Below are 288358 nucleotides of genomic sequence, written 5' to 3' on the forward strand. Positions count from 1 at the left end.
ATCTATATAGCATAATAAGTGTCCCAAGCCACTGCTCAGTCACCAGCGCATTTTGTGCCATGTGACCATGATCCTGGGGGCAGCTTACGAGGTTGCATAAGAGCTCATTTATAAAATGAGAAGGAGCCAGAGTCACATCTTCAGCACATTTCATGAACTCAGCCGGGTTGCAAATGTCAGTCAAAGTGATGCAGCACTGACGTCCGGAGCACTTTCTGTCCACCCAAGTCATATCTCTAAAGAGCCGCTTACTGTAAGCATATGGATGAGATAAAATGCTGGAGCACACATTCCTCCCTCATCTCATGGCCCAAGATCCTTCCCGTAATGAGAGGAGCCATGCATCTCTGGCAATTTTTCACAATGACTCAGCCATCAATCCCAGTGCCAGCCTTGTGTCCCTCCCTTCTTTCAATGCTTTAAATGCAGTATATATGGTCAAATACAACGGCACATCTAGTGACAGAGAAGCACAGAAAGTCTGCAAATCTTAAACAATATGTGAAAAATGGATCAGCCTAATATCCCACCCTGTGAATGCCCACGTTTAACTATAAATGGTTAAACCTCATGAATGTTTTTTTTTCCCCTGAACGTTAATGCAGAGAAATTTTTCTTTGCAGCTTTTTTCACTAACAGAAGTAGGTTTTCTGACACAAACCACGGTGCAAATGAACACGAAAAACCCCACACTGATTTCTGCACAATCAGATGGTAAAGTCTCCGACTTTTGTATGTAAAAAGTTGGGAAAACAAATGTGTTGGTTTAACATGTGAGCACCTTTTTTCATTAGGCCTTTGACATTTAGGGGATGTAAACTGGTAAATCAAACGTTGTTGCTTCCCATTGCAAAGGGCATTTGGAAAATTGAAACATGCAGGAAGTAGGTGGAGAGGAAAATGCATCTCAAAATCAGCAGTCAATTGACAGGGATTCAATATTTGTTGAGTTAGATGAGGAAAGGGTAAGCTTGACTTTCCCAATACATGTCACCTGCCACATCCTGGCATCATCCCAGCTTTGTTGGTACATTTCAGAAGTTGTTAACTAGGTCAAAAAATGTCAAAAAGACTGGACTTAAAAAATATTGCAATTCTTCAGATGGTTTCAAACATCTCAGAGGGGTTTATGTGTCTTTGTCTGCTGGAAGTATAAGCCAGCCTCTTTATTACCACATAAGTATATAGATTGTGGGGAATTTATTTCATTTGCATGGATTTTTTTCTCTCTTGAGCCCACTGATCACTTTGTGCTGCTTTGAAATACTTACTCACTTGAATGCCAAAATCTTGGAGTTCAAAATCTTCCGGAGTGTTGTGTATTCAGAGATTTTTCTCAACTTAGATTTCAATTAGGTTTTCACAAATATTTCACATAAAAGCTTCATTCATTCATTTCATTTTGCAAACTTGCGGCTGCAAAATACAAGCATTACCATTGCTGCCACAAATTATTCTGACAGCGAGAAACATACACGATGGTGTTGCAAATCTAAGTCCTATATTTACTTTTAGTTTTCAACCAAATCTTGAGGGAATGTGTGTGTTTTTATAAGCCGACTGTCTGCTGACTGGTGCTGGACAGGCAGAGTGGGGTTGGTTTATCAGAGCCTTCCCCTGAGGAATTCTGTACAGGTTGGAAACTGTGTCACTGGATCCTTGATCTGCGGCGGCTCTGGGGTGCAAGACACCAGACCATACAAAGCACAATAAAGACCCCCTCCCCTTAAAATAAATCAATCAGTTATTTATTAATTTATTCTAGAAAGCATGCAGAAATGTAAAATAGAAAAACTAAGAATATACAACGCCTCAAACACAACTTTTTTTATTGTTACTGGTATCGTTGCCGTATTTTCTCCAAATATGATTTGTACTTTATGTATGATAGTATACACATAAAGTTTGTCAATGATATAATGAAAATACAAGATATTATCAGATATCAAAAGGATATGCCAATTTATTATTTTTTAATGTATAATTTTCAGGTTTGAAATAAAGCATTCATTCAGTCCTCCCTATCCACCTCAGGTCCAACGTAACTTTCTACAAAAAAAGAAATTATCTTTTTTTTGCTTATCATCTCTTTTCGTTACAGAATATGCTGATCACCGCAAGACAACAACAAAATAAAAGCAAAACTTACTGCAGGGAGGAGCATGCTTACCTTTCTTCACATCTCGTGCAAGCCTGAATGCTCCTGTCGACTCCTGTAGCTCCTACACAGCTCATCGAAAGTCAACTTAAACGTACAAGTCTCTGTAAAGAATTCATTGGTTACACCAGAAATGATATTGAAATATTTATTACAGCTTATGAAATCACTGCTTCTATTGTAAAGCAGAGCAGAGCATACAGAGCACATCCACAGTTGCTGGGCCAAATTTACTTGGCACTAAAATGGACAGTGATCTAATGAGGGATATTAACTGATAACTTAAGAAAAATAAAATAAAATAAAAAAAAGACTTCACTCTTTGAATGTCCTTAGCTCTTATCCATATAGAAGTGTACCAAGACCCGGACAACACACCAAAACTTTCCTCAAAACTACATGATGAATCTCAATCAGTAATTTATTTGTTGGCAAACACTGTTACAACAAATATCAATTATGAGGTCTTTCGACTTGGAAACCAATACAAAAAAGAAATAAATAAAAAAGCCATTATCGTAACCGATAATATAAACCTCTTTGTGCCACTAAAATTACTTTCATCTTTTGTTTCATTATTGTTTTTAACAAATAAATAAATACATTTTCTCACTGAAGAAGACAAAGAAACAGTATCTTCAGTTTTTTCTTGCTCCAAAAGCTTTTTCTTTAATAAGTAAAACAGCCAACTTTGATTTTTTTTTCTTTGTTCTTGTTGTTGTTTTTGTACAAGTGCCTGGTGCTATTCAAGGTTCAATTCGTCCTGTTTCTGAGAAGCACAAGCATATTCAGAATGCCAACATAAATGCAGAATTCCCTATAAACCTTTATGAGAGACACTTCCTGATTCTGTATGCTTGACAATCTGCTTTCTACACAGGAGGGAAAAAAGAAAAGGGAGGGAAATCAAACAGAACCTGAAAACTGACCTGAAAACAAAATGAATGCATTTCACATTTATGCCTGCACAATAAGTGTGTTCTTCTTACATTTTTTTTTTCCCCACTTTGTTCCTATTTAGATCGTCGTTTCTCGGGAAAGTGATAAAACAGAAAACCAGACTGGTACCAGAGACCAAGGGAGGCCACCACAACAGAACGAAACTGTCCCTAATCACTACATTTACAGAGACAAACGGTTTGCTCAGAACAAAAGAAAAAAAAAAAGAAAAAGAAAAAAGCATACCATTATGTGCAATGCTAGTTATCTGTACAGTTACATAGAAATATGTCATAATTCTCTTATTAGTTTTTTTCTCCCCGTTTTAACAACTGTTATTACAGTAAAATGAATGGAAAAACAGAACAGCTATGCTTAAAAGCATACGATCAATAATTCCTTTATTGTGTGTGTGTGTGTGTGTGTGTTTGTGTGTGCATGTTCTTTTTCCTTTTTTTTCATTGAAGGGACATCTCAGCAAACAAAATGTGCTGCAACTCACCAAAGAGGAAGAAAATCTTTCAAAAAGTCAATATAGATACAGAAGTGTAATAAAATAGTCCTTTTTTTAAATTTGCCATTTATTCTGGAGAAGTCCATAGTTCAGACTTTGAGACTATCCAGTTCCTCTTGACTGTCAGTCCTAAAAATCTCGAGCGAGTTAATTGTCTCTTTTCACAATGAGACAAAACACGCCAAACCACAGAAGGTTTTGAAGTGGGAGGGAGGCGGGGGACACAACATCGACATCCTGCAATGTCTAACCAAATTTAGTCACATATTAGCCCCCATGTTCTAGCTATTTCAATCCTGTTCGTGGACAGTCACAGAGAGAGTACAGCTCTGCCTCAGTCTTCGGGACACGATAAAAAGAAAGGCTACCACTGCCAACAACGGATGGCGCAATAGAACACAGGGAAGAGAAGAGGACTGGGGGTGTAGATGGAATACAGGTGTGTTGGTTGAGGGAGAGGAGGGGTGTCTGGGCCTATAGGCTGGTGACCAGGTGCGAAGGCTCCTGGTGGGCCTCTTCTGGAGATGAATCCTCTCTGTTAGGTGGAACAATGAAGCCATCACTGCTGCCTCGCCCTAGCTGGTAGTAGGAGTGCAGCTGATGGAGGTGGTTACGGGAGCCCAGGTTGGGCATACTTTTGTAGTAAACATCGTCAGAGCTGGCCTCCGGGCTCTTGGCATCCCCACCCTCCTTTGAGCCGTCAGCAGATTCTGCAGACACATCAGGTAGGCCGGGCAGCATGGGCATGCTGGTGTAGAGGGAGTCTCTCTGGTGGCTGTGGCAGGGTGACGAGCTCTCGTCGTCAGTGTGCTCGTTATTAAGTAAAGGAAAGAAACTCTCGCTGTTTTCCTGGGGGATCCTCCTTCTAGACGAGGAGGTGGTCGTAGTGGTGGCGGCGGAAGAGAAGGGATGGTGGGGCAGCGGAAGGGGTGGTGGCATTGACTGGTGGAGGTGATTGTGAAGGTTGTCCACCGCCTGCAGGGTTGGGGGCGGCCTTTGTGGCAGCAGTGGGGCGTTTGACTCCTCGCGTATTAACTCCAGGCCCAGGCCCTCATCGTGGTGAGGACCAAAGGTGGAGTGATCATCCATGCTCAGCGCGACATTCATGCCCATCCCCATTCCCAAGCCCATCCCGTAACCACTGTCCTTGCCACCGTTGCTAACATTATTGACCAGCTTATTCATGAGGTTCCGGTTCTGCTCGTTTGAGCGCTCGTGGGAATTGTTGAGGTAAGAGGGGATATAATTGGAGGTGAGCTCTTTCAGAATCTTCTTTTCCAGGGTGGTCTCCTTGTGGTTGTAGCCCCGATCAATGATCTGGACGCAGTCACTCATGTACTCAGCGCTGGCAATGCTGTAACTGTTGCCATGGTTACCATTCAGTGGTAGAGTATCCATGACACTTGTATCCCGGGCATTGTTCAGGATTCCCTCTGGAACGAGACACATGGATTGGGGGGAGGGGAGGGGAGGGGTATAGAGTGAGCAAATGTGAAACTCTGGTGAGGTTTAACCACCACAGACACAGGTCAGCCACTTTTGCAAACACATTTAAATGCACACACCAAATTCTTTAGCCTCTTTACTCTGAAAAATGCTCAGCCATTAAAATACAAACAGAAACAACGTCCTATATAGTTTGGATAATAACAAAAAATAAAAATAGTATTCACATTCAAGGCCTGCAAATGAGAGCATCCACTTACCTTGTAGCATAACTTAATTCATTTTTTTTTTTTGGACTCGGATATATGACAGGGATGAAACACTAATATATGTGCAACACAAAAAACCCACAAACCTCTACCACAGCACAAAAACACAAAGCTTATGCAAGCAAACAAAGACAATAAAAAAATAATAAATCAAAGCCATGCAATTCCCTCTTCAAGTGTACCAAAACCCAGAGCTGGAAATTTAGGGCCCCGGCCATATTGTCCCATATGAGCACTGCAATTTCATTATTTATTTTGTATATGCTTCATCCACGTACACGCAGCCAGCTGTCTCTTTAAAAATAAACTAGTTCAAATATCTCAGAATGGTACCACGCTGACAGGAAGGAGACTTTCTGTTCTGTCTGTTGCACTAACATGTAGCTTTCATATTTCATCATATTAACCATGCTATCAACATCAAAGCAAATGTCCGTATGTAATTCAAACTACCTCAGACAAGGCCATTCAGCTTGTTAAAAGTGTCAAGTTCTCACTCTGACCTCTTGAAAATTTGACAGGAAACATCTCTCAGACCTTCCAATGCAACAAATTGATCAAAGTGAATTGTAAAAATGTAATATGAAAAAAAAAGTGTGTGAACAAAGGCACAATGCTAGAATGAGATTACAGATCAATTCATGTTGACGTGCCTTATAAAACTTTGAGGCGAATCTCAATATAAAAACTGTAATTGGAATAATGCATTCCAAATATGTCATCCCTCAGGCCTTGAGTATTTGACTGTATGAGGCATCAAATGCCTCCCTAATCATCCAAATCACTCCTATAAGCAGTGGAATCTGTGACTTAAACATATTTTCAGGTCTGCCTGTAACTGTAAGAGGCCTAATTTCACAAAGGAACCATGACTTCAAAAGGGAATGACGTTGTTTTCATAACCCCTTTTGTCAGCATTGAGTAGAAAGAAAGTAAAGCCAAAGTCAATTACATTTGATAAGCAATGTTTAGTTTGACTCCCATACTTGTCTCTCTGTAGGGCTCTTTTAGGGACAGCATGAGGGAAAGGAAAGAAGAAAACACAATAAGCATAACAATGACAGGTAGAAAGAGAAAAGTGCACATACAGTATGCTGATGACGCATCAAGAAAATGTTTTGGACTGCAGTTGTTTCATGTCAGCAGGTACATTTTGTAAGCTTGCAGATAGAACTTTGATATATCTCTTGACAAATGTATAAAAAAGATGCTTTGCTATAACGCAGAATCCTGTGGGTAAACATGGCAAAGGTCCTTGAGTGTCAGTGCACCAATAAATCTTTTGATGCATTAGCATTTTCATTCCTCCAGATATTTCTTTTCCATCTGTGGCGATGTAAGTGAATTATAGCCCTCCATCATAAGCTCCAATGTATTGCATACATAAATTATCCACTGATCAAAGCTCTCCGTTAGTTTTTATCTCAGTTTTACATGAGTTTCCCAGATTTAAAGACTCACAAAAATACAGCAATTTTATACTGACTGCTGAGAGCTGCAATACGGATAATACAATAAGAACAGCACTGCACAGATTAAAAAAAAAAAGACTTAAATAGTCAGATGTAAGCAGAGTAAAGCAGATAGACTGCTTGTTGATCAGAAATGGTTCGAACCTGTGACTCACGCTATTTGTGATTTTTATTATTTGTGGATGGTATAAAATGAACGGCAACCATGATGCTCGTGCTAGTCTCTTCGACATGATAAAACTGATTTGTATTGTACATTTCAATGATGTTTGTAACAAAACAACAGCAGCAGCATTCAAAGGATGAAATGCTGGAACTAAAGAAGAGACAGCAGACATGACACACAAGCTTCACTGACAACATTAGAGCACATTTAGAATAAATGACTGGTGATGTATCTGGCTCCCCCTGGGACACCTAATCTCAATTTCAAAGGATTTCTTCATTGTTACAGTATGTGTTGGCCAAACAGCCAAGAGAGAGCGGGACTTATGTAACTGAACAGCACAATCTTACCAGGAGCCAAGATACACCGCCAGTGAAAAACCCCAGAGCAAAACAAAGCTGTGGGATTTTTGTGTTAAAGCTATAAGCTCTGTAAGGGCTAACATAATACATTGAGAGCAGTGTTTTTCTTTTTTTTTTCTTTTATTCCCTTTTTGTTTAATTAAAGACCTGTAAAAACTCTCATGGGCGAATACTGGCATTTCAGCTTGGTGGAAGTTCATTACACTCAACTCTAAAATCATTAACTCCCTTTCTTTGCCAGGGTGGGTAAAACAACGTGTACCTTCTCCAGGACCAGACATGAGGGGGGTGGGGAGAAAAAAAAAAAGAGAAAAACACACTGCTCTAGCCACAATGTTAAGGAATGAAAAGAAGCCAGCACACCTTGTGTGTTGTACATGCCCAGAGGGTTGTTATAGACTGCCGATTCCCCAAGCAATGTATTATAGGGATTGTTAGTGCCATGAGGACGTAGGAGTGCATTAGGTATAAGATGGTTAGCCATAGCCCCTGGAGCAGCCAGAGAGACAGAGTGAGGCAGAGAAAAACAGAGGAGACAGAAAGGGGTGGACAAATTGAGATATTACATAGAAAGAGAATATACATATCAGTTGGGCAGATGCAGCTGAGCAGCGACAGCCATTAACTTCTAAATGATCACATGATCATTAATGCGGAGGGGGGGTTTTGTCATATGAAAGTGGTAGAGCTGAACTGATGTGGCTAATGGGGCCGATGGAACGTGTGTTAATTGTACTGCTAATGTCGGCCATTAGCGTTCTCGTGCTCCACATTTAGGCAGCGCAAACGTCGCAACAGACATAAAGTACAGAGAAGCACCGACATTGCAAACAAAACACATGTAGGATTTCTTGACTCAGATAGGACAGACTACAATAATCATCCAGGACAAGCACTGGTCTTTCAGGCTAAGAGGAATACATGAATGAAAGAGCTTGGAGCTGCTGCAGTTTACCATTTTCTAAACTCTCCTCTTGCATCCAACAGTAAAAGTTGTGAAATTAGGTATAGCAGGTTTGTCAGGGTTTAGATCTCCTATAAATATACTTGTGTTAGAAATGAGCCTTGTGAATTGCATATTGCCTCCTCTCGGAGTTAAAATAGAAAGCTTGGCAGGCACAGCAGCAGCAAAAGTGAACCTCACCAATAGCCAACTACAGCATTATTATTTTTGCTCCTGACACAGCCAATCTTATCAGCTGAAGTGGTACAATATTTTCTTTTCTCTGCAGAGCAAAGCTCAGAATTTGTTCATTCTGTTTACACTGTTGCAAAAGTAACCTTTGAATTGATTGATGTCTTCTGTTTAGTTAAGATGGTCATTACTTTGCTTTAGCTGCGTCTCCTTCACATCAACAGAGCGCAGGCTCATTTTCTACTTATGCAATGCTGCTTGTCTTTAGATTTCCGCTGCCAGGATCTTCTCCAAATGACTCATCAGTTTCCCATCCACATACGACCGCACCAAAGCAACCCTCACAGTCTGAGCCCGGTGATTAGCTGTAGATTTGAAGGCTGCAAGCTTTAACATAAATGAAAGATGTTTGTTTTTCTTCGCCGATGATAAAAATAATTTATTTCCAAGCGTGTGAATGCATTATGCGGGATCTCAAGTATGCTGAAAAAATTTGAGAGTCGCATTCATTTCCTGAGATTTTCTTCCTCTCATGTCAACATGATATGAGGCTATTATTCTCAAAGATGTCAAATTCAAGGCTTGAGAGGGCAATGCATGTCTGTGCTTCCAGTGTGCACCGTGCAAAGAACGGATAAACAGCTTTTATCTGAGGTGCAAATGCACGGCAATTAGGTCCTCCGGCAGAGAGTACTGTTCTTTTCTAATGCTCCGAATCTGTCACACAAATGAGGAAAGGTTTTTTTTTTTTTATGATCCTGTGACGCTCCCCCCACCTTTTTAGAAGTTGGTCATACATTTTTTTTTGAAGGGGCTCTAATTGCACAAGTAATTTTTCTGTTGAAGGATACTCCTTAATGACAGTTCTTTTTAAAATTTTACAATATGCTAATTTATTCTCATCTTTCAGCATCATTCACATCTTTTTCTGTGTGCGAGCTCAGTATTAATTAGGCATGTTATAAATTTGCTTTGGAAACAGAATGTTTTGATTTGAAAAAAACAAAAAAAACAAAACCCCAAAAAAAACAACAGTAATTTGCTGCTGCTGCTGCTTTGCCTAATTACAGTGTATTCTGTAAACACCAGCCCCCTTTTGAAATCTTCCAATGACAGATCCCCCACTTATTGTGTCTGAGTTGAAATTGAATATTTCCCCCAAATCACACTGATTGCATAGCAATATTCCTGAATGCTAGGATAAATGGAACATAGCAATGCTATCAAGATGATTGCGTGACTCTGCTCTCAAGAAGAGCACAGAAAAAGTGTCAGCTGCAAGCACATTCTCTCCTATGCCAAGGAGGGGGGTGGGGGAGCTTGGGCACAGACACTGCAAAGGACAAGTCAGCTAGATTTATTTGCTCTTCAACACATAATTCCTTAATAACTGCGCAGGAACAGCAGTGGATGATTTGCATCTGTTCATGATGATACTTGTGATGGCAGTATGTTCTTCCTGGCCCTCTCTTGAGCTCTTGTGGGTGTTTTGTCTATCAGATCAAATTTGGTAAGCAGCCATGGGTATAAAGGTGCATTAATAACTTCTGTGTCTGCCTTTTGTAATTATAGAAGATCAACGCAGGAGCAGCTCTCAACCTACAGTTCCACCTCCTCACCTTAATTTAGCCACTGCACAGCTGATGAAAGCTGTGTCTGTTGGTGGTGTGAAGCTGAGCGCCTAATTATTGAGATCATGACACTTCCTCACTGTGTTGAACATTAATCCATCATTGTAACTATGCATTAGCGTCTTTCCAAGCAGGTGCCCAGAGTGAATTTAGAGAGTGAGTTGTGTGGAACTAGAGCCCTCCATCAAGAGATGTGATGAGTGTAGAGAGCATTAGGGAGGCATGCCAGCAAGTACGGCATTTACAACTTGATGTCCGATGAACTCTGGTGGTAATTTTCTGTTTAAGCAGAGAGACCCTAAAGTTGGCACACTGTATGTCGCTGTCAAATGCATTGCGCTAAAATACGTTTGAATCAACATTTTCCTGAGAGCAAATTCCAAGGAATTGATTTTCAGCCCAAGATGAAGCCCAGTTTCTCTTAAGACTTTTACAGCCACATGGCACAGTATTAATAGTAAGCTGCTCTTTTTCGAACTCATCAAATGGATTGAAACTTGAATTTGATTCAATGCATGAGGATTTTCATCTACCTATGACTGTCTCTAACGCCTAATGCTTTAAGATGTTATGGTCCCTCAAATGAGAAGATGGTAGAACTGATTTGGGATTACTTAAAAATAACAGCCATAATAAACTCATTTATTTCTGTGGCAGTTATGACAGTAAAAAAGGGTTTTATCCTTTCAGCCTGGCATTCATAATTAAGTTTCTTTCATCCAAAGAAAAATGCAGGCAAAAATTTCCACTGCATTTGACAGCAATTATGTTGCATCCCATTTCTTGCATTCCAAAACCTGATTCAGCAAGTGAAAATGATTAAAAATCAAGTGGAAAAATGCATACAAGAATTTAAGGCAAAACTGTTGTGAAATGATTGATTTGCTTTACAAATCTTGTTTGAAAGCTTCACATGTTGTTGGAAAAAAAAATGTTTTGAACTCTGCAATGACCTTGTTTCATACAAAGAATCACTCGTAGTAAAAAAAAGAACTAACACTGAAATGTTTCTCGTATTTGTCTGAAAGATTGAGGTGAAAGCCAGTGTTTGAAACCACTAATTCCTACAGGACAAAGTACCTCGGTTGAGTGATGCAGAGCTGTTGATGTCGCCGGTCATAAAAGAGGACTCTGACTGCTTTCTGACTGTGTCATTCCACATACGACGGATGCGGCTCTGCAAAGATATACATCATGTCAGTACACATTAAAATATTCATTTTGTGCTGTCAGTAATGCAAACTAGTGCATAGTTGCCTACATTTTAACACCGTTTTTGAAAAAAAAACACAAAAAAAACCAGACTTTAAGCTTTTTAATCTAGTTTTTGAATCATGAAGTGTCAGCTGTAGGGATAAGTAACCCCTGATTAAAAATGAGCTGTAGTTCTGGAATACGGCAAGTCAATAATAAAGTCATCAGTCAAGCATTCTGAATCACTGTCTTGGGTTGCAAAGGCTCCATCCAAGAGGGTTCATCCTAGTTAATTATGACAGAGTCCCATGGGCCGTTGCACAAGCTAAAGATCTGGATATCCATCTAGAGAGCTCCATAATTTTTATCCTGTGCCAGAGTGGCTTGGCAGAAGATTTCAGATTAATACGGATTAATATATAAGAAGTTGGTGATACCGAAAAGCAAACCATCCACTTCTCCAAATGCATCTGTAATCATCCCCTGATTTATTTGTGAGCCTTCCAGTTCTCCAGTCTTCATCTTAGCTTAACAACCATACCTGTTTCATCTGTCTGCTTTTATTAAAATCTCTCCCATTTCACTGCTTCAACCTCTACAACTCCACCAATAATAGTGACAAGACTCCACTTAAAGCTCCCTCGGGGGACCTCTGCCTATATGCGAGTTGCAGGGTCAGAGCCTTATAAATCTACCTAATCGATAGGGGTCAACTGTAATCTTTTAATTAAATAAAGCTCGTTAATTTCAATGACTTAACTGCAGTTAAATCCACGTGTGCGCACAGATTTCTAATGTATTTTGGATGGACTTGTTTTTCTAGGTTTTATCACCAAATAAAGAGGCCTATTATACCGTTATCATGGTTAAACTTTTCCTTTTCCTACAGTCTCTGTGGCCACTCATGTTTCCCGCCACTGTATTCTCAGATCACTGCAACTGATACATTGACAGAGAAACACCAAAACTGATAATAATAATGTTAGAAAACCCATTTGTCTCATTATGTAATAGATAAAAAATGATCTCTTAACAATAAATGGAAAGCTGGCTCTGACCCCTGACTCAGCTTTGAAGCATCATCTTTCCAACTGTCATCCTAAAAAAAAAACAAAGCATGATAGAAAAGCTGTCTGAAAACTAATAATGACAGGGCAGCTGTAAAAGCAAATGAGGCAATGCTTTTAGGAGTGTTTGTCTTCTTCAACACCTCACAGACAGGTGCCAGTTCGATTAAGTCAACGCAACCTCCATTAACTCAACCTGAAGCAACTGTTCCTGAATTTCACAATGGCCAGGACATTTTTATTGAGGCCTGTTTTTAATTTTGAATCAACCCAAGATAACACACAGCTCATATATTCTAAGTGGAACATATATGGCACAGACACAGCTGACCTCATTAACATATTGCGTAACATGTCGTCCAAAGAACTGGGGACACAGATGGGTTGGAAACTGCCATTAGCTCCATTTTATTTATTTATTTTTCTTTTTGGAAGGAACTAAATCTTGAGCCGACGGTTTGAATGTACTTTGCTGATTACACTTTCATTTAGATGCCTCAGAGTTAGCACTAAACAGCCAGATCTATCTGAGTGCTTCCATTCTCATCTGGTTCGTATGAAGAAACTGCACATGAGGTTCGAGCCTGCTTATCAAAGCGCTGTATATAATTAAATGCTTTGATCTGTATGCAGAATCCAGCTTGTATCGTGGGATGCCACAGCATGCTTGACTCTAAGGACTATTTATAATTGAACACTGGGAGGAAATCACACTCTTTGGAATATGATGTTCAATTACAGTGTATCATGGCTATTTATCCCATATATCAAGTCAATGTGGGAGGAATGCATTAATGCATTTAAATCACATGGGGACTTACCACATGTGCACATAATTCACAAATTTTGAAAGAGATAGTTAAAGTTACAAGAAGGGATAAAACGAGTTACAGTCAGGCGGCTACTTACAAAAACACAATAATAAAATGTGTGATAAACGTATCAGACATTGCCACAGGATCTCTCACAGAGAAAGGTTCTAAGAAGGTATTTGAAGGTAGCTACAGTCTTGGTGTGTCTGATTTTAATGGGGAAAAAATTCCACATGACGGGGGCCCAATCTCCCTTTGTCACAAACTGTGATTGGGAAAAATTAGTAGGGCAGCATCTGTAGATCTCAGTGCTCGAAGGGAACATACCCATCAAAAGGTCTGAGATGTATGTTTGGGCAAGACCTTTTAAGGGTTTGAAGGTGGTGACCAATGGGACTGATTTGGGAAACTCAGAGAATAACCACTGACTTCTCATAATTTAATTTAAGGAAATTTTGGGGGCATCCAGGATATAAAGGTAGAATAACAATTTATGAGATTAGCAAGGCTACTGGGATCTGTAAGTTTTATTGGCATGTATGCTCAGAGTTATCATTGTAAAAATTATCATTTTTATAATGCTCTTGAATAAGCTGGCCGACAGGTACTGTGTAAATAAAAGACAAAATCGGGCCAAGGACTGAGCCCTGTGGTATGCCACAAGGCAGCTGAGCCATTTAAGCGTTTAAGTTATTCAGAGTTAGCAAAGAGTTCTGTTAGAAAATATATGGGCATGACAAACTAAGAGCCAAATTGTCAATTCCAAACCAGCACTCTGCATTGTGCAGGAGGATGCTGTGATCGACAGTATCAAAGAAAGGACTTAAATCTAAAATAATTTAATTTGAGCAATCTCCTTTTTTTCATGACACTGCTCGCCTTAAGAAGAGCTGTAAATCTAGACTTGAAGCTGTTAAAAAACATTTAATTCATAAGCGATATCAGCTGTGCTGAGATGACTTTATCCAGACCCACAGTTTGTTTCTTCCTGCAGTTACTTAAAGCTAAGGGGTTCAAATTAGGTTTCTTTTGCAGAGAATGAAAATTAGCATGTTAAAACTATCTGGAAATATTAAATTATTTATTTATTCTTTTAAATTTAAGGCAACAAGGTCATGTGCTGTAGTTACTTGACATTTATCAAACATACATACAGACCAGAGGGTTCTATTTTCTGCATTATCTAGGATCAAGTGTCCTCTTTCCTCTAACTACACCAGCTGGAAAGCATGTATATACTCTATAATTAGATACATTTTATTGGTCATGCATACAGGAGAAAGCATCAGTTGGCTGGATTTCTTTGAAAGAAAACCAGTAATTTGGGCAGGTGGAGATTTGTAAGATCATACTAAAAAGAGAAAATGTAGAAAACATTTTTTGAACCTGTGACCCTGTAGAATAACGTCCTGGAGCCCGAGAGGCAGCACCTTTCACAGAGCCAATGGAGCTATCAACACTTTTGCCACTGCAGCAGTGAGTACGCAGGCATTTGCCATACTCCTTACGCACCTATAGAAAACAGGCACATACAGGTATATCACATTTACACAACATCTCATTGCAATTCCCGTCTGCCACATTTACTCAATCTTTTCTGTTTGCCAATACAATGAATCCAATTTCATGCTTTGTTAGATGATGTAGCACAATTATACTTAGTACTGTAAGAACAGTTAAACCTATTATTTAGGAGTAAAGTTATAGCTTAGGGACTTATCTGTACCTTCTTCTGCAGCACACAGTGGAAGATGAAAATAAACATTCCCTGGAGGGAATTGAAGATGGTGAAGAGGTAAGCCATGACCACAGTGCTCTCATTGACATACATCAGGCCAAAGGCCCAGGTCAGGCCCAGCAGGCACAGCAAGGCAATGGCTCCAATCACCCATGATCTGTGGGGGGAACAAAAAGCCATAATACAAACCATTTGAAACAATTTTTTTGTGCGTGCCAAAGATATTCCTGAAAAATGGATTATATTTGAGAGGATTGAACTAAAATGCTAAAGGAGATGGCTGATTTGATTTTACCAACGTTTTAACTAGAAGATGACAAATCACCAAACAAATGAAAATGGGAAGAAAATGTGACAAAGAACAATGGAGTTAATCTACATTCATAGCTTTTTTTCTGTTTCCTTTGCAGTCTTTCAAACGACGTCGCTGACTACTTGAGAATCCTCACAGAAGACCACATTTATATTTGCAAAGATGGTCTGCATACACACCAGAGAAACAACATTCAGAGGAAGAAAATATTCAAAAAAGTTGAACTTTACATGTTGGATTCCCTTGCATAATACTTTAAAAGTATCTTGACAATTTTTACTGAGACTAAAGGTTTAACTTAGATAAATGTCCATGAAAATACACAGTCTCTTGAGAATGAAAGGCTATTTCCTTGTGCTGGCACACTGCATAGACAAGTGTTTATTTTTTCTTCTTCATCTGCATTCCTTTGACATTTTGGTGACATCCTGTGTGGTGCAGTAAGTGAGGCAAAATCAAGATTAACATCTGATTCATGTCAGAGTCTGTTATCCACAGCCAGATCCTCAATTTGAGCAGCTCGAATATCCATCCAATAACTTCCATCTAAAGGAGGCAAAGTTGTTGTTTTTTTCTGGAGCCTTGGAATAAAATTGCACAAATTGTTACCCTTACATTATGATCATCAGAATAATAAGGTTACCTCATATCAATACAAAGCAAACAACACTATGCTGTTTAAATAATGTCAAACTTTTTAGGTAGTTTTCACATCAGTCATTGGTTATACGAGGCTTCTTGTTTCCATGTTTATGAGATACAAATGAACAGAAACATCAAGAGATGCAGGCATTTTTAGGATGAGCGGCATGACACAACATGATGAGGTTAATGAGAATGATCACATGGTCACATAACAGTTATGGTTAAACTTCCAGCTAGTGTAACCACAAATCGGCCTGGGGCCTTTATCTACTACGATGGCTTAGGCTACAAGGCTTTTATAAGGAGTAGGACTTCAATGCCTATTTTGACTCGATAAAAACCCTCCTATTCTTACCGGAGCTTTCTTACTTGAAACCATTTGCAACAGCTGACTTGAAAGATTCAAAGTGGTTCAGAAAGATATAATCAAACAGCACCATTGTTGTATAATTATACATTTCTACATTGCTACAAACAGCATAATTATTTTATAATCATGTGTATAATCACGCATCAAAAACATGGCAGATGCTTGGTGTTTTTAATTCTCAGAAAATCAGATAATAATAATCTTATATGGTAAGAGAAACAACAGTAAAAGTTACCTCCTAAATGAGATTACCGCCAGCTTTGGTTTCGACCAATCACTTGACCACATTTTGAGCACTGTCTTCATGTGCTAATTCAGTGTTACCTCCAGCTGATAAATGTGAGAACCACATCTATGTTGTAGTACTAATATTTCCATACAGTGGACTGTGAAGATACACGTGCCATTTAAATATACATCATACATTGTCACATCTGTAGGCTATGTATATCTAGGACTGGAGTACTGTGGGCTTACTAATGCAGCTTTCAAAATGACTGAGTGCTCCACTATTAATCATGTTAATGATTCAGGGAGGAAGCCAGATGGATTTAGGTGCTGATTTCTTCATACGGGGGAGGAAATGAAAGATGGCAGTGTAGGAAAATGACCCATTCAAGTTTGTCTTACTTGATCTCAGGTTCATAATCCTGATAGCTGAGCAACATGAAGAGAACAGAAATATAGAAAGCAGAAATAAATGAATCGCATAAAATAATGGGGTTGTAATCCAAAATGCGAGGCTATATAAGCACAATGTGCAAATTAAGACACAGAGAGGGAAACAATGCATGGAGAAGGAAGATGGTTTACTTGGCAGAAAGGGATTAACGCTCCATACACAGCAACAACATCCAAACATCAAGACCAGGCATTCATACATTTGAAGAAGGATTTGATAGTGATATTCAGGTGCTCACCACAATTATCTAATTTCAAAGAGGTATCTTGTTGTCCTCATAAATGCTGGCAGAATTTAGCATTTAAGCTGTTCTAAATAGGCCAGGTGTGCGGCAAAATAAATGATTTATGAATTCACCAAGGAGAACATTAAACATAATTTTCCCAGGGCTGTCTAAGTGACCTGGTGGGAGAGGTGCTTCATCAAGGCAACTGCTCCTGGATTGGACATGGAAACACAAGCAGTGAGCCTAAAAGAAACCAAAATATTGTCCTCTCCATCGTGGCAGTTTTGTTCGAAGGATGGTGGATTATAGAGACACACAAGGTCATAAGAAATGCATCATGAGAGAGGACAGGATATGAAGATGCTGTATGACTCATAGCAGAACATGGCATATATCCTTTTGGAGTTATCAGATATAAACTTGGGATGATTTTGACAACTGCATGATAGGAGCCTGGAGGCCACACTTAAGAGACTGCATAACAGTCACTGGAAAGCATAGAGACCGCCTTTCATTTGAGTCCTGTCACAACTTCTGCCACAAAGCCACTGATACAATATCACTTATTGATGATCCTCTCATATTCTCAGCATGATTAGGTAGACAGTTTTGTGAAATGCATGCTATCAAGGAATAATTCTGACAAAATGTGGATTTTTGACAGAGTGCATGGGGGTAGCTTTTGTTTGAGTGCCGGGTGAGAAGTACGACTTTGGAGATTTGAAAATTTTCTTCCAGAAAATTGTGAACGGCAGACACTAACTTTTGTCCAATTGTATGTATGAATGTGAACTGTTTTTGCAAATATCCTCATTTGAGAGCAGTGAAGAAAAATGCCAAATTCAGGCACCGGTTCACAACTCAGGCCATACTTTAATTCTCCTGGAGATCACTTTTTCCTCATAAAATATCTGTGCTGCCGCAACACGGCATGACTTCATCTACTTTCTCTGCGTGTTTTCCTTGAGAAAGTTATTTACCAAATTCAGTTTTTAATGATAAACTTCTGGATAAACAGTATGTGTTTTAGTAATAATTCTCGGGTTCAAAATACTTTGTAGAATAAAAACATGTCCATATCAATGCTCTGGGACGATTTTCAGGAATAATCAACATCGCATTATAAAAGCTCATTACTTTTTGTCATGCTGAGGGAATTTGTACTTTTTTTTCTTTTTCTTTTTTAAATCGATCATAATTGGAAAATGGTGTTAAATGGTTAAAACTGGCCAAAACAAACACAAAAAACAGCCAAATCTTCAGCAAAACCACTCTCAGTATGTAGATTGAGCTCACACCAATAGCCATCTCCTTCTATATGACTTATTACTTTGAGATTTTGAGAGAGAATATTACTTAATATTGACACCAAAGATTCAATGGTTGAATGAACTCCAAATTAATTGTGAATATAGGAAAGAAGACCAAAATGTTCTAAGTTCTGGTCCACCTCTTCAAATTTACAACCATGGTAGAATGTGAAAATACCATCTTAGAAGTTTAAGCTCAACTATCCTGCTACAAAACCAAAGCTCCATCTGAAATGATGTGCAATATACTATAGACATACTTTATGTTTCTGAGGGCTGCAGCAGAGTGCTTTCAACTGAGAAAAGTGTTATTGTTCTAATTATTGAACAGAGATGCCAAAAATGAGCAATCTCAGGCAGAGAGCTACTTTAGACTGTGGCATCAAATTACCCATTTCCTACCAAATGGCTTCATTTGCTTAGGTTCCATTCATTGCAGTGTCACAGATCATTTAAGTATGAGATTGCAATTGGTCAATTCAACTGGTTTTAAATCTTTATAGGGTAACTCCATTGACTGTTTCTGAGACGAGAAGAAGTGCTGTGATCAGCCCAACAGGGTGTTAATTATTTCATCAAAGGCATGCTTAAAATGCTAATCACCTAAATGTTTAAGACATGAATGGTACAAAGTTTTTGATGACAGAAGGGGCTTTTTTTAACCTTCAACATCAGAGCGTAAGCATATTTCATGTGTGGTCTTTTCTTTTCTTTTTTTTTCTTTTAAATCTGCATAGGAGAAAATCTCAGAATTAACACCTGGAAATGTTCAGCCTTCAAAATATGCTGTATTCAGAGGCAAATTTGGAATTCAAAGTCACAACAGTTTAAAAGTCATCTTGCTATCCATGAATCACAGCTGCTGTCTCCATTATGTGGTGGTGGTGGGTGGTGGGTAGTGATGGGAGGGGGTGGGAGGGGGGCATCAAACACAATATCAATTCTACTCTACACCTTCTATTGAGAAGCGTTGCATCTTACCAGTGCCATTCTACAATAACACATCCATCATAATAACGGTAGCTAAAATGTAGAGGGAAAAAAAAATTGTGAGGTGAAAAACAGAGACGTCAAAGATAAACATGGCAAGATAAAAAAGACAGGTTATGAATGCTAATCAAAAGCAGAAAAGCAGGCAAGAAGAAAGTGATGCACGATGAATGAGATGAACCATTCATATTAAAGCAAGGCAGAGTGATGAAATCTGAACAGAAGACTTGACATCAGATCATAAAGAGGAACCAAGTAGCTGAGAAATGAAACCAAAGGAGACACACCTGTGAAATAAGCTAAATTGACTTAATTTGCCAGTGTTATCAAGATCATCAAACCACCTCAACTTGATAAGTGATCTGTAAGAGAGGCTCAAATAAAAACTAAAGTATTAATCACGTCTTTGACAAGACAAAGCACAATGTCTTCTAAAAGCACAGCAATCCAGTGCCTTTTATCACAATCAATGATGCATACTTGCTTTACTTCCTTTTCTCTCTGTCATGATAAACCAGTCACCTGTTGTTTGCTATGACAGAATTTGTGCAGCTGAGCAGTAGCCAATGACACCAGAGCAACTTTTCTGTTGTGCAGTTGTGTGTTTGGTAAGGTCTAAAAAAAAAAAAACTAAAAAAAAAACATTTGAGATGAATGAGGGCTGACAAAAGCGGTGTGCATTCAACCTCTTTTACAATGACCATGTGAAACATCGCAAACTCTTTTGAAGTCAGTAAGACATGGAGTCAGAAGGTCAGCCGTTCTGTACATTTAGGTGGTGCAATGTTATAAATCACATGACACTACTAACCCCAGCGGTCAATATTTTTTCTGCAGAATAAACTACATCAGTGTATCTTTCTATACTTCGATACTATATGTCGACCAAAGGGATTTATTGTACATCAAAATTGGAATGAGTAAGTTTTTTTAAAAGCAGTATTTACAAAACAGCTGTTAGAGTATAGTAGATATCAAATATGGCCAGACTGAGCAGGCTTTTTTCACACTGTTCATATATACCAAGCTATCAATCAATCACATGCGGTCTGTGTGGGTTCAAGATGTCTGCCTGCATTTCATCCAGTGTTTAAGCCACAGTAAACATGTTATTCATAATAAATGCCTGGAATGAGCAGTATGCATTTATTTGCACTTACTGTGTGTCTTGATGTGAACATACTGTACACTTGCATTTGTTTGAGAGTCTACTGTTTGAGCATTTTCCTCTTTCAAGAAGAGAAAATAATGCTAGAACAGTCACAGCAGTTTTCACATGACGAGCAAGCAAGAGGGCCTTGAGCTGCAAGACCTCAAGGCTGCAAAGTTCATGAGTTCTCTGCTTGAACTTTGCAGGGTAAAACACATAAACACTGCGGTAGACAGTAATTGGCTATCACTGTGTGGCCACTGCAGAGTCAAGTCTGGATTCGATTAACATTGCAGTAAATAATAGCAACTTCAATAAAGCTTTAATAAAGGTTTGCAGGATTAACATATCAGGAAATACATCAACTTTAGAACTGGGATTAAACTACAGCAGCAGCTGAATTTTACCAATAGGAAGCCATGGTGGTTAACTGTCGGAGCTTAGCACTAAAACCTCACAGCCAGAAGCTTCTGGGTTCAAACCACTGGTAGACTGAGTCCTTTCAGTGTGTGTTTGTCTATTCCCCCTCCTGTTGCTCTGGTTTCACCCCATAGTCTAATGCGTGTTATATGTTTCATTATAGGTGTGAATGACAGCTTCCATGGTTGTCTTGACTCTTTGTGCCAGGGCTGAAACTTTTCTAAATGAAAGGATGGCAGCAAATCCAAATTGAGCCTCAACATTGCATAAAGCAACAATTCTTAGTTTCAACATTTGAAATGTTTTTAAAATTTTTTTATAACAGTTTTCGATTCCAAATACTGTCTAAACTAAATTTATAAACTGGCTTGTAACCTACCCTTGTCTTTCATGTCATATTAAAGTAACTGCAGTATCAGGACAGGTCACACTTTGCATAAAAAGGAAATGAGCCCACATGATGCTGTGAAGTTGTGCTAAAAAAAAAAACAACAACAAAAAAAAACAAAAAAACTGCCACATTTCCTTTTGAAATGCTGCATCAAGCTGGCTGAAGATCTGTTTTCAATGCCTGTACCACTTAGCAGAGCAGAACAGGCCAGACAGGTGCCACTATGCTGAGACATACCCAATGATTTGATGCCACAAAAACAACCCAGCCACAACACTGTAGACTAATGTGTCCAAAGTGGCTTAAAATGTGAGGCAGACGGAGAAAAACAGAGCAGAGGCCCTTATCCATCACCACACACAGACAGCAAAACAACTTTTTACTGTTTGCAGAAAAAGCCGGCCCTGACACCAGCCGGCTGGAGCTTACGTCAAGGAGAAGAAAATGCTGTCACTCTACTGAGCAAAGTCTCCCTCCAAACAACCTTTGAAACTTGTACAAGTGTCATTTAAATGGTTTATGAAACACAAATAACGCACAGGTGATGGCACTCTATGTTCCCACATGGAGCATGAGAGCATATCATGTGCAGTAAAATGGAACGCCTTTTGAGTTACACTGGTACATATTTTCTGGTAACAGCCCCTCACATGGCCTTGTGAGTGGAAGAGGTCACTTGTAGGGATAAATCAGCAGAGAGTTTACGCCAAACAGTGCAGTTCCCATGTCTTTCAGTTCATATTTTTGGTTTTTACAGTCCTCTAAATTTGCAGTTTGGGTTCACCCTCACTGATGTTGTTTTGAGCTTCGTCTCGACACACTTTGCCTCATCACATGTATGTATGTTTGTAGGAAATCATTGACTTCTTACAGATACTTTTTTTTACCCCTCACTGTGGACGTTACTAGTTGCTACTATTACCACAGTAACGATAATAAACGTCATTTCAGTTATAAAAACATCCTAGGCTCATTCAGATTTCCTGGGATGTTTTTTTCCCTCAGTACAACAACACCAAAACATGGACCCAGCACAATAAGTTATTGTACTGCAATAGACGTAAAGTCTTCCATTGCCTGAAGACAACATTGCCTCGAGCAACGATGTAACAAGTCTGATTAACATATAACATAAATGGTGTTTGTTTTCTCTCCTCATGTGTCATTGCTGTGTGTGGGCTGTGTAACTAATTAATAATTACAACACACTGTGCATTGTTGGCTTTTTTTAACCCCAGAGGGAAAAGTGAAATAAGTGAATAAATTTAATTCCTTTTCAAAAGCGTATTTTTGGTATGACAGCAAGAATGCACTGCTAAGTTATGGAGGTACTTGACTTGTCAAACGATCATGGATCAAAAATATGAAATTAATATGTATATATTGGAATAACTGGTTCTAAAAGACACACATAATGTATATTTGGCTGTGTTGCATTTGCATAATACAGATCTTTCTGCACTCACAGCTGTCTATGTGCTTGTTCGTTGTGTCGGCTGTACCTTAGAGCAAACAGGTCTCCTGAATTACTTACTTACTTCAACAACATTGACATTAACTTCTTCAGTGTCTTAAAAGTACTACAAAGTATCTCAAGTTTTATTTGCTAATCTGTAAAGACACCAAGGGAAGTTTGCATCCCACAGTTGCTGCCGCTGAGGCTTTATATTATCAGAACACAGCCAATACCTGGCTGTGTTCTGATAATATAAAGCCATGACACACACGCACAAAAATTAATATTCATCAGCAGTATGTCAACACCAAGATAACACCAGGTCGGGTCTGTCAGATTGTCTTCTGGCCTTTTTCCTTTGCAGACAAGAGTGTTTTTCAGATAGTGGCAAAGGCAACAACAGAATACCTGTTCAATTTTAACCTGGAGCAATACAACCGTTCAAAAGATTGGAGGTGCTTACCTTGCAGGCTCAAGCTTTTGTAGCCTTAGGCTGGGTGTTCGCAACCTTAAGTGCTTTTAATTATGTTACAAAATATCAAAAAGGGGGAGGCAAGAGAAAGTGCACTGCTTGCAAACAGGGGCTTGAATGCAGAGTACCAACCTAAAGTTAATCTTTTACCAGGGGTTCATTAAACCTGAAGAAAAAAAGAAATGTCAGCTGACACCAAGTCTTAGTTCCAGACACCCCGATTCAGCTGTCAGAGTGTGATTGGTGGAAGTGAGTCCATCACGCTCGCAGTGAAGGATTCTTTCAACCTGCAACAAAGCCTCACAAACAGTGCTATTTCTAGACCACTTTAATGGATATCTGGGTGATTTCAATGCTCTTACTTGATGTTGTCCAGGCAACCGGAGTCTGGTTTCAGAATGGCTGTGTGATGGAACATCTTGTAGAGAGCGATGCCCAGGAAGATCACGTTGAGCTATGAGAGACAGACAGACAGAGTGACAGGAATGAGGATTCTCTATTTCCTGTTACAGCATCATTCATTTATTTTAAATCTGGGCACTTTGTTGCACAAAGCCGGAACACAGCAGCCAGACTTGAGTTCCCTCTTTGCCAAACAGAGCACAAAATCCTATGAAACCCTTATGGTGGTAAAACAGACTGTACAGGGACCGCTGAGACAAGACAGCTGCATACTTGTACATGGGAGTCTTTCCATCCGACTTATCCACACTTGTCTCATCATATTCGCACTTAGAGTAAAACCACAGGGGTTTACTGCCACTGTGGCTGCTTTCGTCTTACAGATGGAAAATAAATGTTTGCCAAAGGCTGAATTTTTTGATGACAGACGATATTTCAGCATTCACAACTTTAGACCTCCAGCTTTGTTATAATCGACGGCCAATAAAAGGTTGAGATAAAATGTCAACGCTTTTAAATGTAGTGCTCTGTAAATTTCTCATTGAAAAACAGACGAGAGAAAATAACAAAACCACAGAAGTTGAGTCTAGCACATCTCAGAGAGACTTTTGCTTCCATCTTTGCCAAAGACTCTGTAATTAGCTAGAAAAATAAATAAGCGGTGTAATATTTGGCTGCTGGATTTCAAAAGGGGAAAAAGATGGAAAAAAATTAAATTAGATAGACCCACTCTAGTGTATCTCATTAATTTTCTTTCACTCTGTGAGCCGGTGATCACAAAAATAGAAAATGAGTCAATTCCGGTCACAGCATGGGGGTCGGTTCTGAGGGACTACTCAAAAATCGCAGCAATTAGTCTGATGTAACATACTTTGCTCCGGTACACAGGTGACATTCAGCTAATATGAGGAGAGATTTAAATAAAAAAATAATAACGAATGCAACACTGGCCAACCGTCATCAAACTTGCCAGGAATTGGATTAAACCCAAGATGTAGCAGAGGAAGTCTTTTTTGTTAATCCAAGAAAAAAGAAGCTGCATTGTGAGTGATTACTGAAAACTTCAGCGTGACACAGAACTATGAATGTGGCAACCAGATTGAGACATGTTGGAGTAACAAATATTAATAAGGAGTCGTATTTGCAACAACCAATTTGTCAGGTTTTTTTTTTGTTTTTGATGTCGGGTATTTTTTAAGTTTTTGTGTTGATGCGCAAGAATGATTATAGTGACAAGCGAGCATCTTTAGATGCAGTCTCTACAGTTTGGCTTTGATGTAAATATTCAGATGAACACTCGTCTCACACCAGATTTAAAGGAGCTGGATAAATACGTTCTCTCTTAATATCAACCCATGGCTGTCCTAGTTCTTGGGAGGCACAACACAAGTGTGTTCGTAATAAAGCATACAGCATGTGTACTCGCACCCAGAGCTGACTTTGTGCCTGCGAGAAGAAGAAGGAAAAAGGTAGTGGAGTACGAATTGGAAGGGGAACAAAATCAATCATAACCGCAGTGTGGATTACTCTAACACTGCATACTGAGCAGAGTTCACTCTCTCTTTCTTTCTTTCCCTACTCCTCTGTCTTTAACTCCCCAACACTATGCCCCACCACCCAAAACTGTCTCAGCAGTTGACTGCAGCGGGGTGACAAACTGCGATATATTCTCTACACCCCTCATTCGTTTTTCTGGACGGCTCCGTGCCTCGCGGTGGCATATATGCTCACCAGGGCAGAGAGAAGAGGGAGACAGGAGCTAGAAAAAAGGATCTCTGTGGACCATTTAAGCGACGACCCGCAGGCTAAGTAGGGTTAATGAGCAGAAGGGGAGGGGGTGAGAGAGAGGGGGGACGCTTACCATAATTATCAAGGTTGCCGGTCCTATGAAACTCCAAATGAAGTACGTGTCCAGGCGAAGCCAGCAACTGCAATGAAAGAAAGAGTGAGAGGTGAAGGGGATGTGAGTTAAAGGACAGGATGGAGAATATGAGTCTAGAAAGTGAGGGGAAGTGAGAAAAAGATTTGAGGTTATGGCTTTATACTCTTGCTTCGAGGATATAGATCAAGCAGGAGGCTGGAGTGACACAGAGGAATAGGCACTTCAAAACACAGTGGCTCTAAGTGGCTTAAAGAATCATGACCATTGGTGAGAATTTGGAGGAGGGGGGGCTCTCAGCTTCAGTGACTGCCATCAGGATGACCTTTCATGACCAAAACAGGTGTAAGGTGCAAAGTAAAAGGAAGAAATTGGAAAAGCGTAAAGGAGGAATTGAACAAAAATCATCTCTCTTCTAATTCAATTTTTTCGGGTTAAGATATCAAATTACCATCCATAGATGATCATTTATGGATGATGCAATTCTTCTGAAATTGAATTGCAACTGCAACGCTCCAAAGAAATTGGATTGACCTTGACCCTGGCAGACATGGCTACACATTGTCGGCCCTCACTGACTTACATGTCTTACATGTTCGTGTTAACTGTGATTACTTTGTAGGACTGCCATAATTACCTCAATAATGATAAAAAGTGCCCTGCTGATCTTACACTTCGTATCAAAACAATACAGAATGCCAATTTCCCTCAAAACTAAATACTGTCTAGAAGAAAAGGGGCCAGTGGAAGGTGACAGTGCTCTTTTGAAATGGCAAAAGAAAGAAATCTGATTCATGACCTGTGGTTGAATTATTAATCTTTTAATCTCCGCTACTGCAGGAGATAGACGCCTCCATTTTTGGCCGATGGAAAATTACACTTCATACTGCAGCGTTGTCATTCAGTCTGACAGAGAGTGAAAACGAAAGTGGCAGAGAATTAGCTGTAATTCAAAAGCATTTTAAGGCCAAATTGAGTTGTTTGGGACACTTCAAAGGGATTTAGAAAGTGACTGCGCAAAAAATATCCATGTTGATCTCTGTGAACTATAGTGTGAAACTACCGTAACCATGACAAAAAAATGTACACAGAGCCAGCACAATGGCAAAACAAAGAACAATTAAATGACAAATTTTATTCTTCTTCCAACAAAACAGAGCCTCTCAAGTATTCACATAAATGGCAACTTAAATCCTGTGAAAAGCTTTGCTGGCAGTTTTTCTTTTTTTTGAGCGCAGATTATGTCTTTATTTGTCACCTAACAACTCTATACAGTATCAAACAATACTCAGAGAAGATAAAATACTATATAACAAGTGACATGACAAAGAATGACTGTTCCTTTGCCATTACTGGGACTTGATACGTCTCCTCCTTGCTGTTATCAATGGATGAGTAGGCAACATAGAAAAAAAAAAAACATATGGACACAAAAAGCAGTGAGCATACGCAAACAAAAGCCGAAAAACATGCACCGAGCTCTGGCAGCTCATCAAAGCACACGCCAAGTGCACACGCCAAGAACGTTACTGTGATAAATTATGCTCAAGGTTCTGTTGTTCGCTTTTGCCTTCTTCCTCCTCAGATCATAGTGAGATTGAAAGAGTTGGTAGGTGGCAGGAGCTGTGGGCTGTCATTTTCTTTCTGCCTCCTCTTACCTCTTTTTCTCCACTCTTGTCTTGCTTGTGTCTGGCTTTTGGAACATGCACAACTAGTTTTCATCTCCCCTCCTGTTGTGCAACTTTTTTTTGCACTGCTCTTACGGATACCGAGCAAGACAAAAATAAGAAAAAGAAAACAAGTGCCGGTCTGAACATAAGCCACACTCGGGCCTGCAAGTGCAAGTATTTTGTGACTCAGCCTGATGTAGAGAAGCGCATTTTGCATTATAGAGTGACAATTAAGACCTGTGCATCTTGTGTGGTAACATTTGTGTGAAGTTCATGACCACCACTGCTATCAGGCAATGGCTTGATGAGCAGATTATTTTGTAGTATTTTGTTGCATCATATTTAGCTTTTGACATGTCATCATTTTGAGAAATGAATGCACCAACATTCGTTTCCATCAGAGTTTGATTAATATTTCTCTAGGACCCTGTATTGATTATGGGAGACATAGACGGCTTCATAAAGCAGAGCATTCTAAAAACTCTCAGTGGGGTCAAGATCTACACCCCGTGGTGGCCAATTCATGTGTGAATGACTGATCTTTTTGCTGAACCGAAACCTGACCTACTGAAGACCTACATCATAATGCCGCCCTCACAGGCGGGTGGCTCTTCTTAACCTGACAAACTCATCACTGGAATAAATATGAATTCATTGCTCCGAATCCAATCTTTATGCTTCCTAGCAACTTGAATGTTTCCTTTTTTTTTGGTTCCAATTGGCCTTACTCTTAAGTGACTTTATTCAGCTACACAGCTGATAACAAACTTTCAAGATTTGCATCCAAACACCTTTCCTCCTTGAACATAATGGCTGACTGCTGGCCTTCCAGGTTTTCATAATACATTGAACCGTTAACCCAATTTTAGTAGTTTCAGCAGTCTCCTTGGTTGTTTTGTTTGCTTGGTACAGACCAACAATTTGACCCTTCTGAAAAAGAATAACAGCTTTTCCCATAACCACCGGATGTGCTCTCTGATGACAGTTGAAAGAATGGAAAGCTAGTCATTGCTCAGTTAGGATTGAACAACTTGTTACCAACATAATATTCAGCTACACCCCCCCCTCTCAGTCACATGAAGCATCACCCTGCTGCCCCTTTGAAATATTCAACAGCCAGGTAATATCAAAGAGAACTAACCTGTATGTGTTATAGGAGATGAACTGGATTCAGTATGTTTGTTAGACCTTTAGGATGAGTTTGTGAGAGGAGCTGAGTGTGTGGTAGCTGGCATATACAAAAAGAAAAACCCCTTCCACACACACTTTTACTCTACATGCTCAGTGGAACACACTACTAAACAGACTACTGTATCAGCAACCAGATTACTGAAGTTACCAGGAAGTTCTACCTCCCTTGATGTATTACTTTCATTAAAGTGGAGAAGAAACACATCTTCGTTTTTCTGACCACTGGCAGCCTCACGGGACTAGAGGAGGGTTAATGCCTTGCCAAAGGACACATTTGGAGCAATCCCTGGAGCATTTCAATGGGAAGCCAACTCGTTGATCTCAAACTCAAACAAGGAACTTCAGCAGCTATGTCACCATCATGCCACTGCCTTTTATTCATGTGCAGTTATTAAAAGTTGCTCCTTATTATATATCCTAATAAATCTGCTGCAGCTATGCCACTTCAGCTTGTTGGATACTTCAGCTCAAAGTGACCCCACCCACGGTACCACTGCTATGGCATCAAAAATCAATTTGCGGCAGGATGAGGCACCCCCCCCTCACCCAAGTCACCACCACCTTTTGCTATTCACCACGTGTCACGCTTTATCCCTTTGCTCATCCCTCAATGGCAGTGTATAATTGTTCCTCCGGTGGCAGGCTTTAATTATTCACATGATGCCAAGGCTCAGGCGGTGGCAGCTATCGCCTCATCCATCACCAAGAACTATTGCACCGCCAATCTACAAATGCACTGTCTAGTTGTGTGGCATTTTATGTGTGTGTGGCATGCATGATAAACATCTCAGTAGCAAACTGCTGATGCTGGTCTTCATTATTTTCAGATGGGTTAGAGATTAACAGAGAGGAATGGAGAGTTATCATCTGCTTGGTATCACACTGCTTTATAGAATGCAGTATATTTCACAGAAAAGCGTTGTGAAATCATATCTTATGGAGCTTCTGACGGAAACACAAAAAAATCTACTTTGTCACTCAGTGTCTTTTTGTTAATTTCCTCTCACTTTATTGATATCTTTCAATCTCCATCTTTCTGATTATACTCACAACCTCCTCCCTTAAACATCTCCATTCCTGGTCTGTAATTTGTGCATCGTAAAATGCTGAAGATAATAGCCTGACATGAATCCAGCAATGCCATCTACTGAAATTAGCATTTTTTTCCTGTCTAAACAATGTTCAGTCCAGCAGTGGGGAAATGTATGAGTAGCTATTCTGCTTCATTAAAAGCTGATGGTAATAGCTATTGGAGCATCATCCATGAGATTATTAAAGTCATTGAAACCAACACAAACAGTTCTCAAGTTTTTAATAGGCTCTCTATGGCTGTGAATATACAGAGAATCCCTTCTCTAAAAAGAGTAGATTTTGCTTTTCTTTTTTAAAAGAAGGTGTTCACAAAAACAATACAGAAAGAGTAAAAATATCTCAAGACTTGATGTCTGGATTGTTTTATGAGCACTGGAAATTATGACAACATTGTGATATTATCTTCCTGTGGAGTTCTAGCTTGTAAACAACCATTGATTTCCATGCTTATAGTTTATAAAACACTATTTTTAATTTTAAAAAATGCAGTATTACACCTATTTATAATGATTAGTTTAAAGAAGGAAAAGATATTGTGTAGTTTTTAATTAATCCCAATAACGTGTTTCTTCTTGTGTAGAGTATCGCTCTATGCTTGAAAGCTGACTATGTATAGTAATGCATTGGTTTGAATTCTTCCAAAACATTCTTCCTTAAATGTCTCAAAATGGAGGCATCTCCACATGTACTCACACTCGATCTGTGCCATAACTGCGGTAGTCCACAGCAGCGGAGACAGCCACAATTAGTGCGGGAACGCCGTAGCCCACCAGGTAGAAGTAGCGTCGGCGTGAGTGCTCGCTCTCGAACACCTCCACCAGCATGATGTAGAGCTGTACGCCCTCGAGGAACATCCATGTGAACGCTGCCAGGAAGAAGAAGTGCAGCAGGGCGGCAAAGACAGCACAGGCAATCTGGGAAAGTGTTGTGGTCGAGAGAAAGAGAGATATAAAAGGGGAGAATAAAAGAAGGGAGATGTCAGCATTACTACTGAAGACAAATTTCAATCACTCGGCCTTAAATCCTTTATTTCTCGAAAGATTAAATGGCATACTAAAGGGCATAATATGACTAGCAAAGTCAGTCATTTGAGTGACTATAGCAAGCAGCATTTTCTCACCTCACCATGTTTGTGTCTCTAACAATTAGCATTGCTAAGCTTTGTTTGGATGAAGTGATTGGATGTTTGCCTGTAATGACTGGCAGAGGAATGCTGCAGCTACTGAGCCCATGTGGTCTTGTTTGCTGTACTTGGCATGGATCAGAGAGAGATATCAAGAAGTGAAGTCAACAGTCCAAGAGCCTTTTAGAACTACAGCATGGCCAGGTGCGAGCACATAGTGTGGTTAAACCCTTTCTGAACTGATAAAAGAAATATACAGGTGAGACATGAATCCAGCAGACTGACATTCACATGGGTGTACGTGCACAATTCTTATATGGACTGATCCAATTATTGGCACAGTTGAACATAACTAGCGTATTTTGTCACTGAAATGGATTCAATTAAATAACTAAAAGGTTGAGTGGACATTAATTGCAGTCCAGAAGAACGATCTTACAGCTGGGCTGTGAATGCTACCCATAAAATGTTATGGAAGGGAAAGGTGCAGGCCTAAAGCATGATCTTTAACTTCACAGCAAGTCACCTTTGTGGCTCAACTATGGACTGTGCGTTTTACTTCTGATAGTTGTGATATTCAAAGATGTTTTGACAGCATTGCCTAAAAAGGGGGTTTCATTAAACTTTATCTGTGAAGTTTACGTTTTTATAATTACTCCACAGCTGTGTAGGTTAATAAGCACTGAAAATGAATATTTCTAATTAATATGAGGGCTATTAGCTCTAAAGTGCATTCCTGTGTTTGACCCAGGAGTGCAAAGCAAACTACAAAGTCTCACTCATTAGAATGCAAAAATGGCTGGACTGTGAGAAGATGCAGGTGGGTAACAGCTCTCTGCCAACTGGCATTCTTGTAATGACTCCACATTTGTCTGCTGTATGAGTTGAGCATGCACACTCAAAGATGACTGTGCAGTGACAGCATGCCTCCACCTGCTACCACAGCTGAGCTCTTACGGGAAATAAATGCCATCCGACATCCTACAGTTATTAAACTAGAAGGAGGTTTAGTGTATTGAACAGCTTAATCCAGATTAGTCTGAAGTGGTTGCAAATTGAAAAACTTCAACGGGAGGTGGTTATGGGGTGAAATGATGAATACAGGCCAGCGAGTATGTTCTACATAACAGCAATCTCTGTATGAGAATGTCACTTCAATGAGTTTAAATGTGTCGTGGTGGGGCTATGTAAGTTTATTTTCAAGCAAGCGGTTGTTTCTTTACAACCATGGGTGCTGGCATTTGTCAAATAAAGAGCCCCAACTTAATTTTTCCTCTGTATTTCTTTTCACTGTGTTAAACTATATCTAAAGGGTCCTAGGCCAGTACCAGTCAGTGTGAAGCACCACTCACATTACAGCAGGACACCAAATGTTACATTTATATTCTTTTTCCCAAAAAATTACACTGCAGTTGTGGGTCCAATCTCTTCAGATTTCAGATGGTTTTAAGTCAGAGTTTGACTTAGCTTCCTGCACTTAAATGGGCATGGTTAACCATAACATTCTTTTGCATAAACCATTTCATCTCAACTTTTGTGCAGAGTTCTTTAACTTTATGAAGTCTTATTTTTCCGAGATTATCAGAATGCACATCTACAAAACTAGCTCGAACAGCTAAAGTCCCACAAGGGTTGTTACAGAGCCCGATAGTGTTTATTATGCACAGCGTAAAAAAAAAAAAATTAAAAAGAACGATAAACAAAACAAATGCCTGAAAACAGCATGAGAGGTTTCCAACAGGTTAATAATTGTTGCAGGAAAGGTCAAACACTGGCTTGACGAATGTAAATGCAAGTGAACGTGTAAAAAAGTTTGTATGCACCTCCCCAAAAGCGGTCAGGTCAATACAGAGCAAGACACTCTCCCTCAGAAGAAGCATAACAAGCCTCTCCAAAAATCAAATTGAGAAGGTCATGTTTAGATTCAAACCTCAGCTTCAAAACTGCTGTATAATCCCATGTAGAAAAACTCCATTTATTTAAACTGTTTTTTCCCATCAGAGCATCTCTTCAATGTAATTCAAAACTACTGTTATTTCCAGAGTCCCTATCTTAGCACTTATTCAAATAAAACTTGAAAGAAATGGTTTATTCGGAATCAAAATACTCATACTATACCTCTCACAAGTACATGTCTTATTTTGGTTGTATTTAACTGAATTCATTTAAATGGAAAATGCTTTGCTTTGTGTTCTGTATATGGTTTTATTACTATGTAGGTTGTTTAAATTATCCTACAGACTGTTCTTTGCTTTGTTCTATTTGGGTGCCTAAAAAGTCAGAAAAGGGGACCACTGATAAAACAAAGTGTGCTTTTACTTTGAGCTTGTTTAGATGTTAATAAATGTACATGCATTGTCACTTTTCTCATGAAATAGTCAAACTGAATTGAAAAAGTCACAGTCTAAGAATTGGGGAACAAAACTCACTCACTTTACTTGATATGGACGAGCCACTTGGCTAATGTTTTAACCTCTTTAATCTCATGCTAATCTGAATAATGTACATAACTGGAGCCAACAACCACCTTTGCATAGAGCTGAAAAAGAAAGAAAGAGCCGACCTGACCCAGTCCAATGTTCTCAAAATCCATGTATTTTCATCTCTAATACTACTAATCAAAAATCTTAATCACACTGTTTTAAGAATAATATCAATAATGATTTCATTTGTATTTTTTAAATGCTTTTTCACTGATTAAATTATCTAGATTTGATCTGGTTCTACATACATGTTAAATGGACTTTAACAGCCTCTTCCCATTTAGATGTAATCTTACCGGCTGGTCACCCCGATTGATCCCCACTAGGAACAGGGACTCAGCGATGAACAGACTAATGCACAGGTTCTTATGGATGGTGTTGCGATCACTCTGAAGGCCACGGAAGAAGCAGAAGGTGAAGAGGCTGATGAGCAGGCACACCAGTGAGAGGAGGATGCCCACCCAGGTAATGACATCTAGAAGCAGGTCGTGAACAGGGTCCGTGTTCTGCAGCAGAAATGATGACAGAAAGTGCTCAGTAATCTCCAGCAGAAACCTATTTTTGGGACTAGAAATTAGATTTTGGTGTGAGGAAAAGCTTTATAAATTGATTTGTGTATGAAGCCAAAAGCAAATGAAAGATAAAAACAAACAATGACAAAAAAATAAATAAATAAATCAAAACAATGCCAAAACCTTTATTTGCAATGTTGTTTTCTGGGAGTAAAGTGCAGTCACTCAACCCTCCAATAAACCACTACACCAAGCCACAGGTGGCAGATATGAATCATGAATTAGTCAGTGTGAATCAATTTAAAATCCCCCCCCCTGTTGTTTCATTTTGGTCAGGCAACAAAGTGAAACAAAGTGAGCAACCCAAAGGGCCACAGGTGTCTAAGGCCAGCACAGCAGGAATTCAATCAGACCATAACATGGGCAATATCTTTCAGTGCTGCTTTTAGATAATTTTCTCCTTTCAGATTGTAATTTGCCACCACAGCCAGTTTTGGGCACTAAAAAGCTCTTTGCTGACAATAAATCTGTGGCTTTCTGGGAAAGATAAGAATCAACAGTTATTCCGCTGCAGCCATAAAAAAAAGAATTTACATCAGTCCATGAAAGCCAGGTGCACACAGGGAGCGGGAAAAGACAACACATAATCAATAACGTTAGAATCTGCAGAGTGGCTGACTCGCTTGGCCTTAGCCACACAAACAAAGCAACAGCAGAAGCTTCTGAAGTAGAAATGAAGGAATAAAATGGAGGTTTGTGCACATTTGCATGTCCAAACTCTAAGCTGCAACACTTTATCTTTTGATAAGTATCAATGGTTAGAGATAAAATGGATGAAACGTTCATTTTCTACCATGTCATAGTGCTAGAAATGCATTCAAAATATTAAAAGCCACCAATCACAAAATTAAAAGTTAAGTAAAATCACGATTCAAAATATTTCAGACAAAAGCTACGAGAGCTTAAGGGGTATTATCAATAAAGGCAAACATGATTGGTGGGTTCACATCTGCCTAAAAATATCGAGGACCAAGACTCAAAAAGATTTCACATCTGACGTGCACGTGTCATGGAAACAGATGTGTAGATTCCCATATCAATTCACATCTGGAATTTGGAAGGGCATTGTCATGGACTGATAAACCTGCAAGTGGTGAGGAGCACTGACAGGAGCCTTCTACTGTATATGTAAAACACAGGGACGAGAGAACGACTCTTGATTTATTAACTTAACATAATTACTGAATCTAAACACTTTGGTCAGCAAGTATGGCTTTGTAATTTCCCAAAGGGATTGTCCTTCTCAGATGGCTGCGCATTGATTTTTCCTTTTATCTCAGAAAAGAAGAGGCGGGAAAAAAATTGCATGTCTGGGAGACTGGTGGTTGATTTAAAAAAAAATAAAAAAATAAAAATCTGCCATCCAATAAAGATGCTAATGAAAATCAAACAAGCATCATTTTTAAACAAAGCACCATTAAAGATACTCACGGGCTGGCAGAGAATTTGTGTTTAAAGGTAGTGCACAGGTAAAAGAACAAGTAAACGCCCCCTAAATGCGTAAGCACTGACATTTCACTGCATATATAGACTTAGAAAAGGGCTGCTTGAAATTAAAGGTTAAGATGGAATGAGTCTGTGCCAAAACAAGAACCAAACCCACACAAAAAGTGCGTATGCTGAGGAGTAACACTACACAAGCCTACTAATGTGTCTGTCTCTCATACGAGCACCTTTTTAAATCAGATTTTGACCACAGTCAGCAATATTTCTACAGGGGGAAACTTGGGAGAACGATTGCACAAAAGCCTTGTTTAGTGGCAGCTCAGTTAACGCTAGCAGAGTGGGGAACAGATGCTGATCATTAACGGGCTCTGGTACAATAACAGCCGCAGTGCTCCTAGAGTCTGGGGAGAGCGCTCTTTTGATTTTCCTGCCTGATGAGCCGTTGTGTATACGTTGGAGGAGTGGATGGGGGGCCGGCAATATGTTGTATAGAGCAGACATCTGCGTGTGTGTGCTTGTGTTCAAGTCTGTATCAAAGTAAGGCTGATTTCAGCCCTCATACTTTAGAAGGGTGGCTTTTCAGTAGGAGGCAACAGATGTCAGTGTTTGGGCTTGCTTGCTTTGTGGTGCATGTGACACATGAGTCTGTTCTCAGGCCGCTGTATGATAGCAGTATTGATGCAGTGGGTGGTACGAGCCATGACACATTGTAAGGGGTCCCTAATTTCTTTTGGGCTTTGCTGTGGCTGCGGGCTCTATCCATCACCAGCTCACCTTTGATTGGAAAAGAGCCAGGTCAGGGAGAAAGAGGCAGTAAAAGAGAGAGAAAATGAGACAAAGCTATAGAAACAGAGGGAGAGGGGTAGGGAGTGTATCTACTCCTGGTTGATGGATTTACTGTGGAATGATTTCTTTGTTCTAGGGAATGGATGATGGCTGAGACGTCTCCAGCCACAATGTCTCTGCTGAAAAGGTTCCTTTTACTTGGGGCTTCGCCCAGGCAGGATGGCAAATGATGTGATCTGTGAAGCCTCTGCACCTAACCTCACACCAACAATCCTCCATGATGAGAATCTGTGTAAGGGTCTCTAAAGTGTGCATACGTAATTCACTCTGAAATTCACTCACTGGGCCACAAGAATGGCCCAATCATGCAAGCATACATGTTACTTGTCTTCCAATCTTTCTCTCCTGCATTTTCCTCCTATTTCCTAAATACACATATTTTTCATTCCAGATGGATGCCTGAGGAGATTGGCCCTGCATCTGACTTTGCTGGCACACTGCACAAAATAAGGTTTCTGCGCATTGGTGCACTCAGACAAGACAGAACAAACATAGCAATAATTCTTTTGTATCTAGCCAAGTCATCAATAACTGATGCAATATCACTTGCCCTTGATTATCCTAAGTTTCTGTGTCCAAAGCCACAGCATTCCACATAAATTCTAGAGCTGCGGTTTTAAAATGTGGAACAGGGTAAAGTGGTGAAGAGAACACAGTTTCAATCCTTTATACCTTGAAAAAACGCTCTCAGCATGGGGCCATGAAGCCAATCCAATTAAAATGCATAAATCTCCCAATATGCCTCCAGAGCTGGTGTTTGACTTATGAAATACAGTCGGGCAGGGCAGACTGTTGCGCTGAGAGGTAGTGGCCCACTGCAGGGACCCATGTGACAAGTTCACCTACGGTATGACCAGGGATTTATGAGCTGCACAGAGATGGGGAACAGTTGCAGAGAGAGAGCACATGAATCAGGGGTCCTGGCAAATTTGTCACGTTTAAAAGGGCTGGGAGAGAGCTTGTGTGGTAGGAGTTGACATTCAGCACATGCACCTTATGTCACACTGTGTTCTAAGCCTCAACAACGAATGAGTACGACTTTCGGTTGCCATGGCAGTTAACATAGTCTGTCTCTTCTCTGCTTGTGCTTTAACATATAAATAGATTTATTTTGAACCATTGCTCCTGGCGTGTGTACAGCACTGCAACATGCTTTTTAAGTTACATCATAAAATACACAACTAACCTTGACTGTCCTTTCTCATCATAGTTACTGACGATGCCACTGTGGAGATGCTCCATGAGGACAGTGATGAATGTTACCCAAATATCACCCTCTCCATCATCCAAAAGGATGTACCATTGATTTATACTTACTGGTCTATCAGTAATAGTGTCGCTTTTCAGTATCTCAGTGCCTCCCTGGGGCCAATCTTAGCACACACATTTAGCACATAAATAATGGTCTATAGGTGGAACCTGAGCAGGTCTATAATTTTTTTTTAGCTAAGGCTGGTGCTACGGCCCATATTCAAAATATTTTTCGTTAAAATCTCAATGTTCACAAGCAATCCTCACAAATAGCAGACTTAAATTCAAAGGGTTCAATGACTAGCCTTAGGAGGTTGAATGAGTACAATCCATTATGGAATCTTAAGAAATATGATCAAAGCAGACCCTGATGAAATAGTGGCCATCCACGATGAGTTTGTGTGACATTCACTGAACTCCTACATCTGCTCAAGCGAGACCAAAATGAGCCTAAAAGGCACAAGCAGCAGCCTGGTCAAAAATAGGTCAAATAATTTAATAGGAAATGTTCATGTCATGTCCAAGATCACACTGCTATTGAAGGAACTAGATCCAGTCCTTCAATATAAAGTCAAGTGGGGTTAAGTTATTTCCAAAACATTTAAAGCATCTTCAACTGCAGTACATGACTCAAGGGTCAGTGATGGGACACATCGTTTGCCAAGTCACATCAAAGTCCCCCCCACTCACATCAATTCTTCTAAAAGCCTGTTGCGATCAGTCTAAAAATACACAATCCTTTAAATCACTCATATGCAGTTGTCATCTGTGGGCATTGGTTTTTAACATGTTTGTGTGGCCAATATCATTTCTCCATTCAGAGTGCAGAATCACCAAAAGGCATCAGCTCTCTGGCTAGATTGCCCAGGATAAGCGAGGAAAGGACTTGGATGGCATATCAGGCAGCAGTGACTCAATTCAATGTCCTTGTGATCATCATAGCAGCAATAACCAGAGTTTCTGTTTCTGTTTCACGGCGGGTTTGTGCCATTACATCCTGTGCATCTGTACTGACAGATCATAACTGGTCATTCGGCTTAAGACATTACATCTGAAACAAATATAGCCCTGATATCTTTTCTTTAGTAAATTAGATATTATTCTGAAGCACTAATTGACTTCAAACACAAGGAAGACTCACATCCTGTGCGGTACCTTAGTTCAGGGTTTACTGAACATGAACATTGAACAAAGTTTTTATTTTTCAGGCACACGCAATCATTGACAGGGTTAACATGTTTCTGAGAAATAGTGCATTAGTGAAAATATACTTGTTCTATAACAAATCTTTGGTCTCAGAGGACTAAAAGTATTGTCAGTGAAGCCTTTCAAGTTACAGTGTTTATAATAGGTAATTTTACTGAAGACTGTAATACATGTCGTGTGATTACATATAATTATTGCGTAATGATTGTAATTCTGAAACAATGCATCACATCCCACTTAGAGAACACAAACGCCCTCGAATAAACTTTAGATAGCTGGCAAACTGTTCCACTTCAGGTGAGCTGACATATAAAGTACCTGTGGAAGAAAGAAATGACTGAGTTCATAATGTCACGTGGAAAAGTGGACTATTTTGCCACTTCTAATTTTTGCGACGTAAGTGGCACTTTGAATGCGAACACAACTTAGTGCTAGAAGCATGACACTTCAAGAAAAGTTTACTCAGCCTACCATAGACCTCTGAATACAACATTCATTATTTTCAGCTCGTCTGCTAGGTATTGGCCAAAAATACAAGATTAATGATGATTGTAATGTAGGGAGTCCACAGAAAGAAAAACTGTAACTTCTCTGAGAAATAAACAAGGCTAAAATATAATTTGTTGCTCTGAGGGTAATGAGTAATAACGATGTAGAGATGAGCAGTGCTGTGTTCTGTTGCCATGGATACAAAAACTGATAGTCTCCTCAGTTCATGAAATGTTTTTCTAAGCTGTTTTTCTCTCTCACCCCCCCCCCCCCCCCCCCCCCCCCCACACACACACACACACACACACAACCCTACTTTCCCTCCATTCACCATGTTCTCAGACCCAGCACGGCGACAGTTTGTCAAATAAAAAGCCTTCATAGCTCCAATTTAGAGGCGGCATCCAACAAGTTGCCTTTTATAACATCCAAGTGGAAAAGATAAAGAATAAGGAAAGGTGGGAAAAACTCTATCACTCAAAATTGGGGCGTAACTGCTGTCCACTTTCCCCCGATGAATGCAGTGCCACAAGCAAGCCAGGCTTTTCAAAATGTTGGGGATTGGCTTGACTGAAAGAGCGCTTTTACAGCTTCCTTTTTTCCCCCCTCTTTTCTCCTTTGCTTTCATCGCATGAAGGCTCCCATTCTTCATGGCTGCCTCACTATTCCAGACGCGGAATCAGCCCTGCAGGGAGCTTAGTGGGTCCAGAAGTCATGCTGCTGAGTGACAAACAGTGGCTCGCTCTAGTCCCCACCACCCAGGGAGGAGAGGGCTGTGGAGGGGGGGTGAATTTTAGATTGCGTGCATGATATATTATGTGTGTGTGTGTGTGTGTGTGTATGGAAGTGGGTTTGTGCACTGTTTCCGTAAAAAAAAATTAAAAATTGAGATAAAGTCAGACTGGGGAAGAGAGGGTCGAGTGGTTTTATGGACAAGGGCCAGTTGGAATGGCTCTCACAGATTCTATTTATTTTGCTCCTAGATTCAGAAGAGAAGCCCTGGAGAGACTGATGCCATAACAGATACCAAAAACTACCCTGCTCTGTCAGCACTGAGCTCCTCAAACCTCCAGTGACAGAAATAATTAAGTTGTCTGTCAGTATCAGAAGGAAAACATCTTTCCATGACCAGCTACTCTGCTACTTCCCTTTTCCAACCCACTCAGTTTTATCCATCCTCTTCACCCATCACCTCTCCCACTTTTTTTTTTAAAAACACTTTGTCGCTTGCTTGAAAACTGCAGTCGGTATTCATTCCTCACCAATCTCATGGCCAGATTCTTTTACTTAAGCAGTGGTTTTTGTACAACCTCCTTTATTGCCACCACATTAATTGCTTCCCTGCACTCCACAACAAATCTGCAATAGTCACTTCAATTTTAACCTGCTTATACCTGGTAGACTAAGAGTCCTTACAGCCTCTGGAGTGACCAACAAACACATAATTTGTGTTAAAAAAAAGACAGCCACTCATTTGTCCAACATTTAGTTTTACTTGCAGAATTGGCCAACAGTCTTAAGCAAAATGCATAGCAATAACTATATAGTACTGATCCAATGTATTCTGTCAAGAATGTTGTAGTTTTTCCAATGGTAAGAGGCACATGAGTTGAACAGGTCAGATTTCCGTACAAAGTGCTAACAGAATGTGGTCATATGTGGCCATAGAACACTTCTGATTGAGGTCTAAATAACTGGATGCATCCTAGATGTATTTACACCTGTATGACAGCATTTACTCAAGCTTGGACCACCCAATATGCATGTTAATGCCAGGTGTAAACAGGACCTATGATTCTGTAGCTGTCATGAAAGCAATCATGCTCCTACGAAGGTGCTGACAGACTATGAGATGTCTGTGACTGTGCACAAGCTGGCTGGATGACACATGGCTGTTTTGCCTCCACTTAATTTTTCCCATGCAGCATCCTCCTTGAAGTGTTGAAGATAACAGCTGCTGTCGTTTTTTTACTTCCTTTTTTGAAGTCACATGTCATTATCGCAGTGTATCCTTAGTAAGGTGATTTTCCAAAGTTGATCTTTTTTTCTTGTACACGGACAAGACAAAAAAAACAAAGCAACAATTTCTGTGGGGTGTGTGCGGGATTCAATTTAAGTAAAACTGAAAATGAAAATTGCACAGAATCTCCTGATAACAAAAAAGTATTATCATTATTATATATCATTATATAATAATAATATTACATATTATATTAGTATTATATGCAAATGGGTCTCTATTGGCCGTCAAAGTTGTTTAGAGTAAAGTCATGTTCGTATCAACTCATGATCTTTATGTCATCGTGCAAGTGTCCTGTTATTCTTGTATTCAGCTATATCTTTAGAGGTAAATTGATCCACTTAGTCTCAGTTTCCATCTGATTCTTAATAAGCTCTTTGCCTAATAATGGTATTGACATTTCCAAAAGTTTGCTTTCTGCTTTGTGTTCTATCACACTGATTGTTTGACAGATATTATCTTGTGTTTGCCATTGCTGTTTAAATCCTGTCTGGTCTAAACTTGTTGCTTGTGCATAATAATGTCTTATAATCTTGGTTCAAAACATTTACTGTGCAATGAATTTAAAACTCTAATTGATCCTTGACCTCTTTAGCGATTGTGCCATTCTAAAGCACATAATCAAACATTTTCATAACTGAGGACAGCGGGTCTTTCATTTCCTTGCAACAGTCAGAAGGAAAAAAAACATCAAGTCCTTTAGCTTTATTTGGTTTTAGATTTGAAAAAGCTTCTTTTTATTTCTTCATCTATCATTTTGTCAATTAGGGACACATTTTCCATTTCCCGGCACTCCAGGTAATTTTATCTCATCAAAGACGGCATTTATCTTTATTAAGGTTGTCTTCAGCTGCGAGTTCAGATCTTAGAAAAAGGTTGAAAATAATTCATATATGTCCTGACGGGTCCTTTATACTATTATTTATTTCATTTGAGGGTGAAAAGTTTAGCTGATCTACCACTTCATAATGCCTTTTTTTGAAAAAGATCAATATTTTTTTTGGTGTCCAATTAACTTCAAAGTTTAAGTTACAAGTTTTTAAGTTCCAGTGTATTTTTTATATCTGTCCTCCGATCTTAACTCTACTTGCCTTTCAATTTTTTTCCTTTTTTGTTGCTTTCTTCGAAAAATGTTATCATCTCTAATGACATCATATCACGCCCCCCCTAAAAAAAAGATGGGGATGTTTCTAAATTATACATTCCTACATTCCTTATTTGATTCTACATGTCTTCAGCCAAAAAAAGTCTCATGTGTAGTTCAGCCTTTTCTTTCTGGACGTAATTATGTTACCATATTACACATTGATGTAAAACCTGCCAAATGGGTATTTTGCCACACTTAAGCTGACCAATCAGAATAGATTGGGACTTTCAAGAGAGGGACCTTAAAGAGACATTTTTTTTTTGTTTCTTTTTCCTTTCCTAAAACCTATTTTTCAAGTAGTCGTGTGAGGTACTTATGAGTCGTCAGACAGTTTGCACGGCTGAGCTGAGCTATGGTTAGAGTTCGACCTGGCAATTCTTTGGACCTTCATACTTCTCCACATACACGTGCACAGCAAGAGACCGAGTCACTGACTGAGGTATGTCCGATGCCACAATGCTGAGGGCTGCTCAGGGAACGTATGTTTCAGACATTCTGCTGCTAACTTCTTTTCTCTAATTAGCTCTTCAGCAGATCATCATACATGTTTGTATAGAATTAGCTATATCTCAAAAGTCCACCGGTTTAATCTAAGAATATTGATTTTTAGTTCATATGTGTAAAATTCACTATGTATAACAATTGCTACTGCTGGTATAACATTTCTTTAGTTGGTGAAAATGAGCTACTCTGTAACCTTGGTCTGAGCAGCTGTTAGCTTCGCTCCTCCATTAGAATTCCTCCTCGATTTTCCAAACTGAGAGCACTCTGACTGCTGTGTACTGAAGGCAGGTCATTGACTACTCAAGTACGTCACATAAGCCTACTTTGAGGGGGTTGTATAACAGCAATAACAAAGAAAAGAAAAGCTTATTCTTGTTGACACCCAAAGTAACATCGTGATCTTTTAAATGGGCATATTATGGAAACTTTAAAGAGAGACATCTTCATGGATAAATGACAAAAGTGTTTTAAAAGCCCTCTATCATGCTTCTCCAAGACAGCCACATACAAAAAAAGCCCATCACAAATTTGGGTTGCTCGATACACAAGAGGTCTAAGACTTTTCCAATCAATACACACTTACATGGGGTCATTATTTCAAAATCATATGAATTCAGTATAAATTCTCTTCAAATGCGAGCCCATACAAAGTCATGTGAAAGTCAGAAAACATTCATGGTACTATGCCCACTGACATAAAAAGCAGGGGGAAAATAAAACATATTGACTAACACCAATGTACCCTTCTGCTTTACAATGCTTTGCGCTGTCTGGATCTTACTCCTCTTGTCACCCTATCTTTGTGGAATGGCCTGGTTGTGTAAACCCCGAGAGATTAATACAGCTTTCCATTTTGTAGAAAGCATTTGCTAAACCGCACACCTTTTAGTAGAGACCATTTGATTTCCATTCACAAACGTTTTGGAAAAGTAAAATAAATAGCTGGCCTACCTTGACATCGACATGAGCCATGAGGACAGCAAAGTTGGTGAGATGCGTACAGGAGCATGTGGTGTGTGTCCTGTTGGTGCCGAGCAAGCGGCAGTCCTGTGTCGACCAGTAGCCTGTCATGGTTCGCCTGGAGTAACTCCAGAATGAACAGTTGGGGTTGAAGTTTTCCTCGGATTGCTGTAAGAGGGCAAAACACATGAATATATGAGTAGAATAAAAATGCCCCCTCACTGTGTGAAACTCAGGAGTCTGAGGTTATTCATACATAGTCCATGTTCGCATTCTTTTGCTTTCGAAAAAAAAAAAAATCAGAAAAAAAAAAGAAGGTTAATTTCTCTCCACCGCAATCCATATCCATTCTTAAGTGAACAGCAGGTGGTTTCACCGTCATAAAGAATCTAGCAGCCCCATGACTGTATTTCATTGTGTTTTTTGACCTTTCTCTTTAACTTTCACTGCATGACAATGGACTGCCCTACTGTTTAATAGGCACCACTGCTGTCTGTGTCAGGCTGCAGCCCTAATGACAAGCACGCCTCCCTGCTATCTAGCTTGCCATTTTATAAAAGTCACCCACGACACTGAGGCTGGCTAACAAAACACAAAGTAACTGCTGAGAAATAGTTCCATCAAAAAAGCAAATACACCCTTCCTTTTTTTGGTGACTCCCGGCATCCAAGGTTAAATGTTTCTGCCTTCTTACTGTAAATAGTGTGATGAGTGGCAGTTTTTTCATATTTTAACTTTTGCAGTACGGCAATTAGTTTAATTAGGTTTATCCTCTGTGAATATAGTTTTCCCGTTGATTGAGTTTATCCTTCACACACTTACACACGGAAAAAAGACCTGTGTAAAATATATTCCACAGCAATGAGATGGTATGCCCTCTGTCATTATTAATGACTTTAATTGGTCCCATTAAATGGTGAGGCAAGGAAGCGAAACAATAACTAGAGGACACATTCTCATCCCAGAAGGCCAGTAGACCAAAACCTCATGGTAAAGATGGGGCTTAACTGCGGGAAGGCTGAAACATAGGAACCCCATCCCCAACAGCTGCCTGACATGTCTAACATTTATATTTGATGGCAAAGTTGAGACTGATGCAGCATACTGAAGATTAACATTAAATACCTTTATTTTATAACTGCAAGGTGATCACATTCTGTCCACTGACGGGTGCAGTTATATGTCCAAAATCCTTTTTCTTTTTTCTAAGTACAATTAGCTCCATCATATTCAATGTTTTATGAAATATATCAAGCAGGACTATAGCAAGAAAGAAAGTCTTAAAAAACTGAGCCCTTGATATGATGCACAAGCCAATATTGTGGAAACAATTAGGTCTAATCAACAATGGAAGCCAGACTTGTAGTAATCACTATTAGGTCATTAATTGTCCAGCGCTAGGTAAACACAAGATATATTTTATATATAAACACCTGTACATTTATGGTGCTTTTACATGATAAGATAAAAGCTGCAGTCAGAGCTCTAAGCATGGTCCTGTGTTACAAGTTAAAGTACTTTCCTTTTCAAAAGGGCACGGTTTTATTGAAATGACTTGATCTGAGCGAGAAAAGGGTGTAAAAACACCAGTACGCTAATATCACATGAACAATAACAATTTTTTTTTTAAACCATTCAAATTGCAAATTTCTCTTAAGGTAGGTGAGTCAGAGCAATAACTGCTCTGACTATGGCCCCTGACATTTTCCCACCATTTAATTTTGCCACCCATAAGCTATCGTCCTTTTGCTCTTCATCCCTCTGTGCTCTTTCTTTTTCTGCTGTTTCCTTCTTGCAGGTCCCTCCTACACACGAGACCTGCTGTAACTCTCTTATGGTTGTTCAACCATCATTTGTGAAAATCGCCTAAGATGCCATTTGTAGACAAAAACAGGGATATTTTGAGGATAGTAGAGTGAGGAGAAGATAATAAGAAGTCACGACTCCGCAGTGACTGGGCAGCTTTCAGAAAGTGACAGACATTTGTTCAGGAGATCAAACTGGTGCTCAGGCTAATAAACAACAGCGTGCATACTCATTATCACCATGGGAACAATACCATCTAATTTTTCACACCTTCCAAGGAATAAGGCATCTTCATATATTTACTTAATTTTGCTGGTTTGATATGGGATTTGCACAGTTATGTTGTACTTCGGGGAAAAGAGGTAATTATGATGAAAGGTTCGATCAAGAAGGTGTCACAGTAAATGCATTCTCTGTGTAAACAAATGGAAAAAGACAAAGAGCACATTAAAAGAGCACTGACATCAAAGTAAAAAGAAAATAAATCCCCTCTCAGATACACCCACATATGCAGTCACTGAGACCTACCTGCAGATGTCTGATGGTAAAAATGACAGGGTCAGACAGATAGACTTTGTTAGAGTCCTTGTTGATGGCAGCTGTGATAACTGGTGAGTTGACAATGACAGAGTAATTGGTCGCCATAGCTTCACTGCCCAACTTCATGCTGGCATTCTCAGTAGAAAGGTAGACCCCGATGTGTTTGTACAACACAAACGCGATTCGTATTTCTCCTGCAAAAGAACAAATATGAGAAGTTTGTATTTCGCAAGTGACAATTTGAGCATAGACGGAGCTAAATGTTTCAGTTTTTCCTCAAGATTTTGGAACATGTTTGCCTCCTTTTGGACCCATGAATATTAGTAAGTTTGGAGACCGATGAAAGAGCGTTAGTTAGAAGCCTTTTGTGGACATGACCCAGATACACAGTCTTCTCTGGACCAAAGATCATTTACAATGGACTGAGGCAAAGTGGAAAACTGAACGGTAAAACTAATCAAACTTCTTTTTGGAAATGATCAGCACTTAGATCAAAAGGCTGTGGAACTGGTTACAACTTCAAAAGCAGCCTAAATGCTGAAAGGTAAACATAGGTTTCAGAGCAACATCTGCTCCCAACCAGGAACCTTGAATATTTTAGCAGGGCAATGCTAAACCACATACTGCATCTATTACTACGTCATGGCTTTGTAGAAGAAGATTCTGCCCGCAGTCTACAACCCTTTACCAACTGAATCCATTTGGTGCATCATGAAACACAAAATATGATGAGAGTAGCGATAATGCTATACCAGACAAGGACGGGACAACATCACTCTCCCAAAGGTCCAACAACTGGTCTTCTCAGTTCTCAGACCTTTACAGACTGCTGTTAAAATGGCCCTGCCTCAACATTTTGAGAAATGTTACTGTCATGAATATCAAGAGGAGCTAATGATTTTCATGAAATAGTAAAATAAAATTTCTATTTTCAATAGAATATCAGTTTAACAGATTTGTAAATGACTGCGTTCTGCTTTTATTTACTTACACAGCATACGCCCCAACTTCAGATAAAACTGCCCCAAAGCAACAAATAACAGACAAATAATTTTATGATAAAAAACATAAAACTTTGTGTACATTGTCCACACACTTTAAGACATCAGTGGAGCACTAATGAGATGAGACATGAATGTGCAAGAGGGTCCATTTGGATCAGATTTTCATTCATTGTCATTCTATCACAATACAAGAAGTCCAGCTTCAGGCCACACAGCCTGAAGATGGGACTAACAACAGAGAAACACAGAAAATGTCAAAAAGAACACTTCAAATAATCACTGGGCTGAAAGCTTGTTAACAGAAGCATAAGAGATACACATGGTATAGCTGTCAAAAGTCCAAGTGAAGACTGTTAGATTACAGTTCCACAAGACGAAATCTGTCAACACATCCCCAAACAGTTGCTTTAATTCTGATTCCATAAAATGTGCCTACCACTCTCCTACCGAGCACTGACAAAGATGGGCTTTTTTCTTGTGATTAATTTCCTCCTCTTTTTCTCCCCCAATACAAATCCCTCCTGCTGTCTCACTTTTGAGCACTCACACGAAAGAGAGTTCCCTCCTGCCGTGACTGAGATCACTCACTCAGATGAAAGAAAAAACAATTTGGGTGCTGTAGCACTAGATGACAGGGAAACATGCGCCACCCTGCTATAATGATCCACACGGGCACGGCTGGACACGGACTTAGTCATCCAGCTGAGAGACACCCGGAGCAGCTATAGTCGATTCTGATTTGCATGAGCTGACGATCGAGTCTAAAAATGGTGCAGCATTTGGAGCTCCTGAGGATAACCGTGCATTATGTCTAACTGCCTTTTTATAGTTTTGAGGCAGTGCTTGAATACTACAGAGCCTTGTGTAAAGACTCTAGAAAGATCTAACCACTTCATATGTGGACCAACAGAGGCATCAAATTTATAAAAGAAGAAGAGTAAGAAGCATAAAACAAAAAAGCTCCAGAGGTAAAAGAAAACTAAAACATTTTTAGAATGTCTAAATATTTTGTGCATTTAATTTATACCATATGTGAATGATACAGCAGCTGAAGCTGCACAGAGGTAATGATTACACTTCACACCAACAAGAGGATTCAAAAGGTTTGACATCTTACCATTTCTTCCATGCTGCTTCAGTGTATTAGCTGACAGGTGGATAGAATTGCCTTGTCCGCCACTTTGTGGGAATTTCAGATCAGGCAAATTCCCATCTGTGCTCATCCTCGCTACCTCCAGCTCTGCACACAAACAGAACAAACCCATCCCACACTACATTAAAGAATCAATACAAGGCTCCAGGTACCAATTAGAACACAATACACAATTAATACACAATCTTAGAAATTTACAGCCCACCTTACAAAATATCCACAAACTAGGTTAAAATCAAATGTGAATGTTCCATGACATTTCCATGACTGTTAGAAAAAAAAAAACGGATCCCACAATCAGAACTCTATTTAACCATATAAATATACACTGATCAGCCAAAACATTATGAATATCTGTCTAAACTGAATAAGTTCTCCTCATACAGCCATAAATGTCTGACCAGTCAGGGCATGGACTGGAGCGTCTGGTACTGGGATGTCAGCTAGATTCCTTGACCACTGTGGGTTTTGAAGTTGGATCTCTGCGGATTGGGCTTGCTTTCCACAGATGCCATTAGATTCCGTCAGATTGGTATCTGGGGAATTTAGAGGCTGGGCGAACACCTCAGACTCTTTGTCATGTTCTTTAAGCCCTTCTCAAGCAGCTTTTGTTCCAGTTTCCGTGTCCTGCTGGGCAAAGCAGCTACTGTATGGCTGTGCTTTTGCAATACAGGGACTAACTATAGACAACGAGTGTGGGGATTAGCAACAGAAGGCAGGAGATATTAGCAAAAACATCTCCAATTTTGTCACTGATTCATGGAGCCCTCCTTATGTACCGTAGTAGACAGTTTTATTATCACTGCATTTTCAAGGATCACAAAATACAGCTCTCTGGAGTCAGGTATCTTCGAAGGACCGCTCTCAACTGGCTGAGTGCAGGGGATGTTAGAGTCACACTAGACTATGAAATGCACCGGTGGTACTGTTTTTTTTTCCACGAGCTTAAAAAAAAACAAAAAAACTCATTGTCTATTTTGAAAAAAGAAAAAAGCCCTCATATCAGGGAATCTCAATTCTCATTAAGAGTTGAGAAAGCGAGAGATACAAGGAGAAGATAAAGAGCAGCTTCTACAGCAGCTCAACAGCTGTTGTGTCTGAAGCAAGCTTGTAATTTATGGTTAAAAGATTTCAGTGTCACACCGCAGAGGGAGATGAGCTGCTGATAGGAGCCCAGCTGAAATAAAGAGCTCATTCCATCAAAGTTATTATGGTATGATACAATTCAATTTAATAAAGGAGTCTAGTCTGCTCTAATCTCAAGTGCTGGTGACCTGGGTGAAGTCTTGGCATTCTTAAATGTCAAATTAATTCTCAAAGAACTGCGGTGAATCCTCTGATTCACTGCAAGGTAAGAAAGTTGCCAATGTCAAATAAGCAGATCAAACAAATTCTATTAAAATATGTAAGCAAACTGGCAGCTACTTGCATGTAAATACACATGTACTTCTGTTGTTTATGTGAACTATAATAATTACTTTAAAACCATGACAACACATCCTTTGGTCCAAAATTATTAACATGACTATGTGAAACCTGACATGTGCTGTAATGTTGCCTAAAAAAATTTAAATAATTTACGGATTACATTTTTAATCTTGACAGAATTTAACAGAAAGAGATTGTGAGACGGTACATAGTTGCTTGCAGTAAAGAATGAAAACAGGGGGACACAATGGTTGATTCAAAAAGCACCAAAATCCACCAGCCAGAACATCTTAGGACAGATTTAGCAATCTGTGATCTTTAGCTTGTCTGTACAATAAGAATAACAAGATTATTCAACAGATTCTTTTAATATAAGGAGACCTTTTAAAGCTCTTTCAGAGTCAGGGTTTAGTTGCACTGCATGACACTTCTATTACTACGCTGACATGTTCCTGCTGAAGCGGTTAGCAGGTAGAGTTGCTTCAAAAAACCCAACAACTATATTAGAACTAGATTTTTGGTGTCATATTAAAAATTGTTATATACTTTTGTGTTTCTTATAGAGGACATGGGGTTTTGGGGTTTTGTTCCTCAATGTGTCATGCGTGTCCTTCTCCTGAAGTCCGTCCCTGAATTATCTGAAACATTTCATTTATAGTTCAAGCCAGTTAAGCATGAGCAGCTCCCCTTCCAAGCCACCATTTCTGAGCAATAGGCTGATGAATCAGAGCTTTGCAAGAATGTAGTGAGACTAAAAGAAACAGAAGCTGAAACAAAGCTATTCAGCAATCCAAACAGCTTTTTCACAATCAAGATTATGGCATTGGATTACACACAGCCAGAATGCTGTCTTAACCTTTCAGGTGTTTTAATCTTTTAATGTTTAATGTTGCTAATCAGTGCACCACTGAAGCATTACCACTGTGGGAGTTTGAACCACTGTTACAGCAACCCTGAAGCTGGCTAGCAGATTAGTCTAAAGTAGAGACTCGTGGCTTCAAACACAACTTTGTAAAAAACAAAAACCTAAAGCAACACTAAAGAAGTTTCAATTAAAGCTGATAATGCATTCAGCCAATGGCCCAATGTCACCGTGACACGTCGACTTTGATAAAGGTTAGAACTAAACAAAAAGCTGCAATGAGGGCATATTTAATCCTCCCTTTGTACTGGTTCTCATACCATGTTGTCCCATAATTTCTTTAAATGTTTTATTTTTTTTGTATTAGTATTCTCTTGTGTATTTGTAAAGGGCATTTTTTCCTTTTTTTTTTGGGGGGGGGGGGGCGCATTTCTATTTAACTTAGCTAAAACAATACCCCAGATAGCTCACCATTTCCTGGATTCCAAGTCTGCCTTTTGAATAAAGGAAGCATTTTTCTTCTCCTTTTCTGGCTCTCTTTTCCCTGTGTGGCTGTGTAAAAGAGCTTACGATGGGCTTCAGGGAATTTCTTTGATGCCAAAGGAGTTGTTGGACCCAAAGGCTATACCATCAAAGCTGATTTGAATAACACGCTAATCGGCAGAAATCTGTTCATAAGATTATCATGCAGCGGATGAAGCTCGCTCTCCTGCAGATAAAGCCCTCGACAGGCACAAGCATGGTAACATGTAAACACAAACACGGACACGGTGACTGAGGAAATATCCTTCCCTGAAAAGCAATGAAAATAGATCTCATTATCACCTTGAGCCTAAAATTGTAAGGTGGTTTTCCAATGGTTCAAGATTCGCTTCGAAGCACAAAAACCTGCTCACCTTGACACTGAGCGCATGTTATCAGGTTGCATATGTGTCTGAGATAAACTTGCACACACTAAACCCTTAACATTACATGTAACTCAATTATTCGCTGCTGCACTGATTACCAATTGCATTAAAGCGCCTCCTTGTCCTTCTTTACCATTCCTGCATGGCATGAGGGGACTGCAGGAGCCAACAAGCCGACAAAAAAAATACAATAAAAAAATAATCCAAGCAAACAGAGATATAAGGCCCCGTAAACATGTCACCAGCACATAATTAACCAGACTACCAATACGCACTATAAAATCTCAGTTGAGCTGTGCAGGCATCATCTTATTCCCCTCTCCAAACGAGCCTAGAATCTCCTTAATACCCAGATGAATTGTGTGCCAGATACAATAAAACCCCATTTTATTAATTCTCCTTACGCTTGCTTCCTTTTAAGTAAGTAGACCTATATTCTTAGGTTGCCATGGCAGCAGGAACGTGAAAAAAAAAATCACCACATGTTAAGAGAGGAAGGTGATACATCACAACCATTTTTTTATTTTTTTTTTTTGGAAATTCTCCTTACTGAACAAGCTACAGTCACAAATGTAATTTAGTTTGGCTTTCAAAATAGAACTCACTGTAAATTACATATATAACATAATTAGAAACTTTAAAAACTGATGTTTATAGTTTTGGATGACTTCACAAGGGAAAGCAGTAATGACATGACTTTCATTATCTGTGCTCACTTGGTATTTATATGCTTAATAATGATAACTAATCTCTAATCTCCACAAAGAGTACTTAATTTTGGCTAATAAGTGATGCAAATTTAAACACAATCATACAGGATGATTGTCCATTTACAGTCGACTTCTATCAGTTATAAGTAGTCCTTGCCAAACTTAACCCCCGGCAAGAGAAAAGCATTACTCCAGTCACCTTCACACTTGATCCAGCACCTCAAACGCTCCTCTGTCAATAATGGAGCGGAGGGGATCAATAGCTGTATGGCCAAATTTGTGATTTCTATACAAACAGCAAGACCAGTCAAAGCAAAGACGTTTCAGACAAATAATGGAGGACACTAAAATTGAAGAAGAGATATATTTAAAAAAATATTCAGTCATTCAAATTTTATTTATAAGTTTCATCACTGGCAAAGTTGGATCTTTCAGATGAGCTAATTTCTTGTTTCTGTGCAGCTTGAGAAGATCTTTTGTTCCAAACTAGTTTACACATGGAAACAAAGGCAGTCAAAATGAAATGTTATTTGCTGGCTAGTATACAGTATATGCTGCAGAAAAAAACAACAACAAAAAAAAACAGCATATCAAGTCCTCCTACACGCATAAATGTGTTTTTTGTTTTTTTTTTGTTGTTACTTCACATGAAAACCCTGTCTGTGCACAAAACGGGTGTCTGAAATTAATCCCTCAAATGGGGAAAAGTTTCTTTTGGTTTGCTTTAAATACAGCTTAAGTTAACCCAGGAACCAGTTTGCAGGTTTAACCTGTTCAGCCCCTGCTCAAAAACAACTTGAGCATTTCTCTGCAATTACAAACTCTGTGTAAACCATCTTGGTGACAACTTGTGAAACTTCGTCAGAGCCAGATCAAACCGGATGTTCACCTGCCGCCCCCAGTATCCGGGGGCTCTGAGGTTGAAGAAGTGAAGAGCCCATATCATGTTCACATAGATGTCCAAATTTTAAATGCTTTAATAATCCAAAAACCTTCTCTTTCACATACCGCACCACATTTTGTCACCTTCTGTTTAAAAGAGATAATGTACGTCCCTGTCTTTTTAAGAAACCTCCTCCTGAGAGGCCCGGTCTACTCTGGATGGCTGATAGGTCGGAAATGGCGGTAAACTAGCCCCTAGGCACACATTACATAAATGTGTTTCAAGGTAATGTCATTAAGTAAGGACAAAATGCTTGGACTACAAAGGAGGCATTTCACGCAGTAAAGGGGATGTCCTCTGTAGGATAGAAAATGTTTTGGCTTTGTAACTTTTACACACACAAAAAGCAGCAGCATATAACACACTCAAGTGGAGTGGAACGTAAAAAAAAATTATTATAATTTCCAGTTTCAAATTGAAACCTTTAAAGAAGACAGGCATTTTGATATCTATTTTATGACATTTATAACTGGATTTGACAATGAAGTTGTAATTAAACCAAGCTGTGAGGAAGCTGCGATGCAGTGGTCACACCGAATTACTTCATCATATGAAGCTGACTGGTTTTAAATGTTGATAGAAAAGCCAGAAAAGCCTGATGAATGTCACACACATAAATTTCTTAGTATAAACGTATCACCTTTATGGAAAGCAGGAATCTGCTTTCTAATACGTCTGAGGAAACTGCCTTTTCTCTACGCAAAACAAGTCAAACATCTGTTTCCATATATTTACACTATGTGGCATTTGCACGTTAAGGTGCGGCACTGAAATGTCTTTAGATATACTTACGGATGTTGTCCGTGTTTTCTTGCACAATATCTGTCTTCAGAAGGTTATCAGCCAGGACAAAGGCCCCCTGCTCCACCGTGTCCAGTAGCATGGTGGCAGCCCTCAGCTGGTCGCCGGTGCTGAGCTCCCTCCAAGCCGCCCGGGCCTGCGGCTGCAGCAAATTGTTGACAGTCTCCACCATCGCCTGGGGAGACCAAAAAAATCGATTTAGTAAGAGGAAACTAAACTAGCCTGGGACTGCTGTTGTTTGACATGGCGATTTGATAAATGGTATGAGTAAAGAGAGATCAAAGAGAGTTCAGCGCCAAAAAACAAATCACACAATCCTGTGGAAAGTGCAGGAAAGAAGCATTAATGTGACATCTTTTCTCCCTTTTGAACAGAAAATTCTATGGCACATCGAGTGAATAATTTCATGACCATTTCCAGTTTATTTATAAATTATGCTTCCGGAGGTGGATGTTCAACAGGCTGTGGCAACACCTGTACTCTGTAATGTCACTGGACATGTTTTAAGCTTTCTTTTGTTGCTGCTTCCTTTCATCTACAGGAAGAATTAATCATGTAAATGAATCGGTGCCAATGCTTACAAGACTAGAGGCCAGTTCTTGCATGACTTGAGGCTAGAGTCTTTAATTGGTGTGATAAATGATCTTCCATGCAGACAATCCCAAAACACAAGTGTTCTGAAATAAACAGATGAAGAAATGAAATAACACACAACTGAAATATCCCAGTGGGTATAAAAAGTGTTAGCGGGTAACAGCAATTTGCAACCACTCAGTTTAGATCTGTGCTGCATATTTATAGCACTGAACAACTATTACACCTTCTTTAATTCCCCACAACAATGCTGAAGCAAATTAGCGAGAAGGAAAAAAAAACATCCTCAAGACAAGATGAAAAATTAAGAGCCATTAAAGATTTAAAAATGCCAATGGCAAGATTTATGAAGGAATACTAATTGGTCAAGCAAAGCCATTCATTCCTGGTAGCACAAACCACAAAGAGCAAACCGAGCTTCACTGCCCCTGGAAAAAAAAGCTATTTCTATGCCAATACAGTACACTGGGTGGTCAAATTTCTTATTATTAGAATTTTTTGTCCGAAGCCAATAATAGTAACATTTTCAGGCCCTGACAAAAAAAAGATTTAAAGCAGAAAAAAAATAAATAAATAAACTTTAATATTCCCTCTGCACTGTTTCAAAGGCCAGTTTGTAAACTTGTTCCATCTTTAAGATGTATACATATGGGAGGATCTTGCTACAGAACTTTTCTTAGAAATCCTTTCTGATCAACAGATTATGAAAGGGAATACGAGTTTAAGTATGACTCCAAAATAGCATGGGGATAGGCGAAAGGCGGCGAGAAAAATCATGTGCTCGAAATAAATTCCTGATCAAAAAGAATAAAGTGCTTAAAGAAATCATACTCAAGTGCAAAAGGACGCCTGTGTTACATTATAATGCTAATTATTACATTAATTTCAAATAAGTGTGATAGTAAGAGGAGATACATGACTGACTGCATTAAAGTCTCTGGTGCACCAGCGAGCATTTTTGCCTGTCAAAACATTGCCTATTCACGGCAAGCCGAAAACACACACACACTTTGCAAGTCTGACGAAAGATTGAGCACACGCCTCTACACCTGCTAGTTTGCAGGAACATACACAACCTTGCACAACGTGCACAGTAAAACAGCCACACATGGAGGCAACCAACTTTGATGTAATTATTCATTATCTGCAGCCAATCCCCAATCACACCTTTTGACATTCAGCAAGAGGCAGAGGTTGATTCACTCTCAATTAAGGAGCTCTTTTTCTTAGGGCACAGACACTTTTTCCTCCCTCTGTTCAGCATTTTAAGATTTCCTTTCCTCACTTCTTAGAACACTGAAATAATAGTTCTTTAGGGTGCAGATAGATGGGCTCGCAGAGCTCCCCTATTTTACATGCAGAAGAGTTGTGAGTAAATGGTGGAAGAATAACCCAACCTACCGCCTGAGGGATAAGATAATAAATTTGATGTGGAGAGAATATGCAATGCATAAACAGACAAATAAACAAATCAGAGTAGAGTGTACAATGTGCATTAAATATTAATATAGGATTTAAGATAAATTTTCACACTTATCCTTCGGGTATTCATAAGATCAGCTAAAGGAAAAGCAATAAAACTGAAACTGACATAGTGTAACATCTGGCTGCAAAAGATTATCAAATTACTGTGACATAAATTAGTCATAACTGTTATTAATATGCATATTGAAGGCCAACGTTGCCTCACTTATATTAATGAATGAAATCACAAAAAAAGGTAACTGGCACTCTCTCTATGGAAGAGAGAGTGTTTGCCAGTATGCTTTTATCATAAGAAAATTACCTTAATGGGATAATCTAATTCAAACTCCCCATTTATTTATCATCACCAAACAGAAACTTATCTTAAGTTGCTGCAGTCATTATGCTGAAAGTTTCTTTCTCAAGACCCACAAATCTGGCTGATTTATTGACAGTTTTAAAAAGCAAGAATAACCACATTAAAAGTAATTCTGAATGAAAAATGCGACCACTCTTCACCTCTGTGTAGTTTGTTTACCTCTTTGTATATTACAGCACTGCAGCTATCACCGACAACCCCATTTTTTTCTTCTGGCACTTAAGGCGTGTTACAGTTCCTTCAATTATATAAATTTTTAAGTGTTGGGAAATGAGTTTTACGCTTTGGGAAAGGCTTTCCCAAAAGTCTTTAATGTAATATGATATAACAGTCATTATGGGAAATAAGAAGCTACAGAAACGTTTATTCTTAGCTTAGCACAGCTTCATTTAGTATAGATAATATTGGAAAATACTGAGCTAAATGTTAACAAGGATAAGATAAGATAAGATAAAATAAGATAGAAGTTTTTTTTTTTCTTTGTTCATATTTTCTAGCCATTTCACTGGGCTGCAGAACATATTACCCATTACCCATGTGTAACTATGGTACACCTATTCAACAAAGTATTTTGCTGTTTCCAATCCATTTGCAAAGATGCAAGAGGGTGCCTTGTCCACTATCTTATCAGAATACATAAAAACCATCCAAGTTGTAAATGGTGACATGGCGGACTTTTAAATGTCATGTGTTTCCATGAAAGCATCACCCTTTCCCTCTCCGTTAAGGGTCAAAATGATTTTGCTGACAAATCGTGAATCAAAGGGCACATATTTATTCACTAAAATGTCACCATAGATTGAAGCTCCCAAGAGAAAAAGAACTAAAAGCTATCGAATGCAGTTCATGTCAGACATTTGTATTTGCCATTGAATGGAATATTGCTTGTCACCAATAGAAAGGGATCATTTCGCAGTCCTTGTCCAGGTTTCAACTCTTCAGTGGATTTTTGTTAACTCACTTTAACTTGTTTCTCCCATATTAAACGTACAGTGCAGGCTTATTGCATTTTTGGTGTATTTCACAAAATGTTGCACGATCAGTGTGAGAAAGGCGTATTTTGCCTCTGGTCCATTGACAGCTGGGCTAGGCTCCAGCAACGCCCTGCGACTGATAACTGGATTAAGCGGGTATAGAAAATGGATAGCTGGATGGGTGGATGGATGGAAGCGGTGCTGGACTCAAGCAACACATTCCTGCAATCATCAAGCAAATTTTTGTCAAGAAAATGCTTTTTCTCACTAGATAAACTAGCAAGAAAATGGCTGGGAGTTGGTAAAAAAAACAACAACAACAAAAAACCCTGCTCAAATTCACTTCCTGTAACATGAGGACATGCTAGCCATTAACTTGAGTCACTGCTAGAATGATCCAGTTAGAACATGGATGATGACTGACCGTGAAAAGCTGCAGTGCACAGCCCATTTAAACCGATGCAGAAGGAAAGGAAGGAAGGGAGAGGTGGACATTAGTGTGAGCTTGGCCAGAGTCCAATCGAAGTGGTGCTGTGTGCACCTCTATCGTGCGCTGATTGATGAAATGAACTCAGGGTCTGGGAAATAGATTCTGGCTGAGGCTGATCTCCCTCTTTTCCCTTTCTAACCAGCTCTGTACACTTAGTGCTCAGCCCCTCACTTTCCTCACTGTTCCCTTCCTGTAAACCAGTTGCTTCCTCTCAGTTGTTCAGCCAAAAACACTGAGAGCTGAGCTCAAAATTAGAAATAATAAAGAAAGACTATTGCACAGACATGGTGGGATGTCTTGTTTTTTCTGTCCTGTTCTATCTGACAAGAAATCACTTGGCACATGAAGCTGTTGCATCATTTCTGCCTTTTTTTATTTCACCTGCCGGCCAAATAATCCATCTTCTTTAAGAATTCCTAAAACCCTTCCACTTTAATATTTTATGAATCCTTGACTCTCTATTAAAAGGGTGGTTGTTTCTGAGCAGCTAAGTTTCCAAGGGACTGCCTTTTGTATTTCTAGTCTTGATCTCATGACTTCCCATAGTTACTCTGTATTTACCTCACAGACAGAGATAACCAGGCCTTTGTTGGCAACAGATTTTTGTTGACGATGGTATTCGAAGTTATATTTGCATATTCCATGATATGGTTACCATCACTGCAAAAACAAAATCCTATCACAGCTTTATTTTTGACAGAGTTACAATATATATATATATATATATATATATATATATATATATATATATATACTGTTTATATACACTTTTTTTTTTCAAAAGAAGCATCGATCAGAAACTATTAAGATATTAGTACATATCCTTCATCTTTAATTTCAAACTGCTTCAAAGCTTACAGCAGTCTGAACCTTGTGTTAATTCACCAGTGATAACTTTGATTGATTTGAAAAGGGAAGCAGGAAATGTGGGAGATAGATGACTTTGGAATGGTAGAAATACATGAAAACTTTACACTGTTAAGTGTTTAATTGTGTGGGATCACCATCATGTGAACCGTTAACTTTCTTCAGTTACTTACAATGAACCATTTACTTCTCTAAACACGTGTTCGGTCTACTTTTGTTGCGGCCCTACATGCTGAATCATGCCAGTGCAAACTGTACCTGTTTATACTGTATCAAGATTCAAAAGAACTCAACTCAAGGACAGACTGTTTACAATTTGCTTGTGAACCATTTATGGTTATTCTCTTGTCTTCAACTGTTTGAATTCCAAGTAAAATAAAAAAAAAACAGAGAGTGACTGTTACGTTGCAGTGATCAGCAGACCACTCTCCACTATAGGTAAGAACTAGTGAAAAGTAATGGTGCTAAGCTCTATAGTGCAGGCTGAAAGAGGAGATCTCTTTCAACAAATGACTACCAGGGACATTATGTCATCTAGTTGCATTCCTGAGTGCGGAACCTCCCTCTGTTTCGCCTGCTTTAAGGTCATCCTGCAATGCTACACTCCTGTGGTCATCTTTTCATGCTGAGGTGTCATTTTAATGAGGGTCAGAGCTCAATATCCTCCTCCTATCTTGAAAATTCACACTCACTTGGCTGCTACTGAGGCCTGAAATGTTTTTCTTTTTGTTTCTTTTTTGTCTTTTTCCTTTTTTATGCTTTGACGTAGGGACAGTCATAATATGCTGCACAGCAAATCCCAAAATGGCAAAAAGAGAGGCTGTTGACAGCCAGTGCGTTTGACTTTGCAACAGCATGGATGGATATAATCACAGTAATTGGATGACCATCATGTCAACGTCTGTAAACAAGTTGCCAATGATATGACCAAAAGGCAAAGGAGGCAGGGCGCCATTTTTATCATATTTGTTCAAAATCAAAGGGCACAACAGAAAAACATTTCTGCAGGGGGAATACAGAGCAAAGAGTTTATCATCAAGCGCTTTGTTGTCTTATCAAGGCCAAATCTTATTCAGTGGGATTAAATTGGATATGACATGAAGCAGATATGACTCTTTAGAATGATTCAGAAGTTGTCAGAATCTTTGTTTCATCTGCACAAACTAAACTGAGGCGAGGGAATTTCTAAAGGCTGAGGATTTAGATCTCGGGATGAAGCGTATTGAAGTGTCATTTTTGTGTTTACTCCTTAAAAAAAGAAAGAGTTCTCAGCCAAGAATAGAATCACTTCTTATCTGATTTAGACATCAACAAAAAAGCCTATAGTTTATTTTGGACAATGACTGTTTCACTGCAACAACACCTACAGGTCCCACAATCTGCCTTTACCCACAGCGCTGTCACTCTCTGTTTTCAGCACCGTGTGCCTCCTCGGAGCACAGGAACAGCAGAGGCAGGTGCGTCTCTCATTTGTGTTGTATTCCTCTGCTAATACCTCTTATGTCTACCCCCAGGGTCCTGCTGGAGAAAACATTGCCCAATTTCCCTAATCAATGAAAGTCCCTGAAAGGCTGGCAGCATGTGGAGTCTTTGCCTGTGTTTACTAAAGGCCACAGATGTTGCTCCATTATGTTGGTTTGTCAAGTGAAAGCTCTTCACTGTTGCTTGAATTTGTCAAGCCACTACAGCCGAACCGTGTGTCCAGTTATTTACGGTGGCATGAAGTGGAATTAAGTTTATCCACCAAACTGTGAAAACAACAGCATAAATTTACAGGGACAATTAGACCAATATGATGAGAATGTTGCAGTGTATATTTGTATTCAGTCGTTGTATACTTGTCTTCACGGGACTTATGTATAGATTGTGATGAAATTGTGTGATATTATGATTCGCATTTTTGCTTTTTAGTGTATTAGATTGGCAACTACAGTGACTGGGGGACTGATGTCATCTTGGGTATAAACATTTCTGTGATGATGAACGCTAAAGGTTGAGGAGGAGATGGTGAAAAACTTAATGTTCTTTTACAAGGAATATCAAACATTGTAGTTATTGCGCTCGTCGCCATGGTAATTTAGACACACTTGTGTCAAATCTAGTGATGAAAAGTAGTGTGACAGTCAAACCAGGTCTGTCCCACTGGAATTGAATTTGCACATCTCAGCCATATGATTCATAGGTATCTTCATATAATGTCACAGTTATTGCTTTTTCCAACTCTGATGATATCTGTAGCTGATTTTTTGATGTTTTTAAAAAAAAAAAAAAAAAGAAAATCAACAAACAGGCCCTTTAAAGATTGATTTTGTTAATTTTGTTTGCCTGCGACGGTAAATCTTCATTTTTGGAGGGGCAGCAACTTCAAATTTTCAAGAAAATTGAGAACCACAGTTTTCAGTAAAAATGTTACACAAACAGGATGGAATTTTTGTTTTTTGGAGAGACAATTAAAAAAGCCAATAAGTGCGTTCTTGGTATCCTAGTAAATATTTAAGGCAACTCGTTTGTGTATAATGCAAAATAAACCACAGTTTCCTTGTTTACATTAATAATGTGTCCTGAAAGTAATACTTTTTTTGTCTAATCTTGTCTTATTACTGAAATAATGTAGTTTCAGTTTTTGTCTTCAGTAACAGAGTAACAAAGACTCTAATGAGGGTCAGCTTCAAAGATAACTGACAGTGATTATTCAGTTTTTCAGTTTTTTGTTGACAATACACATAGATTGGCAACTACAGTGACTGAGGGACTGATGTCATCTTGGGTATAGACATATACCCATGAAGTTTATATATATAGGTACATATACTTTAAAAAAAAAGTTTAATACCATCTATCTTTTTTTTTTTCAGGTTTATGGTCTTGAATATACACTATCTAAAGAAGAGCTTTATGTTACCTTGGTGAAATAAAGTACCTACATGCAGAGCCCTGCAGTGTCGTCTTTGGTTTTTCTGTCACAGGTACACCACCAAACTTCACCTTAAAATATCTTGCACTGACAAACCCATCTGTACATACAAGCTCACTCAACCATACACCAACATACATAACACTCGGATGTCATCGGCGCAGTTGCATGAGTATAAATAAACTGCCTTCTGACAGGCCTCGAAGGAATTGAGGCAAAATACATGTTGCTTTACAGGAGTGCTACGGAGCACGCATATAAAACAACAGCTGGCTCTAATGTGCAGCTTAATTTAAGCCATCTGTATGGAAGACAGGGATGTCAACTTCTCCCATAGTTCTCTTCTCAAGGTAGAAATTATTCTGATGACAGCTGAAATGTCACCCCTGGGATAACAATAATCACTCAGTGGCCCGAGAAAAAGCTGAGAGAAGCGAGAGAATTTCCTGTAAATTGGGACAAATATGTATTATGCAGCAGGGAGAATCATAACATGCGTTGCCTTTGGCTGACTTAGTGGTAAGAAGTTGACTCGTTGGTGTAATGAGGTCACTTCTGCTGTCTCTTTAGAATATGCTGATAAATGTGGGAGTGCCTGAGAACTTTTTTTTTTCTTTTACTGGCAGCATAGATGTGGTAGCTCTGAAGCCTTTTTAAAAAGGATTGAGAAACCTGAGAAATCCACAACGGATACATGCAGGGCCGTACGCAGGGCCCAAAAAATACTGAGGTCATGAGTCAGACCTTCGAGGCGGGTTCGGGGGAATGCTCCACTGGAAATTTCTTTAATTCCGTTATTTAAATCTGGCCATTTTCAGAGTATTAAAGAGCAAAAATAACATCATAATGACATCACATTTTAGGCTTTTTTTGTAAAACTGGTGAATGAATTTCATCAAGTCATGGATTAGGAATAAAGAACTGTCCTGGGACAGAGGGACAATATATACAAATGCTTCATATTTCCTTCAGTATTTACAATAGATAGATACCCAAGCCCTATTGCACTATCATGTTGATGATAATGCCTAAGCTGTTCACTCTTGATCTATATTTCTCTTCACGGCTCCTCTTGTTACTGCTTGGCCCAAAGATGAGCTTGGTTTGACTCAGCCTTTTCCTCCCTATCCTGTTTTCCCTTTAGTGAAGAATATAAACACAGTCAAATACTAAACTGATAGAAATTAAAACAATACGCCATTTCAACATCATGTTTTTAGATGTGTCAGAAATCTTAAAAAACTTTGAGGGCGGTGTGGAGCTTTTGAAATTTGAGGTAAAAATGGGGCATTCTGAGGCTTCCTGAAGGACCATTATGGTGACTCATGAAGTAAGGGCAAGTTACTACAGAAAATTATTTATTATTATTTTGAAAATTAACCACATGTTTTATTTTGTTTCTGTGCACGACTTCCTGTCCCGCACGATCTGCTCTGTGCAGTGTTGCTGCGTTGTGCTCCAGCATCCGGCAGAAATATCTAACAGATTCAGCATCCTACATTGAGAAATCAACACTGAATAAACGTTTGATTTTCGATCGAAGACGTCGCTGACATTTCAATTGCAAAATGAATGTTGACTCAACCGGTGGAAATTTATTGACGACCTGTACTCACTGAATTTTTTTTCTCACAGTCATCTACCTCTTAATCTACTCTCCACCCACATTTTTAGCTTGATGTGCTCCTCTTCCAGTGACTGATGTGACTGACTGACTCACTAATGGTAGCGGTAACAATATCAACGTCCGACTTGTGTGTGACAGTCACCAGACTGTTGATGACGCGCAGCACGTATGCCAAAACTGGGTCACTGTTTTATTAAACAGTCGCGCTACTCTTGGCTCTTCAAATATAAAATCACCACAATTTACGCAAAAAAATATATAAAAAAATACAGAGGACACGACCTCGGTCTCCTCTATGGTAGTTACGGCCTTGGATACATGCCATTTAAACACAGACAGGTTTAAGCCTCATGCGCAGGTTAAGCAAGAGAATGTCATCATATATGCATGCAGAGGGGGGTGATGACATAAGATATATACTGGCTAGTGTGGCAATGAAATTTGACCCTTTGATTTAGGCATTGCTGACTTTGACAATGTGGCTCCATGTGTCAGGTCTCCAGTAGCTCTTCCCACTTCAAAAGGCCAAAGTTCAAAATCTATGGTGAAATGGTGACGGAATGAAGCATATGAAGTAAAATTTAATCCAAATACCTGAAGATAAAACCGACATGAGCGCTCTCTCTTCTGCAGCTGCAACCCAAAGAAAATGCAAAAAAAGTTAGCAAAAAGTAAACAACTCAGAAAACACCAAACACCTCAAAAGTCCCTTGACAAACAGTTGGTTCGCATATGTCTTTTACCCTGAATGGCTTCCATGTGGCCGCTTTACTGTACTAAATGATGTACTGCTGCTGAGATGGTGATCCTTGTGTTATGTTCTCACATCTCTGCAGAAGACTCCTGAAGCTCTGTTAGACTGACCAGGCCCCACTTACTCAGTTTTATTGGACAGCCAACCTAAGGAGGAGTCCTAATGTTTCCACACCTCTTCTATTTCACAATCACTGAGGTCATTGTGCTCCTGGGAGCACTGAAAGGTTTAGAAATGGTTTTACACCCTTGCCCTGATCTATGCCTCACTGCAGTTTTACCGTGGAGGTCTATAGAGAGTTCCTTAACGTAATGGACTGATTTTTGTCCAGAAATGCAGTGTGAATTGTGGGGTCTGACAGACACAGATGTGTGCCAGTCTAAACTACATTCGCTCCATTGGCTTTGCAGCAGATGAACTCCAATCTAGTTCTAGTTACATCCCAAGGTTTAAGGTTAAAGCAAGCTTGATGAATCTGACCTTATTTTGGAGTGCAACAGCAGAACATCTGAACATTTTATAAACAAGAGACTTCACTTAAATTGACTTGAAAGACATAGCTTAAATATTTAATTGAGGTTTTAATTTCTAACACTTTAGTGTGCAAAAAGTAACACAGTTGGAAGTGACAATGCATTGTACATCTTCTCGAAAAAACAGAGAATACTCTTGTGTTAATTAACACTAAGATGAGACGTGGAAGGCAAGTGGGAAAATGCTTCTTACACCCTTAAACATGACATCAAGGTTCTCATCTGTTTTATTTTACACTTGGGAGATAGTTAACTTACAAACTTCTTTTATCACTGAAAAAGAGAAATGCTAGCATAAATTTAACATGCCTGCAAAACTACAGAAAGCTTAGGCTCAAAGGAGCGCTGTCAGGACTGTATTGGAGTAAATAACTAACTTAATTCTTGCAGAGGCGATATAGTCACCAGAGCCCCTGTGTGGCTTAACAGCTCTGCTCTGGTACCACGCTAAATCCCATTCAGATCAGCACCAAAGAGAACCATTTCCCTACGCCAGTGGAAATGGTCACGCCCATACCACGAGCACGCTGAAAATGACAATCAGTGTTTCTGTTTGCCAAAATTGGGCTTTTATTGTCTGCTGGCAGAGTGCACTGTGGTTTGCCATCAACAAAAACAATTAAAAAAATACATGCACATACAATTTACTTAGCTCACTGCAGATAATGTGAAAAAAATTAAAATAAAAAAATAAACTCTAGCAGAAACATAAAGAGCAAGAATTCGGACCGAGTTGGGACATTATTTTCTATTTAAATGCAGCATACTGCCAAAAAAGCAGTTGATGCATCTGTAGAGAGAAGAATTTTAATCATAAGTTGACTCTGTATTCTTAAATAAATTATCTTAGTTGTAAAATCTCAATACATCTGCTGTGTTGTGCTATTTTTTCAACTTTATAAGAGAAATGATAGACTAGAATAGCATTTTACACCACAGCAGTTGCCTCTACGTGGAGTGATGTGTTTTATGAGGAAGGTTTGTTTCCCCGAGAGATATTACTAACACGTGATGCTCCTCAATGTGAATTCACTCATCATACTCCCTTCTGAGGCCATTTGGGCATCTTTACTGCCTTCCCTCTCCACTGAAGAAAACTGGCACTAAAATCTCAATAGGGACATCTGTGTCTGTTGTGGCAATGAAATAAAAACAGTCCCAAAAAAGCGATCTGAGAACAGGTGTTAATGCTCGTCCTCAAGTGAAGCCGCTCGAGCAAATTAACGACTGACATTGTGAGTTTTACTGATGTTTGCTTTTCTGTCGGCTGCTCAGCAGACACTAAGTATTATTTCGGCTCGCTTTGCCTGAGTGCCCCTTTCCGTGCTCTGCTGTGTATTGGGGTATAAATGCATTAGCTTCAAGTTCAGCAAATATGAAAAGCTCTGCACGTGCATCATATACTATCCCAATAGTAAAAATCAAGCAGCTGACAGGCATGACACATGAAAAACATATTTTAAACTACATCGAGATTAAAGTGACTGAACTTATATAAGAAAATAAGTACTTGAGCTATCTACTGAAACTAAAGGTCAGTTTTTTAGTTTACACCATGACGATACAAAGCACGTCATTAAAAGAGCACCCACTGCTCAGATTTGGATTCAAGTCTTGTGGTAGGTGAGTCTCAATTTTGGAAGCACAGAAAGGTTTCACTCTTAAACTAAATTGAAGTAATCACATACAAAAGAGGTACTGAGTCAAATGGTCTAAAATTTCAAATTTCAACATTGCTTGAAAATTGTTGATCTGAACAGTGTTGACAAGCAGAGGAACCGGTCAACATTACTCCAGGTTATGTTTATCCAGGCTGGTAGTGTGTCAGAATATACTTCAAAGTAGAGGAGAAATGAGTTAAGTGCAGTTGTGTGTTGGTTCCTTTTTCTTCATTACCTTGTTGAGGCTCCGTGCTGCACTATCTTTACCGCCTGGCGTGAGGTTCCTCAGCTGCACGTCCAGGAGCTCCACCAATTGAACCATGGCCTTCACTGTGTATGTGATGTCACCTGCATGAAGGTTACTCTTGGTTTGCTCTGCCAGCTCTCGGGCAATGACCGCTGCTGTCTCTCCAGCTTTTATCTAAAGGCACAGATAAAGGTACAAGAAAAGCTGATCCACTCTGAATGAAATACATGATGAAGATGCATGGGAATACATCGGATAATTCAATATACAAGTATCTGCCTGAAAAATAAACACAGTTTGACCCAAATGTTTTCCCCAACTGCCGCAATGCTGCACGCGATTAATGTGCGTAAACACTCAGGTGCGTATTGTCTCACACAACTGAGTGTACTCTGGGGCCAAATATTGTATCTGCACATAATTATGAAACTACTGAAGGAATTTCCCTGGATGGCCTTCCACTTTTATGAAACAAATGCTGAACAATTCACTGTGGAAAGCAGAGAACATGTAACAAAGAGATTTTCAATACACATTTTTTTCCAAAAATATTTCAAATGGAGATTTTGGAGCTGCAGGATTAAACAAGAAAAAATATATTGGGCATTTGCAATTATGTCTAATTTTCTTTCAAGAAACAGTTCATCTTCCTGTAAGCCATTCATCAAAGCATCAAACCCACGTTGACAGTTTGTATTGGCATGTTTCTTTTTCTCACTACTGAGGTAAGCAAGCATTCAAATATCAAAGAAGACATCATGAGCCAACTACAGATTCTGGTCAGATTCTTGATCCTACCAGAATTCAGGCTCAGGTTTGCATCTCTCTCTTTCTCTTTAACATTACCTGATATTTACCTGCTTCTTCAGCTGAGTTATAAAAAGTGTTAAAAATGGGGGGGTTTAATGCAAGGATCCGTGAGCAACAAGGGTGTCAACTTTGAGTGTGAAAAGTGTTACTTTAAGTCTTATTCCTTTGAAATTGCGATTGTTAATACTGCATTCATTGTACCTCGTAAGAGGGAGTTCATATTAGGGGATTATGTAATTTTCAACATCTGTACAATAAGGACCAAGAAAAAAGATTAAAAAAAGACGCAACACCTGCAAGTTAGATTTATTTCCTTCTATTAATCAGCCACTAACAGTTACTGGCTAAGTTTAGAGTGGAAACATATGAGCTAAAAAGAGATCAGAAAACCACGTTGCCAGTGAATGCAGCATACGTGTCATAAAATCAAGACTATTTTAAAAATCAGCTTGTCATAGAATTCCAAGTGATTCATGGGAAGATGTTGATTAAATAGCATGTAGACACAGGTGGATAGGACAAAAAGACAATCAAACCCACGTAATAGGTGACATTAAATGATGCACCTCTGTACGGTCATATCAAATCAAACCTGCCTCACATAAACCTAGATGGACTGGACTAGGTGAGGCTGAGTGGAAAGCAGAGAGGAGGCAGACGTGTCCTGCAGGAGCAAATGAAACATGAGCTCTGAATATCGCCCAGCTCCCAGGCTACTAAACACCTACTAGATACCTTATCTTCAACAATACGTTTAGTAAACATTAGCTAGCTCTCTGTAGCAGCAAACTAATTGCCATGTCTGTCGCAATCTTAAAATTAAAAAGCTGAATATTTCTACATCTGACAAAATGTCTGTGCCACACACTTATTATGACTAATAATATGAAAACATGTCTTGTGAAGTCAACTAATTAAACTACTTTCAGTGTTAGCCTCCTCTTAGCCATATATTCAAATAAGAAGTTTAAATAAAAACACTTTGTGTGATGCCATGTTTTTGTTTGTTTTTTTCTCCGTAAGCTGAGGTGACAGAGAAAGTACTTTAATTAGTTATGCATCTGACTGAAAACACCCCATACTTTTTGCTTGTTGTAGACATATCTGCTGCTATATGCCTACAACTATACTGGTGGAAAACAATAAAAAAAAAGAAAAAGAAAACAGAAATAACTTACTCTGGCATCACCTGCTATCATTGCTTGTGAGTTTATTAGGGAAGGTAATTAAGCTTCTTAAATTGGTCTTCATAAAGGTGTATGCAATGGAACGTGTCTTTGGAAAATATCTTCCTCCTTAGCCTCCCTGCACTCATCTCTTAATGAGGGGGAGCCGGGTATGCTGGGTAAATAGCTCTGCTTGCCTTTTCTGTCTCTCTCTTTCTGCACGTCTGGTCTAATTTCTTTCTTGCTTTATTCTCTACATCTTCCTTTCTCATTTTGTCTACCAAACCATCCGGTAATGAGCAGTGCCACACACAGGACAACGGCTCTAGATGTAAAATAATGAAGTGCCAGATGGGCATTCCGAATCGCTGACAGGTTGATCTTCATTAAAGCCTTCCTGTCTCCACAGCGACAGGCATGCTGCTCAAGTGTGATTTCCTTTAAAAATAAAAAAGATTAATGGTGCTTTTTGCTAAAAATACAAGCATTACATGACTGTCGCAACTTTCTCTAGATTTGAACAGGTACTATTCTACATAGGAGTCACGCCGATACAGTACTTTTTGAGTCTATGCTACACTGGCAAAAGAAAACCCTGGATAAGTTTGCTGTAGTGCATTTTTCCTCTAAGCAGCAGCAGGTAGTGGAGCTTTATTGCCCTCCTGAAATGGAGCTGCTTCATACAGAAATGCACCTGATAATTTCTTTACCTCTACTTCGCTCCCCAACAGCCGTTGTCAGTCCATATCTGAAAACTGCTGTTGGTTTAATGGGCTGAGGTTTGTGCAGTTAAGTAGAACATAAGTGTTACAACATGCACGCCTCAGGGTCCTATGAGTTTAAGGCTGAACATTTCCAACATTGCCTGCAATTCATAACCTGGAACCCATCCTCACCTTCTACTCTTCTGGCTTGATTCTATTACAGATTTAAACATAGAAAGCTTTATGTGGGGCTTTGTATAATAACTCGCCCGCGGAGGTAGAGAGACAAGTCATTTGTGCTTGAGCAGTATGGAAAGCAAATAACCACTGGATCATGTTGTAGGGCAGACATGGATTAGTCCTTACCCACTGCAGTACATTGCATTGGGTTGTTTTGTGGCAGATAGTCATCTGCGTGAGAGTGATATTTACACCCTTGATTTGCACTGTGAGCTTCTTTAAATGGTAGTGAAAGAAGGGTAAAAAGGTACAGTTAAAAAAAGAAAAATTGTTACTTTTATTCAAAAGAACAATTTGTGATAATTCCTCGTGAAATTATTATTTTTTTTTAAATCGATAAAATGCACCTTTCACTCTTAACCAGACATTATGCTTTTTATTAAATGTCCTACCTTTAGATTTGTGCTATTTGTTATTATTTTTTTACCTTCTGGTTAATGATGTTGATCCAAGGGGAAGTACAGTTGCTGAAGTCAGGTCCCTGCATGTCCCAGTATCCTTCCGGGCCTATGCACGAATATGAAGCCACACCTAGAGAGGAAAAAAAAAACAGTCAATGGATTGTTGAGGACAATGTCATCACTGTTTTAACAAAGTGCCAAAGCTAAAAATACCCACGTTTTCAAATGTGCGTGTTTGTGAGCCCCTCTGAACAATCTCACACTTTTCCACATCCTTGAATATTTCTAACTTCTTTTTCTTCATCACAGAGTGATACACAGCACTTTCAGGCTTGTCAAACACGGCCCAATTCTTCTGTCTGTCAAGTCCTTTACTAATTTTCAGAACTTGTCTCAGGAAACACAATTCTAAAGTGATTAAATTAATGGAAGCAGGGAAATGTAATTGGATGGTTTTTATCTTAAATTGACTAACGTGAAGTTGCTGTCTGCTGAATGAGATGTGGTGTGGACACAATCAGTGTTGTACAATGTGCCATCTGGGCTTCAGCACCACGTGAAACAATGTGGCTATTACCCGTTAAGCCTTTCCGAACCTTTTATACCTACCTTTACCTTCAACAGTGTTAAATGTGATATTTAACTTACAGTAAATGCATTAGCCCAATATAAAAAAGCAGTGTTTATCTACTATTATTTTGCACTAAATTCAATAAATGCATTTTTCTCTTGACTGATTTCCCCATGTACCTTAAACAACTTCGAGTCTATATTTTCACTGCTGACATCAGCGGCGCTACATGCTGACATTAAATTGCCCTTTCTTGTATACAGAGGGTGGGGTGTTGTTGGAAGGTGACACAGTCTGCATTAACAGATATAAATTCTGATTGACATATAATTTCCTTTCCCGGTCCATCTCAGACAGCCTCGTGTTTGATGGGCTTATAAGATAAGTGACTCTGCATATCTTCCTATATTGAAAGAGACGAGGAAGGGGCATGAAAGCGAGAAGGAGAGAGAGGAGAGGGGAGTCAGAGGAGGTTAGGGGGAGACAGAATGACAGCAAGCGAAGAGTGGTAGATGGAAGGGGAGCTCGAGGAACTTTCAAAGAGTGGCAGAGGAAGCTCACATAGCCATGTTCTGCTTGTCAGTGTCGTCTGAAGTGCGATGGCTTTGAAGAGTGCGCTAAGAGGAGGTAGGGTATGTGTTCCTCTTATCTTGCCATGTGATGGCTGTTAGTGAGGTCTCGACGGGTGCTGGTGTTGCCCATTAATGAAGACTGCATGTATGTGTGAGTTCCCCAGTCGGTGTGCTGATTGAGAAAAAAAAACAGATTTTTTAGGCTTCAAGCTGAATTTGATCGCACTAGCACAGAGCCTGCTCAGGAGTGCGAATAAAGTTTACAACTGTAGTGCTCACACTGAGACTATATGCAGGCACTGCGATTTACCAATTTGCCTTTAACACCTCATATGCATGCAACTGGTTGTGGTGAATATGAAAGATGCTCGAACTGTTTTGAAAAGAGAACATCTGTAGAGCTACACTCACTCACTGGATATTTCTCATTGGGATTAAAGATGAGATGCATTACTTGAGCCAGTAGAGCAGATATAATGCTATTTGGGGAAGTTGATAAATAAGGAAACTAAAAGACTCCTCACAACAGTTGCCCGCTTTGCCATTGTCGAGTTTCACGCAGTGAGATGCACTGATTTTATAACTGCATCCACATTTCATAGCTCTGCTTCCCACAAGATGAGTGAATTCATTGGTGATGGTGTCAAATGTGGCTCCAATTTATGTTCACAAAAAGAATCTGAGAACTGCTAATCAAAATTATTTCAACTTGACACATGACTTTCTTTGGTCTCTAATAAACAGTCAGAGGTAGACGTCACACACGTGGATGTGTTAAATGGACATAAATCAGGCCTTAAAAAAAAGGCACCGTCTTCAGTTTAATCCAATTGGTTTGATTCATATAACGCAGTTTGTGTTAACACACTGTTAGTTTAAATGCAATAATCCTGATCGGCAATAGGAACTCCCAAGAACAAAATTTAAAGGTTATCTTTTGGTGAGGTTTGGGCTTAATTCCTTCTTAACTTTTTTGAATCTTGTTACATTATGAACTGTTCCCTTTGATCAGCATTGTGATTTTCTAACTTTTTTCAGTTCACTGCACTCTTGTCCTTGTTCTCTTAGCATTGCTACAAAAGCAGATGTGGAACAACATGTAAAGAAACAAGGGTTGGATGCCTGATGAACAAAGCACAACAGCCCTTTCAACGAGCAAGTAATTAATCTAATCTACTGTGAGCTGAAAGATAGGATATCATTTTGGGAGTGTGGTGTACTTGTTACCAGTTTCCAGACAAATGCAATAGTATGCTATCTTTAGCCCTGCATCACAGAGGCAGGAATAAAGAGAAAGGAGGGAGGACAGGAAACGAAAGAGTGAGTGCTGCAGGGGGAGTGTAAACATAAACTAAACACACCACCAACCACCAGTGAGGCGAAGAGCCTCACAGCAGACAGGGTCTCCTGAGGAGATTATTGACATCCTTTCAGAAAGAGGAGCAACATATAAATTTCATAGGCAGAGCTAAGAGTAAGTTTTAAATAGATGCATGCATGAGATTTTGGATAATTAATCAGACATCTTACAGTGAGGATAGAAAGGTCGGTGGTTTGTGTCATGGTTCCATCTATGTGCCACCACTGTCATTACATGACAGAGGTGCTTATAGGGCATTTTAGGGATAATGGAGATGGTCTGGTGAAGTCTGTTACGTTTATGTGCTGAGGTGAAGAATGAAGGAGGAAATGCTGGTGGAAGTTTATAAGCTCCAAAGTGCTTCTACACACTTTGTACAATGCAACCAAACTATGAATTGAACAATCCCCCCCAAAAGATTACGAATAGCGAGCAAAGTGTTAGATTAACAAACAGCTGAAACAAAGGGAAAAACACAGAGTTTGATTAAAGCAACAACATGTTGACTGGTACAGAATAGCAGTGATGTGAATATTGTGTCAGACTAACAGGAGAACTGAACCTGTTAAAGGTGAAGCTGTGAACTTGTTAGTCAATCAACCCTTTTGTACATGGGGTCCTGAGCTTTAAAAAAGCCAAAGCAGAGGAGTCCTGAATTTAAATGGGCAAAATAGAATTTTGTGTATCGAAAGAGTGAGCAACATGATACTTTTTTCAGACTGCTGAAACCTTTTCATAGTTCTTATGAGCGGAGGAGGAGGCAGCAACCCCCCCTCCACCCTGCAAACAATTGCAATTCATTGAAACATATTTTTAAGCTCCTTCTAGAAGGACTCTACTTGTGATAAACTTGATCCAGGCTGATCTAGATGAAGTAGATAGTGGTTGGATGACTGAATAAACATGAATAAAAAAAAGTTCATAATGTTAGTCTCTAAAATACAAAAATTCTACAAGTCGGGCTAACTTTAAGGAGCAGTTAATGCCCCTCAACATATGATCTATGTTTCAAATACCTGATTTTAATTAGAAAAAAAAAGAAGAAATAAATTGCCATACCTATAGTGCCAGGTGGGCAGGGCATTTTGGCTATCATTCCCTGCTTGGTCTTTGGCCAAGAGATGTCCATCATCAGAAGGGGGTTGCAGTATTCCACCCTGATATTAGGAAGCTTGGAGGAAGGTGGTGCTCTGTCATCGCCGTCTGGCTGCAAACCATCCACGAGTGTCTGGACTGGAGTCGCATTAATTGATGTAGTCCGAGGCAACTGAGCCAGTGCAGTCGTGGTAGGCATCTTGGTAGTGGTGGTTCTGACTGTTGTTGTCATGGTAACAGTGGTAGGTCGAGTAGTGGTTCTCGTAGTTGAGGTTGCGGTATCCATGTATACCATTATGGAGGAGGAAGTTTCTGGTATGTTGAAAGAAGAAGAGGATAAAGATAAGGGAGATAATTCAAGATTAGAATAAAGAGGACTCTCTTTTCCAGTGGTACTTCATTTGCATCTAAGAAGCAATATATATTTTTTTACAGCAGAAAAAAGGACAGTGTACACACGAGGAACCTATTATTCCCTCCTTTCCATGTGTCAGTTTAAGAGAAGATAGTTCAAAGAGGATCAAGAGGAGCTGACAGGTGTGACTAACATGAACGAGCATGGTGTCTAGTTTGGGACCCCTGCCGTCTAATCTAACACACACACACCACGGAATGCGCAAACTTCCAGCTGTGCAGTCTAAATGTAGCTGTTGACGAGGGCATATCTCTGCAAGTCAATTGCTGGGTTTTGTAAGTGCATGCTATTTCTGGGTCAGCTGGGACAAACTGGAAAACCCATTTCCTGAATGTGAGTCCTCCCTGTGGTTACACTCCAGGAGTTATTCGCTAATGACGCTGTTTACCTGAGCTCTTGGGGGGGGTCGTAACAACAGCACATGCGGACGATGAGATGCGCCCATATGCTGGCTCAGTTATTCTTCTCCTCCCTCTCAAATGCACATGCAGCACCTCAAGTGCCTGTCATCAATCATGACATCTACACGCCTTATTCTCTTTCCTTTGTGCATCTGATTGGAAAACGGGGGTCCCGTATGAAAGAGTGGACTATGTTAAGCCATAGAGAGTCAGGGGAGACACAGGGTGGTTATATTTCATGTAATATCTTCAAAAAGTTTTTCATGACTCATTGTGCATTTGCATTGCTGTTTTTGCACAAAAATATCAACATGCCTACATCTCTGTATGTTAGGATCTAATTATAGTGTGCAGTTCAAAAGGGGAAAGCGTCCTACAACCCTTTAAATGAATGAAGGAGCACTTTAAGACAGACAGACACACACACACACACACACAATTTGGACCTTCACAAAAATGCAATTTGAGATAGCTGTCGTTTCCGCCTAGTGCCCAGATACAATCAAAATGACAGAAGTGACAAATGATCCTAATCTTTGTTTGAAAGGAGAGCAAAACAAAATTTAATGAAGGTCAATTTTGCGTTGGCAGGTTTAAAGGACATCACATCCAGCAAGCTCAGACAACAGAAATCCAGTTCAATGAGATTCAATTTGCAATTGGACAATTTCTCTGTATGTTAAGGTAAAATAAGACATAAAATAGTGCTGCAGTTTGGAACACAGAGGCTCATGCAGGCCGTAATGACACCCGGCTACTATCAGCAGTCAATGCATTCCACGCTTGACAGCATTCAACGACTGCCAAAGTTGATTAAATGGTTTGCCACATCAGCAAGAGCGGTGGCTGATTGAGCATTTGTTTTCCAATGCTAACAAAGGAGTTTGCTGTGTTTTTGAGATCTGCGGGTATCTTGGACACTCCTGTGAAGACACTCCATCAGTTAAGTGGAACTAACAAAAATCTTACTGACTTGCACTGTACAATAAAGACACGCAGAGCCCTAATTTCAAAGTATTTGGTAATAAGTTACCGTATTTAACGATATAAGGTTGAATTACAATGGGGAAAAAAAGAAAAATGCTTAAGTTAATGATGAACAGAAAAAACAAAATCAACCAGACTTTTTCTAAACCGTTATAGAAAACGCAAACACTATCATAGGCTAGCATAAAAGTCACATGATCACACAATTGTAGACACACAGGCACACACACAGACCCAGATGATTATTTTAAACTGCACCCACCAGCAGGGCTTTAAAAAGAAAATCACATTAACTCTCAAAGTATTTAGCATTTCCACCAGCCACCCAAACATCACCATTTACATTCTAAAGCCACTATCAATAATCATCATCAATCTGCTCCACAGCAGCCTTCAGCGGCAACGATCATGAGATCAGGCGGGGGAAATATCTTCAGGGACACCAGTCTACCTATTTGATTATTATTGAAAAATCTTATTCATGCATCTTTGAGAATAAATAATGATAATGTTAAATATTATACAGTAAAAAGGATACCACGAGGGTTCATGATGAAAGTCTGATCATGGAAATTCTCCACTCATATGAAGGTCAGCACAGGTTATAGTGCACCAGCATCAGATAAGCTAAAGCCTAACAGATGCGCAGAGGGCCTTTTAGGATAAGCAAATTACTGTCCCGGTCAGGGCAGCTGATTTTGGAGCGATTATGACGGTGGTAGCTTTTTGATGATGCTCGCTGTCGCTTAGCTGTCCTAAGTGCAAGGTTTTACAATGGGAAAATATTTGGTCAAACCGATGAGCTTTTTTTTTTCTTAGCATCATAAAATGAAGCTGGAGAGTTGTTGCTGAAATTTAATTCTCTCTTCCTCTCTGAAGGCTAATATCAAATTAATTACCTAATTATTTGAAATTCAATTACATTCTTTTATGTAACCTGACTGAAGCCTGATGTATGTCATCCTGTAACACCCAGACTGAGCAGACTGTCTAATGCATATAATGACTAATGCATATAATGATTCTGATTTATTAAACAACAAATCATCTGCAGCATGGCTGCAAAGCCCCAATTTTTGGAAGTTTTACCTCAACCTGAAAATGTAAATAAATATTCTCACTATAAAAGACTTAGCTAATTTAGATGGAACTAATAATGATTCTAATAATTTACAAGCTGCTTTAAATGCAAAACTGAGGGGTGTAATTATTTAACTGACAACAAGACTAGCAGTAAATACAACCATCGAGGCTGAATACTGTGTGCTGATTAGGTTTCGTGAGGCATATGAGTTGTTGCGAGGAGAATGGTTGTTATTTTGCGGTGATTTTGATTCATAGGGACCTGATTGGAATATCACGAATGTACTTGTGTAGCTTTGACGTAGTTCCTCCAAGCATCTACTGTCCTAAGACAGGAAGTTGAGGATAATTTCTTAAAGACAAATAAAAGTAGATCATTTTGGTTTACATATCCTTCGGAGCTAATTATAATGATATGAATTACCATTCCACCTCTTTGAACTTTGAAGGTTGTATGGCAGTGCTGAGAAATATGACTTGCAGAAATGTCTATCACAGCGTGAGGTTAATTCAAAGTCACCATGAACCACGTCTAGAATGTAATTCCATACTTCTTCATGATCCCATCGAGTCTGCAGTTAAATTATCTTTCAGAATGTTCTGTCGACATACAGCATGGTAAATACACCTGCAAAGACACACACAAGAGACAGAACAGGAGCGGAAGAGACAAACGTGTCCTTGAGCGGACTTAAATGTCTTTTCCATGAGATGAGCACACGGGGCAAAAAAATATAATAATAAAGCCAGCAGCAGACAGCAGCCACAGTCTGCAGGCTCTATCGCCTTGGAGACAACACAAGGACATTTTGTTTTGCTTTGCCAGCTTTCCCAATCTATCCAATGGGATGAACTGAAAGAGGGAGGAAAAAAAATAAAAATTAGCTCAAGAGCACCAGAGAGGTGAACAGGTCTTTGCTGTGCCCAAAGGAACTGTGCCCTTACAGGACAATTTCAATGTATGATGCATCTTTAGTTGAGAGTTTTATAATGTGTTTGGGGGTACACACACAGCAACCAAACTGCAGAGCACAAAGAGGACACTACAATGTTATTACTCATGAAATGTTCTCTTACTCGTGCTCTTAAATAACCGTGTCCTCGGGGGGATATGTGACAATACAAACAGCTTTATTAATCCCACTAGGAGCGGTTTTCTTCTGATATTTCTGCCAATGATATAAGACAAAGATAACATGATCTCAGACCTAAACTTCCTCTCATTTCCTTTGATGTTTAAGAGACAAGTACATTCTCAGTAGAAAAAAAAGGAGATTAACATGAATAACTGCCATTTATAAAATATTCATCATTTCCAAGCTTTAGGGCCTGAGACGTTCCTATACCAAAAACCAGAAACCTGCTCATTCATAAAAGAAAGTAGCAAACTTCTGCATGCACTCCAGCTTCCTTTCTCATTGAAACACCAGCTTCGCTCATCATTTACGCTCCACCTCTCCCCCCTCGCTAAACGCGTTAAGTCTGTTTCCACCACACACATTTCTTTGTGCTTCATTTCAAAGCATTCATCTCTAACTAATTAGCCTCTCTCTCTGTGTTCCAGGGATCGTGGCTTCAACAATTAGATAAGCCAGCTCTACTTCGCTCCAGGAAAGAAAACTGCAATACTGTTATGAAATGGATCCGGTTTATACAACTTGCCATTTCCGCATCAAGAGCGAGCTCGTCGGCTCAGGGAAACTACTGTAGACCAGAGTTCAAACAAGTCTGAAAAGGCCTTTTGGGGAGGGAGAAAGAAAAAAAAGCATCAGACAATAAAATGACACTTCCAGCCTCGTTCTGAACCCAATTACATCCTAATTTTAGTTTTTGAACCTTTATGCATGGTTACATCTTCAGCGGGAACTTTTACAGAATGGAAAAGGGTTGTACAGTCTATGTGTGATGTCACCCATTAAATTTCTACAACCCTGTTTAACGCCTGCACGACAGAATTTGAGGCTGCCGGGACACACATTTCTAGACCGAGGACATCCTGAGGCTAAACTCCATGGTCACGGTTGTTACCATGACTATAAACGTGTGTCATTTGTCTGGTTGATACGTTAACTACTGCTTGCACTTAGCCACTCTGTCTACTTCTAATTTCACAAGATTGAATGTTTTTTCAGGAACAAGTTGCAAAAAACAAGTGAAACTGTGATGACTGATATGAACAAGCTGAATTAATAATGCCCCTTGTGATGTCCACATTATCCACATTATAAAACAAATGGGTGGGAAACAACAGGCCAGTTAAAGAAAGAGTGTAAAGCTGCAAACTTGATCAGCACATACAAGCTCACAGTGAATTCTCCAGAGAATGCTAAATTCACACATGGGCTCAATCTGACAAAATCTGGACTTACAATAAAGGAGCTAGCTGGATACATTCCTCAAAAAGTCTATTAAGTCTGGTAATGACTTTTTGTGTCCAGTCCACCCCCACAGCCGTGACTCAGGGTGCTCATCCTCCCACCTTGAAGTCAGAACTCTCCAGCTCCAGCTCCCCTATGTGTCAAAGAGTCTTTGGGCAAGACATCGAACCTCACATTCCTGGTCAAAGTTGTGTAATTTTAGATGAAAAAGAACTTGTTACAGAACATACACAGTTTGTAATAAGAAATGCTATGTAAGCGCTGTGTAATTGTGGAACATTTACGGTACTATTCACGCACAGCTTCTCCACAAAGCGTCTCGGCCTTAGGCCTGCAACAAGCCAAGATGGAAGGTTGCTAGCTGTAGCCTTGTGTGTCCAAAAGTGATTGATGTTAAAAAAAAGGAAGAAAAAAAAATCTTACTGAAATGTTCAGTCAAAAAATAAATAAATAAATGCCAACGTTGAGTTTCAGCAGAAATAACTGCTGTATCATGTTAGCAGTTTTTTCTAAACTCTTATCTGATAACGTCAACATTGTAGATTAAATTAGATCCATGTGTAACGTTAATCTTACAGAACAAAAGCAAAGATCAGCTGAGTAAAAATGAAATGTGACCCGTTAACCACAAGTGGTTTGATAATTCTCAGCCAGCAGCCATGTGAGAAGTCATTGAGTTTAAATGTTATCTCTGACCAAAATTATTTACGTCTCATAAAACCCGTACCTGCCTCATGATTTACACAGCTTATCAGTTTCTTTGTGTTTAGCTCATACAGTCCTGCCAAAATTCTACACGTAAATGGTCGGAAAATAAAATGATGAAAGTGCTGTCGTTTAATATTATCTTTTGCAGTAAGCCCAGAAATCCATCACTGTGCACAACTGGGATGTGAAAAGGTTGAAGTGGTGCTGGCGGTGGGGAGGAGGCACGGTAAATTATGCACCCGTGCATCCAGTAATGCTTCGATATCATCTGACATGATGAGAACCATAATGGATGGGACCTATGCATTGTTTGGCAATTAATTTCTTCTTCCCAAGCTCTTTTCCCTGGACTTGAGAGGGCATCAATGGAGGTCAGACAGTGCTGGGAGAGGTGTATGCACTGGGCTGATATGTATGCACACATGGACACGGGCCTGGGGAGCCGCTCGCTATATTTGCAATAAATGACAGAAGAGACGGGAGCTAAGCCTGCTGGCATAGAAACTACACCCAAGGACTGTGTGCTGATCTGCTGCACAGATTTGCTAAAAGAAAATGCATGCAAAGACAAAATTAAAAGTGGTGTTTTAACCTAATGTGCTTATCTGTGTTTGAAAAAGAAGGTGTTGCTGATTTAATTTTCATTTAATTAGATTTCATACACTTGGAGTCTCAAAATTCCAGATAAAAATATAATATTTCAATTTATCATGCATCTTCACATCTTTTGCATTCATACAGTACATGGAGAACTGTATGAGACGTGCATTAATACCTCACAGTCCTCTGAAATCCTTATTTAGCAACTTCTAATATTCATCTTTTCATCTTAAAAAAAACTGAAAAATGAACAGAGGAATATACTGGATTCAGTTTTTGCACTAATAGCCCAATCCCAAGTCTTTCAGGCTTCCAACAAGGCCAAACATTGTCAAATCTATCCAGGAAAGCAAAAGGGGGGTAGGGTGAGGGAGGACATGCTCCTCCAGGGTCTCACCATTTGCCAAGAAAACCTAGAGTGAGGCTTTTCAAAAGACTGTCAACCAAATATAGAGTGGGCCAAATGGATGGGGCAAAGCTGTGTGGAGAAAGTAACTCTGATGATAAAGAGAGTTTAAAATGCTTTAGAGGCCTCTGTTCAGAATCGGCCGGCCGATTGGTCAAAATAAATCACTTTGAGCGTGTGCGCAACCAAGCCTGTTAAATTTAATGTGGCCGTTCTTGGGGCTCTGAAGAAACTGGTTACCAAACTCACACGCAAATATATACACAAAATCAGGATTATGAAAAAGGAAGCACTGAACACACTGACTTACACTCTCTGGTATGATCAAAAACACCACAGCTGATTGTCTGAGGTGACAACTTGGGTGAGACTTCTGGCATTTTTAAACAAACAAGTGAAAGAAACTGTAATGCTGCTGAAGCTGACTTTCGTCAGTAGGGGTATGAGTTCTTCAGTCCTCCTACTTTACATATGTTTTCCTTACATTCGTACATTCCAAGGGAGACAAATGGGGGATTGCTTGAGAAGTTGCCTGCCAGTCCTCTTAGCTACACCGATGATCTGGGTGGGATTTCTAGATCAGGGTAGAGCTGTCACAGCCATGGATGGATAGATGAAAATCATGTGAGATTTTAAGGGCTATGACACGTACAAAATGCTTGCTTCACTGTGAAACACTTAGAACATGGGCATGCCTGCTCAAATTGACAAATATTTTGTTCACATCCCCTATCACAAAAAAAAACTAAGATCTCAGACCAGCACATACAGAGACAAACAGGTTCAATGATTTTGTGGAACAGTGTTAAAAAGAAATTCTGACATGGGGGAACAGAGCTCAAACACTGTTTCTAACAAAGACCTGCCTTTTTTCATTAAAAAGGAATTGTGTTGCACCACTAAAGATGTTCTGTTAGAAGCGTGTGTCCATGGGTTTATTTGTGTGCACTTTCATCCTTAACCTTGCAATTTCCCCACAAGAAAACTGCCCTCTGCAAGAGATGTGCCAGGCAAGTGATGAGTGCATAGCTTTGAAAATAAGCATGTATACTACATTACCAAGCTTCAACATCAAAAAGGACCTCATGCAGAGTGAGGCCATTTTTTTTTCTTTTTTGACTGTAGCAGCATTTAGCTTGAATTACTCTGAGCTTTGTAATCAAGAACAACCTACCACAACGAGAGGTTACTACAGGAATCTATATGATAGCTTATCAACAAAGGCAATGGCAACTACTTGACAGGAAGCACACATCGTTCCTTTTGGAGCAATGCAACCAGAAGTAAAAAACGTTTTTGCCTTTAAGAGCACACCAAGTCAGAGTCAGATTATCTACAGCGACTCTGCCAGTCCGCATTTACTGCTCAGACAGTGTTAATCAATTTAGCATGTGTCAGGCTCTTCCAAATAGAGCCAAGTTGGTCCTGAGCATTCAAAACATCGGCTGTTTCAGCATGAAGGTCGGGGTGCCACGTCTGCCGCCTCCCTCCAGGCCAACAGGGCTGGCGCCATGCCCTTACCAGATGGCAACATGTGGCAAAATTACAGCACGGCTAGACAATTAATGTATCCATGACACCAACTGGGCTGCATCTGATCAACCGATCATGAGTCAACAAAACAATCATCCAAAATTAAAATTAAAAAACACCATAGGTTGACTGAAATATGAGAAGATTCATCTAAAAATCCATCCAAGACTCAGACACAGTCTAATAATATGGGATTCAACTAAGAAAACTGCATATGAGTTGACACATACAGATTGGCTTACAACAGAATATCAGTGCTATTAGTGGAGTCAATTCGCCTTATGCTCAACATGGTAGGCAACACAAAGTCTTTAAACTTAAGGCTTGGAGAAAATAAACACTAAAGTTAATGGATAGAAAAATCTATTGAAAGTTTTCGGTAGAAACAATTTGGTAGAAAACTCCATGTCCAGAACCAGGACATGCTATTTAATGATCTCAACTGTAATAGCACATTGCAGAGACTACAGCGCAGAGTGACTATCACTCTGAACAGCTAGTTCATCTTTGCCTATGATGATGACCAGCAACATTAACTATGATACCTGATGGTGTGATGAGCATCGACAGTGCAAAATGCATACGAAAGATGGGTCTAGCTCCAATGAACCTCTCACAAGAGCGTAGCCATTTTTATGTAACCTCAAATTTGGAAATTTGGTTGTGGCTGTTAGGATTTCTTTAAAAACAGACATTAGGAGCAAGACGAACATCTGACTGAATACGTTGCAATCTGTTAGCGGGACCATAATTTACAAAATAATCATCCTGCTGTGTTAAAGAATTCAAACGAGCAATTGAGACCATAAACCCACTATAAAAAGCTTTTCTAGTTTAATAAGAAGAGTGGAAAAAGGGCAAACTTCTGTCTCATGCAAGTTAATGTCTTTTTACAACTACAGTAGTCAGCAGGCAGGGAGCATTAAACAGAAAAGAGGATTGGGGCACTCCTGCCCGAGCAGCATTTCTTTAGACCTCATTTTTTGAACTTGTGGGCTACATCAGAGCCTGTTTGGAAACAAGATGGTGCACTCATGAGTCTTTACCTAAATTACTCTTTCACTGAATAGCTCTGAGGAGATATCAAACAAATGGGAAAATGGTGTACATTTTCAAAGCGACAAGAAATCAGAAGGAAAATAGCTGTTTTAAAAACCTGTGTGTGCCTCAGCAGTTTGCACTTGTGATATCTGGAAATTAAAAACACATGATACAAATTTGACCCATATATATATTTATGTAAATACCGAGATTTACGCTAGCCCAATTAACCTCTATAAAATAAAACTGTTCAAGACAAATAAAAGCACTAAATAACGTTCTTATTCCTTAAAGTGAACCCACTCACTTCAGAGGTAAAAACTATTGTCTACAATTATTGCAGCTCATATTTCGTTACCCTAACTAGCTCTATAAAATTATATAATATTTAGTATTTTCTAAATCTATCTAAATATGGTTAAAGGTGCTATAAGAGGTAATCATTTCGTTTGAAAGTGTTGATGAAGAGAGACACTGTTTGTTTTAATTGTTTTTTTCTCACACCAGTTTTGATAGCTCTTTGTGTTCTGAAACTATCAAATTTGCTTGAGCTGAGTCATACGGTGATGGAAGTGGTGAGCAACAATCTAAAAAGGTGGATATGGAGAGCTGGGTCACGGGCAGTGATGTTCCTCAACTGTCAGAGAATCAACAACCACCAAAGAGGTCACTGTGGCCTTCGTGAAAATCATGCACTTTTCATTCATGTTTTTTGTTCTTTTATGCTTTTGAATAATGATGGTCCAATTTATTCTTGTTGTCCTTGCACGTTCTGCACTCAATGTGATCATGAAAAGTGGGAGAGAGCTCTTCCATGTACATACTAACAGTTGCTTCCAAGTACACAAATTTGTCACAAATTCAGTCAACTTAATTATCAGCCGAGGTATTATGGAAGCACTCTCAGGTGTTGATCAGCTGTCCTTGAAAAAAGCATTTCTTTCATTTATCTCAAATATTTCTAAATTTTTATTTTTGGTGTTGCAAAAAAAAAAAAAAGAAGATTGTTTTAGAATGTTTCCAGCAATTCCAAAAAACATTACCCTGTCCATGACGAATGCCCTGTAGTATGTACTGTGCCCTGGTGCCTGTGGTTGGTTGCTGGCCCCAGCTGTGGCTCTGGCCTTGCCTCTGCCGCTCTGTTGCTCATATACCATGCTCCACTGGTGTGGCAGGTCAGGCATGCTCATGGGATCGGAAGCACGAGTGGAGAGCACTAGTGTTAGCCCGATCAGAGAATGACACCTCTCTGAGAGTGCTAACAAGCACTGTGATCATGACACTGGATCAGATTTCACAAGCTCATGCAGGCAGCAAATGAGAGACGCTCTTGGCTTTGGAGTCTGGTGTTCTGGCATGTTGGCTCATTAAGTCGCATTTTCGCCCTCAATGAATGACTTTAAATGCTTTGACTGATCATATCAGAGGTTTGCAGAAGTCTGTCAGGAACACTCGCATCGGGATGTTTAAAAATCCCCATCTCGCAGTCTTTTGCAGGTCCGTCAAAGTTTCTGATACTTTCTGTGTCAGATATTTACAGTTTACCTAAGCCACGTCTTGCTCTCTAATCTCTTCTCACCTCAGTGGAGTTGCAATCAAAAGAAGAACAAACGCCAGGATGCAGCTGCAAATAGAGACTAATTTGTGTGCAGTGAAGTGGTCCCATGATGCTAAATCAAACAATTTGGTTGTAATTGTCCTGGCAGGTCAAAATTAGGCAACTCCGGGGACAAGTGTGCAGAAAATTCTAACACTTGCTTCACTCTAAATTAGTCTGGAAGTTGATCAAACTACTGTATATGGTTTATGATTCAGGGTCCATTCAATCATGCTTTTATTCATTATCAATCTGTTTATCTGACATTTATATTTGTGCTCTGACTCCATCCATCCGCTTAATGCAAAATTTTACTATCTATATTCATGCAGTAGGCTTTTTGGAGAGCAGCCTATTCTGGGCAGCCAAACATTTTTCACCAGGTCTTCTATTGAACGTGTGTGTATGTGTCCATGAAAGAATGTGTGAGCATTGTGTATCACTGTTAGGACGTGAAAGATTATTTAATACAGGAAGTACATAACAACAGCATTTCACTCGCCTTAACTACAACAAATTATCTTATATGTAGCTGTGTCTCTTCAAAACCAAACACTATAAGCATGGTTGCTGAACAATTGAATATATTATAGGCTGTGTTTGAGTGGGATTCTGTACAAAAAAGATTTGGGGAGCAGTAGCAGTCAGCTAAGGGAAAATATATTCACCTGGCAAGCAGAGGGTAGAAAAAGCTCCAGAGGAGAAAGCAGAGTACGGATTTCACAGTCAAATAACTTGTGACATTTTTTGACTAGAGCTGTTGATGAGATAGCACAAAGAATTATCTTGGTGTGTTAAAACTGGTTCTATTTTCCTGTTGCATGCTTTGCAGCAAGCACCAATTCACAAATTGAACAATGGATTGGAGAAATGAGCCATTTCAAAAGATACTTAGGAATTTTTCGGTTGGCAGTACTTCTCAACAGCTGAAGTACAAAAGATGTCAGATGTGGCTGAAACACAACTTGTGGACAAAATGTGTCAGTATTACGGACCCAAGGGGTCACGATCATGGAAATTTAGGATTATCTAGCCTTTGTTTTGATGCCTGAAAAATCCTGTCCGCAAGCAATATCACGAGCAATGATGAACACATGAATCCTACAAATGGTCAAAAGAGTAAAACGTCATAAAACTTTTCTTGAAACCACAGATATTCAATGTCAACATCTGTCATTTTGATATTTGTTGACCTTGTGTCACATTGGGCGTATCTCTTGACTGTTGCCACTGCCACTGTTGCCACTGTCATCTCACAGCAAAAATAAAATTCTAGTCTGAATCTTGGCTGGGCTTTTCTCTCTTGATTTTGCATGCCTTTCGTATGCCTGCATGGGTTTTCTGATGATCTGGGGTTTCCTCGCGTAGTCATAAAGCATGTATGTTTGGTTAATTGGTGAATGGCTGTAAGTCAGTAATGTAACGGCATCCAGCTCCTTGCGACCCTCAACTGGATGAAGCCAGTTTAAAAAATGTATTAATGATCTGGGGTGGTAAAAGGTTAGGAAAAGATCAGTGTTTGGACTGGAGCCTATCAATACACAGAATATGTCCTATTTGACAAACTGGAAGAGATACCAAGCTCGTTTGACTGAGAAACGTTGAGAAGATGCCTATTCTTACTTTCTGGAAATTAATTAACTGACAACACTTCTTTCTGGCAACCTTTTATACTAATTCAGCAACAATATCTGTCAGTGTATAACTTTGCTTTACTTCCATTTTTGAAATGCAGAAGCAGCACAATGAACAAAATCAACATTCCCTACATCCACCTGTCATCAGCCCCCATATTGTCAGATTGCAATGGTTTAGCAATTTGCTATTCAATTAATGTTTTTGTAAGCCCATAATAAGACTTACAGTAAAGTGTAAGCACTTGCCACGTCAGACTGGTCTGTACATCCCACACAACAAAGTTGTTGTTAGGAACAAACAACATGTAGAGAACGCTATTCATAGAGCCTAGAAGCGACTGGCGGTAAATCGAATTAGTCATTTGGAGTAAAACCACTAATTGTTATGTGAACAAGAAAACGGAACGAACATTTGCTAAGGACATCTGCTGTAAAGCAAGTTAGTGGATCTAACTAATCAGAAATATGAAGCAGGTGCAACCTTTATGTGCACTGCTTCCATTTTGGACCATTTCATGTACATCGTCTGTTTATGAACGCAAAGTTAAGAAATAAAAAAGTAAGTCTTACCGAGTCTGTTGTCCAACGCTCCGAAGTCCAGAGAGTACTTGACAACGTGGTAATTGTTCCAAACATACAGCAGATTGTCCCTGGGATTATAATCCACGGCAGCAATGTACTGATAAGAGTTGGGGAAAGGGATGTCCAGAAACCCATCTTTACTTAGCTCTGTGTTGTAGATGTAATCTATCTTGTTTCCTGTTGCTTCATTGTCATCATCCTCGTACACCGACTTCACCACGTAAAGGATCCCACAGATCATGAAGGCGTTGGATGCTGAGCGCTTGTCGTAAGCCGTGTCCCAGGTCCCCTCGACACGCAGCGTGTAAGGATTGAGCTGGCTGATGACAATCCGTCCGTTGTTTTGCTCAGTGGCATAAATCACCCAAAGTCCGTTTTCATCTACAGCCAAGTCAATGTCGGATTTTCCTCCCCAGCGATATGGGGATGTGTCATGGTAGTTGGCATTAGCTATAATAGCCTCGCCACTCTTGATACGAGTTCGCAGGTCAAACTTGACAATGTTGCGCGTGCGCTCCTTGTTGAAGAAGAGCGCGCCATCGTACACCACAAAGCCTGTTCCGTCCACACGATGTGGGAGCTTGTAGGTTGTTGTTGGCCTTCCAGCAATGAAGTCTTCTTTGGAAGAGTATTCAGTCAAGGTGTCTGTGCGGTAGGGGGTCCAAGGCATGTAGTAGATCTTATCAGAAGCCTGGAGAGGGTCCTTGCACCAGGCTCCAGACTGGTGGTCTGATTCAAAGAGGTGCTCGCTCTGGTACACCCTGCGCAGAAGCCCTGGACACAGGAATACTGAGGAGCCAAAAATGGGGAAAGACAATTACAGAGTTACATTGGCAGGTACTTAAATTTGTCATTAAAGACACGCTAATAATAGAACTCAAAAATTTCAATCCACAAATCATTTTTCACTATTAAGGATGGGATGCCAACTCTTGACTTCTTCATCACTGTTGAGATAATCAGGCTCAAATTAGGAGCAGAGACGATAAGTATAAAAAGCATTTAGCAACAGACTTTATTAGATAAATCCAACAACAATCGGATTATCTTCTTCAAAGCATGTAAATTGTAATTTAACAGTACAAAAAACAAGCAAAACACTCTGTGGCTTATGTTTGCAGCAAGCTGAAACAATAATCTACAGTGTTACTGAACTAACTGACTTAATGGTTTTAGGGGGACTAAACGTAGTATAGAGACACTTTAGGAACCACATGCACGACCACTATCTTGCCCACGTGCACATATACACACACATTAACGTTTTTCCTTCTCATTAAGGCCTCTGCTGAGACATGAATAAAAACTGTGGCAGGAATATAAAAAAATGAATAAAAGTTTCATCAAAACATTGCAGTGGGAGTTCTAAATGAATAGCCTTAAACACACAGACCCCACATTTTGATAAATGGCTGTGTCGCAATTATTGGCCAAGACAGCCCCTTTAGGAAAATGAATCCAAATCAAAAGAAAAAATACATCTATGTAACGACTGCCTTTCCATCATTTCATCTACATGACATTTTTAATCTGTGGTATGATTTACAGCACCACACACAATAAACTAATTACATGTGAACTGGTTTGTCAAATCTGATAAAGCTCAGCAAAGGCAATACAGCTTGAGCAGGTCAATAGTAGGCACCATTTGCAGAAGTCAATTTCAGTTTCAGCCATTGATTATTGAGGAGTAAGGCAATTATAATTTTCTCTCCTTCTAAAAAGATGAGATCTGAATTCAGAATTACATTGATCGTAAAAGTAATAGTGGAAGGTTTAAAGAAAATACTAAAAAACTAAAGACGATCCATCATCACAAAAGAAAATTCTGGTTAGATGAAAAATTGCACATAATGTTAATATGAATGAAGCAATGAAGAACTGAGGTATATTTCCGTTCTGTCTTTTCACTGTAATGAGGCAGTAGCCTGACAGAATGTTGACAGGTTCCAGTCGCAGATCTTTTGAGAGTCGGAAGCTGCTCCGACGGAGAGAAGGAAAAAGAGACGGCAAAAACAGAGGCTTCTTTTGACTGTAATCTCCCCAGATTAAACATGTTGTTTTCATGCAGGTGAAAATGTGTTGAAATGCGTACTGGTGTCTCAGAGCCTCCACGCACATCTCAGGGTTTGCACTGTTAAATGCTATGAGAGCGGTTCCTCTGATAGAAAAACACAAGGTGTGCGAGCGTACAAGGTCAGAGTAGCTATGCTTTGTACTGACAGCACTCTGGGCTCTATGGAGTCTGTGAAAATGTGCTTTTTAAGGATCTGAGCACAGAGATGGAGGAGTGAATGAAAGATATGAGAGAAGTTATCCAATCATGGCTTTCATGGGGAATCTCACAAACCATTACTATAGCAGCACAATCATTCAGATCAAATCTCCTCTTTCATCTCATTGCCACTGCTTTCAGTGATTTGTCATTAATTAGTGAGTACCAAGAAATGTAAAATGTATTGCAAAGCCACTGACCACTCTTGAATTTTGTGTTGCGATTCCATTTTCATCATTAACTTTAATCTAGCTTCTTATTTAATGTCTGACAACAAACTTTAAACATAAAGCTCAAATACATGAGAACACTGAAAGCAGAAAGTTTATGGGGCACAAGTGAAAAGTTAGCGTATGTATTCTAGCATCATACAATGCTGATAGTGTAAGAATGCAACAGCAATGATCTATCTCCAGTATTGACTTGTGAGTCCCTGAAGGTTGTAGCCATCATCATGTTAGAGCTATTTGAAAAATGCTGACAGCTTATTGGACAAGCTATTGATCAATCTGTATAGCTTTCTGCTTTAATATTATGCAGCTGATAAAGCACAACTGAAATAATTTTCAGTTATTGCTGGAAATAAAAACACCCCAGTGTTATGGGATATCAGCACAGAGCAGGATTCTAATGTTTTTTTACCCTTATGCATTATCGTATATACTACTATATGTACACTGTCAAAAGCTGTGTCTCAAATGCTGGTAATGAACAAGAAATGAAGGGGAGTCCACTGAATTATTCAGTGTTTTGCATGCTGCTGCATGTACAAGAGAAATAATAATTATTTAAAATAAAAAAAGGTTTTAGACTGTTTGAACCATTTAATTTTCCCCATGAATTACATGTTGAACCACGCCAATGAACCATACAATGAACATGGACCTAAAACATGCCAGAGACGTGCCGCAGCAACCCATCACCAGAAAATGCAAAAAGCACAGATGCAAATGAAAATGGAGGTGAAAGAGGAGGAGTTGTTGGCTTTTAGTTACCTTTTTGTTCCACTTCTATTTTTAGGCATGAGGGGGAGAGAAAGAAAGAAAAAAAAATAGAGAACAGATTAATGATGTGAGAACCGTCTTTATTTCACAGTCACACAAAGGAACAAGAGGAGCGTGGGGTTAGTGGAAGAGACACATTAAACATTTTAATCATAAGCTTCAGGAAAAGAAAACATACTGCATCACTAGTGAGTCTGCTGCAAAAGAGACAGGTTAATCAAGTCATAAACTATTTCAAATTCTTTCTTTTCTTTTCCAGCGTGGTCACCGTGGGATAGGAATGTATAAGGTGGTACAATACATTTTATACCGCCATAGAAACATACAGATGTACAACAGCTTGCAGGTGTGCTTCTGACGTGAAAGTGCAACAAGGAGAACAGAAGTTCTCCATGAAGAAACTCACCCAAGAGTTGACCTCAATTCCAGGTTACGCTGAGTGGTGGGTATAATTTCAAAATAACCAGCGTAACTATTGACAGAATATAATGGATAATGTCCTTGATAAATTCAAACTGAGATTGATATTTCAATCTGTATCAATTGATTTTCCTGAACTGGAGTTGAAATATAAAAATATTCTCACATATTTAGCATTTATACATCCAACATTTACACAGCAATATTAACATTGGTCATACCACTGACAAATTTAGGCCTGGTACCCACTAGTGGCTTTTCCATGTATCAAATTTTTCATGCATATCCTTTCAATTAATTAAATTTAACAGGAAAGTGCTAGTTAGTGACAACTACTCTGTAAGACTCATTCATTATGTAACCTATGCATCCACTTTCCGATGACAGCACTCAGCTCGAAACCTATTAACAAAAACAGGCCTCCGATATGTCTTTTCTTTTTTTCTTTAAAATTCAACTACAATTCCAAAATTCTTTAAAAATTCCTATATCAAATCTATTGTCTTTGTCCTGCTTCTTTTCAGGGGAAACATCTGTTCAGTTGCTCAACACTCCAATAAGCTACGCAATTAGTACCCAACTTTGTACAACTCATGTGAGACTGAATCTAAACAACAAAAGCTGCTTACCATACAATGCAAAGCAATGGGCTACAAAAAGCTAAAATACCTAAGAACTGCAGAATGATGAAGGCAATTCACTGTAAGAAATGCCTTTCAAATGGATATAGACATAGATTGATGAGGGAAGTTTTAATGTAAACTAACTGTGAATCCTGCTTTGATTCTACTGCCCAACAAATACACTGACCGCCTGCTGAAAAACTACAGAGGCTATTAAATCCCAATTCTCTATATATCACCTCCTCTTTAGACAAGGCTCTTAGGTCAGTCATGGCATTTTGTCATTCTCCCCCATTTGAGGTTGGGGTTAGCATCCACCCAGCGTGCCTGCTCCTGTCCCTCTCCCTCCAGTAATCCGCCTTCTAATAAGAGAGGATTAACCTCTGTTACCAGGGCTTACAAGAGTCCTCTCCTTCAAATAAAGAGTGCAACAGAGTGCAGTGTGGAGGTCAGTGGGTAGGGGCAGGCAGGGTAAAGTTTGAAAGATGAGAAAGTTATTAGAGGAGCACAATATTAATGCAAGGCAGTGAGCCAGTGAGAAAAAGAGAGAATGAGGCAGAGTTGTGACAGGCAAGCGAAAAGAGGGAAAAATAAGGGGGAGAGGCTTTCAACAAGTTGTCTGTTTGTCAGATCATAAACTTGTATGCTGGTACAGCGCGGCACCTCATTAACGGTAAACGCTCGAGCTGTTGCTGAAACCCAATAAGTCCATACCAAGCATGAGCAACAGTTGCTCAGGGCTACATATGAATCACCATTACTGGCAACTCAGATTTACCAACAACACAGAGCTGCATGTGGACTCCATGCATCAAATCAAAGTAAACAGCATAGCGCGCCTGATCGAAGCCTCCTCACCTCCCATGAGCTGCGGCCACATAACAGGGACCACAGGGAGGCCAGCGTTTCTGATTGAGCGATTGCTAACAGTGGTGAGGGGAGAGCAGGGTAATGATCTATAAAAAAAGGCATTAGTGGTGGGGATGTGAGAAGTGGTATACGACGCAATCACCGGGGGAGATGGTGTGAGAAGGGAGTAAAGGATGTGGATGAAATCCCTGACAAGGAAATACACCACTCCCTGGGCTATAGTCCAGCATGTGGCTCTTTCGCCTGACCGGAAGATGCCGGGGGATGCAACAAGGTCACCCGTCAGTACACTCAAAGTAATTTGTTCGTGTCGTGTCTACTCATGCTTCACCACTGGCTGAAATATACCTGTGACTCTGCTGCGAATACAAGAGGAGCGGCGGGAAAAGCAGGGACAGAGAATTGATTCATTTGAAAAGCTTCTTTACTACACCCCACCACCTTCATTGCGACCTTAATACGATTTTGGTCATGGCTGTCACTGAGTCACTAAAAAGTACCTAGCTCTCTCATTTCTTCCTTCTTTTTCTCCCTTCTCCTCATGCTTCCCTGTGCCCCCTTTTGGACGGTTAAGAAACTTCTAGAAAAATATGAACATAATCGCCTATACAAAATAAGAGCCATTTCAGAGCTGTTCTTGCGTCAGTGGAAGGGTTTCATCTTCTTCCATCACACAAAGTAGGCCCTTGAGAATCACATTCATAAACTTTATTCAATAAACCTCCTCCTTTGTATGTACACTTGCACTTAAGGCTAACTGATTAAAACCTTCTGCTGATATTTCAGGACATCATTTCATAAATCAAATGCTGGTGCCTTCCTTCGACAGAACAGAGGTTTTCACAATGATAAAAAATATTAACTACTAACTTAAGTTGATTTAATAGGGTATAGACACTATAAATACAGTACATATAGAGAAGAAACAGTTGTGTAATGATAATAAATGATTATCAGATCATTAACTAATACACATCATTCAGTAAAATCTACGGTACTTTAAAACACCAAACAGTATTATATCATTTTGTGAATAAAATTTTGCGAGCATCGAGCGGTTAGTGAAAACATAAACAAAATCTGGCCAGTGAGACGTTTAAGGCAGAAAAGGAGAAGAAATTTCTTCATTATAAAATCATTATCTTACAAGTAATGCCACCAAATTGTAAGATTAATCACTGAAACTGCAATCTGACGTAATAAAAAGTTTTGACTCTGCTTTTGCGATGGGGACACCAGTCGGACAACACAACTGTTAGCTGCATCTTGCCAGAGGAAATGAGATGACCAGCTTCAATCAGCTTTTCTCAGCTGCCAATGCCAACTCGAGAGTGGAAAGGCAGCTTTGCCAAAATTCTGTTTGAGATTTGCCAGTCACTTTGCTTTAACATATCAGTGCCTCTCATTCACTTCCCAAACCTAAGAATCTGTGCAACAATAGCAAAGCGTTGCCCACGCTAATCAAGGACCATCATTTGGCCCTAAATAGAAAGCTCATAATAAGAATCTTTTTTGAGCCAGTATACATTTGCAGCATTTAAAGACACAGCTGCTGAGGTAATTGTTTTATCAGGACAATTTCAGCTGAATACATTCTTGGCCAAATCCTGGCATCAAGTCTGGGCAAAACAATTACTCACTGAACTGTGTGCATGAGGCTAGTAGCACCTTGGCTTCTGTTTGGTACACCCTGCCAAACACTGGAAAAAGCATCATAGCTGCCTCTGCAGATCACTTAACTGATCTGCTGTCATAGGAAATTCAATTGCCTGACCAGGCAACATACATGTGCGGCATAAAAATAAGATTCTCAATAAGATTCCTTGATTTGATCGCCACAGCATAACTTACACTGCATGCTTACTGTCGTCTTTTTCCTTCTGAAGACGCATGCCTAGCAGCTAACAGGAGAGACCTTTAGCCACTGTGAGCGCCGAGCCTGTCATGTGAGCGGCAGCTGTATGGATTTTCATTTGAATAATTAATGCTTCCCAATTTCACACTAATGGTTGAGAGGTATCAGAATGGTATCATTAGCAACTAATAGAGATTCATGGCAAAATGGCAGCAATATTTTTTGCCATCCTCCCATACACATACAGTTTTTTCCCTCTCGCTGTCTCAACGAAGGAGTTGCAGAGTGAAACCCCCTTAACTCCATCCCATCAACTTTTTAATTAATGACACAGATTACAGGGCTTGGAATAGCATGTGCCTAAGGATGGGGGAGGATTTGACGGGCTACCATCTCTCTTTCTCTGAATTCCCTCTTCGCTCCCTCTATCTTTTTTATTTTTTTTTGCCCCATCATTTCCCTCAGTCTGCACTCACGAGTCTCCCCTACCATCATTACAGGTTCCATTTCTCAACATCCCTCTTTTTCTTTCAACCACTTGTCTGCTCTCTTTGTGCTCCCCTATGCTACTTATTCAATCTCATCCCTATAGTGTCTCTTTTCTGTCTGCATCACTTTCTTGCTCCCCCCTGCATGGAAGCAGCTATGCTATCTTATAACCTTGACAATGTGGGATGCTGTCTGCGTGCACGCTTATTCTTCTGTCTGTGGGTTTGTATGTGCGTTCCCTCTCTTTGAGGGACAGGTGCAAGGACTTGGCGCTCACCCAGCCTGCTATCCTCTTGGGATGGACCAAACTAGAGAGGGAAGGCAAGTGGAATCCAGGAAAAACACAATTAAATACATTTTAGTGGAACATGGCAGCAACTGGAGCAGAAATAACCTAACAGCACCTCCTAAAATATGGCTTGATTTTCATGATTATGGAAAAGAACAGAGAGAGGGAAAGAAATATGGGAGAGGGGCAGTAAGAACTAGTGTTCCATATGGTGTATGGCTGGATAATGGAACACCACTGACCAAAAAACACATAAGATAAAGGGAAAGAAAATACAGGAAAATCATAAAGAGGAGCTCTGCTTAGTAGGGTGATCATTAAAAGGAGTGAACCCCTGAGGAGACCGATCCCTAATTAGCGCTGTATCCTCAAAACTTGGCGCCCCAACAAGTCTTTCAGACATTAATGCCCGGGTGCGTTTGTGTGTGTGGCTGGTGGAGGAATTACTAAGATAAAAGCTGTGCATGTGTTATATTAATCGTAAAATTTATGGAGATTTCTATAGCTTGTACAACATTTGTTCATTATTTTTGTCTATCCAAGAAAAAGCAGGGAGGATCCTGGATGTATACTAGCGAATAATAGACCCACTGTAAGAAAACCAGAGGCTGACAGATTACAGCAACTTATTTAGCTATTAGTGTGGGAAAACAGTTTCCACGTGTCCAGATTCACCCATTTATCCCAGCATTTATCCACTTTGGTAGTCACAGTATTTCTTCTCAACTTGGGACATATTTTTTTTTCCACTTCCCCTCTATGAGGACTGTTAATCCCACCTGTAATGAATATCATTTCTATTCTATGCTACTGCACTTTTATCATCCTCTTTGTACAGACATTACTAAAGTGTAGCTATAAGGTTAGCTATTTATTTCATTATACTGTTATAAAATGTGGTTAGAACCTTTTTTAAATTTAATGATAAAAATGATAGGGGATTGCAACAACATAGATGACATATCTAAAAAGAAAAAAAAGTTAGGTATATAGAATAATTGATGCGAATTTCAACTGCAAAGATAGGAATTAGATTGAAAGGCTGATCCCTGAATGAAGGAAATGTGTCATAAACCTGTCAATGGACTGATTCTACATTTAAAAATCGGTTGAGAAAGGTTTTGATGCAGACCCTATGTACAGTCGATGCGCGATTTCCACGACAGCTTCTGAATACATGTCAGACTAGGTCTGCACAATTACAACACTGACGCACACTGGCAGTACAATATGTGAATGTGAAAGGCAAACCATTCAAAATGCTTATCAGCCAACATGCCTGCTCAGAACTAAGCCCATGGTCGATGCTTGCAAGGCAAAGTGAAACACATCAGATGACCAGTGTTAACATGGTTTGGAATGCACCATCAAAGTTAACGTCTTTGGAGATATTGGACATATGAGACGGGAGACAAGTACAGTGGTAGCTGAATGGATCTGAATACTTTACCCTGTATCTGAGAGTGATAGTTTTACTGACATGATGCATACATGAGAAATGTGGTTAAAAACACAATCTTAACAACTGGGGGCAATTATCTAATTCATTTCTTCACTTATCACAAATAACTAAAAATAATATTTATGCTAAAGAAAAGTTAAGAACTGTATCAGAACGCTTTGAATTTAATCAAATCTTGTTCAATAAAACTGAGTTGTTCTGCTTGAAAATACATCATCTGTGAATTCATATCATACTTCAAGTAATTAGATATGTATCCAGCAGTCCTATAAGGGAGAAATGCACACCTCTACAACACTGTGCTTCCACTTTCTAAATCCAGCAGTCAGCCAAGATGTTCATGCTAACAACAACAACTATGATGATGATTGATTGATGAGGTCAAACTGAGCAACATTTTCCTCATTAACATAAACACAGACAGCTAAGTTCTAATCAAGTGTCCCAGTAAACTATGACAGTGTGACAATGTCACTACAACTGAAGCATTTATAGGAAATTAAGCTACTTTTAATTGGCAGGACATGACTTGAAAGGGAAAACCCAAATAGCAAGAAGTTTATCCAAAAAGTTCTTAAATAAAAGATCACTGACGCAAATTCAGGTCACAGCACCACCTTGTATCTGGTGTGTGAGAGATGAGACACACTCATAAAAGCGTGCCGTGTGGGCTGGAGAGTGGTCAGCTGTCACTGGGATATGAGTTGGCATTAGAGTCCCCCTTCACACATGAGGAGAAGTGTAGCAGGTCACTCAGGTGGGAAGAGGAGAAAAAAGGTATCTGAACAAGCAGGCTAATGCTCACTGGCATTTCAGCGCAGAGTGAAGAGGGTGTGGTTTGGTGATGTGTCTGCTGTCACAGAGCTGACTCCCACGCTTGATCCAATGAACACTTACTGGAAGGCTCAAGAGCAAAAAGCACTGAACTTCCAAACAATCTGCTCAGTAGATTTACTGATAACATCAAACGGGGTGATCTACTCTTCAAGAGGCTTAGAAGTTGCTGCAAGATTATCCAAGCCTGAGAGATCTGACTGAGTGTTTGTAAGGTAGAATGCTGGTGATGCCTGATTATTGAGCATGAGTAACTACTTAAAGATTTGTCTTTGAACGATTTTTTTATGAATTATAAAAACAAATGGGGAAAAAAAAACGCCAGCTCTATCATGCACTTGTGAATGTGTCTGTTTAAGGCCCACTGGTACCACCAAAGGGCCCATCGTGTGTTTTGACATTTGTGGGGATCAAAAGCTGAAAAAGTACAGTATTTGTGGTGTCCAACAGTTTTGTGGGGACAAGTTTCAAGGCAAACATCGGCCAGCTTGCATTACTAGTTTAATCCACGACTGCTGCTGCTGTCAGAGCTGGAGTTATGCAAACTGTAACAGATTTCTGATTCAAACACAATCCGGCAGACTGACTGATTGACTGAGGTTACAGTCCTATGGTTTAATCATGTCAAGCCAACCACAGTGTTACTGTGAGCCAAAAAGCAGGGGCTCTCATATCAAAGGAGAGATCATGTTAGTTGATGGATGGTCTTGTCGTTCTCATCAATGACTGTGCTATAATAAGCTGGTCACATTAACTTTAGCAATGAACATGAAGAAAATAAAGATGGAAGGCCGTGAATCAGGCCGTCGCCTCATTTACATTGCTGGGGAAAATAACTAAGAATTTGTCATAGCTTGCTTTAAGAAGTTTCTAAAGTTTACTCCAACCTAAACGACAGACAATTGCAAAATTTTGATGATTGTTTTATAGACTGCAGGAGGATTCTTGCTACTTTGCATTTGTACAATATTAAAAGGTTACTGTATTATTGTCATAAAAACATTTTAACTTTTTATTGTCACAAATAACATTTCAAATTATCTATTTTTATTTGACTGTTATAGTCTCTAGGAAGAGTAAAGTAGACCTCCAAAGAAAATCTCCCCTCCGGTTAGGCCGATGTTGTATGACATTACAACACTGAGCCAACCTGCTGAAACACAATGTTCAACTAACAGCCATGAATTCCCACACTGGTCACACAGGTGGTGCTTGCTTTAGGTGTGACCGCTCCACAACGGACCCTGTAATCACCCCACATTACACCTAAGCTGTATTATGAGTGATAGCCATGTGTAGAGCATCAATTTCATGGATTCACCTGCCAGCAAGTAAGAATAGAGACGAGCAGCAGGTGCTGAGTAAAAGTTGCCAAAACAATCTACTTTAAAATGAATTCAAAACCAGACAGATGAGTTGGGGGAAAAAATGAAAACATGACAAAATACCAGAGGACTTTCTATGAAGCAGGAGATCCAGATCACATTTTTCTGTGCAAATCTGAGAATTGATTACATGTTTACATGATGGCTTAGCATTGAAAGTGGGAGCAATATCTGACAGGGCTGAGCTGGATCCCACTGTGTGAGACAGGATTTTACATTGTCCTTATTAGCTACAAACAGTGGGGGGAACTAGTGGCTTATGTATTGCTGCAGACTGCCAGCAGGTTTTCTTCCTTTGTTCTTCCACTCTCTTCTTGTCTCTGCCTTTCTGTCTCCCACTTCCCCTCCACCTCATCTGCTGTATACATTCAAGTGTCAGTTCTGCGAAGAGGATGGAACAAAAGCAGCTCCTTGAAAGAGCAAGTAATTATACACCACCTCATCTTTTTGACCACTCGCTCGGTCCAAATCAGTTCATTTGCCATGGAAACTACGCAGTGAGGTACAACTAATTATGGAAAGAAGATGCTCTGTGTTAGGGAGAGGGACAAGAAAGGTAACCACAACCTCTCAACAACTGAGAATAAGAAAGAAAAAAAAAACCTCCTGCAACAGAGGCAGAGCATGGCGATGCAGGTTTGAAAGCGCTGTCTTGTGTGACAGGTCGGAGAGCTTGAGGGGCCACCAAGGGGATCTAAGTGCTTCATTACTGCTGGGAAAGAACAGTGGACGTGTAGGAGGGAGACACGGTTGCGTTGACCTCTTATCAGCTCGACCTTTGGGAGGAGCTGTTAAAGTGAAAGTTACACTGAGAGAAAGATGGAACAAGTGAGGGAGAGAGGTTTTAATAAGCCACTATGAGAATAGACATGCATCTTTCCACTGAACCGTGGAAAGTCAAGGTGAGAGGGTGGGGCAGAGACAGATGTCAGACACTGGAGCACAGTCATGTTTATGAGTCATCATAAAGGGTCAGCACATCACTTCTGCCGGAAGGTAGCCGCACTAATTTGTAAAGTGCATGGGGGAACATGAACAAACTGGCGCTAGTGCAAAGCAGAAAGAATCCTCTGGCAGTTTACAAAATGAGTGTATATTGATGCTCATAAAACTCCATTATGACTTAAAAGGGTAAATACAAGCATATTCTATTAGATTTTATGAATAACATACTTTTTTTTTCCAAATGCAATTTGCATCAATTTATTTTCGTATTGTTTCACCTCATTTCACTACTGCTTACCTCCCTCATCGTTCAACGCAATTTTATTCCCTCACAAAGAAACGCAGAGCTCATATCAAATAATTATTCAGACAGCAACTCAAATGGAAATATGATGGATTGCCTTGTGCTCCGGCACTGCCACAAAGCCCAGGCAAGCACTTGCACTCTTACCGGTAATTATTGTAACTTCTTCTTTTTTTTTCATTACAACTGATGGAGCGGATCAAATCGCAAATTAATGAAATCAATATTGTATCTACGGTATGTGTCCATCGATTTAGCACACTCCCTCGGCCATTATTAATGGAGAATCAGATTGTAGAATCACGCTGGCTTATGAAGATATGGAGAGAAGAATGATAATCTATCAAACCTAAAGAAAAGAAGCTCACCAAACAGATAAAAGCTGTGAAGGTGTTTGAGAGGAGAGGAGGGAGTGACTGTGGAGTAAAGGAACAGAGGAACAGCAAATAAAGGGATATAATGGCAGGGATGAATGGGGGAGGGGGCATGGAGAGCACTTAAAGGACAAAATGTAAGTGAAAGTGAGAGAGACTTGGAAGAAGTAGAAAAAAATAAGTATTAGGACTGAGATACAGAGCTTGAAAGCGGAATACAGAGTCAAGCCTCTACCACCAAAGGAGGGCTTGAGTCATGGGTGGCTGCTTTTCTTATTAAACACTTGAATCCTTCAGTCGGTCCCAGGAACTTGTGAGACTGAGCTGCCATGTCTCCATCCATACTTGATTGCCAATTAACACCCAATGGAATTAAGCATATTTTGCAGTACTGCATGAAAGGCGATTACTTTAGATGCCAATCGAGAGAGTGACTATTAATGCAAAACAGGTAATAATCACCAAAGTCTACATAAGAATCCTTTTTTTCTTCCCCATTTCATGAAATTCATTCATCCAAAATAATCTGATTGCTTGATTTGGGTACATCTGAATTCATTCACATCCTAACCTAAAAATCCATCTCCAGTGACCGCCTGAGTTCACACTTTGCCATCGCACTCAGCATATAAATAAACGCCTACATAGCTGCTGCTATGTTAATAGAGTGCCAGCTATTTTTTTTTCTTTCCCTGTGATGATAACTGGGCACATCCTTAGTTGAACCACACGCTTTGACCTCCAAATACAAGATCTGAATATTACAGCAATTAAGATGTGAGACTTCTTCATGGTTATGGTAAATAATGCATCTGTTCAAGTTGTTCCATCCAACATCCCCTACTACTATTTTTCCATCACACTGTACAGCTTAACTCACCTTGAGTTCACTGTCTGTTAAACCCAGGAACTTTGCTTTCTTTTTCTCTGCAGATAATACTCTGCTATTATTTGGTGAGATCAGCCGATTATCCTAGTGATGGTATATTAAACTGCAAATGTTAAAGATCTGAATTGGGGAAGTTTGTAACCTCTCCGTTAATGCAGAACGGTTTCACATATTTTCAGAGTAAACATAAGAATTGTGCAATCCAGAGATCAGCCTCAGTCAGCAGTTTTGCACCCACATTCTTTCTGTACTCAGAAAACCTTAAGCTGTGCACGCAGACTTTGAGAACAAGGATTGGTGCCATTGTGCGAAGGAGTTAAGCTGGAGAGACACTGTTTACGTGCCAACACATAATTACTCTGTTTGCCCGATCAGTGGTCTGCAGTGTTTCAAGTTACCTTTTAGTACTGGCTCAGCTCATTTGGAAACTGGACCAAAATGGTACAACAAAAACAAGATGTGAAAACTTTGTAATGATGAAAAAACTCTGATGGAACAAAAGTTCATCTTGAGTTTCAACAGGATAGCGTACAGGATATCTACAACAGGACATAATAGGGCACCACGCCGAGAATCATACCAGACAGAGCTTGAAGGGAACAGTTATGGACCACAACTTCTGGAATGATCAGAATTGTGTCCACTGCAGTAGCTGCAGCTGCAGCTGCAGGTCAGTGTTTTACATGGACACCTTGAAAAGACACTGGGTGGCTGAAACAGTAAAACACTGCAGGGAGTCAGGTATAAAAAGAGCCATTTGCCCGCTTTGGATTACCGGTAAAAAAAGGGCTCTCACATCACAACATGAAAGCTGCTGTCAGGCAGACTTCAGAGGGGACGATGTAAGAACATCAAATGTTAGGTAGATGGGTTTGATTTGAATTTGAATTACTAGAATTCACTTCAATGCAGCAGCTGCAGCCCACACATATCTAAAAGCCCAGGAACATATATTTCCAAATATTTTTGTCATAACTAAGAGGGCCAGAGGATATCAGAATATAAGCAGGCATAGTAACTTTGACTTTGATATCTCGCTGAAAAGTCATTAGAAAACAATACCTGAGGTCATATGGCAACATCCATCCCACTTCCTCTGGCCTCACTTGGATTTCCTCTCTGCGTGCTCATCCTGTCACCCCATACTGATCTTTCCCTTCCCTGCCCAAATGTTTCCACTTAAGTTCTGTGCAGCCTGGCTGTGTTTTTCACCTGCTGCAGTAATTAAATCAATCATATTTACCCCCTTCAGAGATGCCTCAGCAGTCGGAACATTTGCTGGGGTCCAGTGAGCTGAACTGAACTGAAAACAACAAGCATGTTTCATTTCGATGAAAGTCGAGTGGCCTTTCTTGCTGTGATGCTTGCAAGACTTGACATGATTAGATATGATTCCTATTAGATATTAAAGTACTGTGAATTGGTAGGGAGGACATGGGATGAGAGTGACAAGTAGAATTCCAGACTAAGATTTTTTAAACAGAGCTAAAACTGTCATTGGTTAAACACAGTAAAAGTATAATCCTTTCACAGCTTTGTTACACCTAACTAAAAATTACCATTTATCTGAAATGAGTCACCTCTCAAATCACTTTGCTCTTTAATACGTGAAGAATGGAAAACTGACTTTACAAATAATGAGATCAAGTATAGGCGGGCAGACTGTTGAAATATGTGATGTATGAAAGTGTTTTTTAATCTCCTGCCAATTATATTAATGAATGACAGGCAGCAGCACAGCAAAAATTGATAACATTCCACCACTCTGATAAAATATCATTTTTCACATGTAGACACACTGTCAATAACATTTCCTCTGCTCATACATGGATAACATACATCATCACGTCATACCCACAGCTGGGTCCTAATCTTTACTACTGGATTGGATGACATGTTTGAGATATTTGTGAACATTTGGAGCAGTACCAGCTTGGTAATGATTGAGTTGCTGATGAGTCACTGATGTTAAGAGGAAATTAGACTGGTTAGGAGGATTGTGAGGTGCTTAAGGCTGTGTGAAGACTGGGGAATACATACTGTAGGGTACACATTCGTACTGGACCTCCAGATATTTGTAGGTTCCTGGGCATGGGTCAGGGAATACATCTGGTCCAGCAACAACGGCACACTGGGTCCTGTTATTACATCTGAAAGCATCAAAAACGCATTCAGTTAAAAAACAGCAGCAACTGGTCACAATATACAGCAGCGCAATAATCAAATGTTTTGCATGCGGTTAATGAAGTTGAGAATATCTAATTCTGCAGCAGAGATTATGATGATTACAACCTACAAAGCAAACAGTCTTGTTTAAAAATACAAGATCCAAACAGGATTTCCACATTTGGACACTTTAAAGGGGCACTGCACTCATGCTTTTCTTATTCTTTTTATTTTTTCCCACATTAATTGAATCTTAATCAGGGATAGTGCCTCTAAACCTGTTGAATATCGTCTTCTGTGGCTTGGGAAGGATTACTTGTAAAGTTTCATAATGATGTCTTTTTTTTCTTATGAAAGCTTGTGTAATTAACTGGAGATGTAAAGTTTGATAGAAAATGCTATCAGTTTTAAGGATGGTAGGATTCCCTGCTGTGTCAGTGGTTAAGTAAGGTGGAGGGTGAATTATGATTTGGGGCTCCTTTGCTGCCTCTGGGCCCAGACAGATCATCACCATCAAAGGGAGAATTATTTCCAGAGGTATCTTGCAGGATAATCTCTGGAGGCTGAACTCCTCCAGAAGAAATTGGGTATTGTAGCGGAACAGTTACGCCTGCGTTGCAGCATTTGTAGCGGCCATCGTCTCATCATTGATGAAACAACAAAGTCAGAATTAGTCAAGCAAATGCTAAATAAACACTGTTTGTTCGTGAATCATATCATAATCAAGAGAAAGTGTTTCACAAAATAAAACAGATAACAACGATCACTACAAAAAGTCTTTAGTTTTGGAATGGAATAAGCCAAAATTCTCATCTCAATCTAACAGAAGGGTTGTGCTGAATTATGCCATTTATGTGAGGAAAGCCACCAACATCCCAGAGTTGTTTTGTAAAAATGAATAACATTCCCCCAAGCTGATGTTGAGGTCTGATCTACAGTTATCAGAAACCAAGCATTAAAAGTTTGCCCCATGTTTCTAATTGCATTCTCTTTATCTACTTTAAGGGCTTTTTTCGGGTGATATTTATGTAGAAGTGTGAAAAATTCTAAAAAGGTTAAATACCTTTCAAGGACAATTGTAGATAAATGTTTGAGCACCGTTTATGACCACTGAGTAGAACAAACAGGTAATCCCAAAGGATTCACAACCCTTTTTCAGGAAATTTATTTGGATTTCACCATGATTAACCTGTTCCCATTCCAGAAAAAGTTTGTCTAAAAGCCCTCTCCATGGTTTCTTTTGAATGCCTACCTTTGTTTTTTCTAACATGTACATCAGCCTTATAGATGAGAATACATGAAAAATGAGCGACACAATGATGCAACAGTCAACTGGGGGAATACAGTGAGAAAACAATTTTTCACTGGGATAAAGCTGTTTTTTATAAAATAGATTGTCAGGGGCCTTGTCAATGAAGATTTTTTTCTAAATCAGGAAAATATTGATCAGTGGATTAATAAGAGGCTGTGGTTACTGTATGGTCGAATGCTTTTCATAACTAGAATCAACAAATCTCAACGTTTTTTCGGGCTGTCAGTCTTATTTAATTGAAAACAATATTCATACAGGTTTGTGACATGAATGAGGTTATGAAGGTCACACGATTTTTAAAGTTCAGGTGGTACACTGGCAAGGACAAATGTATCTTTCTGTCGCGCAACAGAGCTGGAAGTCGTGGGCCTGTCACCAGACCATGCACAGGTTGCATTATCATTACTGCGTGATGGATGGCTGTGGTGGGGGAGGAGGGGGGGCAGACACAATCAACTGAGTGCAAAATCAGCTCCAACAAGAAATGTTGGTCTTCATTAAAAAACACAATTATGGTGCCTTTGGTGTTATCATGTGCCATTTTGTTTTGGGCGGTCATCAATCAAAGCCCCACTTCATATGCACAGCTCGCCTCTTGCCTCACATAATAGCAACACTTATCTCACAACATTAACTCTTAAACGTTTTGACAGGTATTGATTTGTCGGGGCTCCGCATCAGTTTGCAAAAATGAAACGCAGCACATGAAGTTTGGGCCGTTCTGTCTGTACACCCATTACATACGTGACCTTAGAGAGGCCTGCGGCTGCGAGTTACAGTATACACAGGATGGCAGCAAACCAAATCTGTACTCATTTACGAACCACCATTATCTTGCAATTTACAAAAAGGTATTTATTCTCTGGCAAGACTGTTCACAGTGCAAGTCTTGTGAAGGTCAAGGCAGGGTCGGACACAATGATTCATACGCCACAATTAAAGGATTCTCTGCACCTTAATTAACATTGATTGGCTGCCGACTAATCAATCCAAGCAGTGAGGGACAAGCAAAAAGGGACCCATCTCATTTCAAGCTAACCCAGTAATAAGATATGGTCTGCTGACTTTCTCCCATGTGAGCTTTAAGGGTTCATGAACCCACCCCGATCATTCGTCTCACTCACTCAACCCAGTCAGCTCTCTGCGGCTCTGTCACTGCCTACGAAGAGTTAATTCGTAGGCAGTAAATGCCAGTCAAATACATAGGGGGTCAAGCCTATGAAACTGAGAAACAATTATCAAGGTGGCCCTCTCTTTTCTACATCCTCCTACCTGCTACAATTTCTGGATCACTCTATTTTGGGTTGGGAGGTTTGTAATCAGGAGGTGAGAACACAGGTTAAAATTGGGTGCCGCATTGAGGCAGGGGTGACACGGATGGGAGAGATGGAACCAGCAAGAGGTTGGAGGAGAGAGGGAACCACTCTCATGAAGAGGACTACAAGGCAGACTTTAATGATTCATTTTTGTTCATCAATATAAAACAGTTGGCAGCCTGTTTGGCGTAACGCTGCTGTTGCTTTACTATACATAAAACTGTTCAAATTGACAACATGGATCTATTTTAGATGTACTAATGCAACTTAGTACATACATAAGTTAAGCTATGACCAAATATGGAGTTCTAATCATAAAGAAGATTATAATAATTTACTCGTGAGGGATTAAATATCAGAATGTAAATAACATGAATTGCAAACTTAATCTCAGCCTAACTTGACCCATATTCAGGCATTCTCCCGCAAAATTTCCCAAGAAAATCAAAAGTAAGGGGATTCTTGCATTGCACTGACTTATCTCATTTATTTGTTCTCTAGAAGACAAACAAAAGCAATAGATTAAGTATTACATCATCATCTGGATATCATCATCCATCAGATATAGCTTCAAAAAGAGGACTGAAAAAAATCTTTTTTGCCATTTGGCGACCAACCACCAATCTTTATTCACATCCTTTTCCTCTCTTACAGGTTTTAACTCCTATTCCTTTGTCTGTCGTTATTTATAACTGGTAGATTAGAAGTCAGACTGCCAGCTGACAAGGGGAGATGTGGCATAAAGCACAGGAGCTCTATGTAAGCACAAAACGTAATCACTGTAATCGCAGGCTGATCCCCCTGCTGCCTCCGATGACAGTAAGGGTCCGAGCCCCCCTTGGTCTATTGACCGCTGACACAGGACAAACAATGACAAAATGAATCAGTCAGTAGATAGATGAATAGGCGAATAAACAAATCATTGAAAAGATGAGAAAGGGTTAAAAGAAACATACAGACACAATGGGGCTGCTGTCAGAGCTACACAGATTTGTCCACACAGGACAGTAATAAAGGAGGATTGCACCTCCGCTGCCTCTCAGAACTGAAGCGATTTATATCAGGAGGGAAATGCCAACCGAGTGGAAAAGGGAGAAAGGTTTGCAAGCTTTTCAAAGTTCAGAAGGGGGTAAAAATGCTTTGCTGGATCGGCTTCCAGGATGCCAAAACTGCTTTGAGCAATTTTCCATTAAATCCATATCAAAGAATTTTGCCTGAAGTAAGTGAAATAACCATGGGGATGATTAAGTTGGTCTTTTGCATCTGAGGGGACATTTCTGAGTTCTTCCACAGTTCACATAAAGTACATCTGATTAAAAACAGTCCCTTTTAGGGAATGCAAACAAACTATCCATTTGCTTTCTCAAAGCAAAACATTTTGCAGCTAAGATATTACACCCGCCATCAGTTCTTGAGTTAAGAAAAACAAAAGATACATAAGGGGTTGGCAGGACTTCTCATCTGCCTTGGAAAAAGCACACTTTTGTATTGTTTATGTGCTCCTGCGTGTGTGGCCGCCTGTGTGCCGAGTACACACTTGTGTTGAGTTTGTATTTGTAAGTGAGGAAGGCAAGGGGAAAGGGGAAAAATGTGACGGACGGGTCAATATCCCCATCTCTCTGTTGGGACCCATTACGCTTTAGTGATAGTCTTCACCACCCACAGTCGACTTCATTCATTATCTTTCTCAGCTGCATGCCGCAGCATCCATCTTTTCTCACTCAGACTGTCTTCAGTTGCAGCATAACTCCCATAAAAACCCCAAGAAAAAGTAACAAGGATGGTAAGCAATGCTGTGCTTTTCGATCATGTGCAGAACGAAGAAGAATTCACAAGCATTAATCTAGTGCACCCAAAACTGGGGATTATCAATCAAATCATGCATTAAACTGAATTTGACCAAACTAATTTGATTAAATCCTCTTGTAAGCTCCGTATAGAGCCTAAACAATAATTAAAGCAGTTAAATATCATAAACTTAACTGCTTAAAGTAATGAAACAATTGTGTAAATTTCTTTTGAAAGCAAATCTAGTTCAAGTGACATTTTCTTTTCATTTTGAGCTACTTAAAATGTTTGTTTTTCTCTGAACTAACGTTCACCGTTTCGCATACTGAATGAGGAACGCATTATTTAACTGAAATTCATTTTACTTTTTCAAGACTGGCGAGTGTGTCTGACTTGTGTCTGCTGAAGGATTACTGGAAGTGGTTCTTGAGAGCAAAGTCAAACTGAGGAGATTATTACAAACACGATCATACGGTGCAGGACAACATTTTGAGGCAAGTAAAGGGGAAAATGGAGTAAAACAGATGATCAAATGCTATTTGTCTGCAATAGTCTGATCGTTTATTGAACGTTTATTTTTCATTTGATAAGGCTTTCCTTGAGGTTAGATTAGAAAAGATTTTGCAGTGTTAAATACGTCCTTCACATGTATAAATATTAAACTGTAAAGCTTATATTTACCTTATTTGCTCTCCCACCTAAACTAATGGAATTTACCTGTTGGACAGCTTATGCGGTATTGTAAAAATACTTAACTAAGAATAATATTAATTATTAATGATCTAAATCCGGACAGAGAGGGGAATGAACTCTTTAATCCAATCAAATAAGTGAAATTAAACTTAAGGAACTGGAAATATTGAGTAGTTTAATTGTATTCAAGTGATACTTGTGGCATCTTATTTCTATACTTACAGACTTTTGTTAACTTTGTACGATATGTATTCATCTGTTTGAGATTTCTGACTAAATATGTGAGAAGATGTGAAAACGCTTACCGAATCTTGCAGGTACAGTTGGTAAAGGACTCTTCTTTTTTAAGAGGTACACAAACAAACACCATTTAAGTTTTGGTTTGAAACCCATTTGGAAAGATGTACGTTTTAATAGCCTGCATATAGTTTGAAGGGTCAAAGAAAATTTTCAGCATATATCAGGGAAACAGCCTGTACAGAGATGCAGCGATTAAATCCAACAAACTATCTGTTGTAGCTGCGCAGAATCCAGCAGACAAATTCCCTCTTTATTTTAAAGCTGCAGACTTTCTAAAATGTCAATTGATCAGCTCAATGCAGATTAAAGCCAAAGAGAAAGATTGGGAGCGAATGTCTACAACACGGACACAATAGCCAAGCGTGGGCATGGAGGATTTAAAGTGCATTGCCGAAGGAGCCTGCTGTTCTCGAGAGCTTAAGCTCACATGGCGCTGCACAAACATGCGTAAACATCTTCATCCAAATGCATGCATGCATGCACCTTTGTATTAAGCAGATCAATGTGTTGAGTCACAGCTGAATAAATTTAGGGTGGCATTAGCGATGTGCTGCAAAGTTAAAGAAAACACTCGAGTGCTGTCAGATACGTGACTCTATGGGTGCTAAAACATCAGCCATATTCCTTTTTTTTTCTTTTACAGGATTAACTATGTAGAACCAAAAATAAATGAATAAAGTGATGACTTACAACTCTGCAAAGAGAAGGTGAATTGTTTATGTGCGTCATCTATGTGAATGACCTTTGTCACACTCTATTTGGTATAGAATATGAGTTTCATTAGGGATGGTCAAAAAAAAGGGTCGGGATTGATCACCACTCATGAACTCTTTCCGCTGCTTACATAAATTGAAAAAAAAAAAAAAAAAAAAGAACGTCTCAAGCTCATTTTTTTCTCCTGACAAGCATAATCCCTCTGAGCCATTCGCACAGATTAGTAGCTTTCATAAGATTTTACATCACACAATTTCCCCCCTCTCTCATATTGTATTTGGAAGATAAGCCGCAGTTCATCCCAGTGCAACAACAACCCGAGAAAAATACAGTCGCACTGAAGAACTGTGACTGAATGTGGAGAGATGATCAACGATGGTGTGCGAGTATTTTAAGGATCTGAGCTGACAATGAGAGTTGAGAGTCCAAGATACAAAGACAAGCTCAGCTTGATAAACACATGGTTTTTCTGTGTGTGGACACTGAAGTGGTGATTAGAATAACACCACGAGTGAGAAAAGATACCGGGCTTGTTTATGGCTCTGGGTGATCACTTAGACACTTTTAGTATTTTTCTCCAATAGTTTGGAGGAAACATGTATCTGTGGTGCTCAACAAAGTCAACTGTATGTATCCAGTTTATATACCAATGACAGATGGCGTCACAGCAGCAGTGCATGATGAGTTTAAGCTGCTACAGTTCAGTCTTCCATCGGTGCCAACACAGCGAGTCACGTTGCTTAGAGGTCTTCTTCCTTTTCATTCGGTGTTATTTAACCGTACATCTACTTTGGCTGATCAACCAATAAAATGAAAAAAAAAATTTTATTGCTCACAACAAGGCTGAATAGTTTATTTTCACGTTTTGTCTGTTGGACCATAAAAAGGAAAATAAAAAACTTTTTTTCTAAGCCGTCTTGCTTTCTGTTACTTTGGCAGACAGCACCTGGATTCGAGGTCAGACCAGACAAAGGTTTTCACCTCAGTGGATGCACCCCCTCAGATGATGTGTGAAGATATTTATTTACCTCAGGTTGCCTGTTGTTCTCAGTTTTAAATCATGTAACAGGTTTCTTGTGAGCAGAGAAATTTGAGCTGACATCCATCACCTGTGGTAAACAGACATTTTTGAAGGAAACAACCCAAGAATTTAAAAAAATGTTGATTCTATAAAACGACGAGCAAATGACTTTGCCGACTTTGCTTTTAGGATCTGAATGAGTATTGAGATAGTTATATTATGTATGTGGATGAATAAGTAAATGCTGGAAAAGAAGAAAACCCTTTGCAGGTTTCATATCAAAAGAGGGTGCTGTCACAAAATGAGACAAGTGTGCATGCCAAGAAATACCTACATGAATATAACTGTGCATTGGCCTGATCCTGCGCATCTTTCCTTTATACATCCATACAACGTGTTAGAGCCAGAGGAACCCTCTTTGGTTTCTCTCAAAAATGACTATGCAAAGGACAATAATTCCCCCCATCTGTCCAACCAACAATGGCAAAACCTGTTGCACAGAACAAGAGGAGCTTCACGGAATGTGAGTTCAATGTGTTGATCACAGAAACCTCAGCCAGAACAAACAAATTGATGTTTTGTTGGTTTATCCTTTGGGTTAGTGACAAATGGAGAATACTGCATTTTATCGCAGCAGATAATGTAGCCAGTTCTGAGAGATGTGCAGATGCTCAAAAGAAAGAAAAAAAATTGGTCCATCATGCAAGAGTATGTAAGGAAAGGGGCAATCTAGCTCAGGGGGGAGTGTAGCTCAGGGAGGCTGTACCTGTTCGTGGATGTGCAAATCGGGAGTAGAAAGGACAGGAAGAGGGGGTTGCTAAAAAAAGTCCCATTTATGCACCAAAAGCACAGATTTTAAAACAGAAAGTAGGGGAGATGCCATCAAGTCCATTCGAGTCAAGCGGCCTCAGAAAATAAGAAGAGGTGGGTTTCGGCTTTCTGATGTCAAACTGAATTCTTAAAGATGATCAGCCTAATCATGCATCCGCGGACATGATTATGTCGTTTCATAGACACAGCATGGAAACATTATTGGTGACCTCTGTGAAGAGACAACGCATTTGTAAATTGTCGCTGGCAGCTGAGAGGAGCCAGACGAAAGTCTGCTCATTTCCAGAAGAGCTCAACACTTTGCAGCATTTACATTCCATTTATGTTCATCCTGGATTTCCCTACATATTTTTATACTGGCAAAAGTGGCCTTACGGAATTCAAACCATTCTGCTACAGCAAGTAAAGATATAAACAAGCTAATAATCAAAAACAAAGAGAAAAAGACACACACACCAAACTACTTAAGGGGAAAATAAGGCACAGAAGCCAGGACACTTTCAAAGAATTTTGTATAATGCCTTTTTCTGTGATAATTTGAAAGATTGTACACAGATCAAAGTTGCCCAGTCTGCCTCTTAGAAATTTATCCATATACTAATGTGCCACAGCAGGTATATGTGTGGTCAGAAATCCCTTTAAGGCAAAAATTTGACCAGTGCTGGAGAGTGCTGGTGGGTAACCCACTTCCAAATTCAACAAAAATGCTCATCCAAATAAATCCCATAAAACTGCTTTCATAGATGGGGAAGGGTGCAGTTCGAGTATATATTGTTTAAATTATACAATAAAAGCTTGGCAATGAATGATAATTAATTTGGATGAGTGTTAAGAGTTCAATTGTGTTGCAGTTCAATTGTATTTTTACACACTGGTAATATACAGCATAGCCATCCCCGCAGAGACAATAGAGCCTGCATATAATGAATCCTCTCTATCACAAGTGCTGAACCCTTTTCATAAATGAAACTCAAATGTGCAGCTTTTCTCCGCTTTCAAGGCAGGGACACAGCAAGCAGTCTTTCAGTGCACAGACATCAGAGTTTGTCTCAAAAGGGCAAACTTAAACTCAGCAGAATCCTCCTCTTCCTTTTTTCTTAGATGTCTGCAGAAAGATATGCATCTGGAAAACTGCACAAGCTCAAAAGAGTAAAGAACATTGTTTTTTTACTTCAACTTGATAGTGATTCTAAATCTTGCCAAAACATTATCTACATTTTTCTTCTCAGAGGTGCACACTTAAACTGAACCACAGCAATGCAGCCTGAGTGGAAATTTCAATAATTAATACATTTTCTCTACTCTGTTTTCTTTCTTTTATTCTGTAAGTGAACATATTTCCTCACTAAAGTCCATACAAATGATCACTCCTATCAAATAGCTTGAAAGTAGGCTTCTAACGAAAATGTGTTAACAATATCCAAACAGGTATATATACTCATACTCAAACATAAGGTATATAAAGTGCAATAGCCATTGCAGTGACTAATTAAAATAGTGGCATGCTTGTCAATCCTGACTAAGCTTACTTATACCAAGGTGATGGGGAATTCTGCCATAGAGAACTGACAACTTGACATACAATTTGTGACGGTTCATGAAATGCTATATGATGTAATGCCTGATCATTTCCCAGAGGGAACGCAGTTTGTCTCATTTCTGATAAGTAATGGGTCTCTTGTCTAAGACGATTTCCATTTTACGGAAATAATCTGAGACATCAGGTACAACTCGGATAAATTATTAACCAGCCAAACGCTTCAAGTCATGATAAAAGGCTATACAGAGCTGTATAGACATGGGAAATCTGCTGAACGGGAACTGATTGAAAAAGTACTGACACGTGTAACCATTTGACCATGAGTCTGTCCCGCTAACACCCATACTCGAAATATTTCAATTCAAGTAAATAAACAAATAAACACCGTAAACAGAGACCAGTGTGTTATTTATATATCTCTAGCTGTCAAAAAAAAAAAGGCGCTAATCCCGAGCTCTGTGCTGTATGCTGTATGTAAATCCTAACGCCCACAGAGTCTCTCCAGGTACTTGTAAAGAGGCAGAAGGGAGGATTGAAATCTGCAGTAACTTCACAAATCGATTTGTTTTGTGTGTAAGGCTTATTCACTTGGGCCTGCCCATCTAATGATTTATGATTTCCAGGATGAATTTTTCTATTCTAGCCAACAAATGATGCTGCTCCATATCTTCCCAGTGACGCTTGATTTATCTTCCACCTAAGGCCCCTGGGGCTGTAAGGCTGAGTCTTACCCCTGGTGAGGATGGGTAAAAGCAAGGATTTTTTTTTTTCTTGCGTTAAACAACCTTCGTCACATAAACATTGATGTGTCACAAATTGAGGAAAAATTCTAATTTACCGTGAGATATGTGGAGTAAGGTTTTAGATGGCTGTTTCGCTCAGCACTTATGTGCAACAGAGCTTTAATTTAAATTATGCTAATATGAGCACAAGTATCTCTGCAGGCAGACGAGTGTGCACACAAAAAAGCACATGCACACAAAAACTCAATATGTCTTCTGAAATATTCCTGTGACAGGCTGACCAAGGTTGGCGTTTTGAACCATCCCTGCTGAGAGTCTAAGCCCATCTCAAGAGCATGTCCGCAAGAAAGAGATTCTTCAGGCAGATAGCCAGTGGTGCCACTGCTGTGTCGGCCCTCAGAGGAATGGATGAGGAACAAAAGCAGAGAGGCAGAAACACCACTGGTTTGACTTTTCAAGACATCGTCATGTCTGTTATGCACAAAGAGCGACGTCTGCTGCAGCTTTGAGTCAAAGGGAGCTTATGAGGCTGCATGCACTACACAGCGACAACAAAAAGATTCTAATCCTTTCCTTGGACTGTTATTCAACCCCTTTTGGAAAACTGGAAGAAATTCTGAGGTTTGTCTAAACTAAGCATACAAAACTACATTAACATCCAAATAGAACAGCTCTCCATTCATATAGTATAGTATGTATGTATAATCTACACACAAATCAATAAGAACACTGTATCACTGAGCACCCCACCACCACCATCATTCTCTCTCTCACACACACACACACTACGGCCTGCCTTTAAGCACAGATTTTTCATTTCCAGTTGCTGTCACCATGGTAACTTTCAATGTCCGACTTGGGCCAGTCTGTGCTTCCAGCGTATTCCTTCTTCAAAGCCCTTTTTCAAAGCCTAAAGCCGCATTGCTTCACTAACGGTCACCCACAGCGCTCAGCTTCTAGATTTAGCTGCTAATTACCTCTCATGACAAAAGGTAAATATATGTGCCTTTCATAACAAACCATTCCATCTATACAAGCCATGAGGTTTAGGAATAAAGACACCTGTCCGACCACAAAGAAAGAAAAACAAAAACAAAATGAGCGTGACCTTGCAGGATTTCACAGTCACCTTAAAGGAAAAAAAAAGCATGTTCACTGCTCATACTCTCTTCAACCTTTTCCTATAGTGCATTCATACATTGCAATGAAGAAGAGTGTCTTGGCAGAGCCGCCCGAGCAACAATCAAATATTCCTGCGTTGACCGATCGATGAGCACCACCCCCTACCCTTCCTCATTCACATCTCAATAATGAAAGACGAGCAGGGGTTATGAGTAACCTCGATGTTCGATACAGGAGGGGTCAGGCGTCAATAGCTCGGCTGGGGTCCAAGGCTGCATTGGCATGCGGGAAATCACTGTGGGTCTTAAGGATTTTGCCTGAGGGATGCATGGTTGGGATTAAAAGCTTGGGTTTGACTGAACTCTCCTGTCTCCTCTGTGTCAATATGTCCAAGGTACTGTCAGTCACTGTGCTCAGCTTTAGTCTGAGAAGTAATATACTGACCAAGGGTGCTAATTCAGTACAAGATGGACCAGTTACACTGATAGCACAATATTAGAATAAAAAGATAAGACACTGAGATCGTGCTATTCATTTTGTTTTTTACTTGATGTATTTTTTTTTGTCTATTTCGGATTCTGAAATTTTGCCACAGTTTGACACACAGACACTATCAGTGTGAACATTCATCTATCGGTACTTCCTTTTTGTGTTTCAATTAATGTAAAGAAAAGGACCATTGGAATATGTTGGTATGGAAAAAGATAGATAAAAATGTGATGATTCTACAGCAAGTTCTGAATTGTCTTTTTTTTGTCTAAAGTCTAAAATTGGTTGTGTCATCATGTTTGTACAAATTTAACTGTTCCAAGGCTGCTGGTTGTGAGCCCACATATCTCCTGTAGTCCTCTGAAAACCTATGAAAAAACAGTCAAATACAAATGCCCACTATAAGTTGCCTGTCTTTTTCAAATAGGGACTAAATAACTGGTTATTTAAAACAGAAACAAGAAGAGATATCTCAGTAACATATTTGAAAAGCTGCAACTGGCAACGAGATGCTATTTCTCTCTGAAAAACAACAAAAGTCTTCTTTGGATGAACTATTCAATTAATCAAGTAATTGTTTAGTCTACTATATTTTCTAAGAAGTGCAGAAACATTCCAGGCTTTTTAATACCTTCCTCTGTTGCTTTAATCCATAAACACTCTGCCTGACCACTTCAGATTTATGTAGAGCTTTTGTTTGGCAGAGCTGGAGTTCGACTGAGGTAAAAACTAGAGAACAAGCAGTACTAAGACAATTCTGACCCTGTCCTTTAGGTGACCAAGTGCTCCTTTTATTTTAAACAATGCAGGCCCACTATCTCACTAAATCCGTCAAGGGAACCCAAGACATTTAGCTGTCTTTTAACTTCTCCCTCGTTCCAACTGGTCTCCTGAGATACAGCCTGAGGATGAGAGGAGTCTCCTTCTGGTGGAAAACAAAGTCGAGAGAGTGTCATCTTGTCTCTTTGTTTCTGCTTGGCTGGTTCTCTAACTTTGATATGCATTTGTTGTCAACGTCTGTTTGTTGCAGAAGATTCATTGCAAGGCATGTTGAAATGTGACAGTTTATTTGAACTGCAGTTCGTGTGAAGAACGGTAAAAGCATTATCCTTGCCTAATTCCATCATTTCTGTATTGTTTCACAAAGCAGAATTTGGGTGTAGGCATGTAAGGTTTGGTTCAAACCCTGCTCTGTTGCAATGGCTTCTGATGCTGCAGACCAAACCTCTGAGGTGCTGCTTTTGTCCAAGATTGTTGGTTGGGATCATTTATACAGGGTCTAAGCAGAAATTAAATTATTGTGTTCACAGGAACATACAAAAGTACTTCAGTGTGATGGGTGAGTAGTTAAAAGATAGATAATGACAATCTATTACATCAGTAACAGTATATATGTGTAGCACAATCAGCATTTCACTCTGCACTTAAACAAATTAATTAATAGTGTTTATGGGTGCTAAATTATTCCACAATATTCCTGACAGCGACTGCTCATTACAGCAGGTATGACATACATGGTGTCACCTGCCAATATTCAGTTTAAACTCAACCGCACGCCATTAACAGCACCAGCTGTGATATTATTTGTTGTTAAGATGTTACTTCTATTCTTCTTGTAAAAATGCTTTTGTTCTACCTTTTAATCATTCAAATATTGTCTTTGTTTCTACCTTTTTATTGCTTGCAACCCAGATTACATTCAGTCTATCATATTCCAGCTGCAAACCTAATTTCCCAATTGGAATCAATATCATATCTTTCATTAAATACATTAGTTAGTGTAGTTAGTCAACAGGCTGTTGCAAACTGGCAAACTCAATGAAAAAGAACCTTGAGGTAAAAGTTGTAAAGGAAAGAAGTAAATGAAGTAGGTGGAGTGCTCTTTTGGAAGTGCTTAGACAAAATGTGTAGGGCAAAAGTTGGACAATAAAACAAGGTTCAGCCTGGCTTTTTAATATTTGTGATTAGGGGCCAATAGGTGCAGCCCAAAAGACAATTTCACAAATCCAACACCAGAAGGTCTCCGATATGCAAGTGAGGAGGCTTGTAGCTGTATTAGGACACAGCATGAGGACAAAGTCAATTCTATCAAATTCTCAAGGTGACACGAGTATCCTGATTGTGTTGCGACGGTATCAGCAGGGAAAAGGGTGCAACGGTGATTCAGATGAAGCATCTTTTATCTAAGCTGCTTCATTCATTGTTATTGTTTGACAATGACCCCCCCCCTTCAAATTCAATGCAAACCCTTTATATGTTCTTGCTCCCATGACACAAATACAGATTACAATCACAGTTCAAAGCACAGAACTCCCTCAAAGTATCAACTAATGAAATATAATTACACTCAGAGTATTAAATCTAAACCATTCATGTGCTCAGGTGTGCTCCCCTGACAACAAGATCTTACTGTTGATTAGAATTACCTGATAAGTAAAGGTCAGAGATAATCTATTCATTAAATATCCCAAATGTGAGGAGATATCAGCCCCGATGGGCAGCTAAATCTGTCCTGATGCATGCTGCTGAACTATTTCTTACAGCGTTTACGAAGTAAGTAATCCACGTCATATTTCAGAACACAAACATTATTTTGCAGTTTTGAAAGTAGCATCTAAATATTGATTCAATCCAGACTGAAATCAGTTGCTGCATTGCTACATAACCAGACTTCTGGACTCATGGTATAGAATCAATGTGCAGCAGCTGCATGCACTTTCCTTAAAAATCAATCCATATTTAGGAACAACACAGCCCAGTGGCCAAAGAGGGCCATTGGTGGAATTAACGCTCATGAATAAGAATGCAGCACAGGACAAGTGAGAGCTCTCCTACTGTGTAATATTGACACGCTCGCTTGTCAGAAAATAGCCCGGCGTAATTAGCTTTCACAAGCAAGTCTGGGGCAAGCAAGAGAGGCCACTCCAGGCACAGACAAAACCCTCAACGGGAAAGTGTGAGCCACACAGGACAAGTGAGGGATAGGCTGAGGAGGAGAGAGAAATTCTCAGTCTGCTGCACAATTCAACTACATGAGTACTGAACAGAAGGGATAGACTTATAAAACAAACAAAAAAGGAGAGCCTTAAAAAGTGTCTGGTCATAGCAAACAGGGATGAGGCTCTCTAAGGAGGCTAAATAAATCTACAGTCCTGTGACAAATGGGTAAAATGTAAATGATAATGTAGATGGCATGATCAAAAGCTACTAAATTGGAGTGAGATGCAACGATGTGAGAGTTTTTGCCTTTGGAGATCCTCCAATTCGTTTAAAGTAGATAAATAAATGCAAAAACCTAACATGACAACTAAATCCTCACGTCTGACAATTTTGAAACCCATCAACATCAAACAGACCAGAGAATATGAAGAACTATGGATATATGTCGCAGATCACTGTTAATAAAGCAGATGAGACATCGACACATCCGACTTCCTTCAGACTAGCGGAAAATTTCTGTACAAACCTATGATTATTTTACTATTGCATTACCAATAATGCATTCAAGATATTATAGCATAATTCCAGAAACGGCCATCATTATAGAAATGATTAAACAGGGAAGTTTCATTGTCTTATTCAACATTTCACTCATAATTGGACCCCCCATATATTTAACAAGAAGGACGTTTTTTTGTTTATTTTTCCCCCCACAGGCAGCTTTCGCACAATTTCAGAAATCTCCCTTTCAGTAGCTCTTTGGCAACAATTGTTCAATCTATTATTGAAGCTTTTTACAGAGAAGGTTACACTTACATTATACATGGTCTAATTTATTGGACATTTTATGCAAAGTTATCTCTTTATTCTACAACTCACTATTTTCGGTCAAAAAAATGACCTTAGTCTTATTCAGTGTTTACATTTTTGTGTTGGAAATGTATGCAAATTAGTACTTATTTCAAAAGATATGCTGTTTGAACATTTAAACGTGACACCATAGACAACCTGCGATCCATAAAATAAAAATAATTTAAAAAATGACTTAATGCAGGTAAGAAACGGGGAAGTTTCTGGTTGACAGAAGCGGGTAAAGAAATGACTTGATTCACTAGTAGCATTTCTTCTGAAGACATTTTTTTTTTAATTTAATAAAACTTGATGACAGTGGGGAGAAAAAAAAAAAACATCTTATCAGCTTCAAACAGCACTGCGGGAAAAGTTGCAAACACATAAAATCCAAAGCAGGACCCTGAAACCGACAGGACTTTCAAATGATTTGGAGAAACCAAAGACCTGACTTGACAAAAAACACATCACACCCACGTTTGTGAGTGAGTGAGTTTATCTTAGTCAGAAGAAATAAAAAGTAAAAATTAGCAACAGAAAGGTCAGAAACGTCAGACAATATTATTAAATGAGTCCATGCTGAATGACTTATTAATCCGATGTCAAATTATTATTAATAGTGATTATCAGAGTAATTTAAATCCTTTCATTTACCTAGAAGATGAATAAAGTCTAATTAGATTAATCTATTGCTCTAAATGTACTCCCCTTAAGATATAGGAATTTACTGCAGAGGATTCTATAAAGTCCAAGTGTTGCAAACTCGATGAATATTCAGCAGCGTAGGCAAGATCAAAGTGAATTATGTAATCGTGCTATGAAACATTGATCACCAGAGGGGGTCATCAGATTTTCAGCCTAAAGATTGATGCATTATGTTTAATTTTCCCCATTTCAATCGAAACACACAGATGGGATCCGACAAGAGATGGGATAAAGCAATAATGAAAGCATTTTAACTATCCTGCATCAACCAACATTTACAAGAAATAGGAGTCCAAGTTTTTTCCTGTCATTCCACAAATAAACATCATCACCACAGTGTAAAAAAAAGGGGGGAAAAAGGGAAATGAAGCAAATGAGAGCACTACCTTATGGTGCATGAGACCAGGCTTATGAAGCAGATACATTTTGAGGTGTTAACCGTGTGCAGCCATCAGAGAGTTACAAGGTAAACAAGGAGAAACTGCTTCTCGTCTCGCTCCCTCAAAATCGCCTAGCTCAGGTTAGAGGGCGAGAGTCGTAAAGGTAGATCCCGTTTTCCCTGCCCTTGCAAGTACCGAAGCCCGAGAGTTGGGATAATGAAAACTCATTCAGGCCCATCCTAAGGCTAATAAAAAAGGTGATGTGACACAGACGCAGAGAAAAAGAGAAACATTAAAGTGAAATAGAAGAAACTGAAGCATTGGAGGAGGAGCGATAAGGCGAGAGGCAAAGCTTCAGAGTCGAACAGTAATTGAGAGGACAGGGAAAGAGACAGAGAGATGAGAAGATAGCAGGATTAAAGTTGGTAGAGAGTGTCTTGTAATGCTGAGCTGAGCAACGACTCGAGGCTTTACCATCCAAGCAGGTTGAGCCATCTATCAGTTCAGTGGCACTGCACTACCTCATTGCAGCCTAAACTGCCAAAGATGACTCATTCTTGAGCAATTTCAAAGGGCTGCTAAGTTCGTGGATGAGCAACACCAAAAACATTCAACCACACAGACCTCATGTTTTATAAATGCATGACAAGAATTGGGAATCCAGTATTGTACAGTATTGTAGAGAGAGCCTAGACATCTGTCCCCTTCGACTATCATTAAATGCTACAAAAAAAACCAAGCCCAAGACAAGAAAATCACAAATTCTCAAGTTTTTTGGAAGCCATGGAGAATTGAGGATCATAAAACAAGTTCTAACAGATACTTCAAAAGGAATATGCATGTTTGACCAGGGTATACTGGACTCTTATGTTGCAGAGATCAAAACTGAGAGTCTTGAACCCAACTCCAGTGCTTCACACTGACCAGTTTTTAAAAAAAAGTTTTTTTAAATGATGCGATCATTGTTTCAGGCACAGGATCTTGTGTTAGGGCGGTCTATCTAAAGGTGGCTATTGTTTTCATTCACACACCAAAGGGCTGGATGAAGAGGGATATGAAAAACACAAGCTGTGGTGATTAATCACAAACTTCCTGTCCAGTCACATTACTAGCTTCATACATTTTAAAGAGCTCTGTCAACGGCAGTGTGTGAAAATGATTCCGGTGTTCTCAAGGGTCACAATGACAATGTTTGAATATAGAGCACCGATGGGAGGCGATGCGCTGCTGTCTGTGTTGAGACACAACACAACAACAATAGCTCAATTGACTCTGTAGTAAGGTTAAGTGAAATGTAATACATTACCTCCATATTTGTCTTTGTTTCACTTAAGTGATTAATAAGACTGAATCCAATTAAAAACGCCTGCTTTCATATGCAAAGATAACACCTCTGCTGCCAAAAGACCCAGTTAGCAGTTTGTTTAAGTTGTTTACAAGATTGCATAAACTGGCAATTCACATTAATCTTGTTTATAGGACTTTTTTTTTTTTTTAAAGAAACTGTTTGCTCAACCCTATTAAATTTAATCAAAACTTTCACTATCACAATACTGCTGTTTAACATTATACTGACATTTAATTTCTCTGAGATGATTATAAACGCAGCGCTTGTATTTCCAGACGAGAAGGAGGTGGTGACTCACGCAGCCGTTGCCACTCACAGCACAGAATTTGCGGATGAGTACATGGAGAAAATTGTTGGGGACGAGCAGACTTGAGACCACTCAGTGATGAGTGGAAAAGGATTTGAGAATTAAGAGTTTGCACATTAAACTGCAAGTCAAAGAATAAAGGCTTAATCTCTGAAACCTGCAATTCTTAAGTTAAAAAACAGATGTTGTGTAGTTATCCTTTAAGAGGCCTTGTTACAGTTGTGTTTGACAATGGCATAAATTGTACAAAAGAGGCAGATGAAACCACAGATATATCATCATTTGTTCAGGTGCAACACTTCTGAAGCCCCCAGTTTAGCTCTTTAGCTGTCTCCATTTTGCTTTTCTGTGAGCCGTGGAGCTGTCTGAGAAGAGCAGGAACAATGAACACCCTGCTGGATAACGTGTTGTCAACCACAGGGCATCCCCACTCTGAAGCATACCCTGCATTTTTGTCCGATTGACACTAAATTGCACCATAATTTAAAGAGAAGAAAAAACAGTATGTTATGCCCAAACAGTATCTGGTCAAAAGCCAGAAAGTTGTGATACCTTTGAGAGTCTTTTCAAATCTAAAATAGAAATTCTGGTCCTCTCACAATCTCACATCTCGAATTTCAATAACTTCAAATAGCTGTCGCTGTCAAACACATTTAAAAAAAAAATATTTATATTTGTCACATACACAGTGTTTTAAGTTTCATCTTATTGCTAATTTAGATGTTATTTTTCAGACAAAATGCCGGGTTCCTAAATCATTTTGGTGTATTTACAATAAACAATCTATTTGGAATGCAACAGGTTACAGATTTGTATCTATCCTCATAAAAAATGTTTAAATGAAGTCAGGCTACTATTCTCATCACTTAATCCAAGTAATGTAACTTTCTTGCATTTGGTTAGTTATCTATTTTTATTTTTCTTATGAAGAAATATTCAAAATTTTAAATTCAAGCTGCAAAATCCTAAAAACATTATTGTAAACCACAATTTTGCCTTAACAATGACGACCAAAAATGGGTGTTAAACTTTAATCAAAAGCTCCACATAAATGTACCAAAAGATGGAAGAAAAGGTACACATCAACCAAAGGAATGTCACATTTCACATGTGAATATTTAGCCGAAAAGAATATATAAACATATAACCCCTCTGCGTTGCCAGTATTTTGATTTGTGAATCAAATTTCCTCTAAGACATTCTGAAAGCCTGATTGATTACATACAACTGGTTCCTCCAGATAGAACCACGAGCAACCGAACTGCGTCTGGAAAAATGCCATCAGAGGAAAGTTTAATTCATTGTGACACATTAAACTGCGGGGATAAAATAAGTTCTGGAAGTCATTCCATTCAAAGGAAGTTGTTTTTAACTTTGGGGAGAGATGATGAATATCCAGCAAAATGTTTCAAGGTCAATGAAACTTGCATGTCCTGTTTGTGTTGAGGTGGAAAAATGGACCCTGAACTTTAAGGCAAGAGGGAGAGAGTGAAAGATAGACATCAGATGTGTATGTGGGCTACTCCCTACAGCCAAATAAAAAAAAGAAAGGAGAGCCAAACGTGCATGGATAAAAACACTGTGGATTACAGAGAAGGGCAAATATCAGATAGAGGGAAGGAAAAGTCCTAGTCGGCTCCCTGCACTCTGAGTAACCACCTGCTCCTGCCTGAATTAGCCCTTTCTTTACTGTTTGGACTCATCAAAATGAAACTCACTCCCCTAGTTGACAAATGGACAAGGGAAGCCTACTTGTATTTTTTTAAAACCACCAGTATAACAGCCATTAATCCAATGAAAGTTAATGAAGAAATACACACATTTAAAAACATTTAGTGTAAATGTAAAAAGAGTAAAAAGAAAAAAAGAAGAGAAAACTCCTGAATTCTCTTGCAGAGCTCTTTGCTTGTTGGGGCATAATAACGTCTGTGGGGTATTCAGCTTAGTATCCAAAAATGGACACCGTAACAGTAGATTCAAACCACTGGCTTGACTAGTGTCAATCTGTGCCTCTTTTATCTCAATCTCCTGAGAGGAAGCAATTCGCTCCACATGGGGGTGATATTCTTAAACATTTCCCAACACAGGCTTCCTTTTTCCGTCTAATCTCTACAGAGTGTGATTCCACGTCCGGGAGACAATGGCCGACTCAACAACAGGATGCCAGCAAGAAATTTACAGCAACAAACTGGCCAGAATTGAAGGCGGCAAATTCTTAGCAAAGACGATGGATAGGGCCCGAACCAGGAAGTGTTGCGAAATGAGACAGAATAATGAATGTCAGGTAAAGTCGTCCAAAGAGGGAAAAGAACAGAATCTGAAGGGAGAAAAAAAACCTCCTTGGCTTAAAACTTTTTGAAAAGAGGGTAATGCAAGGCCAGGAGGAGACCTTGCACAGATGGAAAAGCAGTTTAAATTCCTACAGTAATCCAAATAACTTGTGATAGTGTTCATCTCTTTCCCAGTGTGCTTCATAGGAAGAGGAAATCTTTATCTTCTCTTCCTGTCAAAGATTTCATTAATACCCTTTGCATAGCAACGCTATCTCCCACCACTCTCTGTTTGCTCACACAATTATAACAGGCTGCTGTCCCACGCTGTGTTCATTGGTCATGTTTTTGTTCTGTAATTGTCAGGTGCTCGACATGTAATTGTATCACAGAAACACAGCCTCTGATGAACAGACAGAAAGACAAATCAGTGACACCACAATGAATAGAGAAAAGACGATGCCATAGGAACGAAAGCAGTAGTAGATGTAGGTCAGTCCATATTAGCAAGTACATGAATCCTCTCTATCTGCCTTTAATTAGAAGCAAAACCTGCATAATATTTGGACTAACATTAAGTCCACATGTGAATTAATCTCATTGGTTGGTCAGTTGAATGTTTATGTAAATCTGGACTTTGAAAAAAAGGCCTGACACTTCAAGAATTCAAGAACAATGAATCATAGGTGCTCAACATTTTAATCTCTGATAGTGTAACTGACGGCTGGCTGTTAAAGTAGATACACTGACTTCCTTTAGGTGCGCTTAAGCTCTGAAAATCACCGGGTCTGACATTTCTCATGAAGAAACCCGACCGGATCTCTCATCAGATCCTCCTGGCCGCCTCTTTTGAATCCCACAGCTCCAGTTTGGGGTGCAGATGTTCTTTTAAAATCATCAGTCTAAGATGGAACAAAAACGACTGCATTGAGGCTATGTTCTTTTTTTTTTTCTTACATTGAAAAACCCAATGCAGAGATGCTACTTATCTTCTTCTTTTTATTGATTTACTTTAATTAAACTGCTTTGTGGTGTCCTGTCTGTTAAAAAAAAAAAAAAAGGCAAGTTTCTGATTACCACCTAAAAACACTCTCTGCTAAAATCAAAACCAAAGACGGTGGAAAAGGCTGCGAAGAAGACAAACATCCATACATTCGATTGGTCACAACATAATAAACCACAGAGAGGTAAATGTGTAACACTTGTTACAATAAGATTTTCTTTTATGTTCTTCTGGGAAAGTTCATCCTGGCATTCACACGGATGGTACTTTGGCACCTGACACTTACTTAAATATTTGTGCAGATCAGCCACACCCCCAGTAGCAGGAAACCCCCAGCAGGACAGTATTGGGCCCCACAAAAAAACTGCTCAGGAGAGACTCAAAGAACACAAAGAGTTGGAGGTGTTCACTTGGCCTCCGAACACCCCAGATATCAATCTGATGGGATCTGATGGCATCCATGGGAAGCAAGCCCACACATAAAGATTCCATCCTGCACACACAGGAGCCAAACCAGGAGCCAAAAGATCTGCTAAAATCATGATATGAGACACTCTACGATATCCCTCAGGATATCGCTTAGGTGCTCTTTGTCCATTTTTTGACTTGTCAGAGCACTTTTGGGAATATAAGGTGGACCATGTCAATATTAGAAAGATGGTTATAAAGTGAGCTGAGCGGTGTATACGCCAAGTGATCCTTGAGGCTGAAGGAAGGCGAGAATGAAAAAAAATCAGTAATACTTAGAATGCAAACCTAATCTGGATTTCTTTCAACCTGAGCATCAGTCTTTTCAAATCTGACCGATCAGGAATTACAACTTGAAAACCAAACTTGAGAAAAAGTACCCCCCTTTCCGTGGCCACATCTCTTGGCTACTGCATTGACCACAGAGGGTTTTTCCATAAAACCTGCACCCATGACATCCTGCCTCAAATGAGACTTAAATAAAGACAGACTAAAGACTGAAAAGAAAAAACAAAACAATGGAGATTATTGAGTTAATCCTACTCTCCAGCTTGAATTAGGATCTCCTGAAATCCTTCAACAAGGTCAAAAGCAGGGAATGATAAGAACTGGTGCGTATGGGAAAGATCACCGTCAAAAGGGGAAGGAATCCTCCCATCTGCTCACCACTCTTTAGCCCTCAATAATTCTTGTCCCTCAGTCAGCATGAATTTCCATCCAGCAGGAGAAGAGTCATTTGTCTCATCCTGCCCCAAGAGTGGCGAGGCAAACAAAGGCATGGGAGCATTTGTTTTCCACATAATCGTCATTAACAGGAAGGTTGTCAAATGTCAGCTGTCATGTGGCCAGCAGGTTCAAATCACAGGATGCATTCATTTAGTCTCATCTTCCTCCTGAGACTCTTCAAGCTGTGATATCTATTAACCTTCATCAAAGGTACCATGCACATAAACACAAAAAGCATGGAGACAAAAATAAGTTTTGTGCTTCTATGTTCATTGAAATGACAAGTGTGATGACACAGCAATGGCGAGGATCCCCTGGGAGAGTAAAGAAAAGGAATAAAGTGATGAAAAAGACAAAAGGATGGTCTGGTGAGATAAGGACAGGGAGGTGTATTTGCGTGTGTTTGGATGTGTATGAGCTTGAAGGGGGGGGGGGGCTCCATCCTGACCTGCTTTCTCCTTCAGGGGTCGTGCACATGCCTGCCACAATGCTATCAGCTGTCCCTTAAGGTGCCTGCTGATGTCTACTGAGATATAAGGTGATATATAGCTTTGATATAGCCTGTAATTACTGGCCGTGAAGGCCACACAGCCTTGGGGGAAAGAAAATGGGGAACACAAAAAAAAAAGACAGGAAAGAGACACTGAGGCTCTGATGAGAAAAGGGTCAGTATTGTTTGATGGCACAAGTGCCTGTACCTCTAGCTATTCCACACAGTTGAAAGTTGCACTAGATACAGACATGTGTTGGAGAGAGGAAGATTCAACAGACGCCATAGCTGCCTAACAATAAGCTCCAAAAATATTCCACAAGGGAAAAGCAATGGTTGCATAAATAACCGGCTGCAGCATGTGTGTACACACTATGCAAATGATGTCAAATTGTGCTAAATTAATCACTGGTAGCCGGTTTCAATTACAGCATCATTAGCCTACATCGCCTACAGGAGACATGTTTATCCAGAGGCTCTCGCACAGTCATGACGTTCAAAGCACAAAGAGGAGCACAGCTACTGAAAGACAGCCATTCATTTAATCTTGCCATAGCAAAGTGTGAGGCAAACTTCATTTCAAGATGCATTACAACAGGACTCACAAGCTCTGTGACATTCCATTACTCAGATACAGGGCGCCATTAGCTCTCATTTAAAAGAGCGTAATGGAACCAAACACCCTACCAAAGTAGCCCTTTATATACTTTTATAAGTGTGCTAAGTTGGAACAGCTAGAGTTTGGGTTTGATTGCTGAATGTCAATGTGGTATTCTTAGAGGCTGCTGGAGCGGGCAGATTGAGCTGCCTAAATGTGTATTGTCAGCTTGCATGAGGTAGTGCCGGTGATGGATGCAAGCCTGGCATACAGAGTCAGCCAGCAGCAACGTGGCTCATCTTCAGACGCGGTGTGAATGCTAACTGCATCGCTTGCCAGTCACCATGACTTAACTGGTGCCAGCAGGAGATGCAGGTGGAACACGGGCTAGTGGGGGTAAATGCTGCAGAGTCCCAAAGAGAGGATTAGCATTAGGACATTCAAAAGCACGCTAATTAGTTTTTAACGCTCAGATCATTAGAACTATTGTTAAACCACTTTTCTTTTGTTAAATTTAGACTGAAATACTTGTAAACATCCTTAGATTTGTTTCTTCTCCTGTCTTTACTTCGTCTTCATTTCATATTCAATAATAAATGTTTAAAGGTCTCCAACAAATCTGATATAAGCATTTCTATAATATGCCTTGCATCCAACATTACCAATAAAATAGTATGTGGCTCAACGAAAAACAGAGAGGTTGCGGGAGGGAATCGGCCTACCTAGCTTATGTTTTTACAACTGTTTTTACAATGTTTTTCTTACACACCTCAAAAAGGATTCTATTCAGTAGTAGCAATGAAAGAAATCTGCGATGCCAAAACGATGACAAAAATACAGAAGAATCACAAGTGATGCAGATGGGAGCATCAGCTGGAATCGAACTGCAGGAGCACTGGGCTCTCTTTTTTCTCTCAACACGTGGGGTTAGGGAAGTGAAAAACAGCATATTTTAAAGCAAACTTTGGTCTTTTTGTAACCCTTTTGTACTTTTGTAACTCAACTATTTTTTCAACTGAAAACTAAATTAAACTGAAATCAGTCCTATCAACGTGAGCGAAATGATGTTGTAATACGTTACTCACGTGTGACTCAAAAATCGCAGTCGCCTTGGCAAAACAAGGTGGAAAAACAACATTCACCACTCTCATATGTCCTTTAGTGACTGTAATGGGTTTACATGAAAGCAAACAGCTGTGTCATGTGTACATTTCACATCAGCTACTGGCTTTGACAAAAGGATGCCGTTTGATGTCATCACAGTGAGAACAGGCTGGAGTAGGCTACAAGAAGGATGAAGAGCATCTCAGAATGGTATCTTATACACCAAATATTAAATGAAATCTGCGTTAAAAATAAAGAAAGCAATCGAAGTCAAGGATAAATACACCTTAAACATGAGTTAACAGTGTTGGTGTAAGGACTCTCTGCGCCTGCAGGGGAAACAACACTTATGTACTGCATAAGTGAGCATACTACACACACGACTTCCAACTAATGTATATTATAGAAAAATGGCAGCTTAGGGAGAATAAAAAACTCAAGTTGGTTTGTGAGTCAGAGTGCACTTGGTGGATGGCCTTGTCACCACCCTGCTGTGAAAGTGTTGGGTCCCGCTGCTTCTGAGGCCCACAGCTATAACTAGAGTGAGTACCATTTCTACATGAGCCATCTATAATTGTAATATTCCTCCCAAATTGCATCGCTCTGTTTGAAATTTTAACAGTGTATATCACCACTGCAGATGGAGAGGGCTTTGGGTGCCGACGGTCTGCTGTGCTGTACTGGCTGTACTTATATGATAAGTGAAAAGCTTAATCTTTTAACTCAGTAAAATACTTTATTCTAATCAACTAGACTCATTTATTTAAGACATTCTCTTTTACATCTTTATCATGCACATTATTTACTGCTTGTGATGTGTCTGTTTACAGGTTATCCTAAACAATATATGACAAATGTATTAATTTATGGATTTTTCCTTAATGCATAGTCTTCAATTCTATGGGAAAAAAAAAAAAGTGTCAATAAATTCAGCCCATTATTCTCTCACCTCCGCCGGACACCCTTCCAGACTTTAACCAAGTAATCAAACGACTCATACAAACCATAATTATATGGCAAATCAGGATACCGAGCTCTAATAACACTATTAGACTGTTTGGAATGTTTCCAGTTACAGCGTGCGTATAAACAAGCAGCATGATGAACAGACAGGCGAGAGCAGCAGGAAAGTATGAGATAAGAAATAAAAAAAGATAGTCTTAATAAAAGACGGTGCTTGCGCAATTGTTGATGACAACTCATTGGAAATTACAGAAAACAGGACTGTGAGGAAAAAGTTATTCTCTCATGATAACCTCAAGAATGTCTGAGCAAATGTAATGACTGCAAGTGAGAGAAAAAGCACTACTGTGAAAGAAACAAAGGTGTATTCATTCATAGAAACCATTTCACATTACCCTTGCTGGGGAATGAAAAAAGAAATAAGAAAATCTATTTCAAATCTTTGAAAATTTCAACCTGTGACTTATCACATGAAAGACTCTCTTTGTTGAAATGACTTATTTCTGTTCTCACTTTCTTTTTTACACTAATGAGCTCAGCCGCTGGTGCTTAGCAACAGCTCTGTCAGCCCAACAATGAAAAGGTTGGGGCTGCCGTTCATTTGTTTTACCATTCATTTGTATAATGTCACATGAAATTGTGATGCTGCATCAAAAAATATTGTTTGAACCTCTAACCAGTCATTTCTGTAGCATTCACCTCTCTTCCCCTTCATTTCTCATTTAATACCACCCACACCGTTCTCCCACTTAATCGCTTGCTCTCCCAAGACAAAATGCTGTAGCTCTGAATTCAGTTGTAGTTATCTTTGAGCATCATTTAAACTCCCCCAGTAGCAATGAAAAGCTAAAAAGATGGACTTCTTCACAGTATTTCATGTTCGCTTTGGACCTGGCGATTCAATCCTGCAGGGATTTTCAGTCTGAGTGGGCGGCAAGGAGAACAAGAGAGCTACAGGGTGCATCAATTATTTGACAACATGTTTCCAAGTACCTCTTTTAACCGTCAGCTGCTTTTCACATAGCTGATTATCTAAACTCTATGCTACCAAATGGAGAAGCAAAGAGTAATTGTTTGACAAAGCTGAAAAGTCCATTAGTATTCGCAAAAGGGGGCATGTCCAATGTGGAACTAAAGCTCTGGAAATAAAGAGAACTGGACAAACTCTTAGCTTTGAAAATAAAGTGAGCTAGAAAAAGTCAATGTGGAAGAGCAATTTAGATAAAGTCCATCCTTTCAGAGTGCTCAAGGGTGTTTTGACCTCAAAGGAAAGAGTAACCATGCTAAGATGAGTTTTCATTCTGCTCCCAACAATGCAATATGTCAACAAAATAGGCATGATATTCTAACCACAACCCCCTTGAGGGTCTACTTTGTTCACCCTCAAAACTTGTGTGTCTATTATCTTAATGTTGGCAATCAATTACACAGCAGAAGTCAAACACAGTGAGATTAAACTATGTGTGTCCTGACTAATAGTTCTGCATGTCCTGGTTCCTGCACAACAGGGTCATAAGTCTGGAAACAAAACTCATCAAGCACATTTTGTTTTGACAAATAGCTGATTATGTATTCACGAAATTTCTAATGGATATAGATTTGTGTCAGAACAAATTTACAACTGGGATAGATTTGCAGGTACAAAAGGGTTTGCGTTCGAAGTCATTTATGGATCACAGCAATTCTCTCACCCATTTGATATGGGTCATAACTACACTGTTGATGGTTTCTCTGATCATTTTGCAACTCTCTAAATCTAGTTTTAACAAACCTCAAGGGCAGGTGCCAGGCCAGTACAACACACAGAAATATTGATATACTGTGTGTACAGTACCACATTTTCTAACATTTCCATATCCTGTGAAGTGTGTCAGATCAATAAAATGTCCCAAAGAGAGTGCATCTAATCTGATTTCAGCACACCTCAGGTGTGAGTTACAGCATCGTTCATTAGCTGCAGATTTGATGATTATGTTTTCAGGGTTTATTTTTAGAAACCATACACAGCCACTCATGTCAATTACTGAACAGCATGAAGCAAATTCTGCACGCAAGTGTGTTCGTATTCACACATGGTAATATTCTTAACAGGAGGCCAACCATCTCCTTACTGTCATTTGTGGGTATCAAGAACACAGCTTGAAAAATGTGAAATACAGTTATTTCAAACAAAGTATGATATTAATTCAGAATTGAAGCCATATCGTAAAGTCAAACCAAAAGAAATGCTCCTCATTCTGCATGTTACGGTGATACTGTGTTGCTGTACAGATGCACATGCACTTTCCGCAGATTATTCTATCTGTCCCTTTGCTAAATTAAAAATGTAAAAGTCCTAGTGGATGATTTGGTTTGTATTTCATAATAAAATGGTAGCTGGCAAGAGAGGATGATGGGAAAGTGGTTTTAGGTCATGTTATATAAGCCTAAAACGCTGAATGCATTAACTGTGTGCAGCGTTAACACTTTGACGGTAGATTTTATAACGAGTTGGGCTCTTTTTGGAACCCAAACCAAGTAGTTTTGGAACCTAAACAAACAGTGTGTATGAGAATAAAAAAAACAAAAAGTAAACAATGGGAGTCACAAAGAGTAGAAAAAAGTGTGTCTCTACAGGGAAGCAAAGTAAAAAAAGGTTGAACGCTCGAGTCAAACTAGAGTCTTCTAAATTATAAATGAAGTTTCAGGATTTGTCCCAACACCAGCCTTCGTACGTCCCAAAGTGGATTTTGCTGCTTGTTCATCTCCTGGCATCAAATATAGCTGTGACATCCCAGTACCAACTGCAAAAGATTTCCTGTCACTCAATGTCTAATGGATTTGATGGGTTATCAATTCCTAACAGTGAGGACATATATATGTGCATATCTCTTATCAAAAAGGAATTTCTGATTCTGTTTGAATTCTAATATCCTAAATATATCCAGTTATACTGCCATTGTTTATCTCCATTCACATAAATATGTCAAAATGACTAATGCATATGTATGTGTCGTTACCTTTGAGACATGATCTTGTATGCATCTGGAAGGTAACACCGCGTGTTCTCCATCTGTGCTGGGTCTGCGTCACAGATCTTGTCATCGGTGCGGCCGTAGTTGGCGCTCTCGATCATGATGACGTCTGTGCCCGGGCAGCGAAGCTCAATGGGGTAGCTCTCACATGACAGCTCCCTCCTCACCACCGCCATGGGGATGGGTGCTCGACTGAAAGCTGCAAAAAGTAAAGGGAAAAAAAATCATTAGTTTTCCTGCTATCTTGCTTTTTTTTTTAATAAGGGTGAAGATTTCCAGAAAATACTGCAAAAGAAACTTCATCTGGGAGTTAGGGTTAGTTGAGACCGGAATAAAAAACCTGCTTATTCCTGCAGGAAAATACCAGAACAGATGGGAAGACCAACAATCAAAAGGTCTAACACTGAGACATATGTGAAGAGGTTATCCACCCTTGACTTAAGAGTGTGGGCGGATGGGATGCTGGTTGTTTGGAGTGGGAGGATGAGCAGTAGCACAGGGGGCCTCGAAAGGCCATAAGTTGTGGAAAGACAAGATTGACACAGATCAGACACAAGGAAACACTTTGTTTGTTTTTGGCTGTAAGAAATCAGCTCATTACTCGGGCATTCAGCTGAGAAATTAGAGACAAAGTGTAGAGACAAAGAAAAGTGTGTCTCCAGCAAATTGTTCCAATTTCCCTTACCAACAGAATCATCAGCTCTCCTGGGTTCTTTGTAATTTAAAGTGATACAATGAACTTCAGTTGGACTACACGCAGGCAGAAGGCAGAGGGTCAAGGGGTGCTTTTGGCCCAAAGCCAAAGATGAGAGACAGTTTGGCTTAAAAAAAATGTACTGTTTACTGCAGAGCCAAGATGGCTGGGAGGGCTGTTGGACTAGTCGGTGGACGTCTGTGGGTCGCTATTTTGCTGTTCCTTTGACACAAGAGTACGCGTGTACGCCCACAAATGTCTGTGGAGGCTCAAACTGGCACACGAATGAGCAAATTTGTGGCAGACTGGGGAAGTTCAGCGTTTACAGCCGGAATAAAAAAATGAACGAGAAGGATAAACATTGGCCTCAGTCATGGCAGGGGGACTGTGGCAGTTAAAGATTTTATAAACATCCTTTCAGAAGAGAGTCTGGGCTGTGAGAGCCACAGCTACATGACGTAGAGCCCAGACAGACAAAAAAGGCCCAGGGAGCAGAAAAGAGAAAAAAATAAGTACCAGGATTAATTGTCACGTTTATCTTGAAGACATCGGAACATCTTCAGCTCTAGGGTCAAAGCACTGCAAATTGAAGGCTCCAGAAGAGCTACAAAATGGACTGAACCAAAGCAAAAATAAGCTGTGTAATAAGAAATAGTGTCAGCATGGGAGCACAGATTGACTCGCCAATCCAATGCACTGAGGAAGAGCAAGAAATGTGGACAAAGGGAAGGAAAAATGTTTTAATTCTTTTGTCATACATACTCGGTTAAAAAAAAAGAATAATCCATGACAGCTTTGATCTAATTCTCTATACGTTGTGTGAAGTGACAAATGGTTATGTAATAAACTACTCTGCCTGAAACGTTTGGAGTGTGCAATTTTCCATCATTACTTTTTCTCACCCACACAATCATCCTCTGTTGTATGACACAGTTGTGATTCAGGCTATCGTTTGTGATTCCCCTTGAAACTGTAACAATGATTATGTTCAGACGGGAGATACATTCAAGTTTGTCCAACACAGTGTTGGCTCGCACGGCACTTGTCCCCATGTAAAAAGCTTTTCCTGTTTCTGTTGCTTTATTAAAGTTCCACTGGCTGGTCATGTCTAATTACATAGCTTAAAACCACTAGATGCAATAATGTCAACCTGACTCTTCATATAATCTCACACTGACTGGATGATGCTGAGATCAAGGTGCTGCGGGGGACCGAGCCATCTGTTGCAGAACTCTTTGTTCTTATGCCTTCCTGATGGCATTGCATGATTGATAAGAATGTAAATATCTCAAGTGCCAAAAAACCCATGCGCTGCATTTTTCACGATACAGGAATGGGTGAGTTAGTTGAAGTGAGGCCACAGATTTCCAGACATTTACACGATCTGAGCGAGCCAGGTGCCACTTTTTTCCCCTACAAATAATCATAGAAAACCACAAAGACAAGCACCGAGGTGAAACAACAGAAGAGGACCCTCATTATCGTGTCATTTCATTTTGTCTCATACATCATTCAAACCCCAACTCACTAAAGTGCACTTGCCATTAAAACATCACTGATTGGAATAATTATATCCAATGTGGTGATGAAAGCCACCAATTATCTTCCCTATTACTGCGAAGATTTATTCTGCCTTCTAAACAGTACTTGTGTGGATCAAACCAAACTTCTCAAAAACAATAGGTGAGAAAGGGGGTAACACAGGTTTACATGGACAGGTGCATTTAAATGAAAAAAAAAAAACATAACAGACTTTCGTTAATAAAGGACAAATTGCTATTGATTCTCATGTTTTTCAGCCTGGTCTTTTTTATGAGAGCAAAACAAGAAACAAGAAAAAACAGCACCAGTGAATGGTTTCTATTAAAACCTCACTGTCTCATCACAGGGTCATTAAGCTAAACCAGGGTTTCTAATCCTAAAGTTTTGATCGTATTCCTTTTTTTTTCTTTCTGATGTAAGTAAAAACCTAATGACAATTGATGGTTGTATTTTCAGTTTTAGACAGCACGCTGATTTAAAGGTCCAATATACAATCTAAATTGAGTGTCACAGTGGAACAGCCAAACTGAAGCTGAATGCACTAACCTGCATCCCCACCCAGACTGTCTGTTACACAGAACATAGGGCCTCTTAATGTAATGACAGAGAGTGACTGCACTCTCTGATAAGATCATTGTCACACTGCTGTATCTTCATACAGCAATGTGTTTGCAGCTGTCTCAAAGTTGAAAATAATGCGCATAAAACTCTAAATTGCACACCTCTGAAATGAAAATAAGCCGTGGTGTTAGAAAAGCAGGATGGAAAAAGATTCGGCTTTTAAAACTAAAGGCCCAAAATCTAAAAATTGACCTGTAAAACAATGGTTTTACTTGTAGTTTCTCACTATAACTATAAGATCTTGTAGTAATACTGCGCAGATAAATAATATAGAAGAACAAACATTGCGTGTCTAAAACACCAAATTACTCTGATAGTTTACTGTGGATTTTGACTCACTGTATCTGAAAAAAATAAATAAATGTGTGCATAGGTGTGGGGACTAAGAATATATCAAGTATATAACAATGCAAATAAGTTTTGAACTACAAAAATTGAATTTGTAAATCTGATCTACCCTCTGTAAAAAAAAACAATAAAAAAAAAGACCTTAATTCCATGATGGCTTCAAAATTTCTCATTCAAACAAACAGACACCATCAAAATCTGACTTGGGAAAGTTTTGAAATATTGGATGAATGTACATCCAAACCGTGTTATACTGTTAACACAAGAACTGATGCCAGCATCCCCAAAAGAAGCATTAAAAATACATCAGAGAACATGACGCTGTCAACATGGGCGGCAGCAATCCCCTAATGCGAGTGAATAAAAGCATGCCAGTGATGTCTCAAATTACCCAGCTAGTCAACAACTGTAAGTTTAATTACATCTGTTGCTGGGGGCGGTGATTGATAGGGCTCATATTCCTTAGGTACCTCAGTCGGCATCGTGTCCCACTTGCACATATCACTGACTACCTGCGCGCATCATTGTCAGAGCCATTGAAAATCGAAATTAGCCCCATAGAAATCTTATCCGAATTCCTATGTTCTATTCGCTTCATCTTGGATTCTTCCCTCTGCAGCTAAGATTTTAGAGGTGTATTTATATGCAGCCCATATTTCTTTTCAGCACTGCAGATTCTCCCAGGATAATTCTTTTGACAAGTGCACTGCTGATTATAAAGGAAAGGGGGGCTGACGGTAAGCAATGGTAATGGTCACACTGGATTCTTCCATTACTTTCACACCACATTGTTTTTCATTGCGATGCCTGCTAATTACATTCCTCACAAATGAATATTTCAGGAAATGCAGTTACTCACCAAAAAGGGCAACAGAAAGGTCAAAGAGGAAAAATGGTCATTTGGAAAATGTCGCTCCCCCGCAGAGCTTTCACAATCACTCCAAGGAGATGGGCTTTGGTGTTCTGATTGTGCGCTTGCTAACAGTGACAGTGAATGAGAAGAAGGAGACCATGCTGCTAAAAAGCCTAATCTGGGGTCAGTGACACTGAGCACAGACCCATTACCTTCCTTCGAACCACTAGGCACCGAAGCACAAACGGAGAGGAGTATGACATTTAAAAGTCATCACCAGTAACAAAACAGGGGCCTTCAGGGGCTGGCTTTTTATTTCATCTCCCAGGAAAACATGTCGGTGAGAAGCAGTCAAGGTCAACCACCACACACACTGACTATGAACCTGGGTGAAAAAGACACCATCTCTTGGGTAAACAGCTGTCAGGCACATGTGACAACTCCTAACAAGAGACTCTTGCTTTTAGATCTTCAGACTACAGCTGAAGCACATTAGCTCTGACACAGCAGATAATTTCCCAATAACCATGCACTGATATGTATATGAAGTGGATCAGGTACAGGGGTATGATGGGACAGCAAACAAACAGACAGAAGCTATGACCATGGGAAAAATGCCATAGTAACTGAAGTAGACGTGTAAAGCGAGTAATTCAGCCTAACACTTGATTGTGTAAGAGATTTTGGGAAACATACGTAAGGTAAATGTTTTGATTGTGTATCTTTTTTGTACAATTTCAACACAATGTTGTGTATGAAGATAACACTAATGACATCCGCGCATTCGCACACCAGACGACATTAGCATTTATTTATTTATTTTTTAAATGCTCTCAGCTTACTTTACTGGGTGTTGCTCGTAGTTGCAAATGTAACCAGCTAGTTTAATCTCTCACAGACTCTGTATAAATGTAAATGAACTTGTGAATGAATTTAAAGAGACCACTTTGTTTGTTGCCGCTTGTCTGTAAACCCCAAGATTATTTGCCATTGAGTGGCAGATGAGAACCGACAGAGTAAAGATTAACAAGTGCGCATACTTTTTTTTTTGCAAGCAGTATCAAGTGAGGATAAACGGATATAATATGGTGGCAGATATCAATGTAAATTGGTAATTAACAGTAAAGAAAAATCACACTTAAATCTGAACTTAAAGGGTAAGAGAACTTTAAACAATCACATTTTTTATGAAAAGAGATAATATTGTTCAAAGGCAAGCATGACAAGCCTTTCACTTAGATATACAAACATAAAAAAAAAAAAAAAACAGCCATAGTGGACAATGCTTTCCAATTAAATTAACTATATAGCTACATGAGATGGGTGTTAGACATGCACTTTGTGTTCCCAGTACAGAGGAAAACAAATGTTAAGCCTGGGATAAACTACTTTATTCTTATAAAGGGGCTGAATTTCTGTAGGAGGCAGTGTAAAGTGAAAACATTATATGTGCATGTGGGAGAGAGGCTGCATTCAAACGAGCTCTGTCTTCATTGAATTAATGTAAGATAGATGGAACAGAGAGATGGAGATGGTGAAGGAGCTGATTCAACAGATCAAATGTCTCGTTTTCCTCCGAGAATCACCGGATGGGTCCGGCCCCCAGAGCTAGTGATTAATTAGCACATGAATCTGGACCCAGTTATTTGATTAGGTCAATGGGAATCTGTCACACCAACTTCTTAGTTTGCAACAAATGACAAACTAGTGGGCGGTGGAGGGCTGGAGTTAGTTTCTTCCAAGACTACAAAGCAACAAGGGGTAGAAGAATTGGGGGGAAAAAAAGAAGAGCTAAAAAAGTGGGGTTTTTTTTCTTTAATGCATGAGGGTATATTTATCGTGAAGTGAAATACAGTTCAGGCAAATTTTTCTACCAAATAAATTATGTTTATACATGTCCTCAGGCAGGCAAATCTCACAGGCTTTTTACATAGAGTGCAAAATTATCCAGGAACTGAACTGTCAAAGAACTCTGCAGATCGAGCATTTAAGAGAACAGCATCAATAAAACAATGTCTCTGCTGAATCTGAAAAATGGGAGTCTCGGAAACTGGTTCCGCTTTTACCTCGCCTTGTAAAGGCACTCGTACAACTTCTGGGGGAAAAAAAGTTTAAAAGCTTGAAGAATACTCCAACTAATCGTCTTTCTACAAACAGGTGCACCTTGATGACAGATAACCTTTTTGTAATGATAAATTCATGAGCCGACAAGAATAAAGATTCATGTCAGACTTTTCAAATCTGCTTGATGGCTTTTGACACTCTGACCAATCATGCTGCTAAGCATAATTAGTATTACTCATTGTGACAGGATCCAGATACCCATTCACTACACGGAATGAGCGGGCCATTTGTTTTACCTCAACCTGCATTCGCTGACACACATTTGAACGCATTAATTGGCAGCACACCACGTATTCGCAAATTCCAGCAGAGGGGGAAAGACTGATGGTGGGTTTTTGCTGGGCGGCAATGTGCAAGTGCGAATTTCAAACTGTCAGTCAAAGTCGCCGTGATGCCTGGAAGGAAATTAGCTCGTCAGTGTTAACAAATTAGCACAGAGGGATATAGGGATAGAGATGCAGTGTAGTTGTAATAAACTACTGCACCTTAGTGAATCAGGCTTCTCATAGCGAGTATCTTTTTTTTTTTCCTTTGAAACGCCTGAAACATTAATCTGAAGAAATCCACAAGATAGCAGAGTGCTGCTTTTCCTTTCCGACTGCAACCAAGTATCAGCATAGTTAAAGTTAATAACTGTGAAAGTTAATAAATTGGTCAATTTAAGTGGAGAGGAATCTGCAGAGCACAGCAACTTCCTTCCCTCTGTGATATACTTCCAGTCGGCAAATAACTCGTATTTGCAGATACACTAGCAACAAACACAAGCACCTTGCCTTCACTCCATAAAGACTTGATTCACATACTTAGAACACAGAGGTGAAGTATCTCTCCATTCAGCAGGCACATCCGTTTAATTAATCACCACTTAATTTCATTAAGCGTATTAGCATGAAGAGAGGGGAGGCAAGTCTCCCGTCAAGGCCTTAGGTTAAAACACACTTTGGTGTGCAAATAACAACAGTACATAAAATCGACTAAAGTTGAAGAGAACATAGTTCAAGGTGAAGATCAGCTGCATTCTTTCAAATTTCCTTTCTTTATTTTTTATTTTATTTCTGAGCAAATGCAGATTAATTCCCATTTTTTTCTTTCCAATGTATAATCAAGCCAGAGAAGCAAGTGTTGCTTCGTAACAGCAAAGTGTTACATTGTCAGATGTTCCACTCCAGAGGTGAGTCTGTGCAGCAGGCTGCTGCCGTGCCAGTGGCTCATGACTGCGAGCTGGGCTTTGTTCAGCTCCCATCATGTCTGACATCGTTTTGCTATTTCCTCCTCTTTCACTGCCTCTCCCCCTCCTCTTGCCGCTTCTCCCTCTGTCCTGTAACCCACTCACATGTGCCGGCATCACTCAAGGGAACAGCTCAGCCAAGACTAATGCACCTTGGCCCCCACCTACTGTACAGAGCCTCCTAGGCTCAAATGCACACAAACACATAGGAGATACACACACACATATACACACATACAAACAAAGCTCCCAGAGCAGACACGACTCAACATGCCCCTTTAGTAACACATGCCCTGATAGTAATTGAGGTCAAAGAGAAGAAACAACAGGCTGATTTTTGTCTTGTGTGTGAAGAAAAGAGGTATTTTCCTCACTCTTCTTCTGCTACACATAATCCAATGGAATGGCCTTGCAGCCTACTGGAGGCAAGATCTCAAATAGGTCCAGCGACATGAACTGGGGTAAATTGCATGCAACTGTGCTAAAGTGGAAGTACAAGTACAAAAGGCCAAAAAAAAAATCAGTATGAAAAACTATAAACGAAAACAAGCATATGTTCTAAAAAATGCTTAAAGCGTGATTCATTTGATTTTTCATACCTGACATTTCATACCCGAACACGATTTAATACAATATTGTGCGTGGGGTGTTTTTTCCACTATTAAAAGTACTCTTAAACACATCCCTTAAACAAGCCTTTTAATGTGTTGGTTGGATTGCAACCAAAGTAAAGCATTCTAATTAGTATCAACTACAAATACTAATTTCTAAGTGTATGCATTTGGATTTGTGTATAAAATCTTGGTTTCCAAAGCCGTTGAAAAAGTCTTCACAAATCAAAGTAGTTTCACAAAAACTTTGAACTGTTCTCTAAGCTTCCAAGCCTATGAAGAAACAAGCTACATGACCAGTTGACCACATGACGTTTAAAGATGCATAATTTTGCTGCAAGGCTCACATTGCATTAGGCTTGAGAGCTAAAAGTATGCAGCACGGAGCATCAAATCAGAATGGGTAAAATAAATATGAAGAATCCCATATTTGATCACTAAAATGCTAAAAAAGGTATTGTGATTAACCTAAAATAATTAAAAAAGAAGAAGAAAAAGAAAGTACCCCAAAACCACACTCATGTGTAGTGCTTGAATAAACATACAATATGTGCAATGCGTTTTTCATGACAAATTACAATAATTACAGCATCAACTTGGTTTTTGTGACATTTTAATTTGTTTCACACTTTAATTAACAAATCATCTAATGGTAAACAAAGCAGATTGAAGCACTTCCACTGAAAAGATTAATACGTGTAAGCTTGATTTGCTATTATTCCCTTATCAGACTTTTTTTTCCAAAGAAACCCATCAGCACATACGCCAGTGTTGAGCATACTGTCCCTGTATATCTCCTGCTTTACTTTCCAAAACACCATTCATTTAAACACTTCAGTGCACTTCATTCATCACCATAGCAACCCACAGTATTGTAGAGGGTCCTTTCACATAAAATATAGCACAAACCAATGACAGAATACTTAGAAAATGTGTTCTCTTGTAATGAAATGGAAACCAGGCAATATCAGTGTCTGAATGGATCCCTGGGGCTCGACTTATTATAGCTGTATTAATAGTGCAATACTGAGAGCAAATGGACCTGAACTCCTACACTAACACACTGGCCACCAGGTTAGTGCCACAGCAGCCGTCACAACAAAAGCGATAATGACTTCCTGCTTTTGACTCAAACTGATTTGTGTGTCTGTTGATCATGGATATGTACATTAAAAAAAAGAGAGAATTTAAAAAAAAAATAAAAAATCATACTCGAGTCCATTTGGTCGACACAAGAGCAAAATGAACACCACCAACACACCACTTCAGCTGTGCACAACAGCCAGTAATTTGATGTGGCCTGATAAAAAAGAAAAATTATTTTTCCCACTTGAAACGGGCAGAAAGACAGCAAAACATTTTACATAAAACAGCATATTGGATGTTGATGAAATCTCGGGAGGAAATTTCCTCGTGTTTTCGTGGCCTTATTTGGAGTTTATGTTTCTGGGAAGCAAGGACGAGAATTTTTCCATTTCTTGCCATTTGAAGACGAATACAGGAAATTGAAGCACTCTTTCACAGCCTCCTGTGTGGACTTGTTTGCATTCCATTTGATCAAAACTATCCTCATATTACGACCCAACTCTTTGAATTACATTGTGCTGAACTGTTTTCTGCGGAAGAGCACCTTTGGATATAAACTGTAGCCAGTTCTCTTTCTTACTCTCCCGTGAGTGCAGTTTTTAGAGCGGTTTAATATCCAAGGGCAAAAAGCATGAATTAATACCAATTAAAGCTTAGTGCTGCAGTGTTTACTTACATAATGAAGAACAAGAAACTATTTCAATGACAAAATTTAAATGGAATGTCATGCATACTGCATGCATCTGTTATATTTACTGGTTAACAAAAATGTTACCTCATTTTGGCCCATTAATAGTGCTAGTGGAGTCACTTTCATAATGTAAAACACTGGAATTTCATTTTCACTCTCACATACAATGCACATTGTGGCCCAAGCTTATTAATATCACTTTCACTCACACACTAAAAGGTAAAATTGCATGCATATTACAGCAAATCCTTGTAGTGTATAGTACATTCTTAAGGTATTTGAATGAGAAAAGACATAGAATGAGAACAAAGAAGAAGTCGGGGGTGAGGGTTTGCCCTACATACTGTAAGAATTCAACGGGTGGTGCAATTTGATGTGCAGGATGGCATCAGCAGATTAAAAGCTGTACTTAATACCAGCTAGCTTCTTTTGTCACCGCCCTTGTGACTTGTACATTCTTACATGAGGGCTTGTGTTTACTTATATGTGCTTCAATATATCATCTAAAAGGTGCTTCTCCCTTGGGATTGTTGCTGACACACACCTACAAGCACGGAATGTGATGGATGTCAGGGATGACAATTTTTCAATCAAAGCCCCCCTTCTTGTTCTGATCCACCTCACCCGAGCACAGATTAAATCGTATGTCCTTTCATAGTGTGCCAGCCTGTCCAGAAGGATTGCAGAGGCTTTTTCAGCAGGGTCATAGTGCCTAAAGACTGCAGCAAAGCTAAATGGTTAGCTGTGACATGCTGTAGCAAAACACACATAGGAGAGGAAAAGGGACGGTGTGGGTGACATTGTTGTATAAATCGATTTGCGAAGAAAGAAAACGCAACGAGAGAGAAATTTGCTAAATGTAAGGACAAAAGAGGAGACAAAGAAAACTAGTGCTGGAGATGGATGCAAAAAGTGATTCCTTAACCACCACCAGACTGTGAAGTAATCACTTTCCACATGTATGCAATGAAGACATTGCTGCTGAATTTAGCCTGGGTGGCTACGCTACATCTAAGACACAGCTAAGATGATCTCCTTTGATCGTCTTTTCCTCTCCATTCAGTGTGACAGGTATCAGACGAGGGGTTATTGTGCGGAGATAATGAACACTGAATATGTATGAAGCAACATGTATGTGGTTCTCACGCATCGAGTCATCTGGCTACAACTCTTTACATGTGGCATATTGGAATCTGACATCAAGCACAAGAAACGCTGTGGCGGGGAATGCGAGATTTGGGGCAAAACAAGCCATGCATGGTTTCACACAAGCAGGTGTGGAGATGTGATGTGCGATACAATGTCACATTGAGGAAGGCTGACACTTCAAATAACAACTAATTTATTTTGTAAATCTGTTCCTGGGAAACGCAAGCTTCAGTGGCTGCATATATTATTTAAAACAACTGCAAGACTCTCTAAAACATGCACAACGTTCATCAACTGAGTCAACAAGATAAAGTTTGCTCAAATATTCAGGAATGCAGCAAAGTGAGAAAAATACATTAGTGGACATGATTTATAAGGGTACATACCTACACTTGGCATGGGGTGGGACCTGCTGTGTTTCGTGACACCTTATGAGAAATGTTAAATGCAATGTGAAATTGCTTTTAATGCTTTATGCCTCTTCTATAGTACTGGGCAAAAGTTTTGAGCCAGCCCTAATACTGCCAGCAAACAAAAAGTAGGTGCTATAATTCATTGAAACGTGCAAAAATAAGTGGAAATACAGTATGTAAGGCATCAACAGAGTTAGTGCAATTCTAACAAGTTAAATGGTAAATATTTGATATTCTTCAACACAGCCTAAACCCTCTTAGACAAGCTCTCCTGTAATTTCCTGTAAGCTGTCTTCGGGAATAGTTCTCCAGACTTGTTGAAGGACATCCTAAAACTCCTGACCCATCAGTGGGGTCCCTCAAATAAGATCACCGTTGATGTTGTGAGATGATTACTGCTGCTGTGAAAAAGGCTTTCCTGAATTACTTAAGATGCAAGTCTTGCTTTCTTAGGAACAAGGGGAATAAATCATTTTCAAAAAAGCTACTAAAAGTTTGTAAGCTTCCAGCGCCTGTTAACTTCAACAGATTTTGTAAGAGATTAAAAGGTACTCACACTCCCATGTGGCTAATTTATGAGAAATGTGTCACATGAGAGCTTGGGATTCAAATCCTAATCTTCCATTTATAGGGTGGTCCTTGTGATTTCCACCATGAGCACAATACAAAATTCTCTCCACTGATTGCGCAGAGCTGACATGCAGCTGAGAAACATCTGCATCGGGACTATAAAAATGGCATGCCATATTGCATGATGCTGTTGCCTGCTGTGGAGTGACATCGCTCACTCTGCGTCTCTGGTTTCAACCCCTCTCCTAAGTCCATCTCATTGCAGAGAAAGGACTCTATTATCACAGTGAAAGAGGATCTGCCTTTAACCCCCCCGCCCCACCTCTTCCCACCACCAAATGAGGGGCAGTGATCACAGAGGCAGAGTGTGTCTGTGTGAGTGTGTTAATACATGTGTGGAAAGTGGAAGGAAAGTGGGAGCGCACCATTGGGGAATGTGCACCTGCAATTTTTCTCATTTGACACAGTTGGTCTTTTGTAAGGTCTCAGCCACAGGGAGATGTCTGCGGAAAGTCATGGCGCCTGCGCTGTACTTCAACCTCCGAGAAGATACATCTTCAATGTGGTATTCTACATCCAAGTTCAGAATATGTCAATGTCTCCAATCAGCGGAAGGCATATTCAACACAGATTGACTCAACACGAGCCAGTGTTACTGTCTGAGAGGCATTGGATTGAATTGGTGTTTACAGCAGCATGTTACAGTTTGATGATCTATAAAAGTAAAGAAAAGGAAATGTTCACAAGAAAAAAAAAAATAGTCATTTCTTATCACATTATCAATGTATCGACTACTATATTTTCCGGAGACAATGTCAATTTCATTAATACATTCACTGTATTTCAGCAGGTATTCTGCAGAGCTAATATTAGACGAAAATTATCTGACATAAGCCATAGCTAAGAAGTTTCTCATGAATTCGAGAAGATTTCTGTACCAAAATCAATATTAAATCCAAATCATAAATCCATGCCACTCCATATGGCAATATTTATAGAAAATGAGTGGCGAGAATGACATAGTATCATAGAACTAAACACAGAGACGCTGCTTTCAGTTTCTATGCACCATTTATATGGAACAAACTCTTGGATAACTGCAGGTCTGTGTCACCTTTTGCTTCTTTTAAATCTTATGATCTCAAACCTTAAGACTTGCCTGTTTACCACTGCATTTCAATAATTGATTTAATCAAATTGAAGGACTTTGATTAATAACTTTCTCCGCACTGTACTTACCTCTCTGTTTTTACTTTTGTAAATTCTGTTCTTAATGCTTTTATGTTCTATGTAAAGCACTTTGAATCACTTTGTTGTTTAATTGTCCTATATGAAATAAGCCAGGCATTTGGCCTTGCCCAAGCAGTGATCATAATTTCTTCATCTTGTTTCTTGCTTTCTGTCATGTGAGGACACTTGAATTAACCAATCATCCAGTCATGCCCTTCTTTAGATCTGGAGGTCCCTGCAGCCTGTTTGAATAGTTTTATCTCCTTAATTTTGCTTCAGAATCCACTGCTGTCTGACTGCTTGTGAACTCTTCCCATGACTCTTTTTTTCTCCTGATCTCAGCACATATTTTCTTTTATACTGCAATCTAATAACTGAACAACAAACTAAAATATGGTCCCGTTTGTAACAAACCAGAATTATGCTTTGAGCAGAGGGCCAGGGGTTGCATCAAAGAGCACTGTTGTCCAGGATATCAGTGATCTGTGGTCTACACAGATGACTCCTCCCATGACTAACAGATGTGGTGCGAGACTGAGAGCAAAATTTGACCCCATGAGCCTTGATGTTGTACATCTGCGGAGGGCTGGTGTGGAACACTAAGGAAGATTTGTGTCTCAATGTGTGGGAGGGATTGAGAGAAGGAAGATAAAGTAAGAGAGTGGGAGTGTATGTCTGCATATGCTGTATGTAAGGTACAAAGAAATACATAAACTAGAGTGTATTTTCCATCCAGTGTAAGAACTGTAAGCTTGACCTTGGCAGTTTTCCAAACAGGGAGGCCATGCTGAGCATCTACCATTACTCCCAGGCTATCCATTCCTCTCTCTGCTTCCTTTTATTTTAATGAGAGCACAATTAATAAGGAAATGGACCAGCTTCCCAAAGGAGGCTAGTTCCTCAACAATGGATGCCTTCTTTTGTCAATGGCTGTATAGAATTCCTCTAGTGGGCCACTGGGCCATGTTGAAGGCCATCTCTAGTATCACCCCACCCACCCTCACACCACTGCCTCCCAGTTTGATTCTCCTCCTTCTCCTCCTCAAAGTCTCATGGTTTAATCTGTGCCACAGGATCATCTGATATTCCTCAGCGTTTGCTCGAAATGCAGACTTTACAATTCTTCGTATTGATTCTCTGAGGCTGAATCACCAGTTAGCATGCATGCTTGGTTTATTCAATGACAAAGCTGAGGGATAAGAGAAAAGGCCCCACACCATCCTGCCCATAATTGGCCTGTTGCATCTGCATTGAACTTTAGTCCAAGGCAAAGAAAAGTATCAGATCCATGTGTGTAAATACATTCAAATGAATCCTGATAGGTCTTGTGCTGCATAAGGAGAAAAATGAGATCAAAAGGAACAGTAACCAATTAATCTTTATCCATTTTTGTTTCTAAATCATTCCCCTTTGTTGGTCAAATAAAAGTGATACTGCTTCATCCCATCCTCTGCGTTGAACAAAAGCAGGCACCGGTACTTCCCTTTGAATTTGTTTGATGTTCTCAATTGCTCCTAGAGGGCGGTACAAAAGCTAAAATGCCTAACACATCACAGAATCATCATCAAGACAGAGATTTCAGGCAGAAAACCAATTCTCATTGTACTATACTGTACATACATAAATGGTTTTCATTTGCATGATTGTCATCTTGCCCTAGTGACAGGGAGCCTTTATGCTAATGTTTTCATCAACAAAAAGTGCCAGTGTATCTGAGCTGGGGTAAAGGGAACAGCCCTTCTCTGTTTGCTGTTGTGTGGCCCTTTAAGCAACACATTGCATAAGCTGAAGTCAACATTCACAGGCTCCCAGAGAGCTTCCATTGAAACAAGACCAGCATGTCTCAGTGTCACAGACCAATGCCAAAAACACTACAAGATGATCAATAGTCTCCTTGATGTGAGATAGACTCAGATAGAATGAGGCTGCACGACAAACAGACTGCTAAATAGATAGCTAGCTACTTTAAAGCAAGATAGAAGCTGCAATAGTTGTCAGACAGTTGTAGAATTGATTTTCAAGTCCACACGGGAGCTCGCCCTGAGCTATATCTTTCATCTTTTAACCCCTTACCTGCTAGATGTGCCCTACAGTCCAAAAATACAGCTCCTCTGATTAATACAAAGTCTACCCCTTTCATATCTGAATTATTAAAAAAAAACTACCTATTCAGTCAATCTTCACCAAGTTTTCATATTTTTTTCCACATTACTTCCTGTGAAAGGTGAATCAATATGTTTGGGAAATTCCAAATATTACGGCCATGGGAAAATTATCCATCAAGTTGCACACACTTCTACAAGAGGTGGGTCAAGATTGTAGCATACATAATTAAGTTAATGGATTATACAACACTACTTTAAAAATATGCTTATCATTTTTGTTTACGGGGACATATGTGCGCTTGATGTATAAGGCAGTGTTCAGCTAGGCACACCTCATCAGACCCATTTCCATCAGGAACACATTTATCATTAATAATGTAAACTTTAAGATAAATTCTCAGCAGTCTCAAGTTGATTTAATTGAATCACCTTTCACTTAAAACTGAACCTTTTTATATGTACAAAATACGTGCTTTGTTAGAAAGAAATGAGCTTCTGGGCTTCAGAGTAGCCAAAGGTTAGCTGGCTCCAGCTTTCTTGCTTTGGATTTCTTACCCTCTATTCTTGCATGTTCTCCCCTCACCCTCTCCTTTTCCCCTAGTATATTGTGCTCATATTTTCTTCATTGCTGGAAATTATTTGTTTTCAAGTTAAAAATGACTCTGTAGGCCCTGTTATATAATTATTTTTTTGTTATGATTATGGAGTTGGTGGCTAGCTACATAGCTACTAATTATGCAATGGAAAAGACTATCAAGAATAAGCAACTAATGCTAACATAAACAGACTGACCCAAAGTTCACCTGAATCTATTTAAAAGAACATGCATGTATCACATTTGTGTGAGTAAAGTGTCAGTTTGTATGACTGACCCCCTACAGTTGCACATCTGCTTTAGTAAACTCACAATATGTTGCCTTAAGCCATGACATTACATCAGCAATCTTCAAAGTGTCCAACTGTCTCCTCAAGTCTGCTGGGTGAACACATATTTCTGAGGCTAACTTAAGAGTGGAAAAGTATCAAATTGGCTTTGATTTGTGGTGATTATTTTCATTTTGTTTTCATATATTGGGACTGTGAGATAAAAAATCTAATTTTCTGAGAGAGACAGGAATGCACACACCAGAAGATTAATCTGATCAACTGATGTTATTAGCAACATGTGTTTTAAATAAGAGATTCTAATCTGATTGATTAGCTAAATGTATACAGCATGGCCTTCAGGCATGTTTAAATCATGGGTTGCTGCAGTATGAATTCATTATGGCGGTGGATGGGACGGTCTCACCATGCTGCCCTGACACCCATGATTGTAAAAACCTTATGGTGGAAACAGCGCGTTGGGGGAGTGCAATCCTTCCAAGTTGATAGATTTGCATATAAAACACAGTGTCTAATACCACAACACGTAATCATCAGCCGGTTCTGTCACAGCAGTGAATATGTCCCACATTGCCGCATATATATTCACCGGTGAAGGATAAGAAGCATATGCAGGTCGGATAGATTTTACAATGTGGCTTGGGAGGAGAAAAAAAGTAATTAATTTCACAATTCGAGCAAAGCAGAGGTAGCTACATTGTCTCTCTGCGTGGTTTCTGTTTGCCCTTCCTGCTCCTCACATTCCGCCCACACCCTAAATTACTGCCTGACCCCTGCTGTTATGCAGTGTGGGAAACCCTGTGGTATTGTACGCCCACCATTTTTGCTCTGTGAGCTGGTCTGCAGGGTTACTTAGCAATTCTCTCTCCAGCCTTCCAGACACTACAAACAGACACGTGCACCACACACACGCGCACATTATGCAGTCTAATGTAAACTAACATCTACTGCCACTTGACCTTGCTGTCGATATCCGTCCTCATTAAACACCATTCAGCCAGCCGCAGGTCCACTTTAAATGGCATCATTCAGCGCTTTCCAAATTATGCCTTTGCATCCATGGTGAGTCTAATTTATTTATTTGGAAGATATACACAGGTGGCAGTAGGGACACCTATAAAACATGCAGGGGTATTTAACCCCACCCCACTGTTCTTAATCTTACTGTCATTCATTCCTGTTGGTTCGCAAGTTCTGACAGCAATTTGGCATCGTCGACCAGTCGCTATGGATGCTGTGAGCAGCAAAGGCCATTGTTTTATTCCCCATATCAAGCAGGTATTGATTTTTCACTCATTACAGAGGGACATAAAAAGAAAAGGGGATGTTTGAGCGCCGTGCCAAATATCACACAAACTATAACTGAATGGGAACTAAAATTGAACATAAAAAATATCTGCTTTTCAACATAATAGATCTAATTTATTTTAAATTCAAAGGGAAAAATTACCATTCCACGTCCTAGCAATGTGAGACCTTCCACAACAACGTAGTCAAAGTACAGAAAAATTAGCATTTAGAATGGAGCTAAAAAGTAAGCTGACTTCCAAATGACAGCTTTGGAGGCCATCCTTAGGGCAGGCATAAGAATGAAGTTATTTTTTTCCACACCTGCAACACTATTATCATGAAGCCTTGCTTGGCTTATGGGGGAAATAATAATAATAATAATCCATTGCCCAGAAAAGAAGGAGAAATTAAAAAAAATCTGTTTATACATTAAACCTACAGTGTTTTTTTATGAATATTGTGAGAATCATTTTCAGAGCAATCGAACACAATTACCTAAAGTACATCATTGGCTGGCAATAATTGTCTGTTATTTATGATTAAAATATTTGGCTCTCAAGTCAGCACTTTCCCTGCAGGTTTAAAACAAACACTTTTATACTTTTCAAAAATGCTTAATGTTGTTTAAATCATCAGAAGATCTTTTTTCTTTTTCTTAAAAAGGGGACAGCACCCCACTTCCAATCACCTAATGCTCATCATTCCTAGACTAAATGTTAAATGTTTCTTATCATATATGGAGTAATATGTCATAATCAGGGTGAATCAAGTACAAGAAACGCACACTTGGAGACGTACAAACATCAAAGTGCACTTAAGTGACTTTGCCATTTATTACACCAGTAAGTGCAGTTCATTCCCCATACCAAGATCCTTTTAAAAGATGCTGCATGCTTTTAACCAAACTGTAACACACACTCATCCTCCAGTAAGAATAAGACAAGCAGCACTAAGAGCTCAAAGAAAATGAACACATAAATGGGACTTGCAGTATGGATTGGGATGGCAATGTCAGGCTCCCTTTTTCCGAGCTCACTTTTGTAACTTTAAGTCTTCCACTTCTCACTTATGCTACATATCAAAACACACATTACCTGCTGTCTTGTTTTTGAAGATTTAGCCGTAGGAGATTTATTCTGCTAACTGTAACCAAGGTGCGACTGTAATAAAACATGGCCTGGAGTGCCCCATCTGCCTATACATTACGCTGCTGCAAATGAATGACTGACATTCACCCACTCCAAAGCCCACTTATTTGCAATGCTTCAAGAGGCATCTCCCAGTCACAACAAAACAGTATATGCCTCAGGAGGCTCTACAAAGAACTTTCTGCTGCTTTGAAATATGAGCTCAAATAAATCATTTGTTTAATTAATTAAGCAAATTAGGCAAATCCAGGGATGCTCTGGTGGATGAAGTCAGTGCCCTGGCACAAGAGGATTAATTAAGTGGATCGGGTACGGGAACAGTGAGACTGACGTTAGAGTTTAATGCTCTTGTTTAGTTACATGCAGCTAACCTTGGCACATTTGTGCCAATGCTTCAATGTGAGCAAGAGAGGGTGTTTGTAAGGTGTTGTTGGCTTAGATTCAACTTTGTGTAAAGTCTGCAAAAGGCTGCAAAGCTACATGAACAGGCAAGACGGATGTTATGTTATTTTTTTTTCTTTCACACCCCATCCTGCAGAATTGCCATTTACCTGACTGTGTTCTGTTAGCTGCAAAAACATATTGATGCTCTCATACACATGAAAACAGATGCGTCACGCACACATCTGTTTTCAGTCTAATCCATCGCTCATTATATACCACCTGTCTTCAGTTCCCCCGGAATGATTTCTGCTTCCAGGCTTGATGTATGCACTTGTATCTGACCATGAAAAATGCACATCAGACTTTACGCTTTTGCCTCTTGGATTCTTTCTTGAGCCGTCATCCATAACAGCGGTTACATCTTCCGATTCCGTGGGGTGGTATTAAGTGGAATAAATATAAAATCCTTCCTGGAGCGTTTTGCATGCACAGAAACACATGATTAATGTGCTGCTCAGGCATGGCCAGAGTGTTTGGGGCATTGCTTTTGTTATTCTCCATTATCAAAACAGTGACAACGATGCATTTTCCTTATTTTTCGACTCAGTGACGGCATCTGTGATGGAACATTTTATTAATCTTGCAAGACTTTGTAGCTGCACATCTACAAGTGCAGTCAAACAAACAAAACGATAACCGCTCCCAACCACAGCAACACATCCTTATCTCTCCTTAAGCTCCATTCTTTGACTACTTCTTATTTTGCTGCTGTGACACGTGTCCAGAAACATTCCTCATTTTTGAAAAAAATTTGCATTTGCTGACTTAGAAAGACAGATTGCTATTCAGCGTCTGTTGCAATCTTTTAGCTCAAATGGTATGTGCGCGTGTGTGCATTTTTCTGCATGCATATTGTGATTAGTAAATCTGAAACTTGGCATGTTTGTGAAACAGTGTCAGCTTCTGTGTCTGACACCAGTGCGCAAGCCTGTGCCCGATTGTATACAGACAAAAGGTACTATAGATACCAAAGTAGGCCAGCATCCCCCCAGAGAACACATTTCCAACACTCTCTGGGCACAATGACACTGTGGTGAATACTCCCACTAAAGCTTCCCCAGCTGCAAAACACTTCCCAAGCAACATCTGGCCTGTCTGCTTAAAGCATCAGGGTTGGGCTGAGTGTTGAATTGCTTTTCTTAATAAATATGTCAAATTATTTACAATGTGTCAACCACTTAATCTGCTCCAAAATGCTAATATGTGGTTTCTTTACGGCATTAATTACATCTTAGGAAACCGTAGCAACTCAACGGTTTGTTGATTTGAGGTTCCGAGATCCTATGGGATGAATCCATGATGGAACATTGATTGATGTATCAGGACCGTGACAAGTTTTCACGTGTTTCAGTCTATTTCTGACAAATCGTGCATGGACTTACAGATGGCCATTTTCCAAATAGCTCAGACAGCTTTTAAAAAGAATGCTCTCAAACCACCAACTTCTCATATCCACGCTCATACACACTAAAAGCAACAGCAGCCTGGAGAAAAGTAAGAAAATCCAGCCACATACAGAGAACTATGTTGTGCTTGGAGAGTACAACATGGCAGTAATATGATTTGTGGTTGAGCTAAAATGTACTTTATTTGCTTTAAATAAACTAACTGTTGCATGCTGTCCACAGCTGACACATTTCAGGCACATTTGAGTCACTTTCTAACAGGCTGTGGCTTCTTTTAATACAGTATTTGTTCGTTTGGTCACTGTTAACATAAATATGCATATTTCTAGACATAATTTAATGCTTTTGCTCCAATGGTGTTGGTGGACACGCAATGTGTACATCGTCTGACATCGAGATTAAAAAAAACTGTCACATCTTTACACTTTACCGTCAAAGCTAATCAAACAAAAAGTCAAGGTGGCCAATAACACTGACCATATGCAGGCTATGTGTTCTTTTCTAGATATAGTTGCTTTTACATGTACTCCGCTTCATTTTTAGGTCATATGCATTTGTTTGCTTTTCATTAATTCAAAATCCATGTTGAAATTTGAAAAAAAAACACTAAGACATCAAATATGTTACTTCATTATTGTACATGTACTGAAATGCAATAGAAATGTAAAAAAATAAATCTAGGATAATTAACCACTGAAACACCAATATTTGCTCAAAACTTTGTACAATGGAACTCATTTTTACAATCTTATAGTTCTCCTTCTTTAGTGTTTTCCGTGAGAGCAATGGAGTGATACTTAAGCTGGTATTGGCCTTATATGCGCTGGGTAAAGCGCAGCCACAAAGCCTTGCACTAATAAATAGATAAAGTAATACCCTAGGGATCTGATCATTTTTTCTGTTAGACCAACATTTGAAAACTGACATCTGGAAAGCTGCTGAAAGGACACCTCAAAGAGGAAAAAATGCTGTTTTCTACTTTTCTAAAACATCCCATTGTCAAGAGATGGGAAGTTAATTTTCTCGACATCACAATGTAAAGCCAAGAGGCTGAATCCATAGGTTGGATAATGGATTAAATATTTATTCCCCCGTGCTGTTGGCCACACTAAACAGACACAAACCTGGAAGCTAGAAAAAAGTTTGACACCCATTAGGCAAACCATTTTATTGCAACTGACCATAATTTCTTTACTTACATTCTTATATCGTTGACACTCATCCCTAATCTATGAACATGCCACATAGTACAAGTCAACAAGCGATATCTGCCAGAATGCAAACTGCATGGCCTTTTGTACCCATTGTGCTGCTAGGTTTTGATTCCACCCCAAAAGTGGAAGCTAGAAAGCTTTGCCAACTATAGGCTCAACTTAGTTTAGCATAAACAGACCATTTTCCACAGCACTGTGTAAACTGTCGAGAATGGTCAAAAAAATCTGGACTAGGTGGATAAACACAGTGTCAATTTTCTTGGCCAGCACTGAGCTAAGATTGCAGTGACAGTGCCTGCCAAAGCAGTGCCAGAGGGGGACTTGTTTTTGGCAATACCATTAGGCAAACATTCAAGAATGTCCCAGTTTAAAAGTGAATGTTGCAAACACGTAATTTGTGAATTTTTAAAAGTTTTCATGTAAAGAACCAGGTAGGCTTGCCTTACTGAATAATTCAGGCCTTTGTCTACACCTGCCATTTTCAGTGGGTGGGTTACAGCTCAGAGATTGTTGTTTCATTTACTGAAAGAGATTTTGATAGGTGTAACACTCAGAGGAAAAAAATGCAGCATTGAATGAACAGCCAGTCTGTAGGCTTATAAGAGTGGTCGACATCCGGTGAGTCAGGCTAGGCTTTCATAGAAAAATGCAAGTTAGTTAGCCTAGCTGGCCAACAGGAGCACTGTTTCCACTAATCTCTCAATAGCTGCTGTCATCAACAGTTCACTCTCTCACACACAGCATTGTGTTCATCCCACATTACTGAGAGTTAGGTCAAGCCTGTAAAATGAATAGAAATTTCTTAGTAAAAATTAACACTCATTTCCCTCTGACTAAAAACACAAGTGTTTTGGCACCTCACGTACCAGTGCCAAAATCTCACAATAACCTAATTTGTACTCAACAGCACTTCATAAAGACATACTAACAAAGTGATGTGTGTTGACCTCTTTCTATTGGGCATTAAAGAAAAAACAGTGATGCCAAATAAGGACAGTATCATTATCACTGGATGGTGAGCCCAGTTGCTGCCACCCTCCAGAGATATCACAGCACAAAAACAATTCAATTAGCTTGAAATCTCACATTAACGGTTTTAGCCATATCAAATTAACATTTCTATGGGCCACTGGCCCAGTCCCAACACTCCCTACATCTAAACCCTCACTCAAAACCCCTCAGACCAACAGCATTGACTTCTTTTAATCAGAATTTAAATTACTTAATTTACTTCTCCCTGAAACAATCCACACAAAACTAAGAAAGAGAAAATCTTCTAAACTATGGTTCTGTGTGTGTGTGTGTGTATGTGTGTGTGGTGGGGGGGTGGTAGAAATTGAAAACACGGTAGAGAAGGGACATTTTTTTTCTGTTTTCTTGTTGTTTTAAGTTCCAGATAACTGTCAGAATCTGGAACTTGATGATGAAAGAATGAAAAGAATGAGATTTCATCTCATTACAGAAATCTCATCACATAGTGATGTTAAGTTGTATGAGAACACGTTCACATTCAGACACAAACTCTTTATCTAAGGGCCCAGACTCACCCAGTGCGGCTGGTGCAAAGAGGCTGGCGAGGACTAGCAGGCGTGCGGTCCACATGGCCTCCTTCTCTCACCGCCCGCTGCTGAAGATCCCAGATGAGCTCAGTATTAAGTCTTTTGCTGGCAAATGCCCTGAGTGGGTGCTTCCTTTATGGCACGGTTCCCCTCCACTGCGCCACACTTCCCACACGACCACAAGTCCTGTTGCTCTGACGCCAGATGCTTTCCAAAATCTGTCATGAAAAATTAAAGAAACGTGTTAGCCCAAAAAAAAAGCAAACATACTTCAGGATCCGCATATGCTACAAACTTTCTGATTCATTATTTTCCAGGAACAATAGGACTGTTTCCTTTTCCAGTTAGAAAAACAGCAGATGGATGCACTGTGGCTTTATCAACTGTATGCACAGTCCTTATGGCCCTGTGGGTTTCAAGTTGTCATCAAGTAGCACAGTGCAAGTTGCTCAATCTCCAGTCAGCCAAGCTCACACCGGGTGTGATCAACCAAACACTAAGACTGTGCGAACCACCAAATGTATTTTTGGGCAGTCTGTTGTTGTTTGCTCATCGAAGTGTTAACTCCCCCACCTTACCGACAAATCACTCCCACGGAGAAACAAGGAGGGAGCGATGAAGCACACACTGCTTAGGGGTTTGAAGGACAACTATACGTGTGAAGGGAGTACATATTGTGCATGTCAACGTGTGCGCAAATGTGTTCCAGACCGCGTGTGTATTCTTGCGAGGTCTGATGGTAAATGACAAAAGAAAAGCAATGACGTCTTCGCATTTCTGTGTGCACAAGCCATGACCGCACAGTTTGAATGTTTGTACTAGTGAATGTTTTCGCACAACCACTTTGCTCTCAGGATTCACTCCTTAATTCCAGCAAATAAAACAGCTGACCAAATTTACTTTGAGGAGCCAATTTCATGCCACTCTCGACTTCTTTTAAGCTCATGAGCGGTCCGCCGTACTGGAACCCTGACAGGGGATGGAAATCACTGGAAAACTGCAAACATCATGTGATTTCCACCGTGTTAGCTTGCGACTGAGATCAACACTTAAGCTGTATTCATAGTCAAAAAGATGACGCGAGAAAATGTGCAACGCTGCATTAAAGTGTGATATGTATGTATGTATACACACACACACACACACACACACACGCACACCCACACACAGTGGAAAGGCACTGGTAATGGTGGATCCGCATTATATGTACTGATGAGATTCATAAGATAATCCCTGTAAAACCCATATCATGATATTAAGGTTAAGTCCGTTTTAATGATTAGACCACCCAAACCCTTCTATTATCCACTATCAGCCATGATCTGCTGCACACATATAATCTCTGCAAAATGATACAAGCCAAAGTGTACACACAATTCCGTCATCCTCTGCTAAAGCATTACTGCGGCACATTAGGAAACCCATACCGCATTTAATATTCCAGGGAGCTTATTCCTTTCCAGTAATAAAAGGTTGAAACACAAGAACTTCTCACATCCAAAATCCCAAGTTATGAGAGCAATACACGTTAAATAGACTTCTTGCCTTTTATCAGATTTCCCATCAATCTCTCTCAATTCGGTTCTTTGAATCTGCAGTAAGACAATGTGTTATTTGGTTATCTTCGCCTATCTCAGAACCTACCTCCAACCCCCCCCCCCCCCCCCCCCCCCCCCCCCCCAAAATGCAAGACTAGAATAATCAGATTCTTTTTATATCTTAATAGGAATAACAGAGGCAGAAAAAGCCCATCTTGAGTCCCTACACTTCTCAGCCACCATCTAAAATATTGTTGATTTGCAAGACTTTTGAGATGTTAGACTAGTAATTTGTAGGAGCGTATTTGATCAAAGCCGCTTTCTTGTGAGTAAACACCACTTCTTTTTTTAATTTTTTTTTATAGCTTTTGACAGCTGCAGGAGAGTGAAATTAGATATGACAACAGATTAGACACTGTGAGTCACTTGACAAAAAAAATACATTATTTCAGGAATAATCACATTCAAATACACAGTTCAAGCGGAAAATTGGACATGAAGTTTACAGCCTGCAGAAAGATTTCTTCAGTGGAAGCAGAGAAAGTGGAAACAGGAATGTCAGAAGAAAAGAAAAAAAAAAGAATGTACATGACTAACTTCCATGAGATGAGTGACATGGGTTTTGAGCACTCAAACTGCCACAAAAAAAAACTAAAACAAAAAAACAAAACACATGCACAGGTCTTACGAAATTATCATATAAAAAGAAAAACATCATCAAAGAAGTTCATTTTCTCTTTCCCAACAACTGAAAAATGAGCTTAGGTACAGAAACCGTGATCAACAACATAACTCATAAAATACATATTTATGAGAAAAGGCTTGGACCCAAGTCAATGAAAAACAAAAAAAGGAGAAAGAAAAAAAACAGAGGGTAGTTTTGTATTGCCAGCTTTTCCTGTAATCCAGAAGGAGCCTCGTGACACATTATGGTGCTGACGTTTCAAGGGTACTTATTCTGAGAGGGATTTAGGATAACTCCCTTAGATAAACTGGCCAATATTTAGCAAACCATGCAACAACTGCAGCGTCTATTCTCAGACACATCAAGGAGATTTCTTCATTACTGCCTCGTTGTGTCTTCAGAACAGCTTTTTCTAATTGTTCTTTTTTTCTAAATTAATTTAGTTTTTAAATCTAACAGAGCCGAGTGATATAGGTAGTGAGAGCAGAGGTAACATGTTGCCTCACTGCAATTATGTAACCGTGAGACAAAGGCAAATGGAAGGCAATGAGTGTTAAGGGAAAAGGTACATATTCAAGGGGAACTTCATTTTTTTTTTTTTTAAACCTGGACCTTATTTCTGGCATAAAATACATTAAGCTGTGCACATAAGCTGTGCTGCAGCGGCGCGCGTTGATGAAGTCATCCCAGTAGACAAGTGTGTAGAAAGCCCTCTATAAAGCCCCTATAGCCGCCAATAACAACAACATAGCAGCTATGAGCTAACAGAGTAACAGTATGCGCTCATTCATTCATTCATTCATTCATTCATTCATTCATTCATTCATTCATTCATTCGTCTTAAAGTATTGGTGAAATAAAGACAAATAATGCCTCATTTATAGGCTGTATTGTCTCTGCCCCGTTCTCTCCCGTTATATGGATGCGCAGATCTCGAGTAATCTAAAATCTTCCGAAGGAAAACTGTTATCAGTGAGTAGCTGAACGTATTCTATGCCAGAAATAAGGTCCAGGTTTTAAAAAAATTTAACTTCCCCTTTCACAGGATTTATGTTCAGATTGAAAGTTTTACTCATAGGGATTATGTGGGAGACGCCAAACAAAATGCAATTAAAATGCTACAAATTTTAGTCAAATCAAAAATTAAAAACATTCTGGCAGACATTTAATTCCATTACATTGAAAATTACAAAAACACCTTTTCTGGCAAAAATGTTGGGGAGAAGTCTCTGTAAATGTGAGATTTCAGTCTTACAAGTTACAGAGAAAGAGGTTCACTCTTTGCAGATTTACAATCACACACCTCCAGCAATCCTGACATTGATGATGTGAACATGCTCCTACAACTGGGTGAGACTCAAACCTGTTATGTTGTAATTATGCATGATGTGTGACTGCTTTGACAATGGAAACACCTGAACGTTAAAAAAAAAGAAAAGAAAAAGTAAAATTCCTCAAAAGGTAAACTGGAAACTTCAACGAATTCTGCACACAACCAAAAACAGTGAATCTGATGTCTTTATATAATCTGCGGGACCTGTGCAAACTATATAGTGTCACTTCTCTCATGGGAATGTGTTGGACCATTTTATGATCAGCACAAAATGCCTCTAGCTCCCCATTTGTTTCTGTCTCCAACTCCTGAAAGCAAGACAGCTAGCCGGAATCCAAATACAGTATATCAATTGTTTTACATCTTTTTTTCTTTTTTCCAACATAAACTTTACATATTCAAATACACAACTAGTTGTTTTCATGCGAGACACTCAATGAGGTTGTCACACAGCATGAGTGGATCCTGCTTTGGCCCATAAAGAACAAGGAAATCTATTCAGCACTCATCATGAAAAACCCTGCTCAGCCTATTGTAATTTAACTCTGAGTGTTTGCATCGAAGTGTCAAACATGATTCATGAAGCTGAACACTTGTATGCTTTCAGTCAAGTGGACTATCAGAACAGATTGCATATTCATGTTGGGACAGGAAATGTACAAGGAATAATTTGACAACGACGTGCTGTATTAGAATGGATAAATACATCTAAAAAGGCATTTAGGACTAAACTATCCAGATAAACTGTATCCTTATAAGAGTTTTTGGAAGCAAACCCTCCGGAGCCATCTCTATGATTTGGTTTAGGTATATAATGCTAAAACCGATTTGAACCATTTCTTTATAAAAATTTGAGACTTTACCATAAAGTGAAATCTAAACCATTTGTTTTAAAATATTATTATTATCATTATTATTATTATTATTATTATTATTATCATAAAGAATTGAACAAATGCAAAGGGAGACTTCCATTTAATTTTTTCTTCTCAGTGAGGATGTTGAGGGTTAATACGACCGATTAAATGTGTGACTTATGAAGAACGCATATGCGAAACGCCTGTCAGCCCAAAACTGCCATAAAGCGTACCTACACACTAGTTTGCAACATTGCTGACAACACAACAGATATTGAAGAGATAAACCATCAAATGAATGGCAAATTTCCATCAGGAGTCCACACATAAAGAAAGATAATCATATTGTCAGCTATTTATCAGTGAGCAGAACAAATGGAGGGCAAAAAAAGTTACTTTACACACTACTGCACCCGCTAATTTCACATTCATGGTCCTAATCAAATACTTGCTTGCTTGACTTACAAAATATTAGAAAAAAGAAAAAATGTTAAAGTTTAATAAAGATCATGATTTCTGTGAAGTTCTGTGAACCTTGACGGTTCAAATCGACTGGAAAATCAAATCTTATTTACACTATAAATTTCCATTTAAAATATTTTTTCAACTTAGATATGCATTTCTGCACATCTATGGTGAGACAGCCATCACACTGATCCACATCACAACCCCGCAGGCAATTCTCCATCTATCAATTTCTGACCTGAGGGAAACCAAAGATGATTTTCATGAATCCAGAGGCGTTCTATATAATGCTTCAGCAACAACGTGAAACTTGATCCTCAGTGTTATCTGATGAGAACATACTAAGTATGATGTTACTTGTCATGCCTGCTCCAAGGCCCCCCACGTAACACCATGTAATGAAGTGGGATCGTGTTGCTGGGTTAAGTGCCGTGTCTCAGATTTTCAACTGTTTCATGTCCAGATACTTATCGCACCAGCAGGGAGGGCTTGGTAATTTTTATGAGAAAGACAGTGTGTTCATGCAAATGAAGTGTCTCATTTCAAATGAATATTAATTCAAGCACACTGTCTGCATACAAGATGATTGATGAGCACTCACTCAGAAATCTTAGGAGATGAGCTGAGATGATTCAAACTCAGACGATCCTTTCCTTCTACCGTTTAAGATCATTTCCCCCTCTTGGTTGGGCTTGATGGTTTAAAAATTAAGTGGTCAATCTTATAAAAACATATCAAACATGTCATAATCATGCTGTTCTATTGTAGACTGAAAAGTGTGGAAAAACTGATGGGAAAATGGAAAGACTTTTAAAGATACTGTGTGCATCCCTGAACGGGAACAGCAAGGCATTCGCTCATACAATTCGTTTTTCACAAGGGACCCCGACACAGCTAGCCAGTGACAGGCAGATAATAGCGCTAACTTTAGCCTGCACAGTCTCCGAATGGTCCAATATGATAGGCTTGTTGAGTGTGACTGATAGCTTGGGCTAAATAATGGGGCTGTACACCCACACCTCCAAGCACACACAAAGGCAGTGTAACCTCTCCTGATGCACGCGGCACTTCCCAACAACAAAACAATAGAAACACAATCCATGACAGGAAATTACTTACAGAAACAATAAGAAACCTAAATGGGAAACAAATAAAACCAATTACCATTACAAATATTTAACAGTGCACACGCATACAATTGGGATGAGTTGCATTCCCACATAGAAGAGAAATTAAGACACAAAGGCCTGAGCACACAAACTGGGTGAATAAATGCAGATCGTTTTAAGGCAGTTCAAATCTGCCCTGAGACAGTTCTCCATTATAATGCAAAGCGCAGACACTATCCATTCTCCACGTCTTCCCTCTTTCTATCTTCCCCCTCCGTCTCTCTCAGCATATCTTGCCTAATGCAGCACAAATGGATCTCAGACAAAGGATTGTGGACAGGAAGAGGTGGGGTAATAGGAAGGGCAGGAAAGAGAGAGGGATGGACTAACTAGAATTGGTGAGGAGTGTAAAAGGGATGGAGAATGAAAGGATAAAAGGTATCTAAAAGACAGAGATGACGATGTAAAGCAATAATATATGTGGTAATCTGTGACGATCATTTATCTCAGTTTGATTGGATCCAGTGGAAAACCTTGACTTCAGCTGCTGTTACTACTGTGACTGAGGTGGGCAAGTTACCATAACAACCTTACCTGTTGGTCATCAATCACCGACCAGGAGCAAATGGCATGCTGTGCCCACAAACACTGCAAGTCATCATGTTGCCAAGATTGATTTTGGATGAGAGCTAAAGCAGTATATTATATGACTACAGGGGACTTGATTTGATACTGCTTACTGCAAAAAAATCAACTCTCTAATAAAACAGGTCACACAGACTTCAAACTTGGTGACCTTAAAGTTAAACCCCACTCACCCACAGGGAATGTATGGATTTATTTCTAGGCAGCAGCATCAGTATTACGGCATTGTTAAATGCTGACAAAGACTATTTTCAAAGAGACAGATTGATAGCATCGGCAGGGTTACGGGTATTATCTCTGTGGTAAAAAAACATGACATCGTGTTCGTAGGTGATGAAAGCAAGATCTTTAGATGTTTCTTTTTCTTTTTTTTTCCCGGCCACATTATCAGAAAAGCTCTGAGGACAGCAATGTCAGTACGTTGGTCATTCAGTCATACTATCACTTTAGTCCAGAGCGAATGGATCGCACTGTAATTACCATTTCTAAAGTATTCACCATCAGCATCCTCAGATGATCCATAGACATCTGAGCCATGATTTACTCCCAAAAGCCAAGGAGAGTGACCTTTTTTGAAGTGAAAGATTTCAAAACCGTTTCAAAGACTGACATTGAATTTGCTGATGAATTTGCTTGTGCAATGACTGAATGCTATTTTGGAGGCTTTAAAACTTCAGCAAGAGGACCAGGGATGGGAACCTATAAGGGAAAATGGATGGATTTATCCACTCTAACGTGAAATTGTCCTTTACACTTGTAAGATGGATTACTAAAGAGTTTACAGAACATTTGCTCTGTATAAATTGAACTTTTTAAAAATATTTTTTTAGGGACATATAGGTGAATTTTAATGTAATGTCTAGTGTATCCGTATTTTTGACTCTCTCATTATTTTTCTTTCAACAATCTCAGTTTTATCCATATTTGGATGCATCTGCGACAGGTTAAAGTGTGGAAAGCAGTATGTTGACAAGTAGCAAATGAGTATGAAGCAGCGTTTGTCACCAATATGCACACCTACTGGCTGTGAAATCATTTGAAGACCATTTCAATACTACGGCTTACAGAGAGGAGAACGTAAGGCTACAGTCTTTGGGAATCGCCTGGTTGGTTTCATATTGGTTGATAAAAGACCATGACAGCAACACACTTTCAAGTCTTAAAATTGGACAACATCTGAGCAAAGGACAGTTGTAAATACATATCATGAGCCATAAAGATTACAAAGAAATGTAATGCAAGCCACACCCTCCCACGAGTAAGACACAGCCAAACCAAGCTATTTTTCTAATTACTGGCATCACATTTCAGCACAGCCTGAACTCATTTGAATCCATGTTTGGAGGGCATCTGTTCAGAAAATTCTCCATTTATTTTTGTATTTGACTTTTGCAGATCTCCATTTCCTTCCATTTTGTATCTCTACTAACCACATTTGCATAATTTTCCAATAGACACTTCATTCCCTGCCAGATTTCAGAATGGGAGGGTATCACAAACCTTCACACACAGAGACATCCACAGACACACACACAGACAACAGCAATTTCAGCTCAGCCTCTGAATAAGGGGTACAGCAAATTCCAATGTCAATAACACAGATCCCAATGGTGCATGCATTTCAATATCATTATCTGATGTTGAGCCAAGTGCACAGAATATAATGAAATCTTAGAATATGAATCGCACAGCATCCCAGACTAGGCAAATTTGATGCACATTTTCAACAACTACATTATGTATCATGCTGGATGCACTCAACATAGCCTTGATTACAATGTTAATTCTGCCTTCCATCTGGTTCTGCATGTCTGTGTTAGTGTTGTTGACCAGAAATTACAATGCTGTGTCTAGGTGGCATAATGATTGTGGCCTGAGTGGCAAGAATTTGCTGGAAATGGTCTGGAAAAGAGAAGTATGACTGTGTCACAAGCAACTCACAGTGGTCACAACCACAGGGAATTTAAATGAGTTCCACCTGGTAACCACTCACAGCTCAATTAGACATAGAGCAGAAGAGGAAAGAGAGGAAGGGAGAAGAAAAGACAGAGAGAAAAACCCAAAGGTTCAGACAGAAGGCTCATGTTTTTATATACATGGGTCTACTACAAGTGGCCCCTAAATGTACAAATGATCAAAAATTAAACTGCTCCTTTCTATAATTTACCTTTGCAAAGCTCATTAGGAGCTGAGAGCTGCAACGTTGTTCATTAACTACTGCATCCTTCTAAGCTCACCAGGAAGTTTACTCATTCATTGTGGTAACACTTGCGCAAATGAGCTAAAGGTCTTATGACACCTAAGCGAGTAAACATCTTTTGTTTAACCACACTGCAAAAGCAAACAGACATGTATTCATTGGTTATCATTCTAAACTATTTCTAATGTCTGTAGCTAACATTAGCCGAACATTTCACACCAAGTAGAGCTTTGGCGGCAAAATCCCTGAATGAGCCAACTTGAGTACAAAGATTTATTCCTTTACTTGAGTTAAATTTTGCATTTGTGAAAAAATAAATTAATGCAGTCTCTTCTTTATAAAACCAACATAATACAAAATCAAGTTCTAGATGTTGCTTGAAGTTTTGTGAAGAAGTTTTTCCCCAAAACTTGAATTCCCTTATTTCAGTCACGCTCCTGACAAGTCTAACTGACATTTATTTATTTATTTTTTAACATTTCATGAGTAGATTTCCAAACAAAATCTTACACAGTAAAGAACAAAGAAACAATCCCATTTGTGAGCATGCAGGGAGAAAAGATTCATTCCTCCACTGCAGACACTTGAATGCCATTTTATTGAGGATTAACCATTGACAATTCAGTCAAAACAAAGCTTTTGATAAACAGTCTCTACTCCCACTTGTTTTTTTTTGTTTAGTTTTTTTTGTTACATGAAATGCACGCATCTTAGAAATGTTCCTGAATGAGCAAATATCAATCTGAAAGTGTGAGCTAAAAATCAGTGCTGCAGTATATTCTGTTATTGGCCCAGTGGCCCCAAAACTGAATGCGAAATCGAAAGCTACTGAAATGAACATAAATGCATTCACTGAATATAAGTAGACACAATACAAGTGTTGCATATATTGTCTTGCAATATTCTTGGACAACACTGTGTTAGGTTTCTTGGTTAACCTGTTTCTAAACCCCACTTGAAGTTGATACTCGTAAAACAGTGCGGGTAAGCCTGCCAATCACCGCTCATTCGAAGCTTATTTTGATGCTGCTTTGACCTAAATGAGGTTCAATCAGCTTTACTTCAAGCATTCACTCAAAATAGTTTTTAAATGTAGTGTATCTATATAAAATACCAAAAGGCAACATGAAGCGCATAAGGAATGTAGGGAAAACCAAAGCAAATAGTCCAACCTCTTCCAGACGTGTCCTTTCTGGTCAACAATGAACCATTCCCCTACTGAGCCAGACTTTTTCTTTTTTTATTCAGCTATTGTTTTAGAGTAAATAATCATCCAAACATAGTTGACACAAAAGGTCAAGGGTCATTGTGGCAAATTGCTTTGTGGGCTCCTTTTTGTGTGTTGTCGAGCGGCTTTTACAAAACGCTGGTTGAAATGTGAGACAGCTCCTCTTGTCGAGACCTCGGTGACCTGGCTTTAGAGTGATCGATTAGTGAGCGAGAACAAACTTGAAAATGCCTGGTGGTACACTCGAGGACTGGCTTTTCAACTCAGTATGAGGAGAAGAATGCAGATACTTCTGCAAGGCACTCAAAATAGGAGAATTGGTTTTTTTTTTCTTTTTTTTAATTTGTTTGAGTTTTTCTTGTCAGTTTTTAGTTGACTACAAGCCCACAAAGCAAGTCTCTTTTGAAAAGAGAAATAAACAAAAACAAGCTGGCATCCAAGATCTTATTTCCATATCATTATGGTCTCTAGATCATCGCCAGAAAAAGAGGAGCCTTCACTTCCTAATGCTCCTGCCTTCCTCGAGTTCAACTTATCACAAAATGCTCAAATAATCATCCATAATTGGGCATCATTCATTGTTCGCAGGAAAAAAGCAGTTGGCTGCTGAATAAAGTGCAGAAGAAGAGTAGAGGGCTGCAGGCTGACTGTGAGGACTCGGAGTCCTTACTCAGACTAGTGCAGAATGGAGTTTGATGAAAGTCTGATTGGTCTGGGCAAACATCCTCTCGGGGTTAGTCTCCAGACAAAGACAGCAACACTCTTCTCTCTCGTTGAGCCAAAGGCTCTCATGTCAGGTAGATCACAGCTGGTCTTGAGGTACCTGGTCATACCACTAGGGCACGGCTTGGCACTGGGTTAACATTCAGTCCACATTCAAAATGGTAACTGAATTTTCAGAAACCCTTTGCTGCTTTTGCTTCTTTAAAAGCTCTTCTGTCACCTGTATGCACACCATTCCATATTCACTTACCGATTTATTATATATAACAATGTTGGTGTTAAAAAGAGAAAGTGCCACAGCATTCTATAAACTCACACTCAAACTAATGGAGTTCTTGTGTAATAGACTCAGCAGCATAAGATCACACAGAACCACACAGACTCCATGTTGATGCTATCAGTGGTTGTTTTATCTGTGCCATATGTGAGCATGAGAGAGGAGGACAGTCAGTTTGATGTTTCACACATCAAATCAGAAGAGAGCTTGAAGTACGCAGGGGGGGGCGAAAGACAGTCTGTGACCTGCGTGCACCTTCTTTTTTTTTTTTTTTTTAACATGCACTCAAACAATCATCGGAGAGCCGCATGAATACACACACCCACATGCTGATGACCTTGGCTTGCGTCTCTTGGCTGAGCGGTAGAATGCGTTTGGGTTAGACTCAGTGGGCAACCTCTCCACATCTAAAGGTGGAGGAGGTCTCCCGGGGTGAGCCAGTCACATTACGGTCAGGGGTAGTTAGGGAATGTCAAAGTACAGTAACAAACTGTAAACTATGGCTTTTCTACGATGTGATTTGACTTGCCGTACATGGTCGCAGGCACACTGTTACAGGTTGCTCTGGATAAAACATAAAAAAGGAAGAAAAAAAAAAGGAGAGAAAAGCTATTTTCCAACATTTGAAAATGCACAATACAGATTCAAATAAAGGGTTTAGATAAACTAACAAATATGCCGGAGGGCATAACAATTGTGGTGCAAAGCACAATAATGGGTTCTGCTCCCAGCTGCTACAAAGACAACTCAACATTACACCATATCCACAACTAAAGACAGCTATATACACAAACATTTTTACTCAACAAATACTTACATGTAATTTACCTAAGAGCCTCATGCTCTTTCTGTTATAAAACACACTTTAATTGACATAGCATTGAACCATCTGGACTTGTGATCCCGGTGAGGGTCCTAATTGCACCCTTGTGTAAAATTATTCATGCCACAATCACAAGCACAACTGTATCTCTCTCAGCAGAATGGACACAAATTAGAAAGTCAGTAATTACTTTTGACTTGCCAGAGCGGCAACCAAATATGAGGAAATACTGTAGAGCCACCCAAGACACAGTCCCGTTAATGAGACTGTGTCCTGTTAATGTGGATAAACTAATTAGTACGGAATTAGTACAGAATATGTCAATGACATCATTGGAAGCAGCCTAGATCTACTTTGAACAAAGGTATTGCCTCGTAAGGTTTAAAAGGGATAACGACGTCCCACAAAGTTTACCAGTTTTTACTAATTTCTAAAACATTACTACCCTGAAGTGATCAAAGGTTAGGCAGGCTAGTTCTATTCCGGTTGTTTGTGTTTCAAGCAAACATTAACAGGCTAAAACAGACAGTAACACATTCAGATGCTGCTGATGTTAGCATTTAGCACAAATGTGATATGGTTAAGTGAACTCTATCTTACAGCTAAGAGTTCAGACTAAATGTCTGAACTCTTAGCTGTTCAGATTTAGCCCCATGTGATGTCCTGGCATCTGTATGAATTCTCTTTTTTAAATCTGGAGGACAACTGATTCCATAATCCCCATCTTCATATTTGCTTTAAACTCATGGTCCCGTAGTCAAAACATTTTGACCAGACCAAATCATCTTGACACCGACACCAGTATGAAAGCGGTTCTTTTTACATCACTGATGATCCTCTTTGATCCAAAACGCTCTCAGACGGAATGATATTGACTCCATTTCTGGGGAGTCCTGTCAGCCACCTCTAGTGAGGTGCCAAGAGCTCAGCTGCAGGGGATTTTCCACCCTTCCATCCTTTCTCTTTTAATTCTCCTCATTTCATTTTTGTATCAATCCGACATTGGAATGTTATTCAACTCGCACAACAGGCCATCAGGACTGGGGGGCGGGTGGGCGCATTTAAAGCAAACTCTGAAATTCTATCCTACCCACTACTCCTTCACATTACCCCTGAAATCCCAAACCTGATTTCCCAGTTAAGCTGGCCGAGGCAATGGAGATGTTTTCTGCTTATTTATCAAGAGTGCAAGGGAGTCTATTTCAATGCCAGAGTCTTTCTTTTGACTTGGAAATGGAGCAAAGAGAGGTCTCTGGGACTCACCACAAGTCTGGCACACAATTTCTGGACCAGTTGGTTTCAGCACAGGGGGAAGTCTGGAGTGGGGGGAGGTTTCTGCTCTGACACACGTCCAATGCACACAGCTGATGCTTCAGCCTGGCAAGTCTAATAACATCATCTGTGCAAAACATTACTGGTGGATCTCATATTTATTACCCAATATGTCCACGGAGAGGGGTGGAAGTATTACGACTACAGCCAGCACCACAATGCTCATGTTAAGAATTTCAGAGTGAGTATAGTTGGCGAAGCTCAGCATACGAACTGCCGCACAGCTAGCATAATTATATCTCTCTGATTAACAGATTAATTTAGAACTCCCAGTATAGGGTCTGTCTTCCCTCTAAAAATCTGTTACCATTTTGCGTTTAAGAGGCTTCATCAAATGTAATGAATACTTGCAAACTGAGATTGATAAATGAGTAATGCAGCTTATGAGGGGAGTTAGACTTGTGCACTTGACGCTCACAAAAATAAATAAATTGAAACTTTGCTTGATCCAGCCCATTTCACGTTCACATAAGTGGCCATTAAAAACTTAAAGTAATAAACTTGTAATGCCAACCTACAGTACAAATTAGATAGGTTGAGGGAGGTCATGGACATTTTCTCACTGCCAACAAATTCCATGAAAACAAGTCTAAAATTACTTGTGTTTCATAAAGTTCTGTCCAGGAAATATTGAAATTATATGAAATGCACAACATCCAGCTGCTGTAAACACTCACCACAGCGCCAGATGTGTATCAATACGCAGCTGGAAACAGTCTCCAACTATGTCTGAGTAATGTCTGCGAAATACTACTGACATTTCTTTCTTTTTTTTTCTTTAAAAAAAAATTAGAGACTGCACGAGAAAGTAGCAAGACAGACTGTCATAATGCTTGTGTTTTTACACGATTTAAACATTACGCAGATAGCCACAGGCTTTGGTCAGAGAGACAGATCTTGGATGCATCTTCTGAAAATTTAAGGCTGACCTAAAACATCTGGGGTGGTAGTCTTGGCCCATTTCATGCACTACACCAAGCATGAGCTCCATGGGCAAAGGCCAAAAAGGAAACCGCTGTTGAATGAAAAAAAAAAAAGGCAAGACTAATGTCTGCAAAAACTTTCAAAATATGCTACCGTCTGTGTAGGGTAATGCTCTCAGGAGAGAGGCAGCGAGAGCTCTCTGTGACTGATGTGTACTAGTTTCGTTACAGTTGACAAAATTAAGCCCATCAGGAAAAGAACACCCAACCTAGTGGAGGTTCCATCATGCTGTAAAGCTGCTTTGCTGCCTGTAGTATTGGAGGTGTTGAATGTATAAAAGGTTGGCAGAGATCAGCAAGATATTTTAGAGCAAGATTTGCAACCCACTGTCAGAAATTTAGGTAAGAGGTCTTTCGGCTCTTTCCTTTCAGCAGGACAAGGCCACAAAGCACATATACAGCAGCACAGAAGATTGGCTGAAAAGGAGAAGATGAGGCTGTTAAACTGGCCAGCAGTGAATCCTAAACTAAATCCAAAGCTAATAAAAATGGAAGAATGACAGAAATTACCAGCAGACAGGTGCAAGAGGCTTCTAAAGGGCTACAGGAAAGGTTTAGGCACCGGTCGTTGCTGCCACTGGCTCTACAAAGGGCTAAAAAAATTTGCTTTAAGGATCATTTTTGAGGTTGTATTTTCATTCCACTCATACATTGTGGTTTTGCAATAACTTTGGACATTTATTTATTAGAGAATTAATCTCACACTGAACCGGTTAATTCTCACTTATTGCTAAAGATGTTTGTTCATACAATCTAATCCCAATAATTCTAAACCAGCACTGTAATCACTTGAAAAACAGGACTGCATTCACAAAGAGAAAAAAACTCCAAACAGCCCTCGTCTTTAAGACGCGTGCCTTTCGTTGTTTGACAAATCAGTCAGTGACTCTTAGACAAAAAAGGTGATGAAAACGTGTACTGCTGTGTTCCCGTTTTCTGTTGTCTGAACTGTGTGACGAAAAAGCCCACAAGCGTGAATTGCAATCACTTCTGCTCCAATCACAGCTGCCTTATCTGCATATGAGCAGCATGTACTCTGACCTTGCATACTCCTCAAAGCTGAACCCAGCATCAGCCCCAACACATTTTTTGTATGTTTATATTCCCACGGCTAATGCAATTTAATCATATCAATAATTGCTCAAACTGGATACAGAGAACGAGGTGGATATGATAATTAAACTACAATTAAATAAATAAAACCCAAAAAAAGCCGGACTGACATCGGAGGGCAGTCGAGTGATACTGCTTCTTACTTTAAACACAGTGCAGTTTAGTTCCATATCCAAATACCGACTACATAGTGGCTTTAATTTAGTGTTTGGTATGGACAACAGCACACAAGATGCATCCACAACTTTTTCTCTGCAGACAATCTGTCAAAATCAGAGACCTGTCACTGCGATGGAAAGGGCACGTGTTAAGTGAAGTGACACGGAAAAATGTCCCCTGTTCAGTCTGACTCTTCAAATCATTATTCAGACTGAAGCACACCTCAGTGATCCAAGCTTGTATCCATGCACTAATGCTCAGTGCAAATGGTACCAATAACTCAGTGCATTTGAGCGATTTCCTCTGTGCACACTGATGACAACAGTCTCTTAGCGTATCCCTTGACAAAGCTCTGTGTGTAAGCGTGGGGATAAGGCACGAATAAATGTGTATTGCAGGTATTAATTCAGTTTTGGCACATTTCAGCATTTACAACTTTATACATTTCTTATTAAGATCAGCTGAATTGTGCTTGATTAGTTCTTTGGAGGTTTTGACAGCAATTACTGCATATGATGCTTCTAATTGTTGATCAAGGAGCAATTAAAGAATAAAGGCAATAATGCCAAATGTCTACTCAGAGCTTTACAATCGTTGCTCAGTACACCAGGTGTTTTGACTTTTGAATCGACTTACATGTTGAATGGGGCTGTGTGGGGATATGAAACTGATATTGAAAAAACCAAACAAAAAAAGCACACACAAAGCAGATGTGGAAAGAATAGATTGAATAATGTTTATCTGCACTATGATAAACTAGGATCATTGACTTGACAAACTAATTTGGTTCCTAATGGAGCAATTAGGGGTGAGTTTTGAGGTTCCTGAGACATCTTTGTTTGTAATCCAGGCTTTCCTCCTATTTATAGCTTTCAAAATGATCACCTCAGTTCACTCATAATTCCATATTTCGCACAGCTCTTATAAAGAAGAGCAGCCACTTTTTAGAACCTAATACAGGCACAGCAGTTTATTTTAAAAAAAGTGTGCGTTTGCATTTCAGGTTTTCGCAACAAAAATCACACATGGTAGACGTGCCTGTCTAAAGCACAAGATAGGTGCTCAATAAGATGGAATTACAAGGAGGAAAAATGAAGGAGTCAGTCAGCTTTATCACACACTTGATATTTCTGTTTCCATTCTTTAGAATAAAAGACAGTTCTGATGATTATGCAGAGATGATCATGACCATCTCCAGCAATCACTGTTTAACTGAGCATTGTTACAGGATTACTTCCATTAGTAGAGCACACTTCAAAGAATTGTGAATCAGGGCAGAGTGAGGCTTTTCCAGGGGCCCTTGAAGAGGAGCTAAAACTGAGTGCTAAAACTTTCAGGGCATTGCTACGGAACAGTACCGTAATAATGGACATCGTAAGATAAATAACATTCTTGTGAGCATTGCAGCATGTAAACCTCTTGTAGTGGACTCCAAATAAATGTATGAACCTATAGAGAAGCACATGTGCTCCAGTGGCAGCGTGTAGCGTTTCAGGTTCTGGATGAAATCAAAATCTATGTAAAGTTAGCAACTCGTACCTCGCGCCTATTGTCCTTCTGGTGATTACACTTGACAAACCCAAGCCGACTTTATGAAAAATAGGGTTGCAGCTGTTGGTTTTGCTGAAAGTCTAATCTAAGATTAACTACTAACCAGCTTCACACAAAAGCAATTCCAAACCCTGACGCAACTAGAGAGGAACGGGGCCCCCCCAGGCTTCAGTCTGACTGTTTGAGCAGAACACCATGAATGCAGCCATTAAGAGTATATCCAAGATTCTCTTTCTGATTAGGTGCTCACATTAAAGTGCATTTGAGTAATCAGATTACTCAGAAAAAAATCTGGTTACTGCAAAAATCACATTATGTAAAATCTTGTAATCCCATAACCTAATTAGAGTCCCAGGATTTTCATTATTGCAAGGAATCAGGTGGCTAGAAAAGGCTGCCTGTAACCAGGTTACTTCAGAGCATGTAAATGCACTGATTGTAAACTGCATGATGACGAACGAGAACAAAATGCTAGACAGGCTTAGCAACAGCAAATAGGGGGAGGGATGTGGAAGCCATAACCTCAGGCTGAATTAGCTTATTTCCCCCCTTTCTTCTGTTCTGAGTAGCTCAAACATGCTATTTTCCTATCCTTAAAACACAATTTCACAACTGCGCAACTGTAATAAAAGCACACCAGGCGCAAAGTCAAAGCACATCTTGATCCCCGTGGAGCCCAGGCACATCGCACCACGTAGACCACATGACCAGCACATGAAACACCAGAGCACTGTTATTAAGCCAAGGTCTGAAACTCGGCTCTTGTTTCATGCTAAATTGAGTGTGGGAAGCATGAATGTATGGAGCTCATATATGTGCTCATATGGAGTTTGTGCAAAACAGGAAACAAGTGCTAAGATCATACATCAACGTCAGACAAACACATTGACTGATGATGTTTAAGGCCCGAGCAAGATTTGGCAAATGATACGTTCCAGCAACCAAGCAAAAAAAAAAAGAAAAAAAAGGGAAGAGAAGAGAGAAAGTTAAACTGGCTTTTAAATTTCAGTAAGGTACCATATTTGAGTGATTGAAAATAAAATTATTTAGCCCCTGCAGTATCACAGTGTTCCTTTATTATAGATCTGCACAGCTATTTATCCATTATCGCTTTCTAATAGAGCAACATTTCCTGGGTCACACTTTCAAACAGCAAGAGAAGAAATTAGATAACCTTGGTGAATTATAAAAAACAAGGCACTCTAGTTTGGAGGATGTTGAATTGTTTAAATATGCATATAATGACTTGCCTACAGTGTGAAGACCACCCTTCCATGACATGAATTATAAATACGATGGACCTCATGCTAGTGTGAGAAAGAAAAACTGTAGTGTGAAGGTTCAGCGTACCATATGGCTTCATATCAACTCTTCACAGTGTTGTGTGTAAACTGACGGACAAAGGGATAAACTCAAGCTGTCTCTGGTAAATGAGAAAAGAAAAGGCTCATCAGAAATGTATCCTCAAGCTATTGTTTCCAGTATTTTCAAGCACATTCCTCACGAAGACCTCTGCAAAGGTTACAAACATCGGCTCATCTCTCATTTGAGGGCTATGAGAGGCTATATTGCAAAAGTGACTTACTATTGTTCATCTTGGAGCGAAGCTCACTGCAAAATAGAGTTGGGCATTCAGCATCTTCCATCACTGTCTCCACAGAAGTTCTTACACGCTGTAATAAATGTTCAGCCCTAAAAATAACACTGCAGTAGATGGTTAGAGTGAGTTGGATATTAGTTAAGTCTGTAAAGTGTTAATATGGATGCATTCAAATTCCGTGGCTCTACAGGTCAGGGGTATGGGAGTGATGCGCCTTGTTGTTGTCTGTATAGGATCCTGAAATCTTGCCAAAAATCCTAGCTTTAGAGCTGCTCATTATGGAGCGATATATATCCCAAGAGTCCCCTAACCCCCAAGCAAAGCTCGTCAATCTGTTCACATTCAGAAAAATAAATAAAAAGTACAATTCTGCTCGAACTTGTTTTAAATAGTTCTGCATCATTCTCACTCTTGATTTTGCAATGCAGAATATATTCTAAATTCCCTGTTTTTATTATTTCTATTTGATTTGATTTTTTAAGTCAAATAGAATACAGTTGTCGGGTATCCCTATAAAGTCGGTTGTGCTGCACCTTCCTTTAAACACTCCAGCATTTTGTCTTCTCTGCAGTAGTTTCCATGCAAATAACACACTCTGCTGAGTTATTGATTGGTTGCACAGATGCAAACAGCAGGTTTAAATGGAGACGCTAAGCCTGCATGGAGAGAAAAGTAATATGAACTGATGAGCTTGGTTCTGCTTGGAAACATAGCCCACTGTAAGTATCTTTACTGTAGCAGCAGAGCAGACCATGAATCTCAAGTTTCTTTAAAGAGATGCTATGTGAACAACCAGTAAGACTGATCAAAACTGTCAAACGATCTAAAAATTAATTACCTCTTAGCATCTAGCCTATTCGAATACAGCTTACTGTGTGCAGGGATTATTGCTTTATTTAAATAAAAAAATAAAAAACTGCCATAAAGAAAACAATAAAATAACATTTTGGAGATTAAAATGTCCCTGGAATTTTGTGCAACGGACCTAAGATTGGAGGAGAAAAGCATAGCATTTTATGTTTATTATTATACTCCAAATAACAAAAGAACATGCAACAGAGCCAAAAGACTGCTTATTCAATCATGCCATTTACCTCCAGAATTCTGGATAATGGCTGCCTGTCCACTAAAGATAGCCTATTTGAGAACTAAACAACAAATGCCAAATTTCCATCTTTATACCATCAAAACAAAAGAACCAGAAGAAGTACATCCAATATCCCCTCTATGGTCTGCAAACAGAAATAGATTACAATACCCAACTAACAGATTACTGAAATCCAAACCATTGCAAAATGCAATGGAAAAACATTTACCATCATTATGGGGGAAATGAATGGAAAGTAGAATGTATGGAGAAGAGAAGTGGAGAGGTTCACAATAACTGGAGTTTATCGACATTGTCCTCCTCTTCAATAAAGTAAATATAGTTCTCTCTTGGGATATGGAGTAGCAAGTGCCTTTATTTCCACCTGACTGCTGAAAATAACTTCTAAGACTTCGGGTGAGAGCCCTCAGGGACACCTCCCGATGAGCAGTGCTCCGTTATCAAACTCAGCTCATCTCCAAATACTTTATCTAAGAGGCTTACTTCACGGGGAGGAAGAAAAAGTGCCTTTCAAAGAATTATTTTTACATTTTTTCACGTACTGCAGTGGCCTTATCCCAGTGGGAGAGTAGCAGACTCAGGAGAACAAGTAAAATAAATGTATTTCAGCTGGACAAAGCAACCTCAATATGCTCTCTAAAGTCTGCACTGGTTCAAAGTTTAGGTAAAGATATAAAATAAAGTTTTCTCTCTTCCTAGCACCCGTTTTATGTCCAGGCTGACGTGCATCTATTTAGTTAAAAGCACAAGAAAAGGCCGGGGCCATTTTTCAAAAATTGATGACGGCCTTGCATAAATTATGCAAACTTTTGTCCTTGTGCCAAGCAGTGCATCTACTGAATAATAATTACAAAAGGGACTTGGGGATATGAGCATGCAGAATATGAAACACATGCCGATGTCCCCTGTCTACAGTCCCCAAATATGGGAAAGGAGAAATGAGTGGGGAACAAGAGGAGGCAAATATGACAATCACTGACATAACATTATAGTACTCTCTGCAATTTTTTATTTTTTTTTTTGTAGCTTAATAGCTCAAACATTTCCAACATCTTCAGCAAAAACTGTTTTGTTACTTTGCTCACAGAGACTGGCACCAGTTAAAACTTTGTCCTGGAATGTAAATTATCAAAGACTTGCTTTATTGTCATGTTACGTGCGTTTGATCATTGTTGCTCTCGATACGGGGGCTTGATAACTCACTGAATGAGGCTGTTAAATTGTTGGATGACAGAGTTGAGCTGGATTTTATATGAAGCAATGAAAGGAAATCTTGGACGCTGTGTCTATCTATTGCCATAAACTGACTACAGAACATCTGGCTTTTACTGATATTAGCACTGAAATATGATCTTTTTAAAATAATGCAAAAAGACTATAAATCTATGGCCTTATAATTTATCGTTTATGGTAATAATATGGGTGATTTAAGAGACTTGGATGTCAAACAAACTGAAGCTAAATCAAACTCCTGGCCTGAGCAAAACAGCAGAAGGATAGCTGTTGGTGATTTGACATGAAAATGCAATTACCTTATTTGCTAATCTGCATGGTGTCCCCCCTTTGGCAAGACAGAGGAGTCCAATTCCAGGTGAATCTGATATCCTTTTTTGTACCTGAAAGTAGAGAGTGGTGAGCTGCGGCTTCCTTTAATTTGTTTTACGCACTCTTTAGCAGCGCGATCAGCCACCGGGCCGTGGGCTTGTATGGAGCCGCGAAGCATTTGTTGCCAGCATAAATGATGGAATAAATGTAACAACTACGTTAAAACAGATATACAGCAAGTCACACAAATTGTGCCGTAATGACAATGAATGCAAGCTGCGCTTCTCCTCACTGGAATAGGAGGGATGGGGAGTGGAAAGAGATATTTGACATGTTCTCAACATTAGCTGGGATTTCGGGTCAGACGACTGGGTCATCCTTAAGTGGGTTAGCGTCACTCGTTTCACTGGAACAATGTTGTTGTTTGCCATTATCCATCAATGGGACATTTTAGATGCAGGGAACAAGCTCGGTAATTCGAACGAATCAGTGATATTGGTGAGTTCTAATTCTTTCTCGGTTATGCAAGGAAAAGATGTGCAATGTGCGTATTATCAAATAACACTTGCCATTTATATGTGTGGTGCTAACATGTATAAATACATGTATGGTCCTTACCCAACTACCTTACAATTTCACCCACACTAAAGAGGATATTTTAAAATGTTTTGTTATACTATTATTTACCATCTAACTGTGATGACCAGTTAGGTCCAGAAGTAATAACGCACTGACTCATTACTTGTTATTTTAGGCATTCACCAAAACATATTCAAGCTGCCGTTTAAGGAACATGAGCTCTGCTTTGGTTCAAAAAGGCATTAAAATTCCAATTAGAGGAAAAGTTTAGAAATAACAGTCTTGCTCTATAATAGCAGCTTTTTAAGCCTTTTTGAACATGAAAAATGTCCATGTTCAAATAGCTCAGTATTCAAATGTAGAGACGACTGAGAAGAGTGACTCTTCAATTAGCATAGCATCGAGACTCCGTCGACGGCGGTTAAGTTGTTTAACACATCTCTCATTTAGTTTCAAAAGATAATTGCTGTTTCTGTACAGAACCCAACTTACTTGAAAAATAGCCACAGTAATTCTCTTTAGTCTTTCTGCTACTAAAGCTAACCAATCATTTGATAGCAGCTTCCTATTTGCAATATGATCTTTTCATGGAAATGTCAGCAAGGAAACCAACAGAGCATATTTCACAAAAATGTCAAATTATTCCTTTTAACTTAAAAATGACATATCTCAGTGGACTGGTGTTACCTCTGCTTCTGTTTAGACAACTTCCCTCCTTGGTCATTTCACTGAATACTGAATGAATTTGCAGGATAAATTTATGCACATCTTGTGAATAGCATTTTGTTAGTTTCCTTTGTCTAACTCCACAGGCAATCTGTTTCATTGTGCAAACGAACGGGGAAACGGATGATTGATTTATGGAAATTCACTCTGAGATGATCGCATATGTCAAATCAAGAGCAATTCTGACAGAAACGATAACCACGTCTTTATTATCGATCGGGCCCAAAGTGATGAAGTCCACAAAAGCAGTGCCACCCGACGGTAGATTTCATTATGTAAAAGAAGAGCTTTCTCAATTCAGATTTGCATGTTAGGCCTCTTATATTATGACTGCTTTGTTTTAATTCTGATCACAAGGTAAAGGGAGACTGGCGGGCTTAAATAAATACACATACACAAAGTCCTGCACACATCTGCTCATCAGTGAGCCTGTTGGAAACTGTCACATGCCTGGCAGGTTCTGTAACTTGGGCAGATGGCAGAGCACAATTAGGCCCACCAAATCTTTCAATCAATCTCCTGCACACCATATGAAAAATCTGTATCCAAGTCGGCCATTTCTCTTAAACCAACATTTTTTGTCCACCTCATATTCATATCCCCATGTTTTTACTCTCAAATGCACTGCAAATGATTTCTGTGCTCTATCAACCATCAACCAAATCTGCTTTTTTTTCCCCCCAGGGTTTTTTTTTTCTTTGTCTTTTTCCTTACACGCTGTCTAGTTACTGTGAAGTCCTCACCCACCATCACCACCACACCCCGTTCTGTCCATATCCCTCTCTGGCCTCACTCTTGGCTTGTTTAACCACTGGCCTGAATGCAAGACTGTACTGTGTAGACAATAGCCAAGCACAAGTGTTTCTTTCACATCCAATTACTGTGAAAGGGATTTTTCTGGCCAGAATTTCACAGAGGAGCACAATAAGAGTGTCAGAGAGGAACAAGATATCCCTGGCGTTTCACGTTCTGTCCAATGTTCCTTACACAAAGGAGATGAAAAGCGATCCCGGGTATCCAACACCAACGTGAGTCATTAGGCAGAACTGGTTAAATAAGGACAGCATTAACCAAGGCGTTAACAAAGACAGGGGACATCTTCTGCTCAAGCTGGGCCCTTGTTGGCCCCAAGGATCCTGTCTTTGATCAGTGGCCCTTGCTACCAGCTTCTTATAAAAGCTCAGATGAAACAGCCTCTCAACATACAATGAAGAATGTGGGAGAAACAAATCCACAGTGGAAGAAATATAAGTGCAAACACAGGAATACCCAGTCCTAAGAGTCACACTGTAAAAGCCCTCATCAATTCATAAAAATCTGCTGTAACGTACTCTTTATGTGCAAAGAAAAATAAGAACTTACCAACAGACTTTCGCTCTACTGCATGAAAAAACATGACATGTCGTCATTTCCTAAGAAAGAAAGGCAAACACCTCACTCAACTGCAAGCCTGATGCCACCTTTGGACTGCCAATCCCGCTGTTGTATTTCCCCCACCTGTGTCGGGAAGATGATTCACTAGGCCTGCCAGACTGCATCTAGGGACTCAGTGCACTGGGGCATACTCACTGCCAACACAGACAGAAGGGGAAAAAAAACACCATACCTTCTTCAATGCACTGTGACCTGCAAAAAGCAGTTGGTAAAATAATGCGGCCTGTCAGCAGATGTATCATACTCTGCCCACTCCGAGTCTCACAATTCACCAATTCGAATGAAGGCATCGGGCCAAATGATTACAATATGCCAGACAAGAGCAGATCTGGGTCTTATGAATGAAATAAAACCACATACACCTTGAATGGACACACCAGATGCATCAGAAAAGCAACATTAGAATTATCAGTAAAATTGGATTTTTGCTTTTTCAAGACAGCATGTACATGTAATTTTTCCCGATCTGTATTTTTAGCTATAAACCCACGCGCCACCTGTGCTGCTTTTCTCACAAACTATGACATCTTTGTTCTGCCGACACAAAGAGAATACAAGTTATCACCAGCTGATGCAGATTTCATCAGGAATTTACAACCAAGGTACGCTCTAAAGCTCTGCAACATCTGCAAAACACATCTTCTTCTTCACTTTCATCACTGTTATTACTGTCATAACTGTCACGCCATTTGTAGTTTACATGGACTTTATCTATGTTAGACTGATATTGTGCACTTAGTTATTTCAAGAAACGATTGGATGTAATATCAATAAAATCAAGTATTGCTACTTAATGGTCCGGCAAATGTTTGAGAATCTTCAAATTATCAAAGAGTCAAAAAAGCTAAATGAGTTTGTAATGCATTTCATTAGCACAATGTAGAACCGTATCAGATTTAATCTGTGATTATTGAGTTTCAGTGCATCCCTAATTGCATTATACCATAGATCACCTGTGCAATAAGGATCCCGACCATTTAAACTGTTGAAGATCTATTTAGGAAATAATACTTTGTAACTCTACTTATTTTTTAAATTCTTTCCACAGAGGTCACGGAAGTTCAAAAGTCTTCATGCAGAAGCACAAGCTTCTCACCATTTCCAGGTGTTCATTAACCACGGATAACATCCTGAGGGTCATGTCATGCTCTAATTCCTAATTACTTGCCCAGAACAGAGATCACAGTCAACAATGACCTCAACCAGGAAACAGAACCAGTTGATGTTTCAGGGCATTGTTCTTACTCATGTTAGTAAAAGCACACTTTCTCCCTCAAAGTATCATGTATTGTGGAATGGAATTGCAAGAAATCAGTCAGGCTTTGATAAAAAAAAAAAAAATTTTTTTAAAATACCAAAAGTCGCTTGAGGCTAAACATGTTTCCACAACATAGAACAACTGCAAATATCTGTGGTAATGACCGTTAAAAATCCCCATATGATTCTGTTTGCTTTGTGCATGCCATTTGTCAGTCAACAACGATCGAAGAGGTGCAAACAGAACAAATGAATAATTCCTGACTTCATAGTTAATACTGGCTAATGCTACATACCAATCACTGGTATGTTTTTACAACATCTCTGAGATTAGTCATGTGTACACTTGCGGTGCACACACATTCTGGGGCATTACCAGCACTCTTAGAATACAAAAGAAGCAGTGGTGACAAAATGTCTATGTTTGTTCAGGATAGATCAGGCCTGCAGTCCGCGTTACGACACGGGCCACCTGCAGTCTGGGAAACAGGTTTCTGGGGGAATTAGAAGATACCGAAGAATGAACAAGACAGACATGAGTAACCCAGCCCAATACACTACTTATCTACAAGCTTATGTTTCACAAAGGCAGCAGATAAGCTAATACATGCCAGCACAACTAGGGAATGGAGAAAGGAGAAGAAATTAGGCTAGCGGGGTGGGGGAGGTTGGGTGTGGGTGAAGGAACATACTCAGGTCAAGATCTTCAGGAGAGCGGTCAGTTGCGACAGAGCCCAGATGCTTTCAATCACCGCAGAACAGTTAACCATTGACTAGAGGACTCATACCACGGGCTCCATGTCATGCATGGTTATTCTATTCCAGAGACCATGAGCACAAAGCATAGAGACATTATCAAGGCCTCCACCTGCTCTAGGCAGTGAATGCAACAATAATCAATAAGAAAGAGCAGCCTTGTGGTCTGTCTTAGAGGACAGGTGATATTATGATGGTGATTGTTCACATATGGATAAGATTATCCTGTCTATTAGAGTTGCCTTTCAGGTAGGTGGTCTAGGTCATAAAGACTACCATTATGATGCCATCATCAATCTACGATTATGGAAGAAGGATACAGAAATCTAACGGCTCTAACACAATTCACATTCTGTCACTGTTTTGTAGCGCGAGCAATTATTAACTATATTAACTTTGACCTGAGCTTGGATGATATACACCACCGGGTAGAATACATGAGAATACATAGGATTAAAATTCTCATTTACACCCTAATATGCAAAACTAAAGCTACTGCAGAAGTGCATAGATATATATACACGCATCATGGCAAAATATGTGATTCTCAAAAAATCAGGAGGAATTACACAAGGATGTGTGCATTAGCATTGTTGCAAAATGACAATGTATTCACTTTCAATGCGTTTCATAATCAAGAAGTGGCTGAGAGCTGCTGGCAAGTCCTTCGCTCCCAGACATAGTCCAGCTGCCAGGATCTGTAGCACACGACAGAAGCAAGGCCAAGTGAGGAGCCACAGCACTTGGTGAACTGTGCAAGCTGACTGGAAGCCATGAAAACAGCTAAGTCTAGGAGCTTGCTCTGTTCCCAGAGCCATCTAGTCCAGCACTCCTTGAGCTAGCAGCTTCCAAGCAAGCCTTCGGTATGCTGTCGGCTCTGCCAAGATTTTGTTCTGCTAGCTCCTAGGATAGGTCAGTGTTCCCAGGGCTAGTTGCTTCCGCTTCTGTTTGACTGGCAGTGAGCAAGCACGCTTCTTGCCGCCTCCCTTGGCGCGCTGAGTGCTGCAGCTCCTTGCTCAGCCTTGCTCAGCCTTGCTTCTGCTGTGTTCTCAACCTGAAATGAGCCTTGTGGCGTCTCATTTAATCAGTTCCTCATGGTCCATACACATTATCTGTCCATAGTTTACATGGGCCATGCAGGCAATCAGATCTCGCCTTTCTGAAAAGGTTGGTGGTGCTATGCTTTTATTAGAGAATGGAGACCAACAGCTCACTGACTGAATTTAACATCACAGTTTAATGTGCACACTGTTCGTCCCACACACCATCGCTCACAACCCTGATATCTGTGCTGAAGCAGATATCAAGCAGATGCACAGAATTGGAACACAGCTCCTATGTCATATCAAAGTTTTTCACTGTCTTGACAGCAAACATGCACAGCCTGACTTTCTAAAGTCATTCAGAAATTAACTTCAGTTGTCAAGTAATGACCTTCCATTGTATATTAAGCAATTATCACAGCGCAAGGAAACAACCCATTGACTTGATTTCCATCTAATCATTCTATTTAAAAATCTTCAGCTCTCTCAATTCTCTGAACCTTAGAAAAAAAGCAAAGGAAATCTCTTCACTCATAAAAATCTTCAAATTTCAGAAATGTAATCCTATGAGCTTGTCTTTTCTTCATTTACACAAACCCACCTTCTGCTATTATTTTATTTAAAAGCAAGGAAATGTTGCACACAGCACAACACTCTTTCACCGAGGTAAAATAATTACCTAAATACAGAGTGACAGCAGACGTTGATTCACTTTGGAGAAAACATAACCTACTGGGAAAATAAATGTTGACAGAGTAGGAAGAGACAGTAAAATGGAAGGAGAAAGGGGCGATGTACAGTTCCCATCAGCAAACAAAACACTCCATATTTCTTTGAAAGACAAAGTGTTAAGTTAGGCTACTCTGCACACTGTCAATAGCAACGTTTATCATCGGGCCAGCCACAGTCTATATATTGATTAAACCATCCATCACTTAAACTCTACAAGACATTATTTCTAATTAAAAAGTAAGTCATAAATTTTGTCCTTTATTGCCAGGCTGGGGCTGTAAATAAAATTCAGGAGAGGGTAGAAACAGATTGCTGCCCCTATCCACGGTTTAGAGACATTGTAAAAAAAAGGACAGACGAGTGCGATGGCACCTTCGGGATCCTCACACATCGTCTGCTGGACTGACAGAGGGGAGGAGCTCGGTTTCATCCCAGATAAATAGATGCAAATCAATAATTTCTCTGGCTGCGTTTTTATAAGACAGGTGCTTCCCTTCAAAGGGGCGGAGAAGCTGACTATATGCATATGAAGAACAAATATGTAAATCAAATTTTTATGAACCACATGGGCATATTTAAAGAGACAGGACTGGGTGTACTTGAAAATGATGTATAATCATACTAGGTCATGTAAGTGTACGAAGCCCTCCATCACGTCACTGAGTTGGCCAGCAGTGACAACAAGCCCCTGCTCTCTTGCATCTCCATTTTCCTCTGCTAAACAACAATTTTGCTGCCAAATATGTGGTTGCAGACATTATTTAATGATCCCTGTTGATGAAGAGGCCATTAGCACACCTACACCACAGCCAAAGCTCTGACGTTGGACGGGCAGACACAAACTACACTCTCAGTAAAAGCAGAGGACACTTCACATTTGACAACTTCTGATTATCTCGGCGTGCGTGCTAGTTGTCAGGAGGTGAACTTTCCTGACAGCCAGCTGAGAGTGGCAGAGCATTGGTTATTTTTTGACGGGCACAGAAGGATGTCTGATTTTGCAGGTTCTAGCCAAAGGGAGAGAGGAAATTGGGGGAAGAAAAATCAAGAAAAGGCATGTCATGTGCTTCACAGCCCTCACTGCCAACAAAAGGAAGTGTGTGCAATCATTATTCATTTGTCTCCCTTTCCTCTCCAGTGCACTTTTTTTTTTTTCATCTTCTTCTCCGTCTTCCTCACTTGCAGAAGCAGGAGCTGCTCCGATCACACAAGCACTTTCTGACTGGGGCTTGAGACTAATGGAAATACTGGGGCTGGGGAATGATATTTGGTTAAGTGATAGCCAGGCAGGATTCTCACCGAAGTGCGTGAAGTAGCCGTGGACTTCGTAAAAGACAAAACGGGAGAATCTCCCTCCAGGGGGAAGCAAAACTAATGAGTGAGCTAAAAAGGACAAGATGGAGTGATCCTCTATAAAAAGACCAGAAGTAATCTCTTCTCTCCTCCCTCTCCTCTCCTCTTAATGTCCTAAGAGATCTTGGCTTCTCCGTAAGGCCTGCTGCCTCTGCACATCAAACAGAGCCTGATTAGACTTGCACACCTTGCTGGAGCTGGAACTTTCGGACAGGGTGCAGCAAAAGTTCAAGGCAGACTCATAAGGCAAAAATCAAAAGAATGAAAACTCTTCAGGTTTGTCGAAATTTCTTCGAGTCAGTATTTGAGGGGTATTCATTTAGTAAGAAAATACAATCTTTAATTTACACTTACAGTATCCTTAATACATTTCTTTTAAAGCACAAATACCATCTGAATCTTTAGTTGGTTTGGAGTCTTTTGTCATATCAGATGATATCAGAACCGACCCTGAAGGTGCACTGCTTGAATCGTATCACCATCAACACATCCTCCTGGTCGTAGCGAGGACAGCGGCAATAGATGGACACATTGAGAAAAGGAGGAGGGAAAGGGTTGACAGGAGATGACAGAGAAAGAAAAAAACACAGAGCTGCACTGCGAGTTTGCCATCAAGAATGTTGTTTTATTAAGACCTCAAAACTGTCACCAAAATCCCAGAAACCCCTTCCAAAGCAAAAGTAGCCCCAACCTAGTTCAACATGTCAATCAGGCGTTGTTTAAAGGGTCTTACGTCAACAAAACAATACAAGTGAATGTTCACCTGCATACCCTTAATTAGGACGTGAGTTGTGACAGGCAATAACAATGTGTTTGGGGGCGAGGCAGACTGGGACTAAGGGGAAAGAAATAGTCTCCAAGTTGTTACAAAAGTGTCATTTTCCTGCAGTCACTCCTTTAGACCATGAGTGGAAAAAACAGAAGTATGGAAAATATTTGCTCAACATCTTTTACATTAAATTAGAAGCACATTCGTTATAGTTCTAAAACTACAACTTACCTATAACTGAAGATATTGTGAAGGTGCCTTTAAGTGCAAAACAACTGAGGTACAAGGTGCCAGATCCAGTTCATCAGAGTCCGTTTTCTCAAGACACACTGTGCCATTTTCTGTCCATTATGTCATCAGTGTCTAAATTGACCTTGTCTGAAGTACGTCCGGGGGAATAACTGGCTTGACTGACAGACCTGGAAGTCTCTGACAAGCAGTTAAGTCAAACTGTTTTGATTCAGTTGTGATTTAACGACTGTCATTTTGTCATCATAAGGTGGTGATAAAGGACACGTATTTTCTCCAGACAGTTTTGCTGTCCATTAGCTTTTTTGGATAAGTCCTTTGTTTCCTATAATTATTTCTTCTTCTCTGTTTGATTGGAATAACAGACCATAAAGGGTTGTTTTTTTTCATCTTGTGTTTTAAATTGAAAATACTTGATACTATGTAGAGTGTGTACAATTTACTTAAAAAGATAGAGAAGAGGTAAATTATATCACAGTAGTAACAAGCGGTAACAAATCCACACTGCTGAGTAGGTAAGCTCTTCATCACCAACTTACCTGACAGTTCAGCACTCCTCCCATTGGTCTAATATGGTTACTTCTGGATCCAAAAAATGTAGTGTTTTAGCGTTTTAAAAAAAGCAATAGGCTGCTAATCACGGCCTCTAATTTAACTTCTTTATGCCATCTTTTAAACACAAACTGTGTCAACAAAATCAAGTGTGGTGAGCATCTTTGCTTACTGTAGCTTACCAAGATAAAAAAAAAAAAAAACACACTGCTACATAAATACAGTTAGCTTAAATTAACCTTAGAATGTAGGTTAATATGATTTACATCTGTTTCTAGTTTGTGTTAAGCTAAGTTATTCAGCTTTCTGATGAATATTCACACTAAATGGGCAGATCACAGCAGTAAAAAAAAGAAGAAGGATCCCTGAATGTCTGCAAAAGGGTCCGTTGAAACCTCCACCTCATACCGTTGTATAGGAATCCCTTTTCAATATGGGGACATTATTTGTGTAACATTCAAATTGAGAAAGACAAAGATTAATATCTAACCCAACGGCTGGGAACTTTTGTGCGACAGAGTATCTTGGCCTGGTCCTCCCACATCCCATCATACACCTCAGTCACTAAAGTGTACATTTTATCTTACAAGAATTCCACATATGGGTGTTTTATCTTTTCGGCTACCTTTCGCTATTTCACTACAACTGTAGGGAAATACTGTGATCATTTCCTTTCCAATACACAATTTCTACAAAAAAAAACCCTGTGCGGAAATAAAACCCTGAAAAGTCCTGATGTTCCTCTACACGGGTGAAAGAAAAAAGCAACATGCCTGTTACGGTCCGATACGTCTAATTTACTACAATGAACATGTCATCGATGTCAAAGGGGTTGTTGCTGCCATAGGACATTTGTATCAATCTTCTTTTCCATCTCAAGGCAAAACAAACAACAAAAAAGCATATTTATGTTGTTTGTTAAAACAGTGACCTCTTACCTTTTACATTACCTGTAGCTGAACAACTGAAGTGTACAGCTTTGTCAAATCGGATGCAAGCACAGATTGCAAATGACACTTTTGTCATAATAACACACAGTACATGTGCCAGCTGATACACAAACACACATGTCATGCTGACTGAGCATGACCAGAACTCACACATTAATACTGCATATCTCCTATAAGCATAAATGGAAAGATGTAAACAACATTGTGAATAGTTAAGGTTACAGCTGCTTGAAGTTCAGAACACAACAGCACCTCACTCTGAAGTGTTGTCGTGTAGGTCTACCTTTGTTTTTCTCAAAGTAGGAGCCATACGGACAAAGCTCAAAAGGTTAAGAGCAAACTAACTAATGTGAATTTGTCTGAGAATAAAAATCAATAATAGTCACGAAATTCAACAAATGTAGCACATGAATAGGTGGGTTAAGTGACATGCAAATGCATGGGAGTGAGATCAGCTTCCTGCCTACTACAACAAAGTGACCACCAACATGCCCAAGCAAATACATTTTCAGGAGATCGCCGTTGTCTAGACAACAGCAATTTGCACAGAGGGTCAACACATTTTTCATTATCAGCCATAAACTACATGAAGCAATGTGTGCCTTTGAAATAATTTGGTCATTTAGAGGGTTTTGATGTTTTGCCTGGTATCCTTGAGCCAGGCTGCTTGCTGGGCTGACCGTAGTTGCCCAAGTAACAGGACACGACAACAAAGACGTGCAAAGTCAACTACCTCTGGACAGCATTCAAATGTGAGAACACTGCTGACATAAGCCAAAAGCAATTCACTCACTTTCCATTCAAATGATCTGTTTTGCATTATTTGGAGAAGTCCGGGTAGGATCACACTAACAAAACAAATGGAAGGCTTTAAGATAACAGAACCAAAACTTGGCAGGGCTAATGTCATCGTAGGCCATTATGGTCAAACTAACTTGAATGGTTGGTGCTATGGGAAACCACTTTGGGTATGCAAAGCACTACACACTGAGGTTTGCATCATCTAGAAAGACTTAAGTTAAGCTTTGTAGTTGAACAGATCCATTTATGATCATTTCTGCTTAAAGCTATGATCTGCATTTACTTTGATGTAGACCAGACTTAATCCAAAGTGACCACAAATTAGGAAAAAAGAAGGAACAAGTGGAGGTCATAATTCTGCGTCAGAGTGCATCAGGATATTCATCTTCAAAGCAATCCTTTGCTTATAATTCATTTGGCATCTTTCAGCACTAATACAGTATCTGATATCTGAGTAGCACCAGTGCATGGTCACACAGCATGACATCTGAAGGAAAGCAGCGGGTTACAGGACAAGCCGTTGAAATGTGTTTCTACAAAGAATCAAGGCCATTATGTCTTTACCAGATTTTCGCCTCATATCTAAAAAGCACAAGCCAGCAGCACGAACAACTCCCGCCTGCTGCTCTCAATAATATTCAAATGCAATTTTAATTTCACCTTGCAACTAATGTGCCTATTACTCCTATGTCAGCAACATTTAATGTCCTCTCTTTTGTGGCAAATACGCTGGCAAGCAAATGAATTGTGAAAATGGGATTATCCAGGAATGTGTCTGCAGCTTGTGGCATTGAGTTAAAATATTGTTCCCAATTATTCCCCTTCTGAAAACTCCCACCCGGCAGCTCTCCTGAAGTAGGTACGTATTGAATTAGGCCCTACTGTCTTCACAAGTTGGCAATATGACACATTGTATTAGAGTAGCACTTTTATTGCCTTGATCTTGTTGAATACCAAGTCAGAAAATAGAATAAAAAACAAGAACAGGGGCTCAGAAAGTTAAACAAACAGTGTATGATGAAAAATAAAATATGCACTGCCTCGAGAAAGTTGTTAAGGAGAGTGGGAAGGCGGAGCGGCCACCCTGAGTCAGATGAGGCGTAGACGGATGCACTGAAGCCAAGTATGTTTGTGTGTGTGTGTGTGTTGTGTCTGAAATTGAGTGAGGGACAGGAGGAGGAGGGGGTAGAAGGCAAACCTATCATCCACAGAGCCCAACAATAAACTCTAGAGGGCAAACAATCTCCCTAATTGAATTCAATCCAGACTCACCACAGGAGGCACTGAGGCTAGTGGCTCCATTCAGTGTGGAGAGCAGCAGGAGAAGGTAGAGGCTGCAGAGGGAGATGTGTGTATGTGTGTGACAACAGGATGAAGAGGAGAAGGGCTACGGCTGTCGTGACAAGTGAGCGAGGAGAGGAAAAGGAGATAAGTAAAAGAAGCAGAGAGCAAACACAGGGCTGAATAAGACAGCAATGACTGACTGACAGACTCGGCATTTTGGGGTTTTCGGGTTTGCAGGGAGCGTCAAACTTGAGGCGTGGAGAAAAGGAAACCAGCTGTGCTTTTGCATGATTACACCAAAAACATAATTTGCATCAGAGAATGAAATACAAACACGCTCAGTAGATATGTATGGTTCCCGACCAAAAAACCGTCCGTGTTGCTGGCGGCAGAAATTAAAGGCTTACCAGAGGTGCCCCGCAGATTTGCATATGAAGATGAGCACCCATCATGAATCATTTTGTAAACATCTTATTGCATACAAAGAACAAGCCCAATTGGCTCACATGAATGCTCTTCATTACTGCGCTGAGTCGGAGGTGGTGATGGTGGTGAGGCACATCATGTACACATAATCTGGGATCTATTGCGTATTCATGACTTGCAATCAGATATTTTCAGGCCCGTGTATCATGACAGAAAATTGTATATTACCTTGGCGTTAGGAGGAGTATGGTTCTCGAGTGTTGCTGATTACAAATCCTGTGTATCACATTCCAGATAATAAAAGCATGTTCCGTCCTGGAAGGAAACAGAGAAAAGAAACGGGTTAAAAAACTCAGCAGGATACTTCTGTATCTGTAACACTTTCTAAACAGGTGACAGGGGACATAACTCAACAGCCCAGAAGTAGGAACCTTTAATGTCTGCAAACATAACTTAGAAAAGCAGTATACAGACTTATGTAAAACCACGGAGAATAATAATTTCTCGTTGTCATAATTGTTGCGTTGTCACAGCCAAGCCACAGACAACCTCTTTATTTTGGGTCAACTATTATTGAGGGATGCCTTCATAAATTTTTCAACCATTTTCTGGTTCCCACACTGGTGGCAGAGCCCGATTGCCGCTGTATGAAGTGCTATTCAGGTCACATCAGCTTTTAATGGCTGATTTATTAGGGCCCAACAAGGGCTCGGTGATGGGCTGCAGGACAAAGAGCCTGTTTTAAACTGCATTAACACTCCGCAGTAAATATCCCATACAACATTAGCATTTTGATGACTGCCTCCCCCAGTCACCTTTTGCACCATCTCGTTTCCCCCACCCGCGCACTTCTTGCTCTCCTTCTCTGCCTCTTAGCCTTTGTAACAATTCATCTTCTGAGCGTGCCACTTTCCCTCTTTCAACCTTCATGTCACTCTACTCATTACAGTTTTCACTCAACATATTAAATATGTACCCCTGCTGGGCCGACACCAATACCCTTATGTGACTGGGTTACATTTAATTACGGTTGAATTAATGAAGCACACAAAGGTAAGCTCAAATTGTATGCAGCATGTTGAAAAGATTCTCTTATGGCTAAAATACTTTCATCTTTTGTGACACAAACTGCTCTTACATGATTCATAATCAAATCTCACATACAAATATAAAATTGATGAGCACCAACATTTCTATAATTGAGGTTTCTAATACAGTTCATGGTCTTGAATAATAAGCCTAAATTAGATCCATATATAGTGTAGTGTTTACTATGCTAATTACGCAGATATTGGCTTAGACAGAATCAAATAGACCTTCTTTTAACTCCAATCTATTTGGGTTGTCTGTCATGAATGAAAATATACTTGAAAAGCACTGGTGGATGATTAAAAAAAAACAACAACAACTGTCATTTACTTGTAGGATTCACAATTCTACATGTGTGTTACTGAGGAAAATGGCTCTATTTTTTTCCCCAAATTGTGCAGAAATGCAGGGAAAGAAGAAAAAATCTTAATCCACAGAGCCAAATTTCTAAATATCATCTGGGCACAATGGCCAACCGGTCTTGGCTTCCAAACAAGTGCCAGGGCCGTGCATCATCAAATCTGCTCTTCATTATGTTTGATCAAATTTAAGACTTTGGCAGTGGACGCAGATGCTGTAGGTCAATTCAGCCGAAATGCCGCAACTAGTTTGGTCAACAGAGCATCTGTCAGTTATTTAGCGGGCCTGCGAGTGTTTGGAGAGAAACACTCTCACGCCATATTGTAACACTTCCAAGCACAAACTGTCACACAAAAGGAGGGACTCAGCTCACAGAAAACAGAAAATTAAAAAAGAAAATTGTTTTCTGGACAGTGTGATGGGACACATTTGGTTGTTATAATGTGCTTTCACAATTTGCAATAGTTACACAGTCCAAATTATTAATTCCACACATTTACTTCTTGTAAAATCTGCCGCCCCTCTCCCTGGTCTTGTAGGGTGAACAGAGACAGTATCAGAGTCAAATGTATTGCTCTCTTTGCCTTAACTACAGTTAAAGTACTAGAAGTCGTTGGGAACTGAAGCTTCGAAAATATCTTCAATTGGTTTTGGGAACAGATAAATTTATACCGGGCAGTTCCAGGCACCCAAGGCAATCATTTACAATTACTACTAGAATGTTCATTCCAAAGATATGGAAAAGCAGCAAAGTTCTCGGCTTGGAAGACCCAAAATGACACCATTTGGAAAGGTTTCCAAATAATACCAGGATGCTCGTTGTTGACAGGTTTACATTGCAATACAGCATACTGCAGGAGGCAATAAGAAAAAGATAATTCCAATTTTATTTATTTAATTCAATGCAATGACTTCTGTTTACTTTAACTAGAGACCTGTAACTGTGGCATACCAGATCCAAAATAAAACAAGTTAGACAATCGGCTACATTGTTAGATGTAAGATGCAATATAAATAAATAAGAGAAGTGACATTCTACTTATTTTCATGGGAAAGCATAAAAGTTATTTGTATTTCTCTGCACACTGACATTTTAGAGTTTTGTATTTAAAAAAATCTACATAAAGGCCATTTCTAATTAAGGAAGTTAAAGGTTTGCATGTTAAGTACAGGCCTGCTGAGATTCAAGTATGAGACAAAACTGAGAATGGGATTAATTTTACATAATGCCATTAAATTTTCACTGGCCACAAAGGATATGCAACCACTTATAGCTGACAGGTATGTGAAATAATTTTGTTGGAGTGTCAAGTAAGCTATGCAGGATTCACTCATTCAAAGTGAATGAGTGCCCATTGCTGAGAACACATGAGCACAAGAGGAGGCACTTTGTGTCGTAAGTCGATGGCGGTAACACACAGAAAATTGGCCCTTTTCTTTGGCAAATTATCCACTGTACTCAGTTTTTCAGTTCCCTTGTCGAAAGGAGTGCATTCTAAATTACAAAGTGATGAAACACAGCATGACTATCCAGCTTTCAGTGGCATGAACTTACACCCAAATTTGATTTCACACTCCAAATGTGATTCATTGTGGTACAGTGTGTTGGATATCAGAGTGTGGGTGGAGTAGAGCTGAAGAGAACCATATTTCTGACCACGCCTGGCTGTTAACAATGCTTTTCTTTACTATAAGATTTTCAGTTTCATCCCCCTGTATGACATTCATTTGAGCAGAACTAAAGAAAGCACTGACACAGGGTCAGAACTGTGGGCTAATGACATTCTGTATCCATCTTTCTATTGTTTTTCTGTGTGTGCATTTTCCATAACAAAGCAAATAAAAATACAAACCGCGTCGTTAACAACCCGTTCTTCATCATCTCTCAACATTGATACTAGTCATTGCCGACTGAGTTTAATTGAAGCATACGTGTGTGCAGAAAGTGTATTTAAAACACTTCTACGAATGTGCATTGTGTTTAATATGAAAAAGACAATTACACAAGAGTGCAAAGGCGAAAATTTGAAACTCAGTGGTTTTTTCTGCTTCAATAGCATTCTGTTGGAACGCTTTTTTCCCTTCTTATGGATAAAAAAAAAAGGAGAAGAGCAGATTCAACACAAGCACCGCAGAAGAACAAGGGCAAGAATGAGAAACAGAAGGAAGACCTTGTCTCATCAATTGAAAAAAAGTTATTCTTTAGTGGTTTTGGATTAGGAGACACTTAGTTAAACAGTTACTTTTGTTATCTGCCAGTTTAAAACGACAAACCCTAGAATTCCAGTATTCAGTTAGCACACCTTAAGCAGCTACTACCCCCGATGCAATGCAGCAGAGTGAATACATTATCCAGTACACAGATAGGTGCTATGTAACGTAAACACAGATAGCATTGTATGCAGCTGTTTTTTTACATTAAAGGAAGGCATAGGGTATCAGCTGGGAAGATAAAACAGAACCAAACAACCCCAAAGCTATTCATGATGTCCATAAGCCAAAATCAAAAGTGAACTCTGTCTTCAGATTGGCTGCATTCACCATCTGCTTGTCTACAATCTAGCTGGCTTTGCAGCTGTTGGTTAGCTTTGCCTTGGGCTATTTTACTTTTTTTAAAGTGGACACCACATTGCAGTGAAGAGTACTAGGGCATGAGTTTATTAACTTAAGAGTAAAAGGGGGAAGACTCGAGTAACAATACTTTCCTGCCTCGAGATGAAGGGCTGAGCCCTACAGTTTTGTTTTTGGAATAAAGTATACATTCCAGCCCATGCTTATCGCTGTGCATCTGAACCACCTGCGACCAGGAGACAATAGCAAATATGACAAAGCAGCGGACGGCTGCCGCCGCTGTATGACTGATCCAAGTTGACAGCCTGTGGTGTGTCTTTATAAAAGCATTTACTGAGGCACAGCGCCGTGGCCCACTGAAAGCTCATCAAAGAGTGGCTTATTTTATCAGCCAAGTGGAAAATGTGCTGAGAGGGAAAGGGAGAGGCAATAGTGAGGAAGTCAGCGAGAGTAACTAAGCTATTGTGCCCATTGCTGACCCAAACACCAGCATTACAGTAGTTGCGGTTGTTCACAACAAAAGCCCTAATCGGCGGAGCAGGGCTCGAAATTAAATGACCCTGAAGTTGTGACACTGTAAGTGACAAGCCGGCCTGTGCATGTAGGGGCCAAAGGCAATGGAGATATGGTTAATGGACAGAAAATGCATTGAAAATGTGGCATCTTTTACAAGAGGGGACAGCCTCAAGTAGCCTACATTCTCGTCTGTGAAGTGTGCAATATGGGCTGCTATAACTTATTCGCCTTCTTGCAGCTATTTCATAGATTATAAAGACTTTGAAATGCGCCGCTGCTGGAGACAGAAATAAGCAGGCCTCATAAAGATTTCGTTTATGCCCTCAGGTTGACTACACTTCAACTATAAAATACCATGACTTTTAAACATTACTATGGAACTTCCCATATTGTGCGGAAGAATTCTCTTATACTTTGAAATGCTTAAATCATACAGCCACCCTGAAAAAAGGTACTGGCAAATGGGAACAACTGATCTTTGCATCAAAATATTTCATACAAACAAGGCCTTTGGTCACAAAAGGGGAGTTTAACAAATTACTCTGCATTGCTATGATTACTGAAGTAATCACAGACGGACATTGCTCATTCAAAAGCTCAAACTGAAGTCAAGGAGCACCAATTACAATGCACAGACAGCATCCCTACCCCCAAGGGTCACATTTAATCCAGGAAAGCTAATAATAATTGACTGAGGTTCCTGGCAACTGCTAGAAGATGGTGTATTGATAAGTCTCTTTCTAATTCTTTATTCCCATCAATTCTCTGCCTATTTATTTTCTCTGCATCATTTTTCCTGTCTCTGTAGCTTCTTTTTTCTCATCTTTTACTCCACAACATCAGTATCATGCCATTTTTCCTCAAAAATCTTTTCTCTCACACTCTGAGCTGGTATACTAAGGAAATGAGACTATGAGGGATGTACAGCCCTGAACACTACAGTCGTTCCCCAGAAGACTTTCTCATACAGTGACCCCAATTGGCTTTAATTAGAAAGGAATCAGCACTGGAACATGAGTCTTTAGGTTTCTCTCTAGTGTATAGATGTGTGAGTTTGTAGAAAGACAATATATTTTAGTATAAAATGGCACATACTTGATCACATACTTGATCACATACTTGATTCAACTTGTTTTGGGTTTTTTTTCCCCCGTACATGGTTGTATTCAAGCCCAATATTCACATAAATATCATCTTCTTGCGGTTCCCCGGTTCCAGGATAGATCTATAATCGCATTATTTCGCCTGAAAACCAAGCTCACGGACGATTCTTAAAAGCCTTTTATGTTTATGGCAATCAGTGCTAAATGCATGAAATGAATGGTCAGATATAAGCTGTCAATATGTCATAGACTCGCACAGCAAATTTCCTCTAAAGGAAGTGTTTACCCTCAACAGAGAAATATCATTATGAAAATCATGCTCATCTTTGTTTGGAATACATACACATTCCAACCTCGCAGCAGAACATAAAAGTCAACAGAGGGGAAAATTGTATGGGTGACACTAGTGGGACTTGACACTATTGGTCCTTTTCCAGGATGCACGTTGTGTGCATGTACAAACAGCCATTTAGCATTTTTCAGCAATTGTGTGAAGGGTTATCAGTGCACGGCCACAAAGAGACAATCAGAGAAACAGAGGATGCTCTTGAATGCTGCAAGGCCACAAGTGGGAAGGATGGCTGTCTTCATTGGGTCATAATGCATGTGGTGTTGTGAGAATGTGTAACAAAGTTTAGAGGTGATTTAAAATAAAATGATTACATCAGACTACAAACTGACAAACAAACTGCAATTTATTTCAACTCAAGATTAAAAGATCAAATGGTGTACTGAAAAACAATTAAAGATTCAATTTAAGTGATTTGGTTAATAATAATCAGAAGAACACAACATGGAGACTGACACCAAAAAAAAACACTGAAAAATGTGAATATTTCACATTTAAATAATGTAGGGCTTCAGTTGATAAATCGCCATGATTTCCAAGCTTCAACTTCTTATTTTCAAATTATTGGTTAACAGCTTTGGGTGTGCAGCACTACAGAAAACTGAAAACTAACAATAAAATTGACCAAAGGTTACATCGGTTTCATGTCAAATTTACTGTTAAATAGTTCAATATGAATTTCCTCTGAACTGACTAGTCTTTCAGAGCCAACAGGAAAATATGGGCAACTTGTGAGAAAGGGACACCAGCCCTGCCCTCCAACAGGCCTCCTCTACTGCAAAATCTGCAACTGATTGAGGGTGTGGATCAAGTTACAGGTAGTTTACCCCTGAATCCTGTTCCCATGTGCGAGTGTGTGCACCCCAGCAAACCTTCCGTGCCCTTGCCCCCCGCCCCCCGCCCCGACAAGTATGGAACTTGACCCTCTCTGAATTCTGAAGCCGACTTGCACACTGAATATAACCTTGGCATGAACGAAGGTAGCGAGATGCGTTTGCAATAAAGCTAACCCTGTGTGTGCGCTGGTGTGTGTCTTAATTTACACACGTGACCTGTGTTTATGTGTAATTCAGTTGTGTATGTCTCGGTGTTTACACATCTGTGTCCTCCCAAACGGTGGGCTCAACCACAAGTGTTTATTTGCACATATCCGACTGCTTATAGGTGTGTACATGTATGTGTGTGTGTGTGTGTGTGTGAGAGGGTTCAACAATCATGTGTGCAACTGGGGGGGGGGCCTCTGGAGTGTCTCAGCACCCAAGGCGCCAAGGACATGGCTTGACAGGTGTGTGTGGAGGATCGAGCGGTCTGCAGAGCAGCAGCAGCCAGCAGCACAATGTGCCCATTCAGGCCTGGAAGGAGACAACCGAGATATCACAGGGCCCCTGTGAGGAGGGGCTGGTCATCTTGGGGCACGTCAACCTTTCACTGTGACTACAAAGAAAGACATAACTATGACTGCATAAACAGTAATGGGCTGCCCCACCTCATGCTGGGAAGCCGTCTACTGATGTGGATCTATCGAGGTTGTCAACGGTTTCTTAGCTGAACAGATACTGCTGAGATAACATTGACTATTCAGGCCAAAAATTGGGTTTAATGTGGACCTAGATGTGTTCACAGTTGAATAGTCAAAAATAGCTGAGAAATTACAGTAGGACTGGAAACACTTGAAGCACTTGGGAGAGTGAGTGAATATATATATATACATACATACATACACACACTGCATCTTAGTGCATTCCATTCTCCAAAATCCATCCAATTTCTATAATCAAATATCTGTCAAAAATAAAAAAATCCAATAACAAATGAAAATGGTTTAGATCATTTCCAATTAAGCCCTCTCCCCTCATTAACAAAATGATTAAAGTGACCATTCAAATGAGAACTCTTTTTATGATCTTTGTAATTAATAAGCCGTGAAGGGAAAAAAAGCATTTCCCCAGGCAATTTAGTGTAATTTAACTAGCAAGACATGCCTGCACACGGTCACCGAATTATCATTTCAAATTCAGCACAGTGCAGAACACAATCATGACAAAGCGCTGCATTACATAGAGTTAGGACTGGTTGTGACAGATATGGTCAGTATCTGGAACAATTGCATAGCTGTGTGGTCCATATGGCTTTAGCGCACATCTGACAAGTGCTTTTACAACATACACAATGCCACCAGCACTGCTATCGATGCAGAAAATTGGACAGCCATCCGTCAGCTGAGACGTAAATCTGTGGGGTAGCAAAACGCATCGGAGAGAAATATAGCATAAAACGAGCTCTCTGCTGAATCCAAAAAGTAATTGAATCAAGGATGAATATGGAAGGAGTGGACAGTGTGAATTTGATGCTCTGCAACACAATGTTTTCAGGAAAGACGCAAATATTCCGCTCAAAAGAGTCAAGCAACATAATCACCTAAGAATATTGAGAAAGAATGTGGAAATTTGAAGTCTTTTGTCTTCGGTGCTTTATCTCAAACCCTAGCCACACCTTTTCTGCAGGAATCCCAGTGCTATATCCAGTTCCACAACATCAGCGAGATAACCTTAACCTACATACATTGTTGCCCTATACTTCACAGCAGAGGTCTCTCATACTATGACCTCAGAGTCCCAAGGCTCTCTGCCCACAAAATCACATTTGTAGAAGCATATTTAACATGTGGCCCTGAGGAGAGTTAAAAACTCTCAGAATGATAGGCATCTTTCCATCACTGAAAGCCTGCACAGCAGTAGTCCACGTTAGCAGCTTCTGTGGTAGTATCTGGCAATCGACTGCTTTCCAGTGGGCTGTAGAAGCGTGTTCAATTCTTCAGCTCAGCAGGAGATAAGGGCCATGTTCTCATCAAGTCACTCGCAACAAGCAAATGTAACTGAACTGGATGAACGGGAAAAGAAACAGGGGCTACAATGTAAAGGAAAAAAGGGAGGTCTACGACTGTAATTACAGGACAGAAAGAGAGGATAAAAGTAACGCTGGAAGACTACAAAGAGATGTGCAGCTTGTCCACAGAGGACTGAATAAGGTATGATGAACCTCTTAGCCAGAAAGTTCCCCTTAATCCCACCTCATCCAGGCTTCTCACCTGATACAACCTCATCAGGTTTAGGCTACAAAACTACTTGCCAGGGTTTGGAGAAAGATTTCTAATTAAAGCCTGCAGAATAATATGCAAAAACTGTTAAGAAGGTGCATCTTTCATTTTTTTTTAAGGATTGCAAGAAGTAACATTTCAATCTCATGATTATATTTGTGCTTTGTACTTTTATTAATTTCATATCCATTTGATCTGGTTTACTCCAACGTATGTGTATTCCTATGTTCAGCACTTTGGTCAGTGGTTTAAAGTGCTTTATAAATAAAGTTGGCTTAGCTATCGCTAGAATTTACCTAATGAAAATGTAGGCAAGTAATCATTTTTCATTCAGTTTTTAAAACTGCCACACTTTGCCCTGTTCAGGTTTTTACATGAGACTTGGAGTCTTCCACTGCGTTTAAATCTTTTGGCAGTCGGATGCAGTTTTCATGTTGTCAGCTGACTGCCAGTAAAGTGGAGAAATGGCCCCTAAACTTGGTATCAGTTCCAAGAGCAGCTCAAGCGATCCCTCTGACCTCCTTGCTTTTTCTCTGTGTGGGGGTCAAATTAATTTTAACTGGGTGTAATAATTCATTCCGGCTATCCAGTCGAGGTAACAGTATAGTGGGGCACCAAGTATTAAACCTTTTCACAAGTCTCACAAACTATATTGACAGTCTGCATATTTTCTGGTTTCTCTTACACAGGTCGTGTGCAGGTCGGGAATTAGATTTCAGAATGAGGTTTGTATGTATCGAGCTTGGTTCCACATATTCTGAATGCTTTTAAAATTGAATATGGGAACAAGAAAAATGAAATGCTATGGCATGGTAACAGACACACAGAGACAGATGGTTGTCGGAGTGGGGTTTCTTATGCATGAGGAATCGTCGCATCTGCTGATGTGATTCTGCAAATCTCTCGCTCGGGGTAAAACTGGTGAAAACGTCATCAGAAAACAAGCAAACAAAAGCCAGGCGGTCAACTGTTCCCTAAATAACTGATCGTTTTGTAGTCCTGAATCATCCACAGACACGGAGGTGGGTAGCAAACCTGCGGGGACCTGAGAGCCTGGCAGCCACTCTACTGATACCCAGGTGAGGTGACATTTTGCCAAAAATAGAGGCCTAAGATTACAGGAAACAGCACTTGAATGGGTATGAATTCTTTAACAATAACCTGTAGGAAAAGCTCAGGATGATGCATTCCTAAGATTTGCCACCCTTTGTTAAAAGTATCTGAAGGGACAGTTGGACAAAGTTAGTCAGATGTCAAGATGGATCACAAAAACTCTTTCAAAACTCTATCACAATAAAGTGCCTGTGTGGCCTCTGTCCAGAACTGGCCGAGTTCCTTTTTCATTTCAGAGGCTTTTCCTAATTTGATGAGATGCTTGGTTTGATGTACATGCTCTCATTGTATTAAAAAGGTAAATAGGGAGAAAACAGAAGGGGCTCTCCTGGTTTGCATGCAGAGCATCGACAGAGAAAGTTGTCTCTCCCTCTCTTCGAAGCATCTGTAGCCGCAGAGAAAAATCGATGCACAAAAAGCACTTCATTCCTGCTCAGTTTCAACCTTTACTACCAGTATAATTAAATGTGGCTTCTACGGACTTTCCAATCTCGATTTTCCCCCATCAGCTTGCGGGGGGCTTGTTCAAAGTCATGAGCGCTTCATTTAAAGAAAGCGGCTTCTCTTGGGAGTGCGATGGCATCTCATAAGCAGGTCTCAAGTTTCTGTGACAAGGGTTGGGTGACTGACAACTACCCATTGATTAGATGAGAATGTTTGCAGTGAATATCATAAGTTATTATAAAGCATAGTGAATGGTTGTCATACAGCAGGAAACACCGCTGAAAAAAGAAGGGGGGAAGCATACCGATTGAAGATTTTAGGGGTCCCATTAAACTGTTCTATCATCATAAATTGATTTAGCAACTGGCACAAAAAATAAAGCAAAGCTCAAATTGTCCTGCTTTACTTTAATTTCAGCCAAAGCAACAGGAAGGGTGTAAATCATTTTTACACACCCGTCTTGAAATCTGTGGCGACAAATGCTAATAACACCAGCTGAGAGGCAGAAATTAGCAAATTACCTGTGAGTGTCATGGCTGCATCCGAGCTGCTGGAACCATTATTTCTGCTCTGCTGCAAGTGTAAAGACCTCTCCGGGTGTGTTTGATACAGCACTGGCTTACAGCTGACCAAAAACATAAACACGAGCTCAGGAGCCGAACCCTTGCACAGCACACGAGTGACAACAAAACTCTTGCCGTCAAAAGTGGATTGACTGTTCAGTAAAAACCAATACTGCATTAGGATGGACTGAAAAAGTTGAGAAAAGAGGAACAAAGTGATCCTCGTTGTCTACACAGATCAATAATGGGCTGCTCATTAGCTGAACAACACATAGAATGAATAGAAAGGGAAAAAGGAGAAACTGCAGGCACAGGTGTAATAAAACAGGATAACAGATAACTGCTCAACTCCCACATTCCACTGGTGTCTTACGAAGCAAGGACTACACCTACCTTATTAATCATTATGGGCAGAAATTCCATAAAGCATTGACCTGCTCTGACCTGAGTGAGCTCATTGTCTAGTGGCATGCAGCACTTTCATATTTTCCAAGCAGAACTTGCTAGCTACTGTGTTAAGCTATTTGCTCTATGTGAACCTGACTTTTAGCTACATTTATTATGTATGAGAGGGTTAAAAGGGGCGCATGAGAAGATTATAAAAGCTTAACATTTTGATGAGATTAATCTAGCTATCAATCCTTGCATGCATCGAGCAGTGAACCGATAATAATGAGGCAGTAAATGAACAAATAACATTTATGTCTCTGACTATAAGCAGTTCAGATATGACTATGTGAACTCCCTAAAAAAGCATTAACTTGAAGAACTATGCCTACACCATCCACCGTAAGAAAATGTATATCATGAGCGTGTCATTTGGTGCTACTAGTGAGGTTAGGAAGTGGGCAGGCCTGCAACTATCAAAGCAGTCTCTTTTAGAAGATAGAGTATCACTGTGAAGAACAGGAAGGCAGTGGATGTCAGTTGCCTGGTGATCCAACATTTCAACTCCCACTGTCTGTCATCCTGTCTTCCCAATGATGTATGGATGTTATATGGCACCGTTCACCCAGCAGAGCCAGTCAATACCATCATGCTGAGGAAATGCCTCAGTGAGACAATGGGACACTGTGACCCTCGTTATGGAATGACAAAACTCCATCGGTGTGGTGGGGGAAGGCATGGAGCTCATGAGATGAGCTTCTTATCAATATCACAAATTGCGCAGTAGGCTTAGGCACACTTCTTTTACGATCTTCTGATCCCAATTAAATGTGTCAGTTGTGATTATTTTGGAAGTCGGTTACAATAATGTCCAATCATCAGTATACAACAGAAATGTCCCATTTAAATTGAACTAATTTACTATTGTCCTGAGGCAGAGGGCTCCAGACTGTGATTAACAGCCCCATTTTAGATTTTTATTTTTTTTATGACACACCTAAATATTGCAGTTAGGCATACTGGCGCAGCTTGGAAAGATGCTTCTCTTAGGTCTTCCTCCTGACACTAAAGTCCTACATTTATGATGAGGATAAGATGTTGAATCAGCCTGTGATCTCTGTTTGACAAAGGAAAAACTACCCCACTCCTCCTGACATGAAACACTTGTGCAGTTTAAAATCTATTGCATTTTGTGTACAGCTGTCGCAGCCCAATATTTGGACAAGCACTGTGGAAGAAAAAGTTGCACTGATATGGCATAAAGGAAAAGCTGCAATCAGACTCAAATGACACAGGCGCAGTTCACTTAAAGTAACACTGACATGACACGACATGCAACTCAACTCAATATCTATTTAATCTCAACTCAAATCCTGAAAAATACTTTAGTGATAAAGTTGGCATATAAATATAGAAGGATGCTGCTATTTTAAATGAGTGGATTCATATTAGGTGGTTGATTTATGGCATCTACAGTATGACTAAAAAATAAATGTTTAAATTAAGGATTTTTTTTCTTCTGTTAAAGCACTCATTTACGGACAATCTTCTTTTGACATAAAACAAACGTTTGGTCAACAGTCAAATCAACAATCCCGCAGTAACGATGAAAAACAAATTAAAGTGTTGCTTGTAAGTCATTTTAAGCTGTGCTCCATCATACTGTGCCAAAGCACGCAATATTTTCAGTTGGGAACACCAGCGCTGCGAGTGGAAAAAGTTACTCTGGAGCCCTTAGCCACTTAACTTCTTAATTTGGACTGCATTTCAGTGAGCATCTGGTAACATTAAACACGCGCATTTACTTAAAGTTAAACATTAAACACCACAGAATTACCGTGGGTGTACTCTGGTTTGAAGCCAAATGAAAAATAGAGCCCTATAAAAGTAGCTTAAAATGAACAGAAGACGACAATTAAGCTTTTGATTGCTGTTGTTTGTACAAGTAATCACAAACTAAAATGTCACGATCGGGACAGCCCTCGCATCCACTTCTGTAATGCCATTTGAAAATTTAAACACTGGAAGAATATCTTTACAAATGTTGATACCATCTGTGGGTGGGTTTACTTTGGTTTATTGCCCATGATTCAATCTAGTTTTAGAAGACAAAAACAAACCATACCAAACCATACCAAACAGTTTCAGTGTCAGTTATTCATAAAGTCAATTAATCGGACGCTAAAACTACCTGTTCAGTCTTTCCTTTAACCTCTAACTCTTAGTTATTGTTCTTTGCAGTCACTAGAAAACATCTTTCAATGATGAAAATGAACAGCAAGCATAATTTTGTCAACTAATCTCACACATTCCCTATTAGGAGTAGACTTCTGAACATCGACTGACAGTTTCCCTCCATCCAGCCCCTGTACCAAGGTGACATCCCTGTGTAGGCAGACAAGAGAAGCAAAAAAAAACGGCTCAGTTTTCCTACCTTCTCGCCCGTGGGGGCTCCGTTGCTGCCTACATGCCTGCGCTGTTATCTGCTGCTTATTATTTGGCTGAATGAGCCGGAGCGGGGCTCACGGGCTCGCTTCTGACATAATGACTGATTACAGTCTTGTGGCTCCCCTCTAAGAAATCCCACAGTTGCCACAAATGCGCCACGGCGGCTCAGCATCACAGGCTAGATTGCTGTATGAATGAGAGCAGAGGGGAGGGGGGGGTCTTTTCAAGTGACAGCGTAACTACTGCACAGTTCGAGCTGTCATGAGTGACTGAGGCCCTGGAGGGCACCTGGGTCATCACCCTACTTGTTGTCAGGTACCTTGCTAATATGCACTTCTCGAAAGGGAGTAGCATGAAATGTGTCTAAAAAAAAAAAATAATTATCTGCAAGGGGCACATCTGCCTCTTTGTCACAGAAATGTAATTCACTCTAATGTGTACAGGCATTAATCCTATTAGGAATAATATGTTCAACATGAAGTATCTGAAATTTGTACAACATTTCTTATAAATGAACACATCCATGCAGGCCCTGTGAATAGTTCCAAACAGACTCTGTCAGCACTTTTCAAACGCCAGCTTTCAAGCAGTCAATTAGGTTCAAGGTGAGACAAAAATGTGTTGTCATTTAAGCGGTTTTGCTCCAATGGGGTAGTGCATCAATTCAGTCGTCTCTATTCAGGAGGTGACAGAGGGCTGGCAGAGATGTTTATTCATAGTAGTGGGTGCATAGATCTGTCATCAGTATACCAACCTGAGATGAAGCCCGATAGCAGGTATCCACATTTAAAGTGTGCCGTCCCTCGTGCACAGACACACAAAACGGACTAATCTCGAGGAGGCTGCTGGCTGAGGCTGGCCGTCCTGCAAGATCCTATCCCACACTCCTAAATCCAATCGTATGCCTATCGATTGGGAAAATCTGTTTGATCCCAGTCAGAAGTACAGGAGGCAACACTAAAATGCTGAAATACATTGGAGAACAGAAAGTGGAATCAGCTTCTGATGAACTCAACTAATACAGCTGAGAAATAAGCAAACAAACAAATAAATAAATAAAAACAACCCTTAGATGATAGGGGCACAAATCCTTCATCGTTGGACTGTCCTCCAGTGTTAAAATATTTGAATTATTGGCCTGCAAAAATGCTTCTAGTCTACCTGAGTCTTATAAAGTTTGAATGTAGAATGGTATTTAATTTAAAACTATTCAGCAGAATACTGCAATCAACATTTCTTCTAGGAATTCACGCTTTGTGCTCCAATACAAGCTCCTCTGAACTGAAAAGCTGAAAGTATGGCAAAAAAAAAAATGTTGAAATGCTGGAATTTTCTTCCACACATAATAGCGAAACACTATTAAACTGTCACGCTCTTAATCATACTGGCATTTTTTGAAAGTCTCAAACTACCCAGCATAGATGGGGGAACTAAGCAGACTGGTCAGACACAGGTCCAACGGCCCAGGGGACTGTTCATTTGTGCTAGTTGGAGAGTCAATCAAAAAAAAAACAGAAACATAAAAAAAAGGGAAAATACAGCGACATAAACACCAAATTTGTACCCACTCTGTCATCAAATTTGTGCACAGAGGTCCATTATCTAATCACCTCCTCCTATTAAGGAGCTACATAGTTTTTTTAACAAATCCTTTTGACAGGAGAATTATATTCCATATTAGTCCTTTCTCAGTTTAATTTATTTAATTGCTTAATTTACCATTTCTGCGTAAGAAGTGTTTTTGTCATTTTCCATATCGTTATCATTTTGAAGGTGCTCTTTTTAATAAAGACTATAGGTGCAAAGTGGCTCTGTGTAAACGTGCATCTGATATTTGCAGAAGCAGCAACTGGAGAACAAGGAAGTTATCTTCATTTCTCTTTGCTGGCCAATTAGTGGTCAGATCAGGAGGTCCCACTGGCTTAGGGAGGCGTAAATACTAACCGTCATTTCCATTCATTTGTATGCAGCTGCAGGTGCACCTCCTGATTATGTATTCAAGCCAAAACCTGCCTCCAAAACAGGCCATAAATTAACTTCCTTTAGAGCTTTGCCTCAGTGAAGCATTGCATCTTTGTTTGAATCCTTTTAACTCGTCTAAAGTTCACGAGGGAAGGAAAGAAAGGCCCTCAGAACAAAACAAAACTATGAATATTGTTGTAGAAAAATAAATAAAAATCTGGTGTCACACTGTAAAAAGGACAGACAAATGTATCAGATTTTACAATGTAGTAAAGAGGTTGATGTACTGCGGCTCCGTCAGGCTGTGTCAGTTTGATAGCTTTTGGATACCTTTTAACACCACCAACAGGGTCGTAAGAGCGGCTCGGCTTGCTTTAAATGCTAAGTTGACATTTTTGGATCCATTTCTGTAATCCAGTCGAGAACGTGTCCTTTGTTTTTACTCATAGACATGCATTCTCCCCAAGGAAAGGCTCCTTCTGAATACAGATATAAGAATTACAGCACTGATTCGATCAAGTGAGGGACACCCGGCTGGGTCACTTTACTGTGCACTGGTCGTTGCAAGGATCAGCGCTTCAATGAAACAATTGAATTCTACAACTGCATCTACTTTGCGCTCTTGAAGTTCTTGTATCTCTGCCTGCAGCGGTTCTGTTAAAATGTAGCTGCTAAGTGTTTTGACCCTCCGGGAACAACCTGCCTGTCAAATCAAGGGTAGTGGAGTGTTTTGCACAAAATTAAGACCATAATCTCAAACAAAAATGTATTTTATCAGTGACACCAGTTGTGAAGATGTACACTTGAGCTCGATATTGAAGCAGCCTTGCAGACTTTTGCTAAAAATTGAAACCATAAAGGAAATGTCACTGCGATCAAAATACAGTTAAAGTGTTTTGAGCTTTCAATTCAAAGGAAAAGGAATAGCCATGAATCCCCAGTAGAGGTCATGCGCAAGCACTGGTCTTCCTCCCACACAATTTAATGCTCATACTCAGTGTCAGGATTACACGTCAAAGGGAAATCTTCCATGACCTCAAACTATTCTCAATACACCAAGAACAATAAACAGGAAATCAAAGCACTTCCTCCAGATCTTTCTAGGTGCTTTGTCGTATGCAAAGATTGGTTTCTCATGGCTGAGGAGCTGCGGAAAAGTTTATGACTGTGGCCACTGTCTGTGAATGTCTGTCTGTAGGGCATGCACACTCCTGCTGCCATGATAATTTATTTTGTGATAGAGTCAGACAGTGAGTGTGCTTGACTGATTCTCTTGATTGATTATTCTCTGTTGTGGCATACAGCACTTGCAACCCGAATCCAACTGTTTCAAATTTCGTCAAATCCTCTCATTCTCTTATATCACAAATGTGGAATACATTTAGAAAAACGGCAGCATGATTAAAGTCCTCATTGAAACAGGTTCAAGTCTTCCCCTGTACACTATCCTGTCTCTCTCCCACTGCTTAATAAAGCCTACAAAAAGGGAAAAATAACATATTTCCAAGCGACAATGATAATAGAGCCCAACCCAGAGCTTTTTTTGTCCTTCGAACCACTAACCTTGAAAAATGCTAGCTTGCACAGTTTGTTCAAATATACCGGTGTGACTACAGTACTGATATGAGCTAAGTCAGTACAATTACATTTCAAAAATATTTACGTAACAGCCAACTAAAATCATCAATATGCCAAGTTTATTTTAGCAGGAGGAAGCCAGCTGAATGGGAGGCTGCACTGACACAGCACAGCAGCACGACGTGAGCTGACACAGAGCTACAGATAATGAAGCAAGAAGTCAAAAATCAGAAGAAAAAAACAAAACAACAACATTAAGCCAAAAAATAAATAAATGTCCTTAACTCAGGTGCCTCTAACAAATAAATGAGCCAAACAGAGCCGGAAAAATTGTAGGTTCACGGGCTAACTTGTAGTATTTGCAGCAAGTGAGGTCCAAGCAACAGGTCCAGTTGAGTTGTATTTTTCGATCATTGCAGCTATACACCACAGGAATCGTTATGGGGAACCGTGGTGGTGGGGGAAAAATAAAAGTTGGATTTAATCAATGAGAGATGAAGACACAGAATGGATTTTTCTCATTATTCCACAGATAGATGGAATAGCCTCACACCTTGTTTTTTCCTTCTTCTGCACATTACTGCAGCTGTGGAATATTCTCTTCACCCATGTCAGTGTGCATTTGTACTGACTATTTCATAAATCATTTGAAGGCCTCTTTTCATGTTTCAGAGCAGTAGTAAACACCCCCCCCCACCACCCCACACACACAAATACATTGATGTCAAACATCTTTCTAAAAGGATGCTCTGCTCAAACTGTTCCGTTTACTTCAATATATATCAATATGCCTCACAAATTAGAGCAAAACAAACTTGTTGAGTGTTCTCTGCCTTTTTTCCAGACCTTTGCCATCTACAGAGTTATGCCGACTCAAGACACTAATTGCCCATTCTTTCCATCAAGCACCAGCTGAAGTCTTCATCTCAACTTTAAACCCATTTCCTGCAATTTAGTGTTCAGGGGGTTGTGAAAGCATGTGTCAAAACCTTTGTGTCCAAGCTCTTTATGAGACAGGACAGCCAAAGTGTTGAGGGGTATGGACCCTGAGGACCTTTCTTGGCCAGATGCCTTCTTTTTTTTTTTCAGCTTTTGCTTCTCGTCTTGTGTGACATTCCTGCCAGAGAAAAGGGCCCCAGCTGAGTGACCTGCCTCACTCCTAGCAGCATGATAACTCCAATCTTAGAAAGACCAAGGGCCTCAGTTTAGCAGAGGGTGAGATTTAGCCCACAGGAATGTGAATACAACATAGCAGGTGACCTGCCTCATCTTTATACCACAGCTTTATGGACTCTTTTCAAAACCAAACATCCAGATTTTAAAAATTGCATATAGAACCACATAAACTGGAATGTTGAAGTCATCCAGTCAACAGGGTTACTCTGAAGTTAGAGCTGCCCATCATTTAAAGCTCAGAGGGACAACATCAGCCAACAATATAAACCGTCATCTCCCTTCTCTGAAGATGTCTGTGCGATGCTTAGCATGTCAGCATCCAGCCCCTGGGATAAACAACCATTCAACTGAAAAAATAAATCTTAAAATCCATCATTTAGACAGCGCATCTGAGAGTGCTCCTTTTCAGTAGTGCCCTTATTTTCAAATTTGCCAAGCATCTCAGGCTGTTTAAAAAAAGAATAGCCTTGGAAGGTTCAGGGAGATTTGACATAAAGGTTTTCATCTTCTGTAAGAGAAAGTACGATGCAGAATGAGTGAGGAAAAGCATGGCCTTCAGTTTACCAAGTAAGGTTAATTCTAGCCTACAGTTCTGGGGACAGAGCGCTGCATGGACAGATTATATACATTTGTGACTAAGCTGCTAATTATTGTGTTTTACTGATTAATCTTTTGGTATATACATGGACATAAAATAGCAGAAAATGTGAATTAATCATACCAAAGTCTTTTTTGTCTAATCTAATCTCTACATTTTTAATTGCAAAAGGTTTCAGTTTGTAATTAAAAAAGTCTTCTCACATTCAAGAAACAATTCTAATGATAATAAACATTGAGGCAACCTTCAACATAGCTGTCGATATATTATCCATCTTTAAGTGATTAAACAAATAATTGTTGAACCGCTAACAGGCAGCATGTAACACTGTTGAAAAAGCCTTAGTTTATTTGAATAAGAGGAGTGTGATGTGTAGTGACTACATGTATGAACTAAAGCCAGAAAAGCTGCAGATTCCACATACGGTATGAAAGAGGCTCCCAAGTGGTAGCCATGGAGACCAACAATTTCATTAGAATTGCTCCACTTAATCTCATCTAACTGTACAGTAATTGCCAGATACCATAAAAAAATTTAAAAGGGAGATATAAAGTTAGGCGTTGTTTTCTCTATCTTGACTTGAATCATATTAATTTAATCAATAAATCAATACCTGCATTAGTGCTTTTAATGAAATGTTAATTTTGTGTGCAGCTCATAATCTTATATTTATCTTATATCATTATATTTAAATATTCAGTAGTAGTCCACCCAACACAAAGTATTTGAATAATGTATAAACACGTTATCGGTTACTCTGATTGATCAATTAAAGCAGATTTGGACAGCATATGGAACATTTAGAAGTCTTATTAACTTGCTGGAGAAGAGATAGCTTACAGCATTCTTCCAGATATATGACTGTCAAACTGATTAGTTTAACTAGCAGCTGTTATCCTACTTATATCTAACAAAACTCTCAAAAGAGATTTACAGGAGACAGGAAGCATGCATGTGTGACTGATGGGCAACTTTAACAAATGCTACTCTCTGAGGAATGAGTTTCCAAATTGATCCACCAGTAAAAGCTCTCACTGTACATAATACGAGCCATGAAGCTGTAGCCTTAACTTAACCCAATGAAGACAATCTGAGCGTCCATCTCTATTCAGACAACGAGCACAAATTAGGTCCCGTCTGACAAGCAATTGTGTCCTGAAAAAGCAAAAAGCAAAATCTAATCAAATAAATTGAGCTGCCGATGGACAGAAATTAACTTATCGGATAACTGCATGATATCAACTAAACGGAGTGGAGAAACGGCACCATCACACAGATCCAATAAAGAAAAACACATCTTTTCCACAGAGGGCAAGAATTAACCCACTTTACTGTAATGCACCATACAACAGGAAGAAATGGGCTACTAACGTGCAAGCATGAAGTGTTGGGATGAAATGAATCCCTCCACAGACAAAGGGATGTCCAATCAAGTCTCCGAGATGACCTCAAATGAATCAAGAAAGATAGGGGTTTTAAAGGCTGAGTTCTGATATATTCTAAGGGCCGAGAGAAGAAAAAAAAACACATTTGAGTATGCAACTGGAAAGAAAAACGTCTAGTGAAAACACTGAAATCAAGTAGGGCTCTTTGTTTACTTTGACCTCCACTGTGCGTCTTTACCCATGATAATCGATTCAATCAATATATTATACAGTAGCTCCAAAAGTACAAAAAAATGTGAGATAACAGAGGTTTCAGGAAAGGCAAGGGAAATATTATTTTCTTCCAACATCGTCCCATCAGGTACCACACCAGATGCTGAGTTCAACTGCTGCGAGATTAAACAGAGCCTAGATTATATTCCAGAAGGAGCAGCACTTAGCTGAAACAAAATGGATGAGACGCGGTGAAAACAAAGTGCAGCTTGACATAACAGTTTAGTCAGAAAGCATCAAATGTCCCCTTGAGTTTCCCCTGAAGGGAAAAGTCAAGGTTTTAACCGCTGGTAGAGGCAAACTATGTGTGCAAGCAGAGTGTACTTAAATATGAGAGTGTGTGTGTGTGTGTGTGTGTGTCATCTGCTTGAGGGTATTTCCACCAATGCAGATTATATGACAGATGGTGCTGCCGTCCTGTACCTAATTGTCAGATAAGGATACAAGCAACAACATTAATGATATGCTGAAAAGGAGAAGTAAGCCGTCAGTGACCCACAAGAAGCCCAACCCTGGCTGAAAAACTGCCCATGACAGACAGACAGCTTTTTGTAATATTCAGGATGAAATTTAGAAGAAGAAAAAAAAAGACATTGAAAATGTTGAGCTGGAAATGAGAAGCATCAGTTTGCTGCGGTAAGGAAACTTCAGATCTCATTCAAAGTGATGGGCTTAGTTACCTTTTCGGCTTTGATATTGATGTTAAAAGGTTGTGTGCGTCTTCACATCAAAGGATTTGGTACTTTGGCCCCTTAAGCGTGAACTCCTCTCAGATACTGGGCAACATGTCTTCTTCAGCATATGGGGAATAATTCGCCATTCTCTCTTTAGTGTGGTCATAAAATAATGATACGTGTTGTGCAGTATTCATGCTTTTTAGGACTGCTGCGGACATCCTGCAAAAAGCCAGGAGAGGTGCTTTACAAAAATGTAAACAAATCGGGTTTACTGAGTGAGATATGAAATTTTTGCATGGCATCGGACTATTTTATTCTTAAAACACAGTCTATGATACATTCTATGCTCACACCACTGCATCTATCCTCACACAGCACACAGGCCCGCACTAGAATATTTATTTAGGCTCATTTTTGAAGAAACACAGCCTGTTCAATCCCAACAGCTCAATCCTATAGAATTCAAGCTAAATTTAATGTATGAATTGTGAGGTAGCGACACTGAATTTCTGCTTTTCTCAAAGAAAAAAACTTCCCTCATAAGCAGGCGTCCAACATGCAACTTCTTCTTCAAAGCCAATCTCAAATCAGCGCACTTTGTTTTAACATGAACGACAAAGGAGAATATTGAACAATTCCACAGATCCATTAGATCATATGCAAACGCTCTAACAGGACGGATTGATTAGTCCGACAGGATATTGAAATTGTGATATTGCCTTTCAATATGCTGCGCACTGATTACACCTGAACTCATCGATAGCCCAGTTAAAGTAATTAAGTGTGCAGCGCGTGCCAAGACTGATATTACCGGGCGCATCTATGCTGCTGCAGGATTCCATTCACTGGCATTATTGTCGACCCGAGCAGAACCTGCAGATAATACGTGGATATGCGCACAAGCAGAGCGGCAAATGCGTTGTGTAGAGGAACGTCACACTTACCGCGTATTTGGAAATTACTGCTGAATATGAGGGTGCACTGCAGCTGGCGTCCTTAGATTCAAAGTAAGCGTTAATTTCTCTCAAAAACTGTCTGTCAGGCGTTGTGTGCCGTCGTCACGCACTCTCGGCGTGTGTTTTATAGGGTTCGAGGAGACAGAACAACGAATCCAAAGTGTTGCCTTCAGCCACTCCGTCCAGTAGACTATCCGCGGAAAATCGCCTCTTGTCTGTTCTGGCTGAGGCTCCACAATCCGAGCCCCGGCGATGAACGCGGGTGAAACAGCAGCAGCCTCCTCGCGTTGTTATCCACAGCTCTGTCCCCTTACATCCCTTTAAGTCACAAGGCGTCCTCCTGTGCGGGGGCTACATCACGTCCCGTAAAGCTGAAAAGCCAAAACGCCAGCAGCACCTCGCCACTCACGCAAACCAAGAGTGTATCCAGAAGAATTTTGAAAGGACAGGCGAAGGGATGTTCTGAGAAAAGCTCCTTACTGGGGGAAAGAGGCGAAGTTGTTTGGGTCCAAAAACTGCAGCCCGCGGCGACTATGGCAAACCAATTGTGCGCACTGGCTGGGAGTAATTCTGTATGAAAACCCAGGGTTTGGAGAGCCAGTGAAAGGTGAAGAGGAAACTCGGATGTAGACTGCCGCTCACCCTGTATACTCGGGCTCCACCTAGCAGCAAATACTAGACAACATGCTGCAGAGCACAGCCTTTCTACCTATAGTGTATCTTACCCGGGGCCGACATGGAGAAACATGTTAGATTACATTCTGTGTGCGTCTGTGACTGCAAGATTTGAGTGACATCCTCTGCCTTTCTCTCAAAAGTTCAATAACTCTTTATAAATGCAACTAAGTGGAAGAACTGTACAATCCAAGTCAAGGAATGCAGACTAAAAATCTTAAGTCAACTACTGTCCTCAGATACCATACAGGTCAAATCAGCTAACCAATGGAAAGTGTAATTATCCATGAAAAAAACTATAGATGAGCATGATATGTGCTCTTATCTGATCATTTTGGTCCTATAGTCCATATAATCATGAACAATTTAAAGGAGGTTGTCAAATGTAAATCTTGTTATCCTACGAGATTTTTTTCTGTTCTTTTAGTCGTCCTTTAATCTTAAATGTCCTGAATGAGAGTCATGAGGTTGTCAAGCAAAATTGCACCAGAACATGGCAGATTTAAAAAAAAAAAAAGAGAACACGACCAGAATATGTGCACTCATCTGAAGACCTCTGCACACTGAACCAGCTGCACCACATCTCTGACTGGAGTCAGCCAATGTTAGCCCGCTCAATCATCCCATATCCCTATTAATCACTGTAATAATCCTAATTACAATCAAACAATACCTAATCATCCAAATCACTCATCCAGTGCTTCACTAATGAGCCCGTGGAAAAAAACAGAGATGGTTTTTGCACCTTTTTGAGAAACGCATTGAACTCATGAATGTGCCGATGAAAAATAACTACATAACTGCATTTGAAAAGATGAGGCGTTATCTCTCCCTGGCACTGCTTTCCAAACACCCCCCTCGACAAAATGGATTTTTCCAGGTAGAGCGCCGACCAAAGCTGCCTGCCGTTAAACTTACATAAAACCAGGTAGCTTCAAAGCAAAAACCTTAAGTGCCATGCAATATACTGCTACCATCTCAACATAGACAAGGTCTTCAAAGTAACAGTCGACACATTGGCAGAAACATTAACACTACCCTGATGTTTGAGATGGAGTTGCCAGCGGATTAACAGAATATGAGGCAGAATCAGATCAGTTCCTTTTCAACTTCTGAATAACACAAACCCTTGTGATTAAAGTAGAAACAGCTTTCCCCAGCGCTGAAATGGATCGGCATTTCAAAAACATGGAAATGAAGGCCAGTTAGACTCCTCTGTATTTTGTTTTATTGCAGAGGATCTAAATCATGCAAGTGAAAGGCAACATCCCTGAACTGCATGAACATAGGAGCCGCCTTTGTTTAAATCTGAGAAATAAAACAGAACTAGAATTAATGGTATTTGTGTTTTATACAAGTTAGTATGAGGAACGCCTTTTAAGAATTGTTCAGGAAAGGAAAAAAAAAAGCTTTGATCAGACAACAGTTTGATAACGAGATGTCAGATTTTAGATTAATAAATTATCCCTATTAGCATCTTTTTTTTTTTAAAAAAAGAAAAACTTTTATTCTACCATTGCCACTCTTTCTTTGACAGTACAGCTCGAGGATTTGTTCCTGTGCTCATACTGGAAGATTTTTTAAATATTAATTTTAGTCTTACTGTCCTCAAGACAGAGATAACATTACTCCAATTAGAGAAAACCTCTCATTTTACCATGATCCCCAAAGCGCTATGAAAGAATTCTCAAAAAATGTTTAAGTTCCTTAAATTTGCTAAATGAATTGGTTCAGTTTTAAGGTAAAGTGCATTTACTACATTAGATTAAACAGCACTCAGACAATGCAATCTAACCCATGAAAGAATGCAATGCAATATTTTTATTTTCTTGGTGGAGTCTTTGATGATTTACAATTTTAAAGCTGCTATGATCAATAATTCTGTATAAAGAAGTGATCACATGACTATTTGCCGATGCAAAGGATTGCTTGTAGAGATTAACCCACAAAGAATTTCCACTAAAGTCTGCAGTTTCTTTGAGGTCTATGAGGCTTTGTCTATATACTCACTCCTTAGGTTCTCCAGCCTTCAATCTTAGTGTTCTAAAAAGCTCTTGAAACCTGCTGCTAACTCTCCTAACAGTTACAAAAAAAATAATCAGACACCCAGGTGTTGCATGATGATGCTTAAAAAAAACCCTCCAAATAGCAGTAAAACTGTGTGACACTAGTGAGCCTTATTTTCATTTTTTGCCATCCTCCAGTGTGTTACATAGGTTTTTGTGCAAATAAAAGATCGACAAACTTATAAAGCTCTAAGTCCTGAAAACTCCTGGACCGGTCACATTTGTTGTCCAGGCTTTGCTTCCATTACTTTCTACGTTATTATCTAACACATTTAAATAATGCCTGTCCTGTGGCTTGTTTGGCACCTCTCAGACAAATAATGGTGGCTCCCTCCTACTTTTTCTTGATAAATCAGAGCAAACTGGGACTTCTGTGAAGGGGTCTTAAGCCACAGGTGCATACAGGAGGTGACGAGAGGTGCTGTAGTAACATACATTATGAGAAAAATAGTCTGTTGAGCATTTATATTCTGTCCATAGGCAGCTTCTTCTGTGTCTACCGAAGAGATCATAACTTTGCCTGACATCAGACAGGCTTCCAGACCCATCTACTCCATGGAGTAATTGAGTTCTAAGATCTTTAAGGTCTAAAACCATACAACCCATGATCTAATTGCTCTTCCATTCTTCCGTTCTTCCATTGTGAATGTAAAGTCCACCCCATACTGATCCTGGTAACCCTTCAGAGTGGAACTGTAGATAATTGGGTTATTAGTTACAGCCGTGGTCAAAATGTCTTCCATCACTGTTGACAGTGTTCATATCCCGAGTCTTACCACTTCTTGACTTTGATTCATCCATAAGAGAAAGGTGATGAGCCCAGTGAGGCATTAAATGAATTAGACATCATGCTGTGAGCGAACAAAGAGCCCTACAAGAAAGTAGTTATAAGAGTTAATGTGAACATTTGTCCACACACGGAAGATATCATAGTATCACAATTCAAGGTTGAAAATCTTGAAATGGAAACATATTACAAGGCTGTTGTTTTGCACAGGGCGGTGTCAACAGAACATAACATGTTCTTTTTAAACCCTAACCATGTTTTTCAGCATCTAACCCTAACCACGGAAATGTAACTGTTGATACTAACAATTCTGGCAATCCAGCAAACTGTTGTACCAAAACTTGCATAAAAATGCTGTCCAAACCGCTTCGACCCTGAATAGACAGCTTAGTTGATCAACAGTGTCTGCCATCAGCGCCACATTAGAGTCACATTATTATATCTTCATGTCAGTGTTATCAAAAGTCAACACATGATCAGTAGTGTGATGAAGGCTGCATGAGAATTGGCAAACAAGTCTGGAAAACAGGGGAACTGTGTGATTTTTGAGATGAAATGGCAATGCTTTGTCCAACGCAGATGTTACATTTTGTGTGTGTGTACGTTTGTTGTGAGATCGTGTTGAATGAGCACTGTCAAAAATGAACTTCCTTGTGTAGGAAATAAAAGACATTTGCCTGTTTTATGTTATGAAAATAATTGTGAATGAACATCATATGGAATATTTATACATCTAATAAGTATGAAAATACAATACTGTGGATTTATTTCCATTGTAACAATTATGAATGTCATGGAAAAGAAACACCCAAAATATTACCTGTTGTGAACAATACATGGCTGCTGTGGAATATACTTAAATAAAACCCAAATCCAAACATCATGGCATCAAATACTTTCTTGAATGCACTAAGGACAGAGGTTTAAATCAGAGTTTTTGTGATCACAATCAGTGGTTCTCTTTTAATAGAAGAAACTGAATAAACCGACTTCTTATACTAGCTAAAAACATGCTGTTTCTTTTTGTTTATTTCTTAATTTTTTTGCATTTGTACTTCAGAATTTCACAAGCCCGAGATTATGAAACGTTAATGGGCAAAATATGCACAAGGGGGCTGTGACAAATTTCTCCACAAGCTCATTTCAATGTCAGTTTCACCAGCACAAACATTTCAGTTCTTTGACAAAGGGCATAATTATGCGTAGCATGCTAATGCTAAATATCCAGCTGCTGACAGATTTACTAAATCCAGAGAGTTAAGCACCTGAGACACTGTGATAATTGAGCACAATAATGTGATGTGAGGCACAATAAAACCTCTGTACAGGTCCTCAGCATGCTGTTGTAAGAAACTCCTGCCAAATATAAAGCTGTTCAGGAAAATTAGAGCTTATGGGGACAGTTGTTGTGCAAGTGAATCCAATAATGTAGAAGCCATTTCCCCTGTTTATCCACGCTGGTAAGCAGTGGAATTATCGTGTACTCTGTGCTGACACTTACATATGCAGGAGGGCTTGACATCCTCAGCTGGCAAGTGTGTGCCACTGTCTTCCAAAGATCACACGAGGTTTTGATGTGTTGCCCATGTATGGCTTACTCGGTGATGAAAACTTCGAAGAGAAGACGTGAAAATTAAAGATCTGAGTCTTAAAAGGAGCACTTCAGTTCATTATCCTGCACTTGCCAATCACAGTCATACAAGATATGTTGGGACAAGCCTCAAGGTTGCAGAAGCTCATTGCACAGGTCAAAAAGATTAATAAAATACTATCAAGCCCAAGTATAATCAAGTCCCTGTTTACTGTCAGAGGGAAACAAATTCCTGTACACTAATTTTTTCTTAAACCATCTGTCCATATACTTATTCCCCAATAGGTTTTGTGCACGATACACAAATAGTTTCTTCTGATCAACAAAAACTGGAGTCCAACATATTATCTTTAAAAATAAAGGCTTTCAAGTGTGGCCTTCAGCACACAAATTTTATTTCAGCTTTTTTTGCCGGGACGCTTATAGTAAAAATGTGCAAGACTGAACTGTTCTTTGTGATTGGTGCAGCAAATACAGCAAGAGATATTGAATTCAAACAAAACAGGGCTTTTTGTGAAGAACTTTCACTTCTTCACATTCTCACACTTTTGCCACATTCAAAAGAAATAAAAAATGCATTTCAAGTATTACGCTTTCTAAACATATTCCAATGGCAACTTTACTTATTCATTTTTGTTTTTAACTATAATGCATGAACTATAATACAGTCAGTGGGCATGACATGGCTGCCCACATTTCTATATTACATCAGCTGCAATAAACTTTGCCAAGCAGCTCCTCCATGTCTTTCTCCCACTGTTGCCTAAATTCAAGAGCACTCTTGCCCCAGCATACGTAATTAAAAATGACATTAATTCAGTCTCCAACATTTAAAAAGACTAAAATAAAATGAAGTTGGTCCAGCAACCCATACTGTCACGAGGTACTACGTCCACACACTGACCGTGACTGTGCCTGACTGTCAGTTTATGTGGGAGTCCATGTGTGCTGTCTTTTTTTTCTGCTGAAACAAGATGAAAGTTTCCCTTTTAAATCTCCTTCACTCTATAAGATAAATACAGTCCTCCCACATATAAACATATGAATAATTTAACTGGCAACAATTCCCTCATCAGAATATCGACTACCTCGCTCAAGAGATTCATTTACGTCTTAATGAATGTATAATTATTTTGACACAAGCTCAAAAAATGTATGTATAATGCAACACTCTGAAATTAAAAGCTGGATCGATTGCTCTCTCCGTCTCTCGTGTATTGGATGAGCAGGAGTGCATCTATGTGTCTGCGATGAGTGTATGTGGGGGTGAGGTTTGATATATGCACACACCTACCAGCGTGGAGGCAACAGTCGGGTGTGTGTGTACAAGTGTGGGTGGAAAAGATGAGAAAAGATCATAAAAGAGTTCAGAACCATTAGACTGGCTTAATCCTGTTAAAATATAAAAAAATGTCTGTTTGCACGCAGCATGTGCAAGTGTCAAAAGCATTTAAATACCACAACAGCAGGTGCTTTATTAATAAGAACATGTAGAGTGTAGCCATGTGTTCCTTGAAATGTGGGCTTGACCTTTGCAGAGTTTGAACCTTCACAACACTGGAAAGTCAGAAAAAAACCACTGCACCACACTGTGAACATAGCAGTTCATATATGGAGACACCACAAAGGAAAAGAGTGAAGCTTTGTGCTAAAAACAGACATCCTCTGCTGACAACTCAGTGGTTCAGAACACTCTGTTGCACACGGTTTATGCTCAATATGCAAAATTTGCACACTTATTAAAAAGTTTACTTTAAAAAAGTTAGTTTTATCTTGGCTGTGCTAGTGTTGCTATTCATGTTATTTAAGGGGGGAGAAGAGATGAATTGCACAGAAATTGAAACAACCCAAAAACTAACCCCAAAAAAACGATACGCGTCCTACTTCGGCTTCTCCTTCTTCAGAGTTCCCTTTGCCCGGATGGCTTTCCACACTTTCTGCTGTAAAACAAGATCACTGGGAAGTGAAAAGAGTTGTCATAATGCTGTTTTTGTGATCCTGACATGATATCCAGAGATGTTTTGAACGTCACTGCACACACTTGTTAAAATAGGATTGGACTGATTGTAATTAAAGTGTGTCGAGCGTGTTTATTTCCTCTTAAAGTGCCTTAAGATTGCTTTCATTGTGAGCTGATTATTGATTCATTAATTTATTACGTTTAGAGAGCCTTGAGTGCAGATAGAATAACTGCTGTCAAATCGAAGTGCAGACAGGAAAACTCTTGACAGCACTGGTTCCATCATTAATTGTAACTTGAAACAAGTCAATTTATTCAACTGAATTTATGCTTATATACAAATTGCTACCACTGAAATCATGAAAGAAAATGGAGTAAAAGCCTGGTGCACATAGCCACCTGTGAGTCAGACTAATTTGCGGTGTTTGTTGGACTTTGTCACCGATTCTGTTCATAACCTTTACAGACAACATTTCAACAAACAGCAAAGAGGTGAAGGCTTTCCAGTTTGGAGTTTAAGTGTCTTGGTCACTAATATAGAAGAGCAGCAGATTGGCAGATAGATTGGGACAGCATTAGAAGTAATGCAAACAAACCAATCTGTTCATGACATAAAAAGGAACCAGCTGAGGCGGTTTGGGTATCTATCTACCCCATGGCTCGCAGGGGAGGGTATTTTTTAGATATGCACTGTACATTCCATCGGCAGAAGGCTTTGGGGCAGACTCAGGACCTACTGCCAAGCCAAGTCAACTTTATTTATAAAGCACTTTAAAAACAGCAACCACCGACCAAAGTGCTGAACATAGGAATAAAAAATAAATTAAATAGATAGAAAATAAATAAAAGGACAAAACACAAAAATAAAAGCACGAGTAAAGGTAGACAACTAAAATCATCAGTTAAAACAATAAAATCAATGTAAAATGACATCTCTTGGCTTGTTCAGTGACTCCTCAGAGTCCTTCCAGAAGAGCTGGAGGAGGTGACTGGAGAGAGGAAGGTCAGGGGATCTCTGCTTGGACTGTTGTCAAAGCAACCTAGTTCCAAATAAGCTGCAGAAAATAGATGGATTGATACCATACCAGCAAGAATTGAATGTTTGGTGAAATGAAAATGAGCTCATTCAGAACACTGCTTCTCTAATTCTCCCTGAGACCAGAAAGTGGACCATATCAATCCAGTCCTGACGTCTCTGCACTGGCTTCCTGTGCATCAAAAGAGTTGATTTTGAAATTAATAATCCTATTAAACTGTTGGTTAACAAAGCTTTACATAGCTCAGGTCGTCTGTCGTCAGTTTTTCTGCACTTATGCTTTTACATTCTATGGAAATAAGTTTGAATCGCCTAATTGTTGAAACTGTGGTATATGAATAAATTTGTCTTGCCTTACCTTCTGATCAGTGAGCAGGAGATCATTCTTTAGATAATTCCATAATTAGGTAAATAACAGGTCCTCAATATTCAGATTCACCCTCAGCTCAACCATTTTGCCCAAACATCATCACACTGACTAAGTAAAAAAAAAATTCTCAACTCAAGGTTTTAAAATGAGACATTGTAAACCAACTGTTACGTCCATTTCCTAGACAGTTTAGTTTATCGTCACGACGCACACAGCTCCACAATAGGCTGTTTTCTCTGCAGCATACAGTATGCAAAACATGGATAGCCTTGATTACACAACAGAATATTTTCACAGGAACACAATTTCAAGAGTCACAGCGGAATCAACCAAAGAAGACAGGAAATAGAGGAGGATGTCGCTCAAGTTGAAAACTCTTTTCAATCTTTTCTATCTTTCAAAAAGTTCTGTTGTTAGAATGAACAATTCTATTCAATATTCTGTGCATATGTGTGTGTCTGTGTGTGTAAAAACCTCTCTTGGCAATATAAAAAAACAAATACAAATAAAAAATAAAAATACAAATATGCTCTGCTGTCCCCTGAAGGCCTGAAAATTCCAACTAAAAGAATCCCCACAGGTGATAGGCAACTAATGAGTAAAGTACTGAACACACAGAAAGAAACTGTTATTGCAGAGCTGTGGCCATCGTGCAATTACTTGATGTTGTTGTTATATATGCAGAATCCAGTTGGCTGTCTAACAGTACACAGGTGATCAGGCGTATCACTGAGCCTGGAAGATCAGTCAGTGCACAGGCCAGTTTTTACAGAGACCTTTAACAAAGTACATTGTTTTTCCATACTGTCACACATACTTCATGGCGGTTTCTTGGTAATTAACAGTAGACACACACACACACACACACTGAACACCTCATAATTCATCATCATGACATATTCACAGTACTCTGTGATGCTTTACCTTAAAGGGTGGTGTGAAAATACTGACTAAATAACTTATAGAAACTAGATCCAGACCAAACTAGTCATATTAGAATTCTGCACCTTAGAAGGAATAAAAAATAAACAGCATCAAAGCACCTGTCATCTCCTCTCACAGTTTTTTTTCCAACATAAAGAGTGAAACAGAGAAAGCAATTTTGTTCCATGAGTTTAAAGTTCAAACTGCAGCAAAGAATGTTTAAGCTGCATTCGTCCACCGCCTAAAAAAGATGTACACTGACGTTTTAACGCTAGCTTTTCTCTCTGTCCACGCAGAGCTGCTGCTTATGTCATGAGGTAAACTCTACCCACGTTCGTGCTACATGATGACGTTTAACTGCCATGTGTTACTGCATGATGACACTGGTCTCCGGTAGCAACATCATGCACACACTGTTGATTTAGCTGCTTATAAGCGGGGTGAAGTGTTGAATTGTGTTAATCCACAAACTCTCGTGCGAGAGACTTTGGGATCAAGACGCATGTGACAAAACAAGCCTTTTTAATCAACTTCTTTCTACTTTGACTCGTGACTCCTGCTTTTCTGTCACTCATGGGAGTGCACATAGTTATTACCAGACCAGAGAGAATCATTCAAGGACATCACATAATTATGACTTGAGGGAAGCGTTTTATTGACCAAATATTGCATGTAAGTGGTTGGAACTTTTTTGTTTTTTTGGAACAACTTTCCAATGGTCACCAGTGATATTAACCTCCACATTGGCTTCGCTTTGACAGCAATCTATCACTTTATTCAATGATATATGCTAATAATTATTGGTAGTTAATACCCTTACTTACTAATTATTTTCATTACACAATCACTACATGCTACATTATTATCTGCTTAATTAAAGCCACAGTCATCACACAAATTTTTATATTAAACACAGTTTATATTAAACTTGGATATCTTGGATTTCTTGTCTCACAACCCTGTCAATCACAACTTCGGGGTCAAGATCCATCTCAGAGGCAACAGACTATAACAGTCTGTGTTTTGACTCAGATTTATTTATTTTTTCCAGTGTCTGGCGAGACACAACAACTTAAGAGTGTATATTCTCAACAACTGCATCTATATCTTATGAAAAAAAGGCATTTATTAATGCCTTAAGGTGCATTTGGGAGTGTTTTTTCAAACTAGGGCAACACAAGAAGATAAACCGGTTAGATAATCAGAAAGTTCACTGCACTGCAAGAACCTCTCTAAAAAGAACTTAGACTGGATGCATGAAAAAAAGGTTTAATAAAATTATAAAGGACAAAGTTGTTGTTTTTGCATTTATTTCTGGCTCAACCATAATGAACAGCCCTAATAGCACACAGGCAGCCCTTTCTTTCCAGGTGACTAATCCATCAGCCGTTGTCAATAATGCAAAAATCATTGAGGAAAAACAAACAAAGATTAGTTTTAGATGTAAATTCTGACGCAATCTTTGATAACCTGTGTTGTTTTATCGGGCAACAAGTATATTCTGTTGCAGATGCACTTTGAAGCATTAAGTGAATGTCCACAAAACTGAAATGAATGTTACCGAACCACACGCAATGTTGTTCAAAATCTGATTTGCAATTTAACTTTGAGAAGAGCAAGCTGTGGCTATGTGACTGAGTTTTAAAATGTGCATACCTGAATGTAGGATAAATGTGATCAGGCTTGCCATATATAACGAAAATTAACCAAAGATGACATTTTCTTTTTTTTTAAAAACCCAAACTAATTATTTCCTTTAAAGAATGAGGAGTGATCATTTCTTCTTTTATTTTTAACCATAGTGCTGCTCAAATCATCTGCTGTACCTCACAGCGCAATTGACTGAGACATAATGAAACCAAGAGCAGTAGACACTGGAATATCAGCTTTAAGGCTCTCATTTCGGCTGTCAGAAATACTGAGGTCAGATACTGCAGAGTCATGGGTCGGTTAACTGCTCTGAGAGCTCTGTCAAGTGAAGCAGGTTGTAATTTCCTCTAAGTGTAATGTTACAGAGACTTGAAATGAAGATGGAGGCAATAAATTGCCAGTAATAACCCACCTTGCCAGGTTAGCAATCAGCGACCTATAGCAAGCCAACTCAGCCAACTTTCACACATCGAGGGTGACTGACCCTCATCACGTTCTTCAACTCTTATTTATTATACGGCGAATCTGTGAAATATGAATTTGTGCTAATGACAGAAATGGCTTATAAATGTTTATTTTTTTAAACAAGAGCAAAAGACAGGGAACCAAACCAGGATTCATGTGAGAACAGTTCATTTTACTCTCAATGATTTTAGATGTTAGATGGATTTCAAGCCTACCTTTCATACATAAAAGGCCAAACACCAGACAATAAAGTGCAGCACTCTTTTTCTGTCTGGACTGGTTCGTCATATGTTATTCTTGTCTCACAGAAGAGTTTCGACACAAACTTAACCACTGGGATGATGTCAGTTGCCATCTGCACATTTGGTGGCATATTTTGACCAGCTGAGATCCATATGACTTTAGCTTCATAGAACATGATCAGGCAAAACTTAAAATTTTCAGTCCTCTGACCCTGAGGACATTCTATAACGGCACATATTTGCAAATACCTATGATTAACATCAGGACAATTTTCTTATTGTCAAACTAATGTTTCCATCTACTTTCAATGAGCCATGCCGTCAAGCAGCAGCAGTTTAGAAATGGCGATTGCTTAATAACACCAGGAAAGCACTAAATCACTGTATTCTTAGCTCTTTTGTATGAAAAAAGTAAATCAAAATGTCTGAATCTTTCCAGAAGCCTTTTTTTTTCATAATTCCAAAACATATTCAAGTGTTGATGGATTTATTGGTAATAAATCAAGTCAGTCTGACAAAGCCTGTTTTCACACTGCCGGTACGATTCAGTCATTGAATTCATGATTGTGTCTGGGCATTTCTTTGTCATGCTGCATGGCTTCATATACCAAGCTCTTATTCAGTGAAGCAAGTTGCCTGAAATTGAGGTATTTTCAAGAAAACTATGTGGACTACACTTCATGCAGAGGTGTAATTGTTGAGGAAACCATTGTCATGTTCTATATTGAAATGACTATGACCTCCAATAATCTCTAAGTTGCAATCAAGCGATTGGTGTCAAGTACTGTGCATTATATAGAATATAGACCATTCCCACATGAAGACCTGTTATGGGCGCTTCCAATGGCAATAATCATGCCAGCATGCAATTTAGGTGTGCTGGTGCCTTCTTTACCGGTAATAGTTACACATTGAGCAAATGGCAGTGGGGCAAATCCATGCAAATATTTTGATGTTTTTTTTTCTAATTTCAAATGTTTACCGAAACAATTTACAGTTATTTGATGAATATTGGTCTTAAGCACCGACTAAGGCTCAAATGTAATCAGGCAAAGGTTGTTTCATAGATAGCTGAGGGCAATTGTTTAGTTATTTCTTGATCAATTAAACTGGCAAAGGCCCGGTAGTTCATTTCAAGAGTGGTGTTTGGATTTAGAACATCTCAAAATGTGAATTAAACAGGGCATGTCTAAACAAAACAAATCCATCAGAGACATTAGGACAGGCCAAAACAGTCTGGTGCATTTTTAGATAAAAATATCTCACTGTTAAAGGCCTGGATGTTCACAGAAGACAAAAGTGTTGAATGATCACAGGATTCTTTCCATGCTAAAGAAAACACCTTGGCAGCATCCAGCCAAGTGCAAAGCTCTCAAGATAGTAGATGTGTTATTATCCAAGACTTCTATAAAGTGAGAACTTGACAGGGCAGATATAGATGGTTCACCACAAAGTGCCAATAATTCACGAGCAATCGAGAATATAAAGGTTGGCTTTGAAATTGAAAAGTAAAAATCAGAAGATAATAAACCAGTCCGGTTCTGGAGTATCATTGTTTGGAAAGATGAAACAAGATCAAACTGTACCAAAAATGACAAGGAGTAATAAAAGCATGAAGGAGGTTTGGAATGGCTCAGTGTGAAGATAACAATACTGTTAAGCAAATGAAAGCAGCTTGATGGCATGAGCAAGCATTGCCTACAATAGCACTGAGTCACTCGTATTTGGTGATGTGACAGAAACAGTCATGAAGTCTGAAGTGCATATAGAGATATATTGTCTGATCATATTCAGCCAAATGCAACAAGGTTGATTTGATGACAGATGGATAATGACCCAAAACACACTGTGAGAGCAGCCCTGAGGTTTTTGAAGGGTAAGAAAATGCACACTGGTGTTCTACAGTGGCTGAGTCAGTCCCTTGATCTCACACTAAGTAAGCAGAATTTCACTGGCTGAAGAGAAAACCAAAGGCAGAAAGACTTTGGAATGAAAATTCAACTGAAGACAGCTCCAGTACAGGCGGAGTACCTAGCGAAGCATTACAAAGGAAGGAGCCTATTCGTTGTAAATATCTTTGGCTTTCTTAATGCAGCCACTGCCTGTAAATGTAATTTTTGTAGTACAATTGTCAAATAAAAATAATTTACAAATGTCCATGTATTTTTCAATCCATGTATTCCCTAAGAGCCTATTGTACAAGTAAAACAAGACACTTCCTCCTTTTATATCATTGCCTGTGCACAATGGTTGTGTGAATTTGTAGCTAAGGCATTGTTGTTTGTGACCTGTTACCACCTAACAGTGGTGGTCAAGTGCAAATTTAGATGTGACAATGATTAACAAAGGAGGATCCAAATAAGGTAAAGGTAGAGACGGTCAAAGCATTGGTTATGTCAAAAGTAGGGGGCATTTCTTTCTTGAAAGAAGAATAAAGGTGGAAAAGATGTGTTTTTCTCCCCATTGACTTCAACAAAAACGTTTCCTCCCAACAGGCTTTGGCAAGCATTTGATATATAGTTGGCTCTGCTGGTTGCAGTTTGTTGGTCTGATTGGTTACAGAAAGCTGATAAGTAGCGATAGATGATTAATTAAATTATTTGCCAAGAATTTTTTTAAGTACAAGCCTTCTTCTAAAGACATATCAATGTTCCACTGATTCTGTGTGTTCTGTGTAAATCATCTTGCACGTGAAGTTACGCATGTACGAAGTGATCAACCTTAATCTTAAGCTTGACCTACTAGGCTATAATTTGTCCACTTTTAATTTTCAAGGACAGGAGCAAAAACAATTCTACTGTGAATGCGGCAAAATAGAAAAAATAAAAAAGGATTTTGAATCCAGACATCACAGATTTAGTGGGTTTAAGTCAGCTGTCCTAAACACTGACTGCTGCAGAAAGCCTGTAATAATTCAGGTACAAAAAGTCAAAATATCCATGTTTCCTAGCACTTTAAGCTAAGCTTAGCTGTTTTCATCTCCCATTCTTTTTTCCTCTGTTGCATTCTTAGTGTATGGCTGAGCCAGACCTCCTTCAGAAAAGTGGCTTACTGTTGGTGTAAGAGAAGAGTTATTGGGTGGATAAGACGGAGGTGGAAGAAAGATATAAACGCAGAAGGGATTTAGCCAGTATCAGCTTTCTGATAGCAGATCCCCCTTCCTCTTGTTGAAATTACTTCTTACACAGTGACCCCGTTCCACCATGCCATCCTCTGAGGTCTTGAGATGGCAGCACTGGGTCTAAACGGAGGATCAAGTTTGGCGTTATCTTTCTGACTATATTCTACCTTATGAACAACTTCAGTTCTTTTTCTCTTAAAAGGAAGGGGGAAACTAGGCAAATGCAATGAGCTTATATAACTATTCCAGTGCTGCTAAATTTGAATCCCAATTAACAAACCACGAGACTCTTTCCCAGTGAGTATCTAACACATCTCGTTTTGAGTAACAGCTTGTATCAATTTTGATCAGCTTGTCACTTTTCCATCACAAAAAGAGTGAAATAAAAATGATCTGCGTGTGATTGATTAACTAAATCTACTACGGGAGTTGAAAATTCAACAGTTGTTAATAGTAAATAAAGCATAGTAGCATAATCAGACACCAATTAAGAGAGCTCGTATTCATTGACTGAGCTTGTATCCCCTCTGTCAATGTTAAAAATAGGCCTGGATCAAGTATTAAATATATTGTCTTGCTGTAACTTCAATATAGAATGTTCTGGAAAAAACACTGTATTAATCTTCTTTAATGGTTGCTCAAGGACACAGAGACAGTGTAGTGTTGCACTCGTGACACTAATGGGTCACCGAGGCCTTGTGTTTTTTAAATGCAGTCATTTCAAGGACCCAATTAAACTGCCTTGGACCAAATGGCATTACTGTTACGTCTCCCCGTTCAGCTTTTTGAAATTATCTTGCTCTGGCTAACACAACAGTGATTCATCTGTAATTTATCGTTCGTCCAAGGAGAGCTTTCAGTTTCAGGGTCGTTTTGTAACGTCTGTTAAAAGAGTTTACAGACAGGCCAGTTTAACCCATGGTGACACATTTCTCCCACTACTGTTTCTATGTGACATTCAGTTCAGTCTTAGTATGTCGCCTCAATTCTCAACAAGAAAAGCCATTTCAGAGCACTCTACATGCACCAATCAGCCACAATATCATAACCACCTAACCCTGAGTGGGTCTTTGTTGGGAAGAGGCCTGACCAGTTGTGACATGGACATACTAATACATTAGCAACGCCTTGATAATTCTCATGAGACACGTACCTGGAATAAACACCTCAGACTCGTGTTCTTCGAGGCCCTTTGGAAGCAGTTTTTGCTTGGTCTATGACTGCTGGGTGAGGCTTTTACTGTAGCATAGTGCTGTTGCCAGGCTGGTCAGCAGAAATTGATGAGGTAGGTGGTAACTGACAAAGTCACATCCACGTGAATGTCAGGATGGAAGACTTCAAAGTAGAACATGGCATTATGACAAAATGAGCCGTGTTAACCAACTTGTTGGTGGGTTTAATTTCATGTCTGATTGGTATAAAGAAACACTTACAGCCAACAAGTTTACTTGAGTGCATACACCAGACTTAATTAAATCTGGAGAGCAGTGTGCAAGCAGTGAATGTGTTGCTTCATGGGGCATATTTGTTGAGCATATTCAAAAAAATGTTGTCTCTATTGTTTAACCATGTGAGAATTTATGTAATAGTTAGGGAAAAATATTCCCATTGGGCATTTTTTTATTGCTTAAGGTTATTCTCTGTTGTGACAACGTACTTAATGTGGGATTGTTGTTTATAACATGTCCGTGCAAATAACATGAAGTGCCATTTATAGCGTTAGTGAACTTGATATATAACGTGGTTAACTCAACAAGTTGCTAAAAGCTTATGTCGGTTTCTCAGTTTTATTATTCGTGTGGAATTTATACTGTACACCAGGTCTTACATATAGGTTCTAGGTTAAGGGGCAGCCAGCAAGCGGCGCTTCAGTCCTAGCTCAATTGCTAATGCAGCTATGGCTGAAAATGTCCATAGAGGATCGTGTTACTCTACGCCCCATCTTTAAGCCCCAGTCACTGCGCCGTTAACCGCGGGACAACAGAAGAAAGTACAGGATACCGGTCGCCTGGAGAGTAAAGGCTCAACACTCATGTAAGTAACTACTTTAAAACACGTTTCGCTTGACAAAACGTTGCCGAACGTTTCAGAATGGCGTAAACTACGGCTTATGCGAAATTCGTCTTTGTTTGCTGTCGCGTCGCCAGTTAGGAGGAAAATAAGGAGACGCCTGTTGACGCGGTGGGTCGACAAGTCAGAAAAATGGATTTAAGTAGCTTTAGCTGTTTATTTCAAGCATGATGTATTCCCCGTGGACATCAATGGCAACACCGGGGTTTCTGTAGTCTGAGAACCGTTACACTATCAAACTTGTTTACAGTCTCCTTCTCGGTAGCCTGTTGCTCTCTTGCTCCATTGCAGAGATGGGGAAGGAGGAGGAGTTGAGAAAAGCGGATTGTCCCGGCGACTGCAATCAAAACACAAGCGAACCCGAACTCGTTATATTAACCGCATCTCACACCACAGGTTTTATTGATACAAATATGTAAACGTTTTTCCACAGCTCTCCACCGACATTGTCGAAGCCCTTTTTTTGAGGGGGGAAGGGGGGTTGTAATTGCGTGATAACAATATGACTGTTTGCTCTAATTAGCCGTCTGTGGTTGCTACAAAGCTCGTGCGTGCCTTTAACAAAGACTTTCAAAGGGAAACGCTGCCTTAAAACTACCTGTTCAGTGGTAACGAGCTCCGCAGGCCGTGTGTGAATCATTGCAAGACGTCTCAAGAGTAAATCATCTCTAAAAAACAAAAAGGGTAACTATACATGCAAAATGTTAAATGTTAACTGGCACTGACTCACGTGCTCCTGAAAAGAAGACCTTTAACATTTGTATAGCCATACCGGCATAACTGTCGGGTCATAGCGGAGCATAAGTAAGTTGGCTACATGGATGTAATGTACAATGAACAGATAGACTATACAGCTAAAGTGCACAGTGTTTTCGTCGTATCACTTTAATAAACAAATATACTGTTGTATATGTACTTGTAATGAACTTCTACCACCCAGTGCTGTGTCATCCTGATGTCATACACTGTATAGGCAACTGTAGCTATTCTGAGTCTACACAGAGCCTTCAATTATCTGACCAATCACCTTTAACCGTGTAATGTCTCTGTGAGCCATGTCATGCTTTGTAACAAAGCCTCTTCCTGCACTGAGGTGGACTGCAATCACACCTCAACTGCATTTGTGAACTATTACCCTTAAAGTGTTGGAGGAGGAAAATATCCTAGTAGCAGGAATGTTTATGGTCGTTTTGTCACAGGTTTTGTGAACGCAATGTGTCAGAATTTCTCTTTCTCTACCTTTTCTGACTGAATCACATCTGGCAGTTAATGAATGGGGTCCTCGGGATATATAACACCTGGTACGAATCCATCATTTAGAGCATTACACAAATGTAAGGGCACCAACAAGCGGCACTGTAAATGTTATCGAGCAGATGCTTGTATATGTAAGAAGTGCAGGGGGGATTTGGTGGGAGGCATTCTTACAATATACACATGGGCCTGAGTGAGGAAACATGTGTTATTTCACTTTGATCTATGCATAGAGGATGTCTATTAAGTTGGGCTCAGAGGAGAATTAGTATTGGTTCTATTTCCTTTTTCTTTTCATAAAGTCATAAAACTTATGTGAATTATTCACCTAAGTGTGTGTGTTTTTCCACTGTTAAGAAAAGACATACCGTAACTCAGTGTCATGTTCATTTTCCAGGCCTTGAGAAAGGAGAATAATTCAAGCTCACCTTTGGGTCTAAAAATGATCGAAACAATGGGTGAGTCTTTTTTTTTTTTCAATTTCAGAGAGATTCACTTTATGTAGTCAGTGTGTTATATATTTATATTTTACAGTCAGTTCAGGACTCATGCTTGCATCCATTGCATTTCTAATCATTTAAAATTAGAATATTCTTTCCAAACTATTCCTAAACAGAGGCCAGCCTTGTCTCAGTGTTTAGTGTTGTCATGATAATAGAATTCTGTGTCCAAATCCGAGTCCTCACTTTTAAATGGGCGGTTTTCTCCCAGGGGTTTGGTTTAGTCAGATGGGTGTCTTGTCTTTGCTGGTACTGCATCATATTTTGGCTCTGCTGAGTTTTTTTTGTCTATTTTTCCCCCAATCAGATTTAGAGAGGCCCTGGATGCTGTTCAAGGCATGTGAACTGCCAGTGTTTCTATATCTCATAATGTTGCCATAAATGTGATTGTTTGTCCCCAAAGAGATTTATTTGTCCAACTGTCAAGAATGAAGCCAAACTGGTACTGCCAGATTCTTTATTTAAAGCTGCAATCTGTGGACAAGACTGGCGTGTTGGCTGTGTATTATCAGCTGTGGTGTGCTGGTTGGGGGTGTTTTACAACTTTGGAATCTTTAGAATTGAGGCTTGAATAATTTCAACGTGCATTTCCCCTCATATTCAAAGAAACTCTCTCATGACAGTGATGACATATTTCTTTATGCTCTGCCCAAGGACTACAGTGTCTTTTGGAACACATGCAAGTGCAAACAAACACATTTCGGCTGCACGTTACGTTCTGGGAAGACTCATTATTCACAGAGAGGCGAAGGCAACGAAAATGAGAGTTTTGTGCATACGAGCCGTGGCGATCAGAAAAGAGACCCGCTCAGACTCAAGTGTTATTGGCCTATTTACAACCTTTGTTCAAAGAACAAAGCTTCTCAGTCCAAAGAATGCTTTAGACCATGTGCATGTCCAGTTAGGTGTTAGTCACAGTTGGTGAGCTTCAAAAATTGCTTCATTTTTGCAGAGACAACATCCTGCTGGCCCTTCTTCACTAACAAGCCACTCTGGAGTTGCTTGATTGTCAGGCTTATGCAGGGTCCAGCAAGCAAGCAGTGGTGGGCTTGTTTCTCTTATCTCTTCGTCCTGATAGTCATTCTATGCTCCTGTGCAGCTCCGCTTTGACCCTAACCTCAAAAAACAAAGAGGACATAACGCTTTCTTAAAACAAACAGTTTGTTTTTGCTTCTGTGCAAAACCTGTGGTGACATGATTTTGATATAGCAAGGTCTATATCGAGAAACAGTCAGCCTCAGCTGAGCCTAAGTTAGGATATGTTGCTCAAGAAATTATTTCCTAATGGTTAGGAAACACTCATTTTGAAAGCATTTCATCCAAGAAAAAAAATAGGAATAAATCACTGGTTAAATTTCCTCCTTGGCGTCACTTTCCTCTCTAATAAACTCCCGTTTCTCCCACGTCTCCTTCTCCCTGCATCCACGCCTGCACTCCGCCCGGCACTGTCACTGAAATATGTGACGGCTTGCAGATACACAGCGTGCCTTGCAGGCGGTGGAGCGTCTCCAGGCCAAACTAAAAGAGCGGGGGGAGGTGCCCACGGAGGAGAAGCTCAGCCTGCTCAAATCAGTGCTTCAGAGCCCTCTCTTCCACCAGATCCTGGCCCTGCAGAAGTCTGTCCAGCATCTCAAAGACCAGGTAAGTACGAGTTGTTACGGCTGAAAACACGTATTATTGAATATCCACGATGTTTTCCCCCATTACTGTACAATCCCAAGCCCGAATAGTCAGAGAGACACCAGAAACACACATGGTTCAATACTGGGTGGCCTTTTTTTGTGTTTTTATATACAGATGACATGGACTGCAGTATATGAAAACAGGGACATGATAGTTAATACAACTGAGACTCTCCAACAATATATATTACTGCATTTTCTTTGATAATCACCAGGATGGGAAATAATTCAAAGATAATGACCCCCTCACTTTGGCAGATTTTGCGGTCTCATTCTAAAAGGAAGTAAAATGTTTTTTCCATGTCAGTTTACAGTGTCCATGATTTAGGAGGGTGCACTCTTGTCTGTAAGGGACCCACATCTGATTGTGTTTATGAGGGTAAAAACCAACTAGTACTTGAGGAAAGTATTTGTTTAGTTCAGACACAGAGTTGTGATGGAGCGATGTGGGTAAGAATACAAACATGGCTCCATGAGCACAGCAGCCTCCACTCAGCAGTTGGGGGAGAAGGGCTGCAGTGAGCAAGGTGACCAAGGATCTGATGGTCACTCTGGGAGAGCAACTGAGATCCTGTGTGGAAATGGGAGAACTCCCAGACAGCCATCAGTGCACTCCACCGATGCATTCTGTAAGGCAGAGTGGCCAGGTGGAAACCTTTAGTCAGTGAATGCTATAAAAAACACTCAAGGTTTGCAATAAAGCTCCCTGACCAGATCATTATCTGTTCCGATGGATCAGTATTGAACTGTTTGGCCTCAGTTCAAAGTCTCATGAGTTTTGAAAAGCGGGGTCCAGTCATCATTTGGTCAAACTCTTCTCAACAGCAGAGCATGGTGGGTGCAGAATCATGCTGTGGGGGTGTGGAGATGGGTGTTTGGGGTGTGGGGAAGGGACTTTTTTCATATTCTATTTATCCTTTATTTTTAAATTGGTTCCAGAAGAGACTTGAAAGCGTAGCAGAGCAAACTGTAGATATACTCACGTAAGCTTGCATGTTAGCTCTCTGGTTCTCAGATTAGATTGATGGTCAAACAGGACAATGACCCAGAGGACACAGGCAAAACAATGCCAGAAAGGCTTACGGGTGACTCTAAATGCTCTTTAGGGGCCGAGCTAGAGCCTTGTCTTGATCTCAATCCATTGTCTTTGGTGAGATCTGATTATGATGGTTCATCGATGGTCTACATCCTATAAGACAGGAACTGGAGAGGATCTGCAGAAAGGAGGGGAAGATAATTCCTGAAATTCACATGTGAAACACACAATAAAACATGCAGTGGTCATTATTAACTAAAGGTGTTTGAACTGCATATTAAGTAAAGAATCTGAAAATGAACATGTTCCTTTTTGATGAAGTTGGGGGAAAATGTTGTTTTCTTACATTTGGCATTATGTGGTATTTTGATATGTCAACTGATGTGAAGAAAAAGTCAATCTATATGATTCCATTTGATTCATTTAGCATGAGGTTTAAAGTTGCATTTAGAAAAGAAATGCTGTCCAAAAACACTGAATACCACATTAAGGTTGGAAGACTTTCTGTCTTTATCCTCCAGGGTGACCTCACTGATTCTGCTTCTTGCTTGTGTCAAAGCACTCACTCCCTCCCCTTTCAAACCCCATCCCCAATTGTGGTTTCTGCCTTGGCCAAATTGCTTACAGGATTCACACAGGTCTGATATTATATGGACACATGAGCAGAGATAGTTGGTCCAAGTCGGGAACTCTTTTTCAAGCCGATTCTCTCCATCGAGAATTGGAACGTTTCAGTGAAGGCAAAGAGCTCTTAAGTCACAGTGGAGAGGGGCCAGGGTAAGCGTTTGAGAAATGGGGATGAAAATATGTGAGCTATGCAGTGGGAGGTGGTGGGATGCAAGCGCTTTTGACCCCTTTGCTGAATTTAGATTATTAAAACCCCTTGTGGCATTTTCGTGCCGTGTCAGTTTAAGTTATTTCAAAGACGGTGCATTCCTGTGTCGCAGTGTCTGTGTGTTTGTTGCACATGTTGCTTTCCCCAAGCAAAACGTATCAAGCAGCACTTTGGCATAAATTCCCCTCAGATCCAAAACTGGACCTCTTTCATGTTATAACAAGGATTAAGAGACATATTTTAGAAAAGGGAACAAATATACGAGTGTCTGTTCCAACTGTGCTTGTTTGGCCCCATAGAGTAGGACCAATTTAGGAGGGACGTTGCATGTTGTGTTTTGTTCTGAGACCGATGCCAGACACATACACACATGCACTGGCCGTCTTCTGGCTTCTGCTAGTTAGGCCTTGCTCAGTCCACGTTGCTATGGAGACAAGGCCACACTCTTCCATGAGAAAGAGGCCGCCGCCATCGAGTGAAGTGGGGCAGAAACAATTTCTTAAATGTGCAAGAACCAAACTGGAACTTTAATCCTCTTAGCCAGGCCCCAGCTAACAAAGCTCATGCATGAGGACGGCAACTTAGTAGCATGCAACACTAACTTATCCCGGCCCGTGGGGTTTTGTTTGCAGTAGTACGCAGCTCTAATGTGTTCTGTCCAATGGAGTTTTGTTGCTGAGGACTAATCTGGGGCTATGTTTAAAAGGAGGCATAATTTACAGGACAAGCTCTGAAGGTTGTACTGTCAACTTGATCGTGTAAAGTTGTATGCACAAGGACATCTTTAGTTTCGCAAAAGCCATATGCCAAATGGACTATTTGTGAAATTATTGCTTTTCATTACGTCCATCCTTTTGAATCCAATTCAGACTGTCATAGCATTATGTCCTTTGGCTCATAAAACCAGGGAAACACTGTTATGTAGCCATCTCACTCGTGCAATTCTTCTGTCACACAACTAAAGCCATTGTCGTAATTAAGACCAAAGGATATTAAGGCATCCAGATGGCCTCCCCCGCCATGATGGAAATATAGTATTTGGACCTTTGTCATTGTTGGAACATCAGCTAAGAGTCATTATCTCTTGAGGGATTAGGCTGCCATAGATCCTACTAATCATAGTGGGATAACAAGCTATCTACCGTCCCAGTGGTTTTAGGCGGCCAGATTCAGGGCTTTGTTGTCTAAAATTAAACTTGGTAAACGTTTACGTCCACAGTAATGGACTAAGTCCCGATGTTTGCATTTAAACCTTTAATTGTCTATGGTGGATAAAAGCCAGCAGCGGCTGCCATGTGCAGGATTCCTTTGCCGGACTTCAAAGCTGTTATGTTGCATTTCAACAAATGTCACCAAACATCGGAATCTTTGTAAATGAGGTCCAGTCTCACTCTCAGTTTGACCTGAATGTGCATTTAAAGCGTGCATTCAAGTGGACTTGCATTGTCAAAATCAAATGATCATGAAAGATGGACCGTTTCAGCCCAGTCTCATGTCAGAACTTAGCATAGCTACATTGGTCCACAGCACACAATGGTGTACTTTCACACTAAAGGCTTAAAAATGATAGAGCTACTACTTTCCTTATTTATTTATTTATTTAGACGTAGCTACATGCCAATCTGTGTGATTTGTGGAGGTCACAGCTACATAATCTAACACGCAGCCGCCACCATCACCAGTTTTGGATCAGACCCGATCAGAACTTTGAGAATGAAGTGGTTGATGCCGCAAAATAATGAGAGAATGTTCTCTGTTGTCTTTGACAGAGCTGCTTCACCCACACAATGAGACAATTGTGGTAAGGATCGCATGTCAGTGCTGTCAGAGGAATATGACTCGTGTGACAACCGACACTTTTGGATTGTCACCACAAAAACTTTGAGAAATAATGAGGCATGTTTGTACCACCTCTGCCATGTCCTGTTAAGTCACGGTGGAATTTGTGCTGCTCTGGTTGCATTTTACATCTCTGAAAGAAACCTGAACATGTGGACAAGGCCTAAGTTTTCAATTCGTCAGCATCTTCATTCATGTTCCTACATCATGACTTCAGCTTTCAACATCTCACCAGGATAACTGTTATAAGGAGGAGGTTTGGCATGGTGCAAGGCACTGATCCATGAACCTTCATGCAAGTGCTTGTCCTCTGCAATGTTTTCCCACAGCTAATGAACTGTTTTAGTTTCTCTCCCACTTGGGATTCCTTACATTTCTACTGTACTCTCACCCATTAATTAGATGGGTTAGATGTAATGTACATGCTTAGCTCATATATTTTACCTTCATGGGTTGCGAATCCTGTCACGTCACATGAACGGAAAACAAAAGACTACGATACGTTGCCATCGTACCTGAAGCATGTTTTCTTGTCAGTCTGGGATGACTGAAAGTATCATTTTTCACTTTTTTTCGTCACTCTTTCCAGGGAAGCGTCCTGTCATCAACAGGGAACGACTTCGGTGATCACGTCCAAGCAGCCAAGCCCAATGGCAGCCATCTTTCCTACCCCGACATGTCAGCTTCTGCGCTCATCAATGGCAAGACATCCTCAGAAGAATTTGAACAAATTATCCACTCCATGGCACAGGTACAACCAACTGAAATGCACAGTTTTCAGAGTTTTTTTTTACCTCTTGGGATCTAATGTAGTACCATTGTGTCAGGTCTTTTTAGGTGTCAGATTTATGACAGTGTATTTTAATGATTTACTCATTTTAACCAAATGCTCATCTCTTGAGGTACTTCAGGTAGACTTCTAAAACTTTCCTGTCGCTTTGATGCTCTATATTTGCGTATGGTGCAGGGGCGCTACGTGACACACGTGGAGCTGCAGAAACCAGTGTCAGGAGGTCTTGGCTTCAGCGTGGTGGGACTTAAAAGCGAGAACCGCGGAGAGCTTGGCATATTTATTCAAGAAATTCAACCTGGAAGTGTTGCTCACTGGTATGTAAAAATCAAGATGCTGTCATTCAAAGAACCAGGAGAACCCAGAGTTTGAAAATGATAGAAATTAGAAGGAAAGTTTTGACTGTTTGACAATTGTTAACTCCAAATGAAGAAAGGACTTTTCTTGGATGGTTTGCATACTTAGGATATCTCATACATCAGCCAATTTAGGTACAACACCAGAGTGAAGATTTTACAATTTGTTATGATTGCTTGTGGCTTCAAAATAAGTAAAAAAAAAAAAAGTAAAAGTGTACATTTTGAACCTGTACTTTGCATATCTTAGGACTACATACAATATTCAAAATGTGGGCAAAGATAAGGACAATTACTTGATTGGTGTCTCTAACACCGCTTTTTGTTCTCTCTCTTTGTCATACATGTCTGTTAACCTGAAAGTGATGGGAAGCTCAAAGAGGCTGACCAGATCTTAGCCATCAATGGCCAGCCCCTGGATCAGACAGTGACCCACCAGCAAGCTATAGGCATCCTGCAGAGTGCTTCTGAGAGGGTGCAGCTCGCAGTGGCAAGAGGGCCAATACCTCAGCTGACCAGTCCTGCAGTGTCCCGCACGCCTTCTGATGCCAGTACACTGTCCGCCAAATCCAGCGCGGTATAAATATACTCACACGCTAAAGTTGCCTTTGCAGCTTCACTTACGAAACACAATGAGATTATAGCTGACAAACTGGAGTTTTCCCAAACTACCATTGAGTTATCCTGTTGTTACCCAGGACAACAGTTTAGTTTTTTACTGAAACTGGAATCTAAAGCCAAATCTAAACTAGACTGATTGATTTTTCTCAGGCTAGATAAAGCTATTTGATTTATTTACATTTTTGCATTGTTGTTTGTGTGACCCTTACTGCGCTCAGTGGCAGCATGTGGAGACAATTGAGCTGGTGAACGATGGGACTGGTCTTGGCTTCGGTATTGTCGGAGGAAAGACTACGGGGGTTATAGTCAAAACTATACTTCCTGGAGGCATAGCCGATCAGGTAATTGCATTGATACTGGTTGATACCGATACTTTTTTTTAACACTTTATGACCTAGCTATGAAAACAAGATTTTTTTTATCGTCAGGATGGGCGCCTACGCAGTGGGGACCACATCCTAAGAATCGGAGACACTGACCTGTATGGTATGGGCAGCGATCAGGTGGCCCAGGTCCTCAGGCAGTGTGGCAACAGGGTGAAGCTTGTTGTTACCAGGGGTCCCGTGGAGGAGACTCCCTCTGCTGTCATGTCTGTACAGCTTCCGACTGTCACCGAACAGCAGGTAAAAGAGACTTTCAGTAGAAATCAGAAGTATAGCAGGAATTTACTGTAATAGTATATTTCCACATTGAAACTAATTTCCTAAAGTAAAACAGTTTCTCTGACTGCCTTATTCTGTATGATAACATTCAGAGGTTTTATTTTTATCTTCTTACGGCCCTAACTTGCCTGTAAAAACATGATTAAAGACAACTGAAAGTTCCATCATCTGTGACCCACACTTTGGAGGTCAGAATTCTAACTCTCAGAAAGAAATCCCACACACAGCGATTTCAGAGCCACAGTCAGCTCAGAGTAATTATGACTGTATTTCACTGACTCACAGTGTGACTAACATAGTGCTTTAATCACATATGTTTGCTTGTTAGATTATCATTTTTTTGATTACATTGCAATCTGATTAATCTTTTGATCTATTCACAGGGCAGTGAGGAGGAGGAAGAGGAGGCTGAAGCGTTTGATGTGAACCTAACCAAAAACACACAGGGACTGGGGATCACTATTGCTGGATATGTTGGAGATAAAAATTCAGGTGAGCTCATTATTTCACACAAGCCTGTAGAGACTGAATCTGTCAGCCTGAGGAGGGAAACTGCTCCAGAGTCTTGCTCTGGCAATGTTATATACTGACCTGTCCCCTGACCAAAAGGCAGTTATTATGCTTTGGGCAGAAACGTCATCTCCTTATTCACCCAGGCCTCATGGTTTGGGAATGATTTTCTTCTTTGTCTTTGTGACAACATCTACGATGCATTCGCTGATGTATGTTTATGAGCTGATGGGCCCGATGAGGGACCGCAATAAAGCCTCTGGATATTTTTAGAAACCCCCCAAACCAAGGCAGAACCAGGACAGGACTTACACTGGAGGAAAGAAACAGAGAGAATGTACCAAAGAAAATAATAAAACCAAAGCGTGAAGGAGGTAATGATGAATACATTGCAGGTGTAAGTTAATCATTTAGCATCGACCAAGCAAGAAGCAAGAAGGACAGGAAGCAAAGCTGGACAGAATATACAAGTTTTTAAAAATATAACGAGGTACAGCTTACAGAGCGCAGAGAGAAACGGAGAGGAGGTTGACGAGTATACTGAAAATGGAGATCCAAAAGACAAAGTCGACACTAAAACGAGGAAACAAAGAACTCAAAGAAACCTGTAAAGTAAATAGGCTCAACACTGGTGAAGTGTTGGGGAAAATAACCTATCCAAAGTTGGAAAGGGACTGTACTCATGTAGCACTTTTTTTTTTCATCCATTCACACACAATCTCACACAGCACTTCTAAGTCTCTAAAGGTGTTACAGGCTGCACAGTGCGTTTTCTCTATCTTAGACATTAACACACCAATGGACACATTGGAGGCAACATGGGCTTCATTGTCTTGCCTATGACACTTTGACATGTGGTCCATGGTAGCTGATAATCGTACCACCGACGTTTCTGATTGGCAGATGACCGCTTCTCCCCCTGAGCTGCAGTCTCCCCTTAATCAGACAACATTAAACTTCTTAAAGCTGGACTCATGTATCCAGATAATGTGGTCGGGGGTGGGGTCACTCATGTACAAGCTCAACAAGACTCAAACTGGCTTTAGTGCTCTGCACTTACCCTGCAGTTCCCTTCAAGTAATCAGAAGAAGATGAAGCCGGTAACTACAGAGAATAACCACAAGGGATGGCACACATCTTTAAAAAAACGTTGCTAAATATACATTTTATGGTGTAATGAGTATTTTTCTTTCAAAACTATGGCTCAGATTCGTAATGGACTTGCTCATTATGAGCCATGTCCTGTTGGTTTGTGTTCCCACACACTTAGCTCACATCAAACTGTAATAGTTCCATGTAAGAAAGGAAAAAAGAAAGGGAAATTATATTACCCTTTGAATTAACAACTTGTTCTGACTCCACAGAGCCCTCTGGTATCTTTGTTAAGAGCATAACAAAAGACAGTGCTGTAGATCAAGATGGCCGTATTCATGTTGGAGACCAGATAATAGCTGTAAGTACCCTAATTATGTTCTTTGGAGCAGTGTTTTCTCTGTTGACAGTGGTATGAGGGAAAATATGCAGCGAATAGCTCATATTGTGTATTATAGTTATCACATTTGCTCAGTCAGGGGGGGGGGGGGGGGGGGGGGGGGGATTATGAGATGCATCATTCTGAATAATTCACAATTAACTGATAATTCAGAAAGTAGTTTTTTCTCATGTCTGTGAACATAAAAGTGTTTAATTAACGCTGAACAAATACATTCTTGATCTTATTAACGAGGACAATTACAGTGTAGTGTTTTTTATAATGTTCTTCAAACTCTGCCTTTGTTCTGGTGCTCTGGTCTATGAATACTTACTTAATTACGTATTAAGTATTTCAGCTTACCTGCTAAACAACCTGAATGAATGAACAAGTGGATCAAATAATTGCAGGCTCCTTTAGGTGAAGCATTGAGTTTGTTGTCTACCCACTGGTGTTTAAATGGGGAATATACTTATATAAGCAAACTTAAACTGTCCAAACAACCTCTTCTGCACCATTTAATCCACGGGCTCACAAATGATCGCCCTCTGCAGGTCGATGGTGTAAACATTCAGGGATGCACCAATCAACAGGCGGTGGAAGTGCTCAGACGAACCGGCCATACAGTCCACCTTAAGCTGATCCGACGGGGCTTCAGGCCCGACGAGATCCCCCCTGCTGTGGCCCCTAGTGTCACCGTCCTGTCCCCCTCCATCACCATCCCCACCACCGCCACTGTCTTGAGGGAACTGGAGCTGGAGAGGAAGAAATCGGAGGAGCCTGTTCAAGGTATGAAGGATATATTATTGATTGGAAAAAATGATAAATTAATCAATAATAAATTCACATTTATTTCAGTTCATCATCCTGTCAAAACAGATGTGATTTGATGTGATAAATGGGAGTTTTCATGACGCTGTGAAGAATTATTTTACTCATTTCTATGATGGAAATATAGCATATAGATATAATTTAATATCCCAGGACCAAACTCTACTTTTGCATTGCATGTTGAATGCATGTAAGTTCCTCAGCTTAGTCTAAAGGCATGAGGTCAAACAAGTTTGAATATTAATGTGTTCCCTGTGCTCACTCTACTCGAAAAGCATAAGTAAAATGTTGGCATTTAAAAAGCCCTATTCTCATGAAATTAAGAGCATAACCTCTTCGACAGCAGGTTTCATGTTTCAGGTTTCTCATGTCTTCAGTCTCAGAGAAAGCAATGTGTAAATGTTTATGTGAATGGGTGACTGTAGCATGTAGCGTTTGAGTGGTCTTACAGTAAAATATTAAGTAAATTAAAGTAAAATTAGCTAAATCTGTACTCACACATCTATTTTTATGCTGCTGATCTTATGCCATGTCTCAGATTCACTCTGATAAAGTACATGTAATGCTGACTGAATTAGCCAAGAACAACCTCACAAAATACAAGTTGACGTGTTTTCTTGGTGAGGCAGTTCAGCATTATTGATATCAGGTGTATAATGAGGCTGCCTAACTAAGTGTTGTCAACCTTAACAACTCTTACAATCAAAGAAAAAGCCTACTTTGCACACAAACACCATTCACATTCATTTCACTTAAATGTGAATTATTACTCCAACTGATATTGGCTATAGTGGCTACTAAAATGATGTTAGCTAACTGAAGTGAGAGTAGCTTATGTCTGATGTTAACAGTGGCAACGAGAATGGAAGGAGAGAGGAGGGATCCGACACTGGCCCAACTCCAGAGCCTCAAAAGTCAACAGGTCGAGCAACTTAGAGCGTGTAGGAGAAGTCGAGCGAGCGCTTATCACAGCGGCGTGCTCACTGGAACATATCTGTGCACACACTGAAGGCGTCTTTTCCACTCATGCAAACATTTCTGTGCAGAACTGCTTACTCACGATGTTAGTTCTCACTCGCGGCATTACATTTATCAGTCTGCGCTCGTGCTGCCTGTTCTTTATGGCCAAAGAGTCAAGTGCAATATATGTCTATTTCTACATGAGACAACTTAATCTCCTGAAAGATTTTCATCTCACATATTCTACCAATATTCCCCAAGTAAGGCTGCAACACTCAAAAAGTCATAAAGTACAAGAGGAAAACGATTTTCGAACAGGTGGAAATAAAGTTAAACCTGCTGTGTACCAGTTTCTGGATGTGAAAGGGCATATACGTGTTCAGGGCCTGTTAAGATCTCATATTAAACGTGTCCTGGGTGAATAGCAAGTACATCACAAATTACCCTTCACACTGGCTGAAAGGATGGAAAAAAATCACCTTTCTGAGAAAAAAATCCCAAGCTTATTATTATGCTTTTTAGACTGTGAACTCAGTTAAAGTTGACTCATTTGATCTTACTTACTAAAACATCTGCATATGATGCACAACACAGGAAATCCACACTGCTAAGACAGCAGTGGATTTAAACGTGTCTGCATGAATGTACATCATGTTTGTTTGAACAGCTCCATGCATTTTTTTTAGAATATTAGCATTAAGCAAGATAGACAGAAAGTAAACAGAAAGAATCTTGTCTCCCGCTGTACTGACAAGACCTCCAGGCTACTAAAGAAGCAGGAAAAGCAACTTGCATGAGTTGTCAGCAGTGATAGATGGAGACTGGAAGAGATTAAATTTGGCAGCAAGAAATCGTAGCTCAAAAACCTGAAGAAAAACTTGCAGTCAACAGATAACAGACAAAGGCTTAGTTTTCTTGGCTGCTGTCAAACAGAAAAAAAATTACACAGGTTTGAAAGAAAAAAAAACATACTAACCTACTTTTGAGTAACTAGTCTGTTTTACAGGAAATTAGCGTATAATTGCCTTGGGAATTAGAAATGAATGGAGAAATTCCCAACTCACTTCGCATACGTGCATTCACCTGGCAATGCCAGGCTCTAATTTAGATGTGCAATAATCATTAAATGAGTGGGACGATGGAAAGAAATTCAACTGCCTGCTCAAACTGTTGTTGTGTCAGTTTTCCACTTCTGGATTTCTTCCTTCATCCCAAACCGCCAAGCACTGGTTTTATGTTGGTACTTAAAAGATGCTGAGACGCACCACGTCTTTCACAAGTGCATGAATAGTAATTAAACGGATGAACAATTCTGTGCCCTCGGGGAACCTGAAGACAAACAGTAGCATGAAGCTGTTAAAAAAAGTACAGTAGGATCATTAAGCTTATATTTTAAGTTCAAAGGATAGCATCAGCAAGGGGATTTATAATCTTTCTATAGAAATAGAAGATAATAAGGTCATGTTAATAAAGGGAACATGATGAAGTAACTGATGACTGAAGGAGAAGAACAGCTGATAAATGTTTTTTCCTGTATTTCTTGGGATTGTTTGGCCTGTACCTGCTTCCTCCTTTCTCGCTGCCGGCTGTGTGTTGACAGTCTCCGCAGATGAGACGCAGCTCCACACAACGAGTGACGGATCTGATGTCAGCCCAGCAACGGATCAGCTAACAGCAGACAAACATGGTAGGAGGCTGGGATTCTTCTCTACCTTATGGTCTGTGTAGGCACACATTTGACAGATGAGGGAGATTGTTGACAGGACCACGCCGGCTATCAATACGCAATGTGAGGAAATTCTGAGATGGACGCTGCTGTCAGTTTCTAAGAGAAAATGTAGTATTTAAAATGGTGAAGAAAGTTTATCTGATGTTGGTCTGTAACACAGATGTTGTATGGACTTTGCATTTGGATGGAATTTTAGATACATGGTGCCTTCGTTTGATGCTGTTTTCTCATATTAATACTAATACTCCCAATTTCTGTCAAGCATTAAAGTCAACCCCTTTTGATGAAGAAGAACTGATGACGAAATGGCAAGAGATTCTTGGTCCAAGCAATGAGGTCGTGGTAAGTGTGCTTTTCATATTTTCTAAGTTGCACTTAAAACCAGCGAGTTCCTGCTAAGCTGGTATTTTAAAATGAAGAATGATATCAATCATCAGACTAAATGCGCATTTTCATTAGCATATTAACAGCAGTTTAAAAAAAAGAAAAGACAGAAAGATAGCTATTAGAATATGAATGAATAGCCTGTTCTTTCCTTGCTGTCATCACAGGTGGCTCAGGTGGAGAAGTTTACAGAGAACAGTGGCCTGGGCATCAGTCTAGAAGCCAACAGTGGCCATCACTACATCCGCTCTGTCCTTCCCGAGGGGCCCGTCGGGCGCTGTGGCAAGCTGTTCAGCGGAGATGAGCTGCTCGAGGTAAAGTGTCACTTGAGTTGTCCAAGTGTTGCATTTTTGTTGTTGTTTTGTATACTGAACCCTAGAACTGCCCCAAATGTGTCCCTGGTGTAAATATATGTGAAACAGCAAGATTACTCGATGGATGCTTTCAGACCAGACAGGTTCACTAAGAGCCAATAAAGACTGAGGAACCTGAGTACTCAAAGACCTTTTGTTTTGTTGAATTTGCACTGGCAATAGGAACACTGAAGTGACGCAGCATCTGCGACACAACTCAAACTCAAGTTGTAATTCCCCTTATTCTCATATCGTGTCACTGGCCCTCGGCTACATTGTTGGTCAGTTTGCGTTCCCTTCATGCTGGAAGAGTTACTACCTCAAGGCAGAAAATAGACCCTGAGACTCTACAAACTAATATAAAAGTCATTTCAGCGTGGACACAAAAGAGAGGGTAGTTGCTCTCAACAGATGAAATAGTTTCTGTGGTCCAAAAGCACCATTTGTAAAGTGTGTAAATCTATGAATGTGGCTTGGAAAGTAAAGTACTTTATGTTTTTCAGTATTAGAAGAAAAAAAAGCTTTCTTATTTTATCCCAATCTTGACAGAAAAAGGAATGTTTTTGAAATGGCTTGCTCCCACCGGCAGACTGGCGTGACTCCTAAATATGCTCATGTTGCTCTTTTTCTGCTGGACGGGCAGCTGTCACCACAGCAACCTGTGCTGAAAATGGGATTTGTGTCCCCATGCAGGCAGAAGTGTACATATAAAAAAAATCCCTCTAAGCTACTTGAAACATTACATATCCTGCGATGTCTTCTAAAGGTGATATCTTGACATGTTAACTGTTTTTTCTGTGGAAAGATTAAGTGACAACACAGAGGAGGAAAACTGTGAGGGCCCTGGACCACGTGCTGAACCTGTATTGTACTTTTGAAATAAAACTTATACCAACCTATTCTCTCTTAGGTCAATGGTATTTCCCTGATTGGTGAGACCCACAAAGAAGTTGTGAGAATCTTGAAGGAGCTTCCACTCTGTGTGCACATGACATGCTGCAGGCCTGCACCTGATCTGCCCACTGACATTGATCCTGTCCAGCCAGAATCGGACGCTTTGTCCACAGCATCAAAAGTGAAGGTACTGTATTTTCATTGCTTGACTATAGCAAATTTGCCACGTGTGCTTATGTTTCCATTGTTATCTCATACAAATTATTGCATTTGCTGTCATGTTAATGCATAAAAACTACATAAAAGTAATAGTAATTTTGCGTTCTCAAGATTTAAAACGAGCACCTCATTACTCACGCAACACTGCTGCACTCGAAGCCTATACGCACATCCCTACCTCTGTTTGATATCCATGCATGTATCATGAGACACGTTCCCTGCCCGTACAGGGAAAGCGAGGCAATATGATTGGAGAGTGACACTTCTTCTCTGCTGTAGCCCATCTGCCGTTATTAGCTCTGCATTGCTGTCAATAGCTTTAGTGGCTTTCTTCATTCGCAGCCATGATGGATTAAGACTTAGTGATAAGCAGGGGAGACTGAAAGTTTATTTAGATCAGTTTTAGCAATACCTCAGCAGTTGCAAATATCACTTGATGGAGATATGAGACATCAAATACAGCTTCCCTTCGGGGAAAGGGTTTTCATCTGTGTAGCTTTATCTGTGATAATGTTCTGAGGCCCGAGCATCCCAAAGATATTTCCCCTTTTATCTACTGCCAGAAACCTGAGCTGGAAACACAACAAGAGGGTAGGAGCCTATGGGTTGGGAGGGAAAGTAAAGACGGCATGGTGTTACATTGTGATTTTGGGCATTTCCTCTCTCTGCAGAATCAAATAGACCTCAGCAGTGCACTGGTTACTGAAGACCCAGAGGTGAGCGCGGCAGCAACAACACCGGATAACGTGACAGAAGAGGCGATAGGATCTCCTTTGGCTATGTGGGAACTGGAGATCCAGAATATCGAGCTTGAAAAGGGAGAAGATGGATTGGGATTTAGTATTTTGGATTATCAGGTGGGAAATCTTCTCTTCTAATACAGTTTTTTTTTAATAAAAAAAAGATTGTTATTACTATAGATGGAGATTATTTTTGGCCTGCTTTATACAAAGGTATATGCACTTTTTTTTTTTGCAAAGATATTGCGTCTGTCTTTGTCACATGGAATCACCTGATGACTTTTCTGGTTCCCCCAAAGGACCCACTGGACCCTGCCAAGACGGTGATTGTGATTCGTTCTCTGGTTCCCAGCGGTGTCGCAGAGAGGGATGGCAGACTGTTACCAGGAGACCGACTCATGTATGTTAACACCAAAAACCTGGAGAACGCCAGCCTGGAGGATGCTGTCCAGGCCCTTAAGGGGGCTACGCTCGGCAAGGTCCAGATTGGTGTGGCCAAACCGCTTCCTGTAAGCATCAGTACTTGTGTTCTTCTTTTTTACTTTAAACCTGTCTGAAAAGTGTGCACATATTTGTTGGAATTAAGGGTTTAAAACGTGACTTCCCTGTAATAGATGTGTTGCAGTCAAGGATTTATCACTTCTGCTGTGCTGGGTTTTCTTGATACGTATACTGTCATGATGGCTCGGCTTACAAGAGCTTGAATTATTTATGCAGGAAAAAGGTGTGGAGGTAGGCTGCACGGTGTAGCATTCCACACAAAGGAGGTGGTCAGCCTAAAATGCCACAAGCCCTTTGTTTCCTATTATTATGGTATCTATTTTCCAGGAGCACCCTCCCTATTGTACATATAAACCCATCGGGACACCTGTCAAAATAGTAGGTCTGTCAAGAGGCGTGTTCATTACTCCAAGCACCTGTGCCCTTTCAATGAGATGTTTCTCTCTGCAAAAACAGCGTGCATTCTGTCTGCTGTAGAGCTGCATTTTTCTTGTATTGAATCTGCCATTGGATTACTCAGAGAGACCTCTGGGCTGCCTGGGTTAGCTGGATTACAGAGCTGCAGGAAGCTCTCCTGCAGGACGTGGAATGTATTTCTGAGGGGTATTTTGTTGGATTGCCTTTCAAAATTGAGTCTGACGTGTGTAATCCTCCCACTATGCCTTTTTGCTTTTCATATGTCTGCCTGGGCTGCATGTTACACCAAATCAGTATTAACAGCCCCTGCTAAAGAATACCTGTCAAATGTTTAAGAGCTTTTCTGTTGAGAATTAATCAAAGAAACTCTCAGTGTGTCATTTTTTCAGCAATTTGCCAGTTTGGACAAGATTTTATCCAACTTTGTAGTTTTTAACACTCTCCGTAATTCCTAACATCATCATTGCAAAAAAATCCTAACACCTCTTTCCATCTTCATTCCATACTAATTCATTAATATAAGATTTGGTAAAAGAAACATCTAAAGTCTAACAATGACGTAAAGCTGGAGACACTGAATAAATTTCTCCACTTTCCTAGGGAATATGTGGATATTCCCACTCTTCACACCCATATGGTGAGCAGGAAATAACTTCATCATCCACCATCCATTCATTTGACTTCAACAATATTTTGGTTGAAGAAGGAGAGGAAGGAGGACTGACTGAGGGCATCCTTTACCGAGCAGAGCCTGCATTGGTTAGTTAGCTTTTGGGAAAACTGAACAATCAGAACGCCTGAAAAGGGAAACAAATCATTCTTTACATGTGATTTTTGCTTCTGTCAATTAATAATGAAAAGAGGTCTGTTTGAAAAGTTAGTGGCAATTAAGGGTTGTGTTAAAGTTTTTTTTGTAGTGTTTTGTACTTAGAAAAGTCTAGATTTAGTGATTTTAGGATCACTGGATACTTCACCAGATTGCTCAGTAATAAAGGCCGTCCTGCAGTCCCAGTTAGTTATATTTTCATTCATTATTACAGATTGACACCAGCGAAGGAGACCTGTCTGATGAAAAGTTTCTCGACCGTAGTTATTCTGCAATAGAGGATGACACTTTCCAGGCATCCATGATTGCTCTCCATGGCAGCAGCTGCAGTGCTGACCTGGATTATCTGCACTCATCCACACCTAAGGTAAGCAAACATTTTTTTATATCGCAAAAAGTATGTAACCAGAAGGACGACAGGCACAGCTCCTCATTTCCTCATGCAGTGTTACTGCAACAGCTCATACCCTTTGTCACAGTAAGCAATACAGCATGTTGTTATTATGCCCTTTTTTCGCTATTTACAGCCAAAAAGTCACAAGACATTATTGTTTTTCTTCTTTGTTAAAACAGGAACTACACTGCCGACACTGTTGTTTTATGAGGTCTGTAGCTGCGACTGATTTCGTTGCCCTGGGTGCCCCGCAAGCAACAACTCCCCAAGTGGTTGTTAAATTATAAGCAAGATAAACACGCCAGGGCAAGGGGCAGGCAAACTTCCAGTTTTCCCAAACGTCTCAGCTGACCTTATTAGCTGGGCCTTCCTGAGTCATTTAATGTACAAAAGGGTAGCCCAGAGAGACAGCCGTGAGCCAAGATGACGTGGCATTTTGTGAATTTCACACAACAGATTTCAATGTTTGAGCTCAAACAGATCAGACTCCTCGTGATGAGAAGCTCTAAAAAGAGGCAACCATGTCAGTTTCTGTTTGGATCGCAGGTTAAATTCTTCTAACAGCCGAGATTATCTGAAATTTTCAGTGCTACCCTCCTCAGAATAAATTTCCTGTTTGATGTAATTGAAACACAGGTTTCTTCTATATATACATTCATATATGTATATGTATGTAAGTATGCTGGCTGCTGATGGCTTTTCTGTGACTCCTTAGAAGAACAACAGGATGGTGCCTGAGTGAGATGAATTCTCCCTGAGTGGATGTTCATTCAGCTGCTGTGCTTTGTTTCACTTTAGCTGACAGCTCGTCTGAACGTGTTGGATGAACATCCCAGCTTTGCAACATCATCAGGCTTTGCAGACAGCACTCAAGCATTCTCTCCAGAAAAGTCAGCCTCTTACACTCCTGCGAGTTTGACAGGTCACATCCCGGCTATTAATGCCGTTCTAAGCGGTTCCGATCAATTCTTGGCACCGCACCCGAGTGGAAGCAAAGCAGAACCAGTGGAGAGCTCAGACTCCTTCAGCGCGTTTGCTGAAATAGGATCCACCATCCAAGATTCACCTGTGGAGCCGCTTCTCTATCTGAAGGAGCCTGCGATCCCTTTTGGAGACGTTGGGAATATAGAGATTTTTAAGGTAAATTTGGAAGCCAAATGATAAAGCAAAAACTTGTTTTTTACCATCTTACGTCACTACAAAAAAAAAAAAAAGATGAGTAGTGACTACTAGTCCTTGCTATGCCAGAAAAGCCACAGTAATCAACCTTTTATTTTGTATTTTATTTAGTTTAAAGTTCATATACATTGCTGCTCCTACCTCTCAAGAGATCTAGCTGTGTTTGAAAGCTGCACAAGCATTTTCATTTACTGACGTGAATTTTGTTGAAATATCTTCAAGGACGAAGATGCTGGTGTGAAAGAAACTGCAGAAGACGACAAAGCAGTACTTACCTCAGGGAGCAATTTTGAAAGGACTATCACAGTTGTTAAGGGCAACTCCAGCCTCGGTTTGTGTTTACTTCTTCACATTCTTTTATTTGTTCTTTATATTCATTTTTCTCTCATCCTTGGCAGAAGTGTTAATGAGGCTTTGGACCGAAAGGCGTATTTGGCCTTTTACTTTTCTTTCCTGTTTTATAATTCCCAGTTTATAGACGAAATGATCAGAAGAAAGGATCATTTCATTGCTTTTCAGATGAATTTGCATTTCAAAACCTACCCAAGGGGCTGCTGCTGCTACAGAGAACACAAAGTACGAACCTCTAAAACAAATAGGCACCTTGAAAAGAGTCTTTAAAATCTTCGGTGTCTCATGGAAAACAAACACTCATTTACAATACCAATTTCTTGGCACTCCTTGAAGGCCTGTATGTTATGGTTGAAACATTTTGCATAAAGTGTTTCCAACTGAATTGTTGTACCAAACAGAAGTTAAGACATGCATTTTAAATGCACTGTGTGTGCCCATTAATTACATCCTTCCAACTGTACGATAAGCAGATTTATGAGTCCAGCACTTTGACTGTTTCTGAAGTTCTTTGTGGGAGCACAAACAAAGTTTGAAACCAGTAGAGCAACGCAGCATTTGAGTCTTTCAGGTAAAACTTCCAAAATAGCTGTAACAATGTTTTCTGATCACCTTAAAGGGATGACAGTCAGTGCCGTGAAAGATGGCCTGGGGATGCTGATCCGCAGTATAATCCACGGGGGGTCCATTAGTCGTGATGGCCGTCTTGGGGTTGGCGATCTCATCCTGGCTATTAACGGGGAGCCCACCACCAACCTGACCAACGCCCAGGCTCGTGCTATGCTCAGAAGACATTCTCTCATCGGACCAGACCTAGGGTGAGAAACCATAATTGCATAGCAGTGGGCGAAGTTAACGAAGTTCTGCAGAGGTGTGCAGTATCAAGTTCATTTGTTCATTGACAAAGCCATCACAACACATCGTCCATGTGTACATGCACAGCAATATTTTGCCCACTGGCCTTAATTTGAACTCTGATTATATCGTTTACATGGCTTAGACAGCATATCCCATTCATATTCCTGTCCTACATGTTACAGAGCATAGTATGATGAATGACTCATGCCCACATTAAGTGTTAGCCTACTTGGGTTTCTCTCATGCCCCAAAAGTGTGTGTGTTCTTTCCCACAGCCTTGTATTTGATGTTTTCTTTGCAGTGAACCCAACCAGAGCGGGTGTTGCCAGACCCTGTGACAGTAAACAAGCAACCTGAAAGTTGCTCATGATAAGTAGACCTGGCCTGAGCTTTGTAAAGCATCTGCGAGGGTCGCAAGATGCCATTAAAACTCCCACGGGACAAAGTCATTTACATGGCAGCGTCTTACTTTTTAAAAAAAAAATCTTGTTCATATTGGAATATTGCTGTAGCCATTGATTATAACTATCGATACATGAATTACGTCCCTTTGATAAATGGCTTCTCTCAGTGAACTATGAAAAGAGGCCTGTGTAGGGCTGCAACTCAACTAAGCCTCGAGGACTTTTTTGATATGTTATTAAGCAATAATACAGACAAAACAAGCCAAAATAATCTTTTGTGTCTGGACTATGTTATTCCTACCATTAGTCACTTGAATGAATTGCAGGTAAAGCGGATGTGTTATTTTACAAATTCTGCTTGCTGAACTAAACTTGGCCGTTTGTTAGCTTCAGTGCATAAAAGCCAACTCTTCACATTCTAGATCTGCTTGTGCACCTGAGGACGATCTGTGCCCGTTTTATGTGTGAGTATGACTAACTTCCGTGGTATTTCAGAAAGAAGCCGCCACCTCAGGTCTCTTCTTCATTCGCTCTCCATTTGCTGCCAGGCTTCATTGCAGTCTTATTAAGAGGTTTATCCAGAAGATTTAGGTTAGATCAGTTAAATGTCAAAACAAGGACAACTCCAAAATGTAATACTTTAAAGCTTTAGCTTTTTAGTAGCTGTTTAAACGCCAGTGATGCAGATTAACATTTGAAATATGTACGTTCCACTCAGTTATTAACCACGGAATGAAAGAAATCTTTCTTGTGGGAAAAAAGGCTTAAAGATCAATTTTAACACGCCTGTCTGGATAAATCTTGTCTGGCTGTATCACTCTTTTACTCATCTAAACTTGCCGCATTACCTATTTCTTTCATTTCTGTGACTAACATAATTAAAACCTTTTCTGACTATTTTTTTTCTTCTATTTTTTTTTTTTTTTTTTGGTATTCAAGCTTTGCCATTCACTCACTCTCAGCCGTGATGTTTTTAACGAACCGACTCATCCATTTCATTATTTCCCTGAGATTCCTCCTCCTCTGTTTGCATGCCATCCTTTTTAAAAAAAAACAAAGTCAACCCATCTATTGAAGATCTATCAGCTTCACTCAGATGTGTTAATGTGTCCTTGAGAATCAGCTTCACTCTGAATTGTTTTGAAATGCAAGCGGATGTCAGTTTGTCAGCTATCTCTTGGCTCATCTCTGAAAACGAGTCATTGGTCTGCCGTCTCAATTAATAGCAGATGCAATGGATTCTTCACATTTGTTACATTTGTCACAAAATAGGTGACTGAAAACTTGATTTGCTCAGACATTTGTTAACACAAATACCCGTTCTGAACAGCAAGATGTCAGTGTCCCATAATTCACAGACATCTCACCATGGGCCTGTTGTAAGAAGGATGCGTTTACTAAGTGGTGAAGTGAGTTTGGTCTTGGCATTGAGGTGCTTTCAATTTGATGGAGCTGAGAATAACAAGCTTTAGATCTTTAGATTATAAGAAAGCATATTTAAAAGAGGCCTGATTGTTTAATGAAAAGGGGCAGCTGCATTGCTCTCCTCTATTTTTTGGTAAATTACTATTAGTTTATAATAAGAAAGGGGTTTAAATTGCCAGCCAGGTGGGTAAAGGTGTGACTAGATAGGTGAAAGGTGTGCCGGACTGAAATGTAAGAAATGTGGATTAATTGATGCGCATGTGTTTGGTTGTGTGGGTTCAGCATTACGTATGTCCCAGCTGAATATCTGGAGGAGTACAAGGTCGGCTTAGAGCAAGATAAAGATGACGTCTTCTCAGAAGCAGCTCCACTCTCACTTCCAGCTCCAAAGTAAGTCTTTATGCCATTCATAAATATTATTAAAGTCAGACGCAAAGAAGCCTTGTTGAGATTACTTATAACAAAAAAACATGTTTACATTCCAGTTTTTCCCACCAGAACACATGAAAAAGTCTCCCTTTTTTTAATATGTGCAGTGTTTCCAGGCCTGTTTAGTTTAGTTAGTTTCTTTTCTCTTTGTGCGTCACCACCAAAAACTGACAGCCATATGATCTTTGCCCTGTGGTGTCACCAGTGGTCATAAAAACTACAGAGAGCCGTTAAAAGTTTCAGTAACATGATATTTGTGGGCGATCTATCAGAAATGCAATACAAGTCTGATAATTGGCTTTTCGTTAGTGTGGAATTGCATTGAATTAGTATCTGTGTGTTTTACTTCCACGATACAGGCCCACTTCCATGTTCATATAAAGACTTTTCAACCGGTCCAAACCGATTTATCGAACTTTATGTTTCACATGGAAGCTTTAAAACTGATAGCAGCAGATTGTGGACAAAACACGGACAAGGTTGAACAATTTTACTGAGCTGCAAGGCATATGGCAGCTTAATTGTTCCAGTCAAGCTGCTCAGAAACCGGGGTCCACCACAGCCTGTAGGATGCAGTGTAATACATTCCCCTTATGTGATGGTCGTTCACAGGCTTGTGCCCTGGGAGGTAGTTGTTGCTCTCTGAGAGTTAGCAGGCTACCACTGTCAGTAGGAAAGGATTTTTTTTTTAAAGCAGTTATACCCACTTAAAAAGCCTGTTTAAAGGTGCTACTTTTGGTGTCACAGATGTTTAATGACCTTGCACATCTTTCACATTTGTCACTGCAGTTTTTCCGCCACCGCGCTGACAAGAAAATGATCATTTTTTCTGTCTTTGTCAACTTTGACAGTGCAGTATTCGCTTGTTTTTCCCTACTTCCTGAGAATAAAAGGTTTTGAACACATGAGCATCAATAACGCCCCTGAAAATCACGTAACCTTTTGTTTCCTTGAGCTTGAAACCACTTTTTTTCCCTCTGCAACGGTATTTTTAGAGATATCCCTAACCTTCCTGAGCGTGAAGATGGAGAGGGAGAAGAGAGTGCCTCATATAGCAGCTGGAATCAGCCAAGGAAGTGAGTATACATCCAAGCCTCCAATATGATTTTCAAAAGATATCTAATCAGCACAAATGCCACAGCTTTGAAATGAAAATTGAGAAAATTGAGCAAGGCAATATCGATGCCTTCCACAGAGTGGAACTTTTCAGAGAGCCAGGCAAGTCCCTGGGGATCAGTATTGTTGGAGGCAGAGGGATGGGCAGCCGGCTGAGCAATGGAGAAGTGATGAGAGGCATTTTTATCAAGCACATCCTGGAGGACAGTCCTGCTGGACAGAATATGACCCTGAAGACTGGGGACAGAATTGTAGAGGTAAAGGAACATCTCAGATGACAGAATGAAGTTTAAGCTGTTTTGTCATTTCAATTTTTTGCGCACGTCCCATGTTCAGGTGGATGGAGTAGATTTAAGAGATGCCAGTCACGAGGAGGCAGTGGAAGCCATACGCAGGGCAGGAAACCCCGTTTCCTTCTTGGTTCAGAGTATTCTTCACAGACCCAGGGTAAGTCTGTATAATTGTGCCAAACCAACTGCTATTAACTACCTCGTAATATAAAGGTCACCATTTCCTCGCGCTGTAGCTCCTTTTTCATCTCATGAAAAAATTTATTGTGTCTGCACAGGCCATTTAGGGCACTTTCAAAGATAAAATATGCATTATAAACACAACCCCGGTAGTATTTTGGTTGTTTGAAGGTTAAAAGTAATTTTCAAAGTTTTTATGAGAGCAACAACAAACCCTGCTTGGCATATTAACCGTCTTAGCAGGTTTTAACCTTTAAGAGAGACACTCACTGAAAATCACCATATCAACAACATCATTTGTTGTTTGAAAGTGCCCTCAGGCCTTTAAAGCATGGCTAAGTAGTTTCCAGCTGCAGCTGCTACCGGCCGGGCTTCAGTGTCAGATCTCTTCCAGAATCACTTTTCTTGTATTGTTATCTGTGAGATATTCCCACATGCTGCCTTGTTTCTCATTAAGCACGTAGCAACTCATAATCTAATGTCACACACGTAAGAGAAGGACACAAAGAGGGCAATACTGTTTTGATGCACTTAGGCCGGTAATGAACAGTGAGAATAGGCTGCACAAATCTGTCACAACTGAGTATACCTTAGCTGGGTGAATGCTAAAAGTGAATGCTAGTTTCACACTGTCCGTGTAACAGATCGACTTCATTTGTAACCCCAAACATGCTTATTAACGTTCTTTGATCAAAGTTTGGGGAGAAGATGAATACCACTCTCATATTTCGGTTTGATTCGATGATGGTTAGAGGGTTAGTTTGCATAAGCACAAAGACTGGAAACAGGGGAGAAACATCTAGTCTGACGGGCAGCTTCCGTGGTGGCCACATGACTTTGGAGAGAAATGACAAAATGGAGGGAAAATGACACATTTTTGCCTGGGTATAGTTTATATATAACATCATCTTATCCAGTGATGCGATCGGAGTGAGAATAAATCGTGTTTTTCCGAACATTCGAGCGCACATGTTAGAGACTCTGATAGGAGGAGCTTGCGACCAGCAACTTGATTATGCGGGGGCCGGTGGTCGTTGAGAACCAGTTTGGTGTGTGTGTGTGTGTGTGTGCCCTGATGCCACACTCACACACTCTTCTCTTTTGTCAGTATTTCTAATTGACACTGACGACTTGAGGAGACCCAGAAGGGCTTCTCATTGGCACTGGCTCTTAATGTCAGTTTGGTGTAAAAGAATACTGAATCTTCTAACTGTGGCCTCAAAAATGTACTAATTAACATGGCTGACTGTTGCATCAGAAGGGGAAGTATCTTCCAGTTTCCAGCCTTTGTGCGAAACCTACCAAGTTAATGATTTGCGTTTTTGCTTTATATTTCATACATATAGAAGGGAATGGTAATTTCTCATCTAATTTTTAAAGAAAGCTGCAGTCAAACTACTTCTATATCCTATTTACAAGTTAATAATTGTATACATGGTATCTTGGGGAAGTATTTTAGTCTCTTCAACACCGTAAAGAAAAGACAGAACCTCCATAAGCATTGTATGTCCTCTTTTAAGATGTTTGCAAGTGTTTCAAAGTACCTTTTATCCAAATTCTGAGTTGCATCATACCTGCATTTCTGTTCCTCCACTCGGCTTTCTCAGCCAGAGTCAATATATAGCCCAGCTCCCTCGCCTGTTGTAGAGAAACGCACCACCGCTTTCACATGCATGCCAGTTCACACATGCCAGGTAATCTGTCTCTCTATTTTTCTTTCTTTCATAGCTATTGCATCAGCTATCCATCACATGCAGTCTTGGCTGCATTATCTGTTCTTCCTCCTCACACTGTTTAGCAGAGTCTCTCCTGATTAACTTTCTTTGACTTTGATTTACACATAATGTGTGCACTCCTGGGTGTAAAGCAGAACTGAAGATTTCCCCTGGGAGAAAAAAATGAAGGTTTATATTGATATGCCGACATGCTGCTCTGTTTTCTAACAGTGACAGAGTCATGGAGCGTGATGATGTTTATAATCAAACGGTAAAATCAGTGCAAGCATAGCTGAATACACTGCAGAGATGGCAAAGTAAGTTACTCGAGTGGCAATGACACTACAGTCTTTTATTTCTATGAGACTACTTAATGGGCTGATTTTCAATCACAGTTTCTGACACATGTAGCAATCTAACAAAAGAAAAACAAATGAGCGAGAGCAGCTGCGGTGGGAATTTTGCTTGTGAAGTTTGATTTTGTACAATTTTGGTCAGACTCACATGTTTACATGCGCTCAGACTGGTTTTTATGGGACGGACACAATACTTTATGTATTTACATATTTATTTTACGTGTGTGTCATGTAAACACGCGTGATGTCTCCTTACCTAAATATCATTAAAATTCTGTTGATAGCCTCTAAAGGGCAGTGCATACCAGACAGCCCACAGATCTGACACAACTACAGCCCTTTTGTTGGAAAAAGTGGGCAAAAATTCCTCTAAACAGGAACTGAAAGGCTCTTAGCTGAAAGGCTCTTAGCTGGCTCTTAAATTCAGGTTTGGCCAGCTATGATACTTTCCCAAGGGAGTGTTACTGAATACTGCCTATGCAAGTATGCCCAAAATGTAGCCCCATGTCCTTCTGTTCTGTCATTTTGAAAGTCTTAAAGGTGGAAATAAAAATGAGAAAATGTCCTAAACTACGAAAAAACCTTTACTTTTAAATGGCTAAACTCCAAATATCGAAATTGTTATCTGAGCTCTTACGGGCCATTAAGCACAAGAGGTTTGTTTTGTCGATGTCTGGGTGTTTATCGAGTTGTCAGCCCTGAAAATATGAAAGCGAACAGAGATCATTTGTGCCTCTAACTGGAGGGACACTTGTTAATTTTCCGTTAACTCATTGAGTCGCTGAAATATAAAGCTAAAATATATCTGACTGATGGACTGAATGGTTAGAAAAATGTAATTTGATTGAATGATATATGTTAATTAATCCGGCAGATCTTTTAAACATTCTGTTAGACACTTAAATTACTCTCTGATTTATATATTTTTCATATAAAGGAAATGGCTCTCATCGAGGAAACTGTTTGCCTGAATAGTTACCAATTTTAGTAGAATTTTCAGTGCTTTTGTCCTTCTTCTTTTATTCTCCAGGTGGTCTTCAGTTCTGTTTAGTCACACAGGCACAGTCATCCTATTAAAGTGTCATGTTGTCAGCTTGTTGGTCTTGTGTTGCTTTTAGAAGCCGCCCCTGCCCTTTCTGCAGCTAAATAGCCGCCGTGAGTCAAGCCTTTGCCGCACTAATCAAAGACACTTAGCACCTGCCCTCCCTCAGGTTAGAAAGCTACCCCGTGTGTCTGTGTCCGTTTTCACTTGACCTGCACTGCTCTGACTTGTAAAAATTGAGTTAACAAGCTGCATGTTGTGATTGAAGAATTGGATGAAAGGAATCCTGCTTGTGTGTGTGTGTGTGTGTGTGTGTGTGTGTGCAAGTGAAGGGTTTAAAACTTGTGAATTATTCAGTTTCAGTTTCAAGTTATTTCAAGATAGGAATCAGCTGCACTAACGTTTGCTTAATTTGTTCCAAATACCATAGTTTTATGGTAAACCTCTGCTGTTAGACTTCCATTTCTTGGCTTTGTTTTGTTCCTTGGTTGCTCCGAGCTAAAGATACAATAATATGTGAGGCTTTTACTGAATGTGCTTTTTATTTTCCTTCTGTCTCCAGCTTTCTGGGGGCAATTTTTCCCCCCAATTATCCCTCAAATATTGCCCTAAGTGCCTCATTGCCAATGTAAGAAAGACAATTTGATTAGATGGTTGGCAGTCAGCACAAATACTGTTGAGTGAAGATCTCTTAACTGTGATGTTTTTTTTCAAAAAGGCTGAGTTTTCTGAACAAGCCTTTTGAAGCACAGTCATTAGGAAGGGATGGTAAAGCTTGGATGGGCATGTGGTGCTCGGCAGGCTTTTCCACTCAACGCATCAGTGCTTTGGCATGATGAGCGTGTGTATTTGTTCACTTTTGTTATTAATTTTCCTTCTGTTTGGAAAAAGTCGATTTTTTTCTATTTCTAACATTTAGAAAAAAAGATTTGTCACAGTATATTGTGCACAAGACCGATGTTAGCCATGCATATCACTTGTGACTTTGTATCAGCTTACTAGTATTTCTGGGCTCTGTGTATTTTCTTACAGCAGTATGATGCAGTATCCTTCTCTATCTGCTGACATTGGAGGGGACATTATGAATTTACACTCTTTATGTGACATGAAATAATTTGAAAGTCATTTGTGTTACTATCTGATGAAGAGTCGAGTGATTTACTTTCATGTCTATCTTAAAAGCAACAGTCATCGATAACAGACTCCAGCGAGGAGAGGGCTGCACCTGTAACAAGGGACAGCAAGGACAAGGTTGGTATTCCTGCTGCCGTTCACCGCTGTTGTCTCACTGCAGTAAGATTAAAGTTTGAAATATAAGAAGCCGTGTTTTTAGATGAGCTCACTTTGTCACGTTCAGCTCCACATACAGCATGTATATGTCTGTGTGTGTATAGGTTATACGTCTGTGAATAGATGTAGTTATCTGTCAAGTTTGTGTTGTCCTCTAAAGTTGTTTTTCTTCTCTTTAGGGGAGTGACAGTCACAGTAGACTTTTCCTCCGCCTCTCCCCAACTAACCCTTTCACTCCCACCCCATTTAAGGTTTGTGGGTCTTTGTGTTGGTCTCTCCGCTTTTCCTTTCTCTGTGAGCCTGTACAGATATGTTTACATACCACAATGCAGTTTGTGTGTATTCTGCTGTAACATGCTGTACATGCATACACATGTCCTAACATCTCGGTCTGTCTGAACTCGTCATGTGTGCTTTGGAAAATCACCTTTTGTCTTTCACTTCTGTGTGTATTTTACTTTTGGTTTTTAATGATGAAATATAACAGAATCAATAATCACCTTGATGGTTGATGGGGAAAAAATTCTATTTAAGGAAAAAGACAATTGAAGAAGTCAGATTTTTTTTTTGCAGATGTTTTTCAGGTAAGTGGACATATCTGTCTTATGGATGTACTAATTTAATCATATACAATTATACAAGTCATAATTATGGGATAAAATCTATTTTTGATGAAAAGTTAGCACCAAGGCTGTCGCTTAGCTAGACTCAGTAACTGTATTCGGATCTGATTTAGACCAATGACATTCATAACTTTAAGTCATCAATCAGCTTCAAACTAACATAATCGTCTGAAGCTGTAAATTAAACCAGAAATTTGGCCTCTGTTGATGACATCGACAGCTCTTATACGCCTTCCTATCTCTGACAACAAATTGATTAAATCATGAATGCAGAGATGAAACCCTCTTTCTCTTTTTTATCTCTCACTAATAAACCATTTTCAACCCCCTCCTGTGGCGTGACAGCTGGCGAAGCGTGAAGCAGCAAAGGCATCTCCCACCAGCACCGTCCTCCCACTGCCAGTGGTGCCCCATGTGGGAGAGAGCGATACGGACGCGCTCGCAGAGATTCCTGCCAGACCTGCAGAGACATTCGAGGAAAGCAAGGAGGAGGAAGAGGAGGATGAGTTTGGTTACAGCTGGAGTAAGTTCACTTTTCTTTTTCTTTTTTTTTTGAGGGTGCAAGCATACATTCAAGAAGAAACGTTGTGTTTTATCTTCACCATTGTATTATTTAATTTTACTTTGGACAATCAGACATTAATATAAGTGTGTGAATTATTGTGTGAATATTACCAGCCATATGTAAAGATTTGCATTATATTTATATAAATAGGTTTTACTGGAAATTACAAGAAAACTGTTTACTTGTTGTTGTGTGCAGTAATACCAAACAGCCACAAGGGGTCATCCAAGTTACATATTTGCTTTGCTTGCCTATAAATCTGTCCTGCAATTGAGTCGCAATAAAAGTGCACTGACATGCTTGAGGTGGTTGAACCGCAGCAAAACCTGAAGGACTCAATTTCCCAACTAGACTCTTATCATTTTGCAGACACTCTGATGTCAACTATAGGATGAATTCTACACTCCAATGAGTTTAAAGGACAGACTTCTAGCCTTGAAAAACAGCTGGGACTGCAGAGAGTGTGTGCATGCGTGTGTGTTAGTGTGTATTAGAGATAGGCAGAGCCCATCCTGCGAGAATAAGATTGATGAGGTTGAGTTGTGGAGATTAGCACAGAACTGATGGTTCAACAGTGGCAGAAAGCCCAGAATAATACAAGCCCATTGGACTAAAGAGTGGCTATCTAACACAGCAGTGACAGGAGAGGTTGAGAGACAAAGAGAAGAAACTGGAGTGAAAACAAAAGAGACGAGATTGAGACACAAAGATAGTAGGTTAAAAAAAAATAGAAAATCAGCAGTCTGTGTTATTTTCAGTGGCTTTGAATCTTACCACGTTCTGAGCACCATGACGATAGTGTGTCACAGCTTCACCTGTGTCTTACAGAGAACATAATCCAGCGCTATGGCAGCCTCCAGGGGGTCCTACACATGATTGAGCTGGAGAAAGGAAAGACAGGCCTGGGCCTCAGCCTGGCAGGAAACAGGGACCGCTCCCGCATGAGTGTGTTTGTGGTGGGAATAGATCCCAATGGGGCTGCTGGCAGGGATGGACGCATGGTAGTGGGGGATGAGCTGCTGGAGGTGAGATCATTTATTTTTCTGAATGTCTCAAATTCTATGTTCATCTATCAACAATCGCCTTAGCAATATTTCTTTTATGTTCTGTTAGATCAACGGAGAAGTTCTTTATGGCCACAGTCATCAGAATGCATCATCCATAATCAAGAGCTCCCCATCGAAAGTTAAAATCATCTTTATCAGGTATAAAACAGGGTTTCTCTGTGTTGAAGTGCTTCTGGAAAAATGTCCATTGAAAGAGCTTCGAAAGGTTATGATAAGACAATTAAGACCCACTGATCTAAGAAGTGTATTGTAGTGCTATTTAAGATTCAGTAGAGGGAGCTATTGTAATACTACAAAGGAGTGAAGGTGAAGTGATAAAGTCCACATGCAGTTCTTCCTCATACACATATTAGTTGTTAGCTATCGTTAAATTATCTGTTTTCTTTCAATAACATTTGCAAAAAAGCTGTCTGCATTGTAAGAATGTGTTGGAAAAAAAGAAAAGAAAAGAGGAAAAGTCAATATGTATATAATACACATCTTGGGAAGTCATCAAACTGGAATGACATCTGAATGATTTACCCACTAACACAGCTGTTTTCCAAGTAGACATTACACATCATTTCTACGGTTGAATATCCACAGTGGATGAATAAAACTGGCATTTTCTTAAAAGACAGCGTGAGAAATCATTGAATTCTACTTCCAGTCATTAAGCACGTTGTCTGGAAAAGAGACAAAGTATCAGCTGTCACATCACTGCAGAATCCGGACAAGTTTGACCCCTGACCCAAGTTTAGTCTTTGCCAGGATCACAGTACTTAACCTCCCACTTAACTCACATCCCAGTCCTGAACCCTGAAAGAGGCACTGTGATCAGCTTGCGTAAATTACCATTCCCGCTGTCCCAAAGCAGAGGAGCAGCGATTTATGTGAGTTACGACTCTCTGAAACAGGAATACAGAGGCGCTGAACCAGATGGCTGTGGGGCCAGTCAGAGAGCAAGAGGGAGACACAGTGGAGCCCCACGCTGAGGTACAGCTCATGACAACACACTCACACAGACAGACAACATGCAGCTATCGGAGGGGGATTTTTAAGCTGGGTACACTTTCATTTTCCTTCTGATCCTGATTGTATAGTAATTAAGCTTTCGCTCTGTGTCATCTGTCTAAATTGTGCTTATGTATGACAGTCACATTTCGTGGTCTTGGAATTCCCAGCATCATGCGCTTGTGTACAACTCCCAAGTAAACCAAAAACCACAAGCATCAGCATGGAAATGCACACAGGACTGTTTTCCCAGAAGCCATGAAACGAGCACACGTTTAATTTATTTCGTTAAGAGTGTACCAACTACTTCCTGTTCTCTCACAGCCAGAAACAACTGCCACAAATGGTGATGATGCTTCCAAACATGTTCATCACATCGTAAAGCCAAAGGTGAGACACGAGCTGGTTCGCAGACATCAGAACACACAGGACAGTCGTGTTCCTTTTGAATCAGCACATAAAGACAATAATAAAAACTAAATGTTGGTGTGGGGGGCAGTAATGAGGAGAGGTGTTCACAAAAAAAGGCCCCATAGGGTATGACAAAGAGATCCAGTGAGCACACAGGAGTGGTCAAGTTTGACAAGCTGTAAAGACAGGAAAAAGAGACACAGAGTTGTAAAACAAGAGTGAGGTCAACAAAACACTGAGGTAATGGGAGAGAAGGATTCCAAAGGGACTTACAGGTTCAGTTACCACAAATAATAAATGAGGGAGCCAATTTTGATCTGTTTTGGAGCCTCCTTTTTTTAGCTTTACAGACGTTTTTTCAAAGGTCATTCTTTGATCCTTTGAGCACCACTGAAGAACACAACCAAGCTTGAAAAGCCTTACACCTGGTTGAGCGCTATACTCGGACATAGTCCAAAACAAGTCGATAGAAAGACATAAGACCGCAGGAAACTGAAGAGCATAACTTTAAAAGTTGGAATGATGCAAGTTGATTATCTCTCTGGAGTTAATGCTTTGTCACTTATTGTTTTTTTTGCTGGTACAGCGCCACACATTTGCAGCTATGTGTGCGGTGTGATGTTGTGTGTGAAAAAGAGAGTATGATCAGTTGTGTGTTCTTAAACTTAGATGAGTGTGTGAGTTTACGCATGTGTTGATTTTATTATGTAAAGCACTTTGCGCTGCTTTTGTGTAAAAAGTGCTATATAAATAAAGTTTGGTTTGATTTGCTGAATGACGTTGCTCTCCAACAGGAGGATGGAGGACTTGGCGTCACTTTTGTTGAGGGCAACACGGACAGTGGAGTTGAGATTCAGAGTATATCTGAAATGATGGGACACTCTGGAAAAGTATGTAGTGCTTCCCACATAAATGAAATCAAAGAAAGGAAGAAAAAAAACATGCCAATGCTTTATGTAGGCTTTGCTCATCAAAGGTATGTTGTGCTGTATGCAGGAAGGCTGCATGAAACCAGGGGATAAACTCTTAACTGTCAATGGTGAATCGGTGCTCGGATACCCTGTTGAAAAGGTATGCTGTGCTATTGGAAGCAAACTGTGATTCTCATCTGAAAACACGTCTAAAATGTACTTAGGAAGAAAAAAAAAAGAATCCACAAGATACTAAATCAGGTCTGATTATTTATCTGTATGTCCTTTAGGTCTGTTCTCTGCTGAGACAAACCAAAGGTCCACTGAAGCTAACCTTCTCTTCAAATGAGACTCCCTCCTCCTTCTCCTCTTCACAGTCAACTTGCGAGGACAGAGATTGCTCAGATGAAGTACCCACCAGCTTTCCCAGCACTGCCCCAACTGCCATAACTCAGCCAGAGGGAGAGGAAGCCACTAGTGAGTCCATGTTTCAGTTTGCAGTGAAGTTAACTAATGGATCCATGCGCTCACTTGACCAAGCCAGACAGATTACCTTGTTTTGCTGCATCTCACTTCCTTTGCCTCCTCTTTAGGCTTAGGTTGCTCATCCACCTCCTCCACCTTGGCCTGTGACCCAGCGACCTGTCCCATCATCCCTGGCTGTGAGACCACCATCGAAATCTCCAAGGGCCGCACAGGCCTTGGCCTCAGCATCGTAGGAGGCTGCGACACCCTGCTGGTAGGAAACAGTCTGAAAATGAGATTTCAATTAAAAGAAATAAGCAACAGTTTCTAATTTGTAACTTCTCAACCATCATACAGTCAACTTTGACTAGCACATAAGAAATACATTTCGAAGGTGCAACTATTTTAAAGCGACTGTACATTGCCAGTTCCCACCCACAGTGCCACCAACTTCTTTGGTGGTACTATAACTTGGGTCTGAAATAGCCGTGGCGGCTCAGGAATGTAGGAAATGATGTTGTTGTAGCCTTCCTCCTCCTGCTGTCGTCGTCCTCTCAGCCCATCTATTGAGTCTGCTCAGTCAGGCTTGGGAGCAGTAGCTTTTTGTCTGGCCTCGGCCGCAGCAGACAATATCCAACCCTGGAATGTAACCTCCGCACTCCAAATGAGAAAACACTGAAACTCAGGAACACACACATACATACACACTCAGAAGTCGCCCTCCAAAGTTCATCATTTGTCTTCTATCCAACAACAAAGGTTTTTAACATATTCATATCATTTCCCCAGAATAAACACTTAATATTCTCATTTTACTTCCTGATAGCACCCTTTTATCCTGTCCTTTACTGACCCACTCTGTATTCTCTCTCCTCAGGGAGCCATCATTATCCATGAAGTTTATGAAGAAGGAGCAGCTTCCAAAGATGGCAGACTGTGGGCAGGAGACCAAATCCTAGAGGTGCCGTGCATTGTAATGAGCTGCACATTTGACCTAGATAAGAAGATACTGAACAAAAAAAAAAAACATTTCAAGGAGACATGCCCGAGGAGTTTAAACACGAAAGCTTGAGCTTCTGAAAATAAGACTCAAATAGTGTGATATGACAGGGCCGAGGGATGGAAGTTCTGTTGTCATTGGCAGCAAAACATTCAAACTCAGCACCTACTGCAGACTGATTTTTGCTGTTAGTGAGACAATATGGAAAAGAATGAAATGATTGAAGGAAGAGTTGGACGTATCCTGTGCGTTTGATATGAGCTGACAAGTTAAGTAGCCAGGCTCAACTTGGATCTGCCCTCACTTTGACCTCGTGCTTTGTCAGAGAGGGGTGGAGCTCAGGAGTGTGGTTATTGTAGCTGGGTCAGTAGTCCTGAACTGAAAGGCGCGCACACACACACACACACACACCCCATTATGACTTAATTACCCACCACTATTCATTTCTGTCTGCCAGCCAAGCTGCTGTGTTTAGAAAATAAGGTCAGAGAGGCAAAGTGAAAAGAGCAGTTTCCCAGTGCACAGCCCAGCCATTAGCTGCTATGGGAAAAATCCTGTGTATATCCATGGTGAAAGCTATTGCGGTATTTCCCTCTATGTGGTGATAATAAAAAAAGCTGGACGCAAGTTGAGTTTTGTGGGAAGGCTTCCCTGTAGTTATTTTCACGTGTTCTGACATCACCCTGTGATTTAAATGTTATTATCCAGTTTCCATTTATATCAGCAGTCTTGGTATCTTCTCTAAGAGGTCTGTTTTAGCACTAAATTAGGGTCATTATTGCTTTTTATAGTCCCTTCCTGTAGTTACTTAATGTTAGGAATGAAAGATTGGCTCCTTTAGCTCACAGTATGCCCAAAAAAGAACATTTCCGCCACACTGTTGTTTATGACATAGTTTCTATGTGTCTCATATATCTCTTAGGTGAATAGCACTGACCTGCGAGCAGCCAGTCATGACGAGGCCATCAATGTACTGCGGCAGACCCCGCACAGGGTTCAGCTGACGGTCTACAGGGACGAAGCCCAGTACAAGGAAGAGGACCTGTGGGACTCCTTCACTGTGGAGCTGCACAAGAACCCTGGCCAGGGCCTGGGGCTGAGCATTGTAGGAAGGAGGTGAGAGATATTTACTCTTAGCAGCACATGGTTATGCATAGTGCACTCTTTAAATGTGTAGTAGAAGATTTATTATAGTGCCGAATGAGCTTTTACACATGAAAACAGCTGAGAAAGTGCTTTTTCCATGTGGCTTTAAACCATATTAGGACAATAATTAGACATGTAAGAGTCAGTGCAGTTTGTAATTGTATTGTTTTTATTTTTCAATGCAGATCACGGGACCAGAGGTAACACATTGTTTATTAACCCTCATATGGAGTAGAGGAGGTGATGCAAATAGAGAACAACGTTCAAATAAGATTCTAGATTAGACTAATGCATCTGAAGCTAAATGCCAGCATGAAGTTATATATTTTCCTCTTTGAAAGGTATCTGCTTTTAATTACCAAAGGAAATAATTGTTTTGTGCTGATGTGCAGACTCAAAAAAAGCCTGCTTTGCCACGTGGCATGCCTACAATACACAGATTATATTTTTCTACATAATCTTGGTCACAGGCAGTCATTATAACCCTGAAATAGTTCCAAGTTTGAAATTGTGAACAGTACAGAGCAAGAACTCCCCAAACTGCCAAACCCACATGATTCTTTTATCTGATTTTATAGTTGACTTGTTGCTTATCTGACTCTCTAGGTTGACAACATGTTAAACGAGGTTAAAACCTCAGCAGAGGGTACATTTACAGCAGCATTGGTGACGATTCTGACAGCACGGTATTAATACACGCAGAATTAAAACACCAAAACTGAAGTTTCAGGTTCGGTAACAGCCTGCAGCTCAATTTTTTATATAGTAGTAAATGTCTGCCTCAATCACAGCGGTTCTGCTACATATGTGGAAAAGAAATCTTAAATGCTTAAAAGGATGGAAACTACACAGACAACCTAAAAACTCTGGGCTGAAAGGAAAGTGCAAGCTAGTAGTTAGTGGTGAGGAGCTGTGACAGCCAAGTGTCTCTGGCCTTGAAGATTGAGTGAGATCGAGTTGCCTTTCTTCACAGCTTCTGCTTTTGTTAGTCTGTATCTACGTGGAGATACATAAGATGTGAAGTCCACTTTTGGAAAAAAATAGTTATTTTTAGATGCGTCATACCCACCATCATGTCTTTATCTTGCCAGCAGGAATGACACAGGAGTGTTTGTGTCTGATATTGTGAAAGGCGGTTTGGTGGAATCTGACGGTCGACTGATGCAAGGCGACCAGATTCTGTCAGTCAACGGTGAAGATGTCAGGTCAGCCACTCAGGAGGCAGTGGCTGCACTGCTGAAGGTAACTCAAGCCTCACTAGAACAGAATGCCACACGGTGAACAACTGATCCGCTTAAAACGTAGCTGAGCAGCTAAAACAGAAACAAATGAGTAAAGCTAATGCTGGGCTTTGTGCTGCAGTGCTGCGTGGGACCGATAAAGATGGAAGTAGGAAGGTTTAAGGCCGGCCCCTTCCACTCTGAGAGAAGGCTGTCTCAAAGCAGTCAGGTAATTTCCCACGCATTTACCATTGATTGGAGATCAAGTTTAATTTAGTCCTTCTGAAAAAAAAGTTCTCAATAACTTTTCAGATGAGTGAAACAGGCAGCGCCAAGGTGGCCCATCTGCCATGTTCAGACTCAGGAAATGTTCCAGGTGAATCTGAGCAACTAAGCAGCAGTCAGGAGCGTAAGTATCATGGGACTGCAGCATGACAAAATGATGTTAATCTAAGGGGCATATCAATCAAATGTGGAACAGTCCGTGATAACAGTGTGTCTGTTCTCAACATCCTCACAGCTTCAGAGAGTCAGGACATCAGAACCATTGAGTTTACCAAGGGCCCCAATGATTCTCTGGGTATCAGTATAGCAGGCGGGGTGGGCAGCCCTCTGGGCGATATACCCATCTTCATCGCCATGATGAATCCTGTCGGCCTGGCCGCTCAGACCCAGTTAAAGGTAAAACATCCACCTATTATTGAGTATTTGGCCAAAATTAGGATTTTGCATACCTCCAATTCTTAAGGGGGGTCTATTGTGAAAAATCGAAATGATGTAGCACAATCGCACTCCTCTTCACTTTGCTCAGTCTGTGAATCTCAAAGGCCTCCAAAGGTCAGGAGCCTTTGGCCTTCGCAGACACACTGACAATTGTAAGTCTGTTTGACAGCGACTGGAGGAGGACAATAGCCACAGCTAACATGGATGATAAATCTCCCACTCCTGCATTTAGATCATGAGGTCCACAGAAAGGCTTATTGAAATGAAGAAGGGGAATCTTGAATGATGTATTTATGCTGCTTTACATTTTCAGCGAGTGATAAATGAGGACTCTACAGAATGAAATTACACAGCTGAACAAAAGCTTAGTTTTGCTTTTGTGTAGCGTTAAGAAAGGATTTTGCATACAGAGTTAGCCACTGTTTCAAAACATGAAAACCATTACCGAGACCAAAGAAATCTCACGACAGCACTTTACTTTCTGTGTTTTCCAAGAAGAAAAATGTTGGAAGCAAAGGAAAAGGAGTTACATTTGCAAACTTTTCCTGAAGAATAATCACTGCAGATTGTGCCGAGTGTGTTTTTTTTTTCTTGCGTGAACTGTTCTGCTGTGTCACTTGTTCTGTTTTCAGATTGGAGACAGAATTGTCAGCATATGTGGCACCTCTGCTGAAGGCATGAGCCACTCACAGGCTGTCAGCCTGCTCAAGAACGCCACGGGCAAAATACAGCTGCAGGTCTCCCAGAACACACACCTTACGGTTTTTCTCTCTGCTTCCACATCCCTGTTACATAAACATGCAGTGAGATAATCTGCTGCGCAGCGTGGTCTTTATTTGTCTTTGGAAGAGTAGCGGCGGCAGACTTTGAAGTACCATAAAACTCGGCGCCTTCGCCATCACTGCCATCATGCTATCAGCCGTTATCTTGACGGTAAATCGGGTCTAGAACATCTTAACAGTGTCCGTTTGTTTGCCTATTTGTGTACGCGCTGGTAGGTGGTAGCAGGTGGCGACGCCACGGTGACGAGTCCGTCCCAGGAGCAGGCGGGTGGGGGCCTGACACCAAGCTGCATCTTCCAGGATGACATTGGGTATGAAGCTTTTAGCATAGGACAGGGCGTTTTGCCGTGTTGCGACATCCAACAAGGAAAAGATTTTTTTTGTTGCCTACAAAACAAGTTTGAAAGTGTAGGATAGAGGACTGAAACTGCGTCTGTCTTTCCCTCAGCCCACCTCAGTGTAAGACTATCACTCTTGAAAGAGGACCCGACGGACTGGGTTTTAGCATCGTTGGAGGGCACGGCAGCCCCCATGGAGACTTGCCAATTTATGTCAAAACAGTTTTTGGGAAGGTAAGTGGGGCAAGCTGCAGCGGCTCATCTTTTCACAATCCTCATTCCGCACCTTATTAATGGAAGCCACTTGTGCCTGTGTGTGAGTTCAGGGCGCAGCAGCAGAGGACGGCCGTCTGAAGCGGGGAGACCAGATCATGGCGGTTAATGGCCAGGCTCTGGAGGGAGTTACTCATGAAGAGGCTGTTGGCATCCTGAAAAGGACCAAAGGAACCGTCACACTCACTGTGCTATCATAAACATACACAGACACACACTATAGTCAATATTTTTATACACTTGCACCAAAAGACTGAAATAGTAACACGCTACACACATGTGGTGTCATTTCTAGCAAAGGGAGAACTCACATTAGCAGTATTGCACAACTTTGTGATTGTGTTCATCTGTGAAAGTATCCACACTGAAATCATGAAGCTTATTACTCAACGTAGGTCTGAACACTGTGATCTATGGATGCCTATGAGAGGGAAATGTGAGAGGAGGTTGCACAGCAGTACAGTACAGAGTTTTAATTATGTGAAGCATTCCGTGACACTGGATTCAGGTGAGATATTGTTCATGCACAGTATGTTAAAACTGCTCTGAAGGAAAAGATGTGAAGTCCTGGGAGTGTGGTTTGAGTCAGTGAAACTCACTGAACTATAGTGCTGCTAAAGCTGATATATAAGGTATTATGTCACTGTATTTCTTTCATAAGTATTAATGTTCACTTCATGCAAGTACTGTAATGGAAAGTAAATGAACTGCTCTTTAGGTTTTTATGAACAAGTGGCTCAAACTGCTCAACTTGTCATATGATTATGTGACCCGAGTCCAGTTGGACCTTATTGTTTGCCCCAAATAAAGTCATTCATTGTGTAGTCTGTGAAGTCATGGGGCATGTGTTGTGTGGTTTTAGCGCTGGAGGTTAAGAAAAAAAAAGGTTTTGTTCTCTGTTTCATCACCTTAAATGTGTTTTCTAGTACTGACAAAGTGACAGTATTGTGTCTATTCCCGCTGAATTAAATAAAAGTGACCTTTGGATTCAATCAGGGTTTTCACTTTTGTATCGTGCCTGTTTTTATCAGGTTATTATTGACAGGCAAACACACACAGAAGCAAGTATTGACTCAATACTTTAATTGCAACAGAGAAAACACCATATGAAAGAAAAGGGCATTTCTTATCTATGATATATAAAGAATGTTAAACCCCTTCACCCTGATGAGATTCATAAGTCAAATGTAGCTACAAGAACACACTTAAAGCTTTTACCATTCTTGAACAATATGTTTCATGGGTTTTAAAAAAAATCCCTGTATAGGTTCTGCTTCACCGATGTGTAAAGCAGACTGTATTCTTCTTTCAGGACCCTTTTTGTACAAAGATTGACCTAAAACTTGAGTAAGACACATGCCCTCATTTAAAAAAAACGTATTAAACCTTAAATGCCATTATAAATGCATCACAACAGCAAACCAGTGAACCAGCTGTTGCCCAATACGGAACATCTGCCTTACAACACTCAGATCAATTTTCCATATGAGATGAAAGCAATTCACTGTCGCCGCAGGTCACATTTAAAACGAACGGCAACTGGAGCTCAGACAGCAGCTACAGCTAAATGAAATGTAGACGGACAGAGATTTATAGATGCCGGATAAAAGTGGAACAGCTCATATGGTCTTGCCTCAGTGAAGTCTGTTGTCACTCGAGACTCAATAAAGTCCGGATAGAGAGGCAGAGATCTCCATTAAAATATGGCATCCCATCTGTCTGACAAGCACAGCTGCTCCACAGCCACAAGTCCTCTGTCTAATGAGGTCTGAGGCTGGTTCGGAGTCAGCGGGCTGTTAGAGAAGAACAACTGTAGGACTTTCATTGTAGAGGTAAATTTGCTCAACTGCTGCGCCCCCCCAGGTCGAAACCTAATGCCGTTACCTGCAGCTGCTGCTAACCAAAGCACTAGCCAGCGCCCCCTCAACAGCTGAGCTTTCTTCCAAGCACCTGTTGTTTTTTTTAAGGTCCCTGTGGGATAGCCCAGCCCTCCTCCAGGTTCACCAGACGCTGCTTGGTTTACACAAAGCTTGACTGCACAAGCCCTTGAGAAGTGAGATCAAATGTTACTTCTGTGTCACACTCGACTTTAGGGTGGCCGCATGGTGTAAAGTTACACAACAACGGCGCCAAAGCTAGAAGCTTTAAAAGGAGTGGGTTGCCAGAATGCCCGGTTGCATACAAAATGTCAGTTCCGTAACTAATCTGTCTCACCCTGCAGCTTTGGACATGGCCTGTGAAATTAGGCCTATGATCCTCGCTTACAGCTCAAACATTTCAAAGCTCAGTATCTTCCCGACTCACACCAGTTGTACTTACTACCAAGAAGTGAAGCAAACAGGAACCATGATGAGTCAGCAAACGTGTCTAATGGGATACCATCATGCTGGTTTGAATACGAGTGAAGGTTTGCTGAACAGATCAGTCTGCTGATCACAAGACAAATGCAGACAAAGCCAATTTTAATCAGGCTTCAAATCAGGGGATTTCTCTCGAAAATGTACCATTTGTGTCACAGTTGAAGGAATTTGTCTGTGAACTTGTGCTTAACAAGAACATCGAAGAGACTGGATGAACCGTAAAATGTCATTTAGCCAGCACACGTAGGTGGTGGAAACATATCACTGTCGGAAAATGCATCAATGTCAACATTGTCCGAACTTAATGTGTAAACCGTTTTCCTGTGAAGTATTTCTAAGAGGTAGATTAGATGCTGAGGTTATTTAGCCAGTCTCACATCTGCTTGACAAATCAAACCGTCCCACTCACAGCTTTGAGCAGGGACGCTTCCTCAAACATAATTTATTCGCCATCTGGAACCGTCTATCTATTGCTTCATCAAACATCTCCTTTATAGTGTCTTTTAGTCTCGCAGAGTAGATTGTCTTCCAGAGCTCACTCTGCCGACAAAGCTGTCTGGCATACATAAACCCGCACACATAATTAAATTTCCACTGCCCGCTGTGGTGACAAATTTACAGGGAGACAACACTGAAGAACAGCGGGACCTGAAAAGGGTTTCTGAGGCAATCATTTGACCTTCCAGCAAGGTGACTCTGTTGCCTCAAGTCTTTGCAGACGTGTCAAAAAAGATTAACTCATAACAGACACACAATCCTCTGCATTGTATGAGTCAGAGCATATTAGTTGCTCTTTAACAGTCCTTCCTGTCAACACAAAGGTGTAACTGTACATGTGCTGGGTGGAGACTCAGCGACAAACATGACAGATGTCAAGAGCACTTTTCTTAATCAATATTTGGCCTTGATGTGTAATTAGATGACTAACATGGTCTGGAATTCAAGGAAGTGGTGAATGAGAAGTGCACGATTAAACAAAAAAAAAGGATGAATTGTAACTACTAATCTGGCCAAACATGACCGAAGACAGGTGAAAAAGTCTTGTGACTCAAACAGAGGGAGAAGTTATTGCTGGTGGACTGAGTAGAAACCAAGAAATAAACTTTTTACTTTTACTCTTACTAAGCCACTCTGGCGCCTTGCTTCGTGAACAAACCAAAAGATAAAGAACTGTCCTCTTTATACTTATATACTTACAACTATATTTCTTTGAGTCAAGACAATGATTGTCAAGACACAAACAAACATATACTTTCCTTCCTCCTCATAAACCTAAAATTATGCCAAAGTTAAGGAAGCTAGATGATATCAAGATTCATAGTGAGGTATTTCTCATTACAAGGGCAGCTACAGCTCAGCACAGCCTCAGATTCCTTGACTGCTGGGAAAAAAAACCCATTGAAGTTAACCATATTACATCATGCAGGGTCAGATTTCTTCCCAACCTTTGGTGTGTTTGCACAAAGTGGATGGAGTGTGACGGTTGAGGATCGTGTTTACACAGACAACAGAGCACATGTTGAGCCAGGGAACACCAAACACTGGTATTAAATGTGCGGTGCTGATCTCTTAACTGCACTTATTACATGCTAGCAGCACAAACAGTCTTCTCAGCTCAGGCTATGATAACACAGTACACAAGGCTGTGTTTAATGGCCCATCTCACACAGTGAACGACAGTCTCTGTGTGACTGCGCGGCAGGTAAGAGGAAGCTACTCCATCATAAAGCCACTGTTTGTCTTAAACACACCTCATGTGCTTCACTTGGTATGTTTGCATTTCAGTTACGGCACTAAATTACATCACTGCTGCTGAGACCTGATAAGGCTGAGTGTGTAATCATCACTTTTAGAGCTCTGCGTAAAGTAATGTGGTGACACATCTTCTTTGAAATGTTTGCAGAGCTGAGGGTGGGAGAACCACCTGCTTGCCATTGAGAGGTGCACATGTCTAACCTTGTGACAATGGTGCAGGGCTGGTGAATGCTGACAAAGAGAGACAGAAAACAAACATTAAAAGTTCATTCATCTTAATACAGTATTGTAACCTACAGTCTACAGACAGTAGTGCTTCCTTGGACGTGAGAAACAGCTGGATTTTCTTTCCTGTAACTGAGGTAATGCTTCCCAACTTTGACATTAACGTTTCCCGTCATTACCCTAAAAGGTAGTTTACACAAAAATCTTGCTGGGTCAACGCACATCATATTCTTTTTAAGCTCATTTGTGCAACAAAGCAAACCTAAGCGTAGGAGTGCTTTTTCTCACCACCTACTCTACACACAGCTAAAAAAAAAGGAAAAATGGCAGCAAACGTTTTTGTCTGGAATGCCCCCGAAGTTGTATTTATGACTCAAAAAGTAACCTCTCTGACCAACTTTAAAATCAAACATGGCTGCCCTGGTAGCAGCAGTAAGAAACTGTTTAATAGCACTTCTGACCTGACTTCTCCTCTCAATCAACATTCTGTCAGAACGGCACAAAGATCATGGACTGAATTTAATGTTATATTCTTTTTATGCTTCATGCTGGAACCACACTAGCTCACAGAGCTAGTCAGCAATCTCTGAACTAGTTTGCTCATTCGTAAACTAAGTAAACTGACATTCTTTCACATGGTTGAAGGAAGATTAACACTTCTGATTGGTATACTTTTGTTCTTAGCTTGCACGATGAAACAATCGATATGTGAGGCAGGCTGTTCTTTCTTAACAGCTCGAGCCATGGCTATATTTATGATGTTATCACCACATTTATTTAGAAATCATTGTCATTATGGAACAATTAGTGTTTCGTTTTATTTGCTAGCTTGTTTTTTTTCTTCCTTTCTTTATTATCATGAAATATTATTGTATCATTTTCTTTTTTGCCAGATTATTCGTGTCCATAGCAAACACTGCACTAATTTTGAGCTATTTCCTATTTTTTAGGGTTGTTGAGATCAAATTTAGAACACATGAAAACACCTTAAAAAGGTGTTGCATCACCATTGTTTGGTAACCATCTGAGGACAAATATCCATTAAAGTAATAGAATATTGTCAGAAATACCACAGACACATTGATCAGGAGTGAATCTTGCTCCTAATACCATGATGTTTAGCGGGTAAAATCTACTGACCTCAAACTTCAGAGAATGGAGGTCGATGTTTTGGAGTCAGCAAACAGGCTAGCAGCTGTCCATTCTGAAGTTAAAGGCACTTAGGCAATGTTTTTATGTACACCAGCTAAATCTAAGGGTTTCTACAGTCTTACTACCAACACTTCACAGTTGCTTAAGATGTGAACACACTTCACTGCATATTTGGCAGTAAAAGTAATTTATATTTGAAGTCATGCCAGGATGGTGGAACAGTTGTTTAAAAAAGAGAAAAACAACATAAAAAAAAAACAACTCATGGTGTTGCACAAGGAAAGATCAAGTGATCATCAACGTCAGCAAGCCTTATCCTCTTGAGGTCTTTAATGTCTACGCAGCATTTGGTGGTCAATGTAATAACTGTTGAGAAATAACATTATGAACTAAAGTGATAGAACCAATCAATGGGTTGTCATCACTTGCTCCACAGCCCTGTAACAAATGCCCATCAAACACACTGGAATGTGTTTGCTCCATATGTGTTAATGGCCCATATTATTGACTGAAACCTCCCTGCACTGCTGGTTTAAAAATAAAGGCATCCTATTGATTTTAAGACAACATGGAAAAGTCAGTGATGAAAGTCCATTTGTGCTTCTGACCTTCATTGCCAGTTGAGCTACTGTATTTTCAATCTTTGCTCAGGAGAACTTGACAGTGCCATTACACTCCAACAAATGTGACATGTAATGACATATATGACCATAAATAACCTTTTTAAAGTGGAACTTGCTCAGGCTTTGACTTGCTTGCCTCAGTTTTAATTCACGCTGAGCTCCCTTTATTATCCCGAGAATGACGTTTTTCTTTTAAAGCCCCTATTATCAACCCCAGAATTACAACCCTGGCTTTTATCGTATTTTGAAGACTGACCTACAATTATTGTGAGTTGTAAAGTGCGGTGCTGATGGCTATAGAGTGAGACACTAAAACTGTCGAAACTTTCAAAATTAGAGCTCACACTAAATCTGTTGTCCCTAAGAGATTTCTGTTCTAGCTTTGTGTTACCAAATAGCTCTTTGTTTAAAAGATTATAAATTGTATTTGTTTCTTTTGCATTGCTCTTGTCAAATGATACTTAGGAGAAAAACATCTGGACTTGACAGTGTTATTACGAATTTGAGGAAAGTTCTTCATATGATATAAACCTTTTGTTTTTTAATTCACATCAAGTTTTGAAATTTGAACTTGGCGGATTTTATAAATGTTTTCCTATATTGTTACATGGATGGTAAGCTCAAATTCCAAAGGCAACTTTCAACATCTTTTCCTTTTTGTCCAAGAGGAGCCATAAATAAAGCAGCACAACACTGCAGTGACAGAACTAAGGGTTCTGCTGCACTTAAATTCCAGCTCTCCAACTTGATTTATACGGATCCCCGCAGGAGAAAAGGCAACAAAGACTTCCACTTTGCTCTAAACTATACCACAGCAGTCAGAGCACACCTCAGTGGTGCTTTAAAACCCGTTTACATGTCCCTTACCAGGTAACTATATCCCTCTGCTTTGTGTCTGGTTTTTCACTGGTAAATCATTTCCTGCCACTGAACATTTTTCCTTTATCCCACACGATCACAGATGCCAAAGAGTTTTGATGTTTTCATCTCTATTTTCCCAGTTTTAAACAGGTGTAACTGTCAGCATGGTTACATGGACAGTTGTGTCGAGTCACAGTTACAAATGTGTTGAAATGCATTTTTAAAGTGAAGTGGTTGTCAGACAAACACGATGAGTGTTTTTTTCTTTTCTAGCGCCATTTGCACTGTTGTAATCATCTGTACTGCTGTTATCTGGCTTGATAATGTTCGAAACTAATGCAACATGGGTACAATGTGTCATATTCTTTTTCAAAGATGTATTAAACAAGAATCTGTTTTATGCGAGGCAATGATGTGAACATTTGATTGGAACAATTGTCATCCTGCAGGGTGCGTGTGCATTCCTGTCTCTCTAATGGACTTCTTCAGAGAAAAAATAATTCTTCCATGCTTCAATGCCATAAAACCCCAATACAACATATGCTTCTTTGAATACTTCAGTTCCCTTCAGCTACTAATGACACTCAGAGTTGTTTGTTAGTTACTATTGGAAAAAATGTCTTCAAGAAAGTCTCTGCAGCCAAAAAGGAATTCTTCTTGCTGGAGCTTTGGGGTATTCAAGGAAAACATTTCCATCAGACTTGCATAAACTTGTTATTTGCATTCAGCTGAGTTGATATTTTAATCAAGACAAGACAGCCAACAGAGGTGTTACTATTCTTTTTTTATGACTTATAATTTGATTAATGTGCGCTACTATCTTATTTGGGAGATTTACATAATAACTTTTAGGAGAAGTTCAGACATTGAGCAGGTTGGGGTTGTAAAAATAATAAATCAGCACATTTCTGCTTGTTGGCAACTGCCAACAGACATGACTTCAGGGAAAAACGAACACGTGACATCATGGAGGATGATGTTCGCATGACTTTACTGATATTATTTTATCTTGGCCAGAGCATTGAGATGATCTATATGTCTGTCAGTTTATTATTTTAAGTATTATTCTATGATCTCAGCCTGAATTTCTGCAGATTATCATGCAAGTATTATTTGGCCTTTAGGTAAGACAAATCAGATCTCTCCCGAAGAGCCAAAATGTCATGGAGACTCGTGTCAGAGAAGCAGCATTCCTTTGTTATGACTTGGTTCCTCAGTGTTGTGTAAACGGAATCTATAGAGAATGTCTCTTTGTAGAATAAACAGAAACTTTTCAAGGATTCTTATTTGACTTTTCAGTTCATCTAACATTGCACAAGCCGAGGTAGTGAATGAATGAGGTCGGCTAAATGTGCAAACTGTGTCGCCTTTCGTGGGAAACTTAATGTTGTTATCAGAACACCATACTGCACAGATTCTATACGTATCGCACAGAAAAACTTTAGCGCCATAAGAGCATTTCAAAACAGACCCCCGCCCCCCCGTCTACAAGCAATAAAACACCCAATTGTTATAAACAATACAAATAATATGTACTAACTGGTGCAATAAAATGTTCCCATTAAAAGATGGAATGTCAGAAGCCAAACAAAAGACAGAGCCTTGCAGCCGCACATCTATCATCCCACTGTTTTCAGATGTGGGCTGTAGTGGAATCCATGCTATGTAGCTCAGATTGCCAAGATCCAGAGATTCCTTGTGAATCCTGCAAGCCCAATGTAAGAAAGACAATGTAACAGCTATTAGAACCTTAACCATATACTGCTGTCTTCCAGCGACAGAATGTGGTTGTTGTGATGCCCAAACTTTGAGTGATAAATCCATGCTGATTTCCCTGAACCTGTTTCATTAACTGGTATTTCATGCAGCTTTGATCAGCATCCCGCTGACATCAGGCAACTTATTTACTATCTTCCACTGTTATGCCAAAGAATTGTGAAATAAAAAAATAAACATTAATAATTAGGTACATAGTATTTCACAGCAGAAGTTATACTGTAGTAAACAAATACAAATTCTGGATAGATAGGTCACCATGTTGCCGCTTTATACTGTGTGAATTCATCATTTCACAATCTGAAAGAGTAACTGAAAGGGGCTCTGGGTCACGTTTGAAGCCACTAAGAGGCTTACTTGAATGATTAAGAAATGTTGTATGACTGACAACAACTTCAATAAGAATAAGAGTGACTACAAGCAACAACAAAGATACTCAAAATGATAAAAAAAACTACAATGAGACTCAAAATAGTTCCCAGCTTAACCAAAGAGAAATCCAAAATGGGCACAAGCTGTCAAAATTATAGAAGAGAAATGGGAATTAACACTAAAATATTACAAAACTACTGTAAAGACTCTCAAATGACAAAGAAATTCACAGCGGCTACAAAAGACTCAAAACACATGTGTCATCTGTGGTCTCTTTGTGTTTGTTTCAGTCAGGAGGGTGAGTTACTGCTGGGTCCAGGGGTCTGTAGGTTTATAATCCCCCCATCTATTGCACAATCAGAGGATATTTGCTGATATGAGATCTGCAGAAAAAAGACAATTTGAACAATTCTATCACAAGAAACTGAGGGTTACCAGTAAGTTCTTCACACTCCCGAAGATTTCTCCTTCATAAGTTATTAATCAATGGATTGCTGCCTCAATAGTTTAGAAGATGAAAACTTTTCCCAAGCATAAACACAGGAGGAAATGTTCCTGAAAGGCCATTAGTAGAATAATTTACAACTCAGTGGGCTGGTACTTTTTAAGGCTTTGCTCTTCCAGCGCTTTTAGCCTATCGGCACTCTGCACCATAATCTGTCTTCATTAGCCCCTTTGCTAAAGTATAACATCCTCACCTATGCGGCTGCAACACAGAGAGAAGGTGGGGTTAGAACATCCAGCCATCTATCTACATAAGCAGACAAGCTGTCAGTGAGCTCTGCACCATTGATTCAAACGATGATCCTGCTCAGAGGCAATCATTAACACAAACTGGCCTGAACACTGTTAGGTCAGCTATCAGTGTCTGCAGTTGCTGTACTGTGTGTTTTACATCTGATGTCACTGAGGCAGGCCTCTGCTGCTTTATTGACTATGTGGGTTAACCCTGATCCTGCATTTGAGAACTTTCACAAATACAAAAGCTTCACCAAAGCTGTATCATAAGTATCTGCACCAGTAAAGACAGACAAAAATACAGTAGGTGAACCATGTAACCCTGTAACTCCATCTCGACAGTAGAAGTCTCTTGAGTCCTATCAGTAACAGCCTGCTAAGAGGCTTTATCCTCCCACCCACCCTTCTCCACCCCGGCACAAAGAGCTGTCTGTTAGTCCAGGGAGGCATCCCAGGAGTCAGCAGAGACAGGTGGCTATCCCCACAGGGTATGTATGTGGGGGCTGGGAAGCTGAATGCAGGAGTAATCAGAGACAAGTCAAGACAAAAGCACTGTGTTATTCAGCTGTGTGGTTTTCCAACTGTTGAATGTGTGGTGGGCACAGTCTTTTATAGTTCTACAGTAGTCACAAAAGCTTTTAAAGAGACGCTGCCTTGTCATATGTAGAAACAGCAGCGTTTTCTTTCTTCTTTGTAAAATCAAACTGTGGTAGTGGTTCGATGATCTGGATTTGAAAAAGAGGCCTTAAGAGGGTGACAAGCAACACCTTATCGGTTTTGCATTCCCCACCGGATATTAGAGGTCTTTCATCTGTCACACCAAAGAAACTGAGGGAAATCTTCACGGTTCTGCTCCAGGTGTTTTGAGATATAGAGGAGAGTGTTATTGGCAAGTCTTGATGTTTGAACTTGGGTGGACCTAAGGAGGGGTGAAGGGATAAACACCAACCTCTTGTGTTTGTCAGTAGGAAGAGTAGAGAGCAGAGACATGATGACAAAAGGTAAAGTGGAGATGCAGACAAACAAACAAAAAAGTAGAAGCCAAGAATGTGCCTTAATGTGCCTCAAACACATTTCATTTTGGGGGGGCTCATACTAATATTGTAGTCAGACGACTTCAGAAAAGGATTATGACTGCTGGTGCACCATGGGAAGGCCTCCTCTTGCAGGACAGTGATGTCGGAAGCATAGTATTCGTTTCAAGAGAATCACATCTTTCACATGAATGATGACAGATAATGAGGGAGCGCAGACATAATGGTTGGGAAAATGGGATCCTCTCGTGGCAAGAAACTGGTAGTCTGGGAAATGTTGATACATGAGCACTTAAAGAACAACTCATTGGTGGAAAAGGACTGACTCAGAGAAGTTTGCTCTGACTGAATTATGAGATTCTTCGACAGAGTTCCTTAAGAGCATAAAAACTGAGGAAAAAGAGACTACTTGGAACAAAAACAACAAACTTAGCTTTAGAATTAAGACGCAGATCATTTCAAACTTGAAGACAAACAGCTACAATGAAAGAGAAATCCAATCCTGAAAATAACCCCTAGCACCAGGACAAAAACATGAGCTAATTTCCTGTAGACTGGTCAAATATCCAAACTACTTCACCAATAAGATCAAAGTTTCTCGACCTATTTAGGTCAAACAGTTGTAACAGCTTCCTGCTGACCCCAAGCTGCCCTTATCTGATCTGAATGGGTGTCTGGGGAATTACAAAGTATACATCCACAGGGAATTATTTTGTGAAAAAACGTGTTTGCCAACCAAGGATTAGTCTCAGCTCTCCTCTTTTATTGGCACAGGGTCTGCTTGTTGGCAGGAAACACTTGAAAAGATTCTTGAACTCTTGACCTGTTGATGGGAGGGCTTCTCATACATGCTAGCTAGCAACGAACAAATGACTGTGGGAATATCTCTAACACAACTAATTAAATGCACTGACAAATTGCTCTCAATAACATATCTGCACTATAGCTGAAAAGATCACAAACACTGAAATTCAGTAACTTCTATAAACTTTAAAACAGCAGTGACTCTGACTCCTTCGTGACTCACATCTTGGCTGTCAAAGAGCAAAGCAAAAGTTCAGAGGCTCTCCCAGGGTCAGCGCCTTCTGTGGAAGTCTCTTTGATTTCTAATATCATCACGGAAGGGCTTCCTGGCCTGGATAGAAATGAAAGAGGAGAGAAATCAGGGGGATCAAAAAGGACAGAGGTTTGTTTTGTTCTTTCCTCTATATCTGCTGAAGGTTCCCAGCTGATGTCGCTCGCTGTTTAAACTCAGCTGGCTCAACAGCTCAGACTATGGTCAGATAAAAGGCACTCGATCCAGAGATGCATCAAAAGCAGGCAGGATGTTGTAGGGTCACTCAACAAATAGTGGGATAAAAAAAGAGCAATGGCTGCCAGAGAAAAATAGTAGTTACAGAATGGCAGGCTGATCCTACTGTTGTTGTTTCTAGTTCATTAATTTAATTCACTTTAGAGCCTTTGGTTTGTACCACTAATGGTGCAACAAACAGTAAAGGAAAAGCTGGTGAAATCCAGACTTAAGGGGAAAGGTTATACTCTGATGACTAATCAACCGATCCTCAGTGCCAGCACAAACTTCCTTCACTGGGATACATCATAACCGTTGAGACTATATGTTGACATTAATGGTGGTCACAGTGTAAAACTGGTTCAACCAGTTTGTGGCTTGGGGAGAGGAACGTTTCACAACCTGCAGTTTATTGCATCTCTACTTCTGAATAATGAAATCTCGCTCTGTGGTTTGGTGCCTCTAAATCCTGAAAGACCTTTTTAAATCTTCAAGACCAAGTTTGTCTTTATTGATACCAGGATAAACCAGCTGTTCATAAATCCATTACCGGGTTTGTGAGTTGTCAGTTGTTATAGCACAAGCTAACGTGTATTTACAATAGCAGGTTACACCAAAAAAAAAAAAGCACAGGGAATGTTGGGAATGACTTGTCCTGGGAATATCCTCCACACCTTCACATGATATTACGCTGTACGTCGCAGGCTGAGTTGGACCACAGCTTCTGTTAAACATGACTGACTTAGATCATTAGGCTAGTTTGTTACTGTTGATACTGATGTTATGGTGAGAAAACTATCGTGTCTTTCAAAGAAAAAAAGAGTGAGCTGTCCCTACTTTGCTGCCCTGAGGCATAGCATCAATAGCTAAAATTAGCATGTACTCCGAGTGATCCCAATCAAAAGCGAAGCTGATGAATACTGGTGATTACTGCAGGGTCATATGATGCACGACTGATTTTCCCCATTGTACTCAAAGCCAGGTCAGCGTACACAGACATTTACTGATCACTTAAGCCATTTATTTTATTTTTTTACACTGGTAAGAATACCCACAAATATGTGAAAACTCCTCTACAGTTCTCTCGTTTATCAGCTCCACTTCTGATTGACCTTGAAAGGAACACCGGGTGCACTTGCTAAAAATCACTGATGGTGCTGTGCTTGGAGCCACTAAACTGCTAAAACAACACCAGAACATGGATAAGTCTAAACCTCCTTCACATAAACGAAAACAAAACTTTATTTGGATACCCAGACTTTGGAGATGACCCTGACAGTCGTCTTGAGCTCATGTCCTTATTCAAACTCAGCTGGATTGTTGTAATTCCTTATCAGTGAGCGCAGATAAGTTACTCTGTATTGTCTGCAGCGGCTACAAAATGCATCATCTTATCACAAGAACCAGTGTTGGTCTCACTCCATTGGCATCCTGTTTGTCACGGCATCGATTTTAAGATTTTATTGCGGTCTCTTAGGATTTTTAATGTTGTAAACGTTCGCCCTACTTCCACTTTTATTCCAGCCAGGATCCTAAGGTCAACCAGACACACGCTTTTTTTACGACGTTCCAAGATCCAAACACAAAAAACAAGGTGATTGTGCCTCTGGGCTGTCTGCCTCTATTCTATGGAACAACTTACCTGTTTAACAAAAAGAAAAACTCTAAGAACTTCTCAGGTCTTTAGAGACACTCCAAAAGCTGCTAAAGACCACATTCTTCCCACTGGCATTGGACTTAAGTAGAGGCTTAGACCTTGATTTCACCAATCATGTTTCACTTTCTTTCTATAAAATGTTTTACTGCTTTTGGTTTGTTGAACTTTTACTGTATCACACTTTGCTTTTTAATAGAATTATATCTTTACAGAAACACAGGTTTACCCGCTCCAGTGTCACACACGGAGGCCTAAAAATGCTCACCGCCCGGTAAAAGATAACGCCTCAAGGTTTCCAGATTGGATCTGTTTGAAGTGTGAGATTTCTCAGCACCATAGAGACATGGTCCAGGGTAGTTCCCGTATGCCGTTTGTTCTTCTAGCTGTATGGACATCTGATATATAATCCAGTAATTCTTGTGTTTTGGTGATAAAAGATAACTACAAATTATGAAAGGAATGCAGTCTGACCAGCCTGGAGGGTAATAAGTTCTCAGTGTGTCCACTTTCAGTCTTTGGGTTTCACAGATGTTCTCTTTGAAATGTTTACAGAAGCGTCCAGTGGGTGTTGCTCCAAAGCTCAGCTGAGTCATTTAAGACTGCAGAGGTGGCCATTGTTAACCTCCAATATTTGCACAGACAGAAAGAGTTTCAAGTGTCTCGTTCTACGGTTGAATACTTCAGTTCCCAAGAGCAACGAGGTTGCATGAGGCTCTTTAAAAGGGACTCTCGAGGTTGGCAGGCAGCCAACGCTGCTCCCTCAAGACTCATTCTCCTCAAAACGGATGTTGTTTGCATGGTCTGAAGTTGGACTCTTACTGCATGTAGTATTGGCAGTGTTAGAAATCGAATACAACCCTAGGGTTAGGCTAACTTTGATGGTGAGTAAGTATTTTTCCTGGATGAAACTGGATATTCATATTGTGGGGCAGACTGTACTAAGCTTTCCACGATTTCGTAACCGTCCAGCATGGAACACTTCATGACCGGCAATCCAATAAGGCTGATAGAGAGGGTCCAATGTGCTATATCCTTGATATGGCTGACAACATTTACTGTATAGCCATCACAAACATGCTCAGTCCGAGGTCTATATGCACAACACTTACATTCTCTTTCTTTAGAATACGAATGATGTGTGCGGAAGTACTCAGTTTACTTGAAGTTGTTAACTGCACTGAAGAGAACTATAAAACAAACCACACGCTTGCAGAGAGACAAGCTGATTAAAAGAGTTTTCTGTATGTGAGGCTTCCTGTCTGAGGGGTTCATTTTGTCTTAATTAGTTTGATCCCCCCTCCCTGAACCCCATATCCTGTATCCTCATTTGGTAGCATGGTGACAGTTTCCCAGATACCACACAGTATCGCTTACCCCTCATCATCTGGCACTGGTCCCACCTCAGCATCTAATTTGCTAATGGATCCCTGCTGCAGGCTGCTGTCTCGACTGTGTAATTATTGGTGCACAAGTGAGATGACTGAGGACTAACTAGGGGGATGAATAAATCATTGTTTTGTCCTGTGCTCCTGAGCTCAGGGAACAGCCAATGTTTTTCTTTTGTTTGCTCTCTGCAAAGCCTGGATGTCATTCACTCTCCGAACAGGGCGAATGCAATCACAGACAGGAGAATATGTCAAATATGGGGTTGACTTCACTTCATGTGAACCAGGAGAAGGTTTTATCTCTTCTTTTGTGATAGGATTTTACATCATGTACTTGGATTTCCTGCTTCAACATTTTTCCCCCCTTTTAATGAAGGAAATGTACACTTATTTAAGCCAATGAAAGATCCAAAAGAAAGCTCCCGTTCATGTGTAGCGTACCATGTCGCTCTCAGGAATTTTGACTCAGACCTATTACAACACAAACTCACAGAACCTGTTCTATATGTCCAATTATTTCAAGGCCAGTGGCTCCAGTCTCAACATTTACCTGCAAGCTATAATAGTCAGTCAGTGCATACTTACATTTGTTTGGGCATGACATGGGGAAGTTAAGATAAGTTTTTGTGTTTTAATTGAAGTGTTGACAAGGAGGTCATGCTGCCATTCACAGAGCTTTTTGTTTAGCTAGTCTGGTTTAGCTTGACAGGGGGCTTAAGCTTTCCAAAGCCTCTGGGAGGCGGAGATAAGGAAAGGAAGCATAAAACCAAATAAAGCTGCTTTTCTTTTGGAGTGAGACAAAGTTGCAAGTATGCATCACTAGCTTGGACAAAGTGATTACATCTGTCTGAACCAAATATAACTCTAAAAGTGTGCTTTGTGCCTAATCTTGCTATTTTCAACATTTCAAATGTACAGGAAGAGTATCACCCATGTAGAAAAAAAAAAAAAAAACACCCCAATAAACCATGATCCATGATTCATGTACTCTAGTTCCAAATAAGATTAGGCCCTTACATGCAACGGCTCTATGGACAAAATTAATAACTGACAGTCTGTGTTGATGTCAGATCCAAGGCTAAAAAACGCTGAATTACTAACGCTCATGGCCTCTCATTCCTTTGCACGCCAAAGCAGCTGCACTTCTCATTTCTTCTTTCATGACTTTCCCCCGTATTCGCCGTCTGGAACCTCAATTATCACATGAAAGATAAGAAGCAAGTGAGATGCATTACAAATGAAAATACCACAGGAGACCATCAGCAGCTCTGGATGGTTGGCATTTCAAGCTCAGTCCTGTCTCGCTTTTGTTTGGGATGCTTATTTTCAAATAACACGGTCCTATCATTCTTCTGAGATGATATGTCCTCACAAGACTCTGCAAACACACGCCACCGTCTTTGAAAATTATTGTAATGCAACCCTAAAGATCAACCTAAAAATGCCACCCGTTTGGGAACTTTTAGAAAGGGGAACCAAAAAAAAAGTCCATTTGCCAAATTTAGAACACAGCGGATGTGAATTAGGATGCTTCATTTGCCGTGCCACATTACAAAGGGCATCGCCAAGTCTGACTTGAGATTACATTTGACGGAAATCTGCTGAAAAAGAAAAGCGTCAGTGTTAACCTTCCACCCCAGCCCCAAATATCCTAAGAAGGTGTCAGTGTTTTTCCAAATTAAAAACGTCACACAGTGTAAGCGAGAAGAGAAATCAGAATATATTATTTCATTTCCACGACAGAGTTAAAAGCAATCAATAAAAATTTTAAAAAAAAGTTCCAAAGCAGGCATCGTAAAATTAACATGAATAGTTCAAAGCTGAAAAAGAAACAAAACAACAATATTCTTGTGAATGTGAAACCCTTTTTTTAAACTAAACAGAATGAAAACATGCCCTCAAAGCAAACATGTGTTTCGCATATGACCTCCAATCAACAGTTTTCCCATCTGGTGTGGACGCCGGTTTTGCCTCAGGCGTAAATGATCTCCAAGGCAATCGCATCTCTTTGGTTTTCAGTCAATCGTCTGTACTTTGAACGTGCAACTCATCTCTTACGACTGCACGCGGTGGCTTCTGCTATTGCAGAGCAGATCTTATGAACTCCCTTCAGCTAAATTAATAGTGGTGCTCGGATTTTGGCAGGGAAGCAAATTGCACTTGCTCAGACACTTAAACTAATCAGTTTACCACTTGAAACAGTTTAAACTTTTGAATCAAGTCCAGTTTGTCAATTGGCTACTAAACTCTGCTCCTTGACAGCGGATTGCGGTTGATCCAAGTCCAGTTTTCCACGGACGGGGAGGAAGTTTTGCTGTTCATCTGGTGTTGCAGCTTTTGTTTAACCTGTCGTGTTGACTTTTAGGCTGAGAGTGTGGAAGATGAAACCACTGAGGTATTCATTTTGAATTTTATCAACCTGGATGATTAAGTATTAAGAAATGACTTGTTGAGATGTTTCTCTCGTCTCTGGTGACATTTAATAGCAAGTTTGTGTCCCCGCTCAATATGACATTGTCAGACATGTTGGCAAGCAGAGATAATCAGGCGTGTGGGGACAGGAAAATAAGCTGCTAAACTGCTCTTCACAAAAATCTGTATCTCAGCGGTCTCTGTGACCACCACGTTTAGCTCGTCAGCGTTATCCAAAGCAGAGGTAGTCACCTGGTTCCACTCTGAGTTTCAGAGGGGATTTGGTGAAGGCATCACCATCGATTACAGTTTCATCCACAAAACAGTCAATGTCCGTAGGCGACGGGTCGTCTGGGAGATCTTCTGCTAGAGTGTCCAGGTAACTACCCACAGACAGACCATCCAGGCCGTCGCTGTTCCCATCGTTCAGGCTGTTGAAGCTGCCTCGCAGCGAGGCACCGTCCTGGCTATCGGACAGGCTGTACAAGCTGCCTGCCAGGCTGCCCTCTTGGCTGGTGATTCCTCCTTTGTCTTCCATCACCCAGCGGATGGACTCTATGCCCTCGTTGATTGACATGAGCTGCTGCATCAGCTTCACATCAATGGCTCGCAGATTTGCCTGTGGAGTGGAGATACATGAGCAACACAGAAGTAGAAATATGCTTATTGACAGGTAAATGCCATTCTGATATCTGCCCATTAAGTACGTAGCTACATCAGGCTGCCGATAACTGGGGAGAAGTCTAGCTTTAACCTTTTCAAAATTAAATTCCAGACAAACGCATCAGTACAAGTCATGACGCGTACAGACCTGGTCTCTATCTCTCTGGTGTCATGATTATCTGTTGGTCATTTAGTTTCCTGACCCCCCACATGGCCACATCGTTGTGGAAATGGTTGTTTTGGAGAGATGAAGATGTCAGAGGAGAAGAGATGGTGTGAAACATGTGGAGTCAGCTGTCGCATGCACTCATTCGCTGAGCTGAACAG

At 39.9% G+C, this 288358-nt stretch overlaps 3 protein-coding genes across 12 annotated transcripts in view; 1 reads left to right on the plus strand and 2 right to left on the minus strand.

Annotated features, from left to right (window-relative positions):
• Positions 1-2292: 2292 nt before the first annotated feature.
• LOC140281739 (adhesion G protein-coupled receptor L3-like) lies at positions 2293-212367 on the minus strand. Of its 2 annotated transcripts, XM_072376227.1 has the most exons (24): positions 211803-212367; positions 189398-189484; positions 154973-155202; positions 131759-131972; positions 102614-102723; positions 86544-87344; positions 73152-73499; positions 69616-69719; positions 66257-66442; positions 63668-63706; positions 53756-53939; positions 48077-48199; positions 45944-46149; positions 43601-43777; positions 33465-33674; positions 30256-30476; positions 25592-25658; positions 23691-23782; positions 14892-15060; positions 14552-14677; positions 11173-11269; positions 7690-7815; positions 6313-6330; positions 2293-5044 (listed from the first exon to the last, which is right to left on the minus strand). In XM_072376227.1, exons 3-24 carry the CDS (start codon positions 155025-155027, stop codon positions 4086-4088), a joined length of 4632 nt encoding a protein of 1543 aa, XP_072232328.1. In that variant the 5' UTR covers positions 155028-155202; positions 189398-189484; positions 211803-212367; the 3' UTR covers positions 2293-4085. The 2 variants fall into 2 exon arrangements, with proteins under 2 accessions (XP_072232328.1, XP_072232329.1); XM_072376228.1 differs by lacking the exons at positions 6313-6330; positions 7690-7815; positions 63668-63706.
• Positions 212368-228589: 16222 nt separating this feature from the next.
• Positions 228590-270719, plus strand: LOC140281573 (multiple PDZ domain protein). 9 transcript variants are annotated; one of them, XM_072376010.1, is made up of 50 exons: positions 228590-228735; positions 230423-230483; positions 232000-232166; positions 236507-236668; positions 236885-237024; positions 237427-237640; positions 237903-238025; positions 238113-238307; positions 238730-238838; positions 240221-240309; positions 240882-241116; positions 243719-243805; positions 244110-244189; positions 244399-244545; positions 245495-245665; positions 246369-246554; positions 246737-246946; positions 247956-248114; positions 248396-248548; positions 249374-249715; positions 249977-250085; positions 250725-250923; positions 251790-251831; positions 253075-253182; positions 254217-254297; positions 254417-254594; positions 254674-254784; positions 256415-256501; positions 259103-259171; positions 259390-259461; positions 260179-260356; positions 261227-261423; positions 261512-261603; positions 262362-262440; positions 262783-262848; positions 263664-263759; positions 263866-263940; positions 264071-264257; positions 264374-264519; positions 265123-265206; positions 266168-266361; positions 266577-266591; positions 267483-267633; positions 267754-267840; positions 267924-268020; positions 268132-268292; positions 268967-269071; positions 269333-269427; positions 269565-269688; positions 269781-270719. In XM_072376010.1, exons 2-50 carry the CDS (start codon positions 230468-230470, stop codon positions 269925-269927), a joined length of 6417 nt encoding a protein of 2138 aa, XP_072232111.1. In that variant the 5' UTR covers positions 228590-228735; positions 230423-230467; the 3' UTR covers positions 269928-270719. The 9 variants fall into 9 exon arrangements, with proteins under 9 accessions (XP_072232111.1, XP_072232112.1, XP_072232116.1 ...); XM_072376011.1 differs by having other exon boundaries at positions 267486-267633; XM_072376015.1 differs by having other exon boundaries at positions 264158-264257.
• Positions 270720-286590: 15871 nt separating this feature from the next.
• Positions 286591-288358, minus strand: part of LOC140282117 (leucine rich adaptor protein 1-like) — a 4245-nt gene continuing 2477 nt past the window's right edge. Inside the window, exon 2 of the mRNA XM_072376690.1 lies at positions 286591-287987. Coding sequence (XP_072232791.1) covers positions 287598-287987 — 390 coding nt within the window. The 3' untranslated portion in view covers positions 286591-287597. The remainder of the gene's footprint in view (positions 287988-288358) is intronic.

Source organism: Leuresthes tenuis, unplaced genomic scaffold (assembly GCF_036924035.1).
Source record: "Leuresthes tenuis unplaced genomic scaffold, fLeuTen1.0.hap1 SCAF_22, whole genome shotgun sequence".
Lineage (NCBI taxonomy): Eukaryota > Metazoa > Chordata > Actinopteri > Atheriniformes > Atherinopsidae > Leuresthes > Leuresthes tenuis.

Excerpts from the sequence above, each read along its gene's own strand:
- LOC140281573 (XM_072376010.1), top strand. Across the intron at positions 262,849-263,663 it reads ATCACATCGTAAAGCCAAAG|GAGGATGGAGGACTTGGCGT; the intron begins GTGAGACACGAG and ends GCTCTCCAACAG. Across the intron at positions 267,634-267,753 it reads CAGTGGCTGCACTGCTGAAG|TGCTGCGTGGGACCGATAAA; the intron begins GTAACTCAAGCC and ends TTTGTGCTGCAG.
- LOC140281739 (XM_072376227.1), bottom strand. The coding sequence starts at position 155,027 with ATGTGGACCGCACGCCTGCTAGTCCTCGCCAGCCTCTTTGCACCAGCC. Across the intron at positions 46,150-48,076 it reads GAAGCAGCATGGAAGAAATG|GAGAAATACGAATCGCGTTT; the intron begins GTAAGATGTCAA and ends GTTCTTTTGCAG. Across the intron at positions 43,778-45,943 it reads TTACCATCAGACATCTGCAG|CAATCCGAGGAAAACTTCAA; the intron begins GTAGGTCTCAGT and ends GCCCTCTTACAG.